Source organism: Heterodontus francisci, chromosome 41, assembly GCF_036365525.1.
Source record: "Heterodontus francisci isolate sHetFra1 chromosome 41, sHetFra1.hap1, whole genome shotgun sequence".
In the NCBI taxonomy this organism is placed as follows: Eukaryota; Metazoa; Chordata; class Chondrichthyes; order Heterodontiformes; family Heterodontidae; genus Heterodontus; species Heterodontus francisci.
The window spans coordinates 26,435,228-26,722,986 of record NC_090411.1 but is presented as its reverse complement, the minus strand read 5'-3'; the positions used below and the strand labels follow the sequence as shown (position 1 = coordinate 26,722,986).

The 287,759-nt window shown below is 43.9% G+C and overlaps 9 protein-coding genes across 19 annotated transcripts; 2 read left to right on the top strand and 7 right to left on the bottom strand.

The window, feature by feature from the left end:
• Nucleotides 1-2,448: 2,448 nt before the first annotated feature.
• On the bottom strand, nucleotides 2,449-6,702 carry LOC137353644 (ferritin heavy chain-like). The gene is made up of 4 exons (XM_068019995.1): nucleotides 6,601-6,702; nucleotides 5,987-6,133; nucleotides 5,172-5,297; nucleotides 2,449-2,633 (listed from the first exon to the last, which is right to left on the bottom strand). The coding sequence occupies exons 1-4, from the start codon at nucleotides 6,700-6,702 to the stop codon at nucleotides 2,478-2,480; spliced, it is 531 nt and encodes a 176-aa protein (XP_067876096.1). The 3' UTR covers nucleotides 2,449-2,477.
• An 8,593-nt stretch (nucleotides 6,703-15,295) lies between these two features.
• On the bottom strand, nucleotides 15,296-18,524 carry LOC137353643 (ferritin, middle subunit-like). The gene is made up of 4 exons (XM_068019994.1): nucleotides 18,391-18,524; nucleotides 17,109-17,255; nucleotides 16,332-16,457; nucleotides 15,296-15,516 (listed from the first exon to the last, which is right to left on the bottom strand). Exons 1-4 carry the CDS (start codon nucleotides 18,490-18,492, stop codon nucleotides 15,361-15,363), a joined length of 531 nt encoding a protein of 176 aa, XP_067876095.1. The 5' UTR covers nucleotides 18,493-18,524; the 3' UTR covers nucleotides 15,296-15,360.
• A 9,459-nt stretch (nucleotides 18,525-27,983) lies between these two features.
• On the bottom strand, nucleotides 27,984-32,863 carry LOC137353642 (ferritin, middle subunit-like). The gene is made up of 4 exons (XM_068019993.1): nucleotides 32,721-32,863; nucleotides 32,110-32,256; nucleotides 31,295-31,420; nucleotides 27,984-28,207 (listed from the first exon to the last, which is right to left on the bottom strand). Exons 1-4 carry the CDS (start codon nucleotides 32,820-32,822, stop codon nucleotides 28,052-28,054), a joined length of 531 nt encoding a protein of 176 aa, XP_067876094.1. The 5' UTR covers nucleotides 32,823-32,863; the 3' UTR covers nucleotides 27,984-28,051.
• An 8,605-nt stretch (nucleotides 32,864-41,468) lies between these two features.
• LOC137353641 (ferritin, middle subunit-like) lies at nucleotides 41,469-44,769 on the bottom strand. The gene is made up of 4 exons (XM_068019992.1): nucleotides 44,490-44,769; nucleotides 43,231-43,377; nucleotides 42,543-42,668; nucleotides 41,469-41,769 (listed from the first exon to the last, which is right to left on the bottom strand). Exons 1-4 carry the CDS (start codon nucleotides 44,589-44,591, stop codon nucleotides 41,614-41,616), a joined length of 531 nt encoding a protein of 176 aa, XP_067876093.1. The 5' UTR covers nucleotides 44,592-44,769; the 3' UTR covers nucleotides 41,469-41,613.
• Nucleotides 44,770-52,848: 8,079 nt separating this feature from the next.
• On the bottom strand, nucleotides 52,849-71,749 carry LOC137353384 (ferritin, middle subunit-like). 7 transcript variants are annotated; one of them, XM_068019599.1, is made up of 5 exons: nucleotides 71,734-71,749; nucleotides 58,676-58,729; nucleotides 54,251-54,397; nucleotides 53,940-54,065; nucleotides 52,849-53,167 (listed from the first exon to the last, which is right to left on the bottom strand). In XM_068019599.1, the coding sequence occupies exons 2-5, from the start codon at nucleotides 58,679-58,681 to the stop codon at nucleotides 53,012-53,014; spliced, it is 435 nt and encodes a 144-aa protein (XP_067875700.1). In that variant the 5' UTR covers nucleotides 58,682-58,729; nucleotides 71,734-71,749; the 3' UTR covers nucleotides 52,849-53,011. The 7 variants fall into 7 exon arrangements, with proteins under 7 accessions (XP_067875700.1, XP_067875697.1, XP_067875696.1 ...); XM_068019596.1 differs by lacking the exon at nucleotides 71,734-71,749 and adding an exon at nucleotides 59,560-59,606; XM_068019595.1 differs by lacking the exon at nucleotides 71,734-71,749 and adding an exon at nucleotides 59,232-59,470.
• On the top strand, nucleotides 71,389-151,063 carry LOC137353382 (cytohesin-2-like). Of its 3 annotated transcripts, none has more exons than XM_068019591.1 (13): nucleotides 71,389-71,593; nucleotides 111,122-111,204; nucleotides 115,184-115,248; nucleotides 124,012-124,078; nucleotides 130,642-130,760; nucleotides 136,006-136,086; nucleotides 137,707-137,819; nucleotides 138,972-139,120; nucleotides 139,803-139,914; nucleotides 144,601-144,677; nucleotides 145,121-145,192; nucleotides 148,061-148,215; nucleotides 148,974-151,063. In XM_068019591.1, exons 1-13 carry the CDS (start codon nucleotides 71,575-71,577, stop codon nucleotides 149,050-149,052), a joined length of 1,191 nt encoding a protein of 396 aa, XP_067875692.1. In that variant the 5' UTR covers nucleotides 71,389-71,574; the 3' UTR covers nucleotides 149,053-151,063. The 3 variants fall into 3 exon arrangements, with proteins under 3 accessions (XP_067875692.1, XP_067875693.1, XP_067875694.1); XM_068019592.1 differs by lacking the exon at nucleotides 71,389-71,593 and adding an exon at nucleotides 107,906-108,067; XM_068019593.1 differs by lacking the exons at nucleotides 71,389-71,593; nucleotides 115,184-115,248 and having other exon boundaries at nucleotides 111,121-111,204.
• A 2,057-nt stretch (nucleotides 151,064-153,120) lies between these two features.
• gga1 (golgi-associated, gamma adaptin ear containing, ARF binding protein 1) lies at nucleotides 153,121-205,696 on the bottom strand. The gene is made up of 17 exons (XM_068019590.1): nucleotides 205,630-205,696; nucleotides 189,408-189,492; nucleotides 188,598-188,673; nucleotides 187,048-187,146; nucleotides 181,709-181,832; nucleotides 179,780-179,880; nucleotides 178,458-178,538; nucleotides 177,303-177,440; nucleotides 175,278-175,359; nucleotides 174,423-174,530; nucleotides 172,702-172,857; nucleotides 171,046-171,119; nucleotides 166,532-166,752; nucleotides 165,298-165,614; nucleotides 163,243-163,412; nucleotides 161,072-161,182; nucleotides 153,121-159,830 (listed from the first exon to the last, which is right to left on the bottom strand). Exons 1-17 carry the CDS (start codon nucleotides 205,670-205,672, stop codon nucleotides 159,720-159,722), a joined length of 2,097 nt encoding a protein of 698 aa, XP_067875691.1. The 5' UTR covers nucleotides 205,673-205,696; the 3' UTR covers nucleotides 153,121-159,719.
• A 16,673-nt stretch (nucleotides 205,697-222,369) lies between these two features.
• Nucleotides 222,370-236,221, top strand: LOC137353380 (galectin-2-like). The gene is made up of 4 exons (XM_068019589.1): nucleotides 222,370-222,478; nucleotides 231,821-231,897; nucleotides 233,062-233,233; nucleotides 235,353-236,221. The coding sequence occupies exons 1-4, from the start codon at nucleotides 222,473-222,475 to the stop codon at nucleotides 235,497-235,499; spliced, it is 402 nt and encodes a 133-aa protein (XP_067875690.1). The 5' UTR covers nucleotides 222,370-222,472; the 3' UTR covers nucleotides 235,500-236,221.
• A 3,814-nt stretch (nucleotides 236,222-240,035) lies between these two features.
• On the bottom strand, nucleotides 240,036-287,503 carry LOC137353379 (uncharacterized). Of its 3 annotated transcripts, XM_068019587.1 has the most exons (4): nucleotides 269,416-269,583; nucleotides 259,602-259,701; nucleotides 254,514-255,832; nucleotides 240,036-251,893 (listed from the first exon to the last, which is right to left on the bottom strand). In XM_068019587.1, the coding sequence occupies exons 3-4, from the start codon at nucleotides 254,935-254,937 to the stop codon at nucleotides 250,944-250,946; spliced, it is 1,374 nt and encodes a 457-aa protein (XP_067875688.1). In that variant the 5' UTR covers nucleotides 254,938-255,832; nucleotides 259,602-259,701; nucleotides 269,416-269,583; the 3' UTR covers nucleotides 240,036-250,943. The 3 variants fall into 3 exon arrangements, with proteins under 3 accessions (XP_067875688.1, XP_067875689.1, XP_067875687.1); XM_068019588.1 differs by lacking the exons at nucleotides 259,602-259,701; nucleotides 269,416-269,583 and adding an exon at nucleotides 287,482-287,503; XM_068019586.1 differs by lacking the exon at nucleotides 259,602-259,701.
• Nucleotides 287,504-287,759: the final 256 nt, after the last annotated feature.

Sequence of the window (287,759 nt, the reverse complement as noted above, 5' to 3'; positions counted from 1 at the left end):
TGGAACATTTAAGCTATGAAGAGAGGTTGGAGAGGCTTGGGTTGTTTTTGCTGGAGCAGAGAAGACTGAGGGGTGACCTGATCGAGGTGTACAAGATTATGAGGGGCATGGACAGGGTGGATAGGGAGCAGCTGTTCCCCTTAGTTGAAGGGTCAGTTACGAGGGGACACAAGTTTTAAGGTGAGGGGCGGGAGGTTTAAGGGGGATTTGAGAAAGGACTTTTTTACCCAGAGGGTGGTGACGGTCTGGAATGCCCTGCCTGGGAGGGTGGTAGAGGCGGGTTGCCTCACATCATTTAAAAAGCACCTGGATGAGCACTTGGCACGTCATAACATTCAAGGCTATGGGCCAAGTTTTGGCAAATGGGATTAGGTAGACAGGTCAGGTGTCTTTAATGCATCGGTGCAGTCTCAATGGGCTAAAGGGCCTCTTCTGCACGATATTGTATTATATAGAGGGACCTGGGTGTATATGTGCATAAATCATTAAAGGTGGCAGGACAGGTTGAGAGAGCTGTTAATAGAGCATACAGCATTCTCGGGTTCATTCATAGGGTCATAGAGTACAGAAGCAAGAAAGTTATGTTAAACTTGTATAGAACACTGGCTCAGTCTCAATTAGAATATTCTCTCCTCGTTGGGGGAAAAGTGCCTTTTAGCACATGATATAAGTGGTTAAGTTCTGAAGGGTCACTGACCTGAAATGTTAACTCTGCTTCTCTCCACAGATGCTGCCCGATATGCTGAGTATTTCCAGCATTTCTTGTTTTTATTTCAGATTTCCTGCATCTGCAATATTTTGCTTTTATTATATAAATGGTTAATTTGTGTCAGTGAGTCTGGCTCACCAGTACCCATGAAGAGACCAACTGATCAATTGAGCCTGTTCCAAACAGTTGTGCTCTCATGGCTCTTAATACAGACACTACACCCACCCAAAACCATGTAATCTCCTGCAAGAGGCAAGAGACCGCCAGATAAAAATCCATGAAGGAGAGAAAGAAAATTCCTCTCTGAGCCTTTCAGGCAATGGAAACTAGCTGAAGAGATCATTGACTTATATTACAGGAAAGCCACCTCCTGTATAAGATAATCTGTACACAGTTGAAAGATGGGGAAAGCTAAGAAATGCAGGACATTGACCATTCTTCAACTTAGAAAGTGCAGCCACTAAATGAAAAGTGGACAATTTATTTCAATACTTCAAATTAGATTACAGGACATTAGGCTTGCTATGTTTAAATTCACAAACTGCTGTATTTATTGCAACTGTGATTTCATTTTTTTTTAAATAAAATGTAAAAAAAAAAAACAGGCATTTACGACCCAGCCCGAGTTGCCCTTGAGGGTGGTGGTGAGCTGCCTTGAATTGCTACTGTCTCCAGTGAGATTTCTGAACAATGTTAGGTGGGGATAAATGGTCCTTCAAAGCAGTGCAGCAACCAGGAATGTGCCACACAAGGACCAACAGGCTCTGCATAAGCAACGTACCCTTTAAGATATATGCATGCATATCCAACTGAAAACAGACTCGGCACTGTCATGCACAGCAAATCGAAGTTGAAGACTTCCAAGACTTTGACCCAGCAACAATAGAGGAATAGCTTTCTGTCCAATTCAAGATAGTTTGAGACAGAGCTGAACTTGGTCCAGCCAGCTCACATGTTTTGGCTCAAGTCAATTTGCTTTGACTTGAGCTTCTAAAGTACACACCTGTCATAACTTGAAGACACTTAACTTCCTAGCCATCTGACAAAGCAACTTAGATCTGTAGATGAAGATGGCATCAAATGAGGAACTGGGAACAGATGGTTTTGTTCCTTCTTTCCCCAAAAGTTATTTTACAGACATTCTTGCAGCACAGCAAGAAAACAACCTAATGAGATGAGGTGTTCGATGGGAGGAAAGGCTGGGAAAGGCAAAAGTAACTTGTTGCCTTGAATTTGTAGCCTCCCCAGGCCAGAAAAAGCATTTCACTTTGGCCTAGAATAGTAATTCTTGTTCAACATCTTCCCCTCCACTCCCCCAGGGGTCTAGTACTTCAACCCATAACAATTGGTTCAGGATGATTTGAGTTTATGTGTCACCACATGTGATAGAGGCACAGCTGAAGTCATTGGCAAGTCAAAGCCCAAGAAACTTTCACCTTTCCCCAATTGGAGGGGAACCCAGTTGAAGATTCAGTCTATTCACAATTGTTACTTGCTGGTTGGCTCAGCTAGTTAACAGCAAATAAATGGACTTCAAATGACTGAGCTACAAGTTGCCAAATTTTAAAAGTAGTGTCAGTGGTCTGCATGATAGTATATAACTTCAGACAAATATCAATTGAAGATAGTTTTATTTCAAGTAATGTGGAACAATTCAATTCTTTTGATACAGCTTTTTACACAGAAAGCCACATTTTATCTGCATACAATTGGAAATGCACATGACAAAGTAGTCTACATTCAAATAGTTAGGCAATGTGATGTCAAATTAGCTACTCTCCTCTAGAGAGAGCTTGTCAAACAGGTACTCTCCCATCCCATTCTCAGGAGCTCCCAGACACTTCAGGTTGGTGATGTAGTCCCCAAGTTGCTTGATCACCTTCACCTGCTCATCCAAATAGTGAGTCTCCAGGAAGTCACACAGCTGGAAGGGAAGAAAAATATATTACATATACACAGTTGCAAGATGCCAAATATGAAGATCAGTTTTTCTGCAGCCAAATCACACTCCTGCTTTGAGTCAGGAGATTGCTTTCAGGAAGTGATGTGGTATGCTGCATTGTCAGGTTATGGTCACTCAAACACAGCAGCTTTTAAATGAAACTTCAAAGTACTTCATTGGTTGTTATCCAGTTTGAATGTCCAGAGGCTGTGAAAGATGCTATACAAAACTGACATTCACAGGACATCCCAAAACACTTCACAGCCAATGAAGTACTTTTGAAGTGTCACTGTTGTAATAAGATGCAGCAGCCAATTTGCACACAGCAAACTCCCAGAAACCATGGTGTGGGGGGTGTGTGGATTAGATACTGGTCAGGACACTGGGATAACTCCTGTTCTTCCAGATTGCCATGTGATCTTTTACATCCACTCAGATGGGGCCTTGAACATAGGGCCTGTACTGTTCTTCAGCCCATGATGTTGTGCTGAACTTTTAACCTACTCTAAGATCAAACTAACTATCCACCCTTCATTCTACTATCATCCATGTACCTATCCAAGAGTCGCTTAAATGTCCCTAATGTATCTGCTTCCACTACCACCGCTGACAGCGCATTCCACGCACCCACCACTGTGTAAAGAACCTACCACTGACATCTCCCTGAAACCTTCCTCCAATCACCTTAAAATTATGCCCCCTGGCGATAGCCCTTTCCACCCTGGGAAAAGTCTCTAGCTATTCACTCTATCAATGTCCATCATCATCTTGTACCCCTCTATCAAGTCACCTCTCATCCTTCGTCGCTCCAATGAGAAAAGCCCTAGCTTCCTCAATCTTTCTTCATAAGACATGCCCTCCAGTCCAGGCAGCATCCTGGCAAATCTCCTCTGCACCCTCTCTAAAGCGTCCACATCCTTCCTATAATGAGGCGACCAGAACTGAACACAATATTCCAAGTGTGGTTGAACCAGGGCCTTATAGAGCTGCAGCATAACCTCGCGGCTCTTAAACTCAATCCCCCTGTTAATGAAAGCCAACACCCCATACGCCTTCTTAACCCTATCAACTTGGGTGGCAACTGTGAGCGATCTATGGACATGGACCCCAAGATCCCTCTGTTCCTCCACACTACCAAAAATCCCGTCTTTAAGCCTGTATTCAAATTCGACCTTCCAAAATGAATCACTTCACACTTTTCCAGGTTGAACTCCATCTGCCACTTCTCAGCCCAGCTCTGCATCCTGTCAATGTCCCGTTGCAACCGACAACAGCCTTCCACACTATCCACAAATCCAGCAATCTTCATGTCATCAGCAAACTTGCTAACCCAGCCTTCCACTTCCTCATCTAAGTCACTTATAAAAATCACAAAGAGCTGAGGTCCCAGAACAGATCCCTGCGGAACACCACTGGTCACTGAGCTCCATGCTGAATACTTTCCATCTACTACCACCCTCGGTCTTCTATGGGCCAGCCAATTTTGTATCCAGACAGCCACCTTGCCCTGTATCCTATGCCTCCTGACTTTCTGAATGAGCCTACCATGGGGAACCTTATCAAAGGCCTTGCTAAAATCCACATACACCACATCCACTGCTCTTCCTTCATCAATGTGTTTTGTCACATCTTCAAAGAAGTCAATAAGGCTGGTGAGGCATGACCTGCCCCTCACAAAGCCATGCTGACTGTCTCTAATCAAACCATGCTTTTCCAAATAATCATAAATCCTGTCTCAGAATCCTCTCCAATAATTTGCCCACTACCAACACAAGACTGACTGGTCTATAATTCCCAGGGTTATCCCTATTCCCTTTCTTGAACAAGGGAACAACATTTGCCACCCTCCAATCATCCAGTACTACTCCAGTGGACAGTGAGTGCGCAAAGATCATCGCCAAAGGCGCAGCAATCACTTCCCTCGCTTCCCGTAATATCCTTAGATATATCCCGTCTGGCCCCAGGGATTTATCGGTCCTCTTATCATTCAAAATTTCCAGCACATCCTCCCTCTTAACCTCAACCAGTTAGAGCATATCAGCCTGTTCCACGCTGTCCTTACACGACCAGGTCCTTCTCACTAGTGAATACTGAAGCAAAGTATTCATTTAGGACCTCCCCTACCTCCTCCGACTCCAGGCACAAGTTCCCTCCACTATCCCTGATCGGCCCTACCTCACTCTGGCCATCCTCTTGTTCCTCACAATTGTAGAACATTTCATCTGAACCAATGTATGACAGTCCAGTTTTGAAGTACAACACTTCAGCTTTTTGCCCCCACAACTTCTCGACTCAGGCAGAGTGCTAACAAAGCCACAGCTGAAATCAAGTTCTATAGTTAATCCAGATTTTAACCAACTAAGTAGTATGTAATGTTAACTTTGGATCAATGGCTATCCATGGACAAGAACAAATCTGTTTGGAGTCAAACTGGTCCATTTTTGGTTGATCACTTCAAAAAGTGAATGAAACAATACACAAGTCTATTAGTGGCCAGAATTAGGATGAAGTGAAGCTTACATGAGGGTCAGTACAGGTGGTGGCGAGTTGGTGTAGATCCAGCAAACTCTGGTTCACATTCTTCTCCAGACTGAGGGCAACCTGCATTGCCAGTAGACCATTGCTCCACTCATCCCTCTCTGGTTTCTGAAATGGGAAAAGACATTTATACTGTTGGAAGGTTCAGCTATTTCAACTTGTCTATTTATACTCAATTGCACTAAAGGAGAGTTCAGGATCATCAAATTTGATGGGCCTAGATAGATTAGACAGGAAGGACCCATTTCTCCCTGGTGGAGGGGCACAGATTTAAGGTGTTTGGTAGAATAATCAGAAGAGATAAGAGGAAATACCTTTTCACCCAAAGGGTGGTAGGAGTCTGGAATTCCCTGCCCAGATCAGTGGTGGAGGCAGAAACCCACAACTCGTTTAAAAAAAAAAAGGTACTTGGATTGCACCCTAAGTGCTGTAACCTGCAAAGCTAAAGACCAGGTTCTGGAAGGAGAGATTAGATTGGGCAGCTAGTTTTTTTTTTTCTGCCAGCACAGACATGGTTGTATGGCCTCTTTCTGTGCCATAACTGATGGTTCTACCACTATCACTATTTTGTGGGAGAGCTATGGAACTAATGTGTGCAAGGAAGTCAAAACGTATTCAGAGCGTATCTCTGCTGTAGCTCAGCCCACACAGCAAGACAGACATTGGTGTGTAGAATTATCCAGGAATGAGATTGGACAGGTGAAGCTAAAGAAAGGAATTCTTTACTCCCTTCAAATTTTGAAAAGGGATATGTGGATGGAAAAGATTGCACTGACATTAAAGCAGCTATTTCTAACCTTCACATCCTGTAGGAGGATGCGGCCTCCACGCTGATTCTGGAATTTCATCAGCTTCTCCGCATGTTCCTGCTTCTCATGGGAATGATGTTTGAAGAACTGGGAGAAGTTGTTGAGGGCGACATCATCCCGGTCAAAGAAAGACATCTGAAAGAACAATTTAAATTTCATTCACACAATTGGCCTCAGTTTACTCCTCAAAAAGGTTAGAGCCGAATAGTCTTCCTGCCTTCCAATTAAACTGACTGCTCAATATTGAAGTTATGTTAAAATATCTTTTGCCTTCCTTTGAAGTTTTGAATGGTCTGTAACTAAATGCCTTCTGTTCCCAATTGAAGATTAGGCAGGTAGAAGTGGAACAAAACCATCTAACTCCAAATTGATCACCAAACCCAGTAAAAAAAAAAATTTGAGGAAATTACCAGTTTTCTTAAAATTTCCAGTCTGATGAAGCATTCCTCAGAATCAATATGAATAAGCATTCTACACTAACATGTACACTCAATTCAAGATTAAATGTTGAAACAGTAACAGTAATAAGACAAGTTAGGTTAAAGGGAAAGAGTTCACCTCAACATAATAGATTTTATTGTAAACCCAGAGACAACACTCACCAAAGAAAGATAAAGATAGGAAGCAGTAAGGTCCACATTAATCTGCTTGTTGACAGCAGCCTCACAATCCTGGTGATAATTTTGACAAATCTGAGAATCCATTTTGAGAATTTAGTTTTAAAATTACACCAACAAAAAACTATCACAAATTTAACATTAACACCAAAGATCGAAAACTACACTATCAAAGGACTTGAATTTATTCTGCAGGACCCCAACACCATTTTATTAAGCAGGAAATGACATCATCAATGATGACCGACCAATCGTTAATCAATTGAACAGCTGCCATGGCCAAGGATTCCAATCAACACAGGGTTGGATTTGGGACCCAGGAGCCAATCAGAATGTTGAAGGCAAGATTCCTTTGATTGACAATTCAACCATGATGTAACAGCTTATTTGATCTTTGACTTCCCTCAAAAGTGCAAATGCTGAAAGGTGCCCCGACATACAAATGGCAATAAAATATACACCAGAACCTCATTTTGTCAGTTATGGGGAGATTTTAAGGCAAGCTTGACGCAGATCTGTAAAGTTACATTAGTTTGTTACTCTGAGGGACTCCCTATCCTAACTTTTAAATGGCAGTGCTGGGAGACCATTGGAAAATAGAAACGTCATTTGCAGAAAACATTTTTCTATGAGTATACAGCAACAGAAATAATGTGCTTGTGGGTCAACCAATGTAGGTATCTGATGACAGGTTGACATCTGAAGACGTTGTGACCCATTCAGAACCTCCTGCAATCACCTTGAGGATTCCCTGGGTTGTAGGGAGGCCAGTTTGAAAAGCAATGCCCTAAAGTGCTGAGTACCTCAGCTACATGGTAGGCCTCAGGCCCCCTTGTCTAATTTCCCCAGGAATCAGTTGCTGGATGCATATCACGTGCCTGCCATTGTATTATCCCTATATTCAGTCTTTAATTGTATCAACAATCATCTACTGTCAAAAATGTTTCCAATGAGTTAGTTTCTGATACTGTTTACATAGAATTATATCCAATGTACAACACAAAAACTGCCCACTCGGCCCAACTGGTCCATGCTGGCAATTATGCTCCACATGAGCCTCCTCCTATTCTACATAATACAAACTAAAACAGCCTTCAACAGTGGATTGGTGGTCTGTATGGTCCTGGAGAATTGAAGATAACCAGTCAATTAAAAGGCATGATCAAAGGCAGATTGGTGGAAGCAAGTTACTTTTGTTCAATAGTTGTTTCAAATACCAGGTTGCAGTTTAGGATATTATACTGTTCAATATTACACTAAGAACATCTTCCTTTGTCTTGTACTTTAGTGAAGTCATGAACTAATTTAAAATAAATCGATTAACTTAAGAGACAAAACAACATGTCAAGTAACTTAAAGGTCCATTTCCACCGGGGCTGCCATGTGCACTATCTACAGGATACACTGCAGCAACTCGCCAAGGCTACTCCGACAGCCCCTCCCTAGCATGTGACCTCCACCAGCTAGAAAGACAAAGGAAGCAGGTGTATGGGAACGCCACCACCTCCAAGTTCCCCTCTGAGTCACGCACCATTCTGACTTGGACATAAATCACTGTTCCCTCATCGTCACTGGATCAAAATCATAGAACTCCCTTCCGAACATCACGATGGGAGAATCTTCAGCATGTGGACTACAGTGGTTCAAGAACAAGTCCCACCAGCACCTTCTCAAGGACAATTGGAGATGGGCAATAAATGCTGGCCTTGCCAGTGAGTCTCACATCTCAAGAATAAATTAAAGTGTTTGCCCAATAATATTGCACTGTTATTTCCAGGCCACCATTTTTCTTTGTGTTCACTGCACCAACAGTAGGTGGCATTGAAAGCAAACTCTGAAAGCTCAGGTCAGAGAGTTTTTTGAGCTCAGTTCCTAGGATATTGTTGCTGTGAAATCTTTGGCTGGATTTTCAAATTGGTTTCGGGAACATGAGGCCGGATAATTTCAGGGTCCTGAGTCTGCAGATGGCAGCCATGATGGGGCCTACCACTGTCTTACAGAAGAGAGCAGGCAGCTCCTCGCAGGGCCGCAGCCTCACCCAGCACAAAAGTGGCGAAACGGCCAAATGGACGGTCATGTGCACGATCCTGCACAAAATCCCCCAGCTCCAGAAATTTGCCATCACCAATAAAAGAACTTTCACCTCTCCCGCTTTGGACCTGACGGCTGTGCAAGATCCTGTTTGGGTTCGGCGATAAAGCTTTAAAAATTGCTTCCTTACCTGCCCCAGTCTGTTAACAAGCTCCTCAAGGAGCCTAATGAGTTGTTAATTTGAGGCAGACGTGTTTCCCGTTGCTGCCCTCCTGCCCTCCCTTTGAAAATTGCCTCGCTTTCAGGAGGTGGCGGTTTTCAAATTGCGCCAACACTCCTTCCCCACTCAACCGACAATTGAAAATCCCGGCCCTTGTGTCTTACAGACAGATGACCGTCGCAGAACTCGAAAGGAAGAAGTCTGAAAAACCCAAAGCACGTTGCAGCTAATGAAGTACTTTAGAAATGTTGTCACTGTTGTAATGTAGGAAATTCGGCAGCCAATTTGTGCACAGCAAGCTCCCACAAACAGCAATGTGGTAATGACCACCAGATAGCCTGTTTTAGTGATGTAAGCTGAAGGAAAATTCCCTGCTCTTCTTTGAATAGAGAATGAGATCTAATGCCTGAGAGAGGATGCACACAGCCACGCCTGTGCGAACACACATGTGAGTGTGCATGTGTTAGTGTGTGTATTTGTGAGCACGTGTGTACGTGTGAGTGGACATCAGCTGACGACAGAATCAGTCTTCACTGTGTTCGCCTCCACCTTTAAGGCTGGAATTTCCCTGCGGGCTTCTGAACCTGCACTGTGTGGGGAACAGTCACTCACTGTGATTTTCCCTGGGAAGGACAATTAATAGCCAGAGGATGGACTCATCGTTCAATTAAGGATAGCAGGCAGGGCCAATCAGAGGCCTTCCAGCTTGAAAGCAGCAGCATTTCGGAATTGTAGAATTGTTACAGCACCGAAGGAGACCATTCGGCCCATCGTGTCTGCACCGGCTCTGCGAATCAACATTTCACCTAATGCCATTCCCCGCCTTCTCCCTGTAACCCTGCACATTCTTCCTTTTCATATAACAGTCTAATTCCCTTTTGAAAGCCTACATTGAACCTGCCTCCACCGCACTGTCAGGCAGTTCTTTCCAAACCTTAACCTCACGCTGTGTGGAAAAGTTTTCCTCATGTCACTTTTGTTTCTTTTACCAATTTTTTGAAATTTGTGCCCTCTTGTTCTCGATCCTTTCACGAGTGGGAACAGTTTCTTCCTATCTACTCCGTCCAGGCCCCTCATGATTTTGATGCAATGGAAGGTAAGTGAGGGAGAGGCTGATTCTAAATGGAGGTGACAAAAGTTTGGGCAAAGAGCCTGATTTTTAGGAGCATCTCAAAGCAGGAGAGAGAGAGAGGTAGAAAGGCGAGAAGGTTTAAGAAGAGAATTCCAGAACTTAGGCTCTTGGCAGCTGAAGGTACAGCCGCCAATAGTTAAGCGATTAAAATTGGAGATGCACAAAGGCCAGAATTAGAGGGGTGCAGATATCTCGAGGACTGTGGGGCTGGAGGAGATTGCAGCATTACGGAGGGGAGAGGCAATGAAGGGATTTGAAAAGAAGGATGAGACTTTTGAAATTGAGGTGTTGCTTAACCAGGAGCCAATGTGTGTCAGCGATGATAGGCATGATGAGTGAATTAGGGCAAGGACATTGGAGTTCTCAATGACCTCAGGTGTATGGAGGATAGATTGCGGGAGGCCAGCCAGGAGGAGTGGTAATCTCTGGTCGTTAACGTAGTAATCTCTGGATTATTCCTGGTACCAAGCACAAGTGAGTCGAGAAATAGAGGAGAGAGCAGATGAATGTGTGGCTGGAAAGATGGCGCAGGAGTGAGGGCATTAGATTGCTGGGACACTGGGACCAGTTCTGGAGTAGATGGGACCTGTAGCGGCTGGACAGGTTGCACTTGAACAGAACTGGGACAGGATCCATGTTGGGTGATTTGCTCGTGCTATTGGGAAGGGTTTAAACTAACTTGGCAGGGGCGTGGGAACCAGGAGATAATAGAACAGAGGAACACCAAGATGCACAGAGAATTGAAAGAGATACTTGCACTAGAGTAGGAAACAGGAAGACGGGAAAGGAATGTGAGCTGTGAGGAGGATGCAAAGAGGCTGCAATGTGATTTGGCAAGTTGAGTGAGTGGGCAAATGCATGGCAGATGCTGTCCAATGTGGATAAATGTGAGGTTATCCACTTTGGTTGTAAAAACAGAAAGGCAGATTATTATCTGAATGGTGATAGATTGGGAAAGAGGAAGGTGCAATGAGACCTGGGTGTCCTTGTATACCAGTCGCTGAAAGCAAGCACTCAGGTGCAGCAAGCAGTTAGGAAGGCGAATGGTATGTTGGCCTTCATTGCAAGAGGATCTGAGTACAGGAGCAAGGATGTCTTACTGCAGTTATACAGGGCCTTGATGAGACCACATCTGGAGTATTGTGGGCAGTTTTGGTCTCCTTATCTGAGGAAGGATGTTCTTGCCATGGAGGGAGTGCAAAGAAGATTTACTAGGCTGATTCCTGGGGTGGCAGGACTGATGTATGAGGAGAGATTGGGTCGACGAGGCCTACATTCGCTAGAGTTTAGAAGAATGAGAGGGGATCTCATAGAAACCTATAAAATTCTAACAGGACTAGACAGGCTAGATGCAGGGAGGTTGTTCCTGATGACTGGGAGTCCAGAACCAGGGGTCACAGTCTCAGGATACGGGGTATGCCATTTAGAACCGAGATGAGGAGAAATTTCTTCACGCAGAGGGTGGTGAATCTGTGGAATTCTCTACGTCAGAAGGCAGTGGAGGCCAAGTCATTAACTATATTCAAGAAGGAGAGAGGTATATTTCTTAATGCCAGAGGGATCAAGGGACATGGGGAGAAAGTGGGAACAGGGTACTGAATTAGATGATCAGCCATGATCTTTTTTGAATGGCGGAGAAGGCATAAAGGGCCGAATGGCCTACCCCTGCTCCTATTTTCTATGTTTCTATGATTGGGGGAAAGCTAACTTTAATGGGGTTAGGAATGGATCTGACCCAGATAAATTGGAATCAAAGGTTGGCAGGCAAAACAATAATTTAACAATGGGCTGCCTGAAAGAAGGGATAGTCTGAGCACAGTCAAGGTATATTCCCATGAAGGGGAATGGTGGGGCAGCCAAATCCAGAGCTCCCTGGACGATGAAAGAGATAGAGATTAAGATGAAGAAGAAAAAATGTGTTTATGACAGATGCATAATACAACCGAGAACCAGGCAGAATATGGAATGTTCAGAGGGGAAGTGAAACATGCAAATAAGAGAAGCAAAGAGAGAATATGAAAAGAGGCTGTCAGAAAATATAAAAGGAATTCCAAAAGTCTTCTTATTAATATTAAATAGTAAAAGGGTGGTGAAAGGAGGAGTGGTGCCAATTAGGGACCAGAAAGGGGATTTACACATGGAGTCAGGGGGCATGGCTGAGGTTTTAAATGAATACTTTGCATCTCTCTTTACCAAGGAAGAAGATGCTGCACAGGACATAATGAAAGAGGAAGTAATTCAGTCACTTGAATGATTTAAAATTGATAAGGAGGTGGTATTGGATAGGCTAGCTGAACTTAAAGTTGATAAGGCACCAGGACCAGATGAGATGCATCCAAGGATACTGAGGGAAGTGAGAGTGGAAACTGCAAAGGCATAATTTTCCAGTCTTCCTTAGATTCAGGGGTGGTGCCAGGGGCCTGAAGAATTGCAAATGTTACACCATTGTTCAAAAAAGGTTGTAAAGATAAGCCCAGCAACTACGGGCCAGTCAGTTTAACATCAGTTTTGGGAAGGTTTTAGAAATGATAACTTGGAATAAAATTTATAGTCACTTGGGCAAATGTGGGTTAATTATAGAAAGCCTATTTTATGAATGGCAAATTATGGTTAACAACTTGCTGGAGTTTTTGATGAGGTAACAGAGAAGGTTGATCAGGGTAATGCTGTTGATGTGGTGTACATGGCCTTCCAAAAGCATTTGATAGAGTGCCAAAAAACAGACTCGTGAGCAAAGCTCTAGCTCATGGAATGAAAGGGACAGTAGCAACATGGATATGAAATTGGCTGAGTGATAGGAAACAGAGAGTAGTGATAATGGATGTTTTTCAGACTGGAGGAAAGTTTAGGACCCCTGCTGTACCTGATATATATATTAATAACCTCGATCTATTTCAGATAATTTCAGAGCATGACGGGCCCCCCATTTTACTTTTACTTTTAGTTATTTTTTCTTTTTTTTACAATTTTTACATTTTTCTTTGTATGTTTATTTTATTTCATCTTAGTTTGTTCAGTTTGCTTACCCACTGTTTTTTTTTATGTTTATACTTGCTGTTCAATTTTTCAGTCCGTTAACACCCTATCTGTACTAATGCTTTGTCTTTCAACACACCATTAACATATTGTTTGCCTTTGCTCTATGACCTTCTGGTCAGCTATTCTGTGGCCTTGTCCTATCTACACCTTCTCCTTTGTTATCTCTTGCCCCACCCCCACTTTACTTGCTTATAACCTTCCAAATTTCTAATATTTGCCAGTTCCGAAGAAGGGTCACTGACCCAAAACGTTAACTCTGCTTCTCTCTCCACAGATGCTGCCAGACCTGCTGAATATTTCCAACATTTCTTGTTTTTATTTCACAAGGATGTTGCCTGGTTTTGAGGGCTTGAGTTCTAAAGAGATTGGAAAACTGGGTCTGTTTTCCCTGGAGCGAAGGAGGCGGAGAGGGGACATGATAAAGGTATATAAAATTATGAGAGTCATATATCGGGTAGATAGCCAGAGTCTGTTTCCCATGGTTGGGGTAACTAAAACTAGAGGGCATAGATTTAAGGTGTGAGGGAGGAGGTTTAAAGGGGATCAAAGGGGTAAATTTTTCACAAAGAATGGTGGGTATCCGGAATGAGCTGCTTGAGGTGGTGGTGGAGGCAGGAACAGTAGCGACATTTAAGAGGCATCTGGAAAGATACTTGAATGAGCAAGGCATAGAGGGATATGGAATTAATGCAGGCAGGTGGGATTAGTATAGATTGGCATGATGGTCATGGTGGGCCGAAGGGCCTGTTTCAATGCTGTACGACTATGACTATTAAAGCTTGCTATGTTTAAATTCACAAACTGCTGTATTCATGGTAACAATGGGATTTCATTCATTTTTTTTTTGAAGACAGACATTTATGACACATCCCGAGTTGCCCTTGACAGGGGTGAGCTGCCTTGAATTGCTACTGTCTCTAGTGAGACTTTTGCAGTTAAATCAGGAGCAACAGTCCTTCAAAGCAGTGCAGCAATGTGCTACACAAGCAATGTTGCCTTTAAGATTATAATTGCCACCTTATAATTGACTTTGCACTGGCCTGCTGCCTTCCATGTTGTTTCAGTCGCTGTGAGGCAACTATGGAGTGACCTCTCCATGGCCTATGCCTGGGCGAGTTTACGGAGGTTGAGAGTTGCCCAGTCGTCAAAATCCCCCTCTCGGCCTTTCTGGTGAGGTCCAAAGGAGTGCAGAGCACGACGTTTGGCACTGGTATGGCTGCAGAAACATGCCAAAGGTGCCATATGACTGCCTATGGGGTTCCACTCTGGAATATCTGTTAGGGTTTACTCCCTTAGCCTTGGCCTCTACCTCAACACCCACAAGGCAGTGGGGGTTGCGCAGCAACCAGAATTTAGAGAGGACGTTGTTAAGGAGCTCCAAGACTTTGACTCAGTAATAATAGAGCAATGGCTTGATGTCAAATTCAGGATAGTTTGATAGAGCTGGACTTGGTCCAGTTAACCAGTTCACTTCTTAAGGCTCAAATCAATTTGCTTTGACTTTAGATTCTAAAGTCAACACCAGTTATAATTTGAGGACACAGGTTCCTAACCAGCTGATAGAAAGCAACTTAGATCTGTAGATGAAGATGGCATCCAATGAGGAAATGGGAACAGAAGGTTTTCTTCCTTCTTCCCCCACCCCCCCCCCCCCCAAGAAGTTATTTTAAAAGTGTCTCTTGCAGTACAAGACAACCTAATGAGATGTTTGATGGGCTAGCTGGGAGGAAGGGGCTGGGAAAGAAAAGCTTGCTTCCCTGGAATTTGTAACCTCCCAAGGCCAGAAAAAGCATTTCACTATGGTGTAGAATAGTAACTCTTATTCAAGATCTTTCCCCCCTCCCCCAACCTCCCCCAAGAGTCTAGTACTTGAACCCATGTCAATTTGTTCTGGACAATTTGAGCTCATGTCACCACGTCATGAAGACACAGTTGGTCATTGGCAAGTCAAAGCCCAAGAAACTCAACTCCCCCCCCCGCCCCCCCAAATAGGATACACAACTAGGCTCCTCTCCAATCAAATCACTATTGTAACTAGCTGAACCAACCAGCAAGAAATCAGCAAGTAAACTGACTTCAAATGACAGCTACAAGTTGCCAAATTTTAATAGTATTAGTGGTATGCATGATAATGTATAACTATATACAGACAAGATCAACTGTAGATGGTTTATTTCAATTAATGTGGAACAATTAAATTCTTTAGATACAGCATTTTTTTTTAAAAATAAATATAAAGCTGCATTTTATCTGCATACAATTGGAAATGCACATGACAGACAAAGTAGTCTACATTCAAATAGTTAGGTAATGTGATGCCACATTAGCTACTCTCCTCCAGAGAGAGCTTGTCAAACAGGTACTCTCCCATCCCATTCTCAGGAGCTCCCAGACGCTTCAGGTTGGTGATGTAGTCCCCAAGTTGCTTGATCACCTTCACCTGCTCATCCAAATAGTGAGTCTCCAGGAAGTCACACAGCTGGAAGGGAAGAAAAATATGTCATTACATATACACAGTTGCAAAATGCCAAATTTGAATATCAGTTTTTCTGCAGCCAATTCTCACTCCTGCTTTGAGTAGGAGATTGCTTTCAGGAAGTGATGTGGTATGCTGCATTATGTCAGGTTATGGTCACTCAAACAGCAGCTTTTAAATGAAATTTCTAAGTATTGCATGAATGGTAAACCAGTTTGGAATGTCCAGAGGCTGTGAAGGATGCTATACAAAAACTGACAGGACATCCCAAAACACTTCAGAGCCAAATGAAGTACTTTTGAAGTGTCAAAGTTTGTAATTGGAAGATGCAGCTGCTAATTTGTGCACAGCAAGCTCCCAGAAACTGGTTTATGGGGGGGTGGGGGGCAGGTGTTGAGATTACATACTGGCTAGGACACTGGGATAACTCCCCCGTTCTTCCAGATTGCCTTGTGATCTTTTACATCCACTCATTGAGATGGGGCCTTCATTCAACATTTCATTTGAACCAGTGTATAACAGTCCAGTTTTGGAGTGCAACGCTTCAGCTTTTTGCCCCACAAGCTCTCAACTCAGGCAGAGTGCTCACAAAACCACAGCTGAAATCAAGTTGCATCAAGTTCTAATTTTAATCCAGATTTTCACCAGTTGGTGAGCAGTATGTAATGTTAACTTTGGATCAATGGCTATTCTGGTGTCATCATGAACAACAAATCTGTTTGGAGTCAAATTGGTCCATTTTTGGTTGATCACTTCAAAGTGAATGAAACAGTTCACAAGTCTATTAGTGACCAGAATTAGGATAAAGTGAAGCTTACATGAGGGTCAGTACAGGTGGTGGCGAGTTCATGTAGATCCAGCAAACTCTGGTTCACATTCTTCTCCAGACTGAGGGCAACCTGCATTGCCTGTAGACCATTGCTCCACTCATCCCTCTCTGGTTTCTGAAATGGGAAGAGACAGTTATACTGTTGGAAGGTTCAGCTATTTCAGGATTGCTTTCATGTCTAGTTATACTCAATCCCACTGAAAAAGAAAGTTCAGGATCATCAAATTTTAAAGGGGCCTAGATATTAGACAGGAAGGAACAATTAAAAGGGTGTGGGGGACACAGATTTAAGGCATTTGGTAGAAGGATTACAGGGGAAATGAGGAAATCACCTAGAGGGTGGTAGGAGTCTGGAATTCACTGCCCAGATTAGTGGCAGAGGTCAAAACCCTCAACTCATTTAAAAAAAAGTACCTGGACCTACACCTGAAGTGCTGTAACGTAGAGATGGGATTGGGCAGATAGTTTTTTCTCTGCTAGCAGAGACAGACTGAATGGCCTCTTTGTGCTGCAAGAAATCATTTTATGCTTCTACTACCATCCCTATTTAGACACTAGTGCACAAGGAAGTCAAAACATGTATTCAGAGTGCATCTCTGCTGTCACTCAGCCCACACGGCAAGACTGAGACATTGGTGTGTAGAATTATCCAGGAATGGGATTGGACAGGTGAAGCTAAACAAAGGAATTCTTTACTCCCTTTAAGAGTTGAAAAGGAAATGTTGATGGAAAAGATTGCACTGACATTAAAGCAGCCATTTCTAACCTTCACATCCTGTAGGAGGATGCAGCCTCCACGTTGATTCTGGAATTTCATCAGCTTCTCTGCATGTTCCTGCTTCTCATGGGAATGATGTTTGAAGAACTGGGAGAAGTTGTTGAGGGCAACATCATCCCGGTCAAAGAAAGACATCTGAAAGAACAATTCAAATTTCATTCACACAATTGGCCTCCGTTTACTCCTCAAAAGGAGAGCCAAATAGTCATCCTGCTTTCCAATTAAACTGACTGCTCAATAAAGTTACATTAAATTCTCTTAGCCTTCCTTAGGAGTTTTGAATGGTCTGTAATTAAATGCCTTTTGTTCCCAATTGTCAAGATTAGGCAGATAGAAGTGGAACAAAACCAACCAACTCCAAATTGATCACCAAACTCACTAGAAAACTTGAAGGAATTAGCAGTTTCTGACAATTTCCACTCTGATGGAAAATTCCCAAGCATTAATTAAATTTAAGCATTTTGCACTGTAATGTGTACTTCCAATTCAAGATTAAAATTTGAAACTTTAGCCAGAATACAATTAACACTAAAGAGATGAATGGCAACTTTATAGATAGCATGAAAGTGTGAATTAAAAACACAAGCTCCTTCAAATACAACATTCACAGGCCTTCCACAAACATTGTAAATCTCCCATTGTACAACAGTTAGGATCAGTCACAGCTCACCAAGGAAATGGTACAAAATCATTCAATATTAATTCAAAAATTTCAAACAAGACATCAGTACACTGTTACTGGATTAATAATCCAGAAAGCCTACACTAAAGTCTCAAGCAGGCAAAAAAAAAACAAACTAAAAATCCAGGAACACCAGAAAAAGCAATTGAGATAGTGTCAAATTGTTAAATACCCAACTGGCTCACAAATGAAAGCTAGTGTCTATGCATAACTCCAATCCCACACTAACATAACTGACTTAACTAACATCTGACATAGCCTAGTAAGCCATACAGTTGTTTCAACTAGAGGAATGGGCAGTAAATACTAACCAACACCTACAAATGAATTATAAAAAGGATGAATTTCAATCTGTAAGGACACTTTTGTTCTGCATTTATCACACTTGGAATCATCAATTAAGAAACCGATTGATACTGAACACTTATCACATCTCACAATTACAGCAAGATTACTAAAACTAATTTGAAAGAACATATTTAGTTAAAACAAAACTCAAACATGCAATAAGTCAAGTTATGTTGAAATAGGGGGAAGAGTTTACCTCAACATAATAGATTTTATTTCAAACCCAGAGACAACACTCACCAAAGAAAGATAAAGATAAGAGGCAGAAAGTTCCACATTAATCTGCTTGTTGACAGCAACCTCACAATCCTGGTGATAGTTTTGACAAATCTGAGAGTCCATTTTGTAAATGTAGCTTTCAATTTACACCAACAAAAAAACTATCACAAATTAACACCAACTACATAAAACTACACTGTCAAAGGACTTGAATTTATAGTCCAGGACCCCAACACCATTTTATTAACCAGGAAATGACATCATCAATGATGACCGACCACTCGTTAATCAATTGAACAGCTGCCATGTCCAAGGATTCCAATCAACACAGGGTCGGATTTGGGACCCAGGAGCCAATCAGAATGTTGATGGTAAGGCTCCTTTAATTGACAATTCAACCAGAATGTAACAGCTTATTTGATCTTTGACCTCCCTGAAAAGTACGAACTTTGAACAGGCCTCGAGTTAAAAATGACAATAAAATATACAGCAGAACCTCATTTTGGCAGTTGTGGGGAGATATGAAGACAAGCTTGATGCAGATCTGTAAAGTTACATTAGTTTGTTACTCTGAGGGACTCCTTATCCTAACATTTAAATGGCAGCGCAGTAAAGGAGCCATTGGGAAATAGTGACAACAATATGATAGAATTCTACATGAAGTTTGAAAGAGATACAGTTTATTCTGAAACTAAGGTCTTAAATCTGAACAAAGGTAAATATGAGGGCATGAGAGGCAAGTTGGTTATGGTGAATTGGTGCAATTAACTTAAGAGACAAAACAACATGTCAGGTAGCTGAAAGGTCCATTTCCACTGGGGCTGCTGTGTGCACTATCTACAGGATACACTGCAGCAACTCCCCAAGGCTACTCCGACAGCCCCTCCCTAGCATGTGACCTCCACCAGCCCGAAGGACAAAGGAAGCAGGTGTATGGGAACGCCACCACCTCCAAGTTCCCCTCTGAGCCACACACCATTCTGACTTGGACATATATCACCGCTCCCTCATCGTCACCGGGTCAAAATCATGGAACTCCCTTCCGACCAACACTATGGGAGCATCTTCAGCGCATGGACTATAGCGGTTCAAGAACAAGTCCCACCAGCTCCTTCTCATGACCAGTTGGAGATGGGCAATAAATGCTGGCCTTGCCAGTGAGTCTCACATCTCAAGAATAAATTAAAGTGTTTACCAATAATATTGCACTGTTATTTCCAAGCCACCATTTTTCTGTGTTTTTACAGTAGCTGGCATTGAACGCAAACTGCAACCAAATGTAGTTCAGGTCGGTGTCAATTCAAAGAAGAGTTTTTTAATCTTGGTTCAGAGAATATTGTTGCTCTGAAAAGTGGCCAAATGGCCAAATGGAAGGTAAAGTGCAGGATCCAGCGAAAATCCCCCAGCTCCCGAAATTTGTCATCACCAATAAAAGAATTTTCACCTTTGCCCACGTTGGACCCGACGACTGTGCAATAACCTGCACCAGACTGTTTAAGTTCGGCGCTCTAACTTTTAAAAATTGCTTCCTCACGCTCCCAGTCCCGTTAACAAGCTCCTCAAGGAGGTTAATGGGCTGTTAATTGTCGGCGAAAAGGTTTCCCGTTGCCCCTTCCCACCGTCCCGCGTTTCAGAGGTGACGGTTTTCAAATTGCGTCCACATTCATTCCCCACCCAACCGGCAATTGAAAATCCCGGCCCTTGTGTCTTCCAGACAGACGACTGTCGCAGAACTCGAAAGGAAGAACTCTGAAAGTCCCAAAGCACGTTGCAGCTAATGAAGTACTTTTGAAATGTAGTCACTGTTGTAATGTAGGAAATTCGGTAGCTAATATGTGCACAGCAAGCTCCCACAAACTGCAATATGATAATGACCACCAGATAGTCTGTTTTAGTGATGTAAGCTGAAGGAAAATTCCCTGCTCTTCTTTGAATAGAGAATGAGATCTAATGCCTGAGACGATCCACACTGCTACCCCTGTGTGCACACACATGTATGAGTGTGCATATGTTCGTGTGTGTATTTGTGAACACGTGTGTACGTGTGAGTGGATATGGGCTGAGGACAGAATTAGACTTCACTGTGCTCGCCTCCACCTTTAGGGCTGGAATTTCCCTGCTGGCTTCTGAACCCGTACTGTGTGGGGAACAGTCACTCACTGTGATTTTCCCTGGGGTGGCCAATTGATAGCCAGAGGATGGACTCATCGTTCAATTGAGGACAGTGGGGTGGTAATCGAAGCTGGAGAGACTGGCTGCAAATATAAAAGGGAATCCAAACGTCTTCTATGGGCATATCCCAGCTTGAAAGCAGCAACAGGATGCAGAATCACAGAATCATAGAACTGTTCCAACATCAAAGGAGGCCATTCGGCCCATTGTGTCTGCACCGGCTCGCCGAATCAGCATGTCACCTAATGCCATTCCCCCGCCTTCTCCCCGTAACCCTGCGCGTTCTTCCTTTTCATATAACAGTCTAATTCCCTTTTGAAAGCCTCGATTGAACCTGCCTCCACCACACTCTCAGGCAGTTCTTTCCAAACCTTGACCTCACCTTATTTTCTTTTCCCAATTACCTGAAATCTATGCCCTCCCTTTCATCATCCTTTCACGAGTGGGAACAGTTTCTTCCTATCTACTCTGTCCAGAACCCTCATGATTTTGATGCAGCGGAAGGTAAGTGAAGGAGAGGATGATTCTAAATGGAGGTGACAAAAGCTTGATCAAACCGCTGGATTTTAAGGAGTATCTTCAAGGAATAGAGAGAGAGAGGTAAAGAGGTGAGGATGTTTAAGGATGAAATTTCTGAAGGTACGGCTGGCAATGGTGGAGCAATTAAAATTGTAAATGCTCAAAGGCCAAAATTAAAGGAGTGCAGATATTTCGAGGGCTGTGGGGCCGGATGGATTGCAGAGATAGGGATGGGCGAGGCCATATGAAGGATTTGAAAAGAAGGGTGAGAATTTGAAATAGCGGCTTTGGTTAACCAGGAGGTTAATGTGGGTCAGCGATGATAGGCATGATGGGTGAATAGGACTTGGTGTGATTGAGGACAAGGGCACTGGAGTTCTGGATGACCTCCTAGAATATGGGAGGCCAGCCAGGAGGAGTAGTAGTCTCTGGTAGTTAAAGTAGTAATCTCTGGATTATTCCTGGTACCAAGTGCAAGTGAGTATAGAAATAGAGAATAGACCAGATGAATGCATGACTGGAAAGATGGTGCAGGAGGGAAGGCATTAGATTCTTGTGACACTGGGACAAGATCTGGAGAAGATGGGACCTTTAGAGGCCAGGCAAGTTGAACAGAGCTGGGACAGGATCCATGCGGAGCGATTTGCTAGTGCTATTTGGGAGGGTTTAAACTAACTTGGCAGGGGTGTGGGACCCAGGAGATAATACAACAGAGGAACACCAAGGTGCACAGAGAATTGAAAGATACAGATTGCACTAGAGTAAGAAATAGCAAGTTTATTAGATGGAGTCAGAGGAACAGGGGAAGTAATAACATTTAAATTAGGCTTTACTGTTTGCGAATGCGCGGAGTGTAAATAAGGTTGGCGAGCTGCAGGCACAGCCAGCCACATGGAAATATGAGGTTGTGGCAATAACAGAGACCTGGCTCAAAGAAGGGCAGGACTGGGTACTAAATATTCCTGGATATAAGGTGTTCAAGAAAGATAGGAAAGGAAGGAAAGGGGGAGGGGTATCAGTTTTGATGAAGGAGAACATTGCAGTGCCTGAGAGAAAGGATGACCCAGAGGAGTCAAGGACCGAATCTATTCGGCTGGAGCTGAGGAACAAAAAAAGTGCAATTACATTGCTGGGTGTAATTTATCGGCCATCAAATAGCAGCAAAGGTGCAGAGGAGCAAATTTGGAAGGACATTGCAGAGAAGTGCAAGAATTATAGAGTGGTTATAATGGAGAACTTTAATTCTCTGAATATAAACTGGGATAGTAGTCATGTAAAGGGAAAAGAAGGGCTAGATTTCCTTGAGTGTGTTCAGGAGAATTTTCTGCAGCAGTATGGTTTCCAGTCTAATGAGAAAGGAGACACTGCTAGACCTGATTCTTGGGAATGAGGTGGGCCAATTGGATCAAGTGTCAGTTGGCGAACGTTTAGGGAATAGTGATCATTGTATCATAAGATTTAGGTTAGCTACAAAAAAGGATAAAGAACAATCCAGAGTAAGAATAATGGATTGGGAGAATGCCAACTTCAATTGGGTTAAGAATGGATTTGACCCAGATTAATTGGAATCAAAGATTGGCAGACAGAATGGTAACTGAACAATGAGCTGCCTTTCAAGAAGAGATAGTTTGGGCACAGTCAAGGTATATTCCCACAAAGGGGAAAGGTGGTGCAAACAAATCCAGAGCTCCCCGGTTGATGAAAAAGATAAAGATGAAGACGAAAAAATATGCCATGACAGATGTCAGGTGAGAACCAAGCAGAATATCGAAAGTTCACAAGGGAAGTGAAAAGGCAAATAAGAGCAACAAAGAGTACGAGAAGGGACTGGCAGAAAATATAAAGGGAACCCAAAGGTCTTCTATGGGAACATTAACAGTAAAAGGGTGGTAAAAGGAGGAGTGGGGCCAATTAGGGACTAATAAAGGGATTTACACATGGAGGCAGGGGGTATGGCTGAGGTATGAAAGGAATACTTTGCATCTCTCTTTACCAAGGAAGAAGATGCTGCACAGGTCATGATGAAAGAGGAAGTAATTCAGGCACTTAAATGATTTAAAATTGATAAGGAAGAGGTATTGGATAGGCTCGCGGTACTTAAAGTTGATAAGGCAGCAGGACGAGATGAGATGCATCCAAGGATACTGAAGGAAGTGAGAGTGGAAATTGCAGCGGCATAATTTTCCAGTCTTCCTTAGATTCAGGGGTGGTGCCAGGGGCCTGGAGAATTGGAAATGTTACACCATTGTTCAAAAAAGGTTGTAAAGATAAGCCCAGCAACTACAGGCCAGTCAGTTTAACCTCAGTGGTGGGAAGGTTTTAGAAATTATAATTTGGGATAAAATTAATAGCCACTTGGGCAAATGTGGGTTAATTATGGAAAGCCTAATTTGTGAAGGGCAAATTGTGTTTAACAACTTGCTGGAGTTTTTGATGAGGTAACAGAGAAGGTTGATCAGGGTAATGCTGTTGATGTGGTATACATGGACTTCCAAAAATCATTTGACACAGTGCCAAAAACCAGACTCGTGAGCAAAGCTCTAGCTCATGGAATGAAAGGGACAGTAGCAAGATGGATATGAAATTGGCTGAGTGATAGGAAACAGAGAGTAGTGATAATGGATGTTTTTCGGACTGGAGGAAAGTTTGTAGTGGAGTTCCCCAAGGTTCGATGTTAGGACCCCTGCTGTACCTGATATATGTATTAATAACCCCGATCTTGCCGTACAGGGCAAAATTTCAAAATTGGCATTTGATACAAAACTTGGAAACATTGTGAACTATGAGGAGGACAGTATAGAACTCCAAAAGGACATAGATAGGTTGTTGGAACGGGTGGAAAAGAGACAGGTGAAATGTAATGCAGCAAAGTGTGAAGTGATTCATTTTGGTTGGATAAATGCAGAGATAACATAAAATAATGAGTGCAACTCTAAAGGGGGTGCAGGAGTATTACAGGTAAAACATATGAGTTAAGGGCAAGGATTGACATGTGGAATTGTGATATAGTAGCCATCACCGAAAGAGACATGGTTGAGGGAGGGGCAGGATTGGCAGCTCAATATCCCGGGATATAGAATCTTCAGGCGAGACAGAGGAGGGGTAAAATATTAGTTAAGGAGTCAGTTACTGCAGTAAGGAGAGATGATACCTTGGAGGGGGCATCAAATGAAGCTTTATGGGTGGAGTTTAGAAATAAAAAAGGGACAGCCACATTGCATAACAAGGGAAAGCGTAGGACCCATTAGGGACCAAGGGGGAAATCTGTTGGTGGAGCCAGAGGACATTGGTAGGGTGTTGAATGAATACTTCACATCTGTCTTCACCCAAGAGAATGTGGATGTAGATATGGAACTCAAAGAGAGAGACTGTGAGGTTCTTGAGCAAATTGTCATAGGGAGTGACAAGGTATTGGAGGTTTTGGCAGGCTTAAAAGTGGACAAATCTCCAGGTCCGGACAATTTGTGTCCCAGGATGCTGTGGGAGGCGAGGGTGGAGATTGCAGGGGCTCTGACCCTAATTTTTAATTTCTTTCTGGCCACGGGGGAGCTGCCAGAGGACTGGAAAACAGCAAATGTGGTCCCACTATTTAAGAAAGTTTGTAGAGATAAGCCAGGGAACTACAGACCAGTGAGTCTCACGTCAGTGGTTGGGAAACTATTGGAGAAAATTCTGAAGGAGAGAATCTATCTCCACTTGGAGAGGCAAAATTTGATTAGGAATAGTCAGCATGGCTTTGCAAAAGGGAGGTCATGCCTAACAAATTTGATTGAATTTTTTGAGCATGTGACCGTGTGTGTCGATGAGGGCAGTGCAGTTGATGTAGTTTACATGGATTTCAGCAAAGCCTTTGACAAGGTCCCACATGGGAGACTTATCAAGAAAGCAAATACACATGGGATACAGGGTAACTTGATAAGATGGATTCAAAATTGGCTTAGCTGTAGGAGACAGAGAGTGATGACAGACGGCTGTTTTAGTGACTGGAAGCCAGTGTCCAGTGGCGGACGACAGGGATCTGTGCTGGGTCCCCTATTGTTTGTCATTTATATAAACGACATAGATGACTATGTGGGGGTAGGATCAGTAAGTTCGCGGATGACACGAAGATTGGCCGAGTAGTTAACAGTGAGGTGGAGTGTCTTGGGTTATAGGAAGATATAGACGGGATGGTCAAATGGGCAGAAAAGTGGCAGATGGAATTTAACGCTGAAAAGTGTGAGGTGATGCACTTTGGAAGGAGTAATGTGACACGGAAGTATTCAATAAATGGCCTGACACTGGGAAGTTCCAAGGAACAAAGGGACCTTGGCGAGTTTGTCCATAGATCTCTGAAGGCAGAAGGGCAGGTTAATAGGGATACAAATAGATTACAAAAGCAGGGAGGTCATGTTGGAGTTGTACAGAACTTTGGTAAGGCCACAGCTGGAGTACTGTGTGCAATTCTGGTCGCCACATTATCGGAAGAATGTGATTGCACTGGAGGGGGTGCAGAGGCGATTCACCAGGATGTTGCCTGGGATGGAACATTTAAGCTATGAAGAGAGGTTGGATAGGCTTGGGTTGTTTTTGCTGGAGCAGAGAAGACTGAGGGGTGACCTGATCGAGGTGTACAAGATTATGAGGGGCATGGACAGGGTGGATAGGGAGCAGCTGTTCCCCTTAGTTGAAGGGTCAGTTACGAGGGGACACAAGTTTTAAGGTGAGGGGCGGGAGGTTTAAGGGGGATTTGAGAAAGGACTTTTTTACCCAGAGGGTGGTGACGGTCTGGAATGCCCTGCCTGGGAGGGTGGTAGAGGCGTGTTGCCTCACATCATTTAAAAAGCACCTGGATGAGCACTTGGCACATCATAACATTCAAGGCTATGGGCCAAGTTTTGGCAAATGGGATTAGGTAGACAGGTCAGGTATCTTTAATGCATCGGTGCAGTCTCGATGGGCTAAAGGGCCTCTTCTGCACTATATTGTATTATATAGAGGGACCTGGGTGTACATGTGCATAAATCATTAAAGGTGGCAGGACAGGTTGAGAGAGCTGTTAATAGAGCATCCAGCATTCTCGGGTTCATTCATCGAGTACAGAAGCAAGGAAGTTATGTTAAACTTGTATAGAACACTGGCTCAGTCTCAATTAGAATATTCTCTCCTCGTTGGGGGAAAAGTGCCCTTTAGCACATGATATAAGTGGTTAAGTTCTGAAGAAGGGTCACTGACCTGAAATGTTAACTCTGCTTCGCTCTCCACAGATGCTGCCAGATATGCTGAGTATTTCCAGCATTTCTTGTTTTTATTTCAGATTTCCTGCATCTGCAATATTTTGCTTTTATTATATAAATAGTTAATTTGTGTCAGTGAGTCTGGCTCACCAGTCCCCATGAAGAGACCAACCGATCAATTGAGCCTGTTCCATACAGTTGTGCTCTCATGGCTCTTAATACAGACACTGCACCCACCCGAAACCATGTAATCTCCTGCAAGAGACCGCCAGATAAAAATCCATGAAGGGGAGAAAGAAAATTCCTCTGAGCCTTTCAGGCAATGGAAACTAGCTGAAGAGATCATTGACTTATATGACAGGAAAGCTACCTCCTGTGTAAGATAATCTGTACACAGTTGAAAGATGGGGAAAGCTAAGAAATGCAGGACATTGACCATTCTTAAACTTGGAAAGTGCAGCCACTAAATGAAAAGTGGACAATTTATTTCAATACTTCAAACTAGATTACAGGACATTAGGCTTGCTATGTTTAAATTCACAAACTGCTGTATTTATAGCAACTGTGATTTCATTTTTTTTTTTAAAAACAGGCATTTACTACCCAGCCTGAGTTGCCCTTCAGGGTGGTGGTGAGCTGCCTTGAATTGCTACTGTCTCCAGTGAGATTTCTGAACAATGTTAGGTGGGGATAAATGGTCCTTCAAAGCAGTACAGCAACCAGGAATGTGCCACACAAGGACCAACAGGCTCTACATAAGCAACGTACCCTTTAAGATATATGCATGCATATCCACCTGAAAACAGACTCGGCACTGCCATGCACAGCAAATCGAAGTTGAAGACATTGGTAAGGAATTCCAAGACTTTGACCCAGCAACAATAGAGGAATGGCTTTCTGTCCAATTCAAGATAGTTTGAGACAGAGCTGAACTTGGTCCAGCCAGCTCACATCTTTTGGCTCAAGTCAATTTGTTTTGACTTGAGCTTCTAAACTACACACCTGTCATAACTTGAAGACACTCAACTTCCTAGCCATCTGACAAAGCAACTTAGATCTGTAGATGAAGATGGCATCAAATGAGGAACTGGGAACAGATGGTTTTGTTCCTTCTTTCCCCAAAAGTTATTTTACAGACATTCTTGCAGCACAGCAAGAAAACAACCTAATGAGATGAGGTGTTCGATGGGAGGAAGGGCTGGGAAAGGCAAAAGTAACTTGTTGCCTTGAATTTGTAGCCTCCCAAGGCCAGAAAAAGCATTTCACTTTGGCCTAGAATAGTAATTCTTGTTCAACATCTTCCCCTCCACTCCCCCAGGGGTCTAGTACTTCAACCCATAACAATTTGTTCAGGATGATTTGAGTTTATGTGTCACCACATGTGATAGAGGCACAGCTGAAGTCATTGGCAAGTCAAAGCCCAAGAAAATTTCACCTTCCCCCAGTTGGAGGGGAACCCAGTTGAAGATTCAGTCTATTCACAATTGTTACTTGCTGGTTGGCTCAGCTAGTTAACAGCAAATAAATGGACTTCAAATGACTGAGCTACAAGTTGCCAAATCTTAAAAGTAGTGTCAGTGGTCTGCATGATAGTATATAACTTCATACAGACAAAAATCAATTGAAGATAGTTTTATTTCAAGTAATGTGGAACAATTCAATTCTTTTGATACAGCTTTTTACACAGAAAGCCACATTTTATCTGCATACAATTGGAAATGCACATGACAGACAAAGTAGTCTACATTCAAATAGTTAGGTAATGTGATGCCAAATTAGCTACTCTCCTCCAGAGAGAGCTTGTCAAACAGGTACTCTCCCATCCCATTCTCAGGAGCTCCCAGACGCTTCAGGTTGGTGATGTAGTCCCCAAGTTGCTTGATCACCTTCACCTGCTCATCCAAATAGTGAGTCTCCAGGAAGTCACACAGCTGGAAGGGAAGAAAAATATGTCATTACATATACACAGTTGCACAAGGGGAGAGCCAACTGTGTAACAGCCCTGACCAATTTTATCTGTAGCACCTGTGGAAGAGTCAGTCACTCTAGAATTAGCCTTTATAGCCACTCCAGGCGCTGCTCCACAAACCACTGACCACCTCCAGGCACTTACCCATTGTCTAGAGACAAGGAGGCCAAAGAAGTAGATACACAGTTGCAAGATGCCAAATATGAAGATCAGTTTTTCTGCAGCCAATTCTCACTCCTGCTTTGAGTAGGTAGATTGCTTTCAGGAAGTGATGTGGTATGCTGCATTATGTCAGGTTATGGTCACTCAAACAGCAGCTTTTAAATGAAACTTCAAAGTACTTCATTGGTTGTTATCCAGTTTGAATCTCCAGATGCTGTGAAAGATGCTATACAAAACTGACATTCACAGGACATCCCAAAACACTTCACAGCCAATGAAGTACTTTTGAAGTGTCACTGTTGTAATAAGATGCAGCAGCCAATTTGCACACAGCAAGCTCCCAGAAACCATGGTGTGGGGTGGGTGGGTGGATTAGATACTGGTCAGGACACTGGGATAACTCCTGTTCTTCCAGATTGCCATGTGATTTTTACATCCACTCAGATGGGGCCTTGAACATAGAACAGTACACGCCCTTCAGGCCACGATGTTGTGCCGAACTTTTAACCTATTCCAAGATCAAACTAAATATCCACCCTTCATTCTACTATCATCCATGTACCTATCCAAGAGTCAATTAAAATGTCCCTAATGTATCTGCTTCCACTACCACCGCTGGCAGCGCATTCCACGCACCCACCACTGTGTAAAGAACCTACCACTGACATCTCCCCGAACCCTTCCTCCAATCATCTTAAAATTATGCCCCCTGGCGATAGCCCTTTCCACCCTGGGAAAAAGTCTCTGGCTATTCACTATCTATGCCTCTCATCATCTTGTACCCCTCTATCAAGTCACCTCTCATCCTTCTTCACTCCAATGAGAAAAGGCCTAGCTCCCTCAATCTTTCTTCATAAGACACGCCCTCCAGTCCAGGCAGCATCCTGGTAAATCTCCTCTGTACCCTCTCTAAAGCTTCCACATCCTTCCACTACAACGGGCGGCGCAGTGGTTAGCACCGCAGCCTCACAGCTCCAGGGACCCGGGTTCGATTCTGGGTACTGCCTGTGCGGAGTTTGCAAGTTCTCCCTGTGTCTGCGTGGGTTTCCTCCGGGTGCTCCGGTTTCCTCCCACATGCCAAAGACTTGCAGGTTGATAGGTTAATTGGCCATTAGAAATTGCCCCTAGTATAGGTAGGTGGTAGGGAAATATAGGGACAGGTGGGGATGTGATAGGAATATGGGATTAGTGTAGGATTAGTATAAATGGGTGGTTGATGGTCGGCACAGACTCGGTGGGCCGAAGGGCCTGTTTCAGTGCTGTATCTCTGAACTAAACTAAACTATAATGAGGCGACCAGAACTGAACACAATATTCCAAGTGTGGTTGAACCAGGGCCTTATAGAGTTGCAGCATAACCTCACGGCTCTTAAACTCAATCCCCCTGTTAATGAAAGCCAACACCCCATATGCCTTAACAACCCTATCAACTTGGGTGGCAACTTTGAGCAATCTATGGACATGGACCCCAAGATCCCTCTGTTCCTCCACACTACCAAAAATACCATCTTTAAGCCTGTATTCTGCATTCAAATTAGACCTTCCAAAATGAATCACTTCACACTTTTCCAGGTTGAACTCCATCTGCCACTTCTCAGCCCAGCTCTGCATCCTGTCAATGTCCCGTTGCAACCTACAACAGCCTTCCACACTATCCACAACTCCAGCAATCTTCGTGTCATCGGCAAACTTGCTAACCCAGCCTTCCACTTCCTCATCCAAGTCACTTATAAAAATCACAAAGAGCAGAGGTCCCAGAACAGATCCCTGCGGAACACCACTGGTCATCGAGCTCCATGCTGAATACTTTCCATCTACTACCACCCTCGGTCTTCTATGGGCCAGCCAATTTTGTATCCAGACAGCTAACTTTCCTTGTATCCCATGCCTCCTGACTTTCTGAATGAGCCTACCATGGGGAACCTTATCAAACACCTTGCTAAAATCCATATACACCACATCCACTGCTCTTCCTTCATCAATGTGTTTTGTCACATCTTCAAAAGAAGTCAATAAGGCTGGTGAGGCATGACCTGCCCCTCACAAAGCCATGCTGACTGTCTCTAATCAAACCATGCTTTTCCAAATAATCATAAATCCTGTCTCAGAATCCTCTCCAATAATTTGCCCACTACCAACACAAGACTGACTGGTCTATAATTCCCAGGGTTATCCCTAGTCCCTTTCTTGAAAGAGGGAACAACATTTGCCACCCTCCAATCATCCAGTACTACTCCAGTGGACAGTGAAGACGCAAAGATAATCGCCAAAGGCGCAGCAATCTCTTCCCTCGCTTCCCATAATATCCTTAGGTATATCCCGTCCGGCCCCGGGGATTTATCATATCAATCAAAATTTCCAGCACATCCTCCCTCTTAACCTCAACCAGTTCAAACATATCAGCCTGTTCCACACTGTCCTCACACACGACCAGGTCCCTCTCATTAGTGAATACTGAAGCAAAGTATTCATTTTAGGACCTCCCCTACCTCCTCCGACTCCAGGCACAAGTTCCCTCCACTATCCCTGATCGGCCCTACCCTCACTCTGGCCATCCTCTTGTTCCTCACAAGTGTAGAACATTTCATCTGAACCAATGTATGACAGTCCAGTTTTGAAGTACAACACTTCAGCTTTTTGCCCCCACAACCTCTCGACTCAGGCAGAGTGCTAACAAAGCCACAGCTGAAATCAAGTTCTATAGTTAATCCAGATTTTAACCAACTGCTAAGTAGTATGTAATGTTAACTTTGGATCAATGGCTATCCATGGACAAGAACAAATCTGTTTGGAGTCAAACTGGTCCATTTCTGGTTGATCACTTAAAAAAAAACAAAACAATACACTAGTTTATTAGTGACCAGAATTAGGAAGAAGAGAAGCTTACATGAGGGTCAGTACAGGTGGTGGCAAGTTGGTGTAGATCCAGCAAACTCTGGTTCACATTCTTCTCCAGACTGAGGGCAACTTGCATTGCCTGTAGACCATTGCTCCACTCATCCCTCTCTGGTTTCTGAAATGGGAAAAGACAGTTATACTGTTGGAAGGTTCAGCTATTTCAACTTGTCTATTTATACTCAATTGCACTAAAGGAGAGTTCAGGATCATCAAATTTGATGGGCCTAGATAGATTAGACAGGAAGGACCCATTTCTCCCTGGTGGAGAGGCACAGATTTAAGGTGTTTGGTAGAATAATCAGAAGAGATAAGAGGAAATACCTTTTCACCCAAAGGGTGGTAGGAGTCTGGAATTCCCTGCCCAGATCAGTGGTGGAGGCAGAAACCCGCAACTCTTTTTTAAAAAAAAAAGGTACTTGGACCTGCACCTTAAGTGCTGTAACCTGCAAAGCTACAGACCAGGTTCTGGAAGGAGAGATTAGATTGGGCAGCTAGTTTTTTTTTTCTGCCAGCACAGACATGGTTGTATGGCCTCTTTCTGTGCCATAACTGATGGTTCTACCACTATCACTATTTTGTGGGAGAGCTATAGAACTAACATGTGCAAGGAAGTCAAAACATATTCAGAGCGTATCTCTGCTGTAGCTCAGCCCACACAGCAAGACAGACATTGGTGTGTAGAATTATCCAGGAATGAGATTGGACAGGTGAAGCTAAAGAAAGAAATTCTTTACTCCCTTCAAATTTTGAAAACGATATGTTGATGGAAAAGATTGCACTGACATTAAAGCAGCCATTTCTAACCTTCACATCCTGTAGGAGGATGCGGCCTCCACGCTGATTCTGGAATTTCATCAGCTTCTCCGCATGTTCCTGCTTCTCATGGGAATGATGTTTGAAGAACTGGGAGAAGTTGTTGAGGGCGACATCATCCCGGTCAAAGAAAGACATCTGAAAGAACAATTTAAATTTCATTCACACAATTAGCCTCAGTTTACTCCTCAAAAAGGTTAGAGCCGAATAGTCTTCCTGCCTTCCAATTAAACTGACTGCTCAATAAAGTTACATTAAATTCTCTTAGCCTTCCTTAGGAGTTTTGAATGGTCTGTAATTAAATGCCTTTTGTTCCCAATTGAAGATTAGGCAGGTAGAAGTGGAACAAAACCATCTAACTCCAAATTGATCACCAAACCCAGTAAAAAAAAAAAATTTGAGGAAATTACCAGTTTTCTTAAAATTTCCAGTCTGATGAAGCATTCCTCAGAATCAATATGAATAAGCATTCTACACTAACATGTACACTCAATTCAAGATTAAATGTTGAAACAGTAACAGTAATAAGACAAGTTAGGTTAAAGGGAGAGAGTTCACCTCAACATAATAGATTTTATTGTAAACCCAGAGACAACACTCACCAAAGAAAGATAAAGATAGGAAGCAGTAAGTTCCACATTAATCTGCTTGTTGACAGCAGCTTCACAATCCTGGTGATAGTTTTGACAAATCTGAGAATCCATTTTGAGAATTTAGTTTTTAAATTACACCAACAAAAAACTATCACAAATTTAACATTAACACCAAAGACCTAAAACTACACTATCAAAGGACTTGAATTTATTCTCCAGGACCCCAACACCATTTTATTAAGCAGGAAATGACATCATCAATGATGACCGACCAATCGTTAATCAATTGAACAGCTGCCATGGCCAAGGATTCCAATCAACACAGGGTTGGATTTGGGACCCAGGAGCCAATCAGAATGTTGAAGGCAAGATTCCTTTGATTGACAATTCAACCATGATGTAACAGCTGATTTGATCTTTGACTTCCCTCAAAAGTGCAAATGCTGAAAGGTGCCCCGACATACAAATGGCAATAAAATATACACCAGAACCTCATTTTGTCAGTTATGGGGAGATTTTAAGGCAAGCTTGACACAGATCTGTAAAGTTACATTAGTTTGTTACTCTGAGGGACTCCCTATCCTAACTTTTAAATGGCAGTGCTGGGAGACCATTGGAAAATAGAGACATCATTTGCAGAAAACATTTTTCTATGAGTATTCAGCAACAGAAATAATGTGCTTGTGGGTCAACCAATGTAGGTATCTGATGACAGGTTGACATCTGATGACGTTGTGACCCATTCAGAACCTCCTGCAATCACCTTGAGGATTCCCTGGGTTGCAGGGAGGCCAGTTTGAAAAGCAATGCCCTAAAGTGCTGAGTACCTCAGCTACATGGTAGGCCTCAGGCCCCCTTGTCTAATTTCCCCAGGAATCAGTTGCTGGATGCATATCACGTACCTGCCATTGTATTATCCCTATATTCAGTCTTTAATTGTATCAACAATCATCTACTGTCAAAAATGTTTCCAATGAGTTAGTTTCTGATACTGTTTTCATAGAATTATATCCAATGTACAACACAAAAACTGGCCACTCGGCCCAACTGGTCCATGCTGGCAATTATGCTCCACATGAGCCTCCTCCTACTCGACATAAAACAAACTAAAACAGCCTTCAACAGTGGATTGGTGGTCTGTATGGTCCTGGAGAATTGAAGATAACCAGTCAGTTAAAAGGCATGATCAAAGGCAGATTGGTGGAAGCAAGTTACTTTTGTTCAATAGTTGTTTCAAATACCGGGTTGCAGTTTAGGATATTATACTGTTCAATATTACACTAAGAACATCTTCCTTTGTCTTGTAGTTTAGTGACGGCATAACCTAATTTAAAATAAATCGATTAACTTGAGAGACAAAACAACACGTCAAGTAACTTAAAGGTCCATTTCCACCGGGGCTGCCGTGTGCACTATCTACAGGATACACTGCAGCAACTCCCCAAGGCTACTCCGACAGCCCCTCCCGAGCATGTGACCTCCACCAGCCCGAAGGACAAAGGAAGCAGGTGTATGGGAACGCCACCACCTCCAAGTTCCCCTCTGAGTCACGCACCATTCCGACTTGGACATATATCACCGTTCCCTCATCGCCACTGGATCAAAATCATGGAACTCCCTTCCGAACAACACGATGGGAGAATCTTCAGCACGTGGACTACAGCGGTTCAAGAACAAGTCCCACCAGCAGCTTCTCAAGGACAATTAATAAATGCTGGCCTTGCCAGTGAGTCTCACATCTCAAGAATAAATTAAACAAAGTGTTTACCCAATTATATTGCACTGTTAATTCCAGGCCACCATTTTTCTGTGTGTTTACGGTCGGTGGCATTGAACGCAAACTGTAACCAAATGTAGTTCAGGTCGGCGTCAATTCAAAGAAGAGTTTTTTGAGCTCAGTTCCTAGAATTTGTTGCTGTGAAATCTTGGGCTGGAGTTTCAAATCGGGGTCGGGAGCCCGAAGCCGGATAATTACCGGGTTCTGACCCCGCAGTCGGCAGTCATGATGGGGCCTACCACTACCTTACAGAAGAGAGCAGGCAGCTCGTCCGACAGGAGATTGGTTAGCAAAATTAAAGTACATGGGATAGGAGGTAATACACTGGCATGGATTAAGGATTGGTTAACTGGCAGAAAACAGAGTGTTGGAATAAACGGGTCATTCTTGCATTGACAGGCTGTGACCGCAAGGATCAGTACTTGGCCCCAGCTGTTCACAATATGTATCAATGTTTGGATGTGGGGACCAAATGTAGTATTTCAAAGTTCGCAGATGACCAGGCCCGTTAACAAGCTCCTCAAGGAGATTAATGGGCTGCTAATTGCAGGCGAGCAGGCTTCCCATTGCCCACCTCCCACCCTCCTGCGTTCCGGAGGTCGGAGTTTTCAAATTACGCCCACACTCCTTCCCCACCCAACCGCCAATTGAAAATCCCGGCCCTTGTGTCTTACAGACAGACGACTGTCACAGAACTCGAAAGGAAGAAGTCTGAAAGTCCCAAAGCACGTTGCAGCTAATGAAGTACTTTTGAATGTAGTCACTGTTATAATGTAGGAAATTCGGCAGCCAACTTGCGCACAGCAAGCTCCCACAAACAGCAATGTGATAATGATATCCAGATAGTCTGTTTTAGTGATGTAAGCTGAAGGAAAATTTCCTCCTCTACTTTGAATAGAGAATGAGATCTAATGCCTGAGAGAGGATCAACACTGCCACGCCTGTGTGCACACACGTGTATGAGTGTGCACGTGTTAGTGTGTGTACTTGTGAACACATGTCTACGTGTGAGTGGACGTCAGCTGAGGCCAGAATCAGTCTTCACTGTGCTCGCGTCCACCTTTAAGGCTGGAATTTCTCTGCGGGCTTCTGAACCTGCACTGTGTGGGGAACAGTCACTCACTGTGATTTTCCCTGGGAAGGCCAATTAATAGCCAGAGGATGGACTCATCGTTCAATTAAGGACAGCAGGCGGGTTGTTGAAGCTGGAGGGCCAATCAGAGGCCTTCCTGCTTGAAAGCAGCAGCAGGATGCAGAATCGTAGAATTGTTATAGCACCGAAGGAGGCCATTCGGCCCATCGTGTCTGCACCGGCTCTGCGAATCAACATTTCACCTAATGCCATTCCCCCGCCTTCTCCCTGTAACCCTGCACATTCTTCCTTTTCATATAACAGTCTAATTCCCCTTTGCAAGCCTCAATTGAACCTGCCTCCACCGCACTCTCAGGCAGTGCTTTCCAAACCTTAACACCACGCTGTGTGAAAAAGTTTTCCTCATGTCACTTTTGTTTCTTTTACCAATTACTTGAAATCTGTGCCCTCTCGTTCTTGATACTTTCACACGTGGGAACAGTTTCTTCCTATCTACTCCGTCCAGATCCCTCAAGATTTTGATTCAATGGAAGGTAAGTGAGGGAGAGGATGATTCTAAATGGAGGTGACGAACACTTGATCAAACAGCTAGATTTTAAGGAGCGTCTTAAAGGAATAGAGAGAGAGAGTTAGACAGATAGGGAGGTTTAGGGAGAGAATTCCAGAACTTAGGTTCTTGGCGGCTGAAGGCACGGCCACCAATGGTGGAGTGATTAAAATTGTGGATGCACAAGAGGCCAGAATTAGAGGAGTGCAGATATCTCGGAGGGCTGTGGGGCTGGAGGAGTTTGCAGAGATAGGGAGGGATGAGGCCATGAAGGATTTGAAAAGAAGGATGAGAATTTTGAAATCAAGGCATTGCTTAACCAGGTGCCCATGTGAGTCAACGATGACAGGCATGATGATTTAATGGGACTTGGTGTGATTGAGGACAAGGGCACTGGAGTTCTGGATGACCTCAAGTTTATGGAGGATAGAATGTAGGCGACCAGCCAGGAGGAGTAGATTCTCTGGAGGAAGTAGTAATCTCTGGAGTACTCCCGGTACTACGGATCAGTGAGTATAGAAATAGAGGATAGAGCAAATGAAAGTGTGGCTGGATATATGGTGCAGAAGGGAAGGCTTTAGATTCCTGGGACAAGTTCTGGAAAAGATGGGACCTGTACAGGCTGGAAGGTTTGCACCTGAACAGAGCTGGGACAGGTTTCCTTGTGGAGCGATTTGCTAGTGCTATTGGGGAGTGTTTAAACTAACTTGGCAGGGGTGTGGGAATCAGGAGCTAATAGAAGAGGGGAACACCAAGGTGCACAGAGAATTGAGAGAGACACATTGCACTAGGCTAGGAAATAGAGAGTTATTGGGTAGGGTCAGAGTAAGAGGGAAAGCAAAAAGGTCTAAATTAGGGTTACTGTGCATGTATGTGAATGCGCAGAGTGTGGCAAATAAGGTTGGTGAGCTGCAGGCCAGATCGCCACATGGAAGTGTGGTGTTGTGGCGATACCGGTGACCTGGCCAGAAGTAGGGATGGACTGGGTACTAAATATTCCTAGATATAAGGTGTTCAGGAAAGGAAGGAAAGTGGGCAGAGGAGCAGTTTTGATGAAAGAGAACATTGCAGTACTGGAGCGAGAGGATGTCCCAGAGTAAAGGCCAGCTCGGGTGTAAAATTAAAACCCGACCCAGGCCCGACCCGACCACAGCCAAACTGAACCTGACGGGAGCCCAAGTCCTTTAATTTTTGTTCATGCCGGACCCGACCCGACCCGACCCGACTATCGCAATGAATTTAATAATATCAAACATGTTATTGTTATTTAATAATATCCAGCACATTAGCCTGGGCCTCTGGGCTACCAGTCCAGTGACGTATACAGAAAAAAGTCGTGTCCAAACTTGGAATAAAAAGAAAACAAATATGCTCGACCCCACCCGAGCCTGAATGCTGGACACAGAATATAGACGCGACCTGAGCCCAACACATGTAGTTGGGTGTTGTCGCGGTCGGGTCGGGTAGCCAGGCTTTATCCCAGAAGGGTCAAGGACAGAATCTATTTGGCTGGAGCTGAGGAACAAAAAAGTTGCAACTGCATTGCTTGGTGTAGTTTATGGACCCACAACCAGGGGAAAAGATGTCGAGGAACAAATTTGGAAGGCAATTACAGAGAAGTTCAAGAATTATAGAGTGGTTACAATGGGGAACTTTAATTATCTGAATATAAACTAGCAGTTATGTAAAGGATAATGAAGGACAAGAGTTCCTTGAGTGTGTTCAGGAGAATTTTCTACAGCAGTATTGTTTCCAGTCTAATGAGAAAGCAGGCACTGCTAGCCCTGGTTCTTGGAAATGAGGTGGGCCAAGTGGATCAAGTATCAGGCGGGGAACATTTAGGGGACAGTGATAATTGTATCATAAGGTTTAGGTTAGCTATGGAAAAGGACAAAGAACAGTGCAAAGTAAGAATAATGGATTGGAAGAACGTACTCTTCACTGAGGGTAAGAATGGATCTGACCCAGATAAATTGGAATCAAATGTTGGCAGGCAAAATGGTAACTGAACAATGGGCTGCCTTTAAAAAAGAGATAGTTTGGGCACAGTCAATGTATATTCCCAAGAAGGGGAAAGGTGGGGCAAACAAATTCTGAGCTCCCTGGATGATGAAAGAGATAGAGATGAAGATGAAGAAGAAAAAGTGTGTTTATGACAGATGTCAGGTGGATGACACAACTGAGAACCAGGTGGAATATAAAGGTTCAGAGGGGAAGTGAAAAAGCAAATAAGAGAAGCAAAGAGAGAGTATGAAAAGAGACTGGCAGCTAATATGAAAGGGAATACAAAAGTTTTCTATGAGAATATTAATAGTAGAAGGGTGGTGAAAGGAGGAGTGGGCCAATTAGGGACCAAGAAATGGAGGCAGGGGGCATGGCTGAGGTTTTTTTTAGATTCATTCCATCATTTATTTTCTATCCCTAATTGCCCTTGAACTGAGTGGCCATTTCAGAGGGCATTTTAAGAGTCAACCACATTGCTGTGTATCTGGAGTCATGTGTAGACCAGACCAGGTAAGGACGGCAGATTTTCTTTCCTAAAGAACATTTGTGAACCAGATGGTTTTTTTTACAACAATTGACAATGGCTTCCTGGTCACACTAGACTAGCCTTCAATTCCAGATTTATTAATTGAATTCAAATTTCACCTTCTGCCGTGGTGGGATTTGAACCCATGTCCCCAGAGCATTAGCCTGCACCTCTGGGCTACCAGTCCAGTGGCATTACCACTGGCCTCACCCTTTGCATCTGTCTTTATTAAGGTAAAAGATGCTGGGCAGGTCATGATGAAAGAGGAAGTAATTCAGACACTTGAATGGTTTAATATTGATAAGGAGGAGGTATTGGATAGGCTAGCTGTACTGAGAATTGATAAGGCCGTAGGACCAGAAGAGATACATCCAAGGATACCGAAGGAAGTGAGAGTAGAAATTGCAGAGGTACTGGCCATAATTTTCCAGTCTTTGTTTGATTCAGGGGTGATGCCAGGGACAGGAGAATTGCAAATCTTATCCTTGTTCAAAATAGGGTGTAACGATAAGCCCAGCAACAATATGCCAGTCACTTTAACCTCAGTGGTCGGGAAGCTTGGAGGGGAACTTGCAGGTGGTGGTGTTCCCATGCATCTACTGTCCTTGTCCTTCTAGGTGGTAGATGTCGTGGGTTTGGAAGGTGCTGTCTAAGGAGCCTTGGTGTGTCGATGGTACATGCTGCTGTCAGTGTGCGATGGTGGTGGAGGGAATGAATGTTTGTGAATGGGGTGCCAATCAAGAAGGCTGCTTTTTCCCTGAATAGTGTTGAGCTTTTTGAGTGTTGTTGGAGCTGAACCCATCCAAGCAAGTGGAAAGTATTCCATCACACTCCTGACTTGTGCCTTGTAGATGATGGACAGGCTTTGGGGAGTCAGGACGTGAGTTACTCGCCGGAGGATTCCTAGCTTCTGACCTGCTCTAGCAAATCAGGGTCAATGGGAACCAGGGGGAAAACCTCTGTTGGTTGGACTCATACCTAGTGCAAAAAAAAAAGATGGTTGTGGTTGTTGGAGGTCAATCATCTTAGTTCCAGGACAACACTGCAGAAGTTCTTCAGGGTAGTGTTCTAGGCCCAACCATCTTCAGCTGCTTCATCAATGACCTTCCTACAATCATAAGGTCAGAAGTGGGGATGTTCGCTGATGATTGAACCTTGTACCATCTTCTTAAATCAGTCTGTCTATCATTAACAATGAATTAGGATTATAGTTATCAGTACAGACCACATATAGCCTGTCTTGCTGTGTTCCCAATATAGCAGAGACCTTGGAAAGGTTTTCTCAAACCTCACAGGTGTTCTGGTACACATTCATTGATTTTTAACTATGCCCTTAAAGGGAACTTCAGTATGTCTTGAAAACTGACCATTTATTCAATCATTAATTCTAACAGTCATCATTAGTTACATCTAAATTCTACCTAATTAAGCCTATGATACCTACACTTCATCACACAGAAGTGTGTAATCACTGGCTGGAGGCAGGGAACCAGATAAAAATCTAAACAATGTTGGTGGGGTGAGAAACCTAGAAAATTGCTCTAAGCCTTTCATGAAATGAAACTAGCTCAAGATCATATTGACTATTGATATTACAGGAGATACCTCTTTACGAGATCATGCACACAGTTGAGAAATGGGGAAAGCCAAAGAGTTGCAGGATATTGACCATCCAAGCTAGAAAGTCAAGCCAGTATATGGAGGGGACAATTCAGTTCAATATTTGAATCGTTTACTTCAAGGAACATTAGACTGGCTACTTCTAAATTCACAAACTGCTCTAATTGGAGCAATGGGATTTCTCATTCATGTAAAAGGATGTAGGCATTACAAGCAAGGCCAGCATTTATTGCCCAGCTCGAGTTGCCCACAAGAGGGTGGCAGTGGTGAGCTGCCTCAAAGCTGCTGTCTAGTGAAGTTACTCAGCACTGTCAGGTAGGAAACAATGTTCCCTCCAAGCAATGCAGCAACCAGGAATGTACTAGAGACAAAGGCCACACGCAAGCAGCATACCATTCAGATACTCATCCATCTTAAAATGGACAGTACACTGCCACAAGCCTATGCACAAACACAAGTTAGAGGATATTGGTAGAGAGTTCCAAAACTTTGGCCAATAATGGAGGAATGGCATTATGTCCAATTTAGGATGCTTTGTGACATGGAGCTGAATTTGTCCAGACCAGCCAGTTCACATTTGTTTGCAAGGCATAATTTACCTTTAGAAATTAAGGATTTGTAAGTTGAGGAACACCTCCTTCAACTTCCTAGCCATCTGAAGGAAGAAACAGATTAAATCTGTGGATGAACATAGCATCCAAAGATGAAATGGGAACAGATGGTCTTAATCCTTTCCTTTCTCCAAAGGCTATTGCAATGCAAGGATGTCTTTTACAGTAAAAAGTACAACCTGATGAGACATTGGAGTCTGAGGCTAGTTAGGAGAAAAACATATGCTTTAGTTACATTTGTAGCTTCAAGGCCAGGAAAAGCATTTTTCTCCCCACTTCTCTGCAGCCACACCCCAAACAGGACTAGTACTTCAATCCATGACCATTTAAGCTCAGGAGTCACTAGAGGTACACAGTTGAAGTCATTGGCAAGAAGCTCAGGAACACAGTCACCTTCCACCACCCAACCAAACTTTGAAAGAGAAAGCCAGTGCAAGATTCATAGTCTAACCACTATTTTAACTAGCTAAGTCAACCAGCAAATCAAGTAATTTGATGTCAGACTACTGTGAATGACAAGTTGCCGTATTAAAGTAAGTATCAGTTGTCTGCAGTGTACAAAATTCTCAATAGGCAGTATCAATTGAAGACAGTTTTATTTCAACTAATGTGGTACATCAATTCCAATTCAGCTTTCTCCTGGGTGGCTGAGTGTGGAGAAATTGTGTAGAGTTGAAATGCATGTCACATATAGGCAAAGTAGTCTACATTCAAAATGGTCACATTAGCTACTCTCCTTGAGAGAGAGCTTGTCAAACAGGTACTCTCCCATCCCATTCTCAGGAGCTCCCAGACGCTTCAGGTTGGTGATGTAGTCCCCAAGTTGCTTGATCACCTTCACCTGCTCATCCAAATAGTGAGTCTCCAGGAAGTCACACAGCTGGAAGGGAAGAAAAAATATGTCATTACATATACACAGTTGCAAGATGCCAAATATGAAGATCAGTTTTTCAGCAGCCAATTCTCACTCCTGCTTTCAGTAGGGAGATTGCTTTCAGGTAGTGATGTGGTATGCTGCATTATGTCAGGTTATGGTCACTCAAACACAGCATCTTTTAAATGAAACTTCAATATATTCATTGGTTGTTATGCAGTTTGGAATGTCCAGAGGCTGTGAAAGATGCTATACAAATCTGACAGGACATCCCAAAACACTAATGACACTTCAAAAGTACTTTGGCTGTGATGTAGAAAATGCAGCAATTTGTACACAGCAAGCTCCCACAAACTATAGTTGATGGAGGGATTAGATATTGGCCAGGACACTGGGACAACAGCAGTCTTCTGGATTTCAATGTGATCTTTTACATCCTCTCATTGAGATGGGGCCTTTTTGAACATTTCATCTTAACCAGTCTATGACTGGTCTGGTTTTTAATGTAGCACTTCAGCTTTTTGCCCCACAACCTCTCAACTCAGGCAGCATGCTAACAAAGCCACAGTTTAAATCAAGTTCTATTTTTAAAAGAGATTTTCACCAACTGCTAAGCAGTATGTAATGTTATCTTTGGATCAATGGCTATTTGGTCTATCCATGGACAAAAGTAAATCTGTTTGGAGTTTAATTGGTCCATTTTTGGTTGATCACTTCAAAGTGAATGAAACAATACACAAGTCTATTAGTGACCAGAATTAGGAAGAAGAGAAGCTTACATGAGGGTCAGTACAGGTGGTGGCGAGTTGGTGTAGATCCAGCAAACTCTGGTTCACATTCTTTTCCAGACTGAGGGCAACCTGCATTGCCAGTAGACCATTGCTCCACTCATCCCTCTCTGGTTTCTGAAATGGGAAAAGACAGTTATACTGTTTGAAGGTTCAGCTATTTCAACATGTTGATTTTGGCTCAATCCCACTGAAATTAAGAGTTCAGGATCCAATTATAAGGGGCCTGGATATTAGACAGGAAGGACCTGTTTCTCCCCATTGGAGAGAGTTACCAGGGGGCACAGGTTTAAAGGTGATTGGTAGAAGGATTTGAGGTGACATAGGGATTAACCTTTACACCCAGATGGTGGTAGGAGTCTGGCATTCACTGCCCCAGATCAGTGGTGGAGGCAGAAACCCTCAATTCATTTAAAAAGCTACCTGGACCTGCACCTGAAGTGCTGTAACCTAGGAGAGATTAGATTGGGCAGCTAACTTAGAGAGGGCTGTGGAACTATTGTGAGCAAGGGAGTCAAAACATGAATTCACAGTGCATCACTGCTATAGCTCAGCCCACAAAACAGATATTGGTGTGTAGAATTACCCAGGAATGAGATTAGACAGGTGAAGCTAAGGAACTCTACATGGAAAGAAACTTGATGCAGCTTGCAGATACATTAAAGCAGCCATTTCAAACCTTCACATCCTGTAGGAGGATGCGGCCTCCACGCTGATTCTGGAATTTCATCAGCTTCTCCGCATGTTCCTGCTTCTCATGGGAATGATGTTTGAAGAACTGGGAGAAGTTGTCCAGGGCGACATCATCCCGGTCAAAGAAAGACATCTGAAAGAACAATTCAAATTTCATTCACACAATTGGCCTCCATTTATTCCTCAAAAAGGTTAGAACCAAATAGTCTTCCTGTTTTCAATTAAACCGACTGCTCAATAATGTAGTCACATTAAATTCTCTTGCTCTTCCTTAGAAGTTCTGAATGGTCTGTAATTAAATGCCTTCTGTTCCCAATTGTGAAGATTAGGCAGGTAGAAGTGGAACAAAACCATCTAACTCCAAATTGATCACCAAACTCACTAGAAAACCTGAAGGAATTAGTAGTTTTCCTGATAGGAATGTTCCATCAGACTGGAAACGTTGAGTATTAATGAAATTTAAGCATTGTGCATTGTAATGTGTACTTTAAATTCAAGATTAAAGAGTTGAAATAGTAGCCAGAATACAATTAACACTAAAGAAAATGGACAACTTTATAGACACAATGAAAGTCCCTTCAAATGTAATATTCACAGGCCTTCCAAAATCATTGTAAACCTGCCATTGTACAACAATTAGGATTGTTCACAACTCAAGGAAATGGAACCAAATTCTTCAATGTTAACTGCATCAAAGTACAGTCAAAGTTCAAACAAGACATTGGCACACTGTTGCTGGACTAGAGAACCTACACTCAAATCCCAGGCAGTCTTAAGAAAATTCAGAAATACCAAGAAAAGCAACAGAGAAAGTGTCAAATTGTTCATTACCCAACTGGCTCACAAATGAAAGTTAGTGTCCTTATTTGATTAGGTCTATGGGTGACTCCAGTCCCACATTAACATAACTAACTTAAACCACCATCTGACATAGCTTAGTAAGCTATGCAGTTGTGGCAACTAGATAAATGGGCAGTAAATACCAACCACATCCTACAAATGAATTGTAAAAGATGAATTTCAATGCATAAGGACACTTTTGCTCTGCATTTATCACTCTTGGAATCAGTTAGCAAATCTATTAACAAACATTTATCACATCACAGTTATAACAAGATTACTACTAAAATTTATTTGAAAGAACATATTTAGTTAAAACATAACTCAGTCAAGTTAGGTTGAAATAGGGGGAAGAATTTAACTCAACATAATAGATTTTATTTCAAACCCAGAGACAACACTCACCAAAGAAAGATAAAAATAGGAAGCAGTAAGTTCCACATTAATCTGCTGGTTGACAGCAGCCTCACAATCCTGGTGATAGTTTTGACAAATCTGAGAATCCATTTTGTGAATGTAGCTTTCAATTTACACCAACAAAAAAAAACTATCACAAATTTCCAAATAATACCAACTACCTAAAACTACACTGTCAAAGGACTTGAATTTATACTCCAGGACCCCAACACCATTTTATTAACCAGGAAATGACATCATCAATGATGATCAACCACTCGTTAATCAATTGAACAACTGCCATGTCCAAGGATTCCAATCAACACAGGGTTGTATTTGGGACCCAGGAGCCAATCAGAATGTTAAAGGCAAGGCTTCTTTGATTGACAATTCAACCATGATGTAACAGCTTATTTGATCTTTGACCTCCCTGAAAAGTGCAAACTTTGAAAAGGGCCTCCAGTTAAAAATGGCAATAAAACATACGCCAGAACCTCATTTTGGCAGTTGTGGGGAGGTACTAAAACAAGCTTGACGCAGGTCTGAAAAGTTACATTAGTTTGTTACTCTGAGGGACTCCTTATCCTAACTTTTAAATGGCAGTGCTGTAAAGAAGCCATAAGGAAATAGTGACAACAATATGATAGAATCTTACATGAAGTTTGAAAGAGATACAGTTTATTCTGAAACTAGGGTCTTAAATCTGAACAAAGGTAAATATGATGGCATGAGGAGCCAGTTAGTTATGGTGGATTGGGAAAATACATTAAAAGATTTGATGTCAGACAGGCCATGGCTAGTATTTAAAGAAGTATTACATGGTTTACAACAGGGTCATCCAACCTTTTTGGGCTGAGGGCCGCATTACGATTTGTTTGGGCCATAGGGGGTGCCAGTGAGCAAGTTTCGAAAGATAAATGCATTTAAAATGTATCTTATTAATAAAAACAACAACAAATGTGCATTTTTGTGAAGAAGCTTGAAATGAGAAGGCTAATTTATTGACTTGTTTATCTCCTTGTAACCCTGCACATTCTTCCTTTTCATATAACAGTCTAATTCCCCTTTGAAAGCCTCAATTGAACCTGCCTCCACCACACTCTCAGGCAGTGCTTTCCAAACCTTAACCTAACGCTGCGTGGAAAAGTTTTCCTCATGTAACTTTTGTTTCTTTTACCAATTACTTGAAATCTGTGGCCTCTCGTTCTTGATCCTTTTACAAGTGGCAACAGTTTCTTCCTATCTAGGATGGGACCTGTACAGGCTGGAAGGTTTGCACCTGAACAGAGCTGGGACAGGTTTCCTTGTGGAGCGATTTGCTAGTGCTCTTGGGGGGGTGTTTAAACTAACTTGGCAGGGGTGTGGGAATCAGGAGCTAATAGAAGAGGGGAACACCAAGGTGCACAGAGAATTGAGAGAGACACATTGCACTAGGCTAGGAAATAGAGAGTTATTGGGTAGGGTCAGAGTAAGAGGGAAAGCAAAAAGGGCTAAATTAGGGTTACTGTGCATGTATGTGAATGCGCAGAGTGTGGCAAATAAGGTTGGTGAGCTGCAGGCCAGATCGCCACATGGAAGTGTGGTGTTGTGGCGATAACGGGGACCTGGCCAGAAGTAGGGATGGACTGGGTACTAAATATTCCTAGATATAAGGTGTTCAGGAAAGGAAGGAAAGTGGGCAGGTGAGCAGATTTGATGAAAGAGAACATTGCAGTACTGGAGCGAGAGGATGTCCCAGAGTAAAGGCCAGCTCGGGTGTAAAATTAAAACAGTGATAATTGTATCATAAGGTTTAGGTAAGCTATGGAAAAGGACAAAGAACAGTGCAAAGTAAGAATAATGGATTGGAAGAACGTACTCTTCAATGAGGGTAAGAATGGATCTGACCCAGATAAATTGGAATCAAATGTTGGCAGGCAAAATGGTAACTGAACAATGGGCTGCCTTTAAAAAAGAGATAGTTTGGGCACAGTCAATGTATATTCCCAAGAAGGGGTAACGTGGGGTAAACAAATTCTGAGCTCCCTGGATGATGAAAGAGATAGAGATTAAGATGAAGAAGAAACAGTGTGTTTATGACAGATGTCAGGTGGATGACACAACTAAGAACCAGGTGGAATATAAAGGTTCAGAGGGGAAGTGAAAAAGCAAATAAGAGAAGCAAAGAGAGAGTATAAAAAGAGACTGGCAGCTAATATAAAAGGGAATACAAACGTCTTCTATGAGAATATTAATAGTAGAAGGGTGGTGAAAGGAGGAGTGGGCCAATTAGGGACCAAGAAATGGAGGCAGGGGGCATGGCTGAGGTTTTTTTTATTCGTTCCATCATTTATTTCCCATCCCTAATTGCCCTTGAACTGAGTGGCCATTTCAGAGGGCATTTTAAGAGTCAACCACATTGCTGTGGGTCTGGAGTCACGTGTAGGCCAGACCAAGTAAGGCCGGCAGATTTCCTTCCCTAAAGAACATTTGTGAACCAGATGGTTTTTTTTTACAACAATCGACAATGGGGTCCTGCTCACACTAGACTAGCCTTCAATTCCAGATTTATTAATTGAATTCAAATTTCACCATCTGCCGTGGTGGGATTTGAACCCATGTCCCCAGAGCATTAGCCTGGGCCTCTCGGCTACCAGTCCAGTGACATTATCACTATGTCATTGCTTCCCCCTTTGCATCTGTCTTTACTAAGGAAGAAGATGCTGGGCACTTGAATGGTTTAATATTGATAAGGAGGAGGTATTTGATAGGCTAGCTCTACTTAAAGTTGATAAAGCACCAGGACCGGATGAGATGCATCCAAGGATACTGAAGGAAGTGAGAGTAGAAATTGCAGAGGTACTGGCCATAATTTTCCAGTCTTTGTTTGATTCAGGGGTGGTACCAGGGACAGGACAATTGCAAATCTTATCCTTGTTCAAAAAAGGGTGTAAAGATAAGCCCAGCAACTACACGCCGGCCATGTTAACCTTGGTGGTAGGGAAGCTTCTAGAAACAATAATTCGGGATAAAATTGTCACTTGGGCAAATTCGGGTAAATTATGGAAAGCCAGCACGGATTTGTGAAGGGCAAATTATGTTTAACAACTTGCTGGAGTTTTTTGATGAGGTTACAGAGAAGGTAATAAAGGGGACAATAGCAACACGGATACAAAAACGGCTGATTGACAGGAAACAGAGAGTGGTGGTTAATGGCTGTTTTCCAGACTTTTTGGTTTATTCATTCATGGGATGTGGGCATCGTAGGCTAGGCCAGCATTTATTGCCCATCCATAATTGCCCTTGAGAAGGTGGTGGTGAGCTGCCTTCTTGAACTGCTGCAGTCCATGTGAGGTAGGTACACCCACAGTGCTGTTAGGTAGGGAGTTCCAAGATTTTGACCCAGCGACAATGAAGGAAAGGCGATATAGTTCCAAGTCAGGATGGTGTGTGGCTTGAGGGGATCTTGCAGGTGGTGGTGTTCCCATGCATCTGCTGTCCTTGTCCTTCTCGGTGGTAGAGGTCGTGGGTTTGGAAGGTGCTGTCTAAGGAGCCTTGGTGCGTTGATGCAGTGCATCTTGTAGATGGTACATGCTGCTGCCATTGTGCGATGGTGGTGGAGGGAGTGAATGTTTGTGGATGGTTTGCCAATCAAGAAGGCTGCTTTGCCCTGGATGGTGTCGAACTTTTTGAGTGTTGTTGGAGCTACACCCATCGAGGCAAATGGAGAGTATTCCATCACACTCCTGACTTGTGCCTTGTAGATGGCGGACAGACTTGGGGAGTCAGGACTTGAGTTACTCGCCGAAGGAATCCTAGCTTCTGACCTGCTCTTGTAACCACGGTATTTATATGGCGACTCCAGTTCAGTATCAGGTCAATGGTAACCCCTAGGATGTTGATAGTGGGGGATTCAGCGATGGTAATGCCATTGAATGTCAAGTGGAGATGGTTAGATTCTCTCTTGTTGGAGATGGTCAATGCCTGGCACTCGTGTGGCACGAATGTTACTTGCTACTTATCAGCCCAAGCCTGGATGTTGTGCAGGTCTTGCTGCATTTCTACACAGACTGCTTCAGTATCTGAGGAGTCGCGAATGGTGCTGAACATTGTGCAGTCATCAGCGAACCTCCCCATTTCTGAGCTTATGATTGAAGGAAGGTCATTGATGAAGCAGCTGAATATGGTTGAGTCTAGGACACTACCCTGAGGAACTCCTGCAGTGATGTCCTGGAGCTGAGATGATTGACCTCCAAAAACCACAACCATCTTCCTTTGTGCTAGGTATGACTGCAACCAGCAGAGAGTTTTCCCCCGATTCCCAATGACTTCAGTTTTGCTAGGGCTCCTTGATGCCATTCTCGGTCAAATGCTGCCTTGATGTCAAGACATCAAGGAAGATGGTTGTGGTTCTTGGAGGTCAATCATCTCAGTTCCAGGACATCACTGCAGGAGTTCCTCAGGGTAGTGTTCGGAGGCCCAACCATCTTCAGCTGCTTCATCAATGACCTTCCTGCAATCATAAGGTCAGAAGTGGGGATGTTCGCTGATGATTGAACAATGACTTATCAGATACTGAAGCAATTCATGTAGAAATGCAGCAAGACCTCGACAATATCCAGGCTTGGGCTGATAAGTGGCAAGTAACATTCACGCCACACACGTGCAAGGCAACGACCATCTCCAACAAAAAAGAATCTAAACATCTGCCCTTGACATTCAATGGCATTACAACCACTGAATCCCCCACTATCAACACACTGGGTGTTACCATTGACCAGGAACTGAACTGGAGTAGCCATATAAATATTATGGCTACAAGAGCAGGTCAAAGGCTTGGAATCCTGCAGCGAGTAACTCACCTCCTGACTCCCCAAAGCCTGTCCACCATCTACAAGGCACAAGTCAGGAGTGTGATGGAATACTCTCCACTTGCCTGGATGGGTGCAGCTTCAACAACAAAGAAGCTCGACACTATCCAGGACAATGCTGCCTTCTTGATTGGCACCCCATCCACAAACATTTAGTCCCTCTATCACCGACACACATTGGCAGCAGTGTGTACCATCTACAAGATGCACTGCATCAATGCACCAAGGCTCCTTAGACAGCACCTTCCAAACCCACGACCTCTACCACCTAGAAGGACAAGGACAGCAGATGCGAATAGGGATGGGCAATAAATGCTGTCCTAGTCAGTGACTCCCACATCTCATGAATAAAGAAAAAATTTCCGTAGGAAGAACGTGGAGAGACAATATAAAATAAAGGGGGCAATTCTAAAGTAGGAGCAGAGGTACCTGGGTGTATATATGCACAAATCATTGAAGGTGGCAGGACAAGTTGAGAGCGTGATTAATAGAGCAGAAAGCATCATAGGCTTCATTGATAGGGGCATAGAGTACAAAATCAAGGAAGTTATGTTAAGGTTGGATAGAACCCTGGTTCAGCCTCAACTGGAGTATTCTCCTCCTTTTTGGGGAAAGCACATGATATAAATGTTAATTTGTGTTATGGTGAGTCTAGCTCAGAGGTACACATGAAGCACCCAATTGGTCCATCTAACCTATCCCATACATTTGTGCTCTAATGGCTCGTGATGCAGACAGTACAGCCACCTGAAGTGATTTATGACTTTAACCTCTTATAGGGACTAAACCAAATCAGGAGTACATCCCTACGAATCTCCTTTAATTAAGTTCAAACCAGACAAACTCTTGGACACTTATTTAGGTCCAAAGAATTGAACTAGCTTTCCCTCAAAGAATGAAAACAGAGATTACCATCTATTGGATTGCCTATTTTTAATAATTATGGCAGTCATAAATATTCCAGATACTATAAGGGTCTGGAAAACTCTCAATACATTTCTCTTCACTTAATGAGACATAGAGAGGGGGTTCTTGTAGTTGTATACAGAATGCTACAAGACAATTTATTAACTTTTATATCTTTATTAAAGAAATTTACATGCAGTTCACTTTTGAAGTGGATTAAGTATTCTACAATATCAAAGATTACCCAAGATGTAAAATATCTTTTTTCTTAAATAGAATCCAAAAGTTTTACTTGACAACGTTGCAACAAAATATCTTGGAATATCTATCAAAACTCAAATTGTTACCTTAAATTCCCCAAGGAAGCCTCCTGCTTAACAAAACACAACACTCTTGGTTAAGAGCAGAATTCTCTTGTTATGCAGTCAGCCATTCTTAGCATAGGCTGAGAAGCACTGATGAGGAATTTCAATACCTCTGATTCTTTTGATTCAAAACTCACATTTATACTGTTTTTAATCTAGTAACAGATCTTTTGGAATGTAGGTGTTGCCATTCTGCATGTGTTTTTTCCCCACTTTCACTAACCGTATATGGCATCATTAGCTACTTATTACAATCAATTATCTGCTGAGAATTCCCTTCTCATGAAGTTGTGGGCTTTTATCTGGCCAAAAATGTTTGTAGTATTTTATAGTTACACTAAGACTTAACTTTATTAGTGTGTTTTGTACTTTAAAGGTTTGTAATTAAATTTGCACAATAACTTTTTTCCTTTTTGCATTAAATGGTATTTATCCAGCATCTGTTTTTGTAGGCAACATTCCATTTTATGATTGAGCTTCTGTGACAGTTCATTGATGGAATCTTGTACCATCTCAAGTCAGTCTGTCTATATTAGTTAGGATTATAGTTATCAGCAAGACTATGCATAGCCTGTCTCACTCTGTTCCCAATAGAGCAGAGACCTTGGAAAGAAGTTTATATTTTTAAAAAACCAAAGGTGTTCTGGTATATATTTATTGATTTTTAACTTCCCTTAAAGGGAATTTTAGAAAGTCTTGAAAACTGACTATTTATTCAATTATTAATTCTAAAAAAGTCTTAGTTATATCTAAATTCTACCTAATTAAGCCTATAACCTATATTTCATCACACACAACTGTTTAATTGCCTACCAGAGGCAGGAGACTACCAGATAGAAACCTATGCTATGTTAGTAAGCAGGGGGGGGGTGGTTGTCAGAAACCTAGAAAATTCTTTCATGAAATGCAACTAGCTCAAGAGATCATTAACTATTGGTATTCCAGGAAAGATAACTCTGTACAAGATCATGTGCACACAGTTGAGAAATGGGGAAAGCCAAAGAGTTTAAGACATTGACCATTCAAGCTAGAAAGTCAAGCCAGTAATTGATTGGAATTGTCCAATGTTTGAATCTTTTACTTTAAAAAAGTAAAATTAAACTGGCTACTTCTAAATTCACAAATTGTAATTAGAGTAACAATGGGATTTCTCAAAAATTTCTAAGGATGTAGGCATTACAAGCAAGGCCAGCATTTATTGCCCAGCTAGAGTTGCCCACAAGAGGGTGGCAGTGGTGAGCTGCCTCAAACAGCTGCTGTCTCGTGAAGTTACTCAGCACTGTCAGGTAGGAAACAATGTTCCTTCCAAGCAGTGCAGCAACGAGGAATGTACCACACAGGAACAAAGGCCACACGCAAGCAACATACCTTCAAGATAAACATCCATCTTAAAATGGACAGTACACTGCCACAAGCCTATGCACAAACACAAGTTAGAGGATATTGGTAGAGAGTTCCAAAATTTTGGCCATGCAATAATGGAGGAATGGCATTACGTCCAATTCAGGATGGTTTGTGACATGGAGCTGAATTTGGTCAGACCAGCCAGTTCACATTTGTTTGCAAGGCATAATTTGTTAGAAATTAAGCATTTGTAATTTGAGGAACCCCCTCCCCCTCAACTTCCTAGCCATCTGAAGGAAGATTAAATCTGTAGATGAACATAGCATCCAAGGATGAAATGGGAACAGATGGTCTTAATCTTTTCCTTTCTCCAAAAGCTACTGCAGTGCAAGGATGTCTTTTACAGCAAGAGCACAACCTAATGAGACATTGGAGCCTGAGGCTAGTTTGGGGGGGGGGGGGGGGGGGGGGGGGGGGGGGGAAGAAAAAAAAAAATACATATGCTTCAGTTACATTTGTAGCTTCAAGGCCAGGAAAAGCATTTCAATTTGGTGTCAAATAGAAATTCCTGTTCAAGAGTTTTCTCCCCACTTCACTGCAACCCACCCACCCAACACCCAAACAGGACTAGTGCTTCAATCCATGACAATTTAAGCTCAGGAGTCACTAGAGGTACACAGTTGAAGTCATTGGCAAGAAGCTTGGGAAACTTAGTTGCCTTCCACCATCCAACCCAACTTTGGAAGGGAAAGCCATTACAAAATCCATACTCTAACCACTATTGTAACCAGATAAGTCAACCAGCAAGTCAAGTAATTTGATGTCAGACTGTGAGCGACAAGTTACAATATTAAAGTAAGTATCAGTTGTCTGCACAGTACACAAAATTCTCAATAGGCAGGATCAATTGAAGACACAGTTTTATTTCAATTAATGTGATACATCAATTCCAATTCAGCTTTCTCCTGGGTGGCTGAGGGAGGAGAAATTGTGTAGAGTTGAAATGCATGTCACATATAGGCAAAGCAGTCTACATTCAAATTGTTATATTATACATGATGTCACATTAGCTACTCTCCTCTAGAGAGAGCTTGTCAAACAGGTACTCTCCCATCCCATTCTCAGGAGCTCCCAGACGCTTCAGGTTGGTGATGTAGTCCCCAAGTTGCTTGATCACCTTCACCTGCTCATCCAAATAGTGAGTCTCCAGGAAGTCACACAGCTGGAAGGGAAGAAAAATATGTCATTACATATACACAGTTGCAAGATGCCAGATTTGCAGATCAGTTTTTCTGCAGCCAATTCACACCCCTGCTTTGGAGGGAGATTGTTTTCAGGAAGTGATGTGGTATGTTGCATGAAGTCAGGTTATGGTCAAACACAGCATCTTTTAAAATGAAACTTCTAAGTACTTCATTGGTTATGCAGTTTGGAATGTCCAGAGGCTGTGAAAGATGCTATACAAAACTGACAGGACATCCCAAAACACTAGTGACACTTCAAAAGTACTTGGCTGTGACATAGAAAATGTAGCAATTTGTACACAGCAAGCTCCCACAAACATGGCTGAGAGATTACATATTGGTCAGGACACTTCAATGACCGAGTGCTATGGGATCTTTTACATCCATTCAAGAGGAGAGATGGAGCCTTGGTTTAACATCTCATCTGAATGAGTATCTGACAGTCTAGTATTGGAGCGCAGCACTGGACAGATATTTGCCCCCACAACCTCTTGACCTAGACAGAGTGTTAACAAAGCCAGGGATGAAGTCAAGGTGCATCAGGTTCTTTATTTAACAATCCAGATTTTAGCCAACTGCTAAGCAGTATGTAGGGTCCCTCACGTTGGATCCATACCTTTGGCTACACTAGAATATGATGGTCAGCAAAAAATCTGGCCTTTAATTGGTCCATTTGGTTGATCACTTCAAAGTGAACGAAATTATACACAAGTCTATTAGCGACCCGAATTAGGATGAAGTGAATCTTACATGAGGGTCAGTACGGGTGGTGGCGAGTTGGTGTAGATCCAGAAAACTCTGGTTCACATTCTTCTCCAGACTGAGGGCAACCTGCATTGCCTGTAGACCATTGCTCCACTCATCCCTCTCTGGTTTCTGAAATGGGAAAAGACAGTTATACTGTTGGAAGGTTCAGCTATTTTCACTTAGCCAGTAGCAAGAGATCAGACAGGTGAAGCTGAGCAAAGGATTTTTTTTCCCCCCCCACACTCCCTTCAAGATTTAAAAAATTCTTGCTATAATAAAATTAAAGCAACTTCATTACAGCAGCCATTTCTAACCTTCACATCCTGTAGGAGGATGCGGCCTCCACGCTGATTCTGGAATTTCATCAGCTTTTCTGCATGTTCCTGCTTCTCATGGGAATGATGTTTGAAGAACTGGGAGAAGTTGTTGAGGGAGACATCATCCCGGTCAAAGAAAGACATCTGAAAAGTACAATTCAAATTTCATTCACACAATTGGCCTCAGTTTCCTCTTCAAAAAGGTTAGAACCAAAATTGTCTTCCAATCAGCCTGACTATTCAATAGGAAATCATGTTAAATTCTCAGCCTTGTTTAGACATCTTGACTGGTCTGTAATCAAATATGACTTCTGTTCCAATTGTGAAGATTAGGCAAGTAACAGTGAAACAAACAAAAAAACCATCCAATTCCAAATTGATCACCAAACCTACCAGGATATTTGTAGAAATTTGTTTTCGTTAAGATTTCCATCACAGTCTGATGGAACAGACTTAATGAAATTTTAGCATTTTGCACTAGAACATCTATTCAAATCAAGATTAAACATGAAATAGTAGCTAGAATGCAATTACCAAAAATAAAAATGGGCAACTTTATATAGACACCATGAAAGTAGGAATTAAAAAAACAAGGCATTTCAAATGCAGTATTCACATGCTTGCCAAAAAAAAAAAAAGCCTTTTACTGTACAACAGTTAGGATTGGGCAGAGCTCAAGAAAGGCATCAAATTCTTCAAAGTTAACTGTCAGAGCAAATTCAAGTTTAAAACAAAACATTGATGCAGTAATTATGTTGCTAGACTAGTGAGCCAAAGAACACATGTTCAAATCTGAGTCTAAAAACCAAGAAAAAAAAAGCTGGAAATAACAAAAAGTAACTGCAAAGCTATTAAATTAGCCAACAGGTTCACAAATGACAACTGCTACTTTTATCTAGTCTGGTCTATATGTGACTCCAATCCCACAGCAACATGACTGACTCAACTGCCTTCTGACAGTGACTTACTAGGTTGTTAGCAGCTGGCAAGATGGGTAGTAAACACCAGCCACATCAAAACAGTGAAATTTAGCTTTATAAATTAAACTTATAAACACTTTTGCTCTGCATATATCATTCTTGGAGCAATCAATTAACAAACCTATTCTACTGAACACCACTATCACATCTCAATTACAATGATATTGCTACCAAAATTAGGTTGAAAGGACATACTTAGTTAGGACAACAGAAATCAAACATGCAAGAAGTCAAGTTATGTTGAAATAGGAGAAAATTTACTTAATCAGAAGTTATTTTAAACCCAGAGACAACACCCACCAGAGAAAAATAAAGATAGGAGGCAGTAAGTTCCACATTAATCTGCTTGTTGACAGCAGCCTCACAATCCTGGTGATAGTTTTGACAAATCTGAGAGTCCATTTTGGGAATACAGCTCTGAAATTACACCAAAAGAAAACCCTATCTCAAATTTAGGAATAACACCAAATGCCTAAATCTACATACTCAAAGGACTTGAATTTATAGTCCAGGACCCCCAAACCCAGTTTATTAACCAGGAAATGACATCATCAATGATGGCTGACCACTCGTTAATCAATTGAACAGCTGCCATGGCCAAGGATTCCAATCAACACAGGGTTGAATTTGGGACCCAGGGGCCAATCAGAATGTTGAAGGCAAGGCTCCTTTGATTGACAACTCAACCATGATGTAATTGCTTATTTGATCTTTGACCTCCCTCAAAGGTGCAAACTCCAAAAAATGTCTCGACCTAAAAATGGCAATAAAATATACACCAGAACCTCATTTTGGCAGTTATGGGGAGGTATTAAAACAAACTTGATGCAGATCTGTAAAGTTACATTAGTTTGTTACTCTGAGAGACTCCCTATCCTAACTTTTAAATGGCAGTGTTGGGATTCCATTGGAAAATAGAGACATCATTTGCAGAAAACATGGTTCTATGAGTATACAGCAACAGAAATAATGTGCTTGTGGGTCAACCAATGTAGGTATCTGATGATAGGTTGACATCTGATGACTTTGTGACCCATTCAGAACCTCTTGCAATCACCTTGAGGATTCCCTGGGTTGTAGGGAGGCCAGTTTGAAAAGCAATGCCCTAAAGTGCTGAGTGTCTCAGCTACCTGGTAGGCCTCAGGCCCCCTTGTCTAATCTCCCCAGGAATCAGTTGCTGGATGCATATCACGTGCCTGCCATTGTATTATCCCTATATTCAGTCTTTAATTGTATCAACAACCATCTACTCTTAAGAATGTTTCTGACGAGATTGTTTCTGGTACTGTTTACATAGAATTACATCGAATGTAGAGCAGAAAAACTGGCTACTCGACTCAACTGGTTATCGCTAGCATTTATGCTCCACATGTGTCCCCTCCTACCCTACAGTTGATATTATTAAACATAAAACAAACTGAAACGACCTTCAATGGTGGATTTGTGGCCTATATGGTACTGGAGAATTGAAGATAACCAGTCAATTAAAAGGCATGATCAAAGACTTGACAGACAGATTGGCGGAAGCAAGTTACGTTTGTTCAATCGTTGTTTCAAATACCAGGTTGCAGTTTAGTCCCATCCTGTTGGATTCACTTATAATTTTGGATATTATACTGTTCAGTATATTCAATGACTGAGAATCCACAGACTCTGGGGTAGAGAATTCCAAAGATTCACAATCTTCTAAAATGAAGAAATCTCTCGTCATCTCGGTCCTAAATGGCAGACCCCTTATCCTGAGACTAAGACCCTTAGTTCTAGACTCTCAACCAGGGAAAACAGCCTCCCAGCATTTACCCTGTTAAGCCCTCTAAGAATGTTATACCTTTCAATGAGATCACCTCCCATTCTACTAAACACCAGAGAATATAAGTCCATTTAATTCAATCATCCTTCATAGGGCAGCCTAAAGCATGGCTACCCGACCAGATCCGACGACATGCATTGGGTTGGGGTCGGGTCGGGTCTCTCTTCTTAGTCCAGCATTCGGGCTCGGGCCAGGTCGGGCTGGACGTGGACGGCGCTGCCTTGCTCCGGGTAGTAATCTTCAAATGAACGTTCAGGACGTCAAGGCGGGAAACGTACAGTCTGGACTCCATACTCTGCAGTAAAGCCTGGCTACCCGACCAAACCCGACTACATGTGTCAGGTTGGGGTCGGGCATTTAAAAAAATTAAAGGACTCGGGCCCGGGTCGGGTTCGGGTTCGCTGTTGTCGGGTCGGGTTTTAATTTTATACCCAAGCCAGGCCTTAGGACAGCCCTCAAATCCCAGGAATCAATCTAGTGAAACTTTGTTGCCTGCACCCACCATCCCCCCCGCACCCCGCCACAAGGCAAATATATCCTTTCTCAGATAAAGAGACCAAAACTGGCAACAGTCTTTCAGGTGAGGTCTCACCAGAGCCCTATATAATAGCAGCAAGACTTCCTTACTCTTGTATTCCAACTCCCTTGCAATAAAGGCAACTATACCATTTCCTAATTGCTTGCATGTTAACTCTCTGCTTTTTTTGTACAAGGACCTCCCTCTGAACATCAATATATATTACTCTCTCACCTCTTAAAAATTATTCTGCTTTTCCATTCTTCCTACCATCATGGATAATTTCATACTTCCCCACATTACACTTCACTTGTCACCTTCTTAGCCAATCACTTAACCTGTTTATATCCCTTCGCAGTCTCTTTGCGTCCTCCTCACTGCTTACTTTCCTGCCTAGCTTTGTATCATCAGCAAACTTGGATACATTAAACTCAGTCCCCTCATCTAGGTGATGGATATAGACTGCAAATAGCTGAGGCTCAAGCACTGAATGCAACACTCCACTAGTTATGCCCTACCATCCCATTTATTCCTGCTCTGTTTTCTGTCCGTTAACCAATCTGCGATTCATGCTAAAATATTACACCCAATCCCATGAGCCCTAATCTCGTAGAACAGCCTTTAATGTGATACCTTATCGAATGCCTTCTGAAAATTCAAATATACTACATGTTCTGGTGCCCCTTATCTACCTGGCTAGTTACACCCTCAAAAAACTCTAATAGGTTTGCCAAACACAGTTTTCTTTTTCTAAACCATGTTGCCTCTGCTTAATCATATTGTGATTTTCCAAGTGCCCTGTTACCAGATCCTTCGTAATCAATGCTAGCATTTCCCAACGACTGATGTCAGGCTAACTGGTCTTTAATACCCTTAATGTTTTCTCTCTCCCTCCTTTCTTCAACCGCAGGGCTACATTTGCTACCTTCCAATCTATGGGGATCATTCTGGAATCTAGGGAATTCTGGAAAATCAAGACTAACGCGTCCACTATTTCTGCAGCCAGTTTCTTTAACATGCTAGGCGGTCAGGTCCTGGGGACTTTGCTGGCTTTTAGTCCCATTAATTTCTATGGTAATTTTTCTTTACTAATATTCATTATTTAAGTTCCTTACCTTCATTAGACCCTTGCTTCCCTACAATTTCTGGCATGTTCTTTGTGTCTTCTACTGTGAAGAAAAAACCAGAATATTTAATATCTCTGTCATTTCCCTATTACACATTATAATTTCTCCTCTAAGGGACCCACATTTACTTTCACTAATCTCTTCCTTTTTACATACTTGTGAAATCTCTTACAATCTGTTTTTATATTTCTTCCTAGTTTACCCTCATGTTTTGTTTTCTCCCTCTTTATCAATCTTACGGTCACCCTCCCAATCCTCAGGTTTACTACTCTTTTCGGTAATATTCAATGCTTCCTTTAATCCAATATAACCCATCACTTCTCTAGTTAACCCGGGCTGTACCACTTTTCAAATGGAATGTTTATTCCTCATGGGAATGTATATTTATTGCGAATTGTAAATTATTTGTTTAAATGCTTGCCATTACTTATCTGCCGTCATATCTTTTAATCTAGTTTCCTAATCTACTTTAACCAGCTCAATCCTCATACCTCCCTTTGTTTAAATTTAAGACCTTAGTTTCAGACTTAACCACATCACTCACAATGAAATAATATATTATGATCATTCTTCCCAGAGGATCCTTTGCCATAAAAATTACTAATTAACTCTTTCATTGCACAATATTTGATCTAAAATAGGCTGTTGGTTTCTCAACAAGCTGCTGTGCAATCCTATTACGCTCATGTGCAAGTTCTCTGCCGCGTTTCCAGCAAAGCTATGGCGATAGAAAGTTCAAAAGAAGAAATTTGGGGCCAAGGAGCTGAAATCCTTTCTCAAGGGGTTCCTGGTAGTAAGATCAGCACTTTGAAAAGAAGCTGTCGCACGAAAGACAAAATTAAAGATGAGATGTTTCCTCTACAAACGCTTACTGTGCTTGAAAATAGAACATGACTTAAGGGCCTTTGCAGCTGTGTCCAGTGATTAGCACAGTTGTCAGAAGTGTGGTTACTGAGGTCAGTGAGACTGAGCTGCTCTTTTGAAATGGAACTTAGGGGAAGTGCGGTGACATCCATCAGCCTCTGACAGAAAATGTCCCCGCTGATGCCTACTTACTTTCGGTAGAGCAACTTTGTTCACATCTCACAACAAAACACTGTTGTCAGCAACTCCGTGAATATCTAATTTGGGATTTATTTGTGCTTATTTAAGTGAGGGGTGTTACAACAACAACTTGCATTTACATAGCGCCTATAATGTAGCAAAATGGCCCTAGGCGCTACACAGGAGCTTCACCAGACAAAATAAGGAGATATTAGGCCAGGCTTGCTCAAAGAGGTAGGTTTTTTTTTTAATGGAGGAGAGAGCGAGGCGGAGAGGTTTAGGGAGGCAATTCCGGAGCTTAGGGCCTAAAAGACGGGACGAAGAAAATTGGGGATGTGCAAGAGGTCAGAATTGGAGGAATGCAGTGTTCTCTGAGGGCGCTGTATGCCCAGCCCTGTAAGATGTAAAGTGAGAGGTTGGAGCAAAGTTTGAGAATGTTACAGTTGATGGAGAGAAGTGCAAAGTTGCACCTGAAAATGTATAATTTTATCTCACTGGCAGGTCATAGCAGAAGAGGAAGGTGTAGGCAGTTCAACCGGTCATCAACATTCTCATCATTATGATAGGCATTATCATGATTTTCACTGTCTGTCATTGGGCCAGTGTTGGTTGACTGATCATAAAGTCTGAACTCTGTGGTCATTTTCATAGCAAACTCTTGAAGGTAAGGGACTGAAAATTCCTGGACCAGGGAGGGCATTACAAGAACATAAGCTGTGCAGAGATTGGGAGAGACGGGGCGGGGAGGGGGGGGGGGTGAAATTGGAGTGGAGCATGGTTCCCCCAAAACCCCCACCCATTCATTTTACTGATAATCACTTCTGACGGAGGGTGGAGGGGAAGGGGTGTGGGGGGGAAGGGTGGAGGTCTAGCATTTGAAGAAGAGACAGGATTGGTGGGATGATGCCACCCCTCAGAATCCTTGCCAGTTATGCCTTACCAAGGCCCCTCCCCAAGACAAAGTATTCCTGTGGACCTGTGTGCTGGGATGAGTGAGGGGCGTTGTGGGGGGGGGTGGGGGCACAGTTGCTATTACTAAAGTAACAATGGGCAACTAGAGCTTCTCTTCAAAGGGATTGAACCATAGAGTCATAGAGAGATACAGCACAGAAACAGGACCTTTGGCCCACCGAGTCTGTGCCAACCAACAACCACCCATTTATACTAATCCTACATTAATCCCATATTCCCTACCACAACCCCACAATTCTCCTACCACCTACCTACACTAGGGGCAATTTACAATGGCCAATTTACCTATCAACCTGCAAGTCTTTGGCTGTGGGAGGAAACCGGAGCACCAGGTGGAAACCCACGCAGTCACAGGGAGAACTTGCAAACTCTGCACAGGCAGTACCCAGAATTGAACCCGGGTCCCTGGAGCTGTGAGGCTGCGGTGCTAACCACTGTGCCACCCTGCTAAGCACTGTGCCACTGTGCCACCAGGAGAGGTGGATTCCCCAATGGTGCCTTTCCTGATTCCTCAGATGCCCTCAGAGAACCAGACATGGCACTGGCCTGCAGCCCTTTATGTGAAGGATCCTGCCCCAGGGATTTAGGACAGGGTCAGAGCCAGAGCCAGTTGGACATTGCAACCCACCTCACTGCACTTGAGGTGGCAGAGTGTGACACTGGGAATTGAGAGACCACAGTGTCTGGTATTGCTATGCTCGAAATTATTGTGATGGAGTCACTACTATTCTCCACTGTGACCTGGCAAAATAGCAAAACAAAAGATCCTATAAGTCGGCCTTTACAACAAGGACAAGACACCTTTATAACGCAATTAATCTGTCCTTAACCAAAACACATCTCACTAACCTACATTAATGGCTCAGGAAACACCTTTACATTTGTATCAGTTCTCAACATAACACCAATTGGAAAACTTAATTGTTACGACCAGGTGAGAAAGAGGTCTAGGGTTCCCTTTCCGCCTTCACCTGGTCTTACTGTAACAGGGTTTAATTTTTAAACACACCGTGTTTTAGCTCCCCCCTTGGTGAATCCTTGTTCACCGCTTTCCAATTATAAGGCAAAGAAACCAGCACAAACAGGCTTTCTTAGGTTTAAAGAAGAAAAGATGAAATTTATTCAACTTAAACTCTAATTCGGTTGACGCCTACGGATACACGATGCTCCCATGCTAGCATGCATATGCGATACACACATGCAAATAGAGACAGAAAAGAGCAGAAGAAAAATAAAGTGGAAAGGTTTGAGGCAATATCTGAAGAGTTGTTGTTACAGTTCTTTGAGCTCGCTGTAGAGTCCTTGATTGCAGGTAGATCCTGCTTTTCATTGGGGCCCAGTATTCTTCTTAAACCTTGTTCACTGTAGGAGACTTTTCTCTCTTGGGGTTCATGTGTCTTCAGTGGGTTTTGGAATTCTGTGAGAAAGAGATGGGAGCAGACAGGAGAGGATGTGTCGAGCCAGCCAGGAGAGGTCTTTTCAATTTGGGAGCAAACAGCTTGCTGCAGGCTCTCAGTTCAAAATAACTGTACAATTCAGAAAACCCCAGGTTGCCAAGCAGGTTAGTCATGTGACGAACTGGTCTGACCATGTCCTGGCTCTGTGTATTGTGTGGGCCAGGGAATGGTCCTTTGTCTACAAACACTGTCTGTAAATGTGCAAAATGTCTTTCCAGCCAGGGGCTTGGCAACCCCTTGTCACAGGCCTTCTCTTCTTCCTAGCAACAATTTGAAATTTAATGTCCGTGTGGTGAAATTAATGTGCCTCAATCTTGGCAGGTGGGGGCCTGCATGATGTAATTCTATCTGTGTATGTTGGACTCGAGGTATCACAAAGAACATCCTTGTCCTTCAAACAATCTTTAATTTGATTATTTTCTGGATTAATATTTTTCTGGAGCCCAGAACCATAAATAGCTGCAGGAAAAAAATGGTTTTCCAAGGAAGCACCTGGACACCTCCTCCAGTTGACACATGTACTTTCTGTCTGTGGAACCTTACTTCTTCTTATCATGTTTCTGTCACATTTTTATGTCAACTTTTCCACTATAATTCCCTATATCCATATCGACTGAGTTTCCGTGGATTTGCACACACTGGCTCAGAAATGGGCGCCATTCCTGTCCGTCATGAGAACGATTGCCTCACCGCGATCACGCAGAGGGCGGCCAATTTGCATCATGGAGGCACAGGCCCCCCCCCCCAAATCCTGTGGCGGGTGTGGGATGCGAGTCGCCGAGCACGGCATCTGATGACACCGGAGCAGATGCTGGCGCCATATTTATAAGCCTTCCAGCCCTGCATTCACTCCTGCCTTAGATTCATTGTCAGCTTTGTGCAGCTGAAAACATTGCTGGACTGGTTCCTGGACCGCCCCTCCCCGCCACCCCTGAGGAGGACAGCACAGGATGGCCGAGGCAAGATGAAGGGTGGCCCCGCAGTCCAGTGATTCCTCCCTGCAGATTCTCCTCCAGGCTGCAAAGGAAAAGCGGGAGGTTCTCTACACCAGCGATGGCAAGAAGGGGACCCCATCGTGACCCAGCAATCTTGGGGGTGTTCGCAGAGAACATCAGCAGCTGTGGGATCACCCACCGGAACTGGGTGCAGTGCCAAAAGAGGGTCAACGACCTCCTGCGTTCGGCAAAGGTGAGAGCTCCATACCGCTCTCCTTTTTTTGGGGACTGCATGTAACTACACGGGAAGGTGCGTTACATGGGGACGTGGGGAGGGTGGCACCACCACGGTGATGCTAGAGGAGCTAGGGTATTATCTCATCCCAGCAGATGCATCTTGACCACAGCTCCATGGGCAGGCGTAGCAGCCTCTTGGTGTTCCCTCTGTCGGAGGTGCCGCATCAGACCATCATGCCATGGGGGTCCAAAAATAATGGCGTATGAAACCCATGCCAGGTGACCTGTGGGTCTCCAGGTCGCTGACGATACATAGACAACCCTGCCTTGGCAACTGAGCTTTTCACTTTTCTCTTGGTGGAGTCTCTGATGACCCGCAGAGCCCAATCTTGCTGATAGCCCACCCTCTCGTCCAGCAGTACAAGCGTCCAAACATATCACACTACAGTTTGGTAACCCACTACAGCATCCCCCACACCCAGGCTCATGCCTTGCGGAGGCACCGGGACCGCTAACCCTCTTGTATAGCCCCCGAAACCCCACACCCCTTGCAGAGCACACAGCAACACAGTCCAACAATGGCCTCCGAACTCCCTCATCACCAATGCAGCAATGCTCAAGGCTGCCTCACTGCCATACGGCAATATGGCCTCTCGCTTTGGTGCCGCCAGCTTTTAACGGAACCCAAAGGCTGCCCGCCGTCCACTAAATCAAGAGCAAACTGTTAAATAAAAGATAATGAGATGCAAAAATATTAAAAGCACTCAGCAATTTAAAGTATCTTCCCGTCACATTGTGGAACCAAAGCTGCCTTGGTGCTTTCCCGCTGCTGACAAAATCCAGAACCGGCGGACAGTTCCGACACGACTCTGTTTCCCCCCCACCCCCCACCCACGCCACCAATTCCACTTCAAATGGAATTCTGCCCAGTAGGTTAACACCAAGTGTTGAATTTTAGGGCCCAGCCGAGGCTGGGAACAGAGGTGGAGGGGGCCTGAAAATACCGGAGCCAGCCTGCATGCAGGTTTCCCAACCTCATTCCAGGCGCTGAGGTGGGTTTAGGGCCGAGCAGGATTGCTCGTCCAGTCTATTAGGCTCATTAAGAGCCCTGTTAACCAGAGTTAAAGGAGGACAACTGGGGATTTTCCAGTTGGCCTCCAGTTTCTGACGCGACTATGGGGTCGGGGGGGGGGGGGGGGGGTCGCGGGTGGGGGTGGAAAAGCAGGTGGTTTAACTGCCTGGAGGCGTGCACCCAACAGAAGGTCGGGGGCGGGGCAGCGCTCCAGGCAGGCCTACAGCCTCTAGCTGCCTACCTGGGTGAGGGTGCAGTGAATGGTCGCCCTGTAGAGGGAATCCACCACCGCCCCCCCCCCCCCACCCCCATACCCTCCACCCAGCCCCCACTGTGGTGGTGGCTTGGCTGCTTTTTATCGAAACTTTTGAAAAGGTTGGTGAGACGACGCCTCCATGTTGAAGCGCCCTCTCAGTTACTTACCCTCTATGGTAGGCTGCTGCTCCTCTCAAACTAGAAGGCCTCTGATAGGCCCTCCAGCTTCGCGAACCTGACCGACACCTCAATTGGACAGGGAAGCTGTCACCATGCCTATTACGGCGGCGCCCCTGTCAAAATCCCAAACAGTGACTGTTTATCTCCTCCAACGAGGGTGGGTACAGGGCCCAGAAACAGTCCTGACTCCTGTTTCCTGTCCCCTGTCCCCGAAGCGAGAGTTCAGCCCCGAGTGTTGTATTTAGGTGAAGTGGAGTGAGGGAGACGGTTGCTGCAGGGTGTGCATGCAAGATTCAGCCCTTATTTTACATCCTATTCTGTGTCATGTTCTTCCCACCCATCGCCCCTGTCCTTGCTGAACTCCATTAGCATCTGGTCTGCACCGATGCCTCACATTTGAAATTCTCACCCATGGGTTTAAATCCCTCCATAGTTTCAGCCCTCCTTATCTTTGTCACTGCCTCCAGCCCGACAACCATCCCCTTGTAGGAAGGAAGATGGACAATCTCCATGGCACCATACCCTACCAACACCTCGCAGGGAGGACGTTATAGGGAATTAACAGATAGTTTTCTATCAAATTACATCAGTGACATGGAGGAAGTCATTTGGATCATTTTTTTCTGACAACAGTTCCTGAATTCTCTCCAGTTTCCTCTTTCCTTTAAACTCAAGCTGGTTTAGGTACCGTAATTCTTTGAAAAAATGTACACATTTGCCGCAGTTGGAAACAGGGCCTCTTTTGGACTGTCTCACTCCGAACTGTTCTACTATATTTGAGATTGCTCTGTTGGTGGGGTCCAGTATTCCCTGATTTAGACTATAGGGATTGTATCCCAAGTATCCGTAACTGGTAGGGGTGGGATAGGTGGGGGTGTTGGGGGTGGGGTGACGCCTCGACTGTCAGCTGACTACATCTGGAAGTCCTGATGCCCACAATTTTATGCCCACTGAATTTGACAGATAGCGGTTTAGGAAATTCGCCTGCTGGGTGAGACCACTCACAATGGCCTTGACACTGTATGAATACACAACAACATGACAAATGTTTCATAACAGCAAGCAACATGGGGCTGAGTGCAGATGGTAGAACAGGTTGGCTCCCTGTCTAGCCTGCTCAGAACACTGAAGAGAAACCCATCGCCATTCTGCTCAAAGCTTCCAAGTGCAGTTCAGGTTTTATCACAAGAGATATCGAATATATACAGGTAGCAAGCAATTAGGAAGGCAAGTGGTAGTTTGTCTTTATTGCAAGGGGATTGGAGTAAAAGAGTAAGGAAGTTTTGCCGCAATTATATAGGGCTTTGATGAAAGTACGCCTGGATTGCTCCGCACAGTTTTAGTCACCTTATCTAAGGAAGGATCTTCTTGCCTTAGAGAGTGCGCAACAAAGGTTCACTAGATCGATTCCTGGGATTAGAGGATTGTCCTATGAGGAGGGATTGAGCAGAGTAGGCCTATATTCTCTGAGGTTTAGAAGAATGAGAGATGATCTCATTAGATTCCTAGAGGGTTTGACTGAGAGGCTGTTTCCCCTGGCGGACGAGTCCAGACTAGGAGTCAGTCTCAGGATAAGAGGCTGGGCCATTTAGGACCGAGATGAGGAGAAATTTCTTCACTCAGAAGGTCGTGAATCTTTGGAATTTTCTACCCCAGAGGGCTGTGGATGCTCAATTGTTGAGTACGTATACAACTGAAATCGTTAGATTCTTGGGTGCTAAGGGAATCAAGGGGTATGGGGATAGTACGAGAAAGTTGAGTTGAGTTGGAAGATCAGCCATGATCTTATTAAATGGCAGAGCAAGTTTGAGGGGCAGAATGGTCTATTCCTGCTCCTAATTCTTCTCTTCCTTAATATAAAAGTTAAGACATGATGATGAACCTATATAAAACCTTAAAATACCTGTTAGTATACTGTGCTCTAGTACTGACTCCACACTATAGGAAGAAGATTGAGGCTTTAGAGAGGGTATTATGCTGAATTCATAGAATGCTGCCTAGGATAGGAAATGTGAATAGGAAGAAAGATTTTTAAAACGGGGTCAACACAGACGGGAGGTGATATGGGAGAGGTATACAATAATTATTACAGGATGAGACAGGGTAGATAGAAGCAGACACTCTCCAATAGTTCAGGGGTCAATAACAGGGGCCATATATACAAAATTAATTGTAACAAATTTAGAACAGGGGGCAGGAGAATGTTCTTTACACAGAGAGTTGTGAGGCTGCCGAATTCACCTCCAGGGTTATTGGCCGAAGCAAAAATTATGCCAACATAGAAGATAAGATTGGACAGGTGGATGAAGTAAAACGAAATGAAAAGACATGGGGACAGGGTGGATAAATGTGATTTCAACTATCTGCTCACGTGGCACATAAATGCCAACATGGACTGGTTGGGCCAAATGGCCTGTTACCATATTGTAATTTCTAATTATCTCCATCAAGCTGTTTAGAGTTCAGTTTGAGTCTTCTGAAGGCCAATCTTTGCAGCTTCTGGAGCCAGCTTGCTGTTCCTCTGTGACTAGTGTACCCAGTCAGTGACTACAAAGGCTCCTTTAAATAGTAAGGTGATCCAAACTTCAGCAAATCCTCCTTTGTAGAATCCGTAAAGAGAACAAAAACACAAGAGTAATTAAGTGCATTCTTTAAATACATCTCTAGTAATTTACTCAATCTTGCAATCTTGAAGTGGACTGAACTCTTTCTAACTCTCCATCATTGTACCATTAATAACGTTTTGTACTATTTCACCATTAATTCAGAAAAAGCTTGTGCCTGCTCATATCTGTTTTCCTATTGGTTCACTCTCGGCTTGTATCTGAGCTATCCCATTGGCTCAGAGTGTAAGCTTAGCTCAGTTGGCAACACTCTCTGAGCCAGAAAATTGTGGAGTTTGTAGTATAAGGGTATCAAAGGTTAATCTTGAGAGAATGTAAAGATTAGTGCCCACCAGGATGAGGTAAGAGATCATGTGGGAGAGACTCGAGAACAGTTACAACGTGGCTTTTGAAGGAGACACATGGGCTAGTGGAGTGTATATAGTTACCATACAATAAAGCTTAATGCTTAAACAGTACAGTCTAAGAACCTCTCTGGCTAGACTCTATATGGTGGTAGCATAGAGAATCAAACAGAGTTCAAACTCAACTCCAGAGATTTGAATAAAAGCAAAATACTGCGGATGCTGGAAATCCGAAATAAAAACAAGAAACGCTGGAAATACTCAGCAGGTCTGGCAGCATCTGTGGAGTGAGAAGCAGAGTTAAATGTTTCAGGTCACTGACCCTTCTTCAGAACAGTTCAATATTGACATGGTCTCTGCTTCAATCACTAATGTGAGGCATTTCACAGTCGCACAGCCCTCTGTTAAGGACATTAGCCCATCAAGTGCCACTGACAAAGTTTATTCGTTCAGATCCTCATGGGCTCTAAGGCTGTTGCTGAGGTACAATCATCCCTCTTTCTGGTTAAAAACCATCGGTGATTGACCTGGCTGCACTAGGTTGTAAACCTTATTTGAGCTGTGACTTTGAGTGTTTGAAGTATATGGAGTTTGAGATATAGGGGTATATTTTAAGACTTGGTGCTCTGGGCACGGAACCTCATGTGATGGAACTGCCTGTTGTGTTTGCAGCCACAGGAAGGATTGAGACCAATTTACAGCTGCACAATTTCTCAGTTGCATTTATATAGCGCCTTAGACAACCTCAGAATGTTCCAAAGCTCTTTACAGTCAGGGAAATATTTTTAAAGTAGTCACTCACTGCTGCAAAGTAGGAAATATGGCAGCCAATTCATGCACATTAAAGTCCCAAAAAACCAGCACTGAAATAAATAACCAGATCATCTGTTTTTTAGGTGTTAATTGAAGGATAGGTGTTGGCCCCGGGAGAACTCCCCTGCTCTTATTCGAAATCGTGCCTTGGGATCTTTTACCGTCATCTGAGAGGGCAGGCGGAGCCTCAGTTTAACATCTCTTCTGAAAGTCAGAACTTCTGACAGTGTCGCACTCCCTCAGTACTGGGCAGAAGAGCTCAAGTCTCTGGAGTGGAGTTTGAAAGCACAGTCGTCTGACTCAGAGGTGAGAGAGCAATCACTGAGTTATGGCTGGCATCTTAGTCCACACAGCTGTTAAAGAAGGAGGTGTTTGCAATTGTATAGCATTGTTCACATGCTAATTGAATGATTTTACAATGTAGTCACTGTCGTTAGAGAGGCAAACACAGCGGATTACTAATGTTAATTGGACCTCCCATTTAACAATTGGTTAAATTGGGGTTTCTCATTGGCTGGCAATACAAAGATATATGTGGGTATACGGGTCTTAGATGAAGTATAGATTCCAAGCAGATCAAGATGCAGTAGAGGAATGGATCTGTACCTAACGATGACTTTTAATATTGATTAATCTTTATAATCTTCTGTTACTTCACATATTTACAATAAAAAGGAGGACTGGTAACCCCTACAGAAGAAACATTCTGGGGTTTTTTGTGCAGTCTATCAATTTTTTTCACAAGTTTATTTAAAGAAAGGTCCTTTTTTCTTATCTGATCTAATTCTACACTTCCCAGTTTTCATAAATGAAGAACAAAACTAAAGGAGAAATAGTAACAAGCGCAAAACTGGCCTCTAGCCTGGCACCAGGCCCCTTTCCTCATCTGGTTGATCACTTTCCAGTTACAGTGAGTGGCTAGGATCTGGAATGTACTGCCTGTGAGTGTGGTGGAGGCAGATTCAATCAGGGCTTTCAAAAGGGAATTGGATAATTATCTGAAGAGAAACAATTTGCATGACTATGGGGAAAGGGCAGGGGAGTGGGACTAGCTGAGTTGCTCTTGCAGACAGCTGGCATGGAACGATGGGCCGATGGGTCTCCTTCTGTGCTGTTACCATTCTATGATTCTATGATTTGTATAACCCACCCAATTTTAATTGATTTCTGTAGGTTCTATAAAGGCTGGGTTATCCTCCCCAACCAGATCTTCACTCAGCCCATGAAAATGTGGACATTAGAATGGCCTACGGTAATATACCTGCACTTCAAGAAAGCTTTCTACAAAGTCTCGCATAAAAGGCTGCAAGACAAGCTTAAGATATTGTGTATACTGAAATCTACCTCATCTTCTGATCAGGGACTTTACAGCCTTCTGGACTCACCATTAAGTTCAACAATTCTAGATTATAACCTCTGGCCCCGTTTTGTTTCATTTTTCTTTGCTGCTTTGGCATTTCTCTCTTATTTCCTTTGCTTTCAGACAGCAGCTATTCAGGATCCTGCCATTCGCACCTCCTCTAGATACATCTTTTGTTTCTTTACAGGTCCCATTACCACTCCCTTTGGCCTTGCACCATGAAACCCATCATTTTAATCTCTCCTGCCCTCCACTCTACCACAGACCTTCCGTTTTGATCTGCTTCCCACCCTCCCCCCTTTCACATGCTCAAAACCTCTTACATTTCTAACTTTTCTCACTTCTGATGAACAGTCGCAGACATGAGACGATGGATAACTCTGTTTGTCTCTCCACAGATGCTGCCAGACCTGCTGAGTATTTCTGGCATTTTAGGCTGTCATTTCAGATTTCCAGCACTTTCTTTTGTGTCTGAAATCTACCTCACTGTCTTTCTCGGGGACGGAGCAATGTGCCTTGTTAGTAATGCAGCATTAAAGATTGGGTAACTATGGTAACTCATTCAACACGTGTTCCGTTCAGTTGCTTTCATGGAGATATTGCATGTCTAAAATTAAACATATTTCTTTCTTATTCCACCTGGGACTGAGGACAGTTAGAATTCTAGAATCCTGGAATGATATAGCAGAGAGAGAGACCATTTGGCCCATCTCATGCTTGCATGGTTCTTTGAAAAAGTTACCCAATTAGACCCACTCATCTGCTAGTTCTATATAGTCCTGCAAACTTTTCAACTTGAATTATCTATCCAGTTCTCTTTTGAAAGTTATTATTGAATCTGCCTACACCTACTTTTCAGGCACCACATTCCACATCATTAACAACTCGCTGCCTAGATATTTTCTTCCTCATGTCACCCTCTGGTTCTTTTACCTTAAATCTATGTCCTTTCGTTACCAACCCTCCTGCCCCTGGAAACAGTTTCTCCTCATTTACTCGACCAAAACCCTTTGAAATGATTTTGGACATCTCTGTCAAATCTCCCCTTAACTTTCTCTGCTGCATGGAGAACAACCCCAGTTTCTCTGCTCCCTCCATCTAATTGAAGTCTTTAATCCCCGGCACCTTTCTCATACACCTCCTCCGCACCCTCCCTAAGGGTGAGGGTGACGGATGGGGGAAGGGTGGTGATGGTGACCGAAAAGCTCTGAGAACAGAATGCAAATGTGGAAAGGTATCATCTCTGCATTGTGAATACAATTCTACCGAGCTCTGCTTTAACCCAACCTTGGTTCATTTTGTTAAGTTCCTTGTTAAGCATTGCTGACAGCGTTGCAATCTGTATTTAGATCAATTCAAAGGTTTATGGTAATTGTTAAAATAAAGAGGGGCCTGAGCTGTAGCAGCTGGAGAGGAAGTGGCTGTGATCTGAGTTGAGGGCCAGTACACACAAAACCTCCAAGCACATGAGGAGCGATTCTGAACACTGCCTCTCTGTCAGAGACAGTGTTTCACAGTGATCACTTACCTATTATTGTCTTTTTCTCTTCCACATTGCCATACATTAGAACTAACGGGAGAAGCTGAGTCAATCATGGAGGATAACCAACTGGGTAAGTAAAATGTTATTTTTCTCTTTGCTGCTAATCGTTACTTCTATTATTGGACCAGTTGGTTAAGTGTTCTGTCTGGAAGCATTACTGAGACATACAGCACAGAAAAATCCAAAGTTCAATGCCTGGGTTGCCCTCACCTCAATCAGCAGCTACAACCGACCTCAGCGTGTTGGGGCTGTACAATAGGCTTCCCAGCCCCGATCATTATCTTGTGACTCCTACTAGAAGTCATGCCTGTGCGGGCCTCGGGTGGGAAACAATGACCCATTGAATATCAACTGCGATGCACCATGTGGTTGAACAGCCGACAAAGCTTGCAGCTAAAGAACGGCTGCGTGGGTGAGGTACTGGATTGTTGCCTGTCCCTGTGGAGACCAGGATGAGCCAGGAGAGCAGGGGGGAAATTGGAAGGAGCAGGGGAGTTATCTGCGTCCCGTGTCTCGAGAAGCAATTATTCTGAAACTGTTTTACTCCTTGGTTTGCTCCGGGTTTTCTTTCAGCTTTGCAGTTTCCATATTTGTGTTCGCAAGGCTCTAAGAAGCAGGTGCACCAAGTGGGGGGGTGGGGGGGGGGGATCTTGCAAAGACATCCTACTGAACACCTGGACCAACAGTCTAACTGCGAGGGTCAGGTATGGGAAAAAGTGAGGGAAGTTTATCTTGTTTCTCAGGGAGTTCACTCAAACAGCTGTTAGGTTTGGTGAAAGGTTCAAAATATCACAGAACACAACAAAACAAGTCCTGCATTTATATAGAGCTCATCACAATAGTCCAAAATGCTTCACAACCAACTTTAAACAGCAATGAGGTAAATGACTAACTGATGTGTTTTTGACATTGTTTGAAGAATAACTATTGGATAGGACACAGGGGAAGAACTCCCCTGTTCTTATTTGAACAGTATCGTGGGGTCTTTTACATCCACTTGGAAGGACAGGCAGGGTCCTGGTTTAGCATTCCATCTGAAAATTGGCACTTCCGACAGTGCAGCACTCCCTCAGTACTGCACTGGGAGTGTTAGCCCAGATTATGTGCTCAAGTCCTAGGTTGCGGCTTGAATTTACAACCGTCTGACTCAGAAGTGAGAGTTTTACCAATAAGCCCAGGCTCACCTCCTGTTTCATTGAGGAAGTCAAGAGTTAAGGGCAACTTTCTCATACAAAGAGAAATTGAGTTGTGGAATAAGTTAATAAGGAAAGGCATTGTCGCAGAAGGATGCATGGATTAAAAAGAGGTTTCAGGAGGGAGAAGGGATTGAGGTATATGGTGAGAAAGCAGGAACTGGGGTGGATCGCTAAAGATGGACAAGTGTCTATATATCTCTGCCTGGAACGCACAAAGCAAACTTGGTTACTCCTTTCGAGATCGATTATACAGTCCGTTACAACGGGGATCTGTTGCTTGAGTTGAATGCTTGTCCCAGAATTGCTTTCATTCCTCTCCAGATCTGTTACTGGGAGCTCTGCTCAGCCTGAGGAATAGTCTGAGTGTGGGTAGAGTTAGTTAAAGGGTGCTGGTGCCTGTGGCTGATGTTTGTGCTATGCTGAGCTCAGGGAATGGCCTGTTCTGAAAATAATGCTTAAAGTTGGTCATTGAGGCAATATTGTACAGAGGTCTCATCGGATCTTTGAAGATTTTCTTTCATTGGCTTAAGATCCGTACTAGCCAGTGGCACAAGACTCCAATGTGTCACTCATTCTGTCAATCATCACGGAGTTAGATAGAATCTACTGCACTGAAACAGGCCATTTGCTCCAACTGGTCTAAGTCGATGTAATGATCCAAATGAAGCTTCACCCATTTTAAATATCTCTTTGCACTCTCTACCCTTTATTCCCTTCTCTATCATGTCTGCATCAAGTCTCCCCTTAAATGTATCAATTTATCTGTCTCAAACTCTCCCTGTGACAGTAAATCCCACATTCCCACCACTCTCTATGGAAAGAAGTTCATTCTAAATTCTTTATTTGATCAATTGATGCCTTTCTCATTTGTATATATCCCCTTGTTTGGACACATGGATGTATGCATCAGCCATGATTTAATTGAATGGTGAAAGAGAGGTTCAAAGGGCTGAATGGCCTCGTCCTGTTCCTGTGACTCACCGACAGATGAAAACGGCTTTTTTTACACATCCACCATTTCGAGCCCCTTCCCAATTTTAAAATGCTCTAATAGTTCTCCCCTAAGTCTTCCCTCGTCCAGAGAAAAGAGCCTTAACCTGCTCAATCTTTCCTGATAATTACATCATCTCAATTCTGGTAATATCCTTATTATTCTTTTCTGTACTTTCTCCAGTGCCTCAATATTATTTTCAGAACTGTGCGCAGTACTCAAAGTGTCGTCTAATAAAAATTCTATATAAATCTAACATTATTTCCCTGCTTTTGCATTCTATTCTTCTAGAAATGAACTCCAGTATTTTGTTTCCACTCTTTATGGCCTTTACGGATACTTTTAGTGATTTATATATTTGCATTCCCAGATCTCATTGCTTTTCTACCCCATTTAGTTCCTAAACCTCCAAGGAATAGTTATTCCACCTATCAAAATGACCCATTGAATATCAACAACAATTTATATTTATATAGCGCCTTTAGTGTAATAAAACATCCCAAGGCGCTTCACAGGAGCATTGTAAAACAAAATATGACATCGAGCCACAAAAGGAGATATTAGGTCAGATGAACAAAGGCTAGGTCAAAGAGGTAGGTTTTAAGGAGTGTCTTAAAGGAGGAAAGCGTGGTGGAGAGACGGAGAGGTGTCGGGAGGGTATTGGCCTAGGCAACTGAAGGCACGGCCACCAATGGAGATGCGGTTAAAGACAGGGATGCACAAGAGGCTAGAATTAGAGGAGCACAGATATATTGGAGGGTTGTAGAGCTGGAGGAGATTACAGAGATAGGGACGGGGTGAGGCCATGGAGGGATTGGAAACAAGGATGAGAATTTTAACATCAAGATATTGCTTGACTGGGAGCCAATGTAGGTCAGTGAGCACAGGGGTGATAGGGGAACAGGACTTGATGCAAGTTAAGACATGGGAAGCAGAGTTTTGGATGACATCAAGTTTACAGAGAGTAGAATGTGGGAGACCAGTCAAATCTAGAGGTAACGAAGGCATAAATGAGTATTTCAGCAGCAGATGAGCTGAGACAGGGAAGTCGTATCATATGTATATATATATATCATATTGAGTATCCCTATATTGAATCTCATTTTCCATTTAGCCACCCACTCTGAAAGCCTGTTTATGTCTTCCTGTATTTTGGTACAATCCTCCACATTATTAGCTAGCCATCCCCTCCTGAATCTGGTAATGATCAGCATCGTTTCATCTCTGCAATCCCTGAGTCTAAATCATTGATGTAAACGCTCAAAGAACAAAGAACAAAAAACAAAGAACAGTACAGCACAGGAACGGGCCATTCGGCCCTCCAAGCCTGTCTTGATGCCTGTCTAAACTAAAACCTTCTGCACTTCCGGGGACCATATCCCTCTATTCCCATCCTATTCATGTATTTGTCAAGATGCCTCTTAAACATCGCTATCATATCTGCTTCCACCACCTCCCCTGGCAGCAAGTTCCAGGCACTCACCACCCTCTGTGTAAAGAACTTGCCTCGCACATCCCCTCTAAACTTTGTCCCTCGCACCTTAAACCTATGTCCCCCAGTAACTGACTCTACCACCCTGGGAAAAAGCTTCTGACTATCCACTCTGTCCATGCCACTCATAACTTTGTAAACCTCTATCATGTCGCGCCTCCACCTCCGTCGTTCCAGTGAAAACAATCCGAGTTTATCCAACCTCTCCTCAGAGTTAATGCCCTCCAGACCAGCCACCATCCTGGTAAACCTCTTCTGTACCCTCTCCAAAGCCTCCACGTCCTTCTGGTAGTGTGGCGACCAGAATTGCACGCAATATTCTAATTGTGGCCTAACTAAGGTTCTGTACAACTGCAGCATGACTTGCCAATTTTTATACTCTATGCCCCGACCAATGAAGGCAAGCATGCTGTATGCTCAATGCACAGGTCCCTGCGGGACACTACTCCACACTCTCTGCCAGTCTGAGAACCTCCCCTTAACTCTCACCCTATGTTTTGTAACCATATTTCAATCCATCCTGCTCCCTGACCTCTGACACCACACGCCCTGACCTTTGTCATGAGCCTCTTGAGTGGCACCTTATGCAATTTGATGGATACGGACATCCACCAGGATCCAAGAATGACAAATTGGAATTATTTACGATATGCAGAGAGACTAGGAACGGTGGAGGAGCATTGATGTGCATGTAGGCAAATCACCAACTGCATGCACAGATATAAGAAGCTAGTGGAATGTTGGCCTTTAATTCAAGGGGCCTGGAACTCAAATGAGAGGAAATGATACTTCAGTTGTACAGAGACCTTGGTCAGACCCCATCTGGAGTACTGTGTTCAGTTCTGGGCACCACACCTCAGGAAGGAGGTATTGGCCTTGGAGAGGGTACCGCACAGATTCACCAGAATTATACCGGGGCTCAAAAGCTTGAATTATGAGGACTGGCTGCATAAACTAGGCTTGCATTCACTTGAGTTTCGAAGGATTAGATCTAACTGAGTTGCTTAAGATAATGAAAGGATTCAATAGAGTAGATAGAGAGAAACTATTTCCTCTGGTCCAGAACAAGGCGACGTAACCTTAAAATTACAGCAGGCCGTCAGCAAGCACATCTTCACACAAAAGGTGGTGGAAATCTGGAACGCTCCCCAGAAAAGCTGTTGAGGCTGGAGATTACTTGAAAATTTCAAAACTGAGTGTGATATAATTTTGTTAGCCAGGGGTATTGAGGTTGACAGAACCAAGGCAGGTGGATGGAGTTAAGATACAGATTTGTCATGACGTAATTGAATGGCGGAACAGGATTGAGGGGCTGAACGGCCTCCTCCTGCTCCTAAGTCCCATCCCGTGACAAGGTACATCCAACACACACTCAAGGGACAACTGGTCATGGCTGTTACAAGCTTGCTACGGACTGTCTTTAGGAGCAAGTGATACAACCATGGTGCGAGCAGGAATGGTTGATCAGCATTGAGCATTGGCTTTAGGAAGTTATAATTTTGGTGAACTGCAAATTAGCGTTTTCAGAAGCTTTCTATCACTCATAGGACCCCTAAAGCCAAAGGTCACTATCTGCTCACAGCTGGTGCCTAGTCAACTGATACTTCAATCTCACCTCATACCCACAAGTATTTCCACTGAGTCTATTCATAATGTCCTGTAGTTTAACAAAGGGTGGCTGTCATTAAAACACAAAAACAGACAGAACACAAATGCTTAACCCGAGTCCCCTCATGTACGAAGCCAATGAGTGGCCGTAACTTTTAAACAATCAGACTGGGAGGTGTGGTGGGGGTGGGGGTGGGGGTGGGGGGTGGGCGGTGGGCGGTGGGTGGTGCGGAGGTGAAGAGGATTTTAACACCGCAGGAATAAAGTGCTGACAGTTTGTAGATAAGCAGGAATTAGTGCTGTGGGTGTGGAGAGTTAGAAGGGGGAATGAAATCCAGCTGCAAATTGACCTTAGTCGCTCAGAGAGGATGAAAGCCAATTGGCTCATCCTAGCTCATTAAACGAGGACAATTACATTCCTCTGTCAGGGCAGCCTTGAATTTCTCAAATCTTTCCAGCTTTTGTTTGCTTCCATGATCTATCTGGAAGTTTATTCTATTTGTTAATGAATTTATCGGTGAAAAGAAAATCTGACACCAGTCCCAAAATTGCCTTTTGCTCGTTTGAACCCCATTTCGCACTGTCATAGTTTAAGTGGAAATGATCGCTTGATTTACAGTTTTCTGGATCATTTCGTTTCTGTTGTTCTAAGAGATCTCTTCTCAGTCATCTCCTTTCAAAGCTGTGAAACCTGATTTCCTGCAGTGTGACCCTAAATGTCTTTCCTGGGTTTCTGTGTCCAGAGGTGATCACACACTTAACTCCTGCGCATTCAAATAGGTTCACAGGCAATAAGGCAATGTCACAGAATATCTTGTCTTCCTTTTTCAAATTTGTATCTCTTAGATGGAGGCCCCTCAAGCATGTTCCGCCTTTTCCTCTCCTTCACATCTCCCCAGAGCATCCGCAAACACAGGGAACACACTCACACCAACACAGGGAACACACTCACACCAACACGGGGAACACACTCACACCAACACGGGGACACACACTCACACCAACACCTGGGACACACTCACCAACACAGGAGACACACTCACACCAACACGGGAACACACACCAACACCTGGGATATACTCGCACCAACACAGGGAACACACTCACACCAACACAGGGGACACATTCACACCAACACCTGGGACACACTCACACCAACACCTGGGACACACTCACCAACAAAGGAGACACACTCACACCAACACGGGATCACACACCAACACCTGGGACACACTCGCACCAACACAGGGAACACACTCACACCAACACTTGGGACACACTCACACCAACACAGGGAACACACTCACACCAACACTTGGGACACACTCACACCAACACTTGGGACACACTCACACCAACACAGGGGACACACTCACACCAACACAGGGGACACACTCATACCAACACAGGGAACACACTCATACCAACACAGGTGACACATTCACACCAACACCTGGGACACACACACCAACACAGGGAACACACTCACACCAACACAGGGGACACACTCACACCAACACAGGGAACACACTCATACCAACACAGGGAACACACTCATACCAACACAGGGGACACATTCACACCAACACTTGGGACACACTCACACCAACACAGGGAACACACTCACACCAACACAGGGGACACACTCATACCAACACAGGGAACACACTCATACCAACACAGGGGACACACTCACACCAACACAGGTGACACATTCACACCAACACCTGGGACACACTCACCAACACAGGAGACACACACACCAACACAGGGAACACACTCACACCAACACAGGGGACACACTCACACCAAAACCTGGGACACACTCACCAACACAGGAGACACACTCACACCAACACAGGGGACACACACCAACACCTGGGACACACTCGCACCAACACAGGGAACACACTCACACCAACACAGGGGACACACTCACACCAACACAGGGGACACACTCACACCAAAACCTGGGACACACTCACCAACACAGGAGACACACTCACACCAACACAGGGGACACACACCAACACCTGGGACACACTCACCAACACAGGAGACACACTCACACCAACACAGGGAACACACTCACACCAACACAGGGGACACACTCACACCAACACAGGGAACACACTCACACCAACACAGGGGACACACTCACACCAAAACCTGGGACACACTCACCAACACAGGAGACACACTCACACCAACACAGGGGACACACACCAACACCTGGGACACACTCGCACCAACACAGGGAACACACTCACACCAACATAGGGAACACACAACACAACAGGGGACACACTCACACCAACACTTGGGACACACTCACACCAACACAGGGAACACACTCATCCCAACACAGGGGTCACATTCACACACAACACCTGGGACACACTCACCAACACAGGAGACACACACACCAACACAGGTGACACATTCACACACAACACCTGGGACAAACTCACCAACACAGGAGACACACTCACACCAATACAGGGAACACACTCACACCAACACAGGGGACACTCACACCAATACAGGGAACACATTCACACCAACACCTGGGACACACTCACCCACAGCAGACACACTCATGCCAACACAGGGAACACACTCACACCAACACTTGGGACACACTCACACCAACACAGGGGACACACTCACACCAACATAGGGAACACACAACACAACAGGGGACACACTCACACCAACACTTGGGACACACTCACACCAACACAGGGGACACACTCACACTAACACCTGGGACACACACACCAACACAGCGGACACACTCACACCAACACAGGGAACACACTCACACCAACACAGGAGACACACTCACACCAACACCTGGGACACACTCACCAACACAGGAGACACACTCACACCAACACCGGAACACACACCAACACCTGGGACACACTCGCACCAACATAGGGAACACACAACACAACAGGGGACACACTCACACCAACACCTGGGACACACTCACACCAATACAGGGAACACACTCACACCAACACAGGGGACACACTCACACCAACACATGGGACACACTCACACCAACACCTGGGACACACTCACATCAACACAGGGGACACACTCACACCAACACAGGGAACACACTCACACCAATACAGCAGACACACTCACACCAACACCTGGGACACACTCACACCAATACAGGGAGCACACTCACACCAACACAGATGACACATTCACACCAACACAGGGGACACACTCACACCAACACAGGGAACACACTAACACAGGGGACACACTCACACCAACACATGGGACACACTCACACCAACACCTGGGACACATTCACACCAACACCTGGGACACACTCACCAACACAGGAGACACACTCACACCAACACAGGGGACACACTCACACCAACACAGAGGACACACTCACACCAACACCTTTGACACACTCACCAACACAGGAGACACATTCACACCAACACAGGGGACACACTCACACCAACACAGAGGACACACTCACACTAACACCTTTGACACACTCACCAACACAGGGGACACACTCACACCAACACAGGGGACACATTCACACCAACACAGGGGACACACTCACACCAACACAGGGGACACACTCACACTAACACAGGGGACACATTCACACCAACACAGGAGACACACTCACACCAACACGGGGGACACACTCACACCAACACAGGGGACACACTCGCACCAACACCTGGGGCACACTCACACCAACACCGGAACACACACCAACACCTGGGACACACTCGCACCAACACAGGGAACACACTCACACCAACATAGGGAACACACAACACAACAGGGGACACACTCACACCAACACTTGGGACACACTCACACCAAGACCGGAACACACACCAACACCTGGGACACACTCGCACCAACACAGGGAACACACTCACACCAACATAGGGAACACACTCACACCAACATAGGAAACACACAACACAACAGGGGACACACTCACACCAACACTTGGGACACACTCGCACCAACACAGGGAACACACTCACACCAACATAGGGAACACACTCACACCAACATAGGAAACACACAACACAACAGGGGACACACTCACACCAACACTTGGGACACACTCACACCAACACAGGGAACACACTCAACCGAACACAGGGGTCACACTCATCTGAACACAGGGGTCACATTCACACACAACACCTGGGACACACTCACCAACACAGGAGACACACTCACACCAACACCTGGGACACACTCACCAACACAGGAGACACACTCACACCAACACAGGAGACGCACTCACACCAACACAGGGGACGCACTCACACCAATACAGGGGACACACTCACGCCAACACTCACACTCACACTAACACAGGACACACACCCGTGCTTATGCTGACATATCTGGGATAGTGTTTGAACTGAGACATGATTCTGACTCAAAGATGAGAGTGCTACCACTGAGCCATGGCTTCCTAAGGAAGGGGAAAATGTGCCCGAGTGACTGCTGGTGACCATCATCTTGTAGCTCAGAATGGAATACCTGTGCATGCCTATGTGTGTGTGTGTATATGAATGTCTGTGTGCGTATGTGTGTGTATATGAATGTCTGTGTGCGTATGTGTGTGTGTGTATATGAATGTCTGTGTGCCTATGTGTGTGTGTGTATATGAATGTCTGTGTGCGTATGTGTGTGTGTGTATAGACATCATATGGTGACTGGATTGATTATGATACTCTGAACATTTGAAAAGCTTTCCGATGCTCACTGTTGAGGCTGACACATGAGGAATGGCCACTTGGAGGATGCAACGGATGGTGCCAAGTGCTGGCACTCGAGGAATTAGCACTTTCTGGACTGGGAGAGAGTCACTTTGGCTGTGGTGAATCATGCCTGAAAAGAGGAGGCCTCATCACTTTGGCGACAGGGTTTATGAGTGAGCTTGGCTCCCGGGACAGCCAGCAGTATCCTACTTTGATGCTGGCCTGTGGCATGTTGGCTCCTATGGTGCTGTATCCTGACTCTGTCTCACGTTTACAAACGCAGCAAAACATCTCAGAGCGACCTGTTTTTGATCAGGTTGAGTTCCCACAGGCATGCTCACCTGCATTGCACTGCTCCACCACTTGAGGGCCTTGCAGTGATGTGACAGCAACAACAAATTGCATTTATATAGCACTTTTAGCGTAGTAGTCCCAACGCAGAGTTGCAACAGACACTGAACTATAGACAAAACACAACAGCATTATTTCCTGCTGAAAGAACACTCATTTACAAGTATAGGTTCCATTATTTTAGATGTACAAGGAAGAGCAGGTGATATGTCTCATCACTGTCCACTGAAGGGGGATGGAAAATTGCAGTTTTCCCTAAAACATCAGGCTTTGAAAAGAAGACTTCGCATTTCTATAGCACCTTTCACATCCTTAGGATGTCCCAAAATCACTGTACAGTCAGTCACTGCTGTAATACAGGAAACATGGGAGTCAATTTGCACACAGCAAGCTCCCACAAACAACAACAATGAGCAGATCATCTGTTTTTTGTGATGTTGATTGAGGGATAAATATTGGCCAGGACACCAGGGTAAACATCTCTGCTCTTCTCCCAAATTGGAGCCACTGGATCTTTTACATCCTGAAAGGGCAGACGGGTCCTCGGTTTAACATCCCATCCAAAAGGCAGTACCTCCGTCAGTGCAACACTCCCTCAGTGCTGCAGTGAAATGTTCACACTGCAGTCAGTGGCCTGCAAGCCTTAAAAGCCCAGCTCACAAAGTCCAGGCAACTTAATCCTATTGCCGGTAATATTTCCTACCGTCTAGTTTTGCGTTCCTTTGAATCTTATGGACCTGGAGGTTTGGAAAGGACTGTTCTTAGTGCTTGGTGCCTGACTGGTGGAGAATTCCTAAATGAGAACACCAAGAAGTGTTATTATCAGCAGCTTAAACCTTCTGCAAAGTAACGGAAGGAAAGTTTCAATGTTCTCTGTTGCGCTCTGTGTATCTAAACCACCCACACACAGAAAGCTTCCACACTCCGACATCATTGGGAACAATTGTTTGATATTTACCATGAATTCTATTGCTCTCTCACATCATCAGAAAATACGTTCCTTTGCTGTAGAGGAAGCTGTGTTCATGTTCCTGTTAGATAGAACTGATGTAGGCTGTGTTATGTGGGTTTTAAGGGACTCTCCACTGGGGCAGTGCAGTTGCCTCTGGAACAATCTTCTGTCGCTTACGTGTGTGCATAAAATGGTCGTAAGAACCCTTTAAGAAGGGATGTTGCTCAGGTGAAAGTATGAATGGGGGTATACTAACCTATTGATGGAAATGCGGATGGCACTTGAGGCCGAGCTGGAGCAGGGTCGAGTGACGGAGTGAAAATGCCCATGCATCAGTGTTTACAGAAAAATCGCAAACCTGCTCTTTGGAAAAGACAGCATCCTTCACTGACGAGGAGGAAACGGAGGAAGGAGATGAGAAAGCAGCACTGGATGTGAAAGCCTTGCTCTGGAAGCCAAACAGATTGAGCGACAGGCCAAGTGACAATGTTGAAAATGCTGGTCCCTTTAATTAACCTGGACTTAGGTAATAGAGAGCAGGTGATGCTCATTGCAGTTTGTATTTAAGGGCTGGGTTTTCCCCCAGTCAGGGAGTTACTTCTGGACAGGGAGTTAGTCTGGAAGAGAGGGAAGTGGTATTTGTACTGAACTGTGCACTGAGAATAAAACAGTTGTGGATCACAGACTGTCTCCTGCTGCCTGATTTCGGTGAATGGATATCTGCCTTTTGATCACCAAGGAGGAAAGAGACAATCTCACACTTACCTGCTTCCAACCACCACGATGGCCCCTCAGAGTAAAAACAATAAAGACTCACCTCGATGCATGCAGTCTGTCACCTCCTTTCTATTTGTGATCCGTGTCTAGTGCCCAGCTGAACCACAAACTGTGACCCATGGGCGATCATATTCAAATGAGGACTGTGCCTACATTGGCATCCACCAAGGGGGGATGGGTGAAGTCAGCAGCTCACAATTAATGCATGATAGAATAATCACTTTTCCACAATGAAGGTTAATTGCTCGAACAAAAGAACTTTATATGATGCAGCATATGACACATTTCAAATGCCCAAGAAACCACAAGTCTCTCTAGGTGATTTGCTTTATACATTTAGCAGTGCTTCTATGAGGTGTGACCCCATTGCCAGCAGCTGGACTGGAGGCAGGCTGCCCCTTGTCTTGTGATGACTTTGGCAGCCGTCCTCGGGCTGCCTGAGGCCTGGGGGGCCCAGGCTGTCTGAGGGTATCCTGGCTCTCCTAAGGGGTTGCAACTGCTGGAGCTGTGCTCACTGGCAGAGGGGCTGAGGAGCCGCTGTCCACACTCGGAGTGCTCTGAGGAGAGCCCCCTTGCTGCAGAGGGCAGCCTCTCCTCCTCCCTTTCAAGGCTCACTTGAACCTCCCTGCTCACCAGAGAAGGACGAGGAGCTGGAGAAGACTCCAGGGGCCTCGTCCTTCTCTCGCCTTGCCGCTGCTGCGTCGAGCTCAGGGCCAAGGCGATGGTGTGCAGGTCTGCACACATTTGTTGGACCTGGCTCTCCATGATGGTCGCCAACCTCTCGATGGAGGAAGCCATGTGCTCACATGGATGGACTCCTCCGTCACCCACTCATGGCTGCGCATTGCTTTTGGCATTTCCGCCATCTGTTGCCTTACCTCTCTCTGCAACTCCAGCTTGCCCTGTGCTGTTGATACCAGAGGCCCATCATCATCCTGGAGCTCACCATGGGCCTGGACACCCACAGTCCTCCGAATGTCAGAGGCCTCGGTTGTCTCAGCCTCAGCCAGCTGCTCGGGCGCGTGTGCAGTGCTTTCACCAACTTGTGACCCTGATTCTACCGCCAAGCGGAAACCCACTGAGTTGAAAGCATCTGCGCTGGTGGTAGGCGCAGGAGAGTCATGGGACAGTGCTTTCTCTGCCTGCTCCTCCTCCTCAGAGGTTGGCGGCTATACCCCTTCAGCTGGAGTCTCCTGTGAATGCCAACCTGCATGAGAGAACACAAACATGCATAGGTCAATTCTTGTCAGGCCAGCCATGCCTGATGTGGGTCTCCAGTAGTGAACTGTATCTCAATGGAAGACAAGTCTCACCCTCTTGCGCAGAGACCCCAGTCTGAGATAGAGCGGCTGCCTTGGATACCTGCCAATTCTAATGCCTCTTCCTTTGCTGTGGAGAGAGGCTGAAAATTTGGGATGCCTCCTGAGTCTGGGCTCTCTCCCTACTGTTAGGGGCCCTCTGATCCTGCAGGTGGAAAGAGGGAGATAGTCATGCTTTGCAGAGAGATCAACATGGCAGTTCTGCTAGTGTCGGCCCCTCACCCACTACTGGGGTATCACATATAACTCATGCTGCTGTCCGCTCAGGGGAGTTTACTGGGGTGAGCTGTGGAAGAAGGCGCCTGTGGCCGAGATGCAGCCATGAAGCTGTCAGGATGATGTGCAGCCTGACCCCCTCTGCCAGTGTAGTTGTAGTGCCTCCCACCCCATGTCCCGCTTTCTCCTGCATAGCCATTTGCAGTCACTAAAAAGGAGAGAGATACGGAGCAGTCACCTTGGCAGAACGAAAGAGGTCGTTGACCCTCTTGCGGCACTGTACCCATATCCTGAGGGTGACCCCACAGCGGCTGACCTCCTCCGCTATCTCCATCCAGGCTTGCTTGGTCAGGCGGGAGGACCTCGTCGCCATCGCTGGGGAAGAGGGCCTTCCGCCTTTCCCTTGCAGCCTGGAGGAGAATCTCTAGGGAGGTATCACTAAACTGTGGGGCCACCCTGTGTCTCACCTCTACCATCCTGTGGGGTCTGTCTCTGGGGATGGGTGGGGTGGGGGGAGGGTTCCAGAATCACTGCAACACCAGTCTCAGTAGTGAACAGCAAGCTGCAAATGAGTCCAAGGCAGCAGTGAAAGCAGGGTTGGCAGGGCTTTAAATATGATGCCAGAACCTGCTCCGCAATCATCCGACACTGTAATCGGCATCTCGCATCCCGTGCCCACTGCATGATTGGCCGGAACCTGTGCCTCTGTTATGCAAAGTGGCTGCCCACCACATGATTGGCCAGATACCCACATGGCCACACTCACACACACAGGCAAACACACACACACACACACACTGGAAATTTGTTCTTGTGGCAGGCGATCCGACGAAGGACTCGAAAGCTTTGTCCGTTTGCGGGTCCCAGAACCTTATTTTACGGGGTTCAGGAAACCAATCAGAGGGCCGGCAGCTCTCGGCAGCTTTCAGCAGTCTCAGCAGCGCCACTGGGAGCAGTGGTCATTGCTGGGACTGCAGCTGGAAAACAAGGATGCCCATGGAAGGACGCATTCCTCCTACCTAGTTAAGTGGGGTCTGCGGCACCAGGGCCAGTCAGGCAGGCCTTAGGAAGGGTGGGGTTAGAGTTGGTGAGGGCAGGTGGCACCATTGCTACAGGGGTGGCCATTGCTCCTGGGGTCTTCCTCCATGGGCCAAAGAGTGCTGGAGTAGGAGGACCCCCACCCCCCCAGGGATAGGCACCAACATGCTGCACCATGTACATTTGACGAAATTATTGACTTAGCCATGGACATGAGAGCAATTAATCTATAAATAAAGTGCATCGCCAATATAATACCATCAAAACACCATTCAATTTCTCCCTATAAATAAAGTAGCTAAGCATACAAACATCAAAGGAAAGCAGCACAACTGTATTAGCTAGCTAAGAAGTAAAATAGTATGCAATGCCAATGCGAATTACTCCTGTTGACAGAATAGAGCTAGCTACACCATGTCACGGGGTGGTAGATGGATCTTATTGGATGACCTCTGTGGATTCACACTGTGTCAGGAGTGCAAATTCATCCAATAAACCATAAAACTCAAGGAGAGGATTGTTATTGTGGTTATTGAAGTGAGGCAGTAGAAACATCAGCAGTAGGAAGACAGGTCATTTCTTACACTGCTATTGTCACAAGACAATTTAACCTGTGATGGTCAATGTTCGTGCAACTTCTCCACCTGCTTCTGATATGTGTCTGAAGACAGGGCAGCCAACCAAAAGGGCAGTGATCTCCAAATCAGGAGAATTTTATAGGATGGAGCAGGTAATACTTCAGAAGAGTCATGTAAAGCAGAAAAGCAGAGTGGGACAGAAGGGATAGAAAGATTGATGGTAGGTTGGCAAGACGAGTTTATTCATCTTGACAGGCTGATAGAATAGGTCCCAGATTCTAAAATACAAAACCAACAACATCTCTCATGAACAAAATTTCATTTGCCCACCAAAGCTAATGACAAAATTAGATAAATACAATTACAAATAAAGAGCACCCGTCAGTTCCTCCAATAAAGCAATTCTCTTAAATTCACTTATGTCTAAATCTTAGTCTATCACTGTGGATTCTGATTCAGCTCTGATGAGATAATTATTAACAAAAACTTTGCTGTAAAAGGTTGAGCAGTTGTTACTGCATGTATTATTCAGTTACAAAATGTTTAGTCACTATCTGTAAGATTTTACTCTAGACTAACCAATTTATATCCAAACCAAATATCTTATCTATTAGCAAAGGTACACTTTTAACATAATGTAATTATATGATACAGACAACTTTCAAATGACATTGGCCACTCAGGCTATCTGCCCTCAAACTGGATAGTAAAGATGCAAATTGCAGTTACTGATCTTTAACACACTTGTAAAACATATCCTCTAATCTAATTTGCAGCAAACAAATTCAGTTAATGACTGTTTATAACATGGTCATTGAAACATAATAAATGTTTACTATGTTTTTCTTGACAGTTTTTAAAACTGAAAATGCAGCATGGATTTTGATAAGGAATCATAGACAGTTCATCATAGATTAAGGTGTATTAAAGCTATCCATTACATTGTATGTACTAACTATTGTATATGGGTCAGCAGCATCCTGTTTTTGCCAATATCACTCGCCCTATTACACCATACTCTTGTATTCACGAGGAACTTACAGTGCTGAGTTCTGGAGATTCCTTGGATTTTCTTGCCTGTTTTCCCTTCAGTACAAGTTCTGGAACAATGTGATTCCAAATAGATAGCAGCAGAATTGTGACATTTATATAGAAGGAAAAATCCAGCAACTTTCAACATGCCACTGAGCTTGTGTCCCAAGTGAAAGTACTGTGTGCCAGAGCGTAGAAATTGAGAAATTCCCTTAGTGATATTTGCCATTTTAAAATAAGTTTACATAACACTAGCTGCTAGGTTATTTTAAAGCACAAAATTAAAGGCTTGGAGCAGGGGTGCATAACCTTTTTTCATGGAGGGGGTGGGGCAACTTACAATTTTTTCTTACATAGGAGGCTGGTAAGACAATTTAGGAAAGATAAAGGCATTAAAAATGTATCTTACTATCAATCAAAACAACAACAGATGTGCATTTTTGTGAAGACGCTTTAAATGAGAAGATTAATTTATTGACTTACTTTCTCATCACAATGTTGGACAATGATTTAGGGAAATGCCTGGCATTTTTTTTTTTTGCTTGCACAAGTAGTCAATATCTGCCCACACACTTTTTGTAGTGATGTGGAGTATTCTGGATAGACGTCCATCTGTCAGGAGTGATCTTGATCACTGTCTCGCTCCCTCCTCTCTCTCTCTCTGTCTCTCTCTCCTTCTCTCTCTCTGTCCTACATCTCTTTGTTCCCCCCCTCTGTGTTGCTCCCCCCATGTCACCCCTTCTCTCTTTGTCCCCCTTTCTCTCTTTCCTCTCTCTGTCCCCATGCTCTCTCTCTCTCTCCCCCGACTCTCTCTTACCCCCATTCTCTTCCCCTCTCTCTCTCTGTCTCCCTCTCTCTGTCTCCCTCTTTTTCAAAAAAGATCATGGCTGCTCGTCTAATTCAGTACCCTGTTCCCACTTTTTCCCCATATCCCTTGATCCCTGATATATCCACTCTCTCTTTGTCCCTCTTTTCTCTCTTGTTGTCCCCCCTTTCTCTTTCGCTCACTCTCTCCCCCATCTCTCTGTCCCACCCTCTCTCTCTCCCCTCTCTCTCTCTTTCACCCACTCTCTCAAACCTCTCTCTCTCCCCCCTCTCTCTCTCTGCACCCCCTCTTTCTCTCTGCCCCCCTCTCTCTCTTCCCTCCTCCCTCCCTCTCTCTACCACCCCACCCCACCCCCGACTGTTGCTGAGAGAGCAAACTGCGGCTTCCGAACTTCGGACAGATCCATGGTTTTCCGGCGGGTGTTTAAAAAAAAAGGAACCTTTCGAAACCCCCTGAATCTGTTCAAATTTCAGAAACCGCTGTTCCCACTCTCATGGACCTTAAAATTTTTTATCACAGACACTCGGACATGTTGCCAACCCCTTGACCTCCCATCCCCCACCCAACCCACTGGGAAGTCAGCAGGTTTTACCTGTCAGTCTCCCTATGTGACTAGGGTCCACTGCTGGTAAAATACAAGGAGATCAAATCAATGGAAGCATTAGTGGAGGACAGAAAGTGTAGGATGGAGCTTTAGAAAGCAATTAGGAGAGCAAAGAGGGGATATGAGAAAGCTCTGGCTGGTAAAAGTAGGGAAAATCCCAAGATATTCTATAAGTATATCAATGGGAAGAGGATAACCATGGAAAGAGTAGGACCCATTAGGGACCAAGGGGGAAATTTGTGGGTGGAGCCAGAGGACATTGGTAGGGTGTTGAACGAATATTTCACATCTGTCTTCACCCAAGAGAATGTAGATGTAGATATGGAACTCAAAGAGAGAGACTGTGAGGTTCTTGAGCAAATTGTCCAGTGAGTCTCACGTCAGTGGTAGGGAAACTAGTGGAGAAAATTCTGAAGGAGAGAATCTATCTCCAGTTGGAGAGGCAAAATTTGATTAGGAATAGTCAGCATGGCTTTAGCAGAGGGAGGTCATGCCTAACAAATTTGATTGAATTTTTTGAGCATGTGACCAGGTGTGTAGATGAGGATAGTGCAGTTGATGTAGTTTACATGGATTTTAGCAAAGCCTTTGACAAGGTCCCACATGGGAGACTTATCAAGAAAGCAAATGCACATGGGATCAAGGTAACTTGATAAGGTGGATTCAAAATTGGCTTAGCTGTAGGAGACAGAGAGTGATGACAGATGGCTGTTTTAGTGACTGGAAGCCAGTGTCCAGTGGCGTACCACAGGGATCTGTGCTGGGTCCCCTATTATTTGTCATTTATATAAACAACATGGATGACTATGTGGGGGGTAGGATCAGTAAGTTCGCGGATGACACAAAGATTTGCCGAGTGGTTAACAGTGAGGTGGAGTGTATTAGGTTACAGGAAGATATAGATGGGATGGTCAAATGGGCAGAAAAGTGGCAGATGGAATTTAACGCTGAAAAGTGTGAGGTGATGCACTTTGGAAGGAGTAATGTGACACGGAAGCATTCAATGAATGGCCTGACACTGGGAAGTTCCAAGGAACAAAGGGACCTTGGCGAGTTTGTCCATAGATCTCTGAAGGCAGAAGGGCAGGTTAATAGGGTGGTGAAAAAGGCATATGGGACACTTGCCTTTATCAATCGAGGCATAGATTACAAAAGCAGGGAGGTCATGTTGGAGTTGTATAGAACTTTGGTAAAGCCACAGCTGGAGTACTGTGTGCAATTCTGGTCGCCACATTATAGGAAGGATGTAATTGCACTGGAGGGGGTGCAGAGGCGATTTACCAGGATGTTGCCTGAGATGGAATATTTAAGCTATGAAGAGAGGTTGGATAGGCTTGGGTTGTTTTCACTGAGCAGAGAAGACTGAGGGGTGACCTGATCGAGGTGTACAAGATTATGAGGGGCATGGAGAGGGTGGATAGGGAGCAGCTGTTCCCTTTAGTTGTGGGGTCAGTTACGAGGGGACACAAGTTTTAAGGTGAGAGGCGGGAGGTTTAAGGGGGATTTGAGGAAGAACGTTTTTACCCAGAGGGTGGTGACGGTCTGGAATGCACTGCCTGGGAGGGTGGTAGAGGCGGGTTACCTCACATCCTTTAAAAATTACCTGGATGAGCATTTGGCACGTCATAACATTCAAGGTTATGGGCCAAGTGCTGGCAAATGGGATTAGGCAGACAGGTCAGGTGTTTTAATGCATCGGTGCAGACTTGATGGGCCGAAGGGCCTCTTCTGCACTGTATTATTCTGTGATTCTGGTAAAATGCCGGCAGCATCGGGAAGAGGCCCTTAATTGGCCACTCACGTGGCTCAATTGGCCTCTGGCCAGGAGGGCAATCTGCCACCTCCCCTGCCACTGTCAAGATGGCATGGCAACGGTAAGATGACAGGCACCCACCCTCGCCTTCCCTCGCCATTTTACGGGCACCCAAACCCCCCACCCCATCTCCCAGCCCGTCCCCAGACAGCTGGTACAATTCACCCCACCCACCCACACTCACAGTCTCTCACGCACACACTCACCTCCACACGCACAAAGGACAATTAGGGAAGGGCAACAATTGCTGGCCTTGCCAGCGATGCCCACCTCCCATGAAGGAATAAAAAAGATGTGCACACATGCACATCTTGATAGTGAAACATCCGCAGTGAAGAGGAACCAACACTGTGTCAGGCCATGGAAGTTTCCGGATAATCTAGGGTCCTCAAATCTCCTCACAACACCCACTGTAAATTGTCTTCTTATTTTAAGCTGCGTCTCCAACCAGAAACCCCAGACCCTACAAAACCTCTGGTGGATAATTGAGGTTTTGTTGTATGTTACATGTACTGGTGCACACATGTATGACTTATAAATGCAGATGGACACGTAAGTTCACACACATACTTTGGAGATGGTATCTGCTAAAATAAAGCAGTGTTGTTACATTTTCAAGTGCAAACGTAAACTTCTCACTAAAAAAACATAACATCAGGTTTGGAGATACTGGCTGAAGAGATTCATGTGCACTCGGTTCATTTGACATCCAGCCAGGAGACAAAGTAGACAGTCAATTTGTGCACCACAAGATTCCTCAAACAGTTACAATTTCCGAGGCCTTGTCCTGTGAAGGTTTAGATGGTCTGCCACCGGTCTCAGCCCTGCCTGTGTGACTCCCACCCCCAGGTCCAACCAGCCATAGACAGTCAGAGAAGGAGACAGAGAAAGAGAGAGGAGAGAGAATGAAAGGAAGGGGAGAGACTGAGAGAGAGAGAGAGAGAGAGAGAGAGGACAGAGAATGAGAGAGAGAGAAAAAGAAAGGCAGACTGGAGATACTAGAAAGTGAGTACGGGCAGCAGCCAAGGTAGGAACCAGAACCAAGAAAACGGAGGAGCATAAAGTGAGATAATTCAGTAAAATAACTGTGACATTATAAAATAAGTCAATTTTTCCATTAACCACTTTTAGTTATTAAGTGCACTAGGGTTTTCAAATATCAGAACTTGAATCAGGAGGCTAGCAAAGCCCGTCTCTATCTTTTCCTTCATCTCATTTTAGACCTTGCATAAAATGGGAAATAAAATTGTGTAATAATGTCCTGCTAATAATGGACACTAAGGGGTTCAAGGGATACGGGGATAAGACGGGATAGTGTTATAGGGTCAGACAGAGTGGTGGAAACAGATTCAACAGTAACTTTTAAAAGGGGATGGGATAGGTACTGGAAAGGAAACATTTGCAGGGCGAAGGGGAAAGGGCAGGGGAATGGGATGAATTGGATAGGTTATTCAAAGAGCCAGTGTAGACATGATGGGCTGAATGGCCTCCTTCTGCGCTGCATGATCCCATGATAAGGCTACTGGAGATAGAAAAACACTTAGCAAGGTTTACTGACAGTGTGTCCTAGTAAGTGGAGTAACTTGTGCCAATCGACACTGTGGTTCCACACAGACAGGTTATAAAAGCATTAAATATTGTAAACTGTCAGTCGCTCTAGAGGGATCAAAGCAAGGTAATCTACACTAGTCACCTCTCCACAGATGCTGACTGGCCAGCTGTGTTCCCATAGAGTCATTACGGAACAGTAGAAGGCCATTTGGCCCATATCTTTCAGCACTTCAAAGAAACAAAGTCCCTTTTGAATAAATGTGAACTCCTACATCACTTGTGGGTTTTGAGGTCACCCTCGTTAGTGCAAGAAACTGTGATGTTTGTTAGTTACCATCCTGTGTGTCATTACATTACAGATTCTAATTTGAATTCTAGGATCTGGAATGCACTGTCTGAGAGTCTGCTGGAGGCAGATACAATTGTGACTTTCAAAAGAGAATTGGATAATTACCCGAAGAGAAAAAATTAACAGAGCTACAGAGAAAATGCAGGGGAGTGGGACCAGCTGAGTTGTTCTTGCAGAGGGCTAGCACAGACACGATGGGCCAAGTGGCCTCCTTCTGTGCTGTAACCATTCTATGATTCTAATTTCTGCTGCTGTGACAAATCAGTCAGTCTCCTGGAAAGAGGAATGAATTGGGGCTCCTTTCTCTAGAATAGAGAAGGCTAAAAGGTGATCTGATCGAGGTCTTTGAAATTACGAATGCTTTCATAGAGCAGAAGTGGTAAAGAGGTTTTCACTTGCTGGAGAGACCAGGACTAGGGGCTATAAATAGAAGATAGTCATTAATAAATCTAATAGGGAACTCAGGAGAAATGTCTTTATCCAGAGAGTCGTGAGAATGTGGGACTCACTACCATAAGCATTGTTGAGGCAAATACCATGGATGCATTTATGGGGAAGCTGGATAAGTACATGAGGGAGAGACTAGATCTAGACATAATAGTCCCAGGATAAGCAGGTCAGCCGTTTTGGACTGAGCTAAGGACAAAGTTCTTCACTCGGAGAGTTGCGTATCTTCGGAATTCCCTGCCCTAGTGGGCTGTGGATGCTCAGAGTGTATTCAAGACTGAGATCAATATATTTTTGGAGACTTGTTTTGTGGGTATGGTAGCATAAGGTTATGTGCTAGACTAGTAATCCTGAGGCCTGGAGTAATGCTTCAGAGACATGAGTTCAAATCCCGCCATGGATGCTGGAGAATTTAAATTCAGTTAATTCAATAAATGTGGAATAAAAAGCTTGCCTCAGTGATGATGACCATGAAAATACAGGATTATTGTAAAAACCTGTTCCTATTGTCCTTTAGGGAAGGAAGTCTGCCATCCTTACCCGGTCTGACCTATATGTGACTCCAGACCCTCGGTAATGACTCTTAACTGCCCTCTGAAATGGCCTAGCAAGCCACTCAGTTGTATCAAAGCTGCAATGAAAATTTGTAATAAGAATAAAACCGTTCGGACCACCCAGAAGACTGAAGGCATTGGATACGGCAAAGGCACATCCAGCCCAGTCAACCCTGCAAAGCCCTCCTCACTAACATCTGGGGGCTTGTCCCACAGACTAGTCAAGCAACAGCCTGATGTAGTCATACTCACTGAAGCAAACCTTACAGCCAATGTCCCAGGCTTTTTAAAAAATTAATTCATGGGATGTGGGCGTCGCTGGCTAGGCCAGCATTTATTGCCCATCTCTAATTGCCCTTGAGAAGGTGGTGGGGAGCTGCCTTCTTGAACCCCTGAAGTTCATGACGGGTAGGTACACCCACAGTGCTGTTAGGAAGGGAGTTCCAGGATTTTGACCCCTCCATCACCATTGCCATCCCTGGGTATGTCCTGTCCCACTAGCAGCACAGACCCACCAGAGGTGGTGGCACAGTGGTATACAGTCAGGAGAAAGTGGCCATTGGAGTCCTCAACATTGACTCTGGACCCTATGAAATCTCTTGGCATCAGGTCAAACATGGGCGAGGAAACCTCCTGCTGATTACCACCTATCGCCCTCCCTCAGCTGCTGAATCAGTGCTCCTCCATGTTGACCACCACTTGGAAGGAGCACTGAGGGTAGCAAGGGCACAGAATGTACTCTGGGTGGGGAACTTCAATGCCCATCACTAAGAGTGGCACTATTACTGACCAAGCTGGCTGAGTCCTGAAGGATATATCTGCCAGACTGGGCCTGTGGTAGGTGGTGAGAGAAACAAGAGGGAAAAACTTACTTGACTTCGTCCTCACCAATCTACCTGTCCATGACACTATTGGTAGGAGTGACCACTGCACAGTCCTTGTGGAGATGAGATCCTGTCTTCACTTGAGGATACCCTCCATCATGAGTTCCAGGATTTTGACCCAGTGACAGTGAAGGAACGGTGATATAATTCCAAGTCAGGATGGTGTGTGGCTTGGAGGGGAACTTGCAGATGGTGGTGTTCCCATGCATCTGCTGCCCTTGTCCTTCTAGGTAGTAGAGGTCGCGGGTTTGGAAGGTGCCATCGAAGGAGGCTGCAGTGCATCTTGTAGATGGTGCACTGCTGCCACTCGCGTCGGAGGTGGAGGGAGTGATGTTTAAGATGGTGGGTGGGATGCCGATCAGGCAGAGCTAGCAAGAGAACATTATCCCCTACCTGCTAAACCCCAATGAATACCAAAGCCAGTGGATTTTACCAGCCAAATAACGGGATCCACCAAACTGTCCTGATCCAAACCTCCACCAAAGCCCCATTGAAGGCATCTCCCTTGTAAGTAATGAGCTGATTTTCAATGAGAAACCTGGTTTCTGTATTTATTTACTTTATTTATTCATTCACCGTACTGCACTGCAAGGCAAATGGGTCTTTTGAGACCCATTTATTTCTCCTTTGGCAAGGGCTAGTCCTGCATCCAAAAGACGCTGCACTGACCCCAAAAAACCCCTCTGTTTTACTATAAATGAGTCACAGACTGATAAGCTCTATGCATTGGGCAGGATGTGGCCACTGACAGCACAGCCGAAGCACTGCTGAATCTTTTTAGCATGCTATCTACCCCAGGCTTGTAAATGAGTGCAGTTCAAATGTTAGCAGGGCTGCTGTCATCTGAAGAAGGTCTCTGAGGTTTTGAAAGTTCAATTTAGTTAAAGAATAATGTCAGTGATTTCTTCCCCCATCTCTCTTTTACATCTACCACATTGAAATTTCATTTACCTTGCAGTGTCGGGCACAGGAATCTAGTGGCATAATATACGACAAGGAGAAGAAAATTTCTGAACACTGTGCAGTGACATATACATATTCAGTCCTTTGCCAGGTCAGAGATACTGACCTGAGGCAAGGGCGCAGTTTACTCCCTCTATTGATCAAAATGTCTTTTTTTTTAATTTGTTTCATGGGATGTGGGCATCGCTGACTAGGCCAACATTTGTCGCCTACCCCTAATTGCCCTTCAGAAGGTGGTGGTGAGCTGCCTTCTTGAACCGCTGCAGTCCTTGGGTTGTTGGTGCACCCACAGTGCTGTTAGGAAGGGAGTTCCAGGATTTCGACCCAGTGACAGTGAAGGAACGGCGATATAGTTCCGAGTCAGGGCGGTGAGTGACTTGGAGGGGAACTTGCAGGTGGTGGTGTTCCCATGCATCTGCTGCCCTAGTCCTTCTAGGTGGTAGAGGTCACGGGTTTGGAAGGCGTTATCGAAGGAGGCTGCAGTACATCTTGTAGATGACGCACACTGCTGCCACTGTGAATCGGAGGTGGATGGGATGCCGATCAAGCGGACTGTTTTGTCCTGGATGGTGTCGAGCTTTTCCTGAGTATTGTTGGAGCTGCCCCCATCCAGGCAAGTGGAGAGTATTCCATCACACTCCTCACTCAGTGAGATACATTGTTCTCACAGAACCTCGATTCTCCTAAACGCTCCCTACCTTCCTTTGGCTCTGAGCTTGAGCTTATGCCCTCGCTAGCTGGACAGCTGTGTGCACTAGTTACCATTTCATATCTCAATTTGTCAGGCCAAAACTGAATTTTGCATCTTCTTTCAGATTCTGATCTTCTGCTTGGCCTCCCCGCTCCTCACTTACGCTGGCGTGGGCATTCTTCAAGCCTGAGAGTAGACAGTGAGCACTGGCAGGGCTATTCAACTCAAGAGGCATCACAGCCGAACCTGAACCTAACACAGGCGCAACTGGCGAGCACAGGTCCTCAGGCTGGTTTTTCATCCTTGCCCAACCCAGGGAACACTGACGATAAAAACCCAGCTGGCTCACTTATGTCCTTAAGGGAAGGAAATCTGCCACCCTTACTTGGTCTGCCTTACATGTGACTCCAGACCCACAGCAATGTGGTTAACTGCCTATTAATTTATAAATTTATAATTTCGTTTGATATCGCTCCTGTAAAGCACCTTGGGATGTTTTACTATGTCGAAGGCACTATATAAATGTAAATTGTTGTTGTTAACTGAAGGGGTACTTTCAGATAATCTCCCCACTAATCCCCTCCTGGAAGGTTCATTCCTGCAGCCTCCAAACAGTGGCACCCGAAAGCTACCAGACTGTTGTAAAAATCCAACTGATTTCCAAATGTCCTTCAGGGAGTATAGGGGTGGAGAGAGGGAGATGAAAAGATTAGGCAAATAGAGCTGCCCGTGATGTTGAGCAGGCAATCAGTGGACAACCTGACAGAGTCTCAGCTTCATTTCCATAGCAACTTCCCCATCCCCAGGAGGTCCCAAAGTGCTTCACAGCCAATGAGTTACATTTGAACGGCAGCCACTATTGTTATTGTTGAAAATGCAGCAGCCAATCCAGCCAGGTCCCAGAAGCCAAACCGTAGGAAGAGAAATGGCCAGTAAACTGTTTTGGTGGCATTGGTTGAGGGCTAAATGTTGACCAGGACACTGGAAGAACTCCCCTGCTCTTCTTCGAAAAAGGTGCTTTGGAATCCAACGGCAGGTGTGGCCTCAGTTTAACGTCTCAGCTGAAGGGTAGTGCCTTCAACAATGCAGCCCCTCCTCGGTACTACAACTGGATTATGGGCTTAAATCCTGGAGTTGGCAGTTGATCCCACAACCTTCTGACTCAGAGTCAAGAGTTCCCTTTGTTGATTTTATCTCCTCCTTATCTCAGGGGTATTGGCCCAATTACTCCTCATTATTGATTTTCACTCTGCTGTGATCAACATAGATTAAGGCTTAAACTGCAGACTGTTCCTTTAGCCCACCATTGGTGGCCGTGCCTTCAGCTGCCTGGGCCCTAAGCTCTGGAATTCCCTCCCTAAACCTCTCCACCTCTCTCTCCTCCTTTAAGACGCTCCTTAAAATCTACCTCTTTGGCCAAGCTTTTGGTCAGCTGTCCCAATATCTCCTTATGCAGCTCGGTGTCAGATTTCGTCTGATAACATATTTGTGAATAGCCTTGTGACGTTTTACGCAAAGACGCTAAATAAATGCAAGTTGTTGTTGCAGTTGTTATCCTGGTCTGTACGTCTCAATTCCACACCAATGGAGTCATCGAGGGAGCTTTGAATCTTTTCTTTAGTGTCTATCCGAGAAGTGAACTGGGCACTGGAGACCTGGGACCAATGGCTCAGTCAAACACTACTCACACGGGTCCAGATGAACTGGGAAAGCTCAAGGGTTTTTGAGTGATTTGTGGAAAATATCTGTAAAGGAAGTGTAAAAGCTCACTATCTAATCCTCTTCAAAGGGCATCACTTCCTATTGCATCAACTGTTCAGACCACAGTCAAAACCCAATTCCTGAACCAGAAAGTCTTTTCCACTGTGTGTTAGAAATAGCAGCTCATATTGCTGCCAAGAGGCCTGATTTTAACTAAAGGAGGAGAACAGGCCCATGTAACGGGCATTCACCCGGGGCCAAGAGGGCGTCCTGCAGGAGCTTGCCAATTCTGGGGTGGAGTGGGGGCTGGGAGGTGGGGGAGGCAGGTAATCATCCAGCTCCAAAGGTGAGCTGACCGACAGTTTGAGCCTGAACGATCCTGAACTAGGGGTCTGGGCCTTGGATTGACCAATGGATTTGTTCTCTGAGACCAGCAGAATGCTCCTCCTCGTCCCATCAAAAAGAGATTCAACATTTCTTGGAGCCATCCTCTGAAAGGCCAACTCTTCCAGGAATATTGGTGCGGCCACCCACCAATTCATACAAAATGGGTGGGGCACGGGCAGCGAAACATTCCTCCCATTCTTTCTTTTAACCTCAAATATGCAATCAAGGTCCTGAGCACATCTGGAGGACCCCGTCTTGCATATTACAAGTGTTTTCCTGCCTGCAAACAGGCAAGCACTCTGACCGCCTATCTCAGGACCCAACCCAAGGTTAGCAACTGAGAAAGATGGCAGATTTTAAGCTCTGAGTTTGGGTGCCAGGGTTTAAGTGAAACCTGAAACAATCACCCCAAAATCCCTAACATTTTGCTTCGCTACGTCCCCAGCATGATTTCTAATAATTGTGAATTAGTTTGTAACTCTTTTTTTTTATTGTGTGTGAGTTTTGTGCTCAGTTAGTTGAAATGTATTAGCGCTGAAGAATGGGTGTAGAATTGGGACTGAATTACATCTATGTGCCACCTAATTAGACCATGCCCTCTAATTCCCACTTCACCTGAGGATTACACTTGGCTTTAGTGCCCCTTGCACAATGCCATGAGAGATCGACTGGTAATTTAAAAAACAAAAGACTGATTTCAACTCCTAGACCAGAGGTGCTGTCTTTTGAGTGCGATGCTAAAATGAGGTACTGTCTGCCCTCTCAGGTGGGCATAAAAGATTCCCAGGCGGAGGGTGCAATTTAGTGTGAGGGTGGGAGGGAAAGCAAGGCATTGAAGTCTGCACTCGGCGGATAAGGAGGTGAATCAACAGAGGTTCAAATTTATTTTACTTTTTCGGGCTGTGGGTGGTACTGGCCAGGTTGGTATTTATTGCCCATCCCTGGTTGCCCTGAGAATGTAGTGGTGAGCTGGATTTCCATATAACTGAGTGGCTTACTCGGTCAGTTCAGCAGGCAGCTAAGAGTCAACTACATTAGTGTGGGAATGGAGTTATATATTGGCCAGGCCTCAGAAATACCATTCCTCCCTAAAAGACATTAGTCGGGTTTTCAACGACAATCTGACAGCAGCAATGGTCACTTTCATTGGTATGACCCTTCTTTTGAAAAATTTTATTTAAATTCTCAAACTGCCATGGTGAGATTTGAAGTCAGGGTTTAAACAGAAAATGCTGGAAATACTCAGCTGGTCTGGCAGCATGTGTGGAGAGAGAAATAGTGTCAGTGTTTTGGGTTGATGTCCTTTCGTCAGAGCTGGAAGTTAAGAGATGTAACAGGTTTGAAGCAAGTACAAGGGAGAAGAAAAGTGAGGTGGGGAGGGTGGACAAAAGGGAAGGTCTGTGATAGGGTGATGAGGTTAAAGAACAAAAGGGATGACATGTGAGGTCAAAGGGGATGGTAACAGGACAAGTAAAGAAACGGGCTGAATTTTATGTGCCTGCCGCTGATAAAAGCTCACGCAGGCCCCATGACACAGAGCCGCCACAACCTTCCGTTCGGCGGCTCGTTTAAATAGGCCGCCCCCCGATCACGTGGAGGGGCCAGGCTGTCCGTCCCCGGCAATGGCGTCAGCTGCCTGTGCACAGACGCTGGCACCATTGTTAAAGAGCTGTCAGCCCTACTGGTAAATTTCAATATTTAAAGGGAAATGGAATGAAAATAAATAAATAAATACATCTCTTTTGCCCCTCTCCCACCTCCCAATAACAATAAAATTAATTATTTGCCCTTTCCCCCCCCCCCCCCCCCGACTTACCTTTACCATCTGACCTTCCCCCTCAAACTGCATAAACCTTTAACTACAACCCTTCCCACCATCCCCTAATTTGACCCCATTTCCCCACCCCCCCCCCACGACACTCATAAATGTACCTCCGCCACCCCCCCCCCCCAACAGTATTCCGCCTTGTTTCCTCGGAAGGGGATCCGAAGACTTGGGAGTGCCTCACTCCGGGCGGGTCATCAGGAGGTGATGTGAGATTAATTAATTCACTTATTTTAATTTAATTAAACATTTAAATTGCAGTCCTGTCGCCGAGCGGCAGGGGGTGGGGCCGCCACGAGACCTGGTCGCTGCCGGTAATATCAGGCCCTCCCAGCGTCAGGGTGCGTGGCAGTCCTCTCCTGGAGGCATTTTCTGCCCCCCTCCACGAAACCCTACGTTGTGGGTATCGGTAACATCGAGCCCAAAGAACGGGTCTGGAGGAGGTGTAAATGGCAATAGCAGACTCATCATCGACAGCCGCTGTCTCAAAAAATGGGAGCAGTGATTATGATTTGAAATTGTTGAACTCAGTGTTCAGTCTGGAAGGCTGTAAAGTGACTAATCCAGTCTGTTCCTTGAGCTTTCTTAGATTACTAATCAACTAACGTAATAAGTGCGGTACCGTACCCTGTGATAATTGTGCAAATGCAGGGAAGTAAAACCAAAAAATAAAAGCCAACAGCATTTTGAGTTGCCCTAGACTGTGATACTCCCAGGACTGTGGGGGGGGGGAAAACTAGCCCCTTCGCACCTCTCAGAAATTTTTAACAAAGAGAAAAGAGAAGTGATTAATTGTTGTGGTTTGTTTATGAGGAAGTATTCATGATACCCTGAGCCCAAGGAATCCATATGGTCTCACTGTTAAAAATAGAGAGAGTAATTTATACGATATTTCCTATCGATCGTTTCAGGCTTAACAGGCAGGAGCTGAAGACGTTATGATTACTTTCTAAAATATATTAAGTCTTCTAAAAGGAGTGTGATTTAACACCCTTAATAGTGTCTGTATTCAAATAGAATAAATGCCTGCTGTATTATGAAGCCTTTTTCACCTTCCCAAAATGTTTTAAAGTACCATGAACTGGGCAGTAAGTGTGATGCTGATCAATGCAGCAGCCATTCTGCACTGACAACACAATTGACCCCACAAAGAAATTGGGGTTGCTGCTTTGGATCATCATCAGTAATCCCTACAGAAAGAGAGAACTTACATTCCTTTAGCTCCCTTCACGAGCCCAGATCGTCACAAAGCACTTTACAGCCAATGAAGTACTGTTATAATGCAAAGATTGCTGCAGCCAATTTGCATACAAGATCCCACAAACAGCAATGAGCCAATGACCAGGTAGTGTCTCGTTTTTAGTGATGTTGGTTAAGGGATAAATATTGGCCAGGACACCAGGGATAACTCCTCTGCTCTTCTTTGAAATAGCGCCATGGGACTTTTCAAACCCAACTGAGATGACAGACAGGTCTTCAGTTTAACTTCTTACCTGGAGGACAGCACCTACAACAGTGCAGCACTCCCCTCAGTACTGCACTGGAGTGTCAGCCTAGATTGTGTGCTCGAGTCTCTGGAGTTGGAGTTGAACCCACAACCTTCTGACTCAGTACTAGCGCTGAACTAAAGCTGACACCTTGGAAAAGATGTGATGTAAAGTAAGAACAGTAATGGCCTCATCTGTGATGCCCTTCATGGTTGAATAACTTTTTGTTATTCACTGTCATGTCACAAAGAATGGCCACTTGAGAAAAGAATGGAACTTCATCCTCCTTTGACCCTTGCCCTTGTCAGACAGAGACAAGAAGCCTTTTAGCCTTATTGTTAAGGTCTGATTATCATTTGGGTTTTTGCCATTCATTGCTATTTATTTCAAATAAATAAGGCACTAGTGACTCCGCAGCTTGAAGTAAATCCGTGGAAGAAAACATTCCCGTTATATCCGATAGCAATTCGACCGTTACCCAAAATCTAATTTCTAAAAAAAATAATTCTCAGCTTATGAACATTGCTGGCTAGGCCAGCATTTATTGTCCATCCCTAATTGCCCTTGAGAAGGTGGTGGTGAGCTGCCTTCTTGGACCCATGCAGTCCATGTGGTGTAGGTACACCCACAGTGCAGTTAGGAAGGGAGTTTACCCAGCAACAGTGAAGGAACGGTGATATAGTTCCAAGTCAGGATGGTGTGTGTCTTGGAGGGGATTGCGCAGATGGTGGTGTTCCCATGCACTTGCTGCCCTTGTCCTTCTAGATGGCAGAGGTCACGGGTTTGGAAGGCGCTGTCGAAGAAGCCTTGTTGAGTTGCTGCAGTGTACCTTGTAGATGGTACAAGTGAATGCATAATTCCCCTCACTGCTCATACAATAACCAGTCTTTAAGGAGACTTGACAGATGATGTGGGTACAAGACTAAGTTCGCAACCTATCCTTTCAGCTCTCGGACCGTGGCCTGATGTCCTCTCTCTCTCTGGCTCAAAAATCCTACACAACTGGAACAAACTCAACTAACTTTCTCAGAGGACATGAGTCTACAGTATAATTGTGTTTATCAGTTCAAACAACTTGTCAGTCTCACCATCTTAGCCCCAATCTGATGTGTAACACAGGAAATGCACATAGTGACAATGAAATTGTACAGTGGGAGGCTCTTTTCGGAGTTTTAATAAAATCAGATTGCAGAAGTGGGACTATTTCTGTGTCTCTAACCCACATTGTTTAATGAATTAAAATAAAATGGTGAAGAGCACAGACATGTCAATCCTTGCTTAGCCAGTACAACAACAACTTCCACTTATACAGCATCTTTGGTAAAACATCCCAAGGTGCTTCACAGGAGCATTATCACACAGAATTTGACACTGAGCATAAGGAGATATTAGGACAGGTGACCAACAGCTTGGTCAAAGATGCAAGTTTTAAGAAGCGTCATAAAGGAGGAGAGAGAGATCGAGAGGTGGGGAGATTTATAGGGAGGGTATTCCAAATCTTAAGGCCTAGCCAGCTGAAGGCACGGCCTCCAAAGGTGGGGCGAGTAAAATCGTGGATGTGCAAGAGGCCAGATTTGGAGGAGTGCAGAGATCTCCTAGGATTGCAGGGCTGGAGGAGGTTTCAGGAGATAGCCTCAGCCCCTCCCTATGGAACAACTAGATGATGAAATTTCATATACCATCAACCACTACCCCCTGACCATTAGGAATGTTAACTCCAGACCATAAAACCTGGAAGCAATCCTGGATCATTCTGGGAAAATCATCCCTGACTCCCTAAGATAATCAAATAAGCTTCAGGATAACATGGCTACTCATAATGCATCTCCAGTCAAGCTTAATTAACCTAATATAAAAGCAAAATACTGCAGATGCTGGAAATCTGAAATAAAGACAAGAAATGCTGGAGATACTCAGCCGGTCTGGCAGCACCTGTGTGGAGAGAAGCAAAGTTAACAGTTCAGGTCAGTGACCCTTCAACAGAACTGGCTAAGGTTAGAAATGTAATTGGTTTTAAGCAAATAAAGTGGGGGTGGGGCAAGAGATAACAAAAGGCAAGGCGTTGATAGGACAGAGGGTCACAGAGACTAACTGACCAGAAGGTCATGGAGCAAAGGCAAACGGTATGTTAATGGTGTGCTGAAAGACAAAGCGTTAGTGCAGAGAGGATGTTAATGGGCAGAAAAATGAACAGCCCTGACCCAAAGCACAAACATGAAAAAAACAGTGGGCAGGCACATGGTAAGAAAAATGAATGATGAAACAAACTGAAATAAAATAAAATAAAATAAAAAGAAAAAAGAAAAATGTAACTAAAAATAAAAAGCGGGGCCTGTCATGCTCCCCTGCCTTCCCCCTCCTCAACACTTGGAGGTTGACTTTGGAAATATTCCATTCTCCTACACTTACCAAAACAAGAGCAACATTTATTACAACAAAATTGTTATCTGGAAGCTTGTTATAGTGTGTGTTGCCCACTATAAACAGAAAGGGATGAGCAACATCATGGTAAATGATGAATGACAGCACAACACAATCCAATGCACCTCCCACGATTGCAGGCTGATGGACTGCAGCATCTCCCACTGCGGAGTCTCGAATCAACTGATGCCCAAGGCAGGTGTCCATTTAGAAGACGTTTTTAATTATATTTGGCACAAGAGACAGTATCAATTCTCTGCTGTCATTTTCCCTGTCATGCTTCAGGAAGGCTGTTTTTTGTAATGCGAATAGCACAGGGTCAGTCTGAGTGGGAATGGGGAATTGGAGCAATCAGTTTTTGCAGCCAGTTCCTTCTGATCACGCTGAGCAAACAGCTGCTTCCTTTTTTCACTTTGAGGCTAAGAAAAGCAAGTAATGCTCGACTGAGTCACAGCAGTAGTAACGCTTTGTCAGAGGAATGAGAAATTCCTAATGTTCATTACTGGTAATGGTCCACAACTGGATTTCCTTCTTTAGTGAAGAATGAACTTGTGGCAGCCAATCTACGCACAACAATCTCCCACAAGCCACAAGGAGGTAAAAGACCAGTTAATCATTTCTTGGTAATGTTGGTTCAGGGATGAAAGTTGCCCAGGACACTGCTCGTCTCTAAATAGTGCCATGGGATCTATACGTTAACCTGAGAAACAAGATGGGGCCTTCAGTTTGACATCTGACCCGAAAGACATCAGCACTCCCTCAGTACTGCACTGGAAGTCTTTTGAAGTTCAAACATGGGCATAGGCCATTCAGCAAACCAGTCCTTGTTAGTCTTCACTCGAGCAAATATATTTATGCTGTTTATTCTCTTCAATCACTTATCAATCCGGTCTCGACATAGTTACTGCTTTAGCTCTGGAGCAGGGTTTGAACCCACAACCTCCTGACTCAGAGGTGAGAGTGCTACCAATTGAATCAGGATAGACACCTATATTCCTTCCATTGTATTTTGCACTTGTCATGGTATTAGATGTTATTGTAGCCCTTGACGACAGGTAGCCTCAAGCATGTCACGTCACGCAGAGTACAGATCAGATGAATAATACTCACTCTGGTCTTCCCTACAACATGCTCCAGCCCCAACCACACAGTGTGCTCCTTACAATACCCGTCTGTATTTTATCCCATCAATCCTCCTCTGCTCCCTGTAGATGAGGTTTCCAATTTAGTGTCAAATTAGAGACAGTTTATATCATTGCATTAAAAACAGAAAATGCCGGAAATACTCAGCAGGTCAGGCAGCAGCTGTGGAGAGAGAAGTTCTGATGAAGGGTCACTGACCTGGAATGTTAACTCTGCTTCTTTCTCCACAGATGCTGCCAGACCTGCTGAGTATTTCCGGCATTTCTTGTTTTTATTACAGATTTCCAGCATCTGCAGTATTTTGCTTTTATTATATCCTTGCATCCCTGATTTCCTTCACCCCACCATTGGTGGCCATGCCTCCAGCTGCCTAAACTCTGGAATTCCCTCCCTTTCCACCTCTCTCCTTCTTTAAGACATACTTTAAAATCTATATCTTTACCCAACTGTCCTAATACCTCCTTAAGTTTCTCGGTGTTAAACTTTGTCTGACAACACTCCTGTGAAACGCCTGGGACAATTTACTATGTTGAAGATGCTATATAAATGCAGGTCATTGTTATTGATACATGTTCGCAAGGAACTGCATTAGAACTGCCCAAATTCCCTTCACATAGAGCCAGCAGGGAGAGAAAGAGTCTTTCTTTTCATTGGTCTGGATAGTACTGGGTGATACTGCTGCACTGGGTTGGCATTGCCACTGGTCCCAGATTGAATCTCCAATTTTAGCCGTGGCTTCCCCGGTGGACAGGGGGTGGATAACACCTGCTGACAGGTGTTCCACTCTTCCTAATACAAAGGAAGATTCAATCAGAGGATACAATTGTTTCAGGCAATTCTTCTTGTTGTGACTTCAAGAGCAGCTCTGGTAAACAGCCAACAGGTCAATAATTCACTCAACTGGTCAATGGTTGGAAGAGGAGGTGGGAGGGAGAGCACAAAGGGAGGCGCCAGGTAAATAGAAGGTAGATAAAGGACCCAAAGCCCAGATTGTAGGATAGCACCAAGCTTGAAAGAATAGGTAAATCAAGCAGTAGTGATTAGAGTGAAGAAGGAATTTTCCTCCACACAAGATCAGGGGGCAGGTTGTTCAACCTTGCCCGTCTAAGAGCGAAGTCCAAAGTACGGAAAGTCCCCATCAGGGAACTCCTCTTTGCTGACGATGCTGCTTTAACATCTCACACGGAAGAGTGCCTGCAGAGTCTCATCGACAGGTTTGCGGCTGCCTGCAATGAATTTGGCCTAACCATCAGCCTCAAGAAAACGAACATCATGGGGCAGGACGTCAGAAATGCTCCATCCATCAATATTGGCGACCATGCTCTGGAAGTGGTTCAAGAGTTCACCTACCTAGGCTCAACTATCACCAGCAACCTGTCTCTAGATGCAGAAATCAACAAGCGCATGGCAAAGGCTTCCACTGCTATGTCCAGACTGGCCAAGAGAGTGTGGGAAAATGGCGCACTGACACAGAACACAAAAGTCCGAGTGTATCAAGCCTGTGTCCTCAGTACCTTGCTCTATGGCAGTGAGGCCTGGACAACGTATGTCAGCCAAGAGCGAAGTCTCAATTCATTCCATTTTCGCTGCCTCCGGAGAATCCTTGGCATCAGGTGGCAGGACCGTATCTCCAACACAGAAGTCCTCGAGGCGGCCAACATCCCCAGCTTATACACACTACTGAGTCAGCGGCGCTTGAGATGGCTTGGCCATGTGAGCCGCATGGAAGATGGCAGGATCCCCAAAGACACATTGTACAGCGAGCTCGCCACTGGTATCAGACCCACCAGCCGTCCATGTCTCCGCTTTAAAGACGTCTGCAAACACGACATGAAGTCCTGTGACATTGATCACAAGTCGTGGGAGTCAGTTGCCAGCGTTCGCCAGAGCTGGCGGGCAGCCATAAAGGCGGGGCTAAAGTGTGGCGAGTCGAAGAGACTTAGCAGTTGGCAGGAAAAAAGACAAAAGCGCAAGGGGAGAGCCAACTGTGTAACAGCCCCGACAAACAAATTTTTCTGCAGCACCTGTGGAAGAGTCTGTCACTCTAGAATTGGCCTTTATAGCCACTCCAGGCGCTGCTCCACAAACCACTGACCACCTCCAGGCGCTTACCCATTGTGTCTCGAGATAAGGAGGCCAAAGAAAGAAGAAGAAGTGATTAGACACCGAGCCTTGGTTTAAGAGCCTGGAGGTCATAAGGGGAACTTGAGGGAGACTGTGCTTTTCGGTTCTGAAGTCTTGAGAAGGAATGAGTTACGGTAGGAGGCGGCCACGAGCTCTTCAATGTCTTCACTCCATCATAAATAGGGTTAACTATGCTTAATTACTTCTGAATAAAAAAGGATGCATCAGTTCCTGGAAATGACTGTGGACGAAATGACAAGGGGCGGGTTTCTGTACTGTGGGTTTTCATATCATCGAACCACTCGTCTTCAATTAACAATTGCTTTTTGGGAGATACAATTCAATAGGACTGTCCTGACCAGAATTTGTTACCAGACTGGGTTATACGTGTGGTCAGTTATGACCATTTCCTGGACGGCACCTTGGATATTCTGACATGTTCAGTAAGTTCTCCTGTTGGCTATTTTATTTCAGCAACTAAGTAAATGCAGGCATAAAGTTTTGAAATGGTGTTAAACTTCAGCTGACAAATATAAAAAGCTGTGACCAGTGGTCCCTTGTAGTCACCGACAGTGACTTCTGAGGCGAAATGTTAATCAATTAACAGTGCCTTTCTGTTCTGAGGCTGTGTTATTCAGTAGAAAGACTGCAAAACTTGAAGATCGAAGGGGAAAGTGTTGCTGACAGAAACATTTCAAACCTGTTTCGCAATGTCATTTAGAAAGCATGCCTGATAGTCTTCTGGTAGTTAGTAAATTCCGTAGTCTCAGCAGTCAACTTTAGACAAATATTAGAGTGGGACTAATGCTCAAAAACCTTACAGATTACAAGATTACAAATACCTGGAGCTGTGCTTGTTTTTAACAGTCAGATTCATTGTTGTCTATTGAAATAAGGGAACCTAACTCCGAATGACTGACATTTAGAACAAGTTACTCCATTCATTAGGGAAAGCTCTGCTAAACCTTGAAAACTGCTTTTCTCTCATCAGTACCAAAGTTAAACATGTCTGTTCATATCATAGAATCGGACAGCGCAGAAGGAGGCCATTCAGCCCATCATACCTGTGCTGGCTCTTTGAAAGAGCTATCCAGTTAGTCCCACTCCTTCCTGCTCTTTCTCCTTAGCCTTGCAATTATTTCCTTTTCAAGTATATATTTAAGTCCCTTTGGAAAGTTACTATTGGATTTGCTTCCACTGCCCTTTCAGTACATAAAACATTCACCTCATCACCCCTCTGGTTCTTTTGCCAATGAACTTAAATCTGTGTTCTCTTCTTACTGCCCTTCTGCTAGTGGAAACAGTTTCTCCCTATCTACTCCATCAAAACCTTTCATAATTTTGAACACTATTAAATCTCTTCTTAACCTTCTCTGCTCAAAGGAGAACAACTCCAGCTTCTGCAGTATCTCCGCATAACTGAAGTTGCTCATTCCCGGTATCATTCTAGTAACTCTCCATTGCTCCCTCTCCAAGGTCCTTTCAGATGAGATGTTAAACCGAGGCCCCGTCTGCCCTCTCAGGTGGACATAAAAGATCCCATGGCACTACTCAAAGAAGATTTCCTTGGCAACCTTTCTCCCTCAACCAGCCTCACTGTCTATGTAACCTCCTCCTACCCTACAACCTTCCGAGATCTCAGCGCTCCTCCAATTCTAGCCTCTTGTGCATCTCTCATTTCTTTCATCCCACAATTGGCAGGCATGCCTTCAGCTATCAAGGTCCTTACAGCACTCTGCATCTACCTACACCCTAGGGACTGCAGCAGTTCAAGAAGGCAGCTCACCATCACCTTCTCAAGGGCAATTAAGGATGGGCAATAAATGCTGGCCTGGCCAGTGATGCCCACATCACACAAACGAAGAAAAAAAACTCTGGAATTCTCTCCCTAATCCTCTCTACCTCTGCTCCTTTAAGACGCTGCTTAAAACCTAAGCCTTTGACCAAGCTGTTGGTCACCGGTCTTAATATCTCCTTACGTGGCTCAGTGTCAAGTTTTTGTCTGATTATTGGTTCTGTGCTGCTCCTTGGGACTTTTTGACCAGGATTTTATTCTGGTGACTGAGTTCTTGATGTCCAGAAAAAGTGACGCTGAGATCCCCCACATTGCCTCTTCTCCGGAAGGCCCGCCAAATCTAGTGCCAATCGGGCACTTAGGTGGACAGTAGTGGACCTTCCATAGGATTGAGGCCCCTGTCGCCGGAAGACTTGCATTTGTATAGCGCCTTTTATAACCACTGGCTGTCTCAAAGCACTTTACAGCCAATGAAGTACTTTTGAAGTGTAGTCACTGCTGTCATGTCGGAAAGGGATCACTGGGCACACTTATTTTAATAAGTGGCTTTACTTGTAAACCCAACATTGTTGAGTTTAATACCCTTAATGTTCGAGCCAATGCTGCTTTTGCAGACAGCAACAACAACTTACAATTATATCACACCTTTAATGTAATAAAATAACGCTTCACAGGCGCATTAGAAAACAAAATATGACACTGAGCCCCAAAAGGAGATATTGGGTCAGATGAGCAAAAGCTAGGTCAAAGAGCTGGTTTTAAGGAGTGTCTTAAAGGAGGAAAGCGAGGTGGCGAGGCGGAGAGGTGTAGGGAGGGAATTCTGAAGCCTGGGGCCCAGGCAACTGAAAGCACGGCCACCGATGGTGGAGCAATTAAAATCAGGAATACACAAGAGGCCAGAATTAGAGGAGAACAGATATCTTGGAGGGTTGTGGGGCTGGAGGAGATTACAGCGATAGGGAGGGGCGAGAGATTTGAAAAGAAGGATGAGAATTTTAAAATCAAGATGTTGGTTGACCGGGAGTCAATGTAGGTCAGTGAGCACAGGAGTGATAGGGGAACGGGACTTGTTGTGAGTTAAGACATGGGCAGCAGAGTATTGGATAACCTCAAGTTTACAGAAAGTAGAATGTGAGAGACCAGCCAGGAGTGCGTTGGAATTGTCAAGTCTAGAGGTAACGAAGGCGTGAATGAGGGTTTCGGCAACAGATGAGCTGAGACAGGATCGAAATCGACCAATGATACGGAGGTGAAAATAGGCGCTCTTAGTGATGGTATGTGAGATCGGAAGCTCATCTCAGGGTCAAATATGACATCAAGGTTCCAAACAGACAGGCTTAATCTCAGGAGAGGAATGGAGTCGGTAACTAGGGAACGGAGTTTGGAGCAGGGACTGAAGGCAATGGCTTCAGTCTTTCAAATATTTAACTGGAGGAAACTTCTGCTCATCCAGTGCTGGATGTTGGATAAGCAGTCTAATAACTTAGCAACAGTGGAGAAGTCAAGAGAAGTGGCGGTCAGGTAGAGTTGAGTGTCATCAGCATACCTGTGAAAACTAACACTGTGTTTTTGGATGATGTCACTGAGGGGCAGCATGTAGACGAGACACTCATCCTGTATCTGCAACTGTGTAAAGTTAGTAATTAAAGAAAGACTCCCTGTGGATAAAATCTAACTGTACTGCCTTGCTTCTGTCTCTCAGAACTCTCAGGCCTAACCCCACAGGAAGAAGAGGAGATCCAGAGAGTCCGTCTGCATAAAGAAGAACTGCAGAACGACATTCAGGTAGCATGGACACTTTGCAGAGTGTAAATATTCCTACTGGGGAACCATACTGTAATACATATTACATGCCATTGGCTGATAAGATTTTACACATTAAACCATTATCAACTTCCTTTAGTTTCCTGCTTGGAGTTCGGAATATTTCCATTGGAGTGTTGGTTGTGTTTGGATAATTGTCTTTGAAGTGTTAAGTTCGCAGTGACAAGAACATAGCTTAATGCACACAGTTAAACTGGAGCCCCTGATGCAATGATTGAATCCTTACTGATGTTAATTCAGTTCCGTCACACCAGTCAGCAGGGTAACTCCTCCCAGCCAATCCCCCAGTGATATCATTAGCGCCTTCAAACTCCCCCTACGTTGGGTATGTAATAACAAGAACTTACATTTCACATTTAACATAATAAAACATCCCAAGGTGCTTCACGGGGGCGTTATAAAACAAAATATGACACCGAGCCACAAAAGGAGATATTAGGTCAGGTGACCAAAAGCTTGGTCAAAGAGATAGGTTTTAAGGCGTGTCTTAAAGGAGGAAAGAGAGGTGGGGAGGTGTCAAGAGGATATTCCAGAGCTTGGGGCCTAGGCAATTGAGGTGCGGTCACCAATGGTGGAGCGATTAAAATCAGGGATGCACAAGAGGCCAGAATTAGAGGAGTGCAGATATCTTGGAGAGTTGTGGGGCTGGAGGACGTTATAGAGATAGGGAGGGGCGAGGCCACGGAGGGATTTGAAAGCAAGGATGAGAATTTTAATATCAAGACGTTGCTTGACCGGGAGCCAGTGTAGGTCAGCGATAGAGGAACGAGACAAGCAATGCAATCATGTTGCTAAGATAAATAGTTATTCACCTTTTTATTGCAGCATCTATACACTGTGTCCCTCAGAGAAGGTTCTGGACTTCAAATAACTGATGGAGATTGCTGGCAATAATATTGTTCTCTTTCTGGATGGCCATTGGCTAGACAGCTGTTGGCATCCATCTGAAAGAAAAGTGTTGACCAAATCATTGCAGACAGATATGTGGAGAGAGAATACTTGGCTGTCCCGATCAATTCTGAAAAATGAGCCCAAATATTCTTGACAATTTGCTTCCATATACCAGATTTTCTAGCTCTTTATGCTGCCTAGTTGCTTTCTTTGCCTGAGGAGATGGAGATTGCTAAGCCTATAGAATAGGGATTGGTGTTGTACAAAATCTATGGGTGACCATTGATAAAATATATTATAGCACTGGAGTGCTGACTTGGGTTGCATTAGAGTGTTAAAGTGGAAGTTTGGTGACTGAGGATAATTAAGGGTTAATTTTATCTTAAGTCTAGTCTGTCTTTTATTTAGCAGATTAACTTAACAGTTGCTGTTTGGGTTGGAGAAGGTGAGTTTTAGACCAGCTTTAAACAGAGTTCACTCAGGCTCTGCTTGCAACTGCACCTTGTTAATTAGAGTATTGGCTTAAACCAGTTTTCAGGGGCTAGAGTCAGCCAGTATAGAAGTGTATAAGATTATGAGGGGCATGGACAGGGTGGATAGGGAGCAGCTGTTCCCCTTAGTTGAAGGGTCAGTTACGAGGGGTCACAAGTTTAAAGGTGAGGGGCGGGAGGTTTAAGGGGGATTTGAGGAAGAACTTTTTTACCCAGAGGGTGGTGACGGTCTGGAATGCCCTGCCTGGGAGGGTGGTAGAGGCGGGTTGCCTCACATCCTTTAAAAAGTACCTGGATGAGCACTTGGCACGTCATAACATTCAAGGCTATGGGCCAAGTGCTGGCAAATGGGATTAGGTAGACAGGTCAGGTGTTTTAACGCATCGGTGCAGACTTGATGGGCCTCTTCTGCACTGTATTATTCTGTGGCGGCACAGTGGAGCAGTGGCTAGCACCGCAGCCTCACAGCTCCAGCGACCTGGGCTCAGTTCTGGGCACTGCCTGTGCGGAGTTTGCAAGTTCTCCCTGTGACCATGTGGGTTTTCGCCGGGTGCTCTGGTTTCCTCCCACAGCCAAAAAGACTTGCAGGTGATAGGTAAATTGGCCATTGTAAAATTGCCCCTAGTGTAGGTAGGTGGTAGGGAATATGGGATTACTGTAGGGTTAGTATAAATGGGTGGTTGTTGGTAGGCACAGACTCGGTGGGCCGAAGGGCCTGTTTCAGTGCTGTATCTGTAAATAAAATAAATAAATCAGTCTGTCATGTTCATGCTAGCTCTCTGCAACAGCAAATTGCTAGTCTCAGCCCTCTCCCTATAGCCCTGCAATATTTTCTGTTCAGGTGTTTATCCAATTCCCTTTTGAAAGCCCCGATTAAATCTGTCTCCACCACACTCTCAGGCAGTGCTTTCCAGATTCTAACCATTCGCTGCGTTATAAAGCGTTTCCTCATGTCACTATTGGTTCTTTTGCCATTCACCATAAATCGGTGTGCTTTGATTCTTGACCCGTCTGCCAATGGGAACAGTTTCTCCCTTTCTACTCTGTCTTGACCCCTCATGACCTTGAACGCCTCTATCAAATCTCCTCTCAACCTTCTTTTCTTGAAGGAGAACAGCCCCAGCTTCTCCAATCTCTCCACATAACTGAAGTACCACATCCCTGGATCCATTCACGTGAATCTTTTCTGTACCCTCTTTAAAGCCTTCATACCCTTCCTAAAGTGTGGTGCCCAGAATTGGACACAATACTTCTGTTGATTACTCCCCACTTGTCTGTTACGTGACTGTTAATTTTGTTTATTTGAGCAGAGAAAAGCCATCATTACAATCCCAAATCTTGGTATTCTATGTGTTAAAGATGACACACAACAGGGTATCTCACGATCAAGTCTATGCAGTGGCTAGGTCCCTGTTTATCTTGATCGGCATCTAATCATGCTATAGGTTGTAGTGTCATCAATAAAGAAAAATAACCTTTGATAACAAGCACCAGGTCATAGATGAAGGGATAGAAATAGACCAGGTGCATTTTGCCAAGCGGTCGCTGTGTAGGTGTTACACTAAGAAGCCTTGTACCCATTAATTGAGATGGCACCTTCTAAGGGAGTTGTGTGTCCAGTCCAAATCAAAGGGCAGGTTGGTTTTGGGACTATCAAGAGCTCTAGTGGCTTGCTAACATCAAGAGACTCAATCCATTCCTAGATCATGAGGTTGGGAGTGCAACTTGTCAATCCTCTGCAAGAGGAGGGTGGAACAGTTTTGCAAGGATTATAAACCCTTAAGTCAAAACTCTGCATTTATATCAATGATAGAGACTTGCAGCAGCTGTATGGCAATGTTCTACATCTGTCTGTATGGTACATTAATGGAAGTCCATGTACACCACATCAACTGCAGTACCCTCATCAGCTTTCTCTATTACCTCATCAAAAGACTGAATCAAGTTAGTTGAACACGATTTGCCTTTAACAAATCCACTGTAATCACCTTGTTTAAAAGATATTTATTGCCAAGTTCGTCTCACCTACTGAAGCTCGATCGCCCTTCGACTCACCTGAGAAAATGTCACCACTTCTTGGGCTACACGATACGTCAGAGTGAAAATAGGAAGGCTGTTAGGAACAGGAGTAGAATATTCAGCCCCTGGATCCATTCTGCCATTCAATTAGATCATGGCTGATCTGAACCTCAACTCCATTTGAAGCCTTAACTGCATATCCTTTCATACTGTTACTTAATGAAAATAGCCCTTACGGTATATTTAGAGAAGGAAAAATATTCCTTCTAAATTTAATCCTGGCTGTTTTTCCTGCCAGGGTCATAGAGAATCATAGAGTCATTTGCGGCACAGAAGGAGGCCATTCGCCCCATCAAGTCTATGCCAGCTCTCTGTAGAGCAATCCAGTCAGTCCCATTCCCTCACTCTATTCCTGGAAGTTTATTTCCTTCAAGTGCCCATCCAATTTGGTTTTGAAATTATTGATTGTCCCCACTTCCTCAACCCTCGTAAGCAGAGAGTTCCAGGTTTCTGTCCTAACTGCGGACTATCTTTTGCAGAGGTTGAAGATGGAAATTGCAGAAGTTATCGCTGAGCTTGAGACCTTCAACTCCACAGAGGAGAGGTGAGTAGTGGACAATTAATGGCTGTACCCAGATCATCTAGTATTCCAGCCCATCATAAGCAATTGTACAGGAGCCCCTAATGCTACATCGTGATACAGTGACCCCATGTTGGAGCAAGTGTAAACTTAGGACAATGTGAATTGCTGGATGGAAAAATTAACCAGGGTCCACCAAGTTCACTTTCTCCCACCCTGATAAACTCATAGAAAGTTTAAGGCACAGAAAGAGGCCATTTGGCCCATCGTGTCTGTGCTGGCCAAAAAATGATCCACCTATTCTAATCCCACCTTCCAGCATTTGGTCCGTAGCCCTGCAGATTACGGCACTTGAGGTGCATATCCAGACTCCTTTTGAATGAGTTGAGGGTCTCTGCCTCAACTACCCTTTCAGGCAGTGAGTTCCAGACCATCACCACCCTCTGGGTGAAAAAGCTTTTCCTCATCTCCCCTCTATTTTTTCTACCAATCGCTTTAAATCTATGCCCCTTCGTCATTGACCTCTACACTAAGGTGAATAGATCCTTCACCTCCACTCTATCCAGGCCCCTCAAAATTTTGTACATTTCAATCAGATCTCCCCTCAGCCTTCTCTGTTTCAAGGAGAACAACCCCAGCCTATCCAATCTTTCCTCATAGCTGCATTTCTCCAGTCCTGGCAACATCCTTGTAAATCTCCTCTGTATCCTCTCTAGTGCAATTACATCCTTCCTGTAATGAGGTGACCAGAACTGCACACAGTACTCAAGTTGTGGCCTAACCAATGAGTTATACAGTTCCAGTATAACCTCCCTGCTCTTGTATTCTAAACCTCGGCTAATAAAGGAAAGGATTTCATATGCCTTCTTAACCACCTTATCGACCTGTCCTACAACCTTCAGGGATCTGTGGACATTCACTCCAAGGGCCCTTACTTCCTCTGCACTTCTCAGTATTTTCCCATTAATCGTGAATTCCTTTGCTTTGTTTGACCTCCCCAAATGCATCATCTCACACTTCTCCGGGTTGAATTCCATTTGCCACTTTTCTGCCCAACTGACCAGACCATCAATATCTTCCTGCAGCCTACAGCTATCCTCCTCGCTATCTACCACACGGCCAATCTTTGTGTCGTCCACAAACTTCTTGATCATGCCCCCTACATTTACGTCCAAATCGTTAATATACGCCACAAAAAGCAGGGGACCCAGTACTGAGCCCTGCGGAACGTCACTGGAAACAGCCCTCCAGTCACTAAAACAGCCGTCAACAATTACCCTTCGTTTCCTGCCACTGAGCCAAATATATCCACCTTGCTGCATTTCCCTGGATCCCATGGGATTTTATTTTTTTAATCAGTCTGTCCTGTGTGACCTTGTCAAAAGCCTTGCTAAAATCCATGTAGACCACATCAACTGCACTACCCTCATCTATCTTCCTTGTTACTTCTTCAAAAAATTCAATCAAGTTGGTCAAACAAGATCTTCCCTTAACAAATCCAGGCTGACTATCCTTGATTAACCTGCCTTTCTAAGTGACAGTTTATCCTGTCTCTCAGAATAGATTCCAATAATTTGCCCACTGCTGAGGTTTGACTGGCCTGTAATTATTCGGTCTATCCTTCGTTCCCTTTTTAAACAGAGGTACAACGTTAGCAATTCTCCAATCCTCCGGCACCACACCTGTATCCAGTGAGGACTGGAAAATGATGGTCAGACCCTCTGCTATTTGCTCTCTTGCTTCTTTTAACAGCCTAGGATACATTTCATCTGGCCCTGGTGACTTATCAACTTTCAAGGATGCTAATCCCATTAATACTTCCTCTCTCCCTATGTTTATCACATCCAATACTTCACATTCTTCCTCTGCATTGTCCCCCTCTTTTGTGAAGACAGGCGCAAAGTATTCATTAAGAACCATACCAATATCTTCTGCTCCTACACACAGGTTACCTTTTTGGTCTTTAATGGGCCCTGCTCTCTCCTTAGTTATCCTCTTCCTCTTAATGTATTGATAAAACATCTTTGGGTTCACCTTGATTTTGCTTGCCAATACTCTTTCATGCCCTCTCTTTTCTTTCCTAATTTCCTTTTTGATCTCGCCCCTCCACTTGCTATACTCCTCTCGGCTTTCTGTACTATTGAGTTCTCGGTGTCGGACATAAGCTTTCCTTTTCTGCCTTATCTTACCCTGTAGGCTCCTTGACATCCACAGGGTTCTAGATTTGGCCGCCTCACCTTTTCTGTTTGTGGGAACATGTTTACCCTGAACCCCTTGAATCTCCCCTTTGAATGTCTCACACTGTTCCGAAACTGATTTACCTTCAAGTAACTGTTTCCATTCCACTTTTGCTAAATCACTCCTCAGTTTAGTAAAATTGGCCTTGTCCCAATTGAGAACTCTAACTCCTGTTCTATCTCTGTCCTTTTCCATAATTATGTTAAAACTGACTGAATTATAATCACTACCACCTGATAGTCACATGATTTTTTTTATTCGTTTCCTGGGATGTGGGCATCGCTGGCAATGCCAGCATTTGTTGCCCATCCTTTATTGCCTTTGAGAAGGTGCAGGTGAGCTACCTTGTTGAACTGCTGCAGTCCGTGTGTTGTGGGTACACCCAAAGTGCTGTTTGGGAGGGAGTTCCAGGATTTTGATCCAGCGACAGTGAAGGAACGGCGATATAGTTCCAAGTGGTGGTATTCCCATGCGTCTGCTGCCCTTGTCCTTCTAGATGGAAGAGGTCGTGGGTTCGGGATGTGTTTTTGAAGGAGCCTTGGTGAGTTGCTGCAGTGAATCTTGTAGATGGTACACACTGCTGTCACTGTGCGACAGTGGTAGAGGAAGCGAATGTTTAAGCTGGTGGATAGGGTGGCAATCAAATGGGTTGCTTTGTCCTGGATAGTGTTGAGCTTTCTCAGTGTTGTTGGAGCTGCACTCATCCAGGCAAATGGGAAGTATTCCAGCACACTTCTGACTTGTGTCTTGTAGATGGTGGACAAACTTTGGGAAGTCAGGAGGTGGGTTACTCGCTGCAGAATACCCAGCCTCTGAGCTGCTCTTGTAGCCACAGTATTTACATAGCTACTCCAGCTCAGTTTCTGGTCAATGGTAACCCCCCGGATGTTGATAGTGGGCTAGAACAATAATAGGGTTGTTGACTAATCGCAGCAATTAATCTCTATCAATTAGTCTACAATAAGATGTGGGACCATAGTTAGAGATAATTGTCGATCTGAAAGTTTGATTGCTGTTTCCTTTGAATTTAGCAACCTGCTATTTAAATCTGCCTAGGCCAGTTCTGTAACCTTTAATTTAAGCATCATCGAACAGCAAGAAACACACCACTTCAGATGCACGCACGTGTAGAGATAAGTCACTTGATGCGGAGATAAGGCACCCCAGACTGTTAAAGGAAGTCAGAGAGGATGGTATGACAGACAATCCACAAATCAAAATCGTGGACTGGAAGGAGCCCAAGAAATGTCTGTTCAAATATGGAGAGTAGAGAATCTCAGCAACAAGCGACCAATTAATCTATATAATTGTGGGCAAATTCCTCAAACCTGTATTTTAAGGCCGAGTTAGTGAACATTTGGTTGGAATGTGGAACCTGTGTGGATTAGCTGAGGTGAATCGCAAAAATGCATTTAAAGGGGAGCTAGATAAATGCATGAGAGAGAAAGGAATAGAATATATTTATAGGGTGAGCTGCTGGGCCAAATGGCCTGTTTCGATTTTATTAATTCTATGTAAGTCTAGATTAAGAGTTACACATGAGATGAGGAAAAGCCCCAGTGGTGAAGAGCTTTGGGAACCATCGGTTCAAAGTCACCTGTTCCTCTAAAATATGCTACACTCACCTCATGTCATGTCTCAAATTACTTATTAACTGGATCGCGATACGTTATCTTCTACCTCTTGTGTACATGGACATTTTAGGACCAGACGTAACGGTGAAGCATGCGTGAACAACACACACACGCAGTGCTCGTATTAGACCTCATTCTAAATGGAACGAGTTTCACTGTTGCATACGGGGACATCACTCACAAATAACGCAGTGACTTTTAAACCATCCGTTGTCCTTTTGACGTGATGAATACCTCTGTTCCAAAGATAACTTCTCCCAGATTTACAAATAAAGTTTCAGAATCTATACTGTCATGAAAGTTTTTCCCCCCCCTTTGTTTAAAAACTAAGGGGTCTGTGTGCCTTTAAGACTGCGAGAAGTTTTTGTATTCTCTGGGAACAGTGTGTGCGAGCTGCAAGCCTGTTCCTAAGCAACAGCAAGAGAGATGCGGTCATATGCCGTTTTGTATCAATTTGACTGTGTGTAAAGACTGGCTAGAATTGGTTTGATCTGGCAGACCAGCAAAGGGTGCTCTCACTGAAGGAAGGATTTGTCTCTTCAGCAGAAAATCTACATTGGCCTGCAGGCTGTGTTTCACCTAAAGAAAAACAAAACCCTGAAAAGGAATCTTTGCATTGTTGGAGGTAGCAAATTCCTTTTTATTTCCAGTCTCTGAAAAGTCTCTGCCTCAGGAGTGACTTTCTGTTCGCTTTTGTGTTTCTGGAAGTTCTGGAAACTCAGTAAAGTTTCTACTGTTAGACTGCTAATTCAAAATCCAAATCGACCTGTTGCTATACTCCTTGTTGAAAGATCTGTGCTGCAGCCGAAGTGCCATGAATGCCTATCCATTACAAACTGTTCATCAAACAGGGTTTAATTTTAAACACACTGTCTTTTGAGCTTCCCCTTGGTGAATCCTTGTTCACTGCTTTCCAATTATAAGGCAAAGAAATGAGCACAAACAGGCCTTCTTAGGTTTAAAGAAGAAAAGTGACATTTATTAAAACTTAAACGCTAATTCAATTAACGCCTACAGATACACACTGCACCCCACACGAGCATGCATACGCGATACACACATGCAAATAGGGACAGAAAAGAACAGAAGCAAAAATAAAGTAGAGAGGTTTGAGGCAATATCAGAAAATTTTTTGTTACTGTGCTTCAGGCCCACTTTAGTCCTTTTGTACATAGTTCTTGCTTGTAGGTAACTCTTGCTTTTCACTGGGGCCCAGTATTCTTCTTAAACCTTGTTCACAGTAGGAGACTTTTCTCTCTTGGGGTTCCTGTGTCTTCAATGGATTCCAAAGCTGGTGAGAAAGAGATGAGCAGAAAGGAGAGCGGTCTTTTCAGTCCAGGAACATACAGCTTTCTGAGTTCAAATCCTCTGTGGCAAGTTCAAATTAAAAAAACTCCAACAGCCAATTAGTCATGTGACTAAACTGGTCTGACCACGTCTGTTTGTGTATTCGGCCATCTTAGCAGTTAATCAGGAACACTAGTCTCTCCACCTTCAACATCTGGCAATCAAAAGTCCATTGTGGATTAAATTGGAGCAGGGAGTGGCCCCTTAGTCCTTTCCAAGTACTGTCTGTTACTTCTTTTCTTTGGCCTCCTTATCTCGAGAGACAATGGGTAAGCGCCTGGAGGTGGTCAGTGGTGTGTGGAGCAGTGCCTGGAGTGGCTATAAAGGCCAATTCTAGAGTGACAGACTCTTCCACAGGTGCTGCAGAAAAATTTGTTTGTCGGGGCTGTTACACAGTTGGCTCTCCCCTTGCGCTTCTGTCTTTTTTCCTGCCAACTGCTAAGTCTCTTCGACTCGCCACACTTTAGCCCCGCCTTTATGGCTGCCCGCTAGCTCTGGCGAATGCTGGCAACTGACTCCCACGACTTGTGATCAATGTCACAGGACTTCATGTCACATTTGCAGACGTCTTTAAAGCGAAGACATGGACGGCTGGTGGGTCTGATACCAGTGGTGAGCTCGCTGTACAATGTGTCTTTGGGGATCCTGCCATCTTCCATGCGGCTCACATGGCCAAGCCATCTCAAGCGCCGCTGACTCAGTAGTGTGTATAAGCTGGGGATGTTGGCCACCTCAAGGACTTCTGTGTTGGAGATACGGTCCTGCCACCTGATGCCAAGTATTCTCCGGAGGCAGCGAAGATGGAATGAATTGAGACTTCGCTCTTGGCTGACATACGTTGTCCAGGCCTCGCTGCCATAGAGCAAGGTACTGAGGACACAGCCTTGATACACTCGGACGTTTGTGTTCCGTGTCTGTTACTATGCAAGTGTATTTCCAGTCAAAGGTCTAGTGGGTTTGTTTTTAAAACAAGTACTTTCTTTACTCCAGTAACAATTTAAAAATTAATGTTCATGTGGCAAAATTAATGTCTCATTCTTGGCAGGTAGCCTGCATGACAAGACATAGATTTATCTCAGTATTGTTTAAGATTTAGTTTATTAATAAATAGCTAATTTGTTGTTGTTTAAAGATACCTGCTTTTGGTGCATTTTATTCTGGGCTTAATAAAGTGTTTAATTTGACTAATTTCCAGTAGGTGGGAAACTTTAATGATATGCTGTGACCTGTGGAGCAATGGGACTGAATTGACAGTGCATGACTCCCGTCTCGGTCATAACAATACCGATAGTTTCCTAATCGTAATCATTCATCTTTAAATCGATAGTTTGCTGGAATTGGGGGTGGGGTGTGGGTGGGAGAATCACCTGAACTTCTGCATACTCAGTAAATCTCTCGTCGTTAACAGCAGACCTATCTATTAGTTTGCATCCATTCGCACAGTTGTAGGCTTCAATGTGATAGACAAAGAGTTTAGTGTGCTTTGAAATTGAGATAATTCCCTCCTCCGCTCAGTTAATTGTTTAGTTGTCACTTAGATGGCTATCCACTTTCGAGAAGTGTGAACTCTCAGTAGCTGATGCCCTAAGCTCTGGAATCCTCTCCCTAAACTTACCTCTCTCCTCCTTCAAGATGCTCCTTAAAACCTACCTCTCCTGCGCTAATATTTCCTCATGTGCATCAGTGTCATATTTAATTTGCTCAAGCTTCTGTGAAGTAACTGGGGACATTTTATGAAAGTAAAAGCGCTATATCAGTGCAAGTTGTTATTGACCCATCCCTCTCTCTGGTCAAATTAATCCCCACAACTACATGCACCTAAAGTAGTGTGTTTCCCAATGTTCAATGCTGCTTACATTTAATGTTACAAATCTGGCTAAGGCAGATTTAAATAATGTCTGTTAAATTGAAGAGAAACAGCAATCAAACACAAAATTGAACAACTCCCATAGGTGTTTCTATTTAGGTTGAAAGGCTTAGGCATCAGGCACAGACAAACCCATTAAATCTGTCGCTATTGTATTTGGTTAAGGTTGGATGGATTTTGGTTGTGGTTGGGAGGGTGGTGAGGTGAGGTGGAGTCACCTGATGTTGTAAAAATTAGACCTGAGCTATTTGAACTTCTAGGCCTCATTAACATGCTACCAGTTCCGGATGGGAATTGGGCAGGAAGCAGCTGTGTTCCTCTGGTAAATTGGGAGGCCCATGGCCACCCTCTGGCACTCACGGAAGTGCGTGTGAAGTGGTTCTGGGAGAGTATTGTGGGAAGGAAGTGGGGTATCCGGGCTGGGAGGGGCCAGGTATGTAAACATTCTTTGTGGTACCAGAGGGGCAGGAGCAAAAAACAGGTTGCCTGTTTCGGCCTCTTTACCTTCCCTGCCAATCCTGACCGCCCACCATTACCATCACTGACTCCCCCACCATCAACATCCTGGGGGTTACCACTGACCAGAAATTGAGCTGGACCAGCCACACAAATACCGTGGCTACAAGAGCAGCTCAGAGGCTGAGAATTCTGTGGCAAGTAACTCACCTCCTGCCTCCCCAATACCTGTCCACCATCTACAAGGCACAATCGTGGGATGGAATATTCTCCACTTGACTGGATAGGTGTAGCTCCAACAACACTCAGGAAGTGCGACACCATTTGGGACAAAGCAGCCCACTTAATGGGCACCCCATTCACCACCTTCAATATTCACTCCCTCCACCACCAGCGCACAGTGGCAGCAGTGTGTACCATCTACATGATGCACTGCAGCAACTCACCAAGACTTTTTTGACAGCACCTTCCAAACCTGTGACCTCCACTACCTAGAAGACAAGGGCAGCAGATGCATGGGAACACCAGCACCTGCATGCTCCCCTCCAAGACACACACCATCCTGACTTGGAACTATATCGCCGTTCCTTCACTGTCGCTGGGTCAAAATCCTGGAACTCCCTTCCTAACAGCACTGTGGGTGTACCTACCTCACACGGACCGCAACGGTTCAAGAAGGCAGCTCACCACCACCTTCTCAAGGGCAATTAGGGATGGGCAATAAATGCTGGCCTGGCCAGCAACACTCACATCCCATGAAGGAATTAAACAAAACCCCAGTTGGACAGCCACATAACCTTCCCCGCTCGGGCCTGAGTTAAAATTGAAGCCGGAGCCTAATGGTGTCAATGGGTCCCTACCTGCATATTTAAAGAAGGACCCCTGGCAGTATTGGGAGGATGGCTTAGTTACTGGTCCAGAAGCCTGTGTAAAATTCATGCTGAGTGGGAACTGGGTGGGTAAACAAGCCGGGTGATTTTACTTGCCAGATTCCATTGAGTGAAAAGGGTCAAAATCGTCCTTGCAACCTTTTCGAGCGAAACTGATTTTCAACCCCTTAGATATAGGAGAATTAGAAAAGTTAATTGCAAAAAATCTTCTGCACTGTTATCTGTTTTGAAATGCACAAAGTAACAAAATAGCACGCTTAATGTTCGATAATATTTTTGTTCCAAATCGTTTCCTTGAAAAGAGTTAAAAGCTGAATGTTTCTCCTTATTAAATTTGCCCTCTCTTTTCATTTAGCGCAAAGGCTGAGAAGAACAAACTGATGTCAATGGGAAAAAAGAAGTTCAACATGGATCCCAAAAAGGTACCAATTATTTCCTCTTTGTCCATCTTCCATGTCCCATCTCTTTTTGGCAAGAGTTATTTCCTTAATCATTCTCTTCATCTGCCGACCTATACATTTGCTGTTCTCTCAATTCATGTTGCATTGTCTACTTCTACTTCTAAAGCTGTCAATGTTCAGGGAATATATTGTCAATGATTAGAATTCTCCTTTTTATTTTACTTCCATCGCATTCTAGAATCATAGCACAAAAGGAGGCCATTGGCTCTTTTGAAGACTAATTCAGTTAGTCCCACTCCCTTGCTCTTTCCCTGTATCCTTGCAATTCTTTTCTCCTTGGCTACAATCCTGAAAGAACAGACTTTTTCCCCTTGTAACATTTATCCAATTCCCTTCCATGATTAAACATAGACTAGGTTGCTACTGCCTGCTCTCTTTTTTCTATAAGGAAGCCCAGAGCCTTCAGCTTGAACTACCTCTAGTGTTAGTGCTAAGGCTGAGATTGGTGGAAATCACACATCCAAGCACACCACTGAGTATCCGGTGGCATTTATTTCTTTTGCAGTGTCTCAGGAAAGTAATATTTGACTACAATCCTGAAAGAACAGACGTTTTCCAACGCTGAGTTCCTGCATCAACATGATTTGCTTTTTCCCCTTGTAACATTATTCCTTTTAGACATTTATACAGTGGAACTAAGGTGTCTCGTAACAAAATTCAGGTAAAAGGAATAATATTAATCAAGTGGAGATGTTGTGCTTAAAAACGGCAACACACTAAGTGCTGGGTGATTGGCTTACATCTGCCTGCATCTCCATGCACCCACATGAATGCTGAGTCCTCAATCTCAACCATCCTGCTCATAGGGAGGAGGTGAGCAGAGGCCAGGTGCTGTCCCTATGGACAGAAGGAACCGGAAGAATAGTCGTCGCAAGGCCACCATCGTGCACAGTGGTTAGCTGTGGCTCAGTGGGCGGCCTGCTGGCTGCTGAGTTAGAAGGTTGTGGGTTCAAGTCCTGCTCCAGAAACATAAGCTTAAAATCTAGGCTGGCACTCAGGTGCAGTATTGAGTGAGTGCTGCACTGTCAGAGGTGCCACCTTTTGAACTGAAATGATAAGCCAAGGTCCCGTCTGCCCTCTCAGGTGGTTGTAAAAGATCCCATGGCACTAATGTGAAGAAACGTACAAGAAATCTCCCCGGTACCCTGGATGATATTTATCCATCAACCACCCACTAAAATAGATTATCGGGTTAATTTATCACAGTGTTTGTTTGTGGGATCTTGCTGTGCGCAAATTGGCTACTGCTTTTCCTACATTACAACAATGACTACACTTCAAAAGTACTTCATTAGCTAAAAAGCACTTGGAATGTCCTTCGGTTGTGAAAGATGCTTTTTTATCTTTTACCACGGCCCTATTCAGTGACTCAGTATGTTGCTACAGCAAACTGTCCTGGTAAAGACAGGCACTGCCAGGCTTTCCTTATGCTCAGTTTTAGCTTTCAGCCACAACTCTTCTTCCAATAGTGCTGTGGGATTTCTATGAGAGGGCAGATGGGGCCTCAATTTAATGTCTCACCTGAAAGACTGAGCCTCTGACAGTGCAGCACTCCCTCAGTAGGGCACTGGAAGTGTCAGTTTGGATTATGTGCTCAAGTCTCTGGAGTGTGAATGCTCCAACTTGAGAAACTGTCTTCAAGACTACAAAGAAAACCCCAATAGTGGACAGACTGATACAATCAAACCCTGATCAATCAAACACTACAGGACTCACGGAGTTGGCCCAGGCACATTGTTTGCTCTGTGACTAAGAGGTGAAAGGTTAGATTAGAAGGGAAGTCAGGGAACACTTCCTTCATTCAAAGAATAATAGAGCTGTGGAAAAAGTTATTCGGGAAGGTTCAAATAGGTACATGTGATTAAGTTTTTGGATCGAGAAGGAGTTGAAGAATATGGTGAGACCCCACGCTCGTAAAATAGTCATGGGCTTCTTAAGCCTCGTCCTATTCCTAAAAAATCCTGTTCAGTTGGATATTTTATGGCAAGGTCAATGAGGGCACTTCTGGTAGTGAAAGGGTTAATACCTAGGCTGATTTAGTCTCTGTCCACAAATACACGGCTATTTCCTTTGTAACTCGCTCAGCTGCAATGACAGGAAACTGCATGAAATTCACAATACAGCATCAGTCTGCTAAAATAGCACATCTCTCTCCACTATGGGTTGAAGAGGTTGTCCCCATATTCCTCATTAGTGTTTTTGGAAGACTTTAAAGTATCTGAAACCCAACCAGAGGAAGAGTCCCTCTGGTAGGAATTTCTTTTTGGAAAGTGAACCCCTCCTTTGTACAGTTTCCTCTGCTTCCCAAAGACCCTTCTGGTTTTCCTACACAATGAGGGTGGGCACCCTTCTCTTAACCTCTCTGCTGCTGAGTAGGAGACGACAGTTCACTGGTGTTTGAACAAGCTACGCTGCCCCTACATGTCTTCTTTGAGAGTGTGAATCATTTTTGTATTGTGATCACCAGGGCTGAAGGTTCACTGCAGCACAAACAAACACTACATTTCTCAACATGATCATCCTTTAGCCTGTTCAGTACACGAAGCAAACTTTCATGATAATCTGTCCAAAGGAATTTGGAAAGTTGCGGTAGCAAACTGCAGCTTTTAATATTGTTCACTACCTTCATTCCTTCAAAATGACCTCTTTGAAATGGCTGTGGATTACTTCATGGTACCAGTCAATATACACTTTCCCTGGAATCTCCAGGAAATAAAAATTCATCTTCAGGGCACTGCTGTGAGCGACATTATAGGGGTATTAAAAAAATCTTTGGACACTTTTGTTTTATTCTTCATAAAATCATCAAGCATGGGAGAAAATGCTGTTTGACTGACAATCAAGAATTGTCCAATTGGGTCATGAAGAGCCTGTTTTTTAAATGATGTGTGGGAAGGCGGGGCATATTAGGTGACCAATGGCAGGAGTGTGGGGACAGGGTGCATGGAGGCAGGGGGTCATGTGAAGAATATGTCCAACGAGTGTTGGCAATCCTAAGTCAATGGTACATCTGCTATCAGAAATGATATACTATGGGGTATTTTAAGCAGAGGTTCCTCGGTCTTGATCTCAAAGCTGTCACTTTGATTATCGAAAGCCCTGGAGAGATGGTTTATGCTGTTTCTCTGGGGGTTTCCATTGATCTACGGCAAAGTTACAGTGGAAAGATGGAATAAACCTCACAAAAACTCAGGGGATCTACGTCCCTCTGCTCATTGTGCCTCTGCCCTACCCATAAATGCCATCAAAGTGTGATATTCTACTTTAGGCTCAGCTGGCACCTTGCAAAATTAACCCACAGATGAAAAGGTAGCTGAGATTTGCTTCCAAACAAAGAGTCTACACAGGGAAGCACAATGACACTGTCAACTTGTCCTCTATCTTAAGGGGGATGGAATTCAGAAGTCAGGAAGTTGTCTAGTGCCTTGGTTAGACCCCATCTGGAGTACTATATTCAGTTTTGGGCACCGCACCTCGGGAAAGATATATTGGACTTGGAAGGGTTCCAGCACAGATTCACAAGAATGATACCAGAGCTTAAATGGTTATTTCATGAGGATATGTTGCATAAACTTTCCCTCTAATTCCTTGAGTTTAGAAGGTTGAGGGGAATTTAGTCAAGATGTTTATACGGATTTTAAAAAATTCAATAGTTAGCTACAGACAAACGATTACCTCTGGGGCATAATTTTAAAATTAGGGCTCGGCCATTCATAAGGGAAATTAGAAAGCAAGCTTTCACAGAAAAAAGGTGTCAGACATGATGCAGTTGGTAGTCCTCGTGCTGTGAGTCAGAAGGTTGTGGGTTCAAGTCCCATAATGGTGCAGAATAGCAGAACAGACATGACGGCCTGAATGACCTACTTCTGCTCCTATGCTTTATCATGGAGAGTACATTCCCTAACAAGCTGAACGCAAGGATTTAATAGGAAAACAGAATTTTTGGTTTCATCCCGAGGCTGGAAAGAATTCCCTATTGACTAATTCAAACCCATCAGCCCGACCACTCACAACAACAACTTGCATCTATATAGCACCTTTAAATGTAGGAAAACACACCTTCACAGGAGTGTAAACAGACAAAAGTTGAAACTGGGCCAAAGAAGGAGACTTTAGGATAGGTGACCACACGTTTGGCCAAAGAGGTAGGGTTTAAGCATAGTTTAAAGGAGGAGCAAGAGGTAGTGAGGTAACAAGGTTTTGGGATGGCATTCTAGAGCTTAAGACCCAGATGTCTGAAGGCATGGCCATCCATGGTGGGCTGAAGGATATGGGGGACGCTCAGAAGGCCAGCGTTGGAGGAACATAAAGTTCTCAGAAGGTTGTCGGGCTGGGGGAGGTTACAGAGACAAACCGTCCTTCAGATACTAGAAATAAGTGAATATTTGAATCTGCTTTTGCCAAACTGAGAGCAGTCCGGGTAATTATTGGACAGAAGATTCAGTTTTGCTCTCAACTGAATGGACCAAATTGAAATGGGAAAGGTCAGAATATGGAGGTTTGTTATTAATTCAGAAAATATGGTGTTGATGTAGAACCTCTTGGGTTTCTCAGGTTGCAGGTTAAGAAGCAGCAAAACCTCATAAAATAAACACCAGACTGTCTTCTTTGTAGAAGTGTTGGCAATCGTTATCCGGAGACAGCAAGTTGACTCACAGCGTTCAAACATTCTTATTCAGTGCAGCTCATTGTGTGGGCAGTAACATAGAAAAACCACAGGAAACAAAGATGTTTGTAAGAAATGCCAAAAGCTATTCCAAACACAAAGAACTGATTAACTGATAACTTGCATGACTACTGCTGAAGTCTTAGAAATTTAAAAAAAAGTTCCTTTTGACTTCGTAATAGATCTTCATTTTCTTTTGCAATATGAACATAGGAAAATAATGGGCTAGCTGGTCCAGTAAGTCTGCTCCATTTTCATGATGTCTGACTAGACATTTCCTATCTCCTCTGCAGCTGTGTAATCTCCTGGGTGGAGTTAATAAAAAAAAAACAGAACAAGAAAATCATGGGCTAAAAAGAGGGAAAAGAAAATCGGGAAAATGCCTCACCGAGTCTCTCAAGTGATCAAATTCGGTCCAGGAGACCATTTTGACAATGCTTATATTAACTGGTAAATTGCTTACCTATATAAGATGCTGTCACTCTCCCATCCAAGAACCGCATCAGTGTTCTTTTGAAAGTGTGCGGAGAATCAGCACAGACCACACGAGCTGGTAACTTTTTCCAATGGTCCACACTCTCTGGGGAAAGAAAGAAGTGCCAAACATCTAGCCTACTGCTGCTCTTGCATTGCTTAAATGCACAACCCTGGTCCTGCCCAATCTGTCACACTGAAATAATCTGTCAATGGCTACACAATCTGGCCTGTTCATTACCTTATATACCTCTCTCTACACATTTTTCTCCTTATTTTCCTACAGGATTTATTAATAACTATCTTATATTTATGGTTCCCTAGTTTTGGATTTCCCCACAAGTGATATATTCTCTCCACTTCCACTCTGTCCCACCTATTCACCATTTTTAAGAGTATAGACGCATTTAAAGGCAGCCTATGCAAGGACGTGAGGGAGAAAGGAATAGATGATTCTGATCGGGTTAGATGAAGAGAGGTAGGAGGAAGATTGTGTGGAACATTAACACCAGTTGGGGCAATTGGCCAGTTTCCGCAGTGTAATTTCTATCTCATCCTATGTAATGGCCATAAACCTGAATTGTAACATAGCAAGGTTGGGTTAGTTAGTATATCAACATGGCAGATGCCTCTAGGTTGTATTTTATAGTCCCTTTCTATTTTACAAAATGGAGTAAGGAAAAGGTTTTAGCTCCATTGAAGCCACTTTTCCTGCAGAGACTAAGAGGGCACTTTTCTACACGTTACCCAACCCATTCAAATTCCAAGATAATAACATCATGAGATCACCAACGAGGAACCAAGCAAAACTCCAGAAAGTGAATCCACCCGTAAAAGACTTTCATAGGACCAGTTGCATTCTACAGGTGGCTCATCCAAGATCCTTTACAGCACAGGAAGTATTTTCTTCATTAGGTTACTTGTATGCTGCTTCAATTCTGACCTCTTGTGCATTCCCAGTTTCCTTTGCTCCACCTTTGGCAGTCATACTTTCAGTTGCCTGGGCCCTAAGCTCTGGAATTCCCTCCCTAAATTCTCTGCCTCTCTTTTAACACTCTCCTCTTTTAACACACTCCTTAAAACCTACCTCTTGGACCAAGCTTTTGGGCGCCTGTCCAAATATCTCTTTATATGGCTCAATGTCAAATGTTTACTACATTATAAAAGCACTATATAAAAGCAAGTTGTAGTTTTTGTAAGTTGCTGTCTCTTTTGAATTACTTGAATGTAATCTTATTTTTATTGAAAATTTTCCGACGTTTGCAATAAGAGTTTTGCTGTCTTTGCCCTGGTAGGGCCTGAAAGTCGTTCTGGTGAAAGTGCACTGGTTCCGATTGATGTGAACTTGGAGCTATGCTAATGACTTGCTTTTTCATTGCCTTAGGGTATCGAGTATTTGATACAGAACAAGTTGCTGTCTCCGAAGGAAGAAGATATTGCCAAGTTCCTGTACAAGGGGGAAGGTCTGCATAAAACAGCCATTGGAGACTATCTCGGACTGAGGTGAGACCGATATCCAATGGAATTCATAGGATTGGTCAACTGTAAAGTGCAACCCAACACATGTCCTTTAAAAGCTGAGGAAGAAATAGCAAGAACTTGCATTTATAAAGCCTTTCACGATCTCAGGTCTTTACAGCCAATTAAATGCTTTATGACGTGTAGTCAAGTTGTAACGTAAGATTATGTGGCAGCCAATTTGCGCACAATAAGCTCCCACACACACAGCCCTGTGATAACGACCAGATAATTTGTTTTTAGCTGTTGGTTGAGGGATAAATATTGTCCAGGACACTGGGGAGAATTTCCCTGCACTTCTTTAAAATAGTGTTATAACCACCTGAGAGAGCTGACGGGGTCTTGGTTTAATGACTCATCTGGAAGTTAGCACCACTGACAGTGCTGCACTCCCTCAGTACTCAGTACTCAACTTTGTTCCTCTTATTATGCTGCACATGGGGACCATGCTACTTCAGAGAATGAGTGGCTGAGCATAAAGATTAGAAGAGCTTTGGGTTCCAACTGTGTCTGATGCTAAATCAGCTGCAGCAGTGGTCAGGCCGCTACAATTGGCCTCAGTGCTCCCATTTGCAAAGAAGAGAATCGGTGATGGTTCTCACTCCCGATTATTATTCTGTAGAGTATTACTATCCCGACAGATGCCTGTTGCAAGCTTGTGAATGCATGCATGCGTGCGTCCGTGTTTCTGCATGGGCTTGCATGTATTCACGCATGTGAGTGCGTGCATGTGGATGTAGGTCCGGACAGGATCAAGCTTGAATGCGATAGTCCATTGAAACACCATGCTGTCTGGGAGTCTTCACTCTCAGACTTCATCTGCCACCACCACCACCCCCCAAGGCCGCTTGCTCTAGTTGGCCACTTCCCACTTGTTTCAGTATCAGTCCAGACTTACCCCTCACCACGCCAGCTATTCACATATCCTCTGGCTCCATTTCATATCTTGTATTACGCTTCATCCCATCATACAATCATACAACATGAGATAAGGCCATTCGGCCCATCGTGTCTGCGCCAGCTCTTTGAAAGAGCTATCCAGTCAGTCCCATTCCCCTGCTCTTTTCCCATAACCCTGCAAATTTTTACTTTTCAAGCTTTTATCCACTTCCCATTTGAAAGTTACTATTGAATCTGTTTCCACTGCCCATTGAGGCAGCGCATTCCAGATCATCCTTCTTGGCTTTCTTTCCAATTATTTTAAATGGATTTTTGTTTTGTAAATATTATCTAACCATCATCCAAATCAAAGTAAGTTTAAGCATCATTGCGGTCATTCCATCAGCCTGACTTGCGTGCAGTTTGTTTTCCTTCCCCCCACTCCCCTTTCCTGTCGCTCGGTTCCTGTTTAAATGCTTGTTCGTTTTCCAGTTCTGATGAACAGTTCACACCTTGCCTGTTCCCTCCACAGTTGCTGCCTGACATGTTTCACATTTCCAGCATTTGCAGTTGGGGTCCCAGATGTTGAAGTGCTTTCCTTGCTTTTGATTTGAACTTTTTAGGCCCGAGTATGTTTTCCTGTAACATAGGATTGTCATCCTGTAAATGGCAGCAGGAACTTTACAAAAGTCCTGGACACTCCAGAAATTAAAGATTAATCTCCTGGATGTTGCTGCAAGCAACACATCGGGGAGATAAATCTAGAAGGGGCCTTTAAAAGAAATAGTGTGCTATTTTCATTTTATTTGAACACTTTAATTAATTAAATATAAAAATATTGGAGAGTGGAGAAAAAGAAGGCTGTTTGACTGACAGTCAAGAATCATCCAATCGGACATTTATTTATTCAATCATGGGGTGTGGGCGTCGCTGGCTGGGTCAGCGTTTATTGCCCGATCCTAATTGCCCTCGAGAAGGTGGTGGTGAGCTGCCACCTTGAATATAACTGAATGGCTTTCTAGGCCTTTTCAGAGTCAACTACACTGCTGTGGGGTTCACTTATAGACCATACCAAGTAAAGACAGCAGATTTCCCTCCCTAAAGGGATGTTAGTGAACCAGATGGGTTTTTACAACAATCCAGTAGTTTCATGATCACCATTACTGATACCAACTTTTTAATTCCGGATTTGTTTAACCAACTGAATTTAAAATTCCCCAGTTGCTGTGGAGGGATTTGAACTCATGTTCCTGGATCATTAATATTGATGTTGTTGCTATTACAGAGACTTGGTTGAGGGAAGGGCAGGATTGGCAGCTAAATGTTCCAGGCTTTAGAAGCTTCAGGCGGGATAGAGGGGGATGTAAAAGGGGTGGGGGAATTGCATTACTGGTTAAGGAGAATATCACAGCTGTACTGCGGGAGGACACCTCGGAGGGGTCGTGCAGCGAGGCAATATGGGTGGAGCTCAGGAATAGGAAGGGTGCAGTCACGATGTTGGGGGTTTACAACAGGCCTCTCAACAGCCAGCGGGAGGTAGAGGAGCAGATATGTAGACAGATTTTGGAAAGATGTAAAGGTAACAGGGTTGTAGTGGTGGGTGATTTTAACTTCCCCAATATTGACTGGGACTCACTTAGTGCTAGGGGCTTGGATGGGGCAGAATTTGTGAGGAGCATCCAGGAGGGCTTCTTGAAACAGTATGTAGATAGTCCAACTTGGGATGGGGCCATTCTGGACCTGGTATTGGGGAATGAGCCCGGCCAGGTGGTCGAGGTTTCAGTGGGGGAGCATTTCGGGAGCAGTGACTATAATTCCATAAGTTTTAAGGTACTTGTGGATAAGGATAAGAGTAGTCCTCGGGTGAAGATGCTAAATTGGGGGAAGGCTAATTATAACAATATTAGGCAGGAACTGAAGAATTTAGATTGGGGACGGCTGTTTGAGGGTAAATCAACATCTGACATGTGGGAGTCTTTCAAACGTCAGCTGGTTAGAATGCAGGACCAGCATGTTCCTGTGTGGAAGAAAGACAAGTTTGGCAAGTTTCGGGAACCTTGGATAACGCGGGATATTGTGAGCCTAGTCAAAAAGAAAAAGGAAGCATTTGTAAGGACTGGAAAGCACAGATGAAGCACTTGAGGAATATAAAGACAGTAGGAAGGAACTTAAGCAAGAAGTTAGGAGGGCTAAAAGGGGTCATGAAAAGTCATTGGCAAACAGGATTAAGGAAAATCCCAAGGCTTTTTATACATATATAAAGAGGGTAACCAGGGAAAGGGTTGGCCCACTCAAGGACAGAGATGGGAATCTATGCGTGGAGCCAGAGGAAATGGGTGAGGTGCTAAATGAGTACTTTGCATCAGTATTCACCAAGGAGAAGGACCTGGTGGATGATGAGCCTAGGGAAGGGAGTGCAGATAGTCTCAGTCATCTCATTATCAAAAAGGAGGAGGTGTTGGGTGTCTTGCAAAACATTAAGGTAGGCAAGTCCCCAGGGCCTGATGGGATCTACCCTAGAATACTGAAGGAGGCAAGGGAAGAAATTGCTGGGGCCTTGACAGAAATCTTTGCGTCCTCATTGGCTACAGGTGAGGTCCCAGAGGACTGGAGAATAGCCAATGTTGTTCCTTTGTTTAAGAAGGGTGGTAAGGATAATCCAGGAAATTATAGGCCGGTGAGCCTTATGTCTGTGGTAGGGAAACTATTAGAAAGGATTCTACGGGACGGGATTTACTCCCATTTGGAAACAAAAAAAAATTATTAGCGAGAGACAGCATGGTTTTGTGAAGGGGAGGTCGTGTCTTACTAATTTGATTGAATTTTTTGAGGAAGTGACGAAGGTGATAGATGAAGGAAGGATGTTGTCTATATGGACTTTAGTAAAGCCTTTGACAAGGTCCTGCATGGCAGACTGGTGCAAAAGGTGAAGTCACACGGGATCATAGGTGAGCTGGCAAGATGGATACAGAACTGGCTCAGTCACAGAAGACAGAGGGTAACAGTGGATGGGTGTTTTTCTGAATGGAGGGATGTGACTAGTGGTGTTCCGCAGGGATCAGTGCTGGGACCTTTGCTGTTTGTAGTATATATAAATGATTTGGAGGAAAATGTAGCTGGTCTGATTAGTAAGTTTGCGGACGACACAAAGGTTGGTGGAGTTACGGATAGTGATGAGGATTGTCAGAGGATACAGCAGGATGTAGATCGGTTGGAGACTTGGGCGGAGAAATGGCAGATGGAGTTTAATCCGGACAAATATGAGGTAATGCATTTTGGAAGGTCTAATGCAGGTGGGAGATATACAGTAAATGGCAGAACCCTTAGGAGTATTGACAGGCAGAGAGATCTGGGCGTACAGGTCCACAGGTCACTGAAAGTGGCAACGCAGGTGGATAAGGTAGTCAAGAAGGCATATGGCATGCTTGCCTTCATCGGTCGGGGCATAGAGTATAAAAATTGGCAAGTCATGTTGCAGCTGTACAGAATCTTAGTTAGGCCACACTTAGAATATTGCGTGTAATTCTGGTCGCCACACTACCAGAAGGACGCGGAGGCTTTGGAGAGGGTGCAGAAGAGGTTTACCAGGATGTTGCCTAGTCTGGAGGGCATTAGCTATGAGGAGAGGTTGGAAAAAATCGGATTGTTTTCACTGGAACGACGGAGGTGGAGGGGCGACCTGATAGAGGTTTACAAAGTTATGAGCGGCATGGACAGAGTGGATAGTCAGAAGCTTTTTCCCAGGGTGGAAGAGTCAGTTACTAGGGGACATAGGTTTAAGGTGCGAGGGGCAAAGTTTAGAGGGGATGTGCGAGGCAAGCTTTTTTACACAGAGGGTGGTGAGTGCCTGGAACTTGCTGCCAGGGGAGGTAGTGGAAGCAGATACGATAGCGACGTTTAAGAGACATCTTGACAAATATATGAATAGGAAGGGAATAGAGGGATATGGGCCCCGGAAGTGCAGAAGGTGTTAGTTTCGGCAGGCATCAAGATCAGCGCAGGCTTGGAGGGCCAAATGGCCTGTTCCTGTGCTGTACTGTTCTTTGTTCTTTGTTCATTAGTACCAGTGAGGTGTGGAGTACTAGTCCATTAACATAACAACTCTGCTGCCTTTCCTGCTGACTGAGACTCTGTTAGATTTCTAATTGGCTGGGGAAAGGCAGGGTGCCTTGAGGATGGACATGTCACTTGACCAATGGCAGCAGCGTAGGGGAGGGGGGGGGGCCGAGTGATCGGAGGTGAGACGTCACATGATGAAACCTCCAGGAATGTGTCCAACCAGGGTTGACAACCCTGAGCAAAGACACCTCTGAAAAACTATCTTGATTTTCCTTTTCTTTTTTCTCCACAGAGAACCATTATACATCAGGATTCTACAGTGTTTTGTTGAACTGCACGAGTTTGCTGACCTCAATCTTGTACAGGCTCTACGGTGAGAACTTTTGACTGGGGTTGTCAATTGTTTCACTTCCTGCACAAACTTGTTCAAAGGTTCTCTTTCACCTCACGGATTTTCAAAGTCTCTTCTGTGTTCTTTTCTTTCCCTTCAGTTTCTGATCTTCTGTTTCATTTTTCCATACTACCTTCTTTTCTTATCCAACCATTCCCGCCATTTTTATTAGGATAAAACAGATGATTCCTATCTTCCCAGAATGCAACAAGAAAGAGTGAATGATACATTATGTTAAACGGTTACATATTTACAGGTGAGGAAGGTGATTCAGTTTATCTTAATTCATCCATGCTGGGAGATCCCAACATTCTCTGGTTGTCCCTTAAATAATCCAAGTTTCTCCATTGGTTCCAACTAGAAGTCTTTGTGCAAACAACTTCCAACTATCAATTCTAAATTTATCTTTTACTAGTGTGAACCCATGTTCCTTCATTCTACTCCCACTTTGAACAATCTTACATGGTTCTACCAGATCACCTCCCAGAGGCCTCCTTTCTGAGACTGTCCTTTCATCTCTGGAACTTGTGAGAAATCTTTGTCTAAGAAGCAGGGATGTAGCTCTTCTCTCCCTGTAAGATGAGGAGGAGGGGGTCCCAGGTCAGAAGGGAGCTGTGAGATAGAGTAGATGAGACTGTAACACACCCATCCTTTCATCCTGGCGATTTGGATCTGTGCAGGTGAGGTGGACGGTCTCAGCCAATGATATACGATAAATCTGCTTGATGGAATGTGGACTCTATCCACTCACCTCCCAAATGGACAGAAATTTTAGTCCACATTGCACAACAACTTATATTTATATAGTGCCTTTAATGTAATAAAACAACCCAAGGCGCTTCACAGGAGCATTATAAAACAAAATATGACACCCAGCCGCAAAAGGAGATATTCGGTCAGATGACCAAAAGCGAGGTCAAAGGGGTGTCTTAAAGGAGGAAAGCGAGGTGGAGAGACGGAGAGGTGTCGGGAGGGTATTCCAGAGCTTGGGGCCTGGACAACTGAAGGCGCGGCCACCAATGGTGGAGCGATTAAAATCAGGGATGTTCAAGAGGCCAGAATTAGAGGAGCGCAGAGATCTAGCGGGATTGTGGGGCTGGAGGAGGTTACAGAGATAGAGCAGGGCGAGCTCAGGGAGAGATTTGAAAACAAGGATGAGAGTTTTAAAATCAAGATGTTGCTTGACCAGGAGTCAGTGTAGGTCAGTGAGCACAGGGGTGATAGGGGAATGGGACTTGGTGTGAGTTAAGACATGGGCAGCAGAGTTTTGGATGACCTCAGGTTTACAGAACCAAGAAGCCAAAAGGATACAAAGAGCTGAAAATGGAGAAATTGTGGAGGTGCTATAAAGGATCCCTTGCCTGCATTGTGCTGCATTGTTAGAGAGGCATAACAGGAATCCAGCATTATTTCATTACCGTGGACAATCCAGGATTCTCCTTCACAACCAATCATGTAAAGATACTTATTTTACTCAACAGCCCCATCTCTCATTTTAACGGGCGCATTGCATCCAAGTATTTCCCCTTCCTATCCCCGATACAAAACCTCATGTGTATCCCTACCCAATACACCAAACTACATGTTTTCTCTTACATGCAGGCAGTTTCTGTGGAGCTTCCGATTGCCGGGTGAAGCTCAGAAGATCGACAGAATGATGGAAGCTTTTGCAATACGGTATTGCCAGTGCAACCAGGACGTATTTCAATCAACTGGTAGGAATCAGTCAGCTCTTTACTAACAATCACAATAACATTACGGGGAAGGGTTTTATCTGCGAGTTATCTATATATTATTAAAAATCTTTCAAGGGCGCTGTACGTCCTTACGACAAAACTCACTGCCTTTGTCACGATTTTTGGTCACAATTTCCTGCCAACATTTAATTTTGTTGGGTCATCATTTCCCATTCAATTTTTCTATGTCAACTGTCACAATGTAGTTCCAAGCACTGGTCACAGGCGGCTCTATCTAGCAAATTTCAGAGATCTCACTCCCAATTCTGTCACCATCTTGTAAAGAAAAAAACCTTACACTCACCAATTGACCATGGGCAATGCTACAGGCAATGTAAAACAAAAGGAACAAGTTGCATTTATATAGAACTATACATGGCCTCTAGATATCTCTAATCGCTTTACAGCCACTGAAGCACTTTTGCAATGTAGTCGCTGTGGTAATGTATGAAATATAACAGCCAATTTGTACACAGCAAGCTCCCACAAACAGCAATGTGATAATGACCAGATCACTAGGTATTAATTGAGAGATAAACACCCAGGGAGAACTCCCCTGTAAAACTATGCCATAGTCCTTCTACATCCACCTGAGATGACAGGTAGGGCCTTGGTTTAACATTGCACCTCCCCCATACAGTCCAGCACCACCACAGTACTGCAATTGAATAGCAGCCTACATTACGTGCTTAGATCTCTGTAGCGGAACCCACAACCTTCTGACTCAGAGGCAAGAACGCTACCCACTGAGCCACAGCTGATGCTATTTCTTATCAATACTTCTTTTAAGCCTCTTCTTTCTCCCATATTTGCTGTTGCCACCACTCAAACCCCTCTGCCTAAGGGATAAGCGTAGGTATTGAAGATTGACTTCAATAGCTTTCTGATTGCCCAGCAGCTTGATCAGAGGATGTCACGCAGTCAGGTTAATTCTTGAGATGCAATAATTCTATCTTACATCATCATGTAAACAATGAGTGCAAGGTGTCTGGCTTGCCCTCGGATTTATAACAAGCTCCTGGTAGGAAGCCAACAGGAGTTATCATTGATTTTACTTATCTTCATGAAATTGCTTTACCAGATTGTGCAATTGTAAATGTGTCTCAAGGGCTCAAATACTTTTCATTGCAGACACCTGCTATGTGTTGTCCTTTGCAATCATTATGTTGAACACAAGTTTACACAATCCAAATGTTAAGGAGAAACCAGCACTGGAGCGGTTTATAGCAATGAATCGTGGGATTAATAATGGAGGAGACCTTCCACATGAACTACTCAGGGTAGGTAACAACGCATTGCTTTCAAGTGCCTAGCAGTTTGGGTTCACTGGAAAATAACCTGAAAATAACAAGCGCTTGAAAGGGTTGGGGCAACACAGGAACAGGCAGAGGCCATTCAGCCCCGTGAGCTTGTTCTGCCATTTAATTAGATCATGGCTGATCCGTATCTTAGCTGCATCTACCCGTCTTGCATTCATATTCTTTAATACCCTTACCGAACAAAAATTAATTTCAGTTTTGATATTTTCAATTGACGCCCAGCCCCGACAACCTTTGGAGGAAGACAGTTTCATATTTCCATTCCCATTTGTGTGAAGAAGTGCTTCCTGACATCAGCCCTGCCTCTAATTTTTAGGTTATGCCCCTTTGTTCTGGACTCCTTTCACCAGAGGAAATAGTTTCTCTCTAACTACCCTATCAAATCCTCAATTAGATCACCCCTTAATCTTCTCTACTTGAGGGAATACAAGCCTAGTCTATGCAACTTGTCCTCATTATTTAATCCTCTTAGCCCCGGTGTCATTCTGGTGAATCTACATCACACTCTTCCAAGGCCAATAGATCCTTCCTGAGGAATGCAGAGGGGGGCAGCTAGGGTTTTAGAGTCAGTTGGATGGAATTTCAAACTGAACCTTCACATTATAATCATTTAAAAGATTCCCCTTTCGATTCTTTGGAACAGAATTTGTACGACAGCATTCGGAATGAGCCATTTAAAATCCCCGAGGACGACGGGAATGACCTAACGCATACATTTTTCAATCCAGAGAGGGAAGGATGGCTTTCGAAACTGGGTAAGTGGGCTTTGACTGCAGTCGTGGGGCGACACTGTCCAAATGAAATGGACCAAACACAACCACAGACTACAGTAGCCCATAGCGCATTTACAAGACTATTTGCTCGGAGCACAAGGAATCTAAACTGCTGTCTTGTAAAGAGCAGTCACGTGGACAAAAATACAATTATTAGAAACTAGTCTATTTAGAGAAAAAAAAATCTCATTTTACAATTTGTAGGGTATTATTAAATGGCATTGCCCCTATAATTTGTAAGGATGATCATTTATAATATCCTATAATTCGTCATGTGATACCCAAGGCGGGAGGAGTGCTCTGTTAGTTCAGTCCTACTTCTCCACGGTCACAACATATAATTAAATATTCCCACTTACCGAAACAGTCAATCATATACTCTATCTTTCCCCAGAACAAAGCACACCAACCAGGTTTCTTTAATAAACAACAAAATTAGCAGTTTATCATAAACCAAATTTTAACCAATAATGCAGTAAAACAAAATACAAATTGAAACATTAAAGGCCCTTATATATCCATGCCCTCACACACACATACATATACAACTTGTTAACTGGGGGGAAAAAAAGGATTTTTTGTTTACAGCTGATACAAAGAAATAGAAGGAATAAAAAAAAATACTTAGGCTGAAAAGAAGATCTGGAAAGATGTCCGTTGTTTTGGTTTGCCATCCCAAATGCAAATAGGCGGCTGTCACTAGGATCTTCCCAGAACAGTTTCTTCCAGGCGATGTTTGGGTAGGCTTTCCAAGAGATGCAGCTACAGAAGCTCCAAATTAGGTCTCACAGCAGGAATGCAGCAACACATTCCATGCAAGATTTATTCAAAGAGGCAGGATTTCTTTTCAAGAAGAAGAGATGAGCTATCTACTCCTGGCAGGTCGATAAGCAAACTGGCTTTTTTAACAGTGCAAACCAAAGCTAAAACTTTTTCCAGAATCAAGCCTCCTGACAACCATAAATCTTGGCTTGTCACTTCTTTGTAAACATCTCTCCAAGTTAAAAACAACTCCCGCTGGGTTATTTGAGAACAGGTGCCCTTCCAGTACCTGCAGTTCAAACTCAGTCCAAACCTTCTATAACTTCTTTTTTTTTAAAACCTCAAAGTTCAGCCATTTCTTCAAAATTCCAGATGAATCAGCGTCCATAATTCAAATATAAGTCCTTAACACATATTTTACAAAAGAAATAGAAGCAATCTTGTAACAGTCGGGATAATGTCATTTAATTATACCCAATAATTTGTAGAGAAATTGTTTTATAATACACTCTAATTTATAGGAATAATGTCACAGAATCACAGAATAATACAGTGCAGAAGAGGCCCTTCGGCCCATCGAATCTGCACTGATGCATTAAAACACCTGACCTGTCTACCTAATCCCATTTGCCAGCACTTGGCCCATAGCCTTGCATGCTATGACGTGCCAAGTGCTCATCCAGGTACTTTTTAAAGGATGTGAGGCAACCCGCCTCTACCACCCGCCCAGGCAGGGCATTCCAGACTGTCACCCCCCTCTGGAAAGAAAGGTTCTTCCTCAAATCCCCTTTAAACCTCCCACCCCTCACCTTAAACTTGTGACCCCTCGTAACTGACCCTTCAACTAAGGGGAACAGCTGCTCCCTATCCACTCTGTCCATGCCCGTCATAATCTTGTACACCTTGATCAGGTCACCCTTCAGTTTTCTCTGCTCCAGTGAAAACAACCCAAGCCTATCCAACCTCTCTTCATAGCTTAAATGTTCCATCCCAGGCAACATCCTGGTGAATTGCCTCTGCACCCCCTCCAGTGCAATCACATCCTTCCTATAATGTGGTGACCAGAATTGCACATAGTACTCCAGCTGTGGCCTTACTAAAGTTTTTATTTATTTAGAGATACAGCACTGAAACAGGCCCTTCGGCCCACCGAGTCTGTGCCGACCAACAACCACCCATTTATACTTACCCTACAGTAATCCCATATTCCCTACCACCTACCTACACTAGGGGCAATTTACAATGGCCAATTTACCTATCACCTGCAAGTCTTTGGCTGTGGGAGGAAACCGGAGCACCCGACGAAAACCCACACGTTCACAGGGAGAACTTACAAACTCCGCACAGGCAGTACCCAGAATTGAACCCGGGGTCCCTGGAGCTGTGAGGCGGCAGTGCTAACCACTGCGCCACTGTGCCGCCTTAAGTTCTGTACAACTCCAACATGACCTCCCTGCTTTTGTAATCTATGCCTCGATTGATAAAGGCAAGTGTCCCATATGCCTTTTTCACCACCCTATTAACCTGCCCTTCTGCCTTCAGAGATCTATGGACAAACACGCCAAGGTCCCTTTGTTCCTCGGAACTACCCAGTCTCAGGCCATTCATTTAATACTTCCGTGTCACATTGCTCCTTCCAAAGTGTATCACCTCACACTTTTCAGCGTTAAATTCCATCTGCCACTTTTCTGCCCATTTGACCATCCTGTCTATATCTTCCTGTAACCTAATACACTCCACCTCACTGTTAACCACTCAGCCAATCTTTGTGTCATCCGCGAACTTACTGATCCTACCCCCCACATAGTCATCTATGTCGCTTATATAAATGACAAACAATAGGGGACCCAGCACAGATCCCTGTGGTACGCCACTGGACACTGGCTTCCAGTCACTAAAACAGCCGTCTGTCATTTTATAATACCCTAGAATTTGTGGGGATGTTTTATATAACCCAAAATTTGTAGGGATAATGTAATTTTATATCCCTTACAATTTGTAGGGATAACATTAATGTACAATACCCTATCATTTGTGGGAATAATGTACAGGATCCAGTTTTCCTGAAAGTGGATGCTTGACCCTTGTAAGATTCTGAACCTTGTCAAAGATACAAATGGCTCAGAGTTGTCCTTGGATTATCCATTAATGAGATACAGGTCAACAGTAGAGAAATCCACTTGTGTTCCTTCCCTGTGTTGCTGTTAATGATGATGGTGTAGCAGCAGATATCAGCTTCAGAAAGGTGTCAATCCACACACTCACACTGGACCCTGCTTATTGTGCTTGCAATCAGCAGGAAGTCAGGAATCGAAAGCATGGGTCAGTGACAGTTGTGCACAAACCACATGTTCCTGACTCTTTCCTCTGTCGTGAAAAATGGGACATTTTCTTAGACTGTCACACATAAGGGGGATAAAAAAAACACAGCCAGCTTCCCCACTCTCCTAACCCTTTGCGGAGGTTGTAGCATTACACTGGATAAAGGATGGTACATCTCCGTCAAAGTGCCCAGCCGCAGTTTGACAGAACAACAGCGGGCAGAGTTATTACTGAAGTTGCCAATCCTCCAGTGTTGGCCTGGAGTCTCCAGGACGTGAAGATTGATCTCCAGGTCACTGCTGTGCGCTATACCCAAGAGACAAATCACAGGGGCACTAAAAACATTGTGTTAGGATGGACGTGTTGGGCATCCTAGTGGCAGGAGTGTAGGGGCAGGGCAGTGGGAGACAGGTGGTCATATAATGAAACCTCCAGGAATAGGTCCAACAAGAGTTGGCATTACTGAATTGGCTTCTAAACCAATATAAAAGCAGTTCTGATGAAGGATCACTGACCTGAAACGTTAACTCTGCTTCTCTCTCCACAATGCTGCCAGACCTGCTGAGTATTTCCAGCGTTTCTTGTTTTTATATGGCTTCTAAACCAATTTGATTAGAATAAATCACCAAAGTTTTTCAAACAAATACACTTCTTCATGCGTGTCCCTGAGCAAAATTAATGGTATGTGAGATCGGTCAGCTTTGGCTAATGCTAACTAGTTTGCAGTATTTTATGGTGTTCCTTTTCTGCATTTATGGGCAGGGACTCCTTGTCCAGCAACCCCTCCCCCCACTTTCTCTTTGTCTATGATCCGTCAAGGTGCCTACTCTTGCTCAGTGTCCAGTGACCCCTGCTGTTACCGGTGATGTTTCCTTTGGCTGAGCAGCCTTGTATAAAGGATGGTCACTTGGGTGAGGCCACAGAACCTCAGCTGAACCGCCTTCAGAACAGGCAAGAAAATACTCTGAGGCGAATCAAGTCCCTTTTATCACATGGTGAACTTGCCAAGGTTCCCATGCGATATGAGCACTGGAACTTATGTAGCACCTTGTCACATGACTCCCAAAGCACTCAAATTAGAATAAATTATTATGGTAATTCTTGAGGTAAAGGTGGCAGCCATTTTCACACTGAGACATCAATGGACCAGGAACCAATGTAGCTCAAGGAGAACATGGATGTTGGGTGAACGGGATTTGGGGCGAGTTAGAATAAGGACAGCAGAGTTTTGTATGGGCTGATGTTTAGGAAGAGTGAGGAATGGTGGGGGGGGTGCAGGCCAGGAGAGGGCTGGAATAGTTGAGCCTGGAGGTAACCAGAGCATGGACGAGGGTTTCAGCAGCAGATGGGGTGAGATATGGGCAGAGAGTTACCATACCTGTCATACAGGGTGTGAAACATATTTTCACGTAGATAGCGATGTGCCACGGTGCTGGAGGGGAAGCATCAACGAGTCAGGTCTCATCCACTGGCTTTGTCCTCCTGCCTATATTCCTATTCCAGCCAAAGAGAGAGTAAAATCAGCTGCGTGGTTAGACGTCAAGGTGTCACCCCCATGTAACACATCTGCCACTATCTTTACAGGAGGTCGGGTGAAGACATGGAAGCGTCGTTGGTTCATTTTGACAGACAACTGCCTGTATTACTTTGAGTATACAACAGTAAGTTGTTTCCCATTCTTGTGAAGTGAGATATGAAAGGAAAATGTGGGCATGCGATAATTTTTTCCACCTCCCCTCATGGCCCCCTCCCCCCCACCCCCACCACCGTGAGGAGAATTCTCCCATTCTTTCCCTGCCCCCTGGTACCTTAGAGGTGGGCCAGAGGGGTAAAGCCAGACACCCTATTTTCTGCCATACATGCCCATCTCAAGGGCAGTTCGGGATGCGCAACAAATGCTGGCCCTGCCAGCGATGCTCACATCCCTTAAATTAATTTAAAAAAAACATACCCAGTGGTCAGCGGCAACACGCATTGGCAGAGACCCAAGGACCTGACCTCACCTCAAGCGGTTTGGGACTACCAAACAAATACTGTTCTTAAGCAAAATATAAAAGGTCCAAAAACAGATACTTACAAAAAAGACACTATATTGTTTCCACAGGATAAAGAACCCCGAGGTATTATTCCATTGGAAAATTTGTGTGTGAGAGAAGCAGAAGATTCCAGAAAATTGGTATGCGGTAAAACAAGTTTCTAAACGTTAAAAAAAAAATTGAGGTGTTAAATGATATTGTAAGCTAGCTAGACTGAAGTCTTTTTTTATAGATCTGGGAGAAAGCTAAAGGCAGTACCAAACTTTCCTGATTTAGTGGGGCAAGGATCAGCTAACTTTTGCAACTTACTTACCATGTGTGACATAGCTGTGCTCATTCTCACTTTGCCCCATTTATAGTGCGGAGAGGATGCCCACTAGGGTTGCCAACTCGCCAGGATTGTCCTGGAGTCTTCAGGAATTAAAGATAAATTTCTTGGTGCTGTCAGCACCCTAGAAGAAATATCATTAAAAAATAGTGTGTTTTCTATCATCATCCTTGAGCAATATTAATTGTAAAAATTATTGGACATGGGAAAAGGACGTTTGACCGAGTGGAGCAGATGGAGGAGTCAAGTCATACGATGAAACCCCCACTCCAGAGTTGGCAACCCAACTCTTAGCCTAGCAGCAACTTCTGATGCAATATTTTGCGCATGTACAGTGGCTTAAATGCCGCATTATTCATGGAATATCCATTCAGACTATCTTGAGCTTGGGTTGTGGGAAGGCTGAGCTCTCAGCTTATTTGGTAGGCCCCACAGCAAGTCCTGATGATGGTAGTCATTTAGATTAGCTGGTTGCGGTCAGGAAACATGTTCCTGGGGTGATGCTCCCTGCCTCTCGGGACAAATGTGCAGACTCACGTATATAACAGTGTTGCCCCTGAAGGGTGGAAGAAAATGCCCAGGGTGTGTTTCCCTGTGAGTGCGTTACTCCCTCTGTTATATTTGTTTTTAATACAAAAAAAAGTGTGTTTATTTAGCACCTCATGTATCTGATTTCAACAGCCGGGAGTCCCTCACATTATCGCTGGCCAATTTCTAGACCGTAACTAGAATCATAGAATAGTTACAGGACATAAGGAGGTCATTCAGCCCTACAAGCCTGTGCAGGCTCTCTGCAAGAGCAATTTAGCTGGTTCCACTCCCACGGCCTTTCCCCGTAGCAGATCATTTCCCCTTCAGGTGCCTACCCAACTCCCTTTTGAAAGCCACGATTGAATCTGCCCCCATTGCACTCTCAGGCAATGCATTCCAGATCGTAACCGCTCGCTGTGTAAAAAAAGGTTTTTCCTCATGTTGCCTTTGTTTTTTTTGCCAATCACCTTAAGTTGGTGTCCTCTGGTTCTTGATCCTTCGCCAATGGAAACACTTTCTATCTACTCATGATTTTGAACATCTCTATCAAATCTCCTCTCCTAAGGAGAACAGCCCCAGCTTCTCCAATCTATCCACATAACTCAAGTCCCTCATCCCTGGAACTGTTCTCGTAAATCTTTTGCGCACCCTCTCTAATGCCTTCACATCCTTCCTAAACTAACCCAAATTCTTTCCTTCCTCTCTTCCTTTCCTTCTTTTCCCTTCATTCTCTTCCCAACTGTTCAGGTGTTGCTAGGTGGCAGAATCAATTGAGTTCAGACTGTTGAGCTGGAATTTTAGTCATTCAAAGGCAGTCGACTTTCAGCCAGGCTGTTCGATGGAGCAGCGTGTAGAAGCATCTTAAAGAAAAGGACATTTCTGGCGCTGTTGGAAATTGTAACCTCATTAAATCTTGCCTTCTTCTGGGCATCTTAGGGAATTGTCAGAGTATGCAAGGAGAAAAAGATTTATAATGGTGCCAGGGTCATGTTGACTGGATTAAGCATAACAAATACAGACTTTACCAGGGAGTCTTTACAACATAAATTAATGCACAACAGGAAATGACCGGTTATCAGATTATCAGCTCAGCAAGAAGGAATTAATTCTCACTCACTATACAAGGGCAACCTCATTCAACTTCTGTAGCAGGAGCTCAAAAACATCGAACTACTTACCAGCAAATATTAGCTGCTCCCACATAGACGATGTTAAAACTGTCTCTCTGTCCCAGCACCAGAATCGTAGATTCATTAAAAAAAAAAATGCATAGGCAATTCTACTAGGGTTCCAACTCTGGTTTGAACATGTTCCTTTTTTTTATTCGTTTCATGGGATGTGGGCTTCGCTAGCAAGGCCAGCATTTGTTGCCCATCCCTAATTGCCCTCGAGAAGGTGGTGGTGAGTCGCCTTCTTGAACCGCTGCACTGCAGTTCTTGGAAGTTTCATCACATGAGCTGCCCATCTCCAACCCCACTCCCAATCAACCGCCCTTTTTTCCATCTCCAGTAATTTTACAGCCAGTCTATTTCTCTCAAGTGGCCATCCAATTTCTTTTTTAAATCATTGATCATGTCCGCTTCCACCACCATCGTGGGCAGCGAGTTCCAGGTCATGACCACTCGCTGCATAAAAAAGCTCTTCCTCACATTCCCCCTGCATCTTTTGCCCAAAACCTTCAATCTCCCCTAGTCCTTGTAGAATCACAACTAAACGATCACTGTTGTAAAGGTGTGTGCCACAGACAAATCTGTTTGACACATTATAGATGTACTAATGGATCCTGCGGCCTTGCTCACAGTTAGTCCAATAAAATGGCGTGTATTTTAGCCTTGGTTATAACAATGGGACAAAATGCAGCCAGGTCTGGATGACCGATGCCACAGTGTCACCAGTGGTGGGAGAACTTAACAGCAGGTGTTACTGTTACACTTTAAGAATTAACTCTCAGCGAGAGGCTTGACAATAGGAAATAGATGTGACGAGAATGTTATATTTGTGAAAAAGACCTGCATTTATATAGTGCTTTTCACGACGACTGGACGTCTCGAAGCGCTTTACAGCCAATGAAGTACTTTTAAGTGTAGTCACTGTTGTAATGTAGAGAGATAACAGGCTGAATGTAGACCAACTTACTTTTATATTTCAGAATTGCTTCGATTTGTACAGTCCCAACAGCAAAGGCCATACAATTAAAGCTTGCAAAACAGACACAGACGGAAGGGTGGTTGAAGGTAACCACCGGTTTTACCGGATATCTGCCCCTTCGAGGGAAGAGAGGGACGAATGGATCAAATCAATAAGGTAAAACTGATCCATTCATTAAAAGAAAAACATGGGTTTCAATAGCAGGGTGAAGTGAACTAAGCTGCTTAAGAATTTTTCCATAAAGTTTGTCAGAATGCAGGAGGCACTTTTGGACATCAAATGTTTAAATCTTTTCTGGTTATAAGTTTAAAAATAAGCAAATGCATCCAGTGAGGGCCAGATATTGAACATATCATTTATGGAACAGAAGACTAAATAAAATTATGAAGTTTCAAACAAATAATAGCTCAAAAGTGAAATACTTGCAGACGCTGAAAATCTGAAATAAAAACAGAAAATACTAGAAAAACTCAGCAGGTCTGGCAGCATCCGTGCGGAGAGAAAAAGGGTAAGGTTGCATTCAGGTTGATGACCAGAACTGGAAAAAGTTAGAAATCTAACAGGTTTAAAGGGAGTACAGAGGCAGGAAAAGCGGAGAGAGCAAAGAACAAAAGGAAGCTGTGTGGGCGGGTGGAAGGCAAAAGGGATGATAGCACAAGGAAAAAGGAGATGGTAAAGGGACAAGAAAAGAAACAAGAGATGGATCTAGAGAAGGTGAAAATGGTAAAAACAGAAACATTACCAACATTGTAAATCCTTCAGGTAAACATTTGATATTGTAAACTGTGGACTCCAGGTTACGTTATAGAAGTATTTTGAGTGTTATAGCATTAAGTGGTAGCAGTTATTGTCCCTTTGCTCTTGAAAAGCAGATTTACTGCAAAAGCATAATTTGTGTTTTTATTGCATTTCAGGGCCAGTATCACTCGGGATCCTTTCTATGACATGCTAGCAGCAAGAAAGAAAAAGTTAACTGTCAACAAGTCAAATTAAAAGGTTCTACTTTGTTCCTTACCTCTCAAATGGTGGGGTAAATAAGACAGTGAAATAGTCACCAGTATTATATGCACTACTACTGTCAGTGACTGCACATATCTTTGGACCATTCCAATGGTTTGTGACTGCACTTGTCCCTGAACTTTCCTCCCATTCCAGTTATCAGGGTGCATAGGTTACTGAATCATTTGTTTATTCCGAATTGTAATTTGCACATACTTCCATGCCCTTTCTCTCCAATCCAGATATTGGGATTGCATGCATCAATGAATCATGTCTCCATTAAAGCTATCAAGACATGACAATAGCCACTGATACTGCACTCTATTATTTAAAATCCAGTACATGATCCTATTACTTATTATCTTTGGGGTCCACTAACATTTATTGAGTTTTTTCCTAGACACCCTATGCTTAAGCATCTTGGGTCGGGTTACATTGTCTGGGATAACAGTTGAGTTCTTTGCCTCACATTCAACCAATCCTTTATAGATGATCAGTGTGTTATTGAACCCCTTAGTGTCCAGTTAAACATATAGGGCCTTGGTGAGACCACATTGGAGTACTGTGTACAGTTTTGGTTTCTTTACCTAAGGAAGGATATACTTGCCTTAGAGGGAATGCAATGAAGGTTCACTAGACTGATTCCTGGGATGAGGGGTTTGACCTATGAGGAGATTGAGTGGACTAGGCCTATCTTGCCTAGAGTTTAGAAGAATGAGGGGTGATCTCATCGAACCATAAAATTCTTAAGGTAATTTTTGAGTGGTTTTAAATAAATACATATTATATATATATATATCTCAGAGGAGAACTTCAACTGAGTCCAATCCTGATGTCATTCAATATCAACACAAGCACTCTTTCAATGCAGGAGTCACAAGGCAGTAATTGCTAGTGTGAGCCCTATCTGATAGGTCCCTACCCTAGCCATGACAAATTACAGACCTATCACCACTTTGGATGAGATTGATCAGCTTAGCAAAGGCAGTAAATTGTCTTGATCATCTGTTACACCTTACTCTTTCTGCAGGGAGTCTCAGCTGTGGCTTAGTGGGTAGTACTCTTGAAGGTTGTGGCTTTAAGCCCCACTCCCGACACTCGAGCCCAGAATCCAGGCTGACGCTCCTGAGCTGAAGGTGAGCTACATTATTGGAGGTGCAGTTTTTCTCTTCTCTTAGGTGGATGTAAAGCTCACAAGGCACTATTTGAAGAGCAGGGGAGTTCTCCTCAGGTGTCCTGTCCAATATTTATCCTTCAATTGTCATTAAAAACAGATTTTCTTATTGTTTAGCTCAATGCTGTTTGTGCAACTTTGTTGTAAATAAATTGGCCACGATTTGGGGTTAATTACAGCAGTGATTGCCAAAGTATTTTAGTGGTTCTGAAGCACTTTGGGATGCCTCAAGATCGAGAAGGATGCTTTATAAATGAAAGTCTCATCCCGTACAGCACAATTATTAACCTGATTACAGGTTGGCAGTGCTCGAACATCTCGAAGACAATTTTGCCGCCATAGTTCCTACTTTAGCTGGACTGCAGCACTATCATAAAGTCAATGATGCTTCATAAGGAGAATGATGCTTCATAAGGAGCTGTGCTTCCACAGTGCACCCTTAGTTCATCTTCACACAGCAGGTGATGAACAGCTGAAGTGGGGACTGCCAGGAGTGCAGTTTGAGCCCATTTCATAACAGCAGAAAACTGAAATCCAACAATACAAGTAAATTTTGGGCAACATTAAGTTACATTTAACCTGAGTGGGCTTCAATGAAATCAGATCATCTCCAACTATAGCCTTTTCTGTGACGCAAGGGAACAGATTCTACAGTTTGACAGAAAAAGTAATTTGATTTTCAATGCATTCCTGTTTCGGTAGCTATGTTTCTTATGGTCAAGTTTATATTCCTACCTATCAATAAGTTATGTATTTTTGAATAAAGATGGTTAACAAGCTGGTTTTGTTCGAAATGAACTTCAATTATATTGCTGTAAATATACTAATAAATTTATATTTTGCAAAAAAAAAACCATCATCCTCAACCATTTTGTTCTGTTCTTTCTGATGTGGTGTTTCTATGATTCTCCAACATGTTCTTGCAACCCCCTGGAGCTGGAATTCATGACATCTGTAGGCTGGGACCATTACACTAACCAATAGGAAGACCAGTGAGCAGAACCCTCTTCTCCCAAACTATTTGAATTCCCGAGATCAAGATCAATCATATACCTGAAAGGGAAAGATTTGCAGGGATATGGGGAAAGAACAAAGTAGGAGTGGGACCAATGGCTTTTTCAAAGACCTGGTACAAGCATGTTGGGCCAAATGGCCACCTTCTTTGTTGTACGAATCTATGATTAAGAACTCAGCAAGGACAGCTCTCCTGATACTGGGTAGGTATGTTGTTCAGCATGGTATAGAGTCACATTGGCTGTGCTAAGTTAGTTAACCTTAGCTGGGGTGGTAAGTGCTCCAATCAACTTGTGCATTGGGTGGATTGCTCGATTATCCACTTGCCCCCTCCAAATTGGCACCATTTCCTCACACTAGAAAATGGAGGATTGGAGGAAGGTGCCAACCAGAGTTGCCTGCTAGCCCAATATCCTCATGACTACAAGATTCATAACTGCAGCACAGTTTCATTGATTAGAAAATGGGGAGCTTGGTGGGTGTATAGGGCTATTAGTTGAGCAAGTTCAGCTAGATTGCGTAGATAATTGGATGTTGAGAAGATGGTTGCTGGTACCAGCCCCAAAATCCTTAAACTACCTTCAGCCCCAACCTGTGCCCCTCCCTATAAGGGCCTATCTGAACGCAAGTACTGGAAACCAGTTCAAAGGCAGAAGAACCTGCTGCTGTGTTGTGTCAACAGTGCCCACGTTTACTAGTTTCTGCTTGGATGGTTACTCAGGGTTCTGATAAATGAAGATGGATTTTATCCTTTAGATGGTGGTATCTACTGTGCACCTGATTTAGTATATCTCAGGAACGGGGCTCTGATGTGGCAATCATCCAGAAATGGATATACGTGGTTAGACCTGATCTTGAGATGATCTGAGAATATTAACAAGTGTCTTGTTAAAGCCCTGACTGCTGGACAGTCTCTAAAATTAATAAAATTAGGGGCCCACACTCTAGTTTGAGAGAGGTCCTGACCTTTTGGAGACTATTAAAAACTTGGAGCTGAAATCTCTTCTAATCAGGGTGAGTTTTTTCTATTGTACCTGATAGTTTGTCTATTTCAGTTGACCAGGCTGAGAGCATGATTGGAATAGCTATGGTACTCTCTAATCACTCTCTTCATCCAGAGAGTGGTGAGCCTGTGGAATTCACTACCACAGAAAGCAGTTGAAGACAAAACATTGTATGTTTTCAAAAAGGAGTTAGATGTAGCTCTTCAGTCTAAAGGGATCAAAGGGTATGGGGCGAAAGCCAGAACAGGCTACTAAGTTGGATGATCAGCCATGATCATAATGAATGGCGGAGCAGGCTCAAAGGGCTGAATGGCCTACTCCTGCTCCTATTTTCTATGTTTCTACCACACTTCAGAAGAGAACATGGGCAACCTAAACAGAAGCCTTCTCCAACAATCTAGGGCCCCCATGTAGAGACACTTTCCAATACAGCCACACACAGGATTCTACTTGTTCTGAGTCTTATCACTGGAAGCAGAACAAACTGTAGGCTCTATAATTCACCAGACACAATAAAGGACCGATACGACAGTGAGAAACAGAAATGGCTAGTGAATCATTGGTCCCTATATGAGTGATTGCCAATGCAAAGACACTTCAGGGCTGGAAATGATGCAAAGTAAAACTCCTTCTACTCTACCTCAACAAATGGGGAACAGAGTGGTGATATGAATGAGGGATATACATATGCTTTTCACTTCCAGAATCTGGGGTCAAATCCAGTCCAAACAGGTCACTTGCACCATTTACTGGCTGTAAAAGATTCCCTTTAATTTTAAAATAAAAATAAAATCGACTTTGAGCGATTTATTGGAAAATATTTACACAAAAGAGAAGTAAGCCTAGTGCACATCACTGTGACTCTCACAATCCTGGGAAAAGAAAACTTTAATTCCCATAAATACATCTTTACTCTAATGTACATAGACCATATAAATATATACACAAGTCAGTTCTACAGGTCCCAAGCGAGGGAGACAAAGAATATTTATTGGAACAAATAGATAAGCAGTGTTAGAATAAAGGAACAGGGCATCTGTGCTCAGACTAATCATATTTCCACTTTCTGAGGCAGATCAAACACAACCTGGGCGAGTTCTCCACTTTGAGTCGATCGGTCGCGTTTCCCTGTAGGAGTGAAAGGTTTCACTTGGCAACGTACCACACAGGTGATACTCTCGCTGCTGACACTCATTATAAAGAAACTCTCAATACATCCATAACTCCAAGGTTGTACAAGGCCTGCTGCTGTTGGGGATCAATGAACTTTCTATCCTTTCTGACCTTCAATAGGCCCAAAAAATACAATGAAAGATGAATTAGCAGAGAGCGACACTCCCAGGGTCTCATCTAAACACTACTGTGCAAGGGACATTATAAAATGCCACAGAAAAAGCCAATTTCACTTGACAAGCCATATTCATCTTAACAATGGGCAACGGGGTTGGGTATTGGGCTGTTTTTATTTTCCAGTGAGGGTTTAAATCACTGAACAGTTAGCATGTCCATTTGATTAGCACTTCCTCACACATCACAGTGCACCTCACTTTGCTGACTGTGCCTGGTGATACAGAACCATTGAAATGCACAGTACATTCTAAACAGACAAAATGAAGACTGCGTTGTAATGAGGACGCTTGAATCAACGGAACGATGGCAATCTAGCAACAGGGGTAAACTGAATATAGTCCACAACCCAGCTCATCAGTGAAAATGCTGCTGCAGCTATTTCACGAATATTTATTTATTTATTTAGAGATACAGCATTAAAACAGGCCCTTCGGCCCACTGAGTCTGTGCTGACTAACAACCACCCATTTATACTAACCCTACAGTAATCCCATATTCCCTACCACCTACCTACACTAGGGGCAATTTACAATGGCCAATTTACCTATAAACCTGCAAGTCTTTGGCTGTGGGAGGAAACCGGAGCACCCGGCGAAAACCCACGCGGTCACAGGGAGAACTTGCAAACTCCGCACAGGCAGTACCCAGAATCGAACCCGGGTCCCTGGAGCTGTGAGGCTGCGGTGCTAACCACGGCGCCACTGTGCAGACTAGTAACTTGCAAGTGACTTAATGGGTTAGAAATTGGATCGTATCAAATAGATGCCCAAGGATACAACATGGCTGCCGATATTCCTGCGCTCATTCTGCATCAGAACTGCACTGCTCGCCATATTGATGAGGGTTCCTTTGTAGGCGTCCAGGGCATGTAGCTGAAACAGACATTAGCCCTTTGCATTTGAAAATCAGGAGCCGAATGGCATATATGCCATGGTCAGTTTTTTCAGGTGTTTTGCCGCCGTACTGGTGGTTCATTTAAGCTTTAACCTAAGAAAGGCAAGACTTAACTCACTTTGCTTACCATATTGAAGAGCAAGAGTTCTATTTCTGCGTCCACATTAAATCAACGGGCCACCACACCCCTCCTATGGGTGTCTGAGTTGGCTGAGCTTTCTGTCCTCCCCCTCCCACCCTCCTCCTCCATCCCCATGCTTAGGACTGGTGAGCTATCTATTGGACTGCAACTGGCATCCGCAGCTCATCAACAATAAGTTAATGAGGACGGCAGACCGATTTGCCGTGGGCCTACCACGAAACTCATTAGGTGCGCGTGATTCAGATGCCGCCAGTTCCAAGGCCGTAATAAAAGACTTGCACAAGCCAGCATGATGGCCAAACTTGCCACCATTAATCATACAATCTGTGTTATTCGGGATTAGCGTCCCATCCTCCCGCAACCCCCCCCACCATCCCCCACGACAACTCACACCACCTCAACGTCAGTGTACAACAGTCAAGAAACATCGCAGGAAGTAGATTTTCCAAGGTTCCACAACTATCAGTAGCAAATACTTGGATCCAGGTAGACAGGCACCGAGGAAGATCCTCCATGCAGAAAACATAAGTTAAAATGGTTTTTAAAGAGCTCCATGCAGTTCTTGTGGGATCCCACAGCCGTTGTTGTCAGGACTCAAATTAGAGAGGTCTCTGCAATTTAACGGGGGCGGGTAGCGGAATTGAACACTGCCAAAGAGCAATTCTCATGCTGTTAAACATGTCAATTACCAGGTGGAGAGCACAATTATGCCTGCGTATCTTAGCCTATTTAAAAGTAGCTGCCTTTCCAAAAAAATAACTCTGGCTGAGCCCCATGGGCCATCTTGAAGTGCTACATAAATGCAAGTTCTGTCTTTCCTAGCTTAAAGTAATTATCCCTTATTACAGGGTTACCTCTGATGTGAGGTTGGCAAAAGGGAGGGGTTCCTTTCTTGCCACTGATTGAAAAGGCAAATGGCATTGCGGGTAACATTGTAGGGGTGGGGGGAGATTCAATTTTGGATCTGGTTGTTGACTGGCTCTCAGTTTTCCAACAAAGACCAGCACGTAAGGACCATCGTCGAGAAGATCTAACTGGAAGGGTCACAATTGTGCACATGAATCTCGCTGCCACAACATAAAGAGGACAGGCTCAGTGATTTTGAGAACAGGTATAATTGCACAAAGGAAACAGTTCAGTAATACACAACTGGGGAAAAAGCTTCTGTCCCTCATGTTGTATGAAGCACTTGGTTTTTTTGAAAAATATTCCTCATCTTCACTACCTCTTTCCCATCACTCATTCCGATGTTTTCTCTTAAATTTCCATGGGCCATATAGCAAAAGAGCAAGGTTTTTCCACATGCTCTGTGATTCCCACTCTGATCAAACCAACATGGATATTGTGCCTCAGCTATTGAAGAAAAACGTAATCACAAAATACATATCAACACAGCCTAATCTTGGCTCAATGCCACGATACACCCTGCCACACACACACACACACACGAGACAAGTTACTGAACTGAATACACTTGTCACTCAGCTTTGCAATGGCAGACATGGTTCTTGAGTAAAGCTGTCAAGATATTTGAGAATGAAACTGAAACTCTGTCTCCTAGAGCAATACGTCATCTTTCTCCAAAGCAACCTTCAACCCTTTGGTCTGAACCCTGCAGATTTCAGCCAAGTCATTATCAAACCAGTTTTAATTTCACAACAGACCCTCAAGCTTTCCATCTTCCCGGATCACCAACGTCCTCATCTATTTATACACCCTTGCTCTCTTTAGTGTCTTCTTTTTTCTGCTTATTATGTGAGAGGTGATTTCACTTGGGGCTTGTCAAGAGTTTTTTCAAAATATATATTACACCCACTCCATTCCCCCTTTTTCTGATCTTATTAACATGCTCGTCAACCTCTCATTGTGCAGAAGGCCTGCACTTGAAATGTTAACTTGTCATTTTTCCTCATGTGCTGAGCTGTTGTGGCCTCCAGCATTTTCAGATTTCCAGCATTTGTCGTACTTTATTTTCCCCTCTGCCCCATGGCTCTTAGTGAATTTTTTAAAATCGCGGCCACATAATCCCTGCTGCCCTGCTCAAGGGCCATTCACAGAACCAGGGAGTGATGGGACTGAAGCCTGTACCTGACTTCAATCATGCTCTTAGTCATTCTGAACTTTAGCTTGATTTACCTGGAGGTAGAGAAACTGCAGAACTTTCTTCTCAAGAGATTAACTGGGTGGAATAAAATCCAATGTGATAGATTGCACAAGGTTTTTGGAAACAGCACGGCTTACAAGCAGACTGGCTTCATTTCATTCAATGCTTTCTTATAGAAGGACAAACATAATTCATTTTGTGACAGCATTACTGAAATTATACTGGGTGAGATGAGAGGGCCTATACTTTTATTGGGTTCTGGTCTAACTCCTCATCACTTGAAGTCACTTTTTGCAACAGTACAGTTAAAATTATTCAATTGAAAAGAACTTGTATGTAATATATATGTTGTAATGTTGGAAAATGCGGCACCCAAGTTGCACACGAGATCCCACAAATGGTGAGGAGATAAACGACCAGATAATCTGCTTTAGGTCATGTTGGTTGAGGGATAAAAACATTATAAAAAACACAAAGTAGTGCTGAAAACAAATTTGAATCACTAGACAATTCAAATTAAGCAAACTGGAATTAAGGGTTAATATATTGGTCAAATTCACTACCTAGGACCTCAAACAAACTGGTCCCTGGTTCCCAAAAAAGTTCCATCATAATCGCTGCACAAACCAAAAGATTTTGATAAAGTAATGATTTTGCCAGCCTCCAAGAAACTGCAAGGGAAGACACTGATCATCAATCGCATTAGAAGCCCTTACCATTATAATCTTGGACTGGAAGGATTTGAAGCTATACTGTTTAACATTACTTGCAACTAGTTTATGTTTATTGACATGAGAACATTCCACTATGTCAGCCAGTGACTACTGCAACTATTGTCACTCAGTAAAATTTAGGGGACACCTGAAACAGTAGGAAGGTTTCTAGAAGGCAATTCAGCATGGGGTACCATTACTTCCTGAGCACAAGTTGCAAACGTTTCCACCCCTTCTCGCCTCATTCATCACCATTTTGTATAGGATGTGCAAAAGCAACATTCCATTTTCCATTACCAGCTCCTGCCCTACTGGAGTTTAAAAACAAAAAAAAAACTCTCTGCAGCATTTGGGTTATAAGGCTCTTTAGGGTACAGAAATATTGAACTACATAACATACTGAATTACTTTTAAAATACGGTTAATGGTTTACCCTTGAACACCACCTTGAGTCAATACTTGTGCAACACATTATACACATAGTAAATCGGAGGTATGCCCTCTGATAAACCAAGGCAGATTTTCAGTCTTATGGCCGCCATGCACTCTTACTCCCAACAATGGCTTATTTCCTTTTTAGTAAGGATGCATGAATCCACTTCAGTAACTTGCAAAGTGAAAGCACTTGGTGTTCAAAGAATTCAAATGGAAACCTCCAATCTTAAGTGTGCTGCTTCCAAACCCCCCCCCACCCCCCACACCGATTACATTATAATCAGTGCTGCTCATATTTTGGGTGTATTGGAGGCCTGGGAATCGTACCATCAGAATATTTGCACTGTGGGTCTGGAAAGATAGAAGCAGATACTTTTGGAAAGGCAAAGGCGAAGGGATGCAGGCAACAGTTTGTAAACAGGCATGCGTGTGAATTAGGGCTGGCATCACCATTTTTGCCTGAATGTCTCTTGTGTGCTCTATGCCCCCTCCTGCTCGTGGCATCCCACAAGTGCATAGAATTGATTGTGTGTGCTTAGTGGTACAGAACAGGAGGTACCTTATCTGATAGCAGATTGCAATGTCAGCAATACTGTTGGACTTTGAAGGGTTGGGTCATTTGAACTTGCGATAGTGGAGAATTTCACCTGACATTCCTAGTACTCCCTAAAGGAGGAGAATCTACAGTGTAACAATGAACTTATCTGACTTCCTCAGGGAGCTGGATCAGAACCCCAATTAGTTTGCTGGATATTAGGTGGTTGAATCTAAACTGCTGCACTCCCAGTGAGAAACCCATGCTCATGAGGAGCATGGGTCAAAGATTCTGGGCTACAACACTTGAACCTCTTCTCCAAGCAGTACCTCTTATTGAGAGCTTTTACCTTGCTGCCAGGTAGAATTAATCTGTATATATCTGAACTTTGCAAATCAAATGAACAAGTCTTTTTAAAAGCAACCAATGCCCCAAGGCTTAACACTGATCCTGCACCTGTGTGAGATGAAGAACAATATCGCACCATATAGATTACAATATATAAAAAAAAATCTTTTCTCCCTTCAAATAAAAGGGTTGATTCGTGCTGGCGTACGGTTCCAAAGACATAGATTCCCAACCCCAGCACCTTGTCCAAATGGCCAACCTTTATAAATGAGCCAAGCGAGTATTTGACAGCTGAGAGTCTCGCAGTTGGGTCCAATAACCCAGAGAAGCACTTTCCAGGAGGGACCACCTGAAAAAAAAACTTAGGATCGGAAGTGCTGTCCAATTTCACTCTCGCCAGCCCAGAGTCGCTGCAGCCAACTGCAGTGTTGCTACTCTCGCTAGTCGTGGTCAACTCAGCACAGAGCAGGAATAAAACCTTCTGGCCCATATGGCTCAGCTGCACGCTAGTCTCATCAACTGAGCCACCTACATTGATTCAATTTAGGGACAGGGAAACAATATAGTTAAACATGTATCTCAGAAAAAGGAGACTTTGAAACCAGTCAGAAGGACATTTTTTTAACCATTTTATCACACATTGAATAATGTTAATAGAGTCTTTATGACATCAGGCATAACACCATTGCACACAGAGAGGGGACTCTTTTGACATTGCCAGTTAACAGCAGGGAATAAGAGCATCCTTCTCAACAGCAGGACAGAGGTTTCACTCCAGACCAGTTTGTTGTACCATCAGATCTGCCTTAGAAATCAGAAATCGGCTGCTTCAGGATTTTGTTTTATTTATTGTAGCCCCCCACTTTTGTTCACCTTATTAGCAAAACGTTGTTGAGTCTCCTAACAACAGAGCAGCAGTGTTGTGTAGTGTGTCTGTTTGTGTCCTAGTTAGAGGTTTCCCCATGACTCTGGAGGTGGGAACTGATCCACATCTCCCATCTCATTGAAGGTTTGCTCGCCCATTGTAAATGTGAGCTTGTATCGTAACCGGACTTTCTCCTGTGAAAGAATAAAGCCGCAGTTTAGTTTTACACTTATAAAACTTCTAAACAAGAAACTTTTCAACAGAAATAAATGACCACTTAGTGATGGAGTCGCAACGCTATCAGCCCTTTAAAATATCAAGACGTCTGGGTCTCAGTGGAGTCTGGAACATCATGAGCCTTAGAGGGATTGGGCATGGGTTCGTGCCTGCATTTTCCACATACAGATCTCAGCTTTGCTGCTATGGCAAAGCAGTAAAGAGGCCAGAAGCTGCAAAATGGGAATGGAAAATTTAGAGGGAGGTGTACCTCAGTATTCTCTCATTTGTCTAGTACACAGAGAGGTCTGTCAGAAGGTTGTCTCTTGCCCCCTTGCTGGGAATTACATAGAATTTACAGCATAGAAACAGGCCCAACTGGTCCCTGCCTGTGTTCATGTTCCACACGAGCCTCCTCCCATTCTATTTCATCTGACCCGATCAGCATGTCTCTCTATTCCATTTTCCCCCCCATGTACTTATCTGCTTTCCCCTTATATGACTCTATTCCATTCATCTCAACTACTTCAAGTTCCACATTCTAACCACTTTCTGGATAAAGAAGTTTCACCTCAATTCCCAACTGCATTTATTAGTTACCATCTTATATTTATGACCCCTAATTTCGGACTCCCCCACAAGTTGAAACATCTTCTCCATGGAAAGGTTTGTGGTGTGTAAACAGCCCACAGAAAAGGAGGAAAAACCAAACAAAAAAGTATTAACTTGAATGATTGTGTGAGGGAACTGAATAAACAGACAAAGCCAGACAATTGCTTGATGAAGCCAAGCAAAAGTATATCGTTAAAAGTATCTATAACAACGGATATAAAAACAAAGGGATGCTAAATCCAATACCTGGGATAAACATTCCCGAATTGATTAGATTCATTAAAGGGGCACTTAGTTGCACGTTTGAAATATTTAAAAAGGTGTTACTGCAGATTTAGCTTCAACAGTAAGTGCCATTACTGTGATGTTTTGATTGCTATTTACTCCAAGACATCAGAAATTACTATTCTCAACTGAGCAGCGAATTAATCATTATTGTGCAGAGGTGCAATGTACAATATGCATCATCTTTAACAAAAATAAAATTGCTTCACAGACTTGATGAAGTGATGTGCAAAAGTTGGGGGGCAAAAATTATTGCTGTGCCAAATCACTGGCCCTAGTTATAGTTAATTAACATGTACATAGTAATAAAAAGCAAACTTACCTTCTGTGGGTTTGCTAGCAGTAGGACCTGTGTAATTGCAGAAGGTGGAAGTATAGGATTAAATGCTGGCAGCTCAGTGCCAGAAGGAGGCTGCAGTTTGACCTTCATGACCTGCAAAATAAAGGCGATTAAAGATTTTCACAATGATTGATAGGGTAGATAGAGAGAAACTATTTCCTCTGGTAGGACAGCCTAGTGCAAGGGGATATAACATTAAAATTAGAGTATTTCTAAAAATAGAGACATGTATGCACCTTGAGACCACAGAAAGTTACAGAACAGGAGGCAGCCATTCGACTTACTGTGCCTTCTGAAAGAGTTATCCAATTAGTTCCACTCCCCCACTCTTTCCCCATAACTACAAATTTTTTCCTTTTAAGTATGTATCCAATTCCCCTTTGAAAGTTACTACTGAATCTGCTTTCAGGCAATGCATTCCCACTGTATTAAAATATCTCTCCGCATCTCCACTTTGGTTCTTTAGCTAATTATCTTAAAGCTGTATTCTCTGATTACCAACCCTCTTTCCAGTGCAAGCAGTTTTTCATTGCTTATTCTCTCCTTCATAATTTTGAACACCTCCATTAAATCTCTCCTTAACCTTCTCTGCTCTTTAGTCTCACATAACTCAAGTCCCTCATCTCTGGCACCATTCTCAGACATCCCTTCTGTGCCCTCTCCAAGGCCTTTTAGTTTTAGTTTAGAGATACAGCACTGAAACAGGCCCTTCAGCCCACCGAGTCTGTGCCGACCATCAATCACCCATTTATACTAATCCTATACTAGGGGCAATTTATAATGGCCAATTTACCTACCAACCTGCAAGTCTTTTGGCTTGCTTTGGCAAAGCAATACTTGACAAATCAGAGTCAAGCTGCCTGGTTTAAATTTCAAACAAAGCCTGGCAGTTAACCATCAGTCACCATAAACTGGTGCATTCTCCATGGCAACGCCGCTACCAATCAGAGTTGACTTGCCAACTAATCGGCACTCTCTTCTCATGCCATACAAGTTGTTTTTCCCTTACATTGGTTATTCTTGCGGATTGTCCTGATAAGTGCAAGACAAAAAGCTTCGATAACATGTCTCTATTTTCAGCAATACTCAAGTTCTGTACTACTAAACGACTCTTAAAATTAGAGCCAGGCCATTCAGAGGTGATGTCAGGAAGCATTTCTTCACAGAAAGGGTAGTGGAAATCTGGAACTCCCGCAACCAAACAGCTGTTGAGGCTGAGAGTCAATTGAACATTTCAAAACTAGACTGTTAATACTTTTATTAGTTAAGGGTCATGAAACCAAAACTGGTAGATGGAGTTAAGATACAGGTGAGCAATGATTTCACTGAATGATAGAACAGGCTCCAGGTGCTCAATGGTGTACTCCTGTTTCTATGAACAGGTTTATAACATGCCACCACCTTTCTAGGGCTTTTATGTTTCTCCTGCTCTTCAAGCCATCCCCAAATACTTCTAGAAAGGGAAAATCATAAAGGAGAGTCAAAGCTGCACACTGTCCAGTGCCCCGCGACAGCTGATCCCAGGGACTTTGTAGTCAGCTGGCATGTAGATAGGTACCTCTTGGCCTTCTCAGCAAGAAATAAAGAGTTGGTGCACTAAAGATAGGGAATGGCTCACCAGAACAAAACCAACTGGGAGGAAATTCAATGACCTGATGGAATTAAATAAAATTAATAATCATTGTGGTCTCATTTTAATTTTTTTTAATAAAAGAAAGCACTTGTACTTTGCCCCTTGTGGAACTGAGCTGCATAGCAGGATGATCCCAGGTTCAGTAACCAGGTGGCAGATGGAGGACTACAGCTCGTCTTAGAGACGCTGGGCTAAAGAGGAGGAATAATATCAGCCAGCCTTCCCACTTCTGATCATTGTCCAGAGAACTCCTGCTGGAAAATGAGGACAGGATCAACATGGTTGCATTGCCCATCCACAGTACAATAGCTGACTCCATTGCGTGGGATAACACACAAGGCACTTGGAAGAGGTATTAGAGAGTTGGCAGTGCCCTGAAACTGTAAGTCAGCAAGATGCAATGCATTCAAGAAAGAGGCAATTGCTTGTTTAAAATGATTCAACAATGTGAAATGACAAAAGTTTCACAAAGAATTTCGAAAGGAGAAGATACTAAGAAGGGCACTGATGACCATTGTACCTTGGGAACAGCAGCCTGGAATCTTATATTTTTCACTGGTTGTGGTGCTGTGCTGATCATTGAAGTAACCACCACCAAAACATCTGGCTGGCCTGGTGGAGGATCCTTCGCAAAGTGAAACAGAACTCGGAAACTATTCTTATCATACACTGTGACTGGCAAGATGCTACCTGTTTCGTAGAGAGAGAGAAAAAAAAAAGTCAATTGGAATGCATTGATCAGTACAAACGACAACACACCCCAAGTCACATACACCCACCCTGTGCCACACACCCCCTCCAACTCCACGCCACATACACAACCCACACTGAGTTGGACGCCCTCTCCCGGCCCACAGCCTGCGCTATCTCCCGCCCCGCACCAGCTCTCACTCCACATCACGCAATGGGATGTGTGTAAGCTGGATGAGGTTGGGATCGACTATGATGACCTCTGTGGTATGTTATGACCAGGTGAGAAAGGGGTCCAGGGTTCCCTCTCAGCCTTTACCTGGTCTTACCGTAACGGGGTTTAATTTTAAACACACCATTTTTTTTAGCTCCTCCTCAATGAATCCTTGTTCACTAACTTCACTAAGGCAAAGAAACTAGTCAAACAGGTTTTCTTAGGTTTAAAGGAAAAAAGGTTGAACTTTATTAAACTTAAACTCTAATTCGGTTAGCGCCTACGGATATGTGACGTATCCGTGCTAGCATGTATACGCGATACACACATACAGATAGAGTCAGAAAAGAGAAGAAATAAAGTGGAAAAGTTTGAGGCAATATCTGAAGATGGTTTTGATTACTGTTCTTCAAGCTCACTGTAAAATTGTAGGTAGGTCTTGCTTTTCGTTGGGGCCCAGTATTCTTCTTAAACCTTGTTCGATGTAGGAGACTGATCTCTCTTGAAGTTCATGTGTCCTCAGTAGGTCCAGAGGCTTGTGAAAAAGAGATGGAGCAGACAGGAGAGGTCTTCTCACTCCAGGAGCAAACAGTCTTTCCTCAGTTCAAAAACTCTGTGGCTAGTTCAAAAAACCCTGGACCAGCCAGTTAGTCATGTGACCAGCTGGTTTAACCAGTCCTGTCTTTGGTGGATTGCATCACCTTAGTAGTCTCTGGAATGCCCTTCCTTACACCTTCAATGTTGGTGATCAAAATCCATTGTGGGTTGAATGTGTCAGGGAATGGTCCTTTGTCTCCACAAGCACTGTCTGTTAGTATGCAAATATTTTTCAGCTAAGTGTCTGACAGCCCTTGTAATAGGCCTTCTCTTCTTCCCAGCAACAGTTTAAAATCAATGTTCATGACAAAATTAATATGCCTCAATCTTGGCAGGTGGGGGCCTGCATGAAAGGTGGAACAGCCTGATGCTGAGAGTCAAGGGTCACACATGACTAGCTGGCTCGGAAATCTACTAAAGGGTGCCTGGCACCTTATGGAACCAAATCTGGAGTGACTTCTTCAAGGCAGCAGAGTAGAAAATTATCCCCCAAAATATACCATAATGGTATTTTTCTTCAGAAACCCTCACCAGTGGTACTTATGTCACAATCTATTCCTGCCAGTTCAAAAAAATTACCACAAAAGACTCCCTACAAAGCAAGAATTCTGAGTCAAAATATTTTATAGAATCCTGGAACGACATAGCACAGGATGAGGCCCTTAGATCCATTATACTTGTGGTGGCTCTTTGCAAGAGCTATCTAATTAGACCCACTGCCCTGCCCCATAACCCTAAAAAAAATTCCCTTTCAAGTATATATTTAATTCCCTTTTGAAAGTATTAAATCTGCTTCCACCACACTTTCAGGCAGTGCATTCCAGAACATAACAGTGTAAAAAAAAAGCGAATTTCTCTCGTTCATTTGCCAATTATCTTAAATCAATCAGTGTTCTCTGGTTACCAACACTCCCACTAGTAGAAAAAGTTTCTCCTTAATTACTCTATCGAAACCCTTCATGAGCTTGAACACATCAATTAAATCACTCTTTAACCCTCTCGGCTCTAAGGTGAATAATCACAGCCTCTCCACTTAAGTGAAGAACAAGGGGGACAGATTCATTTGATACTCACTTGGTTTAATCGATTCTAGAGGTACTAAAACATTAGTTAGGCAGATTTCCTGCTGAGGCATTGATGAGTTTCTGAGGCCTCCTTGTGCACTGTGCTGAGCCCCAGGTTGTCCTATGCTTGATGCTGGGGGAATGGAAGGACTGCATGCAAATACCACCGGCTGATCAGGTTGAGGGGTAAGGCCTGTGCTTGTTAAAATTGGCGAGATATTCTTGCTTGAAGCAGGATAAAGTGGCGGCGTGCCCAAGGCAACTGCAGTGTTGGTGCTTGATTTGTTCTGGAGATCTCGAAGAGTTTGTCTTTGCTGTGGCGCTGACCTGCATGTAAAACAAATTATAAGCAAGTAATTAGGAAGGCAAATGGAATGTTGGCATTTATTGGAAGGGAGATGGAGTATAAAAGCAGGAACTTCTTGCTACAACTGTATAAGGCATTGCTCTCCTTATTTAAGGAGGGATGTACTTGCACTGGAAACAGTAGAGAAGGTTGTCTTATGAGGAAAGGTTGAGCAGGTTGGGCCTATACTCATTGGAGTTTAGAAGAATGAGAGGTGATCATACAAGATTCTGAGGGGGTTTGACAGGGCAGATGCTGATAGGATGTTTCCCCTCAAAGGGGAATCTAGTGCTAGGGGGACACAGTTTCAAAATATGGAAATGAGGAGGAATTTCGTCTCTCAGAGGGTCGTTAATCTTTGGAATTCTCCTCCCCAGAGAGCAGTGGAGGCTGGGTCATTGAATATATTCAAGGCTGAGTTAGATTTTTGATCAAGGGAGTCAAGGGTTATGGGCTCAGGCAGGAAAGTGGAGTTAAGGCCACAATCAGATCAACCATGATATTATCAAATGGCGGAGCAGGCCCGAGGGGCCGAATGGCCTACTTCAATTTCTTATGTTCTTATAATTGAAAGAAAATATTCCAGTTGGAGACTGCGGCCCTTCTCTTTTCCCAAGCCAAAAGGTATTTCATAGGCATTTAACTGTAGGCTTCTTCCAATCTTTGCTTGACTGTGAGAACTTCATTCTACTCAAAGCTGTAACCTCAAATATTTTTATGATAGACCATACACCATCTCTGTACACAGTCCCACCAAAGTATTGATGGCAACCCAATGGGGCAGAGCTGTTACAGGTGGCAGAGATGGGAACTATCTGAGGAGCTACGTTCTTCACAACCAGATGAGACAAGCGACGATGCTGGCTCCAATTACTGATCTGCTTCCTCGGCCTCTTACCATTTGACCTGTTGAGATCCTGGAGGCAATGACTGCTGAAGGAGTGTTTTCCCCAACATATCCAAGTCATCCAAGGCTTTGTTCCCAGCGGATGAAGTCACGCAGGCAGCGGCGGGGTTTTGCTGGCAGGCAGTCGAAGCAGCTGGTTTCAGCAACTCGGAGGACAATGCGCTGGACTCTGCAGAGGTTATGGGGCCACTCAGGTCATCAGAATCAGAGGACTAGGGAGGATAAAACAACATTTTCTCTTATATGGAAAAGAAGCATGTCAATTATATATTATAAAACACAGAAGGTACTGAAAGGGATTCAATAAAGATTTACAAGAATTATAAAGAATGGTGAGGTTAGAACGATCATGAAAGATTGACCAAGCTGGGACTCTTTCCTCTAGAAAAGAGAAGGCTGAGAGATAACCTAATAGAGGTCTTTAAAATTATGAATGAGCTTGATAAGGTAGATGTACAGAAGACGTTTCCACTTGTGGGGAAGTCTAAAACTAGGGGCCATAAATAGAAGATAGTCCCTCATAAATCCAATAAAGAATTCAAGAGAAACTTCTTTATCCAGAAAATGGTTAGAATGTGGAACCTGGAGCAGATGAGATGACTATAGATGAATTTAAGGGGAAGCTGATTAAGAGGGATTGAGGGAGAAAGGAATAAAAGGTTATGCTGACAAGGTGAAATGAAGTAGGGCAGGAGGAGGCTTGTGTGGAGTATAAACACTAGCATAGAATTTACAGCACAGTGGGTCTATGTGATTCATGTACTTCACTGTAAAGCCTCTGTACCAGGTGCATTTCACAATTGCGCTTCTAGCCAGGTACAGCAGACAAACACACCAGTGGAATTACAGCAGTGTTTTTTTTTTCCAATTTACAAATTTATAAACAGTGAATATGAGTTTGTTTTACTTCTTTCTTCGGTGAGTATTTCTCTCATTTAAACATGAGATGCTGTGAAAGGGAACATTTTTCATTTTAAGCACTTCCAGGTTACATAGAAATATAGAAAATAGGAGCAGGAGTAGGCCATTCGGCCCTTCGAGCCTGCTCTGCCATTCATTATGATCATGGCTGATCATCCAACTCAGTAACCTGTTCCCGCTTTCGCCCCATATCCATTGATCCCTTTAAACCCAAGAGCTATATCTAACTCCTTCTTGAAAACATACAATGTTTTGGCCTCAACTGCTTTCTGTGGTAGCGAATTCCACAGGCTCACCACTCTCTGGGTGAAGTAATTTCTCCTCATCTCAGTCCTGGAAGGTTTACCCTGTATCCTTAGACTATGACCCCTGGTTCTGGACTCCCCCACCATCGGGAACATCCTTCCTGCATCTACCCTGTCAAGTCCTGTTAGAATTTTATAGGTTTCTATGAGATCCCCCCTCACTCTTCTGAACTTCAGCGAATATAATCCTAACCGACTCAATCTCTCCTCATACGTCAGTCCCACCATCCAAGGAATCAGTCTGGTAAACCTTCGCTGCACTCCCTCTATAGCAAGAACATCCTTCCTCAGATAAGGAGACCAAGACTGCACACAAAATTCCAGGTGTGGACTCACCAAGGCACTGTCTAACTGCAGCAAGACATCCCTGCTCTTGTACTCGAATCCTCTCGCTATGAAGGCCAACATACCATTTGCCCTTTTTACCGCCTGTTGCACCTGCATGCTTACCTTCAGCGACTGGTGTACGAGAACACCCAGGTCTTGTTGGATATTCCCCTCTCTCAGTTTATAGCCATTCAGATAATAATCTGCCTTCCTGTTTTTGCTACCAAAGTGGATAACCTCACATTTATCCACATTATACTGCTTCTGCCATGCATTTGCCCACTCACTCAACTTATCCAAATCACTCTGAAGCCTCTCTGTATCCTCCTCACAACTCACCCTCCCACTCAGTTTTGTGTTATCTGCAAATTTGGAGATATTACATTTGGGCGGCACAGTGGCGCAGTGGTTAGCACCGCAGCCTCACAGCTCCAGTGACCTGGGTTCGATTCTGGGTACTGCCTGTGTGGAGTTTGCAAGTTCTCCCTGTGACTGCGTGGGTTTTCGCCAGGTGCTCCGGCTTCCTCCCACAGCCGAAGACTTACAGGTTGATAGGTAAATTGGCCATTATAAATTGCCCCTAGTATAGGTAGGTAGCGTGGAAAGGTGGGGATGTGAGAGGGTAATGGAATTAATGTAGGATTAATATAAATGGGTGGTTGATGGTCAGCATAGACTCGGTGGGCCGAAGGGCCTGTTTCAGTGCTATATCTTTAAATAAATAAAATAAAATTTAGTTCCCTCGTCTAAATCATTCACATATATTGTGAATAGCTGGGGTCCTAGCACCAATCCCTGCGGTACCCCACTAGTCACTGCCTGCCATTCAGAAAAAGACCCATTTATCCCTACTCTTCGTTTCCTGTCCACCAACCAATTTTCTATCCATCGCAATACACTACCCCCGATCCCAATTTAATTTTACACACTAATCTCTTATGTGGGACTTTGTCGAAAGCCTTCTGAAAGTCCAAATAAACCACATCCACTGGTTCCCCCTCAGCAACTCTACTAGTTACATCCTCGAAATATTCTAGCAGATTTGTCAAGCATGATTTCCCTTTCATAAATCCATGCTGACTCTGTCCAATTCTACCACTGTTCTCCAAGTGCTCTGCTATAAAATCTTTGATAATGGATTCTAGAATTTTTCCCACTACCCACTTAAGGCTGACAGGTCTATAATTCCCTGCTTTCTCTCTACCTCCCTTTTTGAATAGTGGGGTTACATTAGCTACCCTCCAATCTGTAGGAACTGTTCCAGAGACTATAGAATCGGAAGATGATGACCAATGCATCCACTATTTCTAGGGCCACTTCCTTAAGTACTCTGGGATGCAGACCATCAGGCCCTGGGGATTTATCGGTCTTCAATCCCATCAATTTCCCCAACACCATTTCTCTACTCATACTGATTTCCTTCAGTTCCTCTCTCTCACTTAACCCTGTGTTCCCCAACATTTCTGGAATGATATTTGTGTCCTCCTTTATGAAGACAGAACCAAAGTATACATTTAGTTGGTCAGCCATTTCTTTGTTCCCCATAATAAATTCCCCCGTTTCTGACTGTAAGGGACCTAAATTTGTCTTCACATACCTATAGAAACTTTTACAGTCAGTTTTTATGTTCCCCGCAAGCTTGCTCTCGTATTCTATTTTCCTCTTCTTAATCAATCCCTTAGTCCTCCTTTGCTAAATTCTAAACTGCTCCCAATCCTCAGGTCTGTTGTTTTTTTCTGGCAAATTTATATGCCTCTTTCTTGGATCTAATGCTATCCCCAATTTCCCTTGTAAGCCATGGTTTGGCTACCTTTCCCGTTTTACTTTTGCACCAGACAGAAATAAACAATTGTTGCAGTTCATCCATGCACTCTTTGAATGATTGCCATTGCCTTTCCACCGTCATCCCTTTAAGTAACGTTTCCCAATTCATCACAGCCAACTCGTGCCTCATACCTTCGTAGTTTCCTTTAATAAGATTCAGGACCCTAGTCTCAGAATCAACTACGTTACTCTCCATCTTGATGAAGAATTCCATCATATTATGGTCGTTCATCCCCAAGGGGTCTCGCACAACTAGACTGTCAATTATTCCTCTCTCATTACAGAATACCCAGTCCAGGATGGCCTGTTCTCTACTTGGTTCCTCAATGTATTGGTCCAGAAAAACATCCCGTATACACTGCAAGAATTCCTCCTCGACAGTATTGTGACTAATTTGATTTGCCCAATCTATATGCAGATTAAAGTCACCCAGAATTACAGATGTTCCTTTATTGCATGCATCTCTAATTTCCTGTTTAATGCCATTCCCAACATCACCACTAGAGTTTGGGGGTCTACTTACAACCACCGCTAACGTTTTTGTCCCTTAGTGTTTCTCAGCTCCACCCATACAGATTCCACATCGTCAGAGCTAATATCTTTCCTCACTATTGTGTTAATTTCCTCTTTAACCAGCAATACAACTCCACCGTCCTTTCCTGTCCTTCCTAAATACTGAATACGCCTGAATGTACATTTTCCATCCCTGGTCACCTTGCAGCCATGTCTCTGTAATCTATATCATACCCGTTTACATCTACAGCACAGTTACATGCAGAGTTAAGTTCCCTCGAGTTGGTCTCTCGACAAAATGTCTCAACCCTCAACCTCAATATAGCAATATGAATAAATAATGTTTTTTTTTTAACATTTCTCAGCTAGCAGTGGCTAAGTAAATCCAGATTCTTCCTACATCTGATTGGCTGGTTTGCAGGCTTTGGTTTACCATAATACACAATGAAAATGATTCAACTCTCAGGTGAATAAAAATTATTCAAAGTTGTCATTCTGAAAGATGATTTTTCTTCTTCCTTCAGGAGACATGTTGCCCTCTCTTTTTTGAAATGCTTACAGAACTTCAATGTTAGATGAATAATAATAATGCTGGAATCCACACTATTTTCTTACCTGAAATGCATTCCAGTTGCTTGATTCGAGAGACTGCAATGAAGGTACTGCATTCGGAACCAGATCATTCAGCCCTACAGATAGAGAAATAGAGGAAAGAATTATAGCTGAGGATTTATGCATAGCAGTGCATCTTGGAGATTAAATGTAGCCTACAGATTTGTTGTTTATATCTATCTCCCTCACAACTGCAAGCTGTTCCTGTAACTTTCTAACAGAGCAACCAATAGTATAACAATGCTGTAATTTACCACCGCACATACTTTCTACAATAGACCATTTAGATTAAAAGACTGTACCAAACTATGCAACTATATCTAATAACCTGTTAAAGGTGAGACATAAGCTCCTATTTGTATATAAACAGATCTGATCAGTATCACTTTTTCAGTAACAAACGTGAGCTAAATTTTCCAATTGCATGTTCTTGGTGCGGAGCCTCACCTGCCGGGAAATCGCACATAAGTAGCCTGTGACTTTCTCTCTATTCATTTTAGTTTTGAGGTGATGCTCTGCAGTAGGATCATGCAGCTGGAAAATTGACCCTGATTTACTTTACTTCTCCTTGCACATCCTCCTTCAGCCAGGAGACGAAAGGGATAGAGCAGGATAGGTCTTACAAAGAACTGGCACAGAGAAGACAGGCTAAATGGTCTCCCTCTGTGCTGTGAACTTTTATGGTTGAGACAAGGACAGATTTGGGCCGAGGTCTCCTCAACTAGTTCCAAACGAGGCAAATCCACAAATAGTTAGTCCCTTTACCAGTCTACCAGTTTTCATCTACTAATTCATCTATTGATCTGGATAATAACCAACAATTGCACAATTGAGACAAGTGAAAGTTTGACTGATAGATACCCTTGTGACTCAAAGTTAGGAACAGTTTGATGGGAGCTGAGCATTTAATTACTGCACTTAAATACCCAACCATTTCAACTAGAGCAAAAATGTAATTATAATAGTGCAGTGGCAGCTTACTTGAGTACCAACACATGATATCTTGGACCAGGTAAAGTCTCTAGAATCAAGCCAAACCTACGCTGCACAAGCAAAAACAACTTTCATTTATTTAGCAGCGTTAACGTTGCAAAACGTCCTATGTCGTTCCACCAGAGCGTAATCAAACAAAATTTGACAGTGAGCCGCATAAGGAGATGTTAGGACAGCTGACCGGTTGTACCTAGGCAGCTGAAGGTACAGTTGCCAATGGTGGCGTAATTAAAAATCAGTGATGCCCAACAAGGCCAGAATTGGAGGAGTGCAGAGATCTTGGAGACTCACAGGGCCAGAGAAGGTTACAGAAAGTGGGAGGGGCGAGGCCATGGAGGAATCCGAAAACAAAAATGAGAATTTTAAAACTGAGATGTTGCCAGACCGGGAGTCAATTTAGGCCAGTGAGCAGAGGGATGATAAGTGAACGTGTGACTTGGTGCAAGTTGGGAAACGGGCAGCAGAGTTTTGAATGAGCTCAAGTTTATGGCGGGGCTTATCAGGAGACCACTGGAATAGTCAAGGCTAGAGGTAACAAAGGCATGGATCAGGGTTTCAGCAGCAGATGAGCTGAGACAATTAATAAAAATTCTACACTATCAAGAGGGTATTAAATGTTATGTTTGGCGTGTTTGGAGAGAATCGATTTGTGAAAACAATTCTCACCTAATGACATTAATTCATCATCTAGTAATGATACAGAGCTGCTGAGATCCTGCGCCAGGTCAGGGTTCCAGGTCTGACTGGCAGGGGCAGCAGGGTAAGAAGGAGTGTTTGAGCCAGTATCCAACCCGGTCAGATCCAGTAGAGCAGAACTGCTGGCTGGAAATAATAATAAAAAAAATTAACACGTAAAACATGAGGCATGTAATCTTCTCAGATATCTCTGAGCTACGTTAAAAATTACTGACCTCAATTACATACAGGGCATTTCTTTATTAATTAGTTTGAATCTATTCAACGAACAAGATAAATTATTCTTCCCTCCTGTTTAGGTGCAGCTGCTTATTTGTTGGCATAGAGGCACAAATAATAACCTCTTTATGCAAACGGGCAATTTCAGTATCGCTGCACTTTCAGTGGGAGCCATGCTTATTTTGGAGATAGGGCCACCATTTGGTGCAGCCTCTGCTCCCTTCGAATGCTGGTTACTGCTTGGATCACGTGTTGGTGAATTTACCCTCGAGTCAATGGATTCACCCACAATTGTCACATTCCATTGTGTTCACAAATTAGGATCTGATTAATTCTAGACTGTCTATATATCATGCTTGTGGAATGTCAGAAAATTGAATTGTGTGCTACAAGTTACAAAATCGTTTAGCAAAATAGTTACCACCATTTGTTAGCACTACATAAATGCAAGGAGCCGTTTGGCACTGGTTAAATGCAGATTTAAAATCCCTCTACTCGAACCAACATTGCAACTTGATCCAAATCTCCAAAAGCTGATTCTAATACACCAGTCAACCACCAGCATTTCCAAACCAACTGTTCTTAAAGCCTCCAAGTGAGAATGATGTAGTGCTCGAATATGGGCGGCTTTGAGATTAAAACTCATGTCCAAGTGCTGGACCAAAACTGCCCAAACCTCTTACTTTCTCCTTTGCAGTTTCCCTATGTCATGTGCCTTCACCAGTCTCTGTCCATACATGCTGCAAATAAATACACATCAGTTTGAGGAGCCGACCCCTCACGTCTTTGTGGGGAAGTGACTGGCTTCCTCTCAACATCACTGAAATCAGGAATTCAATCATACAGGAAACTTGCGGACGTGAATCTACATTCCTACCATACTGAATGGTCGGTGTCAAGATTAATTTGGTTGGCTGCACTCTGACCTCTGGGTCAGAAGGTTGTTCGTTCAAGTCCCATACCAGGGTTTCAGCTCATAAATGAGGCTGTTAAGCTTGTGAACTACTAAGGGACTGCTGCATTATCCTTCGGATGAGACACCAAATTACGAACAATCTACCTTCTCTGTTGGTTCCGGAGGGCTTTAAAAGATTCCTTGGCAAAGAAGGGAAGGGAGATCTTCTGGTGTCCTGGCCAATACTTTTCCTTCAGTCAATGCCACCAAAAAGAGATTATTTAGCCACTGATGTTACCACTAGTGGCATATTTCTGAGGCAGGAGGGCTGTCAGTTAACTGCAAAGCAGTTTAAAGCACTCGCAAAAGTTGGTCTGGTGAGATTCACTTTGAGAAGAGACAAGGTGCTTTAAAAATGCAAGTAATATTGTGAGCTGCACGCTACAAGCTGAGAAAGAGGAGATAACATACACAAGAAAAGTTAGAATGAGATACTGTCTGACACACATTGTAACTGTGGGAAGTGCTGCATCTACTACTAGATTTTAGGGGGAAATTACAAGATAACATTACATACCTTTGATGTTTGGCAGGTCAGTCACCCCATTAACTTCTTCCCCCTTCACTATCTTCTTATACATGTTAATGACCTGTGTTAAGTTATCGTTTGCTTGAAGGATTTCAGCTGGCAGCAAAATAAAATACACAGTTGAAACCAAGCTTATAAACTGAAATTTACTTTTAACAAAACCTGTTCACCTACTGCACTTACTACTGTTTTAACTTCCTGTAGTTTACATAAACAGTGGGATCACACAGTCATCCAGCATCTAACAAAAGGCCCGAAACTTAACTGGAAATTGACAGCCGATAAAGTCTGATAAAAATGAGAAGATACACAAGGAGAAAATGCTAGAAATACAAAAGGTGTTCAGTATTGAAAACAGAAAACTTGCTCACTGTTTCAACATTTGTCAACCATTTTTATGCGAATAGTTCTGCTGTGCAATCCCGTTTTTACTTAAACTAATACTGCTCTGTACCACTGTGCATATATGCTATGCATTTTATTTATAATGCACAACATCTTACAGAACTAATGGGAGTTGTATTTATCACTGTCTGTCTCTTTACAGCCACAAGGTCTAAATGGAACGAATTGTGGTCAATTAGAAGCCAATTTCTTACTTTTCTTTCTTTAAAAAAGTGTCCCATATATGTAAACAGTGGAAACACCTATGTATATAGTCACCCACTGCTCCCACATGCATCACATCTACATGCTGTAACAGTAGCCTGTAGCTCATTTTAATAGGATAATCATGGCTGTTTCATATAACTGGATATTTGGTTAACTAGATTTAACACAATTAACAAAGCAAAACTGTGCATGGAAAGTAACAATTTAGATAGGTTTACTCAATTAATTTACCCAGTGCCTCATCATTATCCTCAGTGTCACTGGCCAGTCTGAATAGTGTCGGTCTCATCTTCTCGCATCGCTGGTACAACTCCTGCAGCAATCATGTGTGGAAAAGAAGAATTTAATTAAGAAAAAAAAAAATCAAATATCCCGCAAGTATCCCAGTGCACTGCAGGTTAAAGCAATTAATAAGAGATCACACTTCATAAAAGCATGCAGAGTCAGAATGTGATACTGTCTGACACATATGGGAGCTGCTGTGTCTGAGACACATTATAAGCAGAATATCCTTCACAGCTATTCCCAGTCTAGGCAGATGGGATGAAGAACTTCTCTTGCCATCAGCAATCCTAAACTGATTAGGGCTTCAGGGAGTATTGAGGCAAGACGTCACTATATGACAAACTCTCAAATAATTTTCCCACTGCACCATTTTTCAATTTAGATGCTTGTGGATTACACTATTGAGAATCAGTTCTCATGATTACGTTTGCGATCCTCTATTAGGGACGCCGTCTGAGATTTCTCAACACGTGCACCCCACTAGCTAAAAGAGCGCTTCATCCCTGCAAGAAGCACACTGTACAGTTCAATGATATCTCAGAACTGCCAAGCACATGGAGCGATGATGCAAAGTAATGTGAACGTTTATGTATTTTTGAGCTCTTCAGAGGAAGAGGACATCACTTCTATTCTACCCACTGTTCTACAAACACACTCCACCTCAAGTATAGCATGAGATGTGAAGCTCCTTCAATTCTACCCCAACAAGAAGGAGGAACCCCCTTCTACACCATGCATCATATAGCCTCTCTCAATGTGACTGTCGACTTGTGGGCATACTTCACTACACCTGCGAGCAGCTGGGTTAAGGTGACTCCAATTCATTCCTTATGGCCAAAAGAGGCTCTCATCTGGTTAGTCGAAGCAAAATCAAAATAATGCTTTCACAGGTGAAAGGTAAGTGCGATAACCCCATAAACCATACAAGGCAGTTCCTAACATAATACAATTCATACATGATATTCATTTTTATATTTGCACGTATGCCATTGAACAGTCAGTCAAATGTTACAAATGGTGGATTAGAATCAGCATTGTTCCTAAATCAATCCAAGTCTCAGTGAATATAAGCTCAATCATCAGTAAGGTTTTGCTAAAGTGCAACAATCGAAGTCAGCGCCTGCCAAGTGAAGTATGCCTCTACTCTGCCTTTTCCTTTCTCATCACTGACCCTTTGCTTTGTTTATTTTATCTGTACCTTTGTTTTCAAATCCCTCCATGACCTCACCTCTCCCTACCTCTGTAACCTCCTCCAGACCCACAACCCTCCAAGATCTCTGTGCTCCTCCAATTCTGGTCTCTTGCATATCCTCAACTTTCACCGCTCCACCACTGGCACCTGAGCCTTCAGCTGTCTGGGCCCTAAATTCTGGTATTCCCTCCCTAAACCTCTCTGCCTCTCGGTCCTCCTTGAAGACGGTCCTTAAAACTTATCTCTTTGGCCGTCACCTGTTCCAATATCTCCTTATGTGGCCCCAGTGTCAAATTTTGTTTGATTACACTCCAGTGAAGTGCCTACATTAAAAGGTGCTATATAAATGCAAGTTATTGTTGCCAGTTGATGAACGTGAAACTGTTCCAAGAGGTTACACAGAGCTACATTGTTCTTGCTGAGTTGTATGGGAACGCTGTACTTCCACGAGGATGATACCGACTCTCAAACTACAGAGGCCATTAGGAGCACCACACCACTGTTAAGGTGTATCTAGTTGATGCATGTTGGGCCTGACACACTTCATAAGCCTACTGGCACTTAGGGTGAGTCCATCATACATAACTAAACAGCATAACATAACAACATATCAGGATCTAATTAGAAAATCACATTCAGGTGAGGCAGTCTCAATGGCTCAAAAGTTTTTTGTAAATCATGTGTTATATCGACAATGGGTGCAAGTTCCATTCTCCAGATGTTGATGCCTCTCACCTTATCGAACAGTGTATGCACAGCGTTTCTTCTTCCCCACTCACCTTCATTATTTCTTCATTACTCTCAGACGTTTCATCTTTGCTGTAATTCTCCAGCATCTCACTCAGAAGTTTAACATTGTTGTTCACCTCTTCAATTGCATTCACTCTTTTAGAAATCTTCTCCATTCTTTTCTGGTCCTAAGGATTTAAAGATTAGGCTCGGATTATCAATACAGCCTTCTCCACAGGTAGCACATCTTTACTCAATTGTTAGCGGTGAGAAAAGGAAAAGAGAAATTGAGGAAGTTGGGGTGTAGGTGGGGATTTGGCTAGATCAGTAGATCTCACTTTTGAGATGGAGTTCAACTCCTAGCTAGAGTGACGCCATTAAAGGCTCTTCTGGCTGCAAGGGGAATATATAAAGCGAGTTTGGACAGTCTCAAAGAATGTACCCATACGGTAAAATGGCAAACTATTTGGCACTAACTGGCAATCTCACTCAAGAGGCCAACGGATGACTGACTGAGGACACAGCAGAATGTCTCAGTACTGCAGTAAGGGATGCTCCTCTGAGGCTAAGGGCTACAGTGAGGGCTACTCGTCTGCACCTGATCAGAGTTTTTAAACATTATTTATTTGTTCATTCACGGGATGTGGCATCGCTGACAGGGCCAATATTTATTGCACATCCCTTACTGCCTTTAAGATGGTGGCGAGCCACCTTCTTGAACTGCTGCAATTCGTGAAGGTGCTCCCAAGGTGCTCTTAGGTAGGGAACTCCAGGATTTTGATCCAGCAATGAAGGAACAGCGCTATATTTCCAAGTCAGGATGGTGTGTGACTTGGTAGGGAGGCTTGGAGGTGGTGGTGTTCCCATGCACCTGCTGCCCTTGTCCTTCTAGGGGTTACAGACTCGATGGGCTGAAGGGCTTCTTCTGCACTGTATTATTCTGTGATACAGACTGTGGGCTTGTGAGGTGCTGCTGAAGCAGCCCTGGTGAATTGCTGCTGTGTATCTTGTAGATGTTATATACTGCAGCCACGGTACTTGTCATGGAATGGAAAATATTCCACTCTCCAGCACTAGCATCTCCACATCATGAGACAAAGAACGATACGAAAATAATTGCTATATTAAAAATAAAAACAGACTTTAATCTCCACTTTACACTTTCCAGACAGCTGGCAAGCCAGGATCTGGGGAACAAGACCCACCTCTTGGACCATCTCCTTGATTAGCTGATTTGCTGCTCGGAGGTCCTCTGGGTGATTGCTCTTCAGGAGTCTGGCCAATAGCTAAAATATATAATTGCACAAATCAATCCAATGTCACGTAGTATCATAGAATCTTTACAGCACAGAAAGGCCACTTGGCCCATTCTAATCCCACCTTCCAGCATTTGGTCCGTAAAATTGCAGATTATGGCACTTGAGGTGCATATCCAGACTTCTTTTAAAAGTCGGCTGAAAACTGGCTCAGGAACCTTCTTTGGTACTTCCCTCCCAGTCAATACAAAACACAGAACAGTTCAGAGGCACTTTAAATATCACATGCTATTGTGTGATCATAATACTAAAGCTTTCCCAGTAGCTATCAGATGGTGTATTACGTAACTATAGAATACCATCTAGTGATGAAAATGAACATTACAACAGCAATATATATTAACTGGGCCATTTTCTGATCAACTGAGTGAATGGGCTGTGATTGTGCTACAACTATGAAGTTTCTATATTACAACAGTGATGACACTTCAAAAGTACTTTATTGGCTGTAAAGTGTTTTGAGAAGTCCTGAGGTTGTGAAAAACATTATAGAAATCCAAGTCTTTCTACTTTATTTTTCACGAGAGCGCATGGAGTGCATCTGTTCATCTGACACTCAACTGAAGAAAAAACATTATTGCTACAAGGGAGCGATTCCAAAGTTATTATTTTACCTCAAGATTCAGATCATTTAAAACACCTCTAAAGATTACAGACTTTTCAGCTGCAAAAACCAGTACAAATTCTGGAATCTCATATAATAGAAATTAAATTAGTCTTATTCAGGCACTATATAGTAGTGGTCCTGCTCAAGAGTTTCAGTTCTGGACACAGTAACAAGACACAAGTACTGGCCGATACATTAAAAAGCTTACACCTGCTCACACTTCCCGTCAGTTTTCGCACCAACCTTTTCCATGTAAAGCAGAAAAATTGCGATGCCCCAACCAACTCTACTTCTCTGCTTCCCAAACTGTACCCTAACCATATAAATATGAAATTAGCACTTAAAAAGGGAGACTGAATTTTCTACACAGCATGGTCTGACTAGACCATCCTCTAACCCTACTTCACCTGAAGATCAATGTATCCATTATTTTTATTTTGAGTGCGCGGGCGATTTCTTGAATTGCACAGCCTTCTTGAAATGTTTTGGGTGGCCACATATGCACAGTAATTTGAAGAGGCAGCTCAGAGGGACCATTGCTGCAGACTACACCTAGTCTTGCCTTAGTTTGAACAATGCCGAGACGCTGAGATCGATGAGTTACCTTAGATTTTTCCTCATCTTCAAACATAGCATTCTTTGAGCGTGGAGGGGGTGGGGGAAGAGGTTCGTCATCAGGTAACACCGGATCCTGTTTTATAATTCCTGTGGAATGGGGGGACAAAATAGTAAACAGAAAACTCACTGAAAACAGCCAAACTTTTTTCACACAGATGAGTAGCATGAGCAACACAACTTCACGGGCAAGTACAGGGTCACTAGCAGCACTGGACAGGCTAAAAAGCAAAGCCACTCGTGAGCTTGCTAATATCAGCACAGCTCTTTCTCTATCTCCAATCCACAACAATTTATGTCTTTGCCTTTCCTCTCTTTGCTGAATAAGTCTGTGCTCGCTGATTTGTTCCCAACATCCTACTCTCGTTAAAATTCAGACTGTTTTATATACAACTTTATAGCAAGAACTCATTTTAACCTTTTTTTAATGAAAGCATTATTTAAAGTAAAAACAATATTTTCAATACTAATCAGCAACTGCACTTGTCTTCAGTTCAAACACTTTTCTTGAAAGCACACATGATGCATTCATTTTGTCGGAGGCAGTTTCTTAACTCGAAGCTTCCTTCACGTTTCAGTCAAATTACGTGATAACAAGGGACTGTTTGCAGCCACTTATTTCTGCTCAAAGGGAAGTTTCTGCCAAAGCCATTTGGACCCATTTACGTGCAGGTTAATGGTGACCAGTGGGCAATTTCTGACTTCTCTAAAACCATCATATTTGACAAAAAAAAAAATGACCAACCAACTGTATTCTGCAAGAGGAGATCCATTGCAATTCGCTACCTGACTAAACAGGAGACCTGGTGTCCAAGGTGAAAAATCCACCCAACAACCATGAAAGCACCTGAAACTTGGAATTTCACATGGCTTAGTGCTGACTATCAGCTGTAAAACCAAAAGTCTGATCCAGACACGTTGGTGAGCAATTACATAGAAAGTACAGCACATTTGGCCCATCGAGTTCATTCCAGTGTTTATGCTCCACACAAGCCTCCTCTCACCCCTCTTCATTTAACCCTATCAGCATAATCTTCCATTCTTTTCACCTTCATGTGTTTATCCAGCTTCCCCTTAAATGCATCCCTGGTATTCACCTCAACTACTCCTTGTGGTAGCGAGTTCCACATTCGAACCACTCTCTGGGTAAAGAAGTTTCTCCTGAATTTCCTGTTGGATTTATTAGTAACTATCTTATATTTATGGACCCGAGTTTTGGACTCTACTGCATTTGGTAACATCTTCCCCAGGAAGCCCTTTAAAGAACTCTATTAGGTCACCCCTCAGCCTTCTGTTTTCTCGAATAAAGAGCCCTAGCCTTTTCCACCTTTCCTGACAGGTATAATTTCTCAGTTCTAGTATTATTCTTGTAAATAGGTGCAAGAGTTTAGTTTAGTTTAGAGATACAGCACTGAAACAGGCCCTTTGGCCCATCGAGTCTGTGCTGACCATCAACCACCCATTTATACTAATCTTACAATAATCCCATATTCCTACCACATCCCCACCTGTCCCTATATTTCCCTACCACCTACCTATACTAGGGGCAATTTATAATGGCCAATTTACCTATCACCTGCAAGTCTTTGGATGTGGGAAGAAACCAGAGCACCCAGCGAAAACCCACGCAGACACAGGGAGAACTTGCAAACTCCACACAGGCAGTACCCAGAATTGAACCCGGGTCGCTGGAGCTGTGAGGCTGCGGTGCTAACCACTGCGCCACTGTACTGCGGCTTAGTGCAGTCATGCAGTATGTGTACAGGGCATATATTGATAGTGGCTGTTGGAATAATTGTGCAGATTGGTACTATAGCATTGCACAGTTCAAGATCAGGATGTTTTGTTAGAGGTAGCGGCAGCTTATAGCAAAGATACCACTGGTGGCCTACACGCTACTGGAACGGAATGAACCAACCTTGTTTTTTAAGCATGTGATAGGCCTCCGTGATCTTCAGCTCATCTGGTAGACCCACTGTCCAGCTGAACATCAATTCTAAAACTTTAGTTTTGACTTTCTCAGAAGCTCGTGTTCCCAGATACTGATGAGGAAAACACAAAAAAGAACAGGTTAAAGCACTCCTTAATAGCAACATTTGAAGTAGAATTCCTAACAGTGCAACTCAACAATTAAGAATTTGCTTAAAAGTTAGCTTCACATCGGCTTTCTTAGTCACAGATTTATCAGGGACAATATTCCGAACTTCCTGTAGCTTGTAAAGCGATGAGTTGGGTAATTATTTTTTTATTCGTTCATGGGATGGGCATTTGTTGCCCATCCCTTGAGAGGGTGGTGGTGAGCTACCTCCTTGAACCGCTGCAGTCCATGTGGGTAGGTACACCAACAGTGCTGTTAGGAAGGGAGTTCCAGGATTTTGATCCAGCGACAGTGAAGGAACGGCGATATAGTTCCAAGTCACGATGGTGTGTGGCTTGGAGGGAAACTCACAGGTGGTGGTGTTCCCATGCATCTGTTACCCTTGTCCTTCTAAGTGGTAGAGGTCGTGAGTTTGGAAGATGCTGTCTGAAGAGCCTTGGTGAGTTGCTGCAGTGCATCTTGTAGATGGTACACACCGCTGCCACTGTGCGTCGGTGATAGAGGGAGTGAATGTTTGTGGATGGGGTACCAATCAAGTGGGCTGCTTTGTCCTGGTTGGTGTTGAGCTTCTCGAGTATTGTTGGAGCTGCAACCATCCAGGCAAGTGGAGAGTATTCCATCACACTCCTGACTTGTGCCTTGTAGATGGGGGACAGGTTTTGGGGCGTCAGGAGCAGCGAGAGCGGCGGCAGCGAGAGCGGGGACAGGCGAGAACAGCCGGGAGGTAAAAGGCGCCGAAGCCAGAGACCAGAAGCAGCAGCGAGAGCGCTCTGTTCTGTGGACCTGCTTGACCAGCAAAAATTGAAGTGTGACGTCACAGGAGAGCTGGTAAGTGATTGGTGGGTATTTTTTTTTTCTTCCGTTTGAGCAGCGGGAGCGGTGAGAGCGCGAGCCAGGAGGCAGCCGGGAAGGTAAGTTGAGCTATAAAGTACTTACCTCGTGATTCGGCAGGCATGGACATGGGGACTGCTGGGTAAGTGAACTTATATATTCGGGCAGATTTTGGAAAGGTGCAGAAGTAACAGGGTTGTTATCATGGGTGACTTCAACTTCCCTAATATTGATTGGAACCTCCTTAGTGCAAATAGTTTGGATGGAGCAGATTTTGTCAGGTGTGTCCAGGAAGGTTTCCTGACTCAATATGTAGATAGGCCGACTAGAGGGGAGGCTATATTGGATTTGGTGCTTGGCAACGAACCAGGCCAGGTGGCAGATCTCTCGGTGGGAGAGCATTTCGGTGATAGTGATCACAACTCCCTGACCTTTACTATAGTCATGGAGAGGGATAGGAGCAGACGGGATGGGAAAATATTTAATTGGGGGAGGGGGAATTACAATGCTATTAGGCAGGAACTGGGGAGCTTAAATTGGGAACAGATGTTCTCAGGGAAATGCACGACAGAAATGTGGAGGTTGTTTAGGGAGCACTTGCTGCAACTGCTGGATAGGTTTGTCCCGATGAGGCAAGGAAGGGATGGTAGGGTGAAGGAACCTTGGATGACAAAGAGATGTGGAACAGCTAGTCAAGAGGAAGGAGGAAGCTTACTTAAGGTTGAGGAAGCAAGGATCAGACAGGGCTCTACAGGGTTACAAGGTAGCCAGGAAGGAACTGAAGAATGGACTTAGGAGAGCTAGAAGGGGACATGAAAAAGTCTTGGCGGGTAGGATTAAGGAAAATCCCAAGGCGTTCTACACTTATGAGGAACAGGAGGATGGCCAGAGTGAGGGTAGGGCCGATCAGGGATAGTGGAGGGAACTTGTGCCTGGAGTCGGAGGAGGTCGGGGAGGTCCTAAATGAATACTTTGCTTCAGTATTCACTAGTGAGAGGGACCTTGTCGTTTCTGAGGACAGCGTAAAACAGGCTGATATGCTCTACAGGTTGATGTTAAGAGGGAGGATATGCTGGAAATTTTGAAAGACATGAGGATAGATAAGTCCCCGGGGCCAGACGGGATACACCCAAGGTTATTACGGGAAGCGAGGGAAGAGATTGCCGCGCCTTTGGCGATGATCTTTGTGTCCTCACTGTCCATTGGAGTAGTACCAGATGATTGGAGAGTGGCAAATGTTATTCCCTTGTTCAAGAAAGGGAATAGGGATAACCCTGGGAATTACAGACCAGTCAGTCTTGCGTCGGTGGTGGTGGGCAAACTATTGGAGAGGATTCTGAGAGACAGGATTTATGATTATTTGGAAAAGCATAGTTTGATTAGAGATAGTCAGCATGGCTTTGTGAGGGGCAGGTCATGCCTCACAAGCCTTATTGAATTCTTTGAGGATGTGACAAAACACATTGATGAAGGAAGAGCAGTGGATGTGGTGCAAATGGATTTTAGCAAGGCGTTTGATAAGGTTCCCCATGGTAGGCTCATTCAGAAAGGAAGGAGGCATGGGATACAGGGAAATTTGACTGTCTGGATACAGAATTGGCTGGCCCATAGAAGACAGAGGGTGGTAGTAGATGGAAAGTATTCAGCCTGGAGCTCGGTGACCAGTGGTGTTCCGCAGGGATCTGTTCTGGGACCTCTGCTCTTTGTGATTTTTATAAATGACTTGGATGAGGAAGTGGAAGGCTGGGTTAGTAAGTTTGCCAATGACACAAAGGTTGCTGGAGTTGTGGATAGTGTGGAGGGCTGTTGTAGGTTGCAACAGGACATTGACAGGATGCAGAGCTGGGCTGAGAAGTGGCAGATGGAGTACAACCTGGAAAAGTGTGAAGCGATTTATTTTGGAAGGTCGAATTTAAATGCAGAATACAGGCTTAAAGACAGGATTCTTGGAAGTGTGGAGGAACAGAGGGATCTTGGGGTCCACGTCCATAGATCCCTCAAAGTTGCCACCCAAGTTGATAGGGTTGTTAAGGCGGCGTATGGGGTGTTGGCTTTCATTGACAGGGGGATTGAGTTTAAGAGCCGCGAGGTTATGCTGCAGCTCTATAAGGCCCTGGTTAGACCACACTTGGAATATTGTGTTCAGTTCTGGCCGCCTCATTATAGGAAGGATGTGGAAGCTTTAGAGAGGGTGCAGAGGAGATTTACCAGGATGCTGCCTGGACTGGAGGACATGTCTTATGAAGAAAGTTTGGGGGAGCTAGGGCTTTTCTCATTGGAGCGAAGAAGGATAAGAGGTGACCTGATAGAGGTGTACAAGATGATGAGAGGCATAGATAGAGTGGATAGCCAGAGACTTTTTCCCAGGGTGGAAAGGGCTATCACCAGGGGGCATAATTTTAAGGTGATTGGAGGAAGGTTTAGGGGAGATGTCAGAGGTAGGTTCTTTACGCAGAGAGTGGTGAGTGCGTGGAATGCACTGCCAGCGGTGGTAGTAGAAGCAGATACATTAGGGACATTTAAGCGACTCTTGGATAGGTCCATGGATGATAGTAGAATGAAGGGTATGTAGGTAGTTTGATCTTAGAGTAGGTTAAAGGGTCGGCACAACATCGTGGGCCGAAGGGCCTGTACTGTGCTGTACTGTTCTATGTTCTATGAGTTACTCGCCACAGAATTCCTAGTCTCTGACCTGCTCTTATAGCTGCTGTATTTATATAGGTATTCCAGTTCAATTGCTGGTTAATAGTAACGCCAAGAGGTTGATAGTGGGGGATTCAGCGATTGTAATGCCATTGAATGTCATGGGGAGATGGTTAGATTTTCTCTTGTTGGAGATGGTCATTGCCTGGCACTTGTGTGGCACAAAATTTACTTGCCACTTATCGGCCCAAGCCTGGATATTGTCCAGGGGTCTCGCTGCATTTCTACACGAACTACTTCAGTATCTGAGGAGTCATGAATGGTGCTGAACATTGTGCAATCATCAGCGAACATCCCCACTTCTGACCTTATGACTGAAGGAAGGTCATTGATGAAGCAGCTGAAGATGGTTGGACCGAGGGCACTACCCTGAGGAACTCCTGTAGTGATGTCCTGGAGCTGAGATGACTGACCTCCAACAACCACAACCAAATCTTTTGTGCTAGGTATGACTCCAACCAACAGAGGGTTTTCCCCCTGATTCCCAATGACTCGAGTTTTCTAAAGGCTCCTTGATGCCATACTTGGTCAAATGCTGCCTTGATATCAAGGGCAGTCACTCTCACCTCACCCCTCGAGTTGAGCTCTTTTGTCCATGTTTGAACCAAGGCTGTAATGAGGTCAGGAGCTAAGTGGCCCTGGCCGAACCCAAACTGAGCGTCACTGAGCAGGTTATCGCTAAGCAAGTGTTGCTTGATGGCACTGTCGATAACACCTTCCATCACTTTACTGATGATCGGGAGTAGACAGATAGGGTGGTAATTGGCTGGGTTGGATTTGTCCTGCTTTTTGGGTACAGGACATACTTGGGCAATTTTCCACATTGCAGGGTAGATGCCAGTGTTGTAGCTGTACTGGAACAGCATGGCTAGGGGCGCAGCAAGCTCTGGAGCACAGTTCTTCAGTATTATTGCCGGAATGTTGTGAGCGCCCACAGCATTTGCACTATCCAATGCCGACATTCGTTGCGTGATATCATGTGGAGTGAATCAAATTTGCTGAAGACTGGCATCTGTGATGCTGGGGACTTCAGGAGGAGGCTGAGATGGATCATGTGAGATGGATGGGAATGCAAACTTAGCTCTTTTGAATTATTTTTTGACCTTCTGGACATGTTACCCACAATGCAGCCAACAGTGCCAGCAGCCAATAAAGGAGTGTTGGCCATCCATTTAGTGCTGGCCATCTTTTCAGCACCTGGTGAGCGGCATATGGGACAGGGTGGCATTGAGCATCTTTTAGGATTTCCAAGTGGGACTTTCAAGTGCCAATTCCAAACAGGCATTGTGAGACTAGACTGTCAATCTGGTACCCCTGACTCATTTTGGCGTGGCACCCGAATTTAATACTTTTTGGAGTCCTCGTGAGCTTTTTGCACAGGCTTCCAGGACCCTTCATGCTGGACAGCAACAAAGACACACAACAGGTAATTCAAGCCTTGAAGGCTTCTATACCCAATAATATGCATCATCAGCCCCACTGTGTCCACATTCCGTCACAAAAGTTTGTTATTTAGGCAGGAGAATCACGTGGCAGATGTGTAACTTATGGATGACTCATTCATCTATTTTCCATCACGTTACAAGAATGCTACAAGATTACGGAACCACCTGCGTCAGACTTACCTTGGGCGATACCACTTTGATTAATTCATTCAAAAACCTGAACTTCCCTACTTCGTTATGAAACCTCTTCCCACAGTTTTTCATACACGTCTCCAAGACCTGAATAAAATTCAAATAGAGAGGATTTAAATTTCATTGACAGATGAAACGGAACTGTTTTTAAAACCTACATTTGTTTTTCATCTATCTTTTATTGCACTTTTACTTCATAAAGAAAAACACGTTGCGTTTTCTCCCCTCTGCTGAAGTTCCATGGGGGAATCTCCCTTTCGTCTTCCATAACCTTGGCATAAGAGTAGAGGAAACCTGGGAAACAGTGCAAACGCTACTCACCCAGAGTTTCCTCAAAGTTACGGATGATGAAGGGGAAAGTCCTTGCGGAAATCCAGCCCCAATCGATGCTTTGCTGAGAACACCGTTTCTTGGGCATTATTTGCCTCTGGTGGCTGATCCTCGTGGCTATTCCTCACCTATATCTTTGGTCAATGAATATTACGGGCCATTCAGCTGTGGGCAGCGCTACAGTCAAGTCATATCCTGTCCTTGTTCAGCGCATGCACTTCTAGTAGCAAGCACGAATAGCAATCCTGTCTGATTTTCCTCCTACAAAACCAGCTCACTGGGATCAAATCTAACGCCTTTTGATCTGAAGTGGTCAGAGACAGAAAATGTACCTTTGAGCCATTATGGCGTAGCGGGTAGCTCAGAGTACATTGCCGTAGTGTCAAAACTTGCAACATGGGGTCTCAATTAAAAATGAAATGCTCTTAAAAACTCTTACTTGGTTAGAGATATCACAGCCTACATTTTCTGATCGGGATTATGCTATGCTGGCAGGACCCCATTTAAAATAATGTTAAATCGAAAACCCTAGGCTTGCGGTTTGGCTTATCCTTGCAGTGCTACAGAAACCTGACCATCTGCAAGGAGCTGTTCATGTAACAACGATGGAATGATTAGCGAGCGACTCTGTGCCAATTAATACCTGGATGTTGAACAGAAGGTCCCAGGATTGTAATAAAAAAAAACACAATCTCATAAGCCAAGTGCACAGTAGGTTCTGAATTTTGATTTGGTGACATTTCTAGAGTGACATTTAGGACCAAAAAGGATGCTTATCACACCATGCTGGTGACAGACTTTTATTGCGAATGTCAATGAACATCTCAGCTCAGTAATTCTCATCAGTTTTTATAGATTGTGTGGGGGTCTTGAACAGGTACCAAAGGACAATAAAAAGGATGATACACATAGGAGAAATCTTTTAACATTCTCCTCAACCGCAACTACTTAGTGCTGGGGTGTGTGGGATATTTTCTTCGAATGCTGCCCTAAATAAAATTCAAAATAATGTTAAACCGTATTTTTTATTTATTTTTTTTGAAAAGCATTGGTTCTGTAAATTCTATTCTAAAATGCTTAATTCTAAGAAAGTATATATTTTTTTAAAAATCAGAGGTTACAGGCTTCAATACTGCATAATTTTGATAGCTGTCAAGGTCATTTAATACTCAAAAGGGATTTAGACAAAGAGGTACAATAGATCTTACTGTCAAGGCCTGAACAGCTTCCCATTCCTGAGGGGACTGGATCTTATGTGCCAGAAATCTTGTGGCAAGCTGGGGTCTGAAGGAAGATGAGGAAATACACAGAATTATGCATTATGTATGTCACAGGAGGGAAAGCACAACATAGCTCCACAAAAAGTGGAGCAGAACGTTAAAACAAAATTGAAGTTTACATTGTCTCAACAGTACTTTGAATTAAGAAATAATCTGTATGCACACTTTAAAATAACACAGAAACAGGCCATTCAGCCCAACCAGTTTACCTCTATATTTATGCTTCACATGGGCAAATACTTCTAATTGCATTCACCCACTTCTGTTCCCCAAATCCCTTCAACCCCTTTGTCTTCATCCACCTATCCAGTCTAATCTTGAAGGTCGACAGTTTTTACCTTGACACCTTGGAAGTGAATCATACAGCCTCAGTTCTAGTTCCATGGGTCCCAGCAGCACCCTTTACCTCACCGACCAGCAGCAGTTGTTTAAAGCAACGAATTCCAAAAGAGATCAGTCCCGAGTGCACTGCAAAACTAGGCTAGACGAAACTGTGTAAATATGATGGTATGCCCTCCAGGAACCCTCAACACAACTTAAATTTTCTACGACCCCCTGACAAGACTGATATTTTTCCACTGATTCATATCAGCAGATCCCAGAAGGATCTTCAACCACTGAAGCAAGGATGTACAAGTGTCACAGGTTGGTGCTGGTCGATGAAAAGTGTTATATAACAAACTCAAAGTTGGTATACTGCCGTTTGTATTATTGAGCTGGTTTTCTTCTGGTACCTACCCTTCCAATTCCTTGTTCAGTTGGTCGCAGAATGCTTGAATTGAGTCCCATTCCAGCTCTCGGTTTAAAGGATTTGTGGCTTTATCTGCACAGAAAACAAGATAAGTATTAGTCACTATAAGCTCCAGACACTGAATCTTTCTGTCAGAGTCAAGTCAGCTTTAGGACTGGAAAATCAGTATTAATGATTTTCCTGACTTCTAAAATAATCTTTCCACAATCCTATGAAAAATTCAATGATGCAGCACAGGAGTCCATTCTGCCCATCATGCCTGTGCCAGCTCTTGAAAGAGATTTCCAATAGGACCTATTTTCTCTCCTAAAGATACAAACCTATGTGAGGTACTGACCAAATGCCTGTACACTGGCCAAGAGTCATTCTTCAGGTGATATTCTTCTGAGCAACCCAGAACAGTTTGAGCCAGTCTTTGCCTTACACCTGCACACTCAGTTTCCAGGAGCATCAATCAGGAGCAGGAACCCTTCCTAGTGGAAAGGCGCTGAGGACAACTGCACGACCCAAACACCTTTCAAGTATCAGGCTTATAGTGTAAAATGCTTCTTAACTGAGCTTTTAATGACATTGGTAGCTTAATTTGTTGCCATCTGTTTTATCTCTTCATGAAGGCACCTCTTGCAGGAATAATTGCCATTAACCAGGTGAGCCTCGAGTGCTCAGCTTAACCATTTCCACCCCTATCTTAGGATTACTACGACCAATTGTAGTTTCTCTACTGGCTGCCCCAACTAACAGATCCAAGGGTCAAACATGGAACATTTTTGGTTATCGACTACTCAAGAGCCACCAGGGCAGCAGTGTAGTGTGATCTGATTAATGATCCTGCATCACAATATTCATTGTGTCTGCTTTTATCCAGAGGAATGCTATCATTATTGTGCAGTTTTACTTGTATAGCAGCATTCCTCATGATACACAATGACCTAAGGCACTATAAAAGACCCACATAAACAAAGTTATGCAAGGTGACTGGGCAAAGCCAAGGAAACAGATTTTGAAGAAGGGGAGGAGAGACTGAAAGGTGTAGGGATTTAGAAACAGAACTCCAGAATACATGGTGTGGTATCTGAAGGCTCTGTCACTGATAGTGAAATGGGGATTGAAGTAACAAATACTGGACCAGAATCAGGAGGGTGCATGCTGAGACTAAGCGATTAAAGTTCCAGTTTAACAACTGATGCACAAACTTCTTCACTGTAAATTGGCAAAGTCCTGGACCAGGGAATAATCAACAGATGTTGATGTTAAATTTGGAGACAATTTCATCCTTGTAAGTTTTCTGCACGCAGCAATTTGATATGTTAATTTCCATCCCCCTCCCCCTCCAAACCCTCCCCCACCCCCGCACCCCCACCCATGGCTCAGAGAGCAAATCCACTTCCCAGCACAGTACTAAGCCAAACAGCCCTGACGATACAAGATTTTATCCCTGCTCTGTGCCAAGCCAGCTGATCTTGACAGGCAGTGGCTCTGGACGCTATAACTGGTCCTTGGCATCACTGGTTGGGAGGGATTGAAAAATAATTTCTCCATTTGATCATTACTTAGTCGGGTGAGGGTGGATCAGGCTCTGCTTTGATACTGTTCAAATGGCCCTCTACACTCGCCATCTAGGCACATGAAAAGAAAAGTCAATTGGACAAGGTAAGAGAAGGCTAGTGTCACTGTGGAATGCAAAAGACATAGTCTTCAGCACAGGGCAGGTGAAATGTGTGTGTGGGGGGGGGGGGGGGGGGGGAGAAACAGAGGAAAAATCAAATTTCACTTTCAACTTCAATATGATTTTCTCAAATGAGATAAACTTACACACTACCACCTCCTACACTGAAGCACCAACAATCTGTGCTCTCCTTGCCACTTAGAAGATTTATTTCCAATTATATATTCAGGCTTCTGAATATATCATCTGCCTAGCTCATGAAAATGCAGTGACATCTGACAACATACAAAGTAAAACATTTTCTCATGGCACAGGAAAGCCCTACTCCTCTTGCACATAAGTGATTGCCAGCGCCCTGTGGCAAGTAGTGTTTGCTGGGAGTACATGTTGTGTTGGAATATAGGTATAACAGGCTTAATTAAGTAGCATTTAGATATAGTTAATATATTATACCTTTTAGAATTAAAGATTAAATAAATGGTCAGTTTTTAGAACTCAGAGATTCCCCTTTAAGAAGGTAGGGTTAAATATTTCAAGGTCCCTGTTAGAATACAATTTCTGCTGCCAGGGAATTGGAAGGTAAACACACATTGAAATATCCTGTGTGACATCAGTAAGAGGTAGCAGTAAACTTAATTAGTTTATGGGGTTGTTCATGCAGACAGATTGGCTCAAAAGGTTGCTTTACGGTACCATAAAAAAGGCAATTATAGATAATAAAACAATAAATGAAAATGGACTTACAGGAACAAGAGTCAAGTAAACACAATTATAAACATTTTGACCAGATAAATGCTCACAAACTTCAAAAAATAGGGGGTTCCAGTAAAACATTAAGTGGAGAGTTAGTTCATGATGCTTTCAAACATCCATATTTGGTAGTAAGGAAAACACACACAGAAAGGTAGCACCTATATGCTAAGAGGTCATATGACACCTTAGAAATAGTATAAACGTGAAAGGTTCTGAAGCAAACACTTAGAAGTGCTAAATCCTCAAACAACGCTTCTCAACTAAGAGGGATTTAAGGCAAAAGTTTACTTTAAATTTTGATGGATATTCTGAATATTCTAAGATATTTTGCTGTAATAATAGCAAGGTTAAACTTTTGGATTCTATGTTAGAAATCAGATCGTGTGTTACATATCAGTAATATTTGACAGTGATATACTTATCCACTTAAGCATGTTAATTGCATGTTAAATTCTTTAATATACAAAAGTTAATAAATCATCTCATGTAGTATTCTGTATACAACTACAAGAACCCCCTCTCTCTGTCTCTTTAAGTGGAGAGATACATATTGAAGAGAGTTTTCCAGACCCTTATAATATCTGGGATATTTATGACTTAACCATAATTAAAAATAGGCTATCCAAAAGATGGTAATATTCTCTGTTGTTTTTCTTTCATAAAAGATCCCATGGAATCTTTGAAAAGCAGGGGAGTTCTGATGGTGTCCTGGCCAACGTTCAACACCACCAAAACAGATTAACTGGATATTTAACTCCTGTTGTTCATTGGGCTTTGCTGTGTGCAAATTGGCTGCTGTGTTTGTCTAAAAAAAGCGGTTATTGTTGGCTGTGAAATGCTTCGGAACATCCTGAGAATGGGAAAGTCATTCTTTCTTGACTGATAATTAGCATAAATACAAACCTCTCTTCATTCATTTTTGGGAGCTGGGGTAGATACCACTATTTTGACAACATTTCCCCCATTACAAATATGTCAAATAGTAAAAAGTGGTGCTTCCACACGTTGATGACCACAATACTTCCCAATGCAAGTCCTGCCATTCCTGTTTGATCACTACATTAAGCAAGGCAAGCAACTTTGCAAAAAGTGACTTTGAAAAATTTCTGGTATATGATGAACCATCAAGGTTGGGAAAAGAAGCGAATCAAGAAGCAGCAATGCCAAGCCTGGGTTTTAAAAGCCTGTTGACTACAGCAGTGAGGTGTTGTATTCCGCAGTTTTCAGATGCTGGAAAGAATAAACAACAGCAGGAGGGGGCAGCAAACCGCAATTTCAACACAGTGAGGAATGAATAGAGGGGTTACATTTGCAGTTTTCCAATTTGTCCTTTCCATAATCTAGGAAATTTCAGAAGATTACAAGCAATGCATTCACTATCTCTGTAGCCACTACTTTTAAAACCCTAGGATGCAGGTCATCAGGTCCAGGGGACTTGTCAACCTGTAGCCCCATTAGTTTTCCTTGCACTTTTTCTCTAGTGATAGTGACTGTTTTAAGTTCTTTCCTCCCTTTTGCCTCTTGATATTCTTGGAGTACTTTTTCGATGATTCTATACCAGTAATCTTTGCAGCATTGTGTGCCTTTTCTTTGAATTTGATACCATCCTTAACTTCCTTAGTTAGCCACAGATGGTGCATCCTTCGCATAGAATCTTTCTTTCTCAATGAAATATATCTTTGTTGAGAGTTACGAAATATCTCCTTAAACGCCCGCCACTGCTTCTCTACTGTCTTACTTTTTAAACTTATTTTCCCAGTCTACTTTAGCCAACTCGGTCTTCAAACCCTTATGATTGCCTTCGTTTAAATTTAAGACACTAGTTTCAGACCTAAACTTCTCCCCCTCAAATTGAATATGAAATTCTACCATGTTATGATCACTCTTGCCTAGAGGATCATTTACTATGAGGTTATTTATTAATCCTGTCTCATTTCACATTACCAGGCCTAAAATAGCCTGCTCCTGGGTTGGTTCCATTATGTATTGTTCTAAGAAACTATCCTTAATACACTCTATGAACTCACCTGCCAGGCTACCTTTGCCAATTTGATTAGTCCAAGCTCTATGAAGATTAAAATCACCCATGATTATTGCAGTACCTTTCCTATTAGCTCCCATTATTTCTCAATTTATATTCTGTCCCTAGAGTGTAGCTACTGTTAGGGGACCTATAATCTACTCCCACCAGCAACCTATTTCCTTTGCTATTTCTTATTCCCACTCAAACTGATTTTATTTGATCTTGAACTTGCGAGCCAATATCATTTCTCACTACTGTACTGCTCTCCTCCTTTATTAACAGAGGTACCCCACCTCCTTTTCCTTTCTTCCTATTCTTCCAAAATGTCAAATACCCTTGAACATTCTAGTTCGCAGCCTTGGTCACCTTGCAACCACGTCCCTATAATGGCCATCATATCATGCCCATTTATTTCTATTTGGGCTATCACTTCATCCATTTTGTTACGAAAGCTGCACTCATTCAGATTACGAGCCTTTAATTCTGTCTTACCATTTTCCCCTACTCGGACATTATTTGCTGGTGCACTCTTATGTTTGCGTGCTCTGTTCCTTCCTGTCACACTGGTTATCATGATCCGTATCACTACCCTGCACTATTACCTCACCCTTTCTCATTAACTTTCTAAATTTCCCACACTATTTAGTTTAAAAACCTCCCTTTAGCCTTAGTTATACGACTCGCCAGTACATTGGCCCCAGCGTGATTCAGGTAAAGGCCATTCCAACAGTACAGCTCCCTCCTTCCCCAGTACTGGTGCCAGTGCCCATGAATTGAAACCCATTTCTCCTACACCAATCTTTGAGCCATGCATTCAACTCTCTGTTCAACACTCTCAACCATTATTCAAGGAGGGGGGGGGGGGGGCAACAGAAAGCAAGAAACTATAGGCCAATTGGCCCAACATCTGTCATTGGGAAAATGCTAGAACCCATTATTAAGAAAGTAAAAGCAGGGCATTTAAAAAATCATAATGCAATGAAGCAGAGTCAACATGGTTTTATGAAAGGGAAATTGAGTTTGACAAATTTATGAGAGTTCTTTGAGGATGTAACAAGCAAGGTCGATAAAGGGGAAGTAGTAGATGCAGTGTATTTGGATTTCCAAAAGGCATTTGATAAGTTATCACATAAAAGGTTACTGCACAAGAGCTCATGATATCGGGGGTAATATATTATTAGGAAACAGAGAGTCAGGAAAAATGGGCATTTTCAGGTTGGAAAACTAACTACTGGAATGCCACAGGGACCAGTGCTGGGGCCTCAACTATTTACAATCTATATTAATGACTAGGATGAAGAACTGATTGTATTGTAGCCAAATTTGCAGACGATACAGAGATAGATAGGAAAGTAAGTTGTGAGGAGGACACAAGCTATAGATAGGTTAAGGTGAGTGGGCAAAAATTTGGCAGATGGAGTATAAATGTGGAAAAGTGTGAGGTTGCCCACTTTGGCAGGAAGAATAGAAAATCCGATTATTTACATGGAGAGAGACTGCAGAATGCTGCAGTAGAGGGATCTTGGTTTCCTCGTGCCTGAATCACAAAAGGTTATTCAGGTACAGCATGTATTTATTTATTTATTTATAGATACAGCACTGAAACAGGCCCTTCGGCCCACCGAGTCTGTGCCTACCATCAACCACCCATTTATACTAATCCTACATTAATCCCATATTTCTACCACATCCCCACCTTCCCTCAATTCCCCTACCACCTACCTAAACTAGGGGCATTTATAATGGCCAATTTACCTATCAACCTGCAAGTCTTTGCTGTGGGAGGAAACCTGAGCACCCGGCGAAAACCCACGCGGTCACAGGGAGAACCTGCAAACTCCACACAGGCAGTACCCAGAATTGAACCCGGGTCGCTGGAACTGAGAGGCTGCAGTGCGAACCACTGCGCCACTGTGCCGCAGGAAGGCAAATGGAATGTTAGCATTTATTATAAGGGGGATGGAGTATAAAAGTTGGGAAGTCTTGCTACAACTGTACAGGCATTGGTGAGACTGCACCCAAAGTACTGTGTACAGTTTTGCTCTCCATACTTAAGAAGGTATATGCTTGCATTGGAAGCAGTTCAGAAAAGGTTCACTAGGCTGATTCCTGGATGAAGGGGTTGTCCTATGAGGAAAGGTTAAGCAGGTTTGGCCTATACTCATTGGAGTTAAGAAGAATGAGAGGTGACCCTTCTTGAAGATTCTGAGGGGGCATGACAGGGTAGATGCTGAGAAGATGTTTCCCCTTTTGGGGGAATCTAGAACTAAGGGGCACAGTTTAAAAACAAAGTGTCTTGCTTTTAAGACAGAGATAAAGAGGAGGAATTTCTTCTCTCAAGGTGTTGTCAATCTTTGGAATTCTCTTCCCCAGAGAGCAGTGGAGGCTGGGTCATTGAATATATTCAAGGCTGAGTTAGACAGATTTTTGATCTACAAGGGAGTCAAAGGTTATGGGGGCAAGCAGGGAAGTGGAGTTAAGGCCACAATCAGATCAACCATGATCTTATTAAATGGTGAAGCAGGCTTGAGGGGCCAAATGGCCTACTCCTGCTCTTATTTCTTATAAAGGATATAATAAAAATCAGGGAATATGTAAGGTAAAGGCAAAGCTGCTAAGCTCTGGAATTCCTTCCCTAAACCTCTCTGCCTCACAACTTCTCTCACTCCTCTAAGATGCTCCTTAAAGCCTATGTCTTTAACATTGTTTTCCATCACCTGTCCGAATATCTCCTTATGTGGCAGTGTGTCAAATTTTGTTTAGTAATGCTCTTGTGAAGCACCTTGGCACATTTTACTATGCTAAGGGCACTATATAAATGGAAGTTGTTGTACAAAGGAGAACCTATGTGACAAATTATTTCAGAAACTCGAATCACATTGGGGCTTGGTACAAACTCCTATAGAAAACTAGTAAATTGCCTATGACGTGGCACAGTCAGTTCAGGAATGACTGTAGCCAGATCTGCTGCTATACTGTGATAGTTTACACAGCAAAACTGAATAGGAAATGTTGACATAGCAAATGCTGACAAAAACGTGGGAACAAAAAAAAACAGGAAAAAGGTTTTGAGACCAGAAAGGGTGCTTTGCAAAATCTCACTCAACAAGTTAGGGCAAATTAACATTTTATTTCACCCAATGTAGAAGAGGTTCACAGTAAGTAAAACAATATCTACATTGTAAATTTGTAGAAAGTTAAATGAAGTTGTGTTAACTACACAATTCACAAGTCTAAAACATTTTCATCAACAAAAATTACTGAACAGATTTTCACAGCGATGAACTACTAACATATAAGAAGACAAGGTTGACATTTTTTTTTATATTAAACATAATTTTAAAGCACAGGAGAAGGCCATTGAGTCTATCACAACTGTGTTGGCTCAGTGGAAGAGCTGTCCACTTGGTCTCATTCCTTTTAATTCTTTCCTTTTTCAAATATTTATCCACTTGCTATTATGGATTCTGCTTAAAACGATTACAGTTTTTGCCTCCACTGTTCTACCCAGGAGGCCATTCCATGTCACGATCACTCTTTGTATGACGATAAACTTTCCTGATATCAGCTCTCAATTTGCTGTTTACTAATACGAACCCTGACCCCATGTCCTATTCTCATAATTTAATTTAATTATATACGTTTTCCTTTTCTAGACCATTTACAACCTTGCATATCTGTATACGATCACCTCTCAAATGGCTCTTCATAGCTGAAAGAGCTCAAGTTGCTCCCCTCCTTTCTCATTACTGGTGACTGAGGGGATCAGCCTTGTGACTCTTTTTTGCAACACTTCCATGGACTCAATGCATCTCAGTGGTCAGAACTGGACACAATGCTCAAGGTGTGGTCTGCCCCAAGCTCTATAACTTCACTTAATTTTCTCCAAGTTTGCAATGTAGATATTGTTTTACTTACTGTGAACCTTTTCTACATTGGGTGAAATAAAAGGTTTCTGTTAATCACTTCTTTGTCCCAACTTGTTGATTGAGATTTTGTGAAACACCCTTTCCAATCACAAACCTTATTTCCTATTGGTGCTTTTTGTTCCCACTTTTTTAGCAATATACAATGGTAAATATTGACATGTCAATACTTAGATCTGCTCAGAATGCCATGCGTTCATTGCCTCTAGGACTTTTTATACAAAATTGCAGTAACTCATGCTACATGTGGTATGTACACACTAAACAATTTGTGATCTGTGGAAGGTGAGGTTTTATGAAGTGAACGGCTTTTCTCACTCCATGCTTTATGTTTCTAACTTCCCTCAAGGTGATCTTCAACTGACTCTGTGGTCTCTGGATAGTAATTTTCTAGGAATAAGGAAGTAGTTAAAAAGAATCTCACAGATGTGTCCATCACATCAGCCAGTGAGACAGCTGTGAGACTCCTTCCATTCATACACAATGGCGAACTGACACCCACACGTATGTTTACCCTTGGAGGTGTGGATCACAGTTTTCTTACCTGTCATTTGGGGCTGCCCCGTGAATACAAGAGATTCTTTTGCATATCACACACAGCACTATTTTTCGCCGTTTGTCTAATTCTACGTTGAAGTCACAATTGCATTTTTGCCAATCCTGATGTGTTACATCTACTTTGAAAACTCTGTTGAGCTTTATGAAATAACGGTCCTACTTTACAGTGCTCTCAGTGGCAGTTTCTATGCGATTTGTGAGCTTTGTAATGCTGCAAACCATTTAATAGTGTGCGTAAACCCAGAGCACAGAATTTAAGTTTGTATCATCTGTTTTGAACTAATACAGCTTTCAACTCGAGACTGCCTGTGCAAAGTGGGTACAAAGTCAAGTAGTTTCCACTGGTTGAGCAGGTTGAAAATATGCCTTTCAATTGTGACATGGAAAATAATCCATCTGCATTTTTGGAAGAGGAGATGGAACTATTTGAGATAACTTATAAACACTCCTAATCTCTTTTCGCATTCAGCTCTTATTAGAAGCAGTAAGGCTCAACAGATCTGTCCACAATTCAGCGTTTAATTAATTCTCTCCCGCTGATACAAACATAACTTAAACGAGCTGCAAAGCACAGTGCACATTAGCTTGGGTCAGTTGATAGCACCGTTTCTGAGACAGAAGGTTGTGGGTTCAAACCTCACTCTGGACTTGAGCACATGAGCTAGGCTGACAGTTATTCAGTGTTCAAAGGGCGGCTGCATTGTCAGAATTGTATCTTTGAGCAGAGATATTAAGGTGAGGCCCTGACTGCCTGTTCAGGTATAGACTACCCATCCCATGACAGCATTAGAAGTGAAGCAGGGAATTGACCCACAATCCAGACTGACATTCCTCCCTTAACCAACAACAACTTGAAAAAAAAAAGTTAGCATTTATCTCATTGCTGTTTATAGGATCTTTTTATGCACAAAATGGCTGCTGATTTGCCTGGATGACAACAATGACTGCACTTCAAACTAATTTATTGAATGTGAACTACTTTCGAGAGAAGATAAAGAATTTTAGAAAGGATTTCCTTCTTTTTCTGAATGGCCTTTTTATTTGAATGCAGTTTTTAAAAATGCTCATCTTGGAATTGTGCTATTTGCTAAATAAGTGTTTGATAACAAATTATTCTGCTGAATTAATTCATATTTTTTCAAAATCAGGCCAATACAAAATAAATTATGGTACAGTGAAAAATAAGTTAAAAGTTCAGAGTCAGATCCCAGTTTCTGCATATGATTGTAAGGTTTAATATAAGTTTTGAAAATCACTGTTTGGGAAATAGGTAACATATTTTACAGCTCATAAGCAACACAACTACAATGTTGTGGATATTCATGTGACAGATGCAAATGAAGCCCATCTCATCCACTGCAGGGAAATAGGACCAGGTGGTTTAGCTGCTTCAGCAACATGTACAAAAACATTTTTTTTTTTTTTGTAAAACATTTACAACAAGCGAGATGAGCCATCACATGAGCACACAGCTGTGTCGATCCCAAAGGGATTTTTGGCACAGTGAGCTGAATCCTATTGGAGTTTCATCAGGTCATCTCGGAGGCACTAGCTTCATCGAAGAAAACTGGTATAGGATTGTTTTATGTACAATCATTAACCAGCAAGTTTAAAAATTGGTATTTGAGATTTTTATTTTTGAGTTTCCCAAATATGAAAACTAAAGGAAAAAAAACACAGATTGGGGGATTCAAACCCAAAGCCTTTGAGGCTTACTACCATCAACTTGCATCAAACCAACACTCACAATGAGCCCTGCAGAGGGAAATCCCCCAGTCAACTCATCACACAATAACGCAACAAGACACATGGATGCAGGAATTTTGGTTGTATGTATTATGAATAGCACAAGCTGCATTGTAATACAAGACATTCTGGGGTTCACTTAATGTTGAAAAACAAAATTTTTTCTGGGTTCTGGTCCTTATTTCCAGCTCTAATGAACAGCACGATTTTCTATATAGGGTTACAGCATTCCCCTATATTAAACAGTATATTTAATCCAATATCATGCCATTTGATCATGGAAAGATGCTACAATACCAGCTGGCAAAAGAATAAAACATAATTTTCTACACATTATACTGAAAAATACACTTTTAAAAGTATATTGCAAGGCAGCAACACATCTCAGCGCTGAGGTAATGCTAATAATTCACCCACTGTTGCATTAACACATTGTAACGCACCATCCCAATCTAGCTTACTGTCAGGGTGCATTCCCATTATTACTGCTGTGAAGTAATTTTATTTTGCGCTGTACACTGTAATTATAGTGTAAATTGAGCCTGAATCCACAGTCAGGGCCTGACCTGAAATGCTGGGCAGTATTTTTCTTCAGAGGAAACTCAAGCCTCGGTACTCAGATAGAGCAGTGAGAAACCAAAACCATTTTTCAACAATGCTGAACATGCACGGTAGACCCACCGGCATCAAGCTTTGTCCATATCCTCTGGAACATGTTTTGCTATAATCTGCAACTTAGAAAATTTTATTATTTACCCTACACCTGACAACAGTGACTACACTTCAAAAAGTACTTCATTGGCTGTAAAGCGCTTTTAAGACGTCCGGTGGTCAAGAAAGGCACTATATAAATGCAAGTCTTTTTTTTACACCACCTTAGGGGATGGGGAGAAGAAAGGCTCCAGAAAAGTGGAAGGAGATTTGCTGCAGGAGCTTTTATACTGCTGGGAGCCTGCATGATCTACAGAAAGTATAGCCTTATCCCATTTAGATTTTTTTTTTTAAAAGACACGGGGCTCAACATTAGTCACTTTTAACTCAGTGCTGTTTAGACTCCAAAAAGTTGGTGTTCATGAACAGGTTCCCAGAATTCACACTACTAGATCCAGCTGCCAAATGCAGAATTGCAGGCCCAGAAAATAAAACAGATCTGTGATTCTACTGCCAGGATGACAGAGATAGATTTTGTAATGCAAATGCAGGGGAGCTGACTCTCAGTTGCCTATGGCCTGAAACACGAATTAAACACTTTATTGGAACGCGATTTACTTCTTGTATTATGCCCTTAATTCACCATGTCAAACTGTTCCTATCACTAATAAAAAAATGTAGCCAGCAAACCGTTATCCCTGCTTGAAATACTCTCCCCAGACAACACAATTCTGGAGGGACAAATTCTATAATCTACTTGTTCTGTTGGGCATTTTTACACAGTCAAGATATACACAATGGGAAAGTTTTACTTATCCTCAGTTATACTTCAATAAAACTGAAATTGGACAATCTGATTTAACAGGATATTTAGTAACGTAACCTAAAAATATCTGGGGTCAAATGTGAGTTCTGTACTCAAAAACTAATACTTATTTAGAAGAAAGACTTGACAACGATATGTGAACTTTGGCGCTATTTGAGTGTTTTGTCATCCAAGCAACAATTAAAAGGCATCTCGTTGATCCGCCTATAAAAGACGTAGAAAAACATAATTGTACCAATTACACTATAGGAACCAGAGATACAAATTAACAGGTAATTACTGTTTCTCCGCCACAGGATCAGTAATTTGAGGGAGTCATCTAAAAGGTCCTTAAGACTATATTTTACCACTTACATGACACAGCCACATTGCCACCCTCATTTGTCTACAATACCATTGCACAGGATAGGTTATTTCAAACCAGCTGCAATTTAGTCATGGAATAGTGTTTATTGACATAGTGTAGATAAAGATATCATTTGAATTAATAAGCTGGGAAGCTCTGGTATTGTCAGAAATAAATGGGAAAAAGGTATATATTGTACATATGGATTAGACTGCATTGTTTAACATTTAGGCATTGGAACTGCTAATTCAGACCTTTTTTTTTAATAAAAAGTGTTCACCATATAATACGTTACCATGTCTATTTAATATTCTTCTTATACAATTCAACCAAGTTTTCACAATCAGTGTCAGTGAATCATGAGTGACACAGAGCAGCAGCCCTGGATATCATGGATGAAAATAAACACTTTGTCCTCAATATTACCCTCGACATCCTCCCTAAAACAATTAGCTGACGGGAACAAGTGCACAACTTTTACAAAAGCCAATCTGCACTCACAGATGAAGCAACCACAATTTAATTTTACATAGATTTCCGTCACGGGCTTGACACAATAGAAGTTTATAAATGAATACTGCACCTGTTGGACATTTGAATAAAAAAGTGAAAAAATCCCCCACCATTGTGCTGGATTCTATGTAAACATTCTTTTAAAACACATCCATTCCATCCATAGAATACGGTTGAGGATTATTTTTATGGAAAAACAGTAGGCTGAAAAAAATAAAGAGAGAAAGGGCAGGAAGATTCTCCAGGCATCAGTAAGCAGTCAGAGGAAGTGACCTGTTTTTATTTGACACTAGTGCCGTTGGGTTAAGTAATATGGCAACTTTACTACCACATTATTAATTTAAAAAATGTTGCTTTATAGAGTTAGCTAGACCATTAGCAGAGTTTGCATTCCTGTTATTCCAGGGACACTATCTTAGCTGTGATGAACTGAACAGGGTTGTAGCGATTCATTCCATTCCACCTCCAAATTGACCCACTTTTCGAGACTACAGCTAACAGAAGCAGTGTCAGCTGCATTACAATAATAATTCCTTAATCTTTTCTGAAAATTGTTGAGATATCCAGCACTTAAACCCTCATGAAGAGTGAGTTTACACAAAACTTTGTTGAAAAATAGTCGCATTTTTGAGGATAATTCACAACTTATAGAAGAGTTAAATCAATGTGAAGAAAATGGCAGCCCGGTATCACCAGCACTATGAAAAGACGACTCCTAAACAAGCCGCAGATTCATGTTTAATCAATCACTCAAATCCAGCTACCTCAGCTGAGCAAGTTCAGCCATTTCCCAGTCAGCGTCCAGGCAGATGTGTGTGTGACAGCAGTGTCACATCAGAGGGGGGACAAAAAATACCGATCGCTTCCAGACACATCCGGTAAAAATCCTGCTTCTGATTTGCTTGTTATCCAAAACTCTGCTGTCCATAGCCTGACTCGCACCTAGTCCTGTTCACCCATCACCCCTGGGCTCGCTGACTTACACTGGCTGCCAGTCTGACAACTCATCAACTTAAAATTCTCATCCTTGTTTACATCCTTTTTACATGGCCTTGCCTCTCCCTAATCTCCTACAACCCTCTGAGATCGCTGCACTCCTGCAATTCTAGCCTCTTGCACATTTCTGATTTTAACTGCTCTTCCATTGACAGCCATACTTTCAGCTGCTTAAGTCCCAAGCTCTGGAAATACCTCCCAAATATCTCGTGGCTCGGTGTCAAGTTTTGTTTGACTGCGCTTCTGTGAAGCACCTTGGAACATTTTCCTATGTTAAAGTTGCAATATAAATTAAGTTGTTTTTATACACCAGCACTGCAAGAGCGTATAGATCAAAGGCTGTTAATTCAACAGCTATTGTATCATGCGACTTCCAGCATGGTAGAAGGTGAATGAGTTGCCCAATTCCAATGTTTCTATCTAAGGATCCTAGATCATCTGGCCTGCCCCATCTTGCAAGACTTCAGACAATACTGCTGACTGTACTGCAGTTCACATGCTGGTCTGGAATACAGGTAATCTGGAATCCATTCAGGAAACGTGGGAGCCTGATACAAGATGTTAGCTGTCCTGAAAGATCCTTCCTCTCTTTCCTTCAGTAGACTGAACTTCAAATGATAGCCCTGACTCGGTGGGTAACACCACCACCTCTATGTGTAAAAGTTTTCATTCAAGCCCAGAGACATAATCCAGTCTAACATTTCAGTACAGTATGAGGGAGCGTGCACTGTCGCAAGTGCCATATTTTGGCTGAAACGTTAAACCAAGTCTACCCCTTAAGGTAGACATAAAACATCCATGGCACTATTTGAAGCAGAGCAGGCGAGTTGTCCCCGGTGGCCTGGCCACTATTTATCACTTAACCAACAGCTTTAAAAAAAAAGGACTGTCAAGTCACTATCACATTTCTGTTTGTGGGACCAGGCTGAGAGAGATTTTTGTTGCCATGCTTCCTACATTACAGTGACCACCCGTTAAAACAGTACTTCTTTGACTATAAAACACTTAGCAACACCCAGAGATCAGGAAAAGAGCAATATGAATGCAATTTTTTTTTTGCATTTTGCTCAGAGGGAGAAGCAAAGAATGGAAATTATAGAAGTCATTATACCAAGAACTCATTCAATCCAAGGGGAATAAAAAAAAGAGAAACAAGTGGTGCTGAATCCATTCAATGACCACTTATCTTTCAGAACCTGTGTACATCTCTAGTATTTATTTCAACTGTATGGACTAAACTTGAATTTCAACTTTAACTTATAGGGTAATGAAGCAAAACATCCCAAGATACTTTGCAGGTGCATTATGAAGCAAAATTTGGCATTAAACCACATAAGGAGCTATTAGGACATGCAACCAAAGCTTGGACAGAGGGGCAGGCTTTCAGCAGTGACTTAAAAGGAGGTAGAGAGGTGGAGCCAAAAACAAAAATGCTGGAAATACTCAGGACAGGCAGCTTCTGTGGAGAGAGAGAGAAAGAGAGAGAGAGGAAAACAGACTTAACATATGAGGCCAGTTCTGATGAAAAGTCAAAGACCTCAAATCTTAACTCTGTTTTGTTCTCTCCACAGATGCTGCTTGATCTGAATAATTCCAGCATGTTCTGTTTTTATTCCAGATTTCCAGCATTTTGCTTTTGTGGTAGAGGTTTAGGGAGGGAATTCCAAAGCTTATGGTCCAGGCAGCTGACTGCACAGCAATTTCCTTTTTGCAAATCTGCAGATTCCCTGACCATAAGGCTCAAAATCCTGTTTTTAGAGAAATAAGGCGTTTGAGGTTTTAACCCCATTCAGTCAAGAGGCAGACCAGCTCAGCAGGAAGCTCCACCCACCTACAGCCTGATTGGCAGGCAGCGCCTCATTAGCATATCCCCGAGCCGTCCGATTGGCCGGGGCTGCTGTCAGTCACGGGCACTTCCGTATTATTCCCCCCACACTCAAAATCCACCTTAACATTAATCAATAAACAATTCCCGTCATCGAAAAGGTTTAAAAATTAGAAAAAAAATAACTAGCTTATTCATAAAAGTTCAACTGCTTTTAGCCAAAAGCTGCCTTCCAGAATATTCTAAGACAAATTCAACAACGTTGCATTCAATTTTCAATCAACGCCAATTCCAATCAATATCATGCCCGTCTTTCTGTAAATAATCTATTTCTAATTCCCCTTATTTTATTTGCAAGGTTTTCCGCCGCTCCCACTCACTCAGCCGCAACTCCAGACTCTCCTCCTCCGGCGGAGCCGCCATCTTGGAACAACTCCAATTCTCGCGAGATTTCCTCTACCCCGAGACTTGGCTCCGCCAGACCACTCGTTCTTAAAGCGGTAAACAGCCTCATCTTGTCTTAAAGTGGTAATGACTAACTGGAGAACTTCAGCACACACACACACACGAATGGATGCCGGCCTTGCCCATGCCTGCCACATGCCATGAGCTGCGCAAAATAAAAAGTAGTGCAAAAGGAAAAGCAAAAGACTGCACCTTCTAAAATCTGGGACAAAAACAGAAAATGCTGGAAATACTCAGCGGGTCTGATGAAGGGTCAGTGGCCTGAAACATTGGGTGGAATTTTATGCTCTCCCCCATAGCGGGTTTGGAGGTGAGAAGAGCAGAAGATCGGGTGGGATGGTGGTGGAAGGGGTTGTTGCCACCATCCAGCCTCCACCAAAATTTAATCTGAGGCGGGAAGGCCTGTGAATGGCCAATTGTCACCAGTTGAGGCCCTTATCTGGGTAATTAACCTCCAATTAAGGGCCTTTTCCCGCAACAGCTGTGTTGGGCAGCCCTGTCGCTGCAAGGGAAGCACCGCCACTGAGCGGGCTCTGGTGAAGGGTGGGGGTGGTCCCTCATTCAAAGGCACTGAACGAGAGACCCGACATTTGGAAGGGGGGGAGGAGCTGCTGAGGGCCAACCCCCTCCTCCGGGACTCCCACCCAACAAGACCCCTTCCCACCCTGACTTATCTGAGGCCTAGCTCCAGCAATGCTGCTTGGCCTCCAGGACAGTCCCTCCAGTAGCAGTCATCGCCTCCACAACGTCATGGCAGCTGCCGGTCTCTGATTGGCCAGCAGCTCTCCAAGGGCAGGACTTCCAGCGACAGGGTCATAAATCATATAGAAGGTCCGCCGCTGTCCACAAGTGCCTGATTGGCACTAAATTCGGCGAGCCTTCCAGAAAAGAGGCGACGTGGGGATCTCCGCATCAGTTTCCCCTTACGTTGCGTCCCCCGCCGCCAGCATAAAATTCCCAACATGACATTGTTTCCCCATCCACAGATGCTGCCATTCTTGTCTCAAATCCCTCCAAGGCCTCACCCCTCCCTCGCTCTGTAATCTCAAGCCCCACAACCCTCTGCAATATCTGCACCCGTCTAATTCTGGCCTCCTGAGGGTCCCTGATTTTAATTGTTCCATCACTGGAGGCCATGCCTTCAGTTGCCTAGGGTCTAAGCTCTGGAATTCCCTCTGTACACCTCCCTGCCTCACTACATCGCTTTCCTTCTTTAACACACATCTTAAAACCTATCTCTTTCATCTGACCTAATATCTCATTACATAGCTCGGTGTCATAGAACATAGACAAAATACAGCACAGAAGGAGGCCATTCAGCCAATCATGTCTGCGCCGGCCGAATAAGCTACCCACCCAAACTAATCCCACCTTCCAGCACCTGGTCCATAGTCCCACAGGTTACAGAACCTTAGATGCAAGTCCAAGTACCTTTAAAAAGAATTGAGGGTTTCTGCATCCACCACTGATCCTGGCAGTGACTTTCAGACACCCATCACCCTCTGGGTGAAAAAGTTTTTCCTCATGTCCCCTCTAATCCTTCTACCAATCACCTTAAATCTGTGCCTCCTGGTAATTGACCTCTCTGCTAGGGGAAACAGGTCCTTCCTGTCTACTCTATCTAGGCCCCTCAAAATTTTGTGCACCACAATTAAGTCACCCCTCAGCCTCCTCAACACCAGGGAGAACAACCCCAACCTCTCCAATCTTTCCTCATAGCTGCAACCCTCAAGCCCTGGCAACGTTCTTGTAAATCTCCTCTGTACTCTCTCCAGAGCAATTATGTCCTTTCTGTAATGTGGTGACCAGAACAGTATGCAATACTCCAACTGCAGCCTAACCAGCGTTTTATACAGTTCCAGCATTACATCCTTGCTTTTGTACTCCATACCTCGGCCAATAAAGGAAAGCATTCCATATCCCTTCTTCACCACTCTACCTACCTGTCCTGTCACTTTCAGGCACCTGTGCACATGCACTTCATGGTCTCTCACTTCTTCTACCCCTCTCAATATCCTCCCGTTTATTGTGTATTCCCTCGCTTTACTTGCCCTCCCCAAATGCGTCACCTCACACTTCTCAGGATTGAATTCTATTCGCCACTTATCCACCCACTCAACCAAACCATTGATATCATTCTGGAGTTCACAACTCTCCTCCTCCCTATTAACTACATGGCCAATTTTTGTGTCATCAGCAAATTTCCCAATCATGCTTCCCACTTTTCAGTCCAAATCATTAATATATACCACAAACAGCAAAGGACCCAACACTGAGCCCTGTGGAACACCACTGAAAACCACTTTTCATTCACAAAAACATCAGTCAACTACTACCCTTTGTTTCCTGAGCCAATTCTGGATCCAACCTGCCACATTGCCCTATATCCCATGGGCTTTCATTTTACTGACCAGTCTGTATGCTGGACCTTGTCAAATGCCTTACTAAAGTGCATGTAGACCACATCCACTGCACTACCCTCATCAATCCTCCTTATTACTTCCTCAAAAAACTCAATCAAGTTAGTTAACATGACCTTCCCTTAACAAATTCATGCTGACTATCACTGATTAATCCGTGCCTTTCTAAGTGACAGTTTATCCTGTCCGTCAGAATAGAATCTAACAATTTACCCACCATCGAGGTCAGACTGACTGGCCTATAATTACCTGGCTTATCCCTCGCACCCTTTTTAAACAATGGTACAACGTTTGCAGACCTCCAATCATCTGGTACATTGCCTGTATCTTCTGAGGATTTGAAGATCACCTTCAGCGCATCCGCTATTTCCTCTCTGGCTTCCTTTAACAGCCTGGGATGCAAAACATCCGGTCCTGGTGATTTATCCACTTTCAGGGATGTCAGACCCTCAAGTACTTCCTCTCTCATTCTTTCTTTTTTTTTCTTTTGGGCCTCCTTATCTCGAGAGACAATGGATACGCGCCTGGAGGTGGTCAGTGGTTTGTGAAGCAGCGCATGGAGTGGCTATAAAGGCCAATTCTAGAGTGACAGGCTCTTCCACAGGTGCTGCAGAGAAATTTGTTTGTCGGGGCTGTTGCACAGTTGGCTCTCCCCTTGCGCCTCTGTCCTTTTTTCCTGCCAACTAATAAGTCTCTTCGACTCGCCACATTTTAGCCCTGTCTTTATGGCTGCCCGCCAGCTCTGGCGAACGCTGGCAACTGACTCCCACGACTTGTGATCAGTGTCACAGGATTTCATGTCGCGTTTGCAGACGTCTTTAAAGCGGAGACGTGGACGGCCTCTCTCATTATGCTCATCATATCTAATATTTCACACTCCTCCTCTTTAACTACAATGCCTGCATCAACCCTCTCCTTTGTGAAGTCAGAGACAAAAACTCATTAAAAACTCTGCCCACATCTTCTACATCCACACATAAGTTCCCCTGTACATCTCTGCTAGGCCCTACCCTTTCCTTAGTTATCCTCTTACTTTTAATGTACTGATAAAACATCTTTGGGTTTTCCTTGATTTTACCTACCAATAATTTTTCATGTCCTCTCTTTGCTTTTCTAATTTCCTTTTTTACTTCACCCCTGCACTTTCTATACTCCTCTGGACTTTCTAAAGTATTAAGATATTTGTGATCATCATAAGCTTTCTTTTTTTGCTTTAACTTACCCTGTAAGCTGATAGATAACCAGGGGGCTCTAGATTTGGTAGTACCACCCTTATCTTTGTAGGGACATGCCTACACTGTGCCTGTAGTATCTAGCTCTTGAATGCCTCCCACTGGTTTGCCACTGATTTTCCTTCAAGAAGCTCATATTTTGTTTTATAATGCCCCTCTGAAACGCCTTGGGATAGTTTATTACGTCAAAGGCGCTAAAGAAATTTAAGTTGTTGTTGTATATGTGTATCCCTTACTTTCAATAAAAGCTGAAAGAAAATGTGAATTCTCACATTTTTTCAGAAATGACTGTAAGAACTTGCAAATATATACAGCCTTTCACAATCTCCGGGCATCCCAGTTTACAGCTTTAAAGCTACACTTTCTGCCTGAAGTTGTAAGGTCGGGAAACATGGCAGCCAATGTGTACACAGCAAGGTCCCATAAACCGCAATGAGGGTAACGACCAGATAATCATTCCAAAAAGACAGCACCTCTGATAGTGCAGCAATCCTGAAGTGGGACTCAAACCCTATTGACTTGGAGGTGAGAGGGTTACCACTGACATCACCAAGGAAGGAGAAACACTGAGAATAGAACAGTGCAGCTTTGCAAAATTAAAATGGGCAGAGCCACAGAACAAATATAACCAGCAATTCAAACAATTAGCTTGTAGCCTGGTTGGAGGGATAGTGTGATGTTCACTACATGAACTTAATGTTGAAGTGTCAGCTCAACCCAGTGATAGCACTCTCCCTTTTGAGAAAATGGTGGGTTCAAGCCCACAGTGCAGGAGTTGAGCACCTGATAAAGGCTGATACTTTGGTCCAGCAATGAGGGAGTGCTGCATTGTCAGTGGTCTCTTCTTCCAGAGGACATATTAAACCAAGGCTCCAGCTATCTGTGCTGTCCATGCATTCCTTTGAGGCTCAGGTTCTGATGAAAGGGCACAGACCTGAAATGTTAACTCTGTTTCTCTCTCCACAGATGCTGCCTGACCTGCTGAGTATTCCAGCATTTTCTGTTTTTACTTGAGGCTCGAGTTGTTGCTGCAGCAGGTGACATAGTTCAGTGACAGCTTTCGTCCTGAAGCAAGGTCACCTCAGACATTGCACCTTAGTCAAGTTCAGATAGGAGCAGAAGTCCCTAAAGACCCACTGTGGATATGGCCTGCACACTGTGAGCTATGGATAATATATACATACGTGGATATGGGGATAGCGAGAGATGATGGAGTTGAGGCAGAAGAACGTTTATTGAATGGCAGAGCAAGCTTGTGAAGTGATTTATGACTTTAACCCCTTATAGGGACTAAACCAAATCAGGAGTACATCCCTATGAATCTCCTTTAATCAAGTTCAAACCAGACAAATTCTCAGACACTAATTTGGGTCCAAAGAATTGTACTGGCTTTCCCTTAAAGAAAGAAAACCAACAGAGAATATTACCATCTTTCGGATGGCCTATTTTAATACTTACGGCTCAGTCATAAATATCCCAAATGTTATAAGGGTCTGGAAAACTCTCTTCAATACGTATCTCTCCACTTAAAGAGACACAGAGAGGGGGTTCTTGTAGTTGTATACAGAATAGTACATGAGACGATTTATTAACTTTTATACATTTATTAAAGAATTTAACATGCAATAAACTTAAGTGGATAAATATATCACAACATCAAATATTACTAAAAGATATAGCACATATTCTTATTTCTAACATAGAATCCAAAAATTTAACCTTGCTAACGTTACAGCAAAATTATCCTAGAATATCCATCAAAATTTAAAGTAAACATTTACCTTAAATCCCCCAAGCAAGGCATGGGATGGGATGAGAAGTGTTGTTTGAGGATACAGCACCCCTAAACTTTGCTTTCAAAACCTCTCATTTTATAGTATTTCTAAGCTGTCATCTGACTTCCAGCATTTATGTGACCTTCCTGTATTCTTTTTAAAATCCATATCTTTAATTACCATTTCCACTTAAGGTTTTACTGGAATTTGAAGTTGTGAGCTTTTATCTGGTCAAAATGTTTATAATTGTGTTTACGCGACCACTTGTTCCTGTGAGTCCATTTTCTATAATTGCCTGTTTTATGGTACCTTAAAGCCAATTTGTTTGCATCAACAACCCCATAAACTAATTAAGTTTATTGCTACCTTTTACTGAGGTCATACAGGATATTTCAATGTGTGTTTTTAATCTTCCAATTCCCTGGAAATAGAAATTCTAACAGGTGGACCTTGAAACTTTCTAACTTCTTAAAAGGGGAAATTCAGTGAGGTCTGAAAACTGACCATTTATTAAATCTTTACTTCTAAAAGGCATAATACACTAACTATTTCCAAATTCTACTTAATTAAGCCTGTTATACCTATATTCCATCACACTTGAAGGACAGAATTGCCTACTTCTAATCCTATTTCTTATCTTCAGATGGCACCAATTTAGTTGCTGAAACTGATGGGCCAAATTATAACACAAAGTGAGACTGTTTCTATGATCATATAACTATCAATTATTAACCATCAAGAAAGGAACTTGCATTTAAGTTGTGCTTTTTATATCATTGCGGCATCATATAATACTTACTTCCAAGGAAGTGCTTGTGCAAGTTACAAACAGCAAGGTCCAAAACATTAATGAGCTAAATGATGAGTTAATCTGTTCCAATAGCTTTGGTCGAGGATAAATCTTGGCCAGGACACCAGGAAGAACTTCCTATGCTCTTCTTCAAATAGTGCCGTGGAACCTTTTATGTCCAAGATTTTTTATTTTAGATGGAGACTGCAGTGTAATGTTTCAACTGAGTGAATAGTAATCTATAAAAGTGTTAATTTTTTAAAAATGCTTTTTTCCATAATTGTCCCTCTCCATTAAGGTCAGGATGAGTCACTACTCATGGTGCATGGTAGAGACAAACAGTCAACAGATCTCCTGTGCAGTTTCACTTTGGCAAATATTTGCTATCCTCCCCAGACTGCAGTGATTGGCATCTGGTACCTTGTGTGTTTATGTGTGGTCCTAGGCAGTATGAGTCTTTTATTAACTGGAGGGGTTATAGCCTGTACTGTCTTTATCTGAAGTATGCACATATTTGCCAACAGGTGTCACTAATAGCTTTGCTAGAGAATCGGAATTACCTGTTCTCATTTCTCTCCTTGATCCAGGGGTACCGTGTCCCACTATCCTGGCACTTCCACCGTGCTAGCTAAGTTTAGTTAACATGAAAATCAAGAATTTGAACCAGGAATTACATAACTTCGGATCTGTATAATTCAATAACACACTTGGTAGTCAATTGAGCTATAAGGGCTAAGAATTAGTTTTTGCTATGCATCCCAGTCAATGGTGTGGAAATTTTGACTCGTAATCTAACACTCGCAACTTCACATCTGATAATTAGATTGCGTGAGCATATGTGTGTGGGTATGTGCGTGCACATGTGGGTGGGTATGTGCATGCGACTACAGGTAAGTGGGTGTGTATGTGTGTATCAGCAAGGGTCTGCCTGTTTGTGTCTGGGTATGCGGAAGTGGTTGCACTATGATCGATGTATGTAATAACAAAAATCCTCTTTTGGTGCAACTTCCTCTTACCTAATTTCCAGGCCCATCTGTTTCCCTTTCTAAAAAGTCCAGGGAGCAATTATGCTCAATTTACAGGAAAGAAAGAATTGATATCAGGATGGTGCTGAGGATGTCCCAAAACAATTCCGAATTAATTCATTATTTTTGAAGTGCAATTCCTTGACAAAGACAGCAGACAATTTTCACACAGCAAGGTCCCAGAAACAGCTATTGAGATGAGTAGCCCAGTTGGTCTTTAGTTGGCAGTGTTGATTGAGGGAGGAATGTTGGACAAGACAGAGGGAGTACATCTTACTCTTCTTCAAGTCGTGCCTGGCATTCATTTCCATTTAATGAACCGACTGGAACCAGGCCTGGGGAGAGAGAGGTGGAAAGGAGAATAGAGGGATAAGGCTCTATGCAATTTGGCTGGCATGTTTCCTCATTACAACAGTGACTACCCTTCAACAGTACGCTACTGCTTAGACCGAGACAGTGGTGTAGTGGTAAATGCACCTGTGATAATCCAAATGCCCAGGCCAATACCCTGGAGACATGGGGCTGAATTGAAAAAAATGGCAGCCTGCCCGTGCAGACCGCACGCCAAAGAGCCGCTGCGATTCCAAGCGGGCCGCCCACCCCCATCCCCGATCGTGCGGAAGGAGGCGGGAAGTCCATCCCCGGCAATGGTGTCAGCGGCCTGTGTGGGGGCCGCTGATGCCCTTTTTAAAGGGCTGTCAGCCCTACTGGGAAATGTAAATATTTAAAGTTAAATGGAATTTAAAAACTTTATTTAAGAAGGGCAGCAGGGATAATCCAGGGAACTACAGGCTGGTGAGCCTTACATCAGTGGTGGGAAAGTTATTGGGAGGGATTCTGAAAGACAGGATTTATATGCATCTGGAAAGGCAGGGTCGGATTAGGGATAGTCAGCATGGCTTTGTGCGTGGGAAATCATGTCTCATGAATTTGATTGAGTTTTTCGAGGAGGTGACCAAGAGGATTGACTAGGGCAGGGCGATGGACGTTGTCTACATGGACTTTAGCAAGGCCTTTGACAAGGTCCCGCATGGTCCAAAAGGTTCAAACACATGGGATCCAGGGTGAGCTAGCAAATTGGATACAAAATTAGCTTGGTGATAGGAGGCAGAAGGTGGTAGTGGAGGGTTGTTTCTCAGATTGGAGGCCGGTGACCAGTGGGGTGCCGCAGGGATCGGTACTGGGCCCTTTGTTGTTTGTCATATATATTAATAACTTGGATGTGAATGTAAGGGGCATGATTAGTAAGTTTGCAGATGACACCAAAATTGGTGGTATAGTGGACAGTGAAGAAGGTTGTCTAAGGTTACAACAGGATATAGATCAACTGGAAAAGTGGGCAAGGGAGTGGCAAATGGAATTTAACACAGACAAGTGCGAAGTGATGCATTTTGGGAAGTTAAACCAGGGCAGGACATATACAGTGAATGGCAGGGCCCTGGGAAGTGTTGTTGAGCAGAGAGACCTTGGGGTGCAAGTACGTAGTTCCCTGAAAGTGGCAACACAGGTAGACAGGGTGGTGAAGAAGGCATATGGCATGCTTGCCTTCATCGGCCGAGGCATTGAGTACAAGAGTTGGGACATCATGTTACAGTTGTGCATAACGTTGGTTAGGCCGCATTTGGAGTACTGTGTGCAATTCTGGTCGCCGCACTACAGGAAAGATGTGATTAAGCTAGGAGAGGGTGCAGAAAAGATTCACAAGGATGTTACCTGGTTTGGAGGGCTTGAGTTATAAAGAGAGATTGGATAGGCTGGGTCTGTTTTCCCTGGAGCGAAGGAGGCTGAGAGGGGACATGATAGAGGTATATAAAATTATGAGAGGCGTAGATAGCCAGAGTCTGTTTCCCATGGTAGGGGTGCCTAAAACTAGAGGGCATAGAATTAAGGTGAGAGGGAGGAGGTTTAAAGGGGATCAAAGGGGTAAATTTTTCACACAAAGAATAGTGGGTATCTGGAATGAACTGCCTGAGTAGGTGGTGGAGGCAGGAACAGTAGCGACATTTAAGAGGCATCTGGACAGGTACTTGAATGAGCAAGGCATAGAGGGATATGGAATTAATGCAGGCAGGTGGGATTAGTATAGATAGGCATTATAGTCGGCATGGACGCGGTGGGCCGAAGGGCCTGTTTCCATACTGTACGACTCTATGACTCTAAAACCATCTGACCTTCCCCCTCAAACTTTCACCTACAACCCTTCCCACAAACCCCTACACTCATGACGCTAATTTGACCCTGTTCCTCACCCTACCCCCCCCCCCCCCCACCACCCGCATTGATAAACGTATCTCCCCCCACTCCCCACAAGTGTTCCGCCTCGTTTCCCCGGACGGGGATCTGAAGGCGCGGCAGTGCTGGCCACTGGGGTGAAGATCGTGGCGGGAAATCAGAAGGCGACATGATATTAATTAATTCAGGTATTTTAATTTATTTAAATTTGCGGTCCGCCACGAGGCCTCGCTGCCACTAGCTATCGGGCCAGGTCCTGCCGGCGTCAAGGTCCGTGGCGGGCCTCATCCAAGGACATCTTCAGGCCCCCCCCGCCATGGATACTTAAAATCCAGTCCATGGATTCAAATCCCACCATGGCAACTTGTGGAATTTAAATTCAATTAATAGACTTAATTTAAAAAAATATGGAATTGAAAGCTCGTCTCAGTAATGGTGCCATGAAACTATCAATTATCATAAAAACCCATCTGGTTCACTAATGTCCTTTAGGGAAGGAAATCTGCTGTCCTTACCCCGTCTGGCCTACATGTGACTGCAGACCCCCAGCAATGTGGTTGCCCTCTGAAATGGCACTCAGCTGTCAAGGGCAATTAGGGATGGGCAGCAAATGCTGGCCTTGCCAGTGACGCCCACAACCCAGGAAAGAATTTTTTAAAAAAGCTTTGGGGTGCCCTGAGCTTGTGAATGGTGCTACATAAATGCAGGTCTTTTTTTGTGTTTAGCAGCGCTTTTAGTCGTTGCCCTGGCTGAGGTTAGGCAACTCAGCACAAAGCAGAGATTGAAACTCGGACCTTCCTAGTCTGTGAGAGAGAATATGAGTTTACCTCTAATTCATCCACATGGCTCTGATTCCGAAGCGGTTTGACAGGGTTGATGTTGCTTCCCCCGGCTGGGGAAATCATAAACACAGGGGCACAGTCCCAGGATAAGGGATCGATCATTTAGGACTGAGATGAGCAAAGTTTCTTCACTCAGAGGTTTGTGAATCTTTGGAATTCTCTACCCCAGAGGGCTGTGGATGCTCCATCATTGAGTATATTTGCGGCACGAATAGATAGATTGTTGATCTCTCAGGGAATCAAGGGATATGGGGAGCAGGCGGGAAAGTAGAGTTGAGGCAGAAGATCATATTGAATGGTGGAGCAGGCTGGAGGAGCCATATGGCCCAGTCCTGCTCCTATGTTCTTATGTTTATATGCTCATTCAGTTGTAAATCTTGACAGGGGTTGTCTTTAGTATATTTAGTCACATCAAGTTCCGCTCAACCAACCCCCTGTGCTCGCTGACCAATATTGGCTCCTGTTCCAACAACATCTCAATTTTAAAATTCTCACTCTTGTTTTCAAATTCCTCTATGGCCTTGGCTTCCCTATCCCTGTTATCTCCTCCAGCCCTACAACTCTCTGAGCTGTCTGCACTCCTCCCGTTCCATCCTCTTGTGCATCCCTGATTTAAATTGCACCACCATTGGCAGCCATGTCTAAGCCCCAAGCACTAGAATTCCCTCCCTGAACCTCTTCACTTCTCCACCTCCATCTCTTGCACTAAGCCTTTAGCCAACAGTCCTAACACCTCCTTGGCAGTAAGTTTTGTCTGATAACACGGCTGACATGCAAGCCCTTACCTGCCAAGAATTAGGCATATTAATTTCACCACAGGCACATTAAATTTCAAATTGTTGCTGGGAAGAGGAGAAGGCCTGTTACAAGGACTGCCAGACCTTGGCTGGAAAAAACACATGTACATACTAACAGACATTGAAGGCAGAGAAGCGTATTCTGTTAAAAGGTTAGATAGGGAAGGGGAAAAAGTGACCAAGAGGGCATGTTAAAGGAAGTCCAGGAGGAATCCCAGATGAAAACCCCTACTATCCGGTCAGCCAACCCCAAAAAATTTGAAAAATTAGATCCTACATTAATGCAGACTCTAGAAGAGTTACTAACAGAATTTACAGGAACATGCAGAGACAAAGAAAGACCTCTAGGGGACAGAGAAACTGTGAGGGTGATGCCTCACATAGTCAAAGTACTGCAGGGAAGTACAGTTGAGTCTGCAGAAATACCTGCAGGCAGGAGTGCCCCAGAAAACAAAGGGGAGATTAACAAAGAATCCTCCCCCACAGTCAGAGAAAAAGGGAATCACCCATCTCCTGAAGTCAAAGCCTTTGGATGACTCAGCAAAGCACTGAAAGAGAGTTCAGGATAGACCCGCCCACTACTGCTCTCTTGGAAAAAATTCCAATTTAGGGCTAATTAAATCGAACCTCCCCCCCCCCCCCCCCCCCCCCGCCCCACTTGGCAGACTTCAACAGGAACAAAGACCCTAGGCAGTCATGGCAATGGGCAAACTGAAGAAAAATTTCCCAAAGAACCACATGGGATGCCAGAAAGGGGGCAATTAAAGCAGCACTGGCAGCAAGAAAAGACAGGCAATTTTAATAAGCTTTAGGATTTATGAATGAATGGAAATGAATGAGAGAAATGCATTTTTTTCTGTGTCTTATATATTTTCTCTCAACTCTTTCAATGAAATGCGCTTTTCTCAAATCGCAATTCATTCCCCCGGGTGTGGAGGCGTCATGCAGGCCCCCACCTGCCAAGAATGAGGCATATTAATTTCGCCACATGGACATGAAATTTCAAATTGTTGCTGGGAAGAAGAGAAGGCCTGTTACAAGGACTGCCAGACCTTGGCTGGAAAAAACACATTTACATACTAACAGACATTGAAGGCGGGGAAGCACATTCCATTCCCTGCTAAGATGATACAATGCACAGAGCCAAGATGTGGTCAGACCAGTTAGTCACATGACTAACCTGCTTGGAAACCTGGGGGGGTTCTGAATTGTACAGTTTGAACTGAGATTCTGCAGAAAGCAGAATGCTCCTGGACTGAAGAAGCCCTCCTGGATGTCTGCCTGCTCCCATCCCTTTCTCATGGAACTGAATCCCCTGAAGAGACAAGATCCCCAAGAGAGAAAATTCTCCTACAGCGAACAAGGTTTAAGAAGAATACTAGGCCCCAACAATCAAGGACTCTACTGTGAGCTCGAAGAACTGTAACAAAAACTCTTCAGATATTGCCTCAAACTTTTCCACTTTATTTTTCTTCTGCTCTTTTCTGTCTCTATTTGCATGTGTGTATCACCTGTGTAGGCTAGCGTGGGCGCATCGTGTATCCGTAGGCGTTAACTGAATTAGAGTTTAAGTTTATAAAATTTCATTTTTCCTCTTCTTTAAACCTGAGAAAACCTGTTGTACTGGTTTCTTTACCTTATAATTGGAAAGCGGTGAACAAGGATTCACCAAGGGGGAGCTAAAACAGGGTGTGTTCAAAAATTAAGCCTGTTACAATAAGACCAGGTGAAGGCTGAAAGGGAATCCGAGACCTCTTTCTCACCTGGTCGTAACACTGCTGTGAAACGCCTTGGGATCTTTCTTGTTACTATATTAAAGATGCTATATAAATGCAAGTTGTTGTTGCCACCCACACAAGTGCTTTACATTCTCCTCTTCCAATTGTGTAGAAGTTTTTGCCTTTGCCCTCTCTTTATCTTGTAATATAATAAACTTTTTATGTACCAGTTACAGACTGGTACCAACATAAGTCATTTCCCAGAAATTAACTGCAAATATCTCTTACCCGCATGACTGCACAGAAGGGACTTTGGCATTAGCTGTGGCAACAGGCAGCTGGAGCAAGCTGGTTTAGTTAATGTTTTACCGCTTTAAAGTCGGCAGTTCTGTACTGACATAATGGAGACGGATGGAAAACAGAACATTCAATGTCAGTTCTTCCTGAGCCATGCAAGGGCCAATGTATGTTAGTGTTATAAAGAACATAAGAACAATAAGAAATAGGAGCAGGAGTAGGCCATTCGGCCCCTTGAGCCTGCTCTGCCATTCAATAAGATCATAGCTGATCTGATTGCAGCCTTAACTCCACTTTCCTGCCAGTCTCCCATAACTCTTTATTCCCTTGGCAATCAAAAATCTGTCGAACTCAGCCTTGACCCTGTCAGTGACCCTGCCTCCACTGCTCGCTGGGGAAGAGGATTCCAAACACGAATGACCCTCTGAGAGAAGAAATTCCTCCTCATCTCTATGTTAAATGAGAAATCCCTTAATTTGAAACTGTGCCCCTTAGTTCTAGATTCCCCCGTAAGGGGAAACATCCTCTCAGCATCTACCCTGCCAAGCCCCCTCAGAATCTTATATGTTTCAATAAGATCACCTCTCATTCTTCTAAACTCCAATGAGTACAGGCGCAGTCTTTCCTCATGCTTAAGTTCTTGGCTTAGATAAGAATGGGTTGATGTGAAGTTCAGTGGTACCAGCGCTCTGAAATCTCAACAATCTCATTGCCTCTCTTACACGGGTTCTTTCGCAATAAAAGCTACTTCTTTTTATCAGCTGCTAGGAACATGTGGCTTGGAAGGTAGCACTCTTGCTGTTGAGCTAGAAGATTGAGGTTTCACGTTCTGCTCCAGCCACAGTATATAATCCACACTGACATTTCAATCGAGTACTGTTGGACATGTTTTTGTTAAACCAATCTGCTCTCTGAACTGGACATAAATGTTCCCCTGGCACTACTTCAAAGAAGAGCATTAGCGCATGGCTGTTTGTGGGAGCTTTCTGTGTGCAAGATGGCAGCTGTGTTTCCTACATTACAACAGTGACTAGACGTCAAAACTACTTTATAGGCTGTAAAGCTCTTTGGGAACGTGGTGAAAGGCGCTATTTAAATGCGAGTTCTTTCTTTTTTTAAAAAGCACTGCAGACTGTAATTTATACGGGCAGGCATGCACCAAGAATCAGGAGAGGCACAGGGAATTGTCGGATTGCAGAATTGTGAATGCTTTGCGAGGGAGACCAGTTGAGGTAGAGATCATTGAACCTCTTAAGAGAGAAGTGAATAAATATTTGAAACAGAGAGGATGCAGGGCAATGGGAAAAGTGTGCAGCAGTGAGATAAGTTTTGGACTGTGTTAGTAAAGAGTTGACACTGGCACAATGGATTGAAAGGCTTCCTGGGATGTGGAATTCTATGGGTTCTGTAGCAGGTGTCAATTGAAAACCGGAATTTTCACTGCTGAGCAGTATTTTTTATGCAAAATTATAGTGCTGTGTTGCATATTGAATGAAATGCTGTAGGTTAAGTAATTCATAGGATTTGCATTGTGAAGTTGCTTAGGCAGAGACACTTGCTTTAATAATTACTTATCCCACATGATAAAAAGCAAAGAATGAACATGCTTTTCTGCAGTGCTTTCCACATCTCCAGATTGTCTCAAACAACTTCACGACCAGTTCATTACTTTTTGAAGGATTTTTAAAATATTCTTTCATGCGATTGGCCCCGAGAAGGTAGTGGTGAGCTGCCCTCTTGAACCGCTGCAGTCCATGTGGGGTAGGTACACCCACAGTGCTGTTAGGAAGGGAGTTCCAGGTTTTTGACCCAGCCACAGTGAAGGAACGGCGATATAGTTCCAAGTCAGGATTGTGTGTGACTTGGAGGAGAACTTGCAGGTGGTGGTGTTCCCATGCATCTGCTGCCCTTGTCGTTCTAGGTGGTAGAGGTTGTGAGTTTGGAAGGTGCTGTCTAAGGAGCCTTGGTGCATTGCTGTAGTGCATCTTGTATATGGTACACACTGCTGCCACTGTGCGTCGGTGGTGGAGGGAGTGAATGTTTGTGGGTGGGGTGCCAATTAAGCGGGCTGCTTTGTCCTGGATGGTGTCAGGCTTCTTGAATGTTATTGGAGCTGCACCCATCCAGGCAAGTGATGGTGGGTGATTCCTGATGGTAATGCCATTGAATGTCAAGGGGAGATGGTTAGATTCTCTCTTGTTGGAGATGGCCATTGCCTGGCATTTGTGTGGCACGAATGTTACTTGCCACTTATCAACCCAAGCCTGAATGTGGTCCAGGCCTTGCTGCACAGACTGCTTCAGTATCTGAGGAGTCGCGAATGGTGCTCAACATTGTGCAATCATCAGCGAACATCCCCACTTCTGACCTTATGATGGAGGGAAGGCCAGTGATGAAGCAGCTGAAGAGGGCTGGCCTAGGACACTACCCTGAGGAACTCCTGCAGCAATGTCCTAGGACTGAGATGTTTGGCCTCCGACAACCACAGCCATCTTCCTTTGTGCTAGGTATGATTCTAACTAGTGGAGAGCTCCCCCTGATTTTCATTATTTCAATTTTGCTAGAACTCCTTGGTCATACTCAATCAAATGCTGCCTTGATATCCAAGGTAATCACTCTCACCTCACCTCACCTCACCTCTTGAATTCAGCTCTTTTGTCCATATTTTGACCAAGGCTGTAATGAGGTCAGGAGCTGAGTGTTTTGTATAAATTATCATTACTGTTTCTGTGTAAGAGTACATCGTTCAATGACGTCCTGACCATAATTTAGGAACACTGCAAATTTTGGTGCGATCTGGGTGCAACATCAGTGGGAGGAACACTTCAAATTGGTCCACCTGCCTCACTAGCAGGTGAGACCAGTCACGGCCAGTGAGGCAGATCGCCAGTTGCAATGGGGGTTGGGGGGGGGGGAACGGAGGCAGGGGTGGGGTGGAGGGAGTGCAGTCAGATGTTAAGTCCTGGAGAGGAGAAGACATCGGGACTGAGGTCCAGTTTTAACTTGGAGTCAGCAAGAGGACTCCTGCTGCTCTCGGCTCCTATTTCAGGTCTGTATGCTGGCCTTTGGAGTGATGACCCTTTAAGGATCTCTGCTTTGGCTGTTATGCACCCAAGAAAACAGACTGCAGCACACAGGACGCGGCCCAATTTGGCAAAGGGGCCTGAAACAGGACTTGGGCCCCTCAATTTACTTAGGGAATAGGCCTAATGCTGGTTTCAGATTTATCACCCTGGACAACTATAGAGTAACCTGACCAATATGGCACACAATGCACTTCCCATCACGGACCAAACACATGCACGCTGCATGCTGTATTGGACCCACCAGCTCCAGTGACTTGATTGAGAAACAGGCACTGCCCATCGAATTTCTCCCAATATGGAATTATTCGATGGACGGTATTGGCACGATTAAAGAGCAAATGAAAGGACCGAGAGTGGGTGAGTGCAGCCCATTGTCACAAATCATTTGCAAGTGGACTCAAAACTGTTATCAATCCTGATCAATGATTAACAGCAGTAAATTCCCTCCTCTGGTATTTATGCGCTCACCTCTGTTACCATCTCTCTTCACTAGAGTCCCACAACTTCGTTCACTTACTCAAGCCCCCCCAGAAAAGGCGCAAAGATGTCGGTGAGTACAGTACATTGTCTGTGGGGGATGTTGTCATTGTGTCTTTGGAATTAGTAAGGTGAAGGGCCAAGGTACTTTTGCAGGGCGCTGCCAAGGTTGGAAAGAATAAAGAAAGGACAAGTTAAAGCAGAAGGTGACACCCAGCTTGAGATTTTATTTTACTTCTAAAAGGACTTATAGAAGGACAAAAAGTTAATCTCCTGCTTGTCTGCAAAATATGGAAGTAGTTTTTGTGAGTTGACACTCACATGAAACAAAACCTTTCCCAGGGTCACTATTTGATAAAATCTGTACTGTAAATTTTTTACAGGAACGGAAGTGCAGTGTGGGAGGATTAATTTAGGCAGGAGTATAGAGGATTGAGGGGCACTTACATTGCAGAGTTTAAAATATACAAAGGATTCACCCTGAACAGGAGTACTGTGTCCAATTCTTGGAACCACTTTTTGGAAGCAGGTGGAAGCTTCGAAAAGGGCACAGAAAAGATTTAGTGGAATGGTTCAAGAGATGAGAGATTACAAAGACGGGAATAAAATGGAGGAGCCGTGATTGTTCTCCTTAGAGCAGAGACGGCTAAGAGGAAATTTGATCGAGGTGTTTGAAATCACGACGGGTTTAGATAGAGTAAATAAAGAGAAGGATCGATAACTGGACGGAACAGTTTTAAGCTGTTTGGCAAAGAAAACGAGAGGCGACATGAGGAAAACTTAAATTATACTACGAGTGGTTAGAATTTAGAACGCACTGCCTAATAAAGCGATGGAAACAGACTCGATAGTCACCTGTGGAAAAACTATTTGGCGACAAAATCTTAAAATTTGAGCATTTCCATTTCGGAGTGAAATCAGGAAGCATTTTCTCCGCACAAAGGGTAGTAGAATTCTGGATTTATCTTCCCCAAAAGACGATGATTGTTGGGGAAACAATTGAAGCTTTTAAGACTGAGATTGACACACTTTTGTTAGGTAAGGGTATCAAGAGTTTTGGAGTTTTGGAGCGTAAATGGAGTTGACGTACCAGATCAGCTATGAATCAGGATAGTTCCAGGCAGGAGGCATGCAAAATTGATTTCATTCTTGCTGTTAAGATTTTATTTCTTTTTTGGGGCGAAAAATATTTCGCTCCCCCCCCTCTCTCTTGAAAGTGGTGACTCAGACTGGGAAATGTTTCTATCAACACCAGTAGCCCAAAAATATCTCAAACAAGTGTCCATAGTACGGCTGGATTTTGTGGAGGAGGCGGGGCTCCTGACACTGGGTCGAAAAGGCGGGGGGAGCCCTGCCTCAGCCTTTTCGTCAACCCCCCCCTAGAACGATCCTCCATTGTTCCGCAAAGAAACTTTCACGAGCCGGGAGACAGAGATCCCGCCTCCAGGAGCTGCCAGCCAATCAGAGCCAGCAGCTCAGCAGTACCACTGGGAGCGGTGGCCACTGCCAGTACCGCAGAGGCCTCAGACCCAGGCCCAGCGCTGGAGCCCTGGTCTGAAGGTAAGTGAGGGAAGGTTGCCGGGGCCAGGCCGGAAGGTCCTGGCGAGGTGGGGTTGGGGGGGGGTGGTCGTAAAGTCACCAGGGAGGGTGGTCCTGGCGGTGCATTGTTTCCCGGCTGGGGTTCTCAGTTGGTCACAGATTGCCCACGGAGGAGAGACCCCTCCACTAAGTCAGCAGGGGAGGAGGGGGGGGGGGGGGGCGCCTCGTTTTACAAGGCAGCTTCCCCACGTGGCGGAGACCATACTGCCATTGGTTAAATCCCTGTGGCGGTGGGAAGAGGCTCATAAGGAAGGCAAAATTAGAGTACGAGAGAAAGAGTTTCTATAGATATTTTAAAAAGAAAAGAGTTAAAGTGAGCGTTGGTCCTCTAGAAAGTGAGTCTGGGGAATTAATAATGGATAATACGGAGAAGGCAGGTGAACTGAACAGATACACAGCATCGGTCTTCACTGTTGAGGATACAAGTAACATCCCAGTATTAGCTGTAAGTTAGGAAATGAAAGAGAAGGAGGAGATTGCAGAGCCTTTGTCCTTGATCTTTATGTCGTCATTGTCGACAGGAATAGTGCCGGAAGACTGGAGGATAGCAAATGTTGTCCCCTTGTTCAAGAAGGGGAGTAGAGACAGCCCTGGTAATTATAGACCTGTGAGCCTTACTTCGGTTGTGGGTAAAATGTTGGAAAAGGTTATAAGAGACAGGATTTATAATCATCTTGAAAAGAATAAGTCCATTAGCGATAGTCAGCACGGTTTTGTGAAGGGTAGGTCGTGCCTCACAAACCTTATTGAGTTTTTCGAGAAGGTGACCAAACAGGTGGATGAGGGTAAAGCAGTGGATGTGGTGTATATGGATTTCAGTAAGGCGTTTGAAAAGGTTCCCCACGGTAGGCTATTGCAGAAAATACGGAAGTATGGGGTTGAAGGTGATTTAGAGCTTTGGATCAGAAATTGGCTAGCTGAAAGAAGACAGAGGGTGGTGGTTGATGGCAAATGTTCATCCTGGAGTTTAGTTACTAGTGGTGTACTGCAAGGATCTGTTTTGGGGCCACTGCTGTTTGTCATTTTTATAAATGACCTGGAAGAGGGCGTAGAAGGGCGGGTTAGTAAATTTGCGGATGACACGAAGGTCGGTGGAGTTGTGGATAGTGCCGAAGGATGTTGTAGGGTACAGAGGGACATAGATAGGCTGCAGAGCTGGGCTGAGAGATGGCAAATGGAATTTAATGCGGAAAAGTGTGAGGTGATTCACTTTGGAAGGAGTAACAGGAATGCAGAGTACTGGGCTAATGGGAAAATTCTTGGGAGTGTAGATGAGCAGAGAGATCTTGGTGTCCAGGTACATAAATCCCTGAAAGTTGCCACCCAGGTTAATAGGGCTGTTAAGAAGGCATATGGTGTGTTAGCTTTTATTAGTAGGGGGATCGAGTTTCGGAGCCACGAGGTCATGCTGCAGCTGTACAAAACTCTGGTGAGGCCGCACCTGGAGTATTGCGTGCAGTTCTGGTCACCGCATTATAGGAAGGATGTGGAAGCTTTGGAAAGGGTGCAGAGGAGATTTACTAGGATGTTGCCTGGTATGGAGGGAAGGTCTTACGAGGAAAGGCTGAGGGACTTGAGGTTGTTTTCGTTGGAGAGAAGGAGGAGGAGAGGTGACTTAATAGAGACATATAAGATAATCAGAGGGTTAGATAGGGTGGATAGTGAGAGTCTTTTTCCTCGGATGGTGATGGCAAACACGAGGGGACATAGCTTTAAGTTGAAGGGTGATAGATATAGGACAGATGTTAGAGGTAGTTTCTTTACTCAGAGAGTAGTAGGGGCGTGGAACGCCCTGCCTGCAACAGTAGTAGACTCGCCAACTTTAAGGGCATTTAAGTGGTCATTGGATAGACATATGGATGAAAATGGAATAGTGTAGGTCAGATGGTTTCACAGGTCGGCGCAACATCGAGGGCCGAAGGGCCTGTACTGCGCTGTAATGTTCTAATAAAGTGGACGTTAATAGGCCGCATGAGGACTTCAATTGGCCTCTGGGTAGGAAGGTTGTTGTCGGCCTATCCCGCCTCCCGGGAAAATCGCTTGGCAATGGGGCAGCGACGGCCCTCTGCGACCCCCCCCACCCCCACCCCCTCCATTCTCCTGCCACCCGTTGCGATTCTATGCATCCCCGCCCTGCATCTGACCTCGCCTCAAGTGGGCCCATAAAATCCAGCCCAACATCTGTGTGTCTGCTGGTTAATAAACTGCTGTGCAGACGGAGGGGTTGAATGGGCCTGTGTCTCAGAGCTGAATCATTTCTTTCTCTCACATTCACACATGAACTTTCCAGTGGGGGGGATTATTAGATTATTGCCAGTAATGGAAATGCTGGCTATTTTATCCCCCTTCTTTAGCCTAAGCACATTGAGGCCATTTGTTGTGCCTTTATCATCAGTTAATTCTGCACCCATTGGGGATGTAAAATCGTGCCATACTGGTCTGTAGTGCATTGGGCAGTGCACAAATCAACTGAGAAAATTGAAATTATTTTAAGACTAGCCTTAATCTGCGACAAGCGCTTGTTAAAGTTACTGTGGCACATTTTGTTGTAGTCCATCTCTATAATGCACCTCGCTCTTATTTGTCTGCTTATGACTAGTGTTCAAATTCAAGTATTTTTCTGGCTGTATGCTCTGGCACTCCCTCCCCAAGCCCCTCCGTTTCTGCACCTTGCTCTCTCCCTTTATGATTAGATTAGATTAGATTAGAGATACAGCACTGAAACAGGCCCTTCGGCCCACCGAGTCTGTGCCGAACATCAACCACCCATTTATACCAATCCTACACTAATCCCATATTCCTACCAAATATCCCCACCTGTCCCTATATTTCCCTACCACCTACCTATACGAGTGACAATTTATAATGGCCAATTTACCTATCAACCTGCGAGTTTGGCTTGTGGGAGGAAACCGGAGCACCCGGAGAAAACCCACGCAGACACAGGGAGAACTTGCAAACTCCACACAGGCAGTACCCGGAATCGAACCCGGGTCCCTGGAGCTGTGAGGCTGCGGTGCTAACCACTGTGCCACTGTGCCGCCCTTAAAAGCCACCTCATTGACCAAGCTTTTGGTCACCCCTCCTAGCTAATATCTCCATCTTTGCATCAACGTCAATTTTTTTTGTCAGTTTCCACCTCTGTGAAGTGCCTTGAGGGGCTTTTCTATGTAAAAGGCAATATGGAGATGTAAGTTGTTGTTGCTGTTTCCTGTCACTTAAAGGCTGAGCTGCGCCTAGTAATTTGAAATTCGTGTGTACACCAACTGATCTGTTGTCCCTCCCATGTCCCTGGAACTTTAGCCCGAAACCAACCTTGTAGACATCACCACAGGCACCACTCCCTATCCATTAGGCTGGAGGAGGAAAGCAAAATGACATTGCCAATTAGAGGGCATGTCAAGTGTGATCAATCCCTCTGATCAACTTCCTGTTGTTGCCAAGGCAAGATAGGAATAAGATTTATGCAATGGCTCTTGTTGGCTCTTGCTATGCCCATTCTTTCCAACCAGATGCCAGAACATCACCGTGTGTGAAAGAACAGCATGACAAAGGCCCACCTTCTCAAGGACTACTAGGGATGGGCGATAAATGCAAGTGAGACATCCACATCCCGAAAGAATGGTTTTTCAAAAAAAAAAAATGACGCAATGTAATTGGAATATCTGATGAAAAATTTCCTCTGTCTTCTCTTCGTTCTTTAACATACGGGGGGGTGAAATCAGAGGGGGCCAGCCTGTCGGTACGGACTAGGCATGGGGAGCGATCCCTGTGCTGGAATGGGTAGGCCCGAAACCTGCATGATTTTTTTCTTTGGAAAGCATTTTGGTCGCAGCCGCTGGCGGTCCCTTTAAAGACCATAAGTTAGGCTGCATGTAGTCCTGGTTACCCTGAATGTAGCAGGCATGGTGCGGGCTGTGTTCAGCACAGCCTAATTTCAGGTATTAGGCCCCCTGTGGGCATGTGCATAGGGCCCAACGCCTGTTTCAGGCACTGGCCCTGGACGCCTATACTTCAGCCATTACCAATATGGTGGGTGGCACATTCTGGCGTGGAATGTGCCCAACATAGAGGGCGTATGAGCACCCATTTTACGCTTGTGAAATGGCCACAGGCGTCCATTAATTTCTAAGCTCCAGACATTTAAAACAAAAGCTTTGGCATCACCAAACTGCTACTCGTTGAGCTATCCCATCTTCTCTCTTGTTTCCAACCTGGATTCTGCTCTATACTGTGGCCTTGATCCTTCACCTAAATTTGTCAATAATTTAAAAAGAGAGCTACTTTCTAAAAATTCAAGATGGGAGTGGTTGGATCCATCACAATCGCCTCTCTGTTCCTCTACATTCCTATGTTCCCAAAGGGAGCCAACATTTTACAATAATAAAATAATTCGCTTATATGGTGATGGTTAAATCAATTTTGTGTTGGTTTGGACTGCGGCAAGTTTGTTTGCGGACGTGGGAGCAAATGGTACCAAGAAATCATTACGCAAGTGGCATTGTTTTGCAATGGGTAATTGTTAGCAAGAACTAGCAATAAAAAGTACTGTTAAGTGAGAAAACTTGAATGGAACTATAAGGGGCCCTCATCAAAAGGCCAATATAGTTAAAGGAACAGATAAGGGCTAATCGAGGGGACAACAGTCATGATCTAAGGGCAAGCTGGTTCTCATCAGTATTACATTGCATGGCTCATTGAATCATATAGATTTACAGCACAGATGGGGGGCATTCGGCCCATCATGTCTTTGCCGGCCGCAAAAGTTATCCACTTTGTAGCCTTGTAGTGCAAATCCGAGCATTTTTGAAATATGATGAGGGTTTTTGCCTCTATCACTGCTTGAGGCAGTGAGTTCCAGACCCTCACCACCCTCTGGAGGTGAAAAGAATTCTTCTCAACTCACGTCTAATCCTTCTACCGCTGTCCCCATTTATTGACCTCTCTACTATTGAAAATACTCTTTCCTATGCACTGTAATTTTATACACCTCAATTAAGTCTCCCCTCAGCCTCCTATGTTCCAAAGAAAATAACTCCAACCTATCCAATCTTTCCTCATAGCTAAAATGCTCCCTTCCTGCCAACATTCTTGTAAATCTCTCTGTACCCTGTCCACTGTGAACACATCCTTCCTGTAATGTGGGAACCGGAATTGTAAACACTCCTCTTGCTGTGGTCAAAGTAATGTTTTAGATGGTTCTAGCATAATCTCTCTGGCTAATAAAAGGAAAGCATCCAGTGTGCCTTCACACAATTAGATTGCTATTGATGACTCCCAGGGAATTTACAACAAATTGTCCCACACAAATTGACGAGAATGGAGAGTGAAGCTACACGATTGTTTCATTGTACATCATCCCATCAGATTCCCAATAGATGGATTAGGTTAAAATTACCCCCATTATTTCTGAAGGGGCCTGGATGGAACATTGAGTTAGACAGTGCCCTTTCACCCCAGTGGGTCTGGATTCTATTACAGCTCAGATTGATGGGATAAACGTATCCTCTATCTGTTGACGATAGAGTTTCTATTGTGAAATGCACTTGGGAAGTCTCAACCTACTTCCTAACTTTAATCAGTAACAGTCTGTAACATTTTGGGTGAATGCATCTGTGATACTGATGAAAGGTTAGTTTCAACTACCGATGGGTTACATCCCGGATTTAGAATGCGGTTACGGACAGATGGGAGTTGATTGGGATGGTTTTCCCATTTCACCTCACAATTGACCACAGAGAGTACATTTAAAACAAGTGTTTTAAACCCTGAATGTTATAATGGACAAATAAACAGGCAAACACCAGGTTCTCGTAGGCTTAAAAGATAAATATTAAACAATACCCGAAAAATTTGCGACACCACTCACGCACACAAGAAAAGATAGATATTAAAGGATATTAAGTCCGATTGTTTAAAAAAAGTTCACTGTGAAATCTTGTTGATTTTCCCGGGAGAAAATGTTATGGTGGTGCAGGCCTGGTTTATCTTTTCCTGTTTGGTTGAAGTCAGAATGTGGAAAGATTCACGTGGTCGAATGCTTTCCTGCAGACTCCTTTGTTAAGACACAGTCAAAGTGCGGTGGCGAAAATTCTGCTACAATTTCTCAGATGAGGAGTTTTCAAGGTCACCTTTTTGTCTGTGCCTCTGTGGTTTAAAGATGGTATGCACCAGAGAGTCTTATTCTTATTCTCCTCCTCCTGGTTGCTGGCTTTCTGTCTCCTGCTCTTTCTGGCCTTCTGCAGAAAAGTCTCTTTTGTTAAGAGAAACCGTATCAGGCTTGTTTTCTGTCAGGTGACCAAAACTGCTCTCCCATGGTGTAGTCATAGCACGTCTCTGAATGTGTGGCTATTGTTATACGATGGTGTTTGAATATTACTCATCATGACAAGGTGGTATCATTTCACACCTATTATCTTGACTTGGAGTTTGAAGCCCCTCTGTCCGTGAAGGCAAGGTCAACCCAATCCTTGAAGATAGGTGCCATTAACATCAAATGGACTGTTTGCATTTCAATATGCCTTCTCCAAGCTGGTCCGGACATAGCAATGGTTTCAGTCTCTAGCAGTCACTATGTATACTTGCAGTACAGGAGCGGTCACCTGGCCTCTTACTCCATTTTGTTTTGTAGCAAAAGTGTGTCCATTTTTGAGTTTAATTCACCAGTTCATTTTATAGTTCATAATTGCTCCTTGTGAGAGTTTGACAATGTTAGTTAGAAATAATGGGTATTTGCTCTCATTACTATTGTAATGCAGTGAGATGTTCCAAGGGCCTTCACAGGAATGCACACAGACAGACGGTTGGGTGGAGAGGTTAAGGGAGAGAGTTTCAGAGATTAGAGCCTAAATAGCTGAAAGCAGAGCCACCAATGATGGAGCGATGAAAAGAGAGGATGCCTAAACTGATAGATGTGGACAGCTGGCATGGACTCAATGAGCCGAATGGCCTTCTGTGCCATAAATAACTTACTCTATAAGAAGCTCGAATTGGAGGCTGAGAGGCGAGATTTTTAAAATTTTGTTTTCATTGTATTTATTGAGCATTAAACACATTTACAGCATCCTTTGTAACTTACAAATCTCTCCTTAACATTAATTTATATGGCTGAAGTCTGGTAATCATGTTCATCAACAATATCATTATTATTCTTTTATACAGTACAGTCCTCCCATTAAATTTCTGGAACTGCTGAATGGTAAAGTGCAAAATTGTCTCTCATGACATTGAGGGGAGATTGCTACCAGAGTCATGGTATGATAGTTTAAAAGCTTTCAGATTGTGGAATAAGGGACTGTCACCATCAGCCCTCTTAAAATTGGGCACAAAGAATCAAACTTTCATGTCTTTGTTAACTAGATTTGGATGTTAGTGACTGTGGTTTTGGGTGCATAAATGTGAGGCTTGTGTCATGCATTCGTGGAAATACTTGTGCAAATTTATCACTATTCACAAGCAATTCACCAAGCCTCCGTCGACAGCACCTTCTAAACCCACCACCTAAAAACAGCAGGAGGCACGTGACACCACCAACTGCAAGTTCCCCTCCAAGACTCACACTATCCTGACTTGGAAATATATTGCTACTCCTTCACTATTGTTGGGTCAAAAACCCAGAATTCCACTCCTAATAGCCTGTGGGTGTACCTACACCACATGAGGTAGAGCAGTTCACGAAGGCGGTTCACCACCACCTGCGCAACAAATGCTGGCTTTGCCAGTGACACTCACATCCCATGAAAGAATTGAAAAAAAGTGGAATAAAAGAAAACACTATATAATATTAATATTGGTTTCCTTCCAACATTGGAAACAGCTTGAACTGCATAACATGGTTATGAAGTGTGGAGACGTTATGAAGATTACAGGGACGATTCCAGATGATGCTGAGAGGTGAGTGTAACATTTTTTTTCCCCTCCTCCCCTGTTTCTTGGCCAAATAGGCATGAAGAAAATTCTATGTGGACTGAGATATAACATTAATGTATAAAGTAGGCATTTGGCTAACATACATGCACTATATCTACACAGTAGAGGCGATCCATACATACAATGAAAAAGTGCTGCAAATGCTCAGACAAGACACTTGTGGGTTCAAGTCCTATTCCAGAAATTTGAGCTCATTATCTTGGCTGGCACTGTCAGTACAGAGGGAATGCTGCAGTGGCAGAGGTGCCAACGTTCAGTTTAGTGTCCCATCCGAGGCCCTGTTTGCCCTTTCAGGTGGATGCAAAAGACCCTCAACCAACATCACTAAAAAACAAACAGATTAGCTGGTTGTCATATTGCTGTTTGTGGGAATTTGCCTACAAATTGGTTTCATATGTTAAGAACAGTGACTACATATCAAAAGGACTTCATTGGTTGTGAAGCACTTTGGGATGTCCTGCAGTCAAAAAAGAGACTATATAAATGCAAGTTTTTTTTTTACATGCAACACAATCGTGTAATTACTAAAGATATGTAGGATTTCAAAACTTGACAGTCACAATCTAGTTCTTACTGAGAATAGTCACAAAAAAGAAAAATGCACATATTCACTATTAAAGCTTAATGGGGATCATTTGGAATGTAGCCTCTTGTGTGGTAACCTAGCAGAACGGATAATCCGGCCATTGTAGAACCCACCTGATTTTTGTCATACTTAGTAGGGAGCAACTTACAATACAATACATAGGAACTCGTGGTAATTAAAGGGATAGTGTCTTAATAAATATTTATCCTGTGAAAAAAGATGGCCAAGATAGTACATAGGAACCAATAATAATTAAAGGGAAGGTGTTATAATAATTACCTTGAGAGAAAATGGCTCAATGTAGTACATTGAAATAATGATAATTAAAAGGGGCCATCTCATTTACTTCTAGAAGAAAAAAAAACCGCCATTGATTCAGGTGAGTGCTATGGAGTCGGTCATTCGACTCACAGTTACCATCTCTGAATACAGTTCTTCTGTGAATGACCCACATACATGCACCAATGCAGAAACTCATGGCACATTTCCACATTAACCCACTGGTGCAGATGGTTGATTCTCCATCTTCTTTCTGGCCACAGATTTGCAGTGAACATGGGGAGCAGCACGGACCAAATTGGCCTGCACTTCAACCCTCGTTTCAACGATGGCACTGATGGAGAAGTGATTATCTGCAACTCGAAGAGAGATGGCTGCTGGGACAGCGAGCAGAGGGATTCCAACTTCCCCTTCAGCAAGGGGGTCAAGGTCAAGGTACGGGGAGTCTGAACATCACTGGGAGGCAACCTTACTGCTCTTTGGAAATAGTGAAAGGCGAAAACTATAACACATTCAACATCAAACCCCCCGCCCCTCTTCAACTCTAACTTCAGTTTCAAAAAAACCCCAGCATATGTTACAAATATTAGGATGTTAGTGTACTGGACTGTTTAGCAAACTCATTTTCTATCACTGATATTTTATCTCCCTGGTTCTTCAATTTGTTGGAAAAAAAACTGAGTTTAGTCTATATTTCAAAGCAAAAAGGTTTGTTTCTAATATTAATGTTCGTTCAGAGTGTCTATTGACACTATTGTGACAGCCAATGAGCTGAAGGGGGTGGCGGGATTTATTGCAAGACTCACAGCAAATAGTCTATTTTACAGCAAACAAAGTCAGTTTGCTCAGCACACTACAGAAAGTGGTCTACAGAGTCGATTTAAACAGAGTTTCTATGAACTACAGCAAACAGAACTCACGACTGAAACTGCAGCAATGTCTCCCAATAACAGCAGGGTGATTTCTCCAACAAAATGTAGTGAATGGAGGATAATTACATAATATTAATTGTATGTGTAAAACCAATCCCAGTTACTTACAGCAGTGGGGTCTCCAGGCTTAATAGACAAATAATTACCCAATAATCTACATTCTGGTTGGGAATCACAGTGCCATTTTTACTGGCTCATTCACTCACTTGCAGTGACTGGTGTTACATACTCACAAGTATATTGGTCCTGCCAGTTATTCAACCTACACTCTCCGGGTATCACATTACACCACATGGGGGTAACAAAATCCTCTTAACTGTTGCATTTTAAGCAGAGCATCCATACATTACATAGACAAGAGTTGACAACCCTGAACAATTGCCCTGGAGTCTCCAGGATTGCCTTGGGCTCTCTGAGAATGAAAGATTAATTTCCAGCAATCTGCAACACCTGGGAAAAAAAACCATAAAGGCAAAAACTAATTTTTTTTTTTTTTGGAAAACTTTGGTTTATTGGTTATGGGAAAATAGTTTTATTGGCTGTCGGGAATGAATCGTCCAATAGGGTAACCAAGAGTATATGTGTTTTCCAATTGGTGTGGGAAGGCGCAGCACTATGAGGATGGACGAGTCGGGTGACCAATAGTGGGAGTGCGGGGATGGGGCCATTGGGAGGCAGGAAGTCACATGATGGAACCTCCAAAAATATGGCCAACCAGAGTTAGTAACCATGGGTTGGATTTTCCCTGCGGGAATCTGGAATCCGTTGTTCGGCTGAAATGTGGGTTCACCCACCTGTACTGAGGGGGCAAAACGGGCACTCGTTGTGATATTCCTTGAATTGGCCAATTAATGGTCAGAGGATGGGCTCGCCAGTGGGTGGGCTCTTGAAGCTGGAGGGCCAGAGGTCTTCCAGCTTGAAAGGAGCAACAGCCTGCAGTAGGAGGTAAGTGAGAGAGAGGGGGCTTCAAAAAATGGAGATGACCCCTCTCCAACTTTTTCAAATGTTAAATAGGAAAATGGCTTTTGCAGCCAGCCCACCACTTTGGAGTGTGGGTGTACAGAGTGGGGGGAGGTGGTGGAAACCACTCAACAGGATGGGATGGGTCAGTGCCGGGAGGGCCTCTAGGCCTGTCTGCAGCGTTGGCCCCCCACCCCGGGGCTGCTGCTGGGATGCAGCCTTCGTGCAGTTAAACTGCTGCCCGCCACCTGGAACATACTAGTCAACTTCCTTTAATTGGCCTTAAGTGATCCTTAACAAGTTGGCACACGTAGGCGGACAGCCCTGCCACTGCCCCCATCCCACCTCTGCGACATGGCCCAGGGGTGCGAAAGCCGAGAACAGGCCTTCAACAGAACAGTGGCGCTGCACACACCTCCACTCCCGGCCCCGGAAGGGGCTCAAAATCAATGCCCCATAGTCCACAGGCCCGCTGAGACAGGCCAGGCTCCCAAGTTGGCAAAAATCAGCTGGGTTGGTAGAGTTTCTCGACAAGCAGCTACATCAATTCACCCTAAGGACTTACCGCGTGTTGTTTGGTGCATACATAGAAGTAGGCCGTCGGCCCAGTCTGTTCCAGCCTCAATTTTCTCTCACTCCTTCCTTTTGCTTTATTTCCACAGTTCTCCATCACCTTCAAGGGAGACAACTTTGAGATCCAACTCCCAAACGACCACAAGATTGAGTTCCCCAACAGATTGTCGCTCGTTCAAGTCACCTACATATCTGTGCACGGGGACTTCAAACTCACCTCCTTCAAGTGCAGTTAAAATGCTCAAGACCAAAAGAAAGAGAAAAACCTGTGAATGATGGAAATCTGAGAAAGAAAGCAGAAAATGCTGGAAATATGTAGCAAGTCTGAAGCAGAAAGATCAGTTCAAGTCCAACCTTTAAATCAAACCTGATGGATTATGTAATTAAGCACTGACCTTTCAGCTCTGGGGCTCTGGGATTCAAATCCAGTCTAGGTTAATCGGATAAAGATCAGCCCTTACTGCTGGCTTCGAGGGTTCTATGTAAAATTAGTTTGGGCACTCTTAATTTCGTTCTCAGTCCGCACGTGGGCCTATATGAAATGTCCCCTAATACATTGTTACTGCCCCTTTGTCAGGCCTAAGGATGGTCAGTGTGCAGAATAGGAAAAAATACCACAGTTCTGCAGCAAGAAACAAACAAACAGTGGTGCAGGTGTATAGGGAGTGTTATTTAGCCTGTATCTGTTGTATGCCTGACCTGGGAGTGACACCCACCACCCAAAATGGAAAAATGTTCCTCTTGTACAGCACATGGACCAGTACGTGTGTATTCAGGCAGCGGAGACCTCCTGAAGAAACATCACCAACCTCGCTGTGTCCGGTCTGATCAAAGGGTTTGATCCAAAACATAGTGCCTTTCTCTTCTGACCGACCTGTATTTCTGGTATTTTTTTTTTATTGATAGAGACAGCATCGCCTGTAAGTCATTCACACATAAAGCATTTTTTTGAGACTGATCAGTTCACTGATAATTCTTGTATTTTACAGATCAACATCTGGGTGACCAAGATGGGTTAAACAGAATTGTAGCTGGTCACCAAGGGATGTTTGAGAGCAGACATGGGGTTTGGTATGTCAGATACTATGGGACTTGTAATATTAATGTGTGGCATATTCTGAAATGTGGTTGTGTAGGAGGGAGTGTGTTATTTCAGCAACTGGTAGACAAATAGTGCCACATATTAGTTTTAGTTGTGATGGGGCATTTCAGCATTATAGGGTTGGGTGGGGGGGGGGGGTTGTGGGGAGGGGGTTGGTATATCAGAGTGTTATGGTTGTTCGACAGGTGTCCAGTCACCAAAACGAGGAAGCAAATGGCAGTCTCTGATCCAGAATTGTTTTGTTGGCAATTTATATAGTTCAATTGAAACATCAGTTCCCACTCTTTCCTTCTGAACTAACTGTCCAGAAGCAACACCTCAACTGGACAACAAAAAACCCACCCAACCTTTAAATATAAACTATGAGCATCACCTGCTCTTTATTAACACTGAAATGAGTCCTGTTTAATTAAAAAGGGACCAGCATTTTCAATATTGTCAGATTCCTTTTCTTAAAAGAAATGGAATCTGACAATAAAAATAATTATGCACATATATTCCCAAACATTACATGGTGAGACATCCTCCTTCGCGAACAGTCAACATTTCAGTAGAGGCATTCCTCTTTGTGAAACAGTCTGATAGTTGATGACTAGAATTCACCCATCTCAACTTCGAGACTTCCTGCCTTTCCAATATTTTCAAGAAACTGGCTAAGTCTATCCTCAGCCTTTTTTCCATTTGCGCTTTGTTAAATGTATATTATCCCACAGAGATCGATTATCAATGTAACATTCAATTGGTATTGTCTTTTCAATATTTGTCCAAGGTCTTGGTCAACAGCATCTACAAGTGCAAGAGTTTCAGCGGCTAGTGTGCACTTCACTTATTTTTTTGGCCTTCCATGCCAATGAGCAACTTTTCCCATTCTCTCCAAGGAATATCACAAACCCTCCTACACTGGAAAATCCATCACCAAAGTTTGCATGCAAGGCATCACTAAAAAACGATTAATTTCATATTTTTGGGATCAACCAAAGCAGGGAACCTCAGCACACACTTCTCGATTTTTAATTTTTTTCTTCATGGTTTTGTTCACCCTCAGGATGTATCACAAGACTAAGTTCTAGCACATCAAAACTTGCATCTGGTCTCGTCTGTGAGGCTAACCAATCGAGCGGTCTGACAAGACTCCTCAACTGTTCCATTTCATCCTTAGACGTAGCTGCGTCTTTCTGCCCCGATCTGGTGCAACCAATTGTGATGGGAGTGACATTTTCCCAAACAAGAATGTTGATGCAAAATTACATCTGACTCCCGTTTTATTTCTAAGCCCAGATATTTATAAATCCTAGAAGCTTGACTGCCAATTTTAAATTCTACCATAAGTCATTCCAAATACTCAACTCCTGGTTCTAGGACAATTCCTTGCATGGTGATACCTAGACTTACACCAAAAATACTTATTAACCACTCCTCACGCATCTCCGGGATTCATTCGCCTTCAGTTATCCCAACCTTGCCTTCTGTTTTGATCCATAGATCAGTCATAAGTGCGACCCACTTCAAAAGTAGTTTCAGCAACTCTTTCTGTACAAGCACCCGTGACTAGGCCCCCGTCGATTTTGAGAGCCAGTAATCTTGGAGTCCTCCATTCTCTATCACTGTAGAATTTCCAATTTGTGACATGAAGGTGCTGGAAATGACTGTTTTCCCAAAAGCTTCTTTAGGGCTGCAATCGTTTGCTCAAAAAGAGAATATGCACCATGGAATTGAACGCCTGTCAAAACCAAAAGTCTGTGAGAGATTTGTGCATAATTTAACAATTTGAACAAAAGCACAGACTCAGGAATTTCTAGACTGAATTTTTTTTTTTTTTAGTCTGTTATAAAACCTATCAAATTCCATGACATATTCTTCCATGAACTGACTGATAAATTGAAGATGGACAAAAATTGACCATGCCTCATAGGCTTCCAAGAAATCTCTTTTGTAAATCTTGTCCATAAATTGCATTAGAATTGGCAATCCCTCTTCAATATCCAAGTCAGTAATGTTCAGTTCCAAAAATACTTTATTTCTAATCTTGCTTTTTCCTGGTAAAGACAAAGCCATAGAGAAAGAAACTATTTTTATTTTTAATATTCCCACCTGAAAAGATTAAAGTTAATCCTCTGCTACCTTGTTAAATAGGCAGGTGTCCATTCACCATTCAAAATAAGGAAGCAAATGACAGTCTCTGATCCACAACAGTTTTATTGGCAATTCTTAGTTCAGTCCAAACAGCAGTTCCCACACTTGCCTTCTGAACTAACGCTGTCCAATGGCAACTCCCCAACGGGTCAAAAACCCAGCCCTTAAATACAAAACTATAATAAGCATCACCTGCTCTCTATTAACACTGGAATGAGTCCTGTTTAATTAAAGGCACCAGCATTTTCAATATTGTCAATTGTTAGGTGTGTGGTATATCACAGCATTATGGTTAAGGGTGTGGTATATCAGAGTATTATTGGTAAGGGAGTTATGGTTAGGGGTGTGGTATATCAGAGTGTTATGGTTAGGGGTGTGGTATATCAGAGTGTTATGGTTAGGGGTGTGGTATATCAGAGTGTTATGGTTAGGGGTGTGGTATATCAGAGTGTTATGGTTAGGGGTGTGGTATAGTAGAGTGTTATGGTTAGGGGTGTGGTATATCAGAGTGTTATGGTTAGGGGTGTGGTATATTAGAGTTATGGTTAGGGGTGTGGTATATCAGAGTGTTATGGTTAGGGGTGTGGTATAGTAGAGTGTTATGGTTAGGGGTGTGGTATATCAGAGTGTTATGGTTAGGGGTGTGGTATAGTAGAGTGTTATGGTTAGGGGTGTGGTATATCAGAGTGTTATGGTTAGGGGTGTGGTATAGTAGAGTGTTATGGTTAGGGGTGTGGTATATCAGAGTGTTATGGTTAGGGGTGTGGTATATCAGAGTGTTATGGTTAGGGGTGTGGTATATCAGAGTATTATTGGTAAGGGTGTTATGGTTAGGGGTGTGGTATATCAGAGTGTTATGGTTAGGGGTGTGGTATATCAGAGTGTTATGGTTAGGGGTGTGGTAGATTAGAGTGTTATGGTTAGGGGTGATAATCTTGTAAGGTGAAGAAGTTGCACAATTTATTTTCTCCATGACAAACCACCTCCTCAATCTCTCTTCTCTAAATTTCCACTCTGACTTCCACACCTAGCTCACTGAGCAGAGGGATTCTTCATCTCCAAGAATGAGATCCATGAAAATGCCTCGGGCAAACAACAAACACTCCTGATCACCCTCAGATCATCGCTCACTCCAGTCCTAACTCTCGATCAGCTGAGGCTTCTCTCTCATACTCCTGTGTCCTCTCTACATTTATCTCTTCGGCTCCTGTTCCCTTGGTCCCACCCTCAGTGAACTTCTGAGCTCTCAATTATCCCTTCTTGACCCCCACGTTTGCTGAAATCATCAATTGTTCCCCTTTTTCGAGAGCTGTCCCTCCTCTTTCAAAAGTGTTATATAAGTGCAAGTTTTCATTCGCATGTAGTCCTAAGGCAAGGCGGTATATGAACGAGAACTGTCGTACGTACGTAGCCAATCAGGAAACATACCAATCAGGAATTAAGGCCTTTTATAGTTGCTATGTTGTTGCTATGTTGAAACCTTTGGGCCAAAAATGATAAACAACTACAAAAGAATAAGAAAACATAAGAAAAAGAATACAACTAAGAAAGAATAAAAGCTTTATTATTGATAATGAATAATAAAAGCACAAGGTAAAAGATTTAAATATAGATTTGTATTTTAAATTGATTGGTTCGTTTACAGAATATTGGCTCGCAATCACATGACAATGATCATGGCCAACATCATACCAATCAGACCAGTCATTAATATATATATCACATACACGTAAGGAATATAATATACACAATTAAGGAATACTATGAATGGTAGTTTGTAGTGTTTTTCAGGAACTAGTGTAAGGCATGAATGGAATGGAGTCTACATTGAGATATCCAAAGAACTTACAAGGAACATAAGCTGCCTCTCCCTCACTAGAGCTCTCTAAAAGTATGTGCCTTCCAATCAGAGGGTCAAGAGTTGATTCCCAGTCTCAAAGTAGATTAACTTTGCACCCCTCAGTTGAGTTGGATTTGGTTCGCACTCTTATGGGTCACTAAATGGAAATCTGTACGGTGGTGAGATGTTCCATTTCTGCTGAAGGGGTGTGAGGCCCACAGCAGTGCAACTCCTGTTTAGAGCCGTTTGCAAAATCCATCACCAAACATTTAAACTTTGAAAAAGTAAATTGACCAATGATGTGTTATTCAACACTGTATAAAGGCCACTTAGAAACCAAAATGGGTGCTCCTTTTTGCTGGAGTTTTCTTTTAAGTTAGTTACTTTTGACTTTTCCACAAGTTCAGTCTGAATGAAAATTCTCTGAGTCTCAACATGTCTCTTCTCGCACCTGAAACTGTGCAGAGCAGAACTAACCAACGAGTCCTATTCCTTCTCAAAACCCTGCTTGTAAGCAAGCTTTTGGTCACCCCTCTTAAACTCTACCAAATGGCCTAATGTCCACTTTAACCCATTTTTAATTCCCTCGCCATGAAACCCCTTAGGACACCTTATAGGCTAAAGGCACAAGATAATTGCAACCCGTCGAACCCCAAACTAAAACAAGTTGGAATAGATCCATACTGGGGCAAATCCAAACCCTGAGGGAACAATGGAATTTACCGTATGTCAGTCAGATAATCCTGGAACAGGAATGGGCTGGGGGAGTCAGTCATGCTCAGGCCACTTCAATTGAGGTTGGGATTTAAACTCTTTATCCTTGTCTGATGGAGGAATTGTAGTGGAAGAAAGCAGCAAGGAAGTGCCTCAAAAGAATAAAAACAGGCTTGGAAGTTCTTTGGTTTAAGACAGATCGCTTGATATCCTGTGCCTTATTCCAGTGGCAAGGAAACGTATTTTAGTGTCCACAGCATTGCAAGACCATCCAGCTCAGGTCTGCAACTTCTATTTGGATTTAAGATTCCCTCCATCAATGCAATGAGCACATCGATGCTCAGTCCAGTGATGGAGGGAGACGTTTAGGAGCATTCCCTGAGGTTTCCTAGTGCTCTGGATTGAGCAGTAGTGGCTGAATATGCTGTAAGTGGCAATGAAGCCCAAAGGCGCAAGTATGGAAAAAACATGTACTGGATGTCTGGACCTTGAGTAGGCTTCAACATCCATGTCCCCATGTCCCACAGAAATCCACACCACATCTTACATTGGTTCAAGTACAAATACCTCAAAATACTTGTATTCCATCAAATTGGTTCAAGCACGATGGTTTTTCTCCCTTCCACAAGTCAAGAAAGTGCCTAAAGAACATAGCAGGACTAGAAAATAGTTCCCCAACACAATGTTCCAGCTTCTACATTAATTTTTCTTTTTTTGTGTTCACAAGATGATATTGCTTGGTTGGGGGATGGGTGGGGAGTTTGGGGTTTGGGGTGGGGTGGACCAAGGTATCCAGCGTCAGCATCAACACTTCAGGTACAGCACAGCCAGGTAGAGAGCGAATCTTCATCCACCCAATAATATGCCTCACCCTCATCCTTAGAGAAACACCTGCTCCTGCACTTGTTCCATTGGCTGTACGAACAACCCTTAGCTCTCAGCATCGCCAATCAGTGCCAAACTAGGGAGGTTGGGCCATGCTCACTGGAAACAGGTCCGAGTTTGGCAGACAGAGGAGATATTCATCCTGTCACTCCGGGTTAGATTTGAAGCCAATGTCCCAGAGGCGAATGGCCAATGTCTAAACCAATGGTACCCAAACCTTTTTAGCTAAAGGACCGCTTTTTAGTGGATTAGTAATCGCGAACCAACCCCCATCTAAATGATAATACTATGTGATAATCATAATATTAAAGTGCTACATGTAAAGAGTGTTTTAATAACACTTTTAAGAAAACAGGTATTTAATTTCTCAACGTTCCTCCATGTACACTCCCCTCCTAGGTGAGACCGCCAGCCCACTCTACACTGCATAGGCAGAGGCCGCAATTGACGTCCCCCTCGCACTCCCACATTATTTCACGGACTCCTTGGAAAGACTCTATGGGCCCCTCGCAGGGGTCCGCGGCCCCCAGTTTCTGAACCACTGGTCTAAACCCTCTGCCCCACCCAGTTCTCCACTGATCACTTCCGTTGTCTCTAACCCACTCTTGCTCATTCCCTGGCAAAATCGGCAACCTCCCATCGTCTTTTGAATGCTTGGAATTGGCTCCCTCGCATTTTCTCCTGCAGTTTTTCTTCTGATGACCTTTGATGCTCGTAAGAGTGAAAGGAGACCAAGAAAGGTAAAGTCATAAAACTATTCTGCTCTTTTGCTGATCAGCTGAGCCTGGGTGAGACAGCTATGCCCCATTCAATGAAATATGCTGATGACAGATTGCAGCCCCACGGAGGATGCATTGGAACCTCCCTGTTCTGTTCCTGTCTCCTCTCCGAGATCTGTATACTTTCCTGCAAACGATAGATATCTGTAAATATTAGATCGCATCTGTATAGCACCTTATTATGCCCGTTTTAAATATGTGGCAGTCTTTTTTGGGAACAGTGACATTCCAGTAATCAAGTAAATGCCCAGGCCTCTCTGCTGTACTTCAAATAGTGCCATGAAGTCTGGAATAGCCACCAAGGCTGCCATCCGGGGCTTTGGCCATCACATCTGACAGCACCTCTGACAGTGCAGCACTCTCCCAGTGCTGCACTCAACTGTCAGGCTGGATTATACGGTGAAGTTCAGGAATAAATTTGAACCCACAACCTGTTAACCCAGAGACAGGAAGACTTGGAGCTACTAAGTGGTATATGGGAAAGAAAGAAGGATATTACATTTACATAGCACCTTTTGTGACATGCAGCCCAACGAATCGATGCTGAGTTTAGAGTCTCCTCCCATTCTACCTGCTTCATCTCAGCCTTTCAGAAGGTCCTTTTATTCCTCATGCACTTGTCCAACAATGCCTGAAAATAATGGCATGGGATTTTTAACATCGAACTGAGTGAGCCTTGGTGTAATGTCTTATTTTAAATACGGTGCCTCTGACAGTGCAGCACTCCTTCAGTAAGACACTGGGACTGTCAGCTTGGATTATGTGCTGAGGTCTGTGGAGTGGGACAGAAGCCATTCAGTCCCTCCACACTCCCTGTAAAGAGGGGAATGAGAATATAACCCAGGGACCTCCCTTTCGTGGGATCTTTTGAAGTAAATTTAGTAACGCGTATTCTCCTGTCCGTCATAGCAACTAAGATAACTCATTTCTTCACTACTTTTACATGCAGTCGCTCTGGGTTGTTTTGTAACAAAGCTCCTTCTTGTAAGGATAGATCTTGAACCTGACTCACAATCCACTGGCAGGGTATTATTAGCGTCGAGGAATTGCTAAACACAAAGGGGATAAAATGAACACCAACTATGGTCATTTCTGCAACTTATGAAATCAATGTTCCCTGCTTGGCAGTGATGGGATTCCACAAGAATTCTTAGGGTCATGTCTAGTCCTAAAATAGCAATCGGTCACATTCTGTCTGGCACTTTACAAGCCAAGCATTCATTCAAAATATTCTGTAATTCTGCCTATCTGCCAGAAGGTGGTGGCACAGAGCTAAAAACAGGCCCTTGTGCTGAGTTCTAAGATGCTTTAAGTGGTTCATTGTCTCTCTTGTTGAAGGGTGCCGCTCTTGAGAATTTTGAAGTGCTAACAACCACTCGACTTGGATTTTACAATGCAAACAACTGGAGTGTGCGGATCAGCAGGGCCTAATGCTGTCGTGACCAGAGACTTGAGCACATAAACTAGGCTGACACTCCCAGTGGAGTACTGAGGGAGTTCTGCACTGTCGTGAGTACTGTCTTCCAGATGAAACGTTAAACTGACACACCGTCTGCCCAATCAGACGGACGTCAAAGACTCTGTGGAAAAAAAGAGCACGGGAGTTCTCTCCCATGACCTGGCCAATAATTATCCCTCAACCAACATGACTAAAATAAAACAGATTATCTGGTCACAATCATACTGCTGTTTGTGGGAGCTTGCTGTGCGCAAATTGGCTGCTCCATTTCCTACATTGCAACAGCGGTCACACTCCGTAAGTACTTCATTGGCTGTAAAGCACTTTGGAATGTTTTGAGGTCATGAAGGGGGCTATACAAATGCAACTCTTTATTAGTGGTAAGGTACTGGACTAGAGGGTGTGAGTTCAATTCTCACAAGGGTAAATTATGAAACTGAATTTACTAAATCTAGCAATTTGCGGACTAGCAGTAGATTAAAAATAAAAATAAAAATTCTCTCAGCCTTGAACAGATCCGGTCTGCATATGACTCAGTTGGGAAAATAACTGCGATTCCTCAAGTTGGACTCAAGGGCAAGAACGGTGTTGTTTGTAAGAAGCATCTTTCTAGTGTTATCCACATCCAGGGAACAAGTCAAAATTCGGCTAGTGCTTGGATCCTTGACACACAGTCAACAACAACTTGCATTTATATAGCGCTGTTAATATAGCAAAACGTTCCAAGGTGTTTCACAGGAGCGTAATCTGACAAAATTTGACATCGAGCCACATAAGGAGATATTAGGACAGGTGACCAAAAAACTTGGTCAAAGAAGTATGTTTTAAAGGAGTGTCCTAAAGAAGGAAAGTGAGGTGGAGAGGTTTAAAGAGGGAACTTCGCAGCTTAGGACTCAGGCAGCTGAAAGCCTGGCCGCCAATGGTTGTGTGATTAAAATAGGAGATGCTCGACAGGGGCAGAATTGGAGTAGTGCAGAGATCCAGGAACTGAATTAAGCACTGAACTGCACCCATGCAAACCTCACCCCCTGTCAGTTTCTGGATAACATTCTGAGAGAACACTTTGTGTGGTTTTTTTTTTAAATGAATTGATTTCATACAGAAATGGGTTTATTTCAGATTATGGCCCAAAAAAACTATGTGTTGTTCCGAGAACTGAAATAAGAGAATATTTTCAAGGAGAATGTGTAGGCAGTGCGTTACATCTGAAAGGAAGGAGATTCAATAGTATCTTTCAAAAGGGAATCGGATAAATAGTTGAAATGGAAATAATTGTAGGGCCATGGGGGATAAAGCAGGGGGAGTGGGACTAATTGGATAGGTCTCTCGAAGAGCCAGCAAAGTCATGATGGGCCGAATGGCCTCCTAACGTGTTCTACGATCCTATGATTGTTTAAACACTGCATCATTATAACCTATTTTGAGCATTGGAATATGTGGGGAACGGAGTTGACCCATTTTTTGGAAATGCAACAATGAGTGACATGATGGAATGTGGGAAAAAAATGAAAGTGGGCAAAGGATTGTGAAGAGAGTCGGAGTCCAGTTTGATAATGATCAGCAGCGTTAGCCAGGGATTCCTCTCCTGCAGTTATATTGTTGGAACTCCAGATGGTGCTGACGCGACAGCTTTGATCAAATCTACATGGAACTGTGCTTCAACCCGTTATGATGGCATTTGCTGCCAGTTCACTCATTCACATGAGATCAGTCTGTGAGCTGTTCTAACAGAGGTGATAACCATTTTAAAGTAAACCAGCCAATGGCCCTCTATTGGTGGCCGTGCCTTCAGCTGTCTCGGACCCAAGCTCTAGAATTCCTGCCCTAAACCTCTCCGCCTCTCTCACCTCCTCCACGACCCTCCTTAAAAACTATCGTTTTGACCGACCTGTCCTTGTGGCTCAATGTCAAATTTTGTCTGTTAATGCTCTGTGAAGCACCTTGCCATGGTTTAAGTAGAATAAAGGCGCCATATAAATGCAAATTCTTGATGGTAAAATAGCACACAGAGGAACATGAAGCAACTGCCCATTAATATCCCAACAGTAAGACAATCCCTTGCCCCAATTTTCAAACAATGACCTCCCCCCACCTCATGAATTAAATTCTGATATCGCTGTTTATATGCAGTTAGTCTTAAACAGACTTTTTGGAGGTTGCACAAGGAAGGATAAAGGGGGATTAAACAGGATTAATGAGTGTCAGTAGAAACAGACCCTTATCAAAGAGCAAACGAAGACTTCCCAGCAGAGTTTCAATCTGTACCGTCACTTTTTGCAAACCAGCAGAAAAAGACTTGCATTTATGTCGCGTCAGTCACAATCTCAGGACATCCCGATTGGCTTTACAGCCAATGACATACTTCTGAAGTGTAGTCATTGCTGCAATGTAGGAAAATGCAACAGCCAACTTCTACACAGCAAGATCCCACAAACAAACGCAATAATGATCAGATAATCTGTTCTTTTCTTTTATGGCAAGGGTTAAATATTGACCAAGACACTGAGGAGAACTCCCCTGCTCGTCTTCAAAATAGTGCCATGGGATCTTTATGGCCACCTGAGAGGGAAGACAGGGCTTCGCTTTAATGTCTCTCTCGAAAGATGGCACCTCTGACAGTGCAGCAGTCCCTCAGTTAGTAATGGGTAAATGAAAAATTGCATTGGGGGATCACCCTGTAGCTATGCTTATGACGAGTCTGCGGAGGCAGTAGCATTTCGAGAGAGATGTGCTGGCAGTAGGTATAAGCCAATCAGTACTAGTGGGGCATATTTTTGGAGCTGTCAGACAAGGAATGAGGGACCTCAGTTGCACGTAGAGACTAGAAATACTGGGGTTGTTCTCACAGCAGACGAGGTTATGGGGAGAATTAATAGCGGTATCGAAAATTATAAAGGGTTTTGAAAGAGTAAATAAAGGAGAAATGGTTTCCAGTGGCAGGAAGGTTGATAACCAGAGGACACATTAAGACAATTTGCAAAAGAACCAAATAGGGACGATGAAGAGAAAGTTTTTTGAAGCAGCGAGTTTGTTGTGATCTGGAACACTCTGCGTGAAAGGGCGGTGGAAGCAGATTCAACAGTAACTTTCAAAAAAGGAACTGGAGAAATACTTGAAGGGAAAAATTTACAGGGTTATGAGGAAAATGCAGGAAAATGAGATTCACCAAAGAGCCAGCACACGTACGATGGGTCGAATGGCTTCCTTTTGTGTTGAATGATGCTAAAATCCTGAATTTCCTTCGTGCCCCAGACAAATTTTAAGTGTAGCAGATGAACGGCTTTTTAACACATTGGGAACTGATCGTTTAAAAAACACCTCGTTCACATTTTTTTTGCGCAGCGAAGCCCTGAGCCTCTGCGGAGAGTGCTGGAAATACAGAGTGGGCCTATTAGCATCTGTAAAGAGATTAATGGTTCAAGGGTGACATTGGGCCAGAACCACTTGACATATCACTCTTTCCCTTCGGACATTGATGAACCTACTGTTCCTTTGACGTATTTCCTGTTTTTCCCACATGTCCAATGATTTTGTTTTTGCATTAATGCATTTTTTTTCAAAATTCCTGAAGAAGGGAGGGATCTTGAGTAAGTGCCTGGATCTACATTGCTCTGAAATGACATTCTTTTTTTAAGTGTAGATAGAGACTCAGTGATAAAACGCAGTTGCTGTGGTTTGAAGTGTTCTTGGCAGCAAGACAGGAAAGCAGATAAAAGGGAATTCTTGGTCAATGCGGGCGGCTGTGAAAAACCTCTGGGCGAGAAGCTGATAATTGCAATGTGGGTAACACCCGCCTGTAGAGGATGGACAAAGAGGGCCAACCTGGGAAGGGTCACTGGGCACCCAGTCACAGGATTTGAGATAGAGTGGACAAAGAAGGGAGTGAGAAAAAGCGGGAGAGGGAGGGAAGGAGGGAGAGGCAAAGGGGGAGGGAGAAAGAGAGAGGGGGGATGGGGAGGGGAGAAGGGGAGAGAGGGGAAGGAAGGGGAAAGAGAGGGAGAAGGGAAAGGGGAGAGAGGAGCAGGAGGGGAGAGAGGGGGCGGAAGGGGACAGGGAGAGGGGAAAGGGAAGGGGGTGGAGAGAAAGGGAGATGGGGGGGGGGAAGGGAAAGAGAGGGTAAAGGGAGAGAGTGGTGCAGAAGGGAAAGGGGGAAGGGGAGAGAGAGGGGGGGAAAGGGAAGAGAGAGGAGGAAGGGGCAAGAGAAAGGAAGAGAGGGGAACGGGAGAAAGAGGGAGAAATAACAGAGGGGGAGACAGAGGAAGAGTGAGAGACAGAAGGCAAGAGGAAAGAGAAAAGACAGAGGAGGGGGAGAGGAACAAGAGGAACGAGTGGAATGAGAGGGAAAGAGAGAGCGAGGGAGAGGAAAGAGAAGAGCGAAAGAGCGGGAGAGATTGCAAGAAGCATTTACAGACAAGATCAGACGCGCAGTCCAAACATTGCACACAGATACTGGAATACAGACAGACGCAAAGAATTACAGATATTAGAGGTGATAGGGATCTTGTTTTCCAGATAGAAGATAGAAACTTAAACTGGCAGACTGTCAGTGCTGTTGTGCTGTGTATACGGTCTGGTGTTATCAGGCTGCATGGATCATTGACATAAAAAGTTACAAGACCCAGAGGAGACAAGTTACCATGTAGCTGTGCGGAGGAGTCCTGCAGAGAGTTACCAGAACCTTCCTTTCAATCTCAATCATTTAAGAACGATATTCAAACTAAAAATAAAAATAAAAATCTCACATGGGGGTACAGACTTTCTTTTTGCAATCCTTGCTACCCACGTAATCATTTTTGGTCACGCTTTGCTGCCAACATTTCCCATTCAATTTTGCTATGTCAACTGTCACAGAGTAGTTGCCAGTTTTGACCACTGGATGGCTCTATGGAGTAAGTTTCAGAAGTCTGCTCTAGCTCGATTGCCGGTATGTATTAAAACAAAAACACATCTTCATCAATTTACAGCAAGAGATGCCACAGGAAGTTGTACATCGGCACAGGATAAAGAACGAAATTAGCATTGGCAAGCACAAGAACACAAGAAATAGGAGCAGGAGTAGATCATGGGGCCCGTCGAGCTTGCCCTGCAATTCAATACGATCATGACTGATCTTAGGCTTCAACTCCACTTTCCCACTCACTCGTCATATCCCTTGATTCCCTGAGAGACCAAAAATCTGTCTATCCCAGCCTAAAATATATTCAACGATGGAGCATCCACAACCCTCTGGGGTAGAGAATTCCAAAGATTCACCACCCTTTAAGTGAAGTAATTTCTCCTCATCTCAGTCCTAAATGATCAGCCCCTTCTCTGGAGACTGTGCCCCCGTGAGTCACAATGCGGGTATCAGGATTACAGCCCTCCTTCATGGTGACAAAGAACATTTACCAGAATGATAATGGGAATAAAAGAGTCGAATTATTGAGGACAAGGTTACATAGACCGAGCTTGTGTTCCCTCAAGTAGATAAGATTAAGAAGCACTTCTTCACACAAAGGGTAGTGGATGGGTGTTGTATGTTTGTTTGGTCCAAGGAGGTACTCTTTACCCTCTCTCAAGACTCTTATACTACAAAGGGAGCTCTACATTTCTATTTACTGTCTGTGGACTGCGCCACACAGATCTCACTCTTTGGCTTACCGATGTTTAGGTATACCCGAGGCTAAAACAGAGGCGGGTTTTTCTCTCCCAGGAAATCATGTGGCAGTGAGGGTGGGAGGAAGTCTATCATCTTGAAGCTCCAGCCATCACGGATGTCGGGCAGGCCATCTTTCCTATTTTCCACCCTAGGATAACACTAGCACTGGCCAAACTAGTCTGGGCCCAGCACAATGGAACATTGCTGAAAGGTAAAAAAAATAAAAAAACAGAAAAGACTGGTTGTGCTGAGCAGGTCAGGGAACATCTGCGGAGAGAGAAATAAGAGTTCACGTTTCAGATCGACGATGAGGTCAGCGTTCCAGACAAAAAGATCACCGGCCTGAAACGTGAACTCAGTTTCTCTCTTCACAGATGCTGCCTCGCCCACTGAATATTTCCAGCCTTTTCTGTTTTTATTTCAGATCTCCAGCATCTGCAGTGTTTTGCTTTTGTCGTGGAGTGCAGCTGGTTGGAACTGAATGATGGTTATGGTGCACCACATGCTCACTGCAGAGAATGCACAAGGGAGGAGATTTACAAGAGGGTCCGTACATTCAAGACACAAGAAAAACATTGCTTTTTGCATTAGGCCGAGGGGTCAGTTCAAATGATTCTGATTTTACTCTCCCCTCCTCTCCGCTCCCCAGGATACTTAGCTTGTCACACTTCCTCCAGGTGGCCTCTGGCTACATGGCAAGAGTGGCCACGTGAGTCCAGCTGTTGAGTGTTAGAAGGTTATTCAACCGTGTAATGGGACATTAGACCTGAATTCCCTCCTCCTAACATCAATGCAGCTGCATCATCCAGCAGGGAGTCGCCGAGGGCAATTCCTGGCTCTTCTACTCCCCGAATCCCTTCCTGGTCCCAAAACACTGAGACCAACCTTTGACACTGTGGCCAGCTAACTCAACACGGCCGAGGACTCTTCCCATTCTGTTGGGTGCTGCACTCACCCACTGAAGGGAATCCAGTTTCCCATTTCTCCTTAAATGTTGGGAACTGACCTTAAAGTATCTTCACTGTAGTTTGTATAATGGTAATAAGAAAAATAAAACCTGTCTGTGTCCCTTTAAGAGATTCCATTAATAATCAGTGGATTACAAAGTCTCTATTACCAAGGTTGAGAGATTATACCCGGATTTCATCATCTTCGTCTGCAAAGGCGAAAGCCTCAGTCTTCAGTGGGCTGAAGGCCATTCCCTGTGCGGGAGGCAGGCGCCTCTCCCTGTAGTCCCCCTGTCCCTCACCTCGCTGCTCGGGGTTGGTCTCCTCAACGTCCGCTGGGACACGTTGCCCCGATGACGACAACTGTGTTCTCCAGCTCCCCTGGGACCTGCTGTCCCCCTCCTCGGTGACCAGGGCTCCCAGGTACTGACGTGACTCTTGTGAAGGGGTGGCAACAAAATGGCGGCCGAGGATGCGATGGACCGGGGTAGTGTTGTCCTGTGGCAGGCTGTCCCCTTGACCACCGACTGCCTCCCTAGGGGAGAACGGCTGCTGGGAGCTGGTCCGATATTCACCAGTACCGCCTCTCTTGATGCTAGGCTCGTGTGAATCCGGGTAGCTTATAGACCCACCATAGTGCCGTAGTACATGTGTCTCCATTGTAAAGGTCTGCGTCCCTCTCAAATCATCCACGTCCTTGCTCGGGTGCAGTTCCAGCCCACTCTGCTGCTGGTGAGGTCTCTTCAATGCAACGTGCAAAGGCTCCCCACTAAAATTCCTCAAAATATCTGGCTGACTAACCTCTCCCGCAGACTCATTTTGGTAAGCAGTGCCGTTCCGCTCATGTCCCTTTAAGTCCGCCTGGCCGAAAGAACCTTCCAGATTAAATTTAACTGAAGACCTTGCCTTCCCCGGGCTGTCAGGGGTCTCCTTTGCCATGACCCCCAGCACCTCGGCCATCAGAGACGGCCCCAAATCCAGGTTGAAGGACAGTAAGGAGTCCGTGCGGGGAAGTTCAAAATCCGTGGTGTCCAAATTCTCCGTTGGCTTTTCCAAATCTGCCGCCATCGAATTCTCCTTTGGCTTATCCAATCTGGACCATCTCGGAAGGGTGCAGAATCCGGACTCCAAGCCTGAGCAACAAAGACAGAATTTAATGAGGAAAACTTTTCCAGAACTTAAATATTTGCAATTCGCAAACTCAAAGGGATGGGTGACCCAGCTGAGCTTCCTTAAAAGGAACGTGCTCTTTTCCTGTCCAATTCTACAAGGATGATACCAGAACTGAGAGGTTACACCCTAATCTGGAAAGAATGAACAGGCTGGGGCTTTTGTCTCGAGAAAAGAGAAGGCTGAGGGGTGACCTGGTGGAGATGTTTTAAGATTATGAAAGGGTTCGATGGGGTAGATGTAGAGATGTTTCAACTAGTGGAGGAGGCCAAAACTACGGACTGTAAATATAAGATAGTCACTAACAAATCCAATAGGGAATTCAGGAGAAACTTCTTTACCCAAAACCACATGATACAGATTTAAGGTGATTGGCTAAAGCACCAGAGCCAACATGAGGAAACATCTTTTATGCAGAGAGCTGTTATGATCTGGAATGCACTGCCTGAAAGGGCAGTGGAAGAAGATTCAATAATAACTTTCAAAAGGGAACTCATAAAAACTTGAGGGGGGAAAAGGATTATATAACTATGGGGAAAAAGCAGGAGGGAGTGGGAGTCATTGGATAGCAAAGAGTCAGCATGGGCACAATCGGCCAAAGGGCCCCCTTCTGTGCTGTCCCATTGTATGTGTCTATGACTCACCTTTGCAAGGAGGTTGGGTAGAACATTCCCCTTGAGATTAACTAGCTTGTTTCTGGTCATATTGTACCTGGTCCGTGGAAGTGGCTAGTTTGATTGGCCGAGTGATTCGATGTCCCATGGGCTGTAAATTTCTGATGGAAGAAGGGCAGGGCAGAGGAATAAAGGGAGAGATGAAGAAGGTGGAAGCGCATTAGGGAAGAATATGGATGGAACTGACGAAGAGAATGAAAACCTGGATAAGGGCACCGCATCACATTCCACAAACATACACAACCATTTCAAATACAATGAGCTACTTTCAAGTTCAGGAACACTCAGAACCATAGAAAGGTTACAGCACAGAAAGAGGCCATTCAGCCCATCGTGTCTGCGCTGCTGTAAAAATATAAGTAGGCAAACACAGTAGACAGTTTGCCTAGAGCAGGATCCCACAAACAGCAAGAGGAGAAATCCCCAGTTCGTCTGGTTTTTCATTGGGATGGTCTGCATTTATTTGTGTTGCAGGGTCTTTAACATCCACCTGAACAGGCAGATTGGGCTTCAGTTTAAGGTTTCCTCAGGAGGACACCTCTGCAGGTAAAGCACTGGAGTGATAGCTGAGCTGGGGAGGTCAAAATCCTGTTCCAAGGTTTTAAACTCCTGACCCAGAGGTAAGAGTGCAACCGATAGAGCTAAGAAGGGAGGAGAAAGGAGAGCGGATGGGAGGGGAGAGGGTAAGAGAGAGAGGGAAAGAAGAGGGGATTGGGGTGGGGGGAAAAGAGGGAGATGAGGGGAGAGCAGAGAGAAAGGAAGTGCAGAAGGGAGTGTGGAGGGTAGAGGGTAAGAGAGAGGGAGAGGAGACGAAAGTGGGCGGAGGGTGAGGTGAGGAGAACAATGGGAGAGGAAGGAGACGGGAGGTGCAATAATGGAACAGAGGCTAGAGGTTAAAGGTTGTATGTTTGGTTTGTACGCTGCCACCTTACTATGCTTAATTGGTCTACCTTAGAGAGATTCGTGAATCTTCAGTACTTTGAACATTAACTCTTTATTAACCAGTCTGTATGACTCCTCTGAAGCCGTGCTGCATCTCCTTCCAAGTGTCTCTCTCTCTCATGTGATCACTTACATAGAGGCATAGAATATAAGAGCAGGGAGGTTATGATGGAGCTGTATAAAACGCTAGTTAGGCCACAGCCGGAGTACTGTGTACAGTTCTGGGCACCACACTATAGGAAGGATGTGATTGCACTGGAGAGGGTGCAGAGGAAATTCATCAGGATGTTGCCTGGGCAGGAGCATTACAGATATGAGGAGAGACTGGATAGGCTAGGGTAGTTTTCCTCAGAGCAGAGAGGCTGAGGGCAGACCTGATTGAGGTTTACAAAATTATGAGGGGCATTGATAGGATAGATAGGAAAAACCTTTTCCCTTAGCGGAGGGGTCAATAACCAAGGGGCATAGATTTAAGGTAAGGGGCAGGAGGTTTAGAGGGGATTTGAGGAAAGATTTTTCACCCAGAGGGTGGGTGGAATCTGGAACACACTGCCTGAAGAGGTGGTAGAGGTAGGAACACTCACAACATTTAAGAAGTATTTAGATGAGCACTTGAAACGCCATAAGGCTACGGGTGCTGGAAAATGGGATTAGAATAGATAGGTGCTTAATGGCCGGCAGGGACACGATGGGCCGAAGAGCCTGTTTCTGTGCTGTATAACTATGTGACTCTATGACATCACGATGGCAGAAGGTATTCTTCACAGTCTCTCAACATTAACCCTTTCAGACCCTTACAATACAGTGAGAGAGCAGGGCCTGGGCAAGGTGAGTGGAGGAAGGAGAGTGGAGGGGAGGGATTGAGAGGAGGGTAGAGGGAGAAGAGAGAAGACTGGAGAGGGTGAGAGAAGAGGAGAAAGAGATAAGGGGAGGAGTCCGAGGATTAATGTTTGTAAATTGAATTTACCGTATGATCCATCCATCACGCCCGGACTTGACACCACACTTTTGAAATTGAGCCGTTCCACGGACCCATTCTTTGTCTCCAACAGATGTGGCAGAGAGACAGCATTCTTAATGATGGGAGACACTGCTGGCGGAGGGGACATATCCCGGCTACTGTTGCGGCTCCTCATCGGCGACTTCCTGACGTTCCTCAGCGCTCGGACGAGCGGGTTGGACTTGGCGCTCTCGCGTGCCTTCTCTCCGCCATGATCACTGAGAAAGGAGGTGTCGCCAAACACATCACCACCTCGGCCTACGTGCATGGTGTGGCGAAAGTCACCTAGTGGTGAGCTTATCATGTCAGGGGTCAGCTCTGACTTAAACCTACGCTTGCCATGGGAGTTGGAGACCAGGTGTTTAAAGACGGGCAACTTTCCTAAACTCATTTTCTTTCCTCTCTTACCCCACCTCCCCTAAACTTTATCCACTGAATAGCCGTACAGGGACAGAAGGCCAGCTGAGTTTGTCGCACAACCCACGGACCCGTACAAAGCCAGATACATCAGCACAACTCGAACCTGAACACCAGGAGCCTATTACGGGAATGGCAAATTAAACTGAATGTAAATCAATTTCCCCCTCAGTGTTTTTGGTGCAAAAACAGTCATGAAAATAAAAAAATTCTCAAATAATTGGTAGTGCCGAGTTTTAAAGACATAGGAATTAATTTTACACTATTCAGGATTTGAAGGTTGATATTCTGTGAACAGAGGCAACACAGATGATCTTCAAAGAAGACATTTTCAATATATTTTTTAAAGTATCTGGCGAATTCTTTCTTTTAATATCAAGACTTATGATTGTCATCGGAGAAAAAGAGATTTTTCTCTGCTATTTTCATCCAATTTCTGGTGTTAAATGTGGGACTGGGCCTTGTGTTTCCGTGGCGACACTTCTTAATTTAGCTCCATCTGCAGAAAGAGGCACTTAATGTTGCATGTGGTTCTTGCACAAGGTGTGAAGTATCGGTCTCTTATCTGGCCCTCCTGTCAAATAAAAAAAAAATTGCCTTTGGTTTTCAAAAGTCAGTTCACTGTCTAGAGCTGCTCGACAGGGCCCACGTTCCTGAGTGGGGCCTGGGCGGGAACTGCAAAGAGTCCCGTTTCATTCCTAGGGCGTCAGGAGTTTCTTGAGTAGAATAGATATGGAGATTAGCTCCAAAACACAGCCAATTTAAACTCTCAGTGCACTAAAGGGATCCTTGTTGGATGCAAAATTCAGACTTCATTTAAACAGTCAGGTCTCTGGACAACTCCGGGTTCAGGCTTCAGAGGGCCTTGCCTGGAAAGAGAACAGAAAACATGGACTCACTACAAACAGCAGAAAATAAATCATCATCTCTGGTGCATTAAATATTGGATTTTCTCAGAGCAGACTTAATTCTGATCTTAACTAAAAGTTACAATGCCCATTTGTAAACTGAAGGATATGAATAACTATAGCTACTCTCATGTCTGAATACATTACATGAAGGGTTTTCCCCATCCTCCCCTTATGGTATCAGAATTTTCATTTATGTATCGCCTTTCACAATCTCAGGACATCCCAAAGTGATTTACACCCAATGAAGTCCTTTTAAAGTGTAGTCAGTGTTGTAATGTAGGAATGGCAGTGCAGGTTTGAAGGACCGTATGGTCTACCCGGGTTCCTAGTTCTTATTTTCTTATGAAACGCGGCAGACAATTTGTGCACAGCAAGCTCCCACAAAGGTAATCACTAGATAATCTTTTTTTAGTGATGTCAATTGAGGGATCAATGTTGGTCCAGGACACTGGGGTGAACTCCCCTGCTCTTCAATGGAATAATGCCATGGGATCTTTAACATCCACCTAAGAGGGCAGGTGGGGTGGACCCCTGGTGATGTTTGAACAAGAACAAAAAACAAAGAACAGTACAGCACAGGAACAGACCATTCGGCCCTCCAAGCCTGCGCCGATCTTGATGCCTGCCTAAACTAAAACCTTCTGCACTTCCGGGGACCGTATCCCTCTATTCCCATCCTATTCATGTATTTGTCAAGATGCCTCTTAAATGTCGCTATCGTACCTGCTTCCACCACCTCCCCTGGCAGCTAGTTCCAGGCACTCACCACCCTCTGTGTAAAGAACTTGCCTCGCACATCCCCTCTAAACTTTGCCCCTCTCACCTTAAACCTATGTCCCCAGTAACTGACTCTTCCACCCTGGGAAAAAGCTTCTGACTATCCACTCTGTCCATGCCGCTCATAACTTTGTAAACCTCAATCATGTCGCCCCTCCACCTCCGTCGTTCCAGTGAAAACAATCCGAGTTTATCCAACCTCTCCTCATATATAATGCCCCCCAGACCAGGCAACATCCTGGTAAACCTCTTCTGTACCCTCTCCAAAGCCTCCACGTCCTTCTGGTAGTGTGGCGACCAGAATTGCACGCAATATTCGAAGTGTGGCCTAACTAAAGTTTTGTACAGCTGCAGCATGACATGCCTATTTTTATACTCTATGCCCCGACCGATGAAGGTAAGCAAGCCGTATGCCTTCTTGACTACCTTATCCAGCTGCATTGCCACTTTCAGTGACCTGTGGACCTGTACACCCAGATCTCTCTGCCTGTCAATGGTTCTGCCATTTACTGTATACTTCCCACCTGCATTAGACCTTCCATGTTTGGATTGGGGGTTGACCGAGGTGCCTCCTCATTATCCCATAGACAGCCGCCAGTCACCGGCCAGGCTCACAGATGAACAATGACTGCTGGGCAGAGGGCTCTGCTCCAGGACGTTTACCCTGAAATGAGTCAGCATGTTGAAGAAGTGAAGGAAAAAGCCGGAGGAAGGAAAGCCGGAAAAAGGAGGAATAAATAAATGGGAGAATTGGGGAAGCATACCAGTAAATGGGGGAATTGGGAGAGGGAGCAGTAAATGGGGGAATTAGGAATGACACCACTAAATGGGGGCATTGGTAATGGTACCAGTAAATGGACAATTATGGAAGGGTGCTAGTAAATGGGGCAATTAGAGAGGGCACTAGCAAATCAGCTGTCAGCTGTGGCTCAGTTGGTTGCACTCTGATCTCTCAGTCACAAGGTTCGTCCCACTCCAGGACTCAAGCACAAAAATCAAGGCTGACACTCCAGTGCAGTACAGCGGGAGTGCTGCACTGTCAGAGGTGCCGTCTTTAAGAGGAGACTTTAAACCAAGGCCCCATCTGCTTACTCAGGCACTATTTTGAAGAAGGGAAGGGCAGTTATCCCCAGTGGCCTAGCCAATATTTATCCATTAATCAACATCGCAAATGCAGATTATCTGATCATGATCACATTCCTGTTTGTGGGAGCTTGCTGTGCGCACACTGGCTGCCATTTTTCCTGCATTACAACAGTGACTATACTTCAACAAAGTCCTTCATTGGCTGTAAAGCACTTTCGAGACATCCAATGGTTGTGCAAGGTGCAAGTCTGACTTTTCGTTCTTTTAAATGGGGGTGTTAGGGAAAGGCACCAGGAAATGGGGGAATTGGGGAGGAGGGCAGTAAGTGGGGCGGGATTGGGCAGGGCGCCAGTAAATGGGGGCGAAGGAACGGGGAGGGCACCAGTAAAGAGGGGAACTGGGGGAGGGCACCTGTAAATGGGGTGAGATTGGGCGAGGGCATCAGTAAATGGGAGAACTGGGGGAGAGCACCAGTAAATGGGGGAACTGGGGGCGAGCACCAGTAAATGGGGGAACTGGGGGCGAGCACCAGTAAATGGAGGCAATTGGAGGAGGACACCAGTAAATGAGCTGCTTTCTCGAGGAAAGAGAAGGCAGATGTCCTCAGATGTCATTAAAATTATGATGTGCAGTTGATATTTGCATGTGTGGGCAGTACAAATCACCAATAAATCAGGTAAGGATTTCAGGAGTAATTTCTTCACATAGGGAATGGTCAACATGTAAACTCAGTGCCACATAGAGTAGCTGAGTCATATAGCATTTAATGGGAGAATAGGTACGTACAAGAGGGGAAAAGGAGTAGAAGGATATGTTGATATGTCAGCGCACAGGAATATCTGGAATACCCTCCCTACACCACTCCGCCTCGCTTTCCTCCTTTAAGACACTCCTTAAAACCTACCTCAACTTTTGATCATCTGACCTAATATCTCCTTTTGTGCTTCAGTGCCTTACTTTGTTTTATAATGCTCCTGTAAAGCGCCTGGGGATGTTTTATTACATTAAAGGTGCTATATAAATATAAGTTGTTGTTGTTCACCCAGAAATTCCTCAGTTAAAACGTGACTGCTAATAAAATAAAATCCCAAATCACTCTTTAATTGCATTATTTGCTTTTCTGAGCTTTCTGACATCACCAGTCAGAACATTCAGTGACAACATATTCAGATCGCACGGTTGATACTTCATTTTGTTGCGATAGTTTACGGATAATTAATGATCAAAGCCTGGGTTCCTGGGTAAAAAGAATATTAGCCTCACCTATGTAAGGAAAGTCACGAGAGAGAGTGCGGAGGGAGTACCGTGTTGCCGTAGTATTTAGGATGAGACGTTAAACAGAGGCCCGTTGTGCTTGTTCAAACGAACGCTGAAGATATCCCGACACTATTCGAAGAGCGGGGAGTTCCCCTGGTGTCCAGGACGAGTTTCCTCATTCGACCAGCACTGCCATTAGCTTGTCATTCAACTCATTTGGTGCTTGTGGGGCCTTGCTCTGTGAGAAATGGCTTATATTTCGGCAGACACAACAGTGGCTGCACTTCACTGCAATGAAGCACTTTGGGACATTCCAATGTGATGTGAAAAAATGCTATAGAAACCAAAGTTCTCTGTTTATATCTCTTTAGAGAATAGATTGGGGGGGGGGGGGGGAAGAGGAGAAAACAATCTCTCTGGCATCTCTATAAACAACGAATTATCATTATCTCTTAAGCATGTCATGTGTTTAATTTTTGCTCATTGTTTATTTTAAAAAGTATTTTCAGAGCCAAATAAGGTACAGAGGAAGGGCCAGTCAAAGAGGAATCAGAGGCTAATGTGTCAGGTGGGGCTCAACAGCCCACCCTCTAATCTGTTCACCAACCTTTCTCCTTCAGTCAATTGGCAGGACTGATGGTATTGAGCAGTGGGCTGGAAGAGTTCCCAAGCCTGGCAACGAGTAGAAACTGATAAACATTCCAGTGCTGAAATATAGATAAGTGATTTAGACTTCTGCTGAGGTAGCTCCTCTTAAGTACTAGTGGAGTCGATCACACTGTTTAAACCCGATTTTAATCGCACCACAATTGGTGGCCCTTCCATCTATTGCCCAAGGGCCCTAAGCTCTGAAGTCCCTCCCTCTTTACCTCTCTGCTGTAAAATGCTTCTTAAAGCTTACCTCTGACTAAGCTTTTGGTCAACTGGCCTGATGCCTCCTTGTGTGGTTTGGTCAAATGTCGTTTGATAACACTCCTGAGAAGCACCGTGGGATGTTACACAATGTTAAAGGTGCTACCTAAATGCAAACTGTTCTTGTTAAACTGGGCAACAAGAGAAGTAGTGACAGCAAGGATAATGAAAGGAGACGGCGAATGAACAAAGGTTCTTGCTTTCCCAATCCCCACTCTACCCTTACAGATGCCACTCTTGCTCTATAGGGACTCGCGAGAGGCAAGTTTCAGCCTGATCTTGGGAAACTCTTCACTCTAGATTTTGTGCACAAGTCTCTGCAGTGGGAACTGCGAACCCTTAACCTCCTGACTCATGAGGTGAAAGCACAGCTCCCTCAGCCACAGGCTGGGGGCGAGCATCAGCAAGCTGTTTAACAGCAGGGCGAGGCACAGTCAAGCCCCAATCCTGCCTGTGCTTAATGGCCACATGCTCAGCGCTGCAGAATGTCTGGCACTGTGTTATAGATAAGGCAATGCAACTTGTCATCCCATATCACAATCATCTTAATTCACCTACGTCACACTCCCCCACCCCTGCCCTCAGCATCCTTACTGCATCATAGGAAAAGCAGAACCTAATCGTTATCTTGCTTTAAATAAACCGTACACTAATATATTCTGAAATGTCAGGGAGATGACAGTGAGGTTAAGACTTTAATTCAACCCTGGTGTGCTGCTGAAAGTTATGAAACGCTCGATGCTACATTTAGTCGGTTAATTAGAACTGCTTGATCGACCTACTGTAACTATCTGCTGTCACACACCTTGTTTAAAATACACATATATCAGATTAAAGAGTAGTTGAGTTGCTATAATACAATCTTGCGTTACTAATACACACTCCGATGCTGTCACTAGTTTTATTGCGCATATTGGCACCGATGCACTGTAGGAAAATATGATACAAAAAGTCACGCCTTTGTGTATGGCAATCTCATTCCAGGAGGTTATCCCCATGAATGCCAGACGTGTTACAACTAGTCCTTCATCCTCCATCTACAATCTTCTGTAGAATTCACCCTCTCTCCTCTACCCTTCCATCTACCAACTGGGGCCTACTGTGCTAGAGTTGCCCTGGAGATTTCACCACATGATCTCCTTCAACCGCCCCCATCTGGTCAAGCAGTCGTTTGTTTCCCATCTGCAAAATCTTTTTGTAACTAACTGTGCAAAGAAAATGCAAAATGCACAATTCTTTATAATGCTCTCATGATTTTGCTCCAGGGTTTTGGCTCAAAGCGCTGTTCGGGGAAAATGAAATTTGGAATTGGAAGCTAGTCTCAATAATGGGGCCATGAAACAATCATCAATTGTTATAAAAACTCATCTGGTTCACTAATGTCCTTTTAGGGAAGGAAATCTGCTGTCCTTACCCGGTCTGGCCGACATGTGACTCCAGACCCACAGCAATGTGGTTGACTCTTAACTGCCCTCTGAGATGACCTAGCAAGCCACTCAGCTGTCAAGGGCAACTAAGGATGGGCAACAAATTTCTGGCCTTGCCAGTGATGTCTACATCCCATGTAAGAACTTAAAAAAAGCCTCCTCTTAAATGCATCTATGCTATTTGCTTCAACCACTCCCTGTGGCAGCGAGTTCCACATTCTCACCACCCTTTATGTAAAGAGATTTTTTCTGAATTCCCTATTGGATTTCTTGGTGACGATCTTATATTTGTGGCCTCTAGTTATGCTTCTTCTCCGCTAGTGGAAACATTATTTTTGCCAATTCTATCAAATTCTAACTAAACCTTTCAAGTGGGCATAATATGAACATTTCACATACCCTTCATTAAGCTTTACTGAATCTTTAGTGTCAACAATGTGATTCCAATTCAACTCCCTTTCATAGAGTTATACAGCACAGAAACAGGCCCTTCAGCCCATCGTGTCCATACTGGCCATCAAGCACCTATCTATCTAATCCCATTTTCCAGCACTTGGCCCGTAGCCTTGTATGCTACGGCATTTGAAATGCTCATCTAAATACTTCTTAAATGTTGAGAGGGTTCCTGCTTCTACCAACCCTTGAGGCAGTGTGTTCCAGATTCCAACCACCCTCTGGGTGAAAAAACTTTTCCTCAAATCCCCTCTAAACCTGCTGCCCCTTACCTTAAATCTAAGCCCCATAGTTATTGACCCCTCCGCTAAGGGAAAAAGTTTTTTCTTATCTACCCTATCAATGCCCTTCATAATTTTGTACCCCTCAATCAGGTCCCCCCCCTCAGCCTTCCCTGCTCTAAGGAAAACAACCCCAGCCTATCCAGTCTCTCTTCATAGCTGAAATGCTCCAGCCCAGGCAACATCCTGGTGAATCTCCTCTGCACCCTCTCCAGTGCAATCACATTCTTCCTATAGTGTGGTGCCCAGAACTGTACACAGTACTCCAGCTGTGGCCTAACTAGTTTTATACAGCTAACATATAATAGTTCAACATATAATAGTTCCCCAATTGTAGTAGAACCTGCTGCCTGTAGTACTGATATCGTACAAAGATGTCTCTCAACACATAGACTAACTGACAGGCACTGACCAATATGGTAATCTGCCCATTGACAGCTACCAGAAAAGGAAGTGCTAAAAGGATAAGGCCAGGAAGCAGAAGACCTCTGGGGCAGGGTATCCAACCCTTCTGGTGGAGAGAGGAATTGGGGGTTCGGGTTATGCAGGAACTGGTTGGAGGGAGTGAAATCTACAGTGACCCAGAACGAATTCCATAAAGCCGCAAAAAGTAATGATCACATAAGCCAAACTCTGGTGGTTTATGAGGTCATGAGAACGAACTCTGCTGTGTTGCAGCCTTGTCTTGAACTCCTACTCATTTCTCCTGTCTCAGGCGATATCTCAGACAAGATAAAGCTTTCCAGATGAGAACATGTTCTTCAAATTGGAATTTTTAGGGAGATTGGGCGGGGGGGGGGGGGGGGGCAGGAATGTTTATGCCTGGAGGGTTTAAGAAATGCAATCTGGCAGGTGACCTTTGACCCATGAAGGATATGAACCTCCATCCAATACCAGGCCTCTTAAATCTCACTCCTATACAGTCTCACTAATGTTTACTTTATGGCAGTCACCAATTATAACCTGTTTCACACTTCACCCTTTCTTAACCAAGCATCAGGAGGAGGGAGAAATGTGTTGAGCAAAACATTTTATACAAGATTTTATTTTTCAAAATTTACATGAAGAAAGAGTAAGATCAGTTGGGTTGGATTGGTAGGAAGAAAGTGAGAAATGAAGGTTAAGAATAGAAATAGGTTAGAGAGGTGATGGATGAGTCACTGGAAAGTACTATGGGCAGAAATGAAGTGTTTACAATTATTTTAAGAAAGGGATTGACTCCCCTGCTGAGTGTGAATTTACAGCATGGTTTGACTATTGTTCCTGGTGGGGAGAATGGGGAGGGCTGAGGGAGTAATTTTAACCCAAGTCTCCTGGTGGCAAACAGACAAGATCAGATTGTCTTCCTCTACGGAGATCTTCCCTCTACGGCTTCCAGCCTCATAGTCCCGCAACCCCGGACAGCCCGCTTCTACCTCCTTCCCAAAATCCACAAACGGGACTGTCCCGGCAGACCCATTGTGTCAGCCTGCTCCTGCCCCACTGAACTTATTTCTTCCTATCTAGACTCTATCTTTTCTCCGCTGGTCCAGTCTCTTCCCACCTACATCCGTGACTCTTCTGACGCCCTACGTCATTTTGACAATTTCCAGTTTCCTGGTCCCAACCGCCTCCTCTTCACTATGGACGTCCAATCGCTCTACACCTCCATCCCCCACCAGGATGGTTTGAGGGCTTCTTCCTGGAACAGAGGCCCAACCAGTCCCCATCCACCACCACCCTCCTCCGCCTGGCTGAACTTGTTCTCACATTGAACAACTTCTCCTTCAACTCCATGCACTTCCTTCAAGTAAAAGGTGTCGCTATGGGTACCCGCATGGGTCCTAGTTATGCCTGTCTTTTTGTGGGATATGTCGAGCATTCTTTGTTCCAGTCCTACTCAGGCCCCCTCCCCCAACTCTTTTTCCGGTACATTAATGACTGTATCGGTGCCGTTTCCTGCTCCCGCCCCGAACTAGAAAACTTTATCAACTTTGCTTCCAATTTCCACCCTTCTCTCACCTTTACATGGTCCATCTCTGACACTTCCCTTCCCTTCCTCGACTTCTCTGTCTCCATCTCTGGGGATAGGTTGTCTACCAATATCCATTATAAGCCCACTGACTCCCACAGCTACCTCGATTACACTTCTTCACACCCTACCTCCTGTAAGGACTCCATTCCATTCTCCCAGTTTCTCCGTCTCCGACGCATCTGCTCTGATGATGCTACCTTCCATGACGGTGCTTCTGATATGACCTCCTTTTTCCTCAACCGAGGATTTCCCCCCACTGTGGTTGACAGGGCCCTCAACCGTGTCCGACCCATTCCCCGCACCTCTACCCTCACCCCTTCCCCTCCCTCCCAGAACCGTGACAGGGTTCCCCTTGTCCTCACTTTTCATCCCACCAGCCTCCATATCCAAAGGATCATCCTCCGCCATTTTCGCCACCTCCAGCGTGATGCCACTACCAGTCGCATCTTCCCCTCCCTTCCCCTGTCAGCATTCCGAAGGGATCGTTCCCTCCGCGACACCCTGGTCCACTCTTCCATTACCCCCACCACCTCGTCCCCGTCCCAGGACACCTTCCCCTGCAATCGCAGGAGGTGTAATACCTGCCCATTTACCTCCTCTCTCCTCACTATCCCAGGCCCCAAACACTCCTTTCAGGTGAAGCAGTGATTTACTTGTACTTCTTTCAATGTAGTATACTGTATTCGCTGCTCACAGTGTGGTCTCCTCTACATTGGGGAGACCAAGCACAGACTGGGTGACCGCTTTGCGGAACATCTCCGCTCAGTCCGCAAGCAGGACCCTGAGCTTCCGGTTGCTTGCCATTTCAACACTCCCCCCTGCTCTCATGCTCACATCTCTGTCCTGGGATTGCTGCAGTGTTCCAGTGAACATCAACGCAAGCTCGAGGAACAGCATCTCATCTACCGATTAGGCACACTACAGCCTGCCGGACTGAACATTGAGTTCAATAATTTCAGAGCATGACAGCCCCCCATTTTACTTTCATTTTCAGTTATTTTTTCTTCCTTTTTTTTGTTCCTTTTTTTTTTACATTCCTTTTTACATTTTTTACAATCTTTTTTTGCATTTATTTCATTTCATCTTAGTTTGTTCAGTTTGCTTACCCACTGTTTTTTTCAGGTTGTTTTTCTTCAGGTTTGCACTTGCTGCTGTTCAATATTCAGTGTATTCACACCTAATCTGTACTAATGCTTTGTCTTTCAACACACCATTAACATATTGTTTGCCTGTTCTCCGTGACCTTTTGGTCAGCTATGTGGCCTGGTCCAATCTGCACCTTCTCCTTTGTTATCTCTTGCCCCACCCCCATCTCACTTGTTTATAATCTGTGACTTTTCTAATATTTGTCAGTTCCGAAGAAGGGTCACTGACCCGAAACGTTAACTCTGCTTCTCTTTCCACAGATGCTGCCAGACCTGCTGAGTGATTCCAGCATTTCTTGTTTTTGTTTCAGATTTCCAGCATCCGCAGTATTTTGCTTTTATATTAAGATCAGACTGTCTGTCTGGTTTACACACCTCACGATTTACAGCAGGCTGCTTGATTTCACTTTACATTGATGTCATGTAGCTGATGCGATCACATTAGATTTACACCCCTCCCCTCATCCCTGCCCTGAACTATCAGCTCGATTCAATTGATAGCACACTTGCCTTTCCATTCCCACTCAGGACTTGAGCGCACAACCTAGGCCTGACGCTGCAGCTGATTGAGAAGGAGACGCCCGTCTTCGTAATTAGATGTTCAACCGTGTGCCATTCCTGGTGGGCACTGATGCCCACACAGCACTGTCGGAAAGTGAGCAGGGGGTTGTCCTGGCTTGCAAAAAAAGTGTTTCACTTGTCACATATCTTAATGGCTGTTTGTGGGATCTTGTTATGCGCATTTGGCAAACTACATGCACCTACTCGACAGCAACACAGAACAATAATCACACAACTTATTTTTTACGTTAAAGGCGCTATATAGATATAAGTCCTGAGGTGCTTCACAGCAACGTTCAAGGCACAATGTGACACCTATCTACGTAAGGAGATATTTGGGCAGAAGGCCAAAAGCCTGGTCAAAGAGGTCAGCTCTTAAGAAGTGTCTTAAAGGAAGAAAGAGCGATAGAGATGTGGAGAGTTTAGGGAGGGAATTCCAGAGCTTCAAGCTAAAGGCATGGGCGTTAATGGTGCAGCAATTAAAATCAGGGACGCTCAAGAGGCCAGAATTGGAGGTGCAGAGATCTCGGAGGGTTGCAGGGCTGGAGGAGTTTACAGAGATAGGGAGGGGCGAGGCCTTGAAGGGATTTGAAAACAAGGATGTGAATTTTAACATCGAGGCGTTGCTTGACAAGTACTTTTTACATGTCATGAAGGTTTCTGCCTCTCCCACCCTTTTAGGCAGTGAATTCGAGACCCCCACCACCCTCTGGCTAAAAAAATCTCAACTCCCATCTAATCCTTCTACCAATTACTTTAAACCTACGTCCCCTGATTACTGCTCTCCCTAATAAAATGTAGTATAATTGTCCAATGGTACTTCATGGATGCATTGTCAGACCAAGTTTAACACCGAGCCACATAAAGAGATATTCGGACAGGTGACTAAAAGCTCGGTCAAGGAGGTAGGCTTCAAGGAGTGATAACAGAGGAGAGAGAGGTGGAGAAGGCATAGGACCAGGAGAAGGCCATTCAGCCCCTCAAACCTGTTCTGCCAACTAGATCATGGCTGATCTGTTCTTAACTCTATTTACCTGCCTTAGTTCTGTAACCCTGGATACACGCCTAACAAAAATATGTGAATCGGAGTTTTAAAATTTTCAATTGGCAGGATAATATTTCAGCATATAAAATCGAAAAAAAAAAATGACAGTAAAATTATCACCGGGAATTTGAAATGTTACATTTTCCTACAATTTTACCGCTTCCTGCGTTTTTGTTAACATGCCTACAAATCCACACCATACTCTTATTTTTGGAAGGTGGTCATGATTTAACCAGTGAGTGCCACTAGTGCATTTCCACTGTTGATCCACCTGGAGGCACCATTGAGCAGTATTGGCAGAGACCACCTCCCCGAATCCCAACGGTGCACAGTTTTCCTTTCTGTCAATCTGACCAAAGAAACTGCCATTACACACACTCCAAGGGAAGGAACTGTGCAAATACGAGTTGAGACTGGGATTTAGACCAGGAGATCAGCAATGTAATGCAACAAACTAATCCTAAACTGCCTAATGCAGCGCAGACAGCATGTCCCACTTGCATGTAATTGCATAGAATGGAAATCCCTATTAGATTCATGTTTCCCTACTGACCCGGTTCCTCATAGTCAGACTCTTAAATGTCGGTTTACTGTCTGGGTTCAACTCGTAATCTAACAAGGCTGCACTGTATATGACATTTGTATACAATTAAATACTGGGCAGAGCCTTTCACTTCAAATTAACTGGTGATTACTACTTTATAAATCTACAGCAACTGCTCCACAATCATTAACTCTCACTGTACATCCATAGACAGGCCAGCTGACTAAACAGATACAATTTGCAGCAACAGCCTGCGCCAGAAAAATGAATGCAATTCCCTCCACATCAAACTTTTTAAAGGTTTGCATTGTAAAAGAAAGGCTTGCATTTATATCGCACCTTGTAAAGCAGGGCATCCCAAAGCACTTCACTGCCAATGAAGTACTTTTGAAGTGTAGTCACACTGTGTAGGAAACACAGCAGCCAACTAGCACACAGCAAGATCCCACAGCCAGCAACATGGCAATGCTCCTTTTTTGTGATGTTGATTGAGGGATAAACATCGGCCAAGACAGGAGGGAAAACTCAGCTATTCTCCCTTGATATCCCGCCACAGGATCGTTTCCATCACCTGAGCTTGCAGGCAGGGTCTCAGTTTAACATCTCACCCTCAAAAAAATCATCTCTGACAGTGCAGCACTCCCTCACTACAGCACTGGAGTATCAGCTTAGATTATCCTTTCGGGAAGGAAATCTGCTGTCCTTACCTGGTCTGGCCTACATGTGACTCCAGACCCACGGCAATGTGGTTGACTCTTAACTGCCCTCTGAAATGGCGGAGCAAGACACTCAGTTGCCAAGGGCAATTAGGGATGGGCAACAAATGCTGGCCTTGCCAGTGACAGCCACATCCCATGTAAGAATTTTTAAAAATTTGTACGCTCAGCTCAGAGGTGAGAGTGCTACCAACTGAGTTACTAGCTGACACGTGTCCTATAGCAGGTAATTGAGGTGATTTTGGGGCTCAAATCTGATTATAGGAGCTTGGTAGCTATGATATACTCACTGATTAAACTAACACTTTTTAAATCACCAGAGGTGACCCATTCAACAGACTTCATTTTGAACAAAGGAAATTTATTATTTTCCAAATGACCAAAGTAATCAAAACTCAAAATACAGTTTGAAGAATTTACTATTCTGGGTCTACGTGCTTGACCTTCACAAAGCAGTTTGAATAAATTGATCTGTTAAAAATAATATTTTAAAGTGGTCTGTCACTACTGCAAATGAGTGTGGCAGTGCGGTCGGGATGTGTTAAACCATTTTATAAAGACAATGCGAAATCAATACGGTTCTTTCAGGAGGCCTATTTATTATCGTCAGGAGGGAGGGAGGATATATTTTCCTCCTTTAAAATCGTGACAAGTGAAAACATTGGGAGCTTGCTCGAAGTATTCATTCATTTCTGTATCTCAGATTTGGCATATTGTGCTCAAGGGCCCCAAATACAAATGCAAATCATTTAAAGTTTTTTGTTTCGAAGTTTTTCAAAACAATACTTAAAAACAGGAAGAGTTGAAATGCTGCAGCAACAAACCGAGATGTTTGTCCAGGTCGTCTTTAGCTTTGAGGCATCACTCTGATGAGGGACTGGGACTGGATTTTCCTAACGTCAGGAATTTACACCCAGCGACAATTGCATGGAATCTGGAGTGGCTGAAATCCCAGATTTTAAAGTTACAAAGCATTGTAGCCTCTCATTCTCACTTCAGATATTTTAATTTTTTTTACAGCAACATATTTAGTTCCGAAAAATTTGTACATTCGTGAAAATGAATATAGATGACCATAAAATAGCTAAATGCAAAATGCCTGCAGATAAAGAGGAGCTGGTCAAACATCTGAGCATTTCAACTCTTCCTGTTTTTTTTTATCTAAACAAAAGCTTTAAATGATTTGCAACTCTTTATATTTCAAGCATATACAAATCAGCTGTTTTGATCGATTTTCACTGTCAGGAAACTGTCAGAATCTTTTTCTTGGCACTGGATTAAACGCTCACAAAGAATCTTACATTGAAATAAGTAATTTCTTACCTAAAAGTCTGCCACAGCCTACTCTAACTCAACAAACTTTTGCAAGAGTTTAAAGTGTCTGTAGCTGATGGTCAGGCAGCTATCCTCTGTCTGCCTGCGACTCGCGATCCCTATGTTCCCCTCAGAAATGCTCTCGTTTTCCTGCCTGAAGTTTTCTCCATTTGACTGGTACTGCAACACTAACCAACAGGAGGAGGGAGGAACTAAGGCCAAACGCCTGATGGACATCAATACTACCCAATCAGAACGAAGCAAGGCGGTCCTTCTCAGTCCTTTGTAATTGGTGAAGCCTTGTCAATTACAATTTCAATTAAAAATGTCAAAAATTTCATAACTTATCAGTTGTTGAAAAAAGGACGTGAATCAGTTGGGATCTCATACACCATTATTATTGATTACATTTATTTCACAATGAACTGAGTTTTTTTATTCATTCATGGGATGTGGGTGTCGCTGGCCAGGCCAGCATTTATTGCCCATCCCTGATTGCCCTTGAGAAGGTGGCGGTGAGCTGCCTTCTTGAACCGCTGCAGTCCATGTGGGGTAGGTACACCCACAGTGCTGTTAGGAAGGGAGTTCCAGGATTTTGACCCAGCGACAGTGAAGGAACGGTGATATAGTTCCAAGTCAGGATGGTGTGTGACTTGGAGGGGAACTTGGGAACTGGTGGTGTTCCCATGCATCTGCAGCCCTTGGTCTTCTAGGTAGTAGAGGTCACGGGTTTGGAAGGTGCTGTCGAAGGAGCCTTGGTGCGTTGCTGCAGTGCATCTTGTAGATGGTACACACTGCTGCCACTGTGCATCAGTGGTGGAGGGTGTGAATGTTTGTGGATGGGGTGCCAATCAAGCGGGCTGCTTTGTCCTGAATAGTATCGAACTTCTTGAGTGTTGTTGGAGCTGCACCCATCCAGGCAAATGGAGAGTATTCCATCACACTCCTGACATGTGCCTTGTAGATAGTGGACAGGCTTTGGGGAGTCAGGAGGTGAGTTACTCACCGCAGGATTCCTAGATTCCTAGCCTCTGACCTGCTCTTATAGCCACAGTATTTATGTGGCTGGTCCAGTTCAGTTTCTGGTCAATGGTAGCCCCTAGGATGCTGATAGTTGGGGATTCAGTGATCATAATGCCATTGAATGTCAAGGGGAGATGGTTAGATTCTCTCTTGTTTCACATAGTAATTTCCTGGCACTTGTGTGGTGCGAATGTTACTTGCCACTTATCAGCCCAAGGCTGGATATTGTCCAGGTCTTGCTGCATTTCTATGCGGACTGCTTCAGTATCTGAGAAGTCACGAATGGTGCTGAACATTGTGCAATCATCAGCGAACATCCCCACTTCTGACCTTATGACTGAAGGAAGGTCATTAATGAAGCAGTTGAACATAGTTGGGCCTAGGACACTACCCTGAGGTACTCCTGCAGTGATGTCCTGGAGCTCAGATGATTGACCTCCAACAACCACAACCATCTTCCTTTGCGCTAGGTATGACTCCAACCAACAAAGAATTTTCCCTCTGATTCCCATTGACTCCAGTTTTGCTAGGGCTCCTTGAATCCGTACTCAGTCAAATGCTGCCTTGATGTCAAGGGCAGTCACTCTCACCTCACCTCTTGAGTTCAGCTCTTTTGTCCATGTTTGAACCAGGCTGAAATGAGGTCAGGAGCTGAGTGGCCCTGGCGGAACCCAAACTGAGCGTCACTGAGCAGGTTATTGCTAACCAAGTGCTGCTTGATAGCACTGTCAATGACACCTTCCATCACTTTACTGATGGTTGAGAGTAGGCTGATGGGGCGGTAATTGGCCGGGTTGTATTTGTCCTGCTTTTTGTGTACAGGACATACCTGGGCAATTTTCCACATTGCCAGGTAAATGCCAATGTTGTAGCTGTACTGGAACAGCTTGGCGAGGGACGCGGCAAGTTCCGGAGCACATGTCTTTAGTACTATTGCTGGAATGTAGTCAGGGCCCATAGCTTTTGCAGTATCCAGTGCCTTCTGTCGTTTCTTGCTATCACGTGGAGTGAATCGAATTGGCTGAAGTCTGGCACCTGTGATGCTGGGGACTTCAGGAGGAGGCCGAGATGGATCATCAACTCGGCACTTCTGGCTGAAGATTGTTGCAAATGCTTCAGCCTTGTCTTTTGCATTGATGTGCTGGGCTCTCCCATCGTTGAGGATCGGGATGTTTGTGGAGCTTCCTCCTCCTGTCAGTTGTTTGATTGTCCACCACCATTCACAACTGGATGTGGCAGGACTGCAGAGCTTGGATCTGTTGGTTGTTGGATCGCTTAGCTCTGTCTATCGCTTGGCATTTATGCTGCTTGGCACACAAATAGCCCTGGGTGTAGCTTCACCAGGTTGACACCTCATTTTGAGGTATGCCTGGTGCTGCTCCTGGCAAGCCCTCCTGCACTCTTCATTGAACCAGGGTTGATCCCCTGGCTTGATGGTAATGGTAGAGTGGGGGATATGCTGGGTCATGAGGTTGAGTGGAATTACTAGGGGTTTCAGCTGTGGCTCAGTGGGTAGCACTTCTGCTTTGAGTCAGTCGGCAATGTGCTCAAATTCCACTCCAAAAAACTTAAGCACAAAATTTAAGCTGGCACTTCAAAGAGGATTTCATTGACTGTATGGCAGCTGATTTATACAGAGCAAGCTCCCACAAACAGCAGTAGGACAATGTAAGCTCATGGGCCCAGCATATCCCCCACTCTACCATTATCATCAAGCTGGGGGATTAACCCTGGTTCAATGAAGAGTGCAGGAGGGCATACCAGGAGCAGCACCAGGCATACTTCAAAATGAGGTGTCAACCTGGTGAAGCTACAACCCAGGAATACTTGCATGCCAAACAGCATAAGCAGCATGCGATAGACAGAGGTAAACAATCCCATAACCAATGGATCAGATCTAAGCTCTGCAGTCCTGCCACATCCAGCCATGAATGGTGGTGGACAATTAAACAACAAACTGGAGGAGGTGGCTCCACAAATATCCCCATCATCAATGATGGGGGAGCCCAGTACATCAGTGCAAAAGATAAGACTGAAGCATTAGTAACAATCTTCAGCCAGAAGTGCCGAGTTGATGATCTATCTTGGCCTTCTCCTGAATCCAGCATCACAGATGCCAGTCTTCAGCCAATTTGATTCATTCCGTGTGATATCAAGAAATGATTGAAGGCACTGGATACTCTAATTTGGAGATGTTGCCTGAGGGATAAATATTTATTGCCAAGCACACTGAGGAGAACCCACATGCCCGTCTTCTAAATGGCTTATATCCACCTGAGAGGGCAGGCGGGGGCCCCAGTTTAACGTCTCATTCAAAAGATGACATCTCTGACAGTGCAGCACTCCCTCAGTACAGTACTGGAGTGTCAGCTTAGATTTTGTGCAAGTTTACAGAGTGGAACTTAAACCCACAAATTTCCGGTTCAGAGGCAAAAAATCTATCCACTGAGCCTTGACTGGCACCTGCTCCGATTACTCGCCCCCCACCCGCCCCACACCCCCACCCCAACTAAAATCACTCTTGCCCCATCTGATATCACACATATTGCCCCATCTAATACTATGCCTCCATCCAATATTACTTTCATTGTCCTGTCCAATCTTACTCTCATTGTTCCCTTCATTATTACTCGTAATGCCCTAACATATATTACTGGCATTGTTCTATCCAATATCACTCTCACCATCCTGAACAGTAGCACTTGGTTGTCTAAAGTGTTACGTTGACTGGTTTGAGGTTCTACTCCTGGTCTTAGATGAGGTGCCAGTGTGTGGGCGGAGGGGGACAGGATACCTGTGTTAATCTGAATGCCTCTGGGCTAGACGGGGATGGAGGAAATAAACCATTCTTCTCCCCATTGAGTGCTGGCCAGTGACTCTTTCGAGGTCTGTGAGTGCAAGTATTAAATAAGAACAGTAGAACTTCTTCAAGGTAGGCATTCCGGGAAGAGAAGCAAGAACAGAACCCAGATTCATTGCCACGCTGCTACATGTCAGATTGCCTGCTGGGTGCATATTGGTAAAGCTTACACAGGAAGGATGACATCTGAAAAAGCACTCATTCCCCACCCCCTCTACACCTCCCCATCAGTAGGGTACAGGGGACACTTCTTTCAGAAAAGGTCAGGATATTAGGGAAAAAAATTCGGGTACAGTTGGTCCTATTCTAACCCTGCAGGTAATTCCCTGTTACATACCTGGAAGTATTATGCAAGTAATTAGAAATTACAGGTAGTGTCAGGGCAGGTGAGGTTCTCTTTCTCTCTTCTTCCCTTCCACTCACCAAACACACCCACGCACAAAACGTGAGGCCAGTTCAGACACATCTCCAAACCTCCTCAGCATGAAATAAACATAAGTCAGGCCTTGTAGTTATTAATTTCTTGTTTCCCACTTCAGAATCGCTACAAAGTGACATGTGATGTTGCCCAGTGATTGACAGTCTTCCTGTAATAGAATATTCTACACCAAATCCTTTTGGTGGGATATTATCTGAGCCTAATCCCACATGATTAATGCTGGACAAAAGGAATGACTGATTTTAAAAAAGATTATTTCCCTAGATAAGATGGATCAGCAATTTAAAACTGTGATGAAGAAAGTAAGGAAGTTTAGAACTTTTTTTTATGCAGACAGGACTGTTGAAGCATAAAACGTTTTGCCACAGTCAGTGGCTAAGCCAGAGAAAATTGCTCCTTTTAAGGGAAAATTGGATAAGTATTTGAATCAGAGAAAGCTGTAGGGCTCCACAGTTCTGCAGGGCAATGGGATTAGTTTTGGAGAGCTCAAGCCAGCATTGATACGGTGGGCCACTTGGCCACCTTCTGTGCCTTTAAGTTCTATGGTGCGAATGGGAGGGTCCTTCAACCAGCACAAGGAAAGACAGAAGTGATGAAAAGCTGATGATAATGATAAGGAGGGCACATTAGGACAAGTTATTCAAATCACAGCAAGTTGTTAATGTCTGGAAAAGTTGACAGTCACTAATGAAGAGACGGAGAAGGAAGAAGGTGTTTCGCCAAAGTAAAAAAAATGGATAGGTCTAACTTGGAGAACTGAAACAATCTACCCTCTAGAGAGTGGAGATATGGGGTTCAGCGATCACCAATGCAGAGTAGAGAAGGCAGCAAATGCTAACCTACCTGGGACAGAGAACAAGACAGCTTGCTCTTGGGGGAGAGCAGCAGAGGTTTCAGGAAGAGGGGGAGCCAATAATAATTGGCATTGCATTTCATAGAATGTGTAGCATAGAAACAGGCCATTTGGCCTAAATTGTCTATGCCAGTGTTTATAAGCAACACAAGCCACTCTTAGTCTCACCCTATCAGCATATCCTTCCATTCCTTTCTCCCTCATGTACTTATCTAGTTTCCTCTTTAATGCTATTCACCTCAACTACTTCACGTAGTGGTGAGTTCTACATTCTAGCTACTTTCTGGGTAAAGAAGTTTCTCCTGAATTGGATTTATTGGTGGACTCTCTTATATTTGGGGTCCCTAGTTTTGGTCTTCTCTCTGTCTACCCCATTAATTCCTTTCCTAATCTTAAAGATTGTTGTCTGCTTTCTCTTTTCTAGAGAAAAATAACCCCTGTCAATCCTTTCCTTATATGTATAACTTCTCAGTTCTGGTATCATCCATGTAAGTATTTTTTTGCACTTTCTCCAGTGCCTCTATATCTTTTTCATAATATGGAGACCCGAACTGTTCACAGTACTCCAAGTGCTGTCTAAGAATTGAGATTCTATACAAGTTTTACAAAACCTCTCTACTTTTCATTTCGCACCACATAAGTGCCAGGCAATGACCATCTCCAACAAGAGAGAATCTCGCCATCTCCCCTTAACATTCAATGGCGTTACCATCGCTGAATCTCCCATCATCAACGTCCTGAGGATTATCATTGACCAGAAACTGAACTGGACCAGCCACATAAATGCTGTAGTTATAAGAGCAGGACAGAGGCTGGGAATTCAGTGGTGAGTAACTTACCTCCAGACTCCCCAAAGTCTGTCCACCATCTGCAAGGCACAAGTCAGGAGTGTAATGGAATACCCCCCTTGCCTGGATGAGTGCGACTCCAACAATCAAGAAGAGCAACACCATCCAGGACAAAGCAGTATTCTTGTTTTGGCACCCCATCCCCCACTTAAACATTCATTCCCTCCACCACTGGTGCACAGTGGCAGCAGTGTGTACCATATGCAAGACGCATTGCAGCAACTCACTAAGGCTCCTTCGATAGCATCTTCCGAACCCCGGAACCCCTTTTCAACAGTACTGTGGGTGTGCCTACACCACACGGACTGTAACGGTTCAAAAAGGCAGCTCACCACCATTTTCTAAAGGCCAAATAGCGATGGGCAACAAATGCTGGACTTGCCAGTGATGTCTATGTTCCATGAATGATTTTAAAAAATTCTATTCTTCTAGAAATGAAAGCTAACAAGAAAAGCAGTTTTCCTAATATCTCAGTAACTTGTCTGCCATGATGAAAGATCTGAAACATTAACAAAATCCTCTGTGTTTTGCTCTCTGCACAGGTGTTGCCTAATCTGTATTTTCAGCTTTTATTTTAAAGTCGCAGAGTCCCGCAAAACATTTGCGGGTCAAATTAGTAACTTTATTGAAACAGGACTTCTTTAAATACAGGATTTCTAGTTATGCTTTCACCAAAAATTTTCACAGAATCAAAAATTCTCACTTTAGAAAAAGCTACATAAAGCTGTTCGCAGGTAAAATTGGGCCTAGGAATATAAATACAAATTTTGACAAAAGTCTGGCTTTGTAACTTGTTTATAGTCATAGGAAATGAGAGGTTTTTTTTTGCCACACTTAACCAATCCATCAGCTCATCCACCCCTCCAATACCACCCCTCCCATGCCACCCATCCCTCCCATGCCATCCCATCCTTCCCATGCCATCCCCATCCCATTCCTTCCATGCCACCACCATCCCACTCTTGCCATCCCCATCCCTTCCATAAATCCCATCTCATCCCTCATGGAAACAATCTCTCCAGCCAGGGTTACCGCAAACCAAAGTTCACGATGGCTCTAAACTCTTATACACATGTTTGTCAGTGGGATTTCAACATAGCCTGACAATGGGCATGTAAAAGTTTATTCACTTGAATAATGAAAGTACAATTATAGATTTTGTCTCTCACCCATTATATAATTAGTGGGAATAACTTAAAGTGGTGTGACACTGAACAACAGTATTGAAGCATTTTGGGTTCTGTGCACTATAGGCAAGATTACACTGACCTCAGTTGGTCTGGAGATAATACACCTCCTTGATATTGCTGCCTATCTGTAGTCTACAACACCTTGTGTGTTCGAAGGGTTCAATAAAACAATAAAGAGCCTGCAATATACTCCAGTGATTTTACACTCACTTATGAAGTTTAATCAGAGAAATGCAATGCAGCAGAGGTGTGTTTTGCCTGTCTAACTAAGGTGAACGGAGGGGCTGGATCCATGGAAAACCCCTTGAACTGTCGCCAGAAAATATTTGTTTGCTGTAAAATGTACATGGCATGTAAAATGAAATGGAAGGATTGTGAGGCAACTCACTGCTGTATTGAAGGAAACTGATCTCCTTTGCTCTGTTTGCATTGTTTGACTTGGTGCTTTTTGGAACTGTTTTGTAATGTATTTTTTTACAGATTCTTATGAATAAAGTATATTTTGGAAATTTTAAAAAAGTGTTTTGTCTGTCTAAAACATTGTAACAAATATACAGGAGTGAAAGTTTAACAGTTACATAGGAGAGTTATATAAAGCTATGTAATGGTTACATAAGAGCTCCATAACATATTGTAATAGATACCTTGGAGCATTATACTGTATAATATAATGTAACAGATACAGGCAAGTAGTATATCTGTATAAAACTGTGCAATAGATAGACAGGAGTGTTATAAAACCAGGTAGCAAGATACACAGGAGGGCTATCCTTGTATAAAGCTATGTAACGGATACATGACTCTTATAAAACACTATAACATACTTAGGGGTGTTATATCTGTATAAATCTGTACAATGTTATGTCTGTATAAAACTGGGATTTGGTGGGGAGGCGACTGTTGAAGGTAACAATTCACTGTAATGGGATGTGACCATTTGTTGGGATTTTGCTTAGCGTAATCCCAGTGGATCTCCTGATTTATGCTGAAAATTAGTCGGCCAAGAAAGACAGTGATTCATCAAAGCTCCTATTCCTGATGGCGTGGACCCAATGGGCTGAATGGCCTCCTTCTGTGCCATAAATGACTCCATGACTCTACGGTCTCTATCCAGCAATGTCTACTGCAGGTTCACACTGAGCAAGGACAGGTGTGACTAGGATAACCTCGGTGGTATAATAGTCTGCCGACAATTAGTGTCTTGTCTTCTGTTAACTAAGGTCCACTAGGGTAAGATTCCAGAGGACGCCCAGCACCTGTGGATCTGCATCCGGAAAGGAATTCAAGTCTTCAGCTGCAAATTGGAGAAGTAAAACTAGCAAAGGGTGGGGTGAGGGGAGTGGGGAGGACACAATTAAAAATGTTTTGTAAGATTAGCATGGCTGCACATTCTTTGAAAGGCGCGTGATCCAACATGTTCATCGCAGTTGAAATCAACAATCTTTCTCAGAGTAAGGACTACAGCAGACCATATGAATTTAAAGGAATATTAACGTCAAATGAACATGTCCACTGATTCAAACCAGTCCGTCTTCTATATCAGTCCAAGAGATCTACTCGGAATGCAATGGCTACAATGGCTATGCTCGATGTTTGACTGTGGAGCTCTCCCCCAGATAGCGTTGGCACCCGAAACTCTGCCCTGTTTTGGGGGTAGATCAAAAGCAGAGTTAACCATCACGGACTGACCTGGGCGTTAGTGCAGGCACCAGATGGCAGCGAAATTCTGAACCTCGGCCACCACCCACTGCCAACTCTCTGGATTTTAGCTTGTCTATAGCAGCCCAGCAGAATTAATGCTGCAAACTTTTTGTCCTTACTGCATCACTGAGACTGGAAAGAGTAGGAGACAATGAGTTAGGTCAATATACAATGAAATTAAGCTATATTTTTATTTTGAAAGGAGCGACAAGTCTTTGTTTTAACGCAGCAGGTTGGCAGAAATACTTGTAAGAGGGTGTGCTTGATCGAAAGAGGCAACTTTAAAAGATCGGTGACCATAGTCATGTCAATGAACTGGAAAGAGGCATGAAAGGCTGTGACAAAGAGAGAGAGAGAGAGAGATTGGAGGCTAGATACAAGACAGGGATAGCCTATTAATTGACAAGCTTTTTCTTGTATCCTGTCTGGGTGTGCCTGAGTTTCAGCAGACTCGGAGAGTGCACAGGCTTTTGACAGGGTTCATTTTACTTTTTCCGTTTAATCACAATTTCTGTTTATAGCATCAAAGTTCTTGGAAATGTCACAAATTGCTCCCAGAAATAAATTCCCACCCCTTGACTGAGCCTTATTTAAACAACTCAGAAACAGATCTCAGTGAGACACTTCAGACAGCCAGGGGTGGATGTGGGCCTGGGTAGATTTTCACAGAACCTGACTGACTCTCAATTAACTATGCCATATTAGTTGTTCATCCAAACTTTGCCTAGTAAAATTACTCAGGCCAGTTAGTTGCACGAGGGAGAAAAGAATCGAGAGATATGTTGATAGAGACAGATAATAGGGCAAGAGGACACTCGTGTACAGCATAAACACTGGCCATAGATCATTTGGGTTCTATAGCCAGTCTCTTTCAAATTCCATGTTATTCTACAATTACAATCTGCACAGAACAAGCCCCCTCCCCCCACAACCTCAGACTGAGAATGATTAGTTTTGGGATTCCCCCTTCAGTACTGTTCCATCTGGCCACAGGCAGACATGTGGCATGTGTTTGGTTTGACTGAACAGGGTCACAGATGAACAGCCTTTCCTTATGCAGCAAGGGAGATTCAATTAACAAGGCCTGTTCACTATCAAATATCCACACTGAACAAGGTACATCTGTCTTAAACACCTCCCCCACCCCCGGAACTATCTCCTGCGCTTTCCAAAGATTGCCCAGTAGCTGTGGCACAGCTGTAGACACCTCTAAGCCATCGACATCTTAAGACTTATTTTATGCGCGAGAGAACAACTTTAATCTGTGATTTCCTCTTTCTATCTATGTATGTTCGAGAAAAGCCTGAAAAGACTTCTGACCGAACTGTCCCATTTGCGAGAGTGTCAAATAACATGTATGCTTGCGTCTATGTTTCTACACAGAAGGCAGTTGAGGCCAAAACGTTGTATGTTTTCAAGAAGGAGTTAGATGTAGCTCTTGGGTCCAAAGGGATCAAAGGGTATGGGGTGAAAGCGGGAACAGGTTACTGAGTTGGATGATCAGCCATGATCATAATGAATGGCGAAGCAGGCTCGAAGGGCCGAATGGCCTACTCCTGCTCCTATTTTCCATGTTTCTATGTTAAGAGCATGCAGTACTATGAGGGGGAAGTGCCATCCATTTGTCAAGCTGTAATATCGACATAACCATCCTGTATGGCACTTTAATAAACATTTACTCTTGGGACATGGGCATAGTTGGCAAGATCAGCATTTGTTGTCTATCCCTAATTGACCTTGAGAAGGTGGTGGTGAGCCGCCTTCTTGAACTGCTGCAGTCCGTGTGTGTGAAGGTCACAGTTCTGTTAGGGAGGGAGTTCAAGGATTTTGACCCCATGACAGTGAAGGAACGGCGATATATTTACAAGTCAGGATGGTGTGTGACCTGGAGGGGCACTTGAAGGTGGTGGTGTTCCTATGCATTTGCTGCCCTTGTCCTACATGGTGGAGGTCATGAGTTTGGGAGAAGCCCTTTTTTTTGCTGAAAAAGCCTTGGTGAATTGCTGCAACACATGTTGTAGTTGGTACAATCTGCTGCCAGGTGGTGAAGGGAGTGGACACTTAAGACAGTGGATGGGGTGCCGGTCAAATGAACTGTTTGATGCTGGATGGTGTTGAGCATCTTGAGTGTTGTTGCAGCTGCACTCATCCAGGCAAGTGGAGGTCCTGGTATTAGTTTAATTGAATCTCCACCAATCTAGAAGAGGTCAGAGGCTGGGAAATCTGCGGTGAATAAGTCACCCCCTGACACCCTAGAGCCTCACCATCACTCACAAGATACAAGTCAGGAGTGTGATGGAGTACTCTCCACTTGCCTGGATGGGTGCAGCTCCAACAGCACTCAAGAAACTCGACACCATCCAGGATAAAGCAGCCCGCTTGATTGGCACCTCATCCATCATCTTAAACATTGACTTACTCCGGCACTGGTGCACAGAATGCTGCAGCGTGTCCCATCTTCAGGAATCACTGCAGTGTCAGCAAGGCTTCTTTGGCACTTCCCAAACCCGTGATCTGCAGCATCTAGAAAGACAAGGGCACTAGGTGCATGAGAACACCCGCACCTCCATGTTCCCCCTCAACGTTACACACCATGGATGCATAATCACTGTCCCTTCATCATTGCTGGGTCAAAATTCCTTACCTAACAGCACTGTGGGATCACTCTTCAAAGGGACCCTCCTGGTGAGTCTCTTTAAAATGGGAGATGATGAAAAGAACTCCTTTAAGGGATTGCCAAGGTGGGACTCCCTCTTTATGGGGTCCATTAAGGTGAGATCCCCACTTTAAATGCATCAAATGGGTTACACTCATTAAAGGGACTGTTCTAGTGTGACTGCATCTCTTAGGGTCTCCTAGATTGAACAATGCCTATAAAGGACTTTAAAAGGGTTACTGATGGTAAGACTCCATCTTTAAAAAGTCAGTGCAGAAATTTTGTGTCACAGGCTTCTAGTATTAGAGTTGTTTCCTTGCCAGAAGCCTGGTACTGCCCTATAGCTGCATTTCATGAACCCTTTGAAGAGAAGCCACTGTGGAGGCTCCTCCATTAGGTTAAATGATCTATTGTTCCTTGAGAAGAGACCATTTCCTGTTTCCTCTTGAAGCTGTAGCTGGAACATATGGAAAACAAAAGGGGTAAAACTGAATTCAGATCAATAACAGCAGCGACCTGGCCCTGAAAATCCCATTAAATGCTCAGAGCACTCACTTCTATCTTGTCAGCAGTTATCTAACTTCTGAGGGGCGGGGAATGGAGGAGGGATGGGTAGCACGTGAGGGAATTCAACTTAGAAAAACATGAAACCATTTAATATGAGAAAGAAGGAATTCATAACATTGGCACTTATTATAATGACATAAATTATTCCAGGGTCCTTAGAGTTAAGGTGAGTTGACACTGCTTATTCTGTGTTGTCCAGGAGCTTTTGCGATGTGAATTTGGAGCATGACCTTAACTTAAATGTCTACAGTGCAGCGATGCTGTCCGCCAAACACTCGGAATGTAAACTTTTTAACTGCCAGAGGGATGACAGTCACAATAAATGGATTCACGAATGATCCCGTCTCTGAGCAAACGCTGATGCAGCTGCAATGTGAATGCTCCCTGAGAGGAAGTATTTAGAATGCAGCCATGCTTCACACTAAGGCCCCCACCATCAGCTGTAGTTCTGTAACATGTGGGGTAGCCGCTGTGGAAGGCAGTTCTACCACAGGAAGTAGTGGACGGTTGCTACTCTCCGCCAAAGGCCGCGAGCTGCCATTTTGCTGGCTATGGGAAGGCAGGGTCCTTTCTCCTTCTTGACCTCCCCTGATGTTGAGGAAGAGCTGTGGGCTGAAAATTCTTTTTCTTTTTTCTTTTGGGCCTCCTTATCTCGAGAGACAATGGATACGCGCCTGGAGGTGGTCAGTGGAGTGACCTCTCCATAAAAGCAGCCATATTATAGTGAATGAAAGGACTTGCACTTCTGTAGCTTTTATATCCAATGTTCCAAAGTGCTTTACAGCCATTGAAGTACCTCTGAAGTGTGGTCACTGTCACAACATGGGGGTGGGGGGGGGGGGGGGGTCAGTTAGCTCAGTTAGCTAGATGGCTAGAGTGTGATGCAGAAAGACGCCAACTGTGCAGGTTCAGTCCCTGTACCGGCTGTGGTAGTTCATACAGTCCTGCCTCCTTGCCTTGCCTCACACTTAAGAAGTGGTGCCACTCAAGCTATACAAGACCAACTGTGTCCCTCTAATGGAGAAAGATGTCTATGTTCCTTTGGGACTACAGCAAGAGCAACAAACACTGTTGTAATCTAGAGAAACGCGTTAGCCAATTTGCACACAGCAAGCTCCCACAAACAGCCGTGTGATAAATGATCAAATGCTCTGTTTTGATTGAGGGATACATGTTGGTCAGGGGAACTGCTCTGTCCACTTAAACAGGCAGATGGGACCTTGGTTTAACACCTCATCCAAAAAGCAGCAGCTCCGACAGTGCAGCATTCTCTAGGTACTGCATTGATGTGTCAGCCTAGATTACGTGCCGCAGTTCTGGAGTGGGGCTTGACCTGTGACCTTCTGACTCAGAAAAGAAACAGCTTTCTACCAAGCCAAGGTAAACACTGAAAGCACTGTGAAATCTGTCTAGCAGAGTAATCGAGGCCTGGCAGCCCGCGTTCTTCTTTGCGGAAGTACAGGACTGCAATTTCCATTTGTGGTCAGGACCAAATGTGGATCCCTGTAGGATTGGCCACAAAATTGCCCGAGGGCACACTCGCCATACCATTGAGGGTGGCAGGACACCTCCCAACACTGGGGGGCCAATCGGAGGCCCTCCAGCAGTGAAAGAGCTGCAGCTTGCCGTTCTACATAAGCGAGATAGAGCCTCAAAAGGACACTCCCTCTCAGCACTTTTAAAACTTGCAAAAGTAAAAATGGCCACAGTTGCCATAACACCGAGTGGAGAGGGAGCCCCTCCATAGGACAGGCTGTGGCTGCAACTGTGGCTATTTTTCATCATCCGCATCGGGCGAGGTGGGGGCCAAAGATTGTTTCTTAAAAGCAATCCGAAACACAGGCTACACCCAGTTTTCCATCAGGAAAGCACCTCCTTTCTCTGGCCCTTTTTCAGTCACTGCAGTGGCACACAGGAAACACAGTCAGTGCGGGAGAGTGGCCAGAATAGGCTCAATAGGCTACCTGCCGCTTTTGGGTGGGTAGCAATTCTGGATCCAATTTTCAACAACTCCACTTTCCTGCACTATCCCCATATCAATTAATTCCCTTAATACACAAAAATCTATCGACCTCTGACTTGAATATACTCACCAGCTGAGCATCCACAGCCATCTGAGGCATAGAATTCCAAAGATTCACAACTCCCTGAGCAAAGAAATCTCTCCTCATCGCAGTGCGAAATAGCCAACCTCTTATTCTGAGTCTTGTGAACCCCCCCTCCATGATCCAAATTTCCCAGCCACGGGAAACATTTTCTCAGCATCTAACCTATCAAGTCCCTTAAGAATTTCATACATTTCAATGAGATCACCTCTCATTCTTCCCAACTCCAGGGAATATAGGCCGGGTCTACTCAATCTCTCCTCACAGCGCAATCAACTAAAACTGCTATCTTCAGATAACTCCATTCCTCTGCTTCACCACTTGTATTCGATTTGACTACTCAACTACAGTTAATGTATAAAATCAAAAGTCTTATATACAAATCAGGATATAGTGTACATTAAACTGAGTTACAATTTCCCACACTGTTCCAATTATCATCCTTACCTCGAACCTCCCTTATATTTGGCTTTGAGTTCCTGTACGCAACGCTATAGAACAACATATCTACTGAGCAAAACCATAACTCACACCTGCTCCTCTCTGTAAAAATATTGGACGTATTTTACAGTGAAAAAAATGGCGGACCGCCTGCTCATTTAAATAGCTGAGGCGGGCCCACCCCCAATCAGGTGGAGGGGACAGGCTGCCCATCCCTGGCAATGGCGCCAGCTACCTGTGCACAGGCGCTGATGCCATGATTAGCCCTACCGGCATGTTTAAATATTTAAAAATTAAATGAAAATAAATAAATACATCTCTTTTGCCCCTCTCCCACTGCCCTATTAATAATTAAATTAATTATTTACCCTTCCCGGCCACCAGGCTGAAGAACACAGCGGGACATCAGGAGGCGATGGAGGTTTATTTAAATTGATTATTTTTATTGATATAGCTGTTTAAATTGTGGTACCGTCGTCGAATGGTGTTGGGAGGGACCGCCACGAGGCCTCGCTGCCGCCAGCAATATCGGGCCAGGCCTTGCTGACGTCGGGGTCCGTGGCGGGCCTCATCTGGGGACATCCGCGGCCCCGCCCCTCCGCCACGGATCCCGACGTCGAGGGCTCCTTAAAATCCAGCCCTATGACTTGGAAACCATTTTGGAGCCATTTAAGGACCGCTGTTTAGGCCACTCAATGTCAGGGAACATGGGTGGACCATGTGCAGTGCACGTTTTGTCTGTATGTCCCATAAAATTGCAATCGGGGTCGTAGCTACGACACAGCAGCCGGAGACTGTTACTGTTAACGGGATGGTAAGTCTACTGACGTTGCTTTGAGTCCTTTGCCGGCCTGTTAACACTGATTCTGCCTCGTTAAACCAGCCCTGTGATGTTATGTCACATCACGACCTTAGGACGTTTTATTACATTAAATTTAAGTTGCTGTTGAATGTCAAATGGAACTGAGGTTAGCTATTGGGGGAAAAAAACTCCTTTGGCCAGAAGATATCCAATGCAGATGATTAAAACTGGGTTCATTTTGTGAATTTTGAGCATGCCAAGTGTACCAATATCGGTACTGAGCACTTCTAAGTCGAGTAGAACAGTGTCCGACATAGTGCAAAGATCTCTCTACTTTGCTGCAACAGCATACCTCAGCCCAAACCAATACTGGCTTGTTCATAGGCCTGTCAATCGAATGAGTGGACCATAATCAAAATCAGACAAAGCAGGTTATTTATTTCTCCATGGAAACCGGGTAGAAGGCTACCTTCTCAACATCCTGAATGATTTTAGTGGTACTCGGCCCCAAGAACCTCAACAACATCTGCAGTGGGGATTGTGGATTGTCAACTTAAAGACCGCATGTCCAGAGTCCCATTCACACACACCCCTCCCTCTCCAGGAACATGGCCCCATAGGACGGAAAATGCACATGTCCTCTTTCTCACGGGCACAGACTACTTCAGACAAAAGGCACTTGCAATTGAAGAACCATTCCATTAATGCTGACACCCCAATCGCTGCCATTTTTAAAGGAGGCCTTGGCAATGGGCGGATGCATCGCCCGCCTGTTTCAGCTAATAGGGCCTCTTCACAGGGAGGAAAATCTACACTTAAATCTGACGGGAGGGTTTTCAAGATCAAAACCAAAGAGGCCAAAACAGGAAAAGAGAAGGACAAATCCCAGGGAGAAAGGCGATAACACACCATCCTAAAGTCCGTTGCCGGATTGAGATTCTGTGCTGTGCATTCTATGTCATTTTAGATAAGTATTTATCCAATTCTCTTTTGGAAGTTACTATCGAATTTGCTTCCACCATCCTCTCAGGCAGTGCATTCCAGATTGCAACTGCTCGCTGTGCCAAAAGAAAAAGGTTTCCCCGTGTCACTTCCAGTCTCTTGGATTAACTGAAATCCCTCATTGCTGGTGTCATTCTAGCAAAACATAAAGCAAAACATTCTTTTCATCCCATCATTCCAAGGAATACACTTCATTAAAAGTTTTTAAATGTGGGAGTGTGGACTTGGAGCCTCACCTTGTGACCCCTAAGGAACATGTGAACAACCCAGACAAGAACGTTGGGATGCAAGCCTCCATATAAGAATATTAAAACTTAAGAAATAGGAGCAGGACTAGGCCATTCGGCCCCTCAAGCCTGCTCTGCCATTCAATAAGATCATGGCTGATCTAATCTTGGCCTCAACTCCACTTTCCTGCCTGTTTCCCATAACCCTGAATCCTCTATAGTTCCCCTATAGGAATCCCCTATAGTAGAATCCCCTAAGAACCTGTCTATGTCAGCCTTGAATATATTCAATGACTCAGCCTCCACTGGTCTCTGGCGTGGAGAATTCCAAAGTTCATGACCCTCTGGGAGAAGAAAATTCCTCCTCATCTTCGTCTTAAATGGGCGACCCTTATTCTGAAATTATACCGCCTAGTTCTAGATTCCCCCATGAGGGGAAACATCCTCTCAGCATCTACCCTGTCAAGCCCCCTCAGAATCTTATATGTTGCAATAAGATCACCTCTCATTCTTCCAAACTCCAATGACTATAGGCCCAACCTGCTCAACCTTTCCTCATAAGACAACCCCTTCATCCCAGGAATCAACCTAGTGAACCTTCTCTGAACTGCCTCCAATCCCTACTTAACTAAGGACTATTTCAATTGCTCAATAAGGATCTGAAGGGAATGTAGCTTAGTGCATGAATCCACAGCATAAAGCAGCTCACGATAAGACACCAATTTATCATAACATTTTAAAATTTGCTCTTGAGATGAGTGTCGCTGACCTTGCCCGCATTTATTGCCCATCCCTAGATGCCCTGTGAAGGTGGTGGTGAGCTCTCACCCTGAACCACTGAAGTCCACGTGGCGATGGTACTCCCACAGTGGTGGGAGGCCCAGGAATATCAGTGATGATGAAGGAAGGGCAACAGATGGCACAAGAATGGCTGGTGCCAAGTGGGAAGTGGCGGGATTACATTGGTGTACGGGAGGGAATGACATTAGAATATACTGTCATGGGAAAGTAGACCAAATTTCACCCTGCCCACCTAACAGATGTTGGACCAGCTTGAATTGGCCGTTGAAAGGAACAAACTGCTAATCCTAAAGCATGGAGATTGCTTCCTGTGATGGGCACCAAATTAACTTGCTCTGTAAAATATGGCTAAAGGCATTTAACAGCAGACCTCCATTAGATTGCAAGAGGCATGTAAGTTTGGCAGTCCTAGCACTAGACATAGCAGGAAGGAAAATCAACACCGCACTGCCTAAGAATAGCAGCTGTAATGAAGGATTCCCAGCCTAAACTATTGCCATAAATTAGTAGCTTTCCATTAGATTTTATAGAGACACAATCATTGCCAAAGCAAATATTACCTTTACAGTAGCATTCCTACTCGCAGGCTGTTTATGAGCCCTCTACACCATGCCAGTTACAAGACGAATAGTTGCACACAGCCCACTGCTGAAGGTCGAGTAGAAGTAAAAGTCAATTGTTTTGGCTGAAAAACCGTTAACAAAGTGGCTTTCCTCAGCCCTGACCTCCTTTTGTTCTCCCTTCCTGACTGACCGGCCAAATATTCCTTAAATGTGTGGGCTCCACCTCTGAAAACAGGAAACATTATAAGGAAAGGAATTGTTTTCAAGCACTAGAC

Excerpts from the sequence above, each read along its gene's own strand:
- LOC137353643 (XM_068019994.1), bottom strand. The coding sequence starts at position 18,492 with ATGGACTCTCAGATTTGTCAAAACTATCACCAGGATTGTGAGGTTGCT. Across the intron at positions 17,256-18,390 it reads CTTATCTTTATCTTTCTTTG|ATGTCTTTCTTTGACCGGGA; the intron begins GTGAGTGTTGTC and ends TTGTTCTTTCAG. Across the intron at positions 16,458-17,108 it reads TCCTCCTACAGGATGTGAAG|AAACCAGAGAGGGATGAGTG; the intron begins GTTAGAAATGGC and ends TTCCCATTTCAG.
- LOC137353642 (XM_068019993.1), bottom strand. The coding sequence starts at position 32,822 with ATGGATTCTCAGATTTGTCAAAACTATCACCAGGATTGTGAAGCTGCT. Across the intron at positions 31,421-32,109 it reads TCCTCCTACAGGATGTGAAG|AAACCAGAGAGGGATGAGTG; the intron begins GTTAGAAATGGC and ends TTCCCATTTCAG. Across the intron at positions 28,208-31,294 it reads CCACCTGTACTGACCCTCAT|CTGTGTGACTTCCTGGAGAC; the intron begins GTAAGCTTCTCT and ends CTTCCCTTCCAG.
- LOC137353379 (XM_068019588.1), bottom strand. The coding sequence starts at position 254,937 with ATGAGTTTAGGAAAGTTGCCCGTCTTTAAACACCTGGTCTCCAACTCC. Across the intron at positions 251,894-254,513 it reads CGTGATGGATGGATCATACG|GCTTGGAGTCCGGATTCTGC; the intron begins GTAAATTCAATT and ends TTTGTTGCTCAG.
- LOC137353644 (XM_068019995.1), bottom strand. The coding sequence starts at position 6,702 with ATGGATTCTCAGATTTGTCAAAATTATCACCAGGATTGTGAGGCTGCT. Across the intron at positions 5,298-5,986 it reads TCCTCCTACAGGATGTGAAG|AAACCAGAGAGGGATGAGTG; the intron begins GTTAGAAATAGC and ends TTCCCATTTCAG. Across the intron at positions 2,634-5,171 it reads CCACCTGTACTGACCCTCAT|CTGTGTGACTTCCTGGAGAC; the intron begins GTAAGCTTCACT and ends CTTCCCTTCCAG.
- LOC137353641 (XM_068019992.1), bottom strand. The coding sequence starts at position 44,591 with ATGGATTCTCAGATTTGTCAAAACTATCACCAGGATTGTGAGGCTGCT. Across the intron at positions 43,378-44,489 it reads CCTATTTTTATCTTTCTTTG|ATGTCTTTCTTTGACCGGGA; the intron begins GTGAGTGTTGTC and ends TTGTTCTTTCAG. Across the intron at positions 42,669-43,230 it reads TCCTCCTACAGGATGTGAAG|AAACCAGAGAGGGATGAGTG; the intron begins GTTTGAAATGGC and ends TTCCCATTTCAG.
- LOC137353384 (XM_068019594.1), bottom strand. The coding sequence starts at position 55,635 with ATGGACTCTCAGATTTGTCAAAACTATCACCAGGATTGTGAGGCTGCT. Across the intron at positions 54,398-55,533 it reads CCTATCTTTATTTTTCTCTG|ATGTCTTTCTTTGACCGGGA; the intron begins GTGGGTGTTGTC and ends TGTACTTTTCAG. Across the intron at positions 53,168-53,939 it reads CCACCCGTACTGACCCTCAT|CTGTGTGACTTCCTGGAGAC; the intron begins GTAAGATTCACT and ends CTTCCCTTCCAG.
- LOC137353380 (XM_068019589.1), top strand. Across the intron at positions 231,898-233,061 it reads ATTCCAGATGATGCTGAGAG|ATTTGCAGTGAACATGGGGA; the intron begins GTGAGTGTAACA and ends TTCTGGCCACAG. Across the intron at positions 233,234-235,352 it reads GCAAGGGGGTCAAGGTCAAG|TTCTCCATCACCTTCAAGGG; the intron begins GTACGGGGAGTC and ends TTATTTCCACAG.
- LOC137353382 (XM_068019591.1), top strand. Across the intron at positions 124,079-130,641 it reads TCAACATGGATCCCAAAAAG|GGTATCGAGTATTTGATACA; the intron begins GTACCAATTATT and ends TCATTGCCTTAG. Across the intron at positions 145,193-148,060 it reads CAGAAGATTCCAGAAAATTG|AATTGCTTCGATTTGTACAG; the intron begins GTATGCGGTAAA and ends TTTATATTTCAG.
- gga1 (XM_068019590.1), bottom strand. The coding sequence starts at position 205,672 with ATGGCGGCTCCGCCGGAGGAGGAGAGTCTGGAGTTGCGGCTGA. Across the intron at positions 189,493-205,629 it reads GAGTCTGGAGTTGCGGCTGA|ATAAAGCCACAAATCCTTTA; the intron begins GTGAGTGGGAGC and ends TTTTCTGTGCAG. Across the intron at positions 161,183-163,242 it reads TCCAGGCTGCTGTTCCCAAG|GTCATGAAGGTCAAACTGCA; the intron begins GTACAATGGTCA and ends TTTATTTTGCAG.